The following is a 243,793-nucleotide window of genomic DNA, read 5'->3' on the forward strand; positions in this document are numbered from 1 at the left end:
CTTCTAAGCCTGCAGATACTTGTTTCGCAACGTCGCAGCAGCTTTCTAAAGCAGACTATAAACTCTTTGAAGAATTCTAATAACTCTGACGTGCTTTACTGCCACATCCATGTGTATGCTTTTGTTTGGTAATACTTTACTGACAACGTTTGCCCCTCGGACACCAGCAGTTCCTTCCAGGATTTCCCCTGCTAGGTGAATAATCTTACCGACAATGCAAGACCAGTCTCTGGGCAATGCAAGACCAATTGTCCGGACGCTGGGCCGGCTTCCCACGGGTCACGGTGCTACCCGAAAGCCGAGCTCCTCTTCTCCCCTGGGGTGCAGCGGCCACTGCAGCTACTTGAGCACGGCCACCACCACCGCTGGCCTGGGTCCTGGCCTTGCCGCCCACTCGGGCCTGCACTTCCCCAGCATGTCCCGAGCAGTGCGCGTGCCCGCAACGGAGTCCTGGGCCCATGAGGGCGTGTCCTGGGCCCGTGTGGCGTGTCCTGGGCCCGTGTGGCGTGTCCTGGGCCGTGTGGGCGTGTTCTAGGTCCGTGTGGGCGTGTCCTGGGTCCGTGTGGGTGTGTCTTCCGGAACCGTGAGCTGCACATGCCACCTCCCCCCACCCCCCACCCCTGTGCATCCCCGTGCACAGCCCACCTGAGTGAGTGCCGCGCCGCTGCCGGGCGCATCTCCTCAGCTCACCGCCTGCTCGAATATACAGTTATTAAGAATTTCATGAGGGAACACAGAGTATTAAAGCAAAGACCCGACCCTTCCAGGCACAGGTTTTCTCACCTTTGCCAGCTCCCTGCTCCAATAGCCTCCCACAGTTGTCCTCCCATAACCAGAAGATGTTTCTCCACGGTACACTTTTCAAAAATTCTGTACTGAAGGTTTGTAGATGATGCAAGGGACATACATAAGAGAGAATAGCTTAAGGCAATGCACAAAAATTGGGGGAAACTTGAATATGGAATGGATACCAGATGATTTTATGGAATGATTGTCCATTTTCTTAGGTGTTATGATGGTATTCTGAAAGCATGTTGAGGCCTAAAACTTAAAAAGTCTTGGAGAAACAGTAAAGCAAAATTCAGAAAAATGTTAATTATTGAATCTTAGTAGAGATTATATATGAATTTATATACTACTCTTTCAGTTTTTATGTATGTTTGAATTTTTGTAATTAAAAGTTGTAATTTTATCATTAAAATTAAAAGTTGGGAATTTTTTTAAAAAGGAAAAAAATACACAGGTTGTAGCAGCCTTGTTGTGCCTTCTTGATTTCTATTCTCCCATTCTTCCATAAAGGAAAAAAACACAGGTTGTCAGATGGCCCTGCCTGCTAAAGAATTCAAGAGTGAAATATCCTTTCTACTCTACCCACATGCACCCTTACCCCCATTTTGTTCCTGGGCAGAGAATTAGGACACATCTGAATTAAGAGCGATATAAAATAGCACTGAGATTGTTTCTTCTATTAACAGAATCATTTGTCTCCATGAATATCACGGCTGGTGGGTAGTTGCAGACCTTCCAACAAATTGGATCAAACACCTGGTTACATGCATAATTAGGTTTTTATTGTACTGCTATTAAGAAAGAGATTTTGATTGGCTAACTGAAATCCATTATAATAGGCACTAACATTACATGGTTAGAATTCAACTAAGCAACCTGGGAAAGAAAGCTCAAGAATAAAGTTCAAGAATAAGCAAGATTTATTTCTCATCTCCAATTAAAATACAGCTTTCATAAGAATTAAAATTAGTGATAAACACCCAATGCATAAAAAATAAGATGTCTTTATTGTTAAAATGCATTTAGAAACTGAAAATATACCTAGATACAACTCATCATGAATCAAGACACTCTCTGTGTCCAAAGAGTAATTTAGACTGGCAATAACTATTTCACATAATTGAAGGATATTATATTTTCTTTCTTCATATTTCTCTGTGTGGGTATTTATTTGAAGTACTAGTTTAATGAAGTCCCTTTTACTCTTTCTTCTTTTTCAATATTCTGCAATATAAGATAATAGCTAACATTTATTAAGGACATATTAAGTGCTACGCAATATTCTGCATCGTTATAGCATCTAAGCGGTAGATCAAATTTCAAACCCACAGTCTAAAATTTAAAAAACAAAGGCGCTGGAGGCTAATGTGCAGATCTGTGTAGCTGTGCTTCTCTTTGACATCAAAGAAGACCTATCTTTCTGTTGATAGTCAATTCTTATTTACAGCCCCACTGAATGTATAGTTCTCACTCTTTCAAGGCACTTTCTTCCTTCCACCTCTTCTCCCAGGACACAGTCCATTCAGACACGAAATGAAGCAATACTGAAAGCCATTAGACAGAGGGTGGATTTCAAGGGAAGACTGAGGAATCCTCCCTCCCTAAGGATCACCTCCTCTCTCAGTTTGCCAGAGCTGCTATGACAAATACCACGCAGTGTGCTGCCTTAAGCAACTGGTGTTCATTGTCTCGTGGTTTTGAAGGACAGAAGGCCAACATCAAGATGCCCTCTTGACCATGCTTTTTTTCCATAAGTCAGTCGTGTTCTGGTGCTGGCTTGCCAAGTTCTTTAGGACCTTGGGTTACATCTCTCCCTTCATCACATGGCTTCCTCCAGTCACTTTCTCTGACTTCTGATCTCTACACCGTCTGACTTGTCTTTACAAGGCCTGTAGTGACACGGATTAAGAGACCCAACATGATTAAGTTGGGCTGCACCTTTCCTAATAATATCTTCAAAAGGGCCTGTTTACAAATGGGTTCACACCTACAGGAGCACAGAAAGAGAATATGTCTTTTGTTGGGGTACTTGATTCAATCTACCACATCTCCTCTGCCTAACGTGGCTTAATTGTGGCCCTATCATGACCTAGGACCTTTCTCATGACCACTCTAGAAAAAGAAGCCATAGGAAGGGCCAACTATCTAACCCTAAACAGTAAGGCTCTGGGTTATTCTCCTTTCCACAAGGAAAATCTAGCAGAATGCATCCATGATTCTATCATCACATAGCAATTTGCTATCTCATATATTTTTCTGACATGGCAAACTAAACTCTACACTGGGATATAAACTGTGGAAACCTGATCAAACCTTGTAAGCTCAAAGCAAAGGAGAGCCCATGGTTTTAAAAACATCTGGAAAGTGGAAAATAAGATAAGCATACGTTTTTCAGTGCTACACAATATTCTCCGTCATCATAGCACCTAAGTAGCAGATCCGAGTTTCAAATCCAGTTGGTCCCTCTGCAGCTGGTGACTGAAAATAATAATAAATGGCAGTCAATATTTACTGAATTCTGACTTAATTAGCCAAGTCCTGTGACAAATTTGTGGAATATTTACCACTGCTTAACACTGTGAAGCAGGTTTTAGCATTATCATGCCTATATTATACTATGGAATCTGAGGCCTAGAGAAATTAGAAAATTTGACCAAGGCCACAAAACCCACAATTGGTGTGCTGGTGATCTGCACCCGAGGCTATACGGACGATCCGTGTACCTGTGATGGATCCAAATGTCGCTTCTCTGTCTGAGCAAAGGGAAATAGAAGCACGGCAAATCTTAGTCCCCTCTGAATAAAAACAAAGCACTTGTAATATACTAGGCTTATAAATCCCTTTCTTCATAAGTCCTCCTAGGGTTGTGCTCAACACTTACCATCGAATCTAACTGAGCAGTACAGAGCTAGACTTGACAGGGACCCGGAGAGGGAGTGAGCCCAGGGTGGTTAAGTGTCGTTGGCAGTGTCCTTCATTCTTACAGCCAGCGTGGAATTCAGGAAGTTAACAGCTCCCTAAGGAACTATTTACACTGGAAGGCTAACCAACAACTGAACCATTTCCCTAAGGTCTTCCACCCTCCATGCCAAATGTAATGGTGTTTCACCAGTCCTACCCTCCTCATATACCCGTTGGCATTGTCTCCTTCTTCTATAGTGTACATTAACAATTAAAGGACAGGCATCTGAGCAAAGAGAAAGGCAGCAATTTCATTTCCTTGAAAAACTTATCTGATGATTTGTCTTGTCTTATATTCTGCCATAAAGGTCAAGTGTATTGAATGCTAGTGTTATGGTCACAAATTTTCTTCAGCCTTGCTTTGGTTGACATTTTCTATTCTTATTAAATTAAATGGAGACAAACACAGCAGTTGATATGACCCTTAAATGTTAATTCTATATATAAATCACCGTATTAGTTTCCTATTGCTACTAGAACAAATTACCACAAATTTAGCCACTAAAAATGATGCAAGCTTATCACCTTATAATGCTGAGAACAAGAAGTCCAAAATGGGTTTCACTGGACTAAAATAAAAGTATCATCAGGATTGAGCTCCTTCTGGAAGCTTTAAAGGAAAACCTTTTTCCTTGTCTTCTCCTGATTTTAGAGGACTCATTGATTCTTTGACTCGTGCTTCCTTCCTCCACCCTCAGAGCCAGCAGGATAGCATCTTCAAGTCTCTCTCTCTGACTCTCTGACCTCTGCTTCCAGTATCACATCTCCTCCAACTCTTACCCTCCAGCCTCCCCTTTATAAAGGCCCTTCTAGTTACATTGGACATACCCCATAATCCAGGATCATTTTCACATCTCAAGATCCTTAAATTAACCACAACCGCAAAGTCCCTTTTTCCATACAGATATAACATATTGCCATCTTAGGGGGCCAAGCATTAGTCTGTCTTCCACGGGCACCTTTGTTACCATCTCATACACTGAGATCAGATGATTCTGCTGTGTCAGCATTTCTACTCATGTAAGATACTACGAATGTTAAGAGAGTCCACAGACCTACTTAAATTTGCCCCAAATCCTCTGCCTTCTGAGACTTCTAATATGAGACAATTTCTTAAGGAAAAAGAAATAATTTCTTGAGGTGAAATTCGCATAACATAAAATTAACCATTTCAAAGTGAAAAATTCAGTGGCATGCAGTACATTCACAATACCGCGCAAATATCACCTCTGTCTAATTCCGAACATCTCCATTGTTTCAAAGAAATACCCCTTATCCATTAAGCAATGTCTCCCCCTTCTTTCCTACATTCCCCTCCCCCGGGCCAACATCAACCTGCATTCTGTCTCCATGGATTTACCTATTCTGGATGTTCCACATAAATGGAATCATGCCATGTGACCTTCTCTGTCTGGCTTCTTTCACTCGGCATAATGTCAAGGTACATCCACACTGGTAGCATGCAACAGAGCTCCATTCCATTTTGCCACAGAATATATTACACTGCATGGACAGACCACGGTTTGTGGCTCCTCTCATCCATTGATGGACATGGAGGCTGCTTCCCACCTTTTGGTCGCTATGAATAGTGCTTTGATGAACATGTATGTACACGAACTTGTTTGAGTTCTTACCTAAGAGTGGAATTGTGGGACCATGTAGGAATTTCATATTCAACTTTTTCAGGAACCATCGCTGTTTCGGCACAGGAGAGTGCTGAGGTCCTCAAGTGGAGCAGCCACAGTGAGAGCCCAGGTCACAGCTGTTTCACCTGGGCCATGCTATTGATAAGTTGTCAAATCTCAGCTGTTTTTCATAAATCACCTGTAAGACTGGATGTGACTAAAGAACAAGAGAAAGAGAGAGAAAAAAAAAGAAACTCTCTAGAATGGATTGGCTGCTATCTGTTTATGAAAGATTTATAAGAGTTTTCTAAAACATGAATTAATCCATCCATTTGGATTCACACCAGCTTGGGAAGATAAAGAATTTGACATGTAATTGACCATTTTCCACAGAAGTATACATAAATTCTCTAAGTGTTTATTAAATAAAAAATTGCATTCACATATTAAAATAAAAACAGCAGTTTTTTGAAATGACAAATAAAAATCAGCCTCCCCATATATTCATCCTATTTCTTCTCAAATGTAATAATTATTAACACTTTCTTGTGTGTTCTTCCAGAAAAGAGCCTTGATATATAGAATAGCATATGTATTTAACGTTCTTTGTGTGCTCTTTAAAAACGTACAGAAATGAAACAGCGCGCATACTAAATATTGCTTTTGTTTGCTTACTAATTTATCCATGTCCATCTACTTCATTCTTTTTAATAGATGCTAAACATACTCCATTATATGGAAGCCATAATTTCTTTAACTACTTCCCTATTGATATAAATTAGGTGTATTTCAGGTTTTGTTAATAACATAGGTTTTTTTAATTTATTATTTTAATATATATTTAATTAAGTACTATATGCACATGGTTCAAAATTAAAAGGACTCTTGTCCTCTAACACCCAATTTCTCTTCTCAAAAGCAACCAGGGCTTCACATCTGATGTGTATCTTTCCTCAAATGTCTATGCATTTACAGATGTTTGCAACCTTCCCTTCATACCTATATTACACCAGTGTTGTGTGCCTTGCATTCTACACTTAACAAAACACTTGGAAACCTTTCCGTAACAGCATCAGATCTTCAACCAAATATATTCTACATCCTCTGATTATCACCAGCTCTGGAAAAACTGAGGACTCTTTAAGGATTTGGATGGGATTTGGGGGGATTTTTATTTCCAAATTATGAGAAATGTGCATTTTCTTATGACAGTTCAGATCTTATTAACTAAGGCAGCTAAGATTTATTAATAAGAAAAATCTGTTCTCAACTCATCTGTTACCTGATACCATTCAAGGGCCTAACAGCTCTCTTGTTGAACAACTTCTCCTGTAGCTATTCAAAGTGTATTTTTGCATCAATTTTAAGCTTATTGAGGATTATTTTGTCTTCAGTGAAGATGGCAAATGGTTGGTTATCACTTTTAAAAAGGGTAATAGGGGTGCAAGTGTAGTTCAGTGGTAGAATTCTTGCCTGCCATGCAAGAGACCCGGGTTCGAGTCCCAGTCCTTGCACTTCCCAAACAGACCAACAAGCAAAAACAAACAAACAAAAATCAAATAAACAAAAATTCAGCAAATGGTGCTGCAGTAACGGGATACTCACATGGAAATATAATGAAATGCGTACCCGCCATACAGCGTGCACAAAAAAAAAAGGCAAACATTTTCTTAAAAATCTCAGCCTTATGAGTTGTCATGAGTTTCTTTAATCAGAGAGGAAAATATAACATAACATACATTCAGAAACAAAGCAAAAAAAAAAAACCCAAAATATTTTGTTGGTATTTCCAGGATGGGTCACAGAGAAGAGGAATAAAATATTGTTATTGACAGATGCAGTTTAAGTTGTGATCAATGAAAGACAACAGCTGCTCTCTCCTCATCAATACAAGGAAATTGATAATCATAGGTGTCTGGATAACAAAAATGCATGCAAATTGCATTAAAGATTGCAGTTAAACACGATGTTTGATTCCAGAAAGGATTTATGGTATACATCTTTTTCTAACTTTAGAAAAGTCTTAAGAGTGCAAATCTTATAAAGACAAGCATGCACATATTTAATTACTCATTTGTGAATTTATCATTGAGTAAATAAATGTTCAATTATCAGAAGTGATTTTTGCTGGGATATTCTCATATCCAACAGACATATCACTTATAAGTGTTCATGAACTCATCCATGCTCGGTAAAATAGATCTCAAATTTTCCAACTGGGGATTATCAATGAATTTGAACCTATCTTATCATTAACAGCAGTATAAATCTACCTATAAATGTCGGGAGTCTACTATATACTATAAACTCTAATGGAATACAAAATAGCTTTAGGACATGATTTCTGCCTCCATGAACAAAAATAATTAATGATCCATGGTAAGTGTGCAGTGAGTGCTACAGATATGATGTTGACCAGAAGCACTTATGCTAAAAATAAATGGTCTAAATTTTAATGATTCATTTCATATGATTGTTTCTTGGTCAGGAAAATTAAAATAATATCTATGATTTTATAATTGATGATTTGCAATTATATTATGGAAAAAACATAGAAATTATTTATTTTCTCTTGATTGCTAAGTAGTAGAAAGGACAAAGCAAAGTACAGAAAATGTTAAACGCTTTTTGCCTTCATTCTTTCTTCTATCCTGTGCCGGTTTGAATCTCTTCTGGATCCCAGAAAAGTCATTTCCTTTAATCCTCATTCAATATTGCTGGGTGGGAGGATATGACCCATCCGATTGTGGGTGGTGACTTTTGATTATATAGACTCCATGGAGATGTGCCTCCACCCATTCAAGGTGGGATTGCTTACTGGAGCCCTTTAAGAGGAAACTATTTTGAAAAAAGCCACAAGAGCCACGAGAGCCCACACAGCCAGAGACCTTTGGATATGAAAAAGGAAAACACCCCTGGGAGAGCCTCATGAAACAGGAAGCTTGGAGAGAAGGCTAGCAGATGTTGCCATGTTCGCCATGTGCCTTTCCAGTTGAGAGAGAAACCTGAACATCATCAGCCTTCTTGATCCAAAGCATCTTTCCTGGGATGCCTTAGATTTGACATTTCTATAGCCTTACTTTAATTTGGACATCTTCACAGGCTTAGAACTGTAAACTTGCAACTTAATAAATTCCCCTTTTTAAAAGCACTCCGACACCTTGCAAACTAGAGCATATCCCATCCTGCTTCTGTTTCCTAAGCCTGCTACACACACACACACACACAGAGACCAAAATAACTTGCAATTTGACAGGTTTTCTATTCCATTGTATGATTTACTTTAAAAATAGTTGAGAAGACAGAAATTCATGTTTTGGTTCTATACAAATCGTGGCAGGAGAGTTGATCCAGACTAACTATCTAGTCTTGAGGAATCTAGACCAAAAGGTACTCAAAATTGAAAATAGAAATATTCCCTATTTCAACTAAAAGGAAAAACGTACCCGTTTTCATATTGGCTGTTCTTGAAAGATGAAATTCTGAGAGATTAAACTGCATGTTTCCTCAGGTAGCATAAGCATCGTTTCAATTGGGTGCTACTGCAATTGCATTTGGATGGGAGCTGGTAGATCTACAGTTATAACTGGATCTTGATGAAAGTTGCACGGCTAAGTGCAATTTTATTCTCACTTGAATTGCTTCATACACTTCACCTCTAATGGCTGTCAACTATTTCCCAAGCCCCTCGGTCCAGAGGTCCAAGCCTCCAGAGTGGCCCCACAGTCCAAATGATAAACTTAATCACATTCTGCCCTTCACCTAACACAATCCCAAATTCCATCCCCCTCCACTCCCTTAAGCTGTACACTATGCATGCACTTTGGAATTCTCAAGTCTGGCATAAGCAAACTTCCCTAAATCCTTAAACTCTTCTCTAAATTGCACCAGGGTTGTGAAATATTCGTGTGCATATAAACCACACTTGTTATGCTGTTAAACTGTGTTCCAGGTTCTATGAGTAGAGATTCTTAATCAATTTCCATATTTGTAGATAAGGGGTTGGATAATGTAAGATACAAAAGAGTCCACGAATTTTCGCCAGTGATGTCAATGCTACTTATCCAAGGATCCTCTTGTATGAAAATCTCTGAAGGCTCATTTCCCATGAGGACTTCTCATATGAAAGCTATGTTTCAATCATACCTCACGTGCTTAGGACATATCAGTAGGGTACATCCTTATTTCTCTCAGTTAACACTTCCGTACTCTCCTTCATCCTTCTTTCAAAAATCCTAGCTCCTCTGACTTCACCATCCTCCACCCCTGCTTCATGTTGCATCTGTGGGTCTCCTAGTTCTCCCTCATTTAAGGTCAACTGCAGCATCTCTGTCCATCCCTACTCCATCCTCATTCTTGAAGATTTCAATGTCCAGGTACAGGATCACTCCATCTCCCCAGGTTCTCCCTTCACTGACCTCAGAGGCACCCAGGTTCTCGACTCTGCATTGTCAAAGCCATGCTCCAGCCGGTTGCCTTGAGATCTGATGACTCTTGATCTCCGACACCCAATCTGATGATCCCAGATGCCTAATTCCTTGCACCATGAGTCAACCCTCATTTCCTATGTTCCTTCTAGGTCCCTTCTGATTCAGCTTTCCTAACCTGATCCTCTCTCTATTTTCATCCTGCAACTTGCCACAATGTATCCCAAACCCTCTATCCTTCACTGTGAGCTAGCTAGGATAGGGTTTAGGGGGCGGGGAGGCACTGATGTCCTAATGGAATATAAACTGTACAAACAAGTCACATGCTAACTAGCTTTGTAACGGTAGCTAATTCTTAAAAGCATTCATGGACTGTCTGCATCAGATTTCATAGCTGTAAAATAAGGAGCAGGCAAGAAATGAGGATGTAGGTAATGTCAATTGCATTATATTTCATGTTACTCCAAGTTCCAACATAAACTATTTGGTATTGACAACAAAATTTGAGAGGGAGTCTCAAGCTGCATACCCACAAATCTATATTCCAAAGAAGAAAAGAAAAAAAGTACATTTATAAATATAAAATGAAAGGATGTGATTTTTCTATAGGAAGTGCATATACAAACAAGTACAGATGACATCAGGGCAAAGGAGCTGTGATGGTTAGATTCATATGTCAACTTGGCCAGGTAATGTTGCCCAGTTGTCTGGTCAAGCAAACACTGACTTAACTGTAGCTGCTAGGATATTTCATGGACTTTAATTTTTAGTAAGTTCATTACATCTATGGCTGATTACATCTACAATCAACTAAGGAGAGTTTCTTCAGAAATGTGAAACATTTAATCCAAACACGAAGACTTTAAAAGGAGAAGTGATGACTCCAGCAGTCAGAAGAGAGAATTTTCATCTTTATTTCAGCCAGCCAGCTTCCACTGGGTAATTCATCAAAAGCCATCAGTGGACTTGCCAGCTTGCAGCCTGCTCTATGAAAGCTGGACTTGTGTATCCCCACAGTTGAATGAGACATTTTTATAAAATCTCATAATATTTACAGATATCTCATTTTGGTTCTGTTTCCCTAGAGAAGCCTGACTAATAAAGGAGCAACCAATATTAGAAGAATTTCATTAGTAATGTCTTTGTATCCTCAAGGAGGTGAATCTGAAGTGTTAGTCATGGGTTGGCAAAGCTGCAGTGGAAGGAAGGTTCTTGAGGTTAGCTTATTCACTTCCCCAAAACTCATGGCAGAGTGAAGGTTACCTGCAACATACTACTGGGCTTATAATCAACTCAAAAAATTGTAGAAAATCTATATGCAGTTGAAATTATAGAATCATAAAACTGGAATCACCAAAAGTACTACATTTTTTGTGCTTCTATTCCATGTCCTTTCCTGGACTAATCCTTATGGAAGAATAGCAGAGAAACTTACAAAACTATCTCTGAGTATAAAAGTAAAAGTGCCTGCCAACCAGAACTATGCTATCAAAATGGGGATTAAAATAAAATTATAAGAAACAATCTTAAACCAGCTTAAAGTCATCATTAAACACCAAATTGAAGTTACATAAATTTTTCACAAGTTGTAGGAAAAAAAGGCCATCAATTTAGCAGTCTTTTTTGAAACTTCACTTATTAAAATATCAAGAGGGATTTACTTTGCTACTAGCCTCCTTGGGAAAGCTATCTCTTACTACCAAACTGCACACATTTTTCTCCACAGGTCACAGGAAGTCTTGGCGGAATCTAGAGCCCTTTTTTCACATCTGAACACCAGCAGCTGACCGAGAATTGCTCCACCTCAGAAACATTAAACTCTGGTTGTCTACTCTCTGATCACACCCTCTTGTTATATCCCTCTCATGCCTCCAAGACTGTCACCCAGCCTCTGACCTCAGAGATCTCCAATCCATTGGTCCTTCCAATTCCTCACAGTCTATAAATTTCTTATTGTACTATCTGAATTCCCTCACTATTAAGGGCTCCCAGGTTATCATCACACCTTCAATTATTTAACTCTCCTAATTTCCAGTTGCTCCCTTAGAGCAAAGTCTTTCCTCTACTTATTTGCATAAAATGCTGGTGGAGGTTTATGTTTATTCATTTGTTTGTTTGCTTGTTTCAAGTCCCAAGATCTTGCCAATTGATACTAATAAAAACTCACATTCTTTTATGTCAGATGGGTCCATGGCACTGCCCATTGATTATTTTACTTTGTTGCTTCACTCACTTCAGCATTACATGACTGCAGTATTGTGGTGGCTGAAATAGAGCAGAGTGGAGAGGGAAGTCATTGGAGATGAGGTGATCAAAGGACTGAGCATTCAGAAAATTTGATGAGATACCTACCTACCTGGAAGTTTAAGTTATGGAGGTGACTGGAAGACTGTGCGTGTTCAGGAAGCTCATAACCCATTGATCCAGAGGCCACTTATTGAGAGGAAGAGTCAGGGAGGTCATCAGTGATGAAGAGGAGTTGATGTGAGTAAAGCGGATTGATGTATATCTGGAGCTGGGGTTAAAGAAGTCAAGGTCTATGGAAGTACACTTTCTGAAAACTAAGTGGACATTAACCACTCCCTGCCCCAAAGTAAATGTAATGTAGGAAAATAATTATTACCCGTTAAAGGGCTGGCGAAGACCAATGGGAGAAACTGGCAGCCAGCTCACAGACTCTCTCCTGACACTTCCTCCTTCCTCCTAATGGATTCAATGACTTAAACATCCAAGTGAACAGCCCTTGCAATACTCTAACTTCTGGTGCCCTGACTACCTCATCTTCAGGGATCTCCCCCATTCTCTTTAGCTATCCAGGTCATGGCCAATCTTTGAATGTATCTGCAATGGAGGCTGTGGTGAATTCCTCCTTTCAGCACTAAAACACTCTTTCCTCCAGCAACTAAGAGCATTTGGAGCTGATTTTTTTCTACTGAGAACTTCCTTGGGACTTGCCCTCATCAGAAGAGGGTCACCCAACTCAATGTCTCACCATCTTCCCAAGGGTAGCATGCAGCCAATGATTGCTCAATGTCGGGACACAATGACCCATTCCCCTTGTTTCAATTTCAAACAACTCTGATGGACCATTCCATCTCCAAAGCTCCTCGTGGAATTAACCAAGGCCTGTTGGAACTCCATTACAGGAGTAATGTAACAGAAATTATTTCAACTCCATTAAAGTTCAACTTGTCCCTCTGCCGAATCCTGCTTACTTCACTTCCCCCCACTGGTAATTCCCAGAGTTCTCCTCAGTGAACTTCCTGCACTCAAATCTCTGTCTCAGACCCTGCTTCCCAAGAAAACTGACCAGTGCTGGTATTAGTAACTGAAACTCTTGCTTCTCAGAAGTGTCATTTTGTTCAGACTCCTCTCTGACAGCAGCTCTCTCCCTTCAGCTCCCAGGTATCCCCCATCCTTGTTTACTCACTGTGTAAATCACCACTTTCCTGACTCTTCCACCTCTTTATTGTCTTTCATTCTCTCCCAGTCTTCACTGCCTTTCTTTCCCAGGTAAGATTCCAAAGTGCACAATTCTAACCCTTCTCTTGCAAATATCTTTGTTTTGGCTTGCTTGTTCCCGTATTCCCACAATAGCTATTCCAGATGTACTGGACATAGTATCACTTACCTCCTACCTCACTACACCCTTCTCATTCACAGCAGATGATCTCAATTTTCTTCTTTTTTATTGAAGTATAGCTTCTATAATAAACTAAACAAACCTAAAGTGTACAGCTCAAAAGGTTTTTATGCTTCAATACATCTGTGTATCAGCCACCCAAATCTAGATGTACATTTCTAGCACCACAGCAGGCTCCCGTGTGCCCCCATCTAGTTATCATTTCCTTTCCCCATCTCCCCGAATAAACCTCAATCACCATAAATTAGTTTTGCCTGTTCTCAGCTTTAGCTAACCCCATTGGGGTTGGTTGAGGCCCTTGTGGACATTACATTGCAGCCCAACATTTCCCCCCATCTAATTCTGCTTCGTTCCCTTCCCATCTGGAGGTATCAATCCCAAGAACACACACCAATCTCAATCTCAAAATCGGCTTCTCAGGGAACCCAAATCAAGCATCGGGATTATCACTGTAGCCTTCTAATGGGTCTTCCCCCTCCTACCCTTTTACCCTGATAATAGTCAAAGCAATTCTATTAAAACCTCAGCTTGGTCTTTCCCTTCTCTGGACACAACTCTCCAGTGACTCCCCATCTCATTCAGAATTTAGCCAGAGTTCTCTAGAACTCTGACCATAAAACCCTATGAGATCTGGTCCACATGCACTTCTCTGACCTCATCCCTTAATCCCCTCAGTTTTGCTTACTCTGTTCCAGTTACACTGGCCTTTTGCTGGTCCTTGAAATGCTAGACATCTTTTCACTGTTTCTTGCTTTTTTTTCTGACTTGAACGCTCTTCTTCCATGTACCCACATAGCTGACTCCCATGTCTTTATCCAAAAATCATCTTTTTATCAAAATAAAAAACTACAAAAATAAGTTTCTCAGTGGCCTCTTCTCCAATTACTTTCAACATTTCATATCTCTTTATACTCTTAATATGTCTCATTAACACCTATCATTAACATACTACAATTCTACTTCTTTATCTTGTTTTTCACTTATTCATCAGATTAATTCCATTTGGGACTCTTTATCTGTCTTTTTGTTACTATATATCCAGAACCTAGGAAAGTGCTTGGCATATCATTGATGGGTGATTAAATATTTGTTAAGCGAATGAATATACTTTTTATCACAGAATATCATTCCTCTTGATTTAATTACAAGTGATATCAGTCAAGAAAAATCATTTGATGATGCATGTTCTAAAATCTTTATAAACCCTCAAAGACTAAGTGAGTGAATTTAATATAAACTAATTTTTAAATGGTCTGAATGGAGACTAAATAAAGGAAACTGGTTAAAAATACAATATTGTGCACATCGGAGGTAATACAGAAATGGGCCAAGATGCTGGCAATGATATTGGAACAGAAGGGGAAAATTGTTTCACTGTGGGAGAGGACGAGCCTGATATGGAAGAAGGAAGGCAGATAACACTGTGCTTTCAAGTTTCAGTTACTAAGAAAATGAAAGAATTAGGGTGTTCTTTTTTTTTTTAACTTTTTTTCTTAATTAAAAGAAAATTAACAAACAAAACATTTAGATATCATTCCATTCTACATATATAATCAGTAATTCTTAATATCATCACATAGTTGCATATTCATCATTTCTTAGTACATTTGCATCGATTTAGAAAAAGAAATAAAAAGACAACAGAAAAAGAAATAAAATGATAATAGAGAAAAAAATACTATATGTTCCATACCCCTTACCCCTCGCTTTCATTTACCAGTATTTCAAACTGAATTTATTTTAACATTTGTTCCCCCTATTATTTATTTTTATTCCATATGTTCTACTCTTCTGTTGATATAGTAGCTAAAAGGAGCATCAGACATAAGGTTTTCACAATCACAGAGTTTCATTGTGAAAGCTATATCATTGTTAAATCATCATCAAGAAACATGGCTACTGGAACACAGCACTACATTTTCAGGCAATTCCCTCCAGCCTCTCCACTACATCTTGAACAACAAGGTGATATCTACTTAATGCGTAAGAATAAACTCCAGGATAACCTCTCGACTCTGTTTGGAATCTCTCAGCCATTGACACTTTGTCTCATTTTACTCTTCCCCCTTTTGGTGGAGAAGGTTCTCTCAATCCCTTGATGTTAATTCTCAGCTCATTCTAGGGTTTTTCTCAGTCCCTTGATGCTGAGTCTCAGCTCGTTCCAGGATCTTTGTTCCATGTTGCCAGAAAGGTCCACACCCCTGGGAGTCATGTCCCACGCAGCGAGGGGGAGGGTGGTGAGACTGCTCATCATATTGGCTGGAGAGAGAGGCCACATCTGAGCAACAAAAGAGGCTCTCTTGGAGGTGACTCTTAGGCCTAAATTTTAAGTAGACTTGACCTATCCTTTGTGGAGTTAAGTTTCATGTGAACAAACCCCAAGACTGGGAGCTCAGCCTATAGCTTTGGTTGTCCACACTGCTTGTGAAAATATCAGGAATTCAACTAGGGTGTTCTTGAGTGGAATAGAAGTTGAATTCATAACTCATTGCAGGCATTTAAAGATGTAGAGCTGAAGCTAAGGAAAGATATATGGTAGAGATGAGAAGTAGAGTGTTATTTATATAGGGGTTCAAGCTGAAATTATGGGGGAAAAAAAGAAGAGCATTCCAAGAATCGGAATAAAGATTTAGAAAAAACATAAGAACAACCCAAACCTTGCAATATACTCATACTTTTAGGAGGAAAGAAAAAGAGAAGTGGCATAAAAAACACCCAAAGGAGTGGGTGCAGATAATAACACTGCATTGTTAAAAAAAAAAGCTAAGAAATGTTTTAAGAAGACAGAGAGAGTCAACAGAGATAAAAAAAAAAAAAAAGTTTAGGAGGGTCATAAAATAAGAAAGTTGGTTGGATTTTTCAACTCGATGTTTAGGAGTCAATTTTCAAAGTATTAAATTATGCTATATAATAGGAAATAGATTCCTTTGGCATATGTAATCTGGTGTAAACCTTCTTTCCATTGCATTTACAAATATATGCTAGTTCATTAGCACTGTAGAAGAAATGGTATCATTATATTATTGTACCAATGGCTTAGCTATTAATGCATGACCCATTTTAGGGGAGATTATGAAACTTTATCCCTGGAATTTTGCAATAAGTCTAAGTAAAATCCATTGGAATATTTCATAGTTTTCTTTTGATTCCACTATGAGAAATTTACCTTGATTCCAAGCCAAAGTTGAGGAAAGAGAAACAGAAATACTGGAGTTTCTCTTTCTTCTTCCTTTAGAGTAGTTACTGCTGTCCAATGAGTGGTATATGCACCAAGAGAATGCTAACCTCTCAAATTCTCTGAAAAAGTGATAGCTATAAACAAACCTTCGAGTAGCTCTCTCAACCCCTACTCACTCTTTACATGAAACATTTTGGACTCACCTCTGCACTCATTTACCACCTGGCTACCAACAAGATTTAGACAGCATTAGCATGACCTGTTTTTGTACTAACAGGTCAGATTTAATGATTTTATGTTTTGCTGGCTATATCAGTTATATCTTCTTTTTTTACAATGACGGGACTCTGCCTTTGTAGCCTGAAGACAGCCATAGACACTATGTAAATGCATGGGTGTGGCTTGTTTCAATAAAACTTTGTTTACAAAACTTGCAGCTGGATGGATTTAGCCTCTGGGCTGTAGTATGTCACATAATCAAAAAATATGCTGGAAAAGGGGACTATGATCTTGTGATATTGACCATACATAGATTGAACTATGATTTCTGTCAAACAGGAGAAAATAAGGGAGGGTGTAAATAAAGTGCATCTGTTTCTTTTGTGGCCTATATCCATAAATACCTTGCATCATATATAGCAATATATATGTTTATCTGTTCATATATATATGAACATATATATATATATATGTATAGGTGCTATTTTCCTTCCTATTGGACTCTTAACTGCCTGATGAAAGGGTCTCCCTTATTTTCTCCAAGACAAGAGTCTCTGCTTACTGCATACTTTATTTTAAATATACGTGTACACCTAAGTCCAATATATATTAAGATTTCAAATAAACAGACAGAGAAAAGCAAATGCTGCAACCCTCAGATCAAACAATGTCCATGCATTCATGAATTAATTTCACTCAAATGTTTGGGGAACTGTACTAGGTATTATTGGAATGCAAACACGGACAAAATTTAGACTCTTTCAGCCAGAAGTTAAGCGCCCCAGAAGGGAAATAACTCATACAATACACATAATATGTGGATATATATAGGCATAGATAGATATATATGATAAAGGTATGCATAAATAAGTGTCACAAAAAAATTGATACGTCTTTCTAGATGAAGAGGAAATTGTTTTCGGCTGACTTGAGGTGGCGCAGAGGTGTGAGAGCATGATCAGAGAGAGCCCTTGCCATGAAGGAAATGATATATGAACCATGTCTTGTAGACCAGGACAACTGGAAATCAAAATGGCAAAACCGAAGGAAAGGGCATAAAAAACAAACCAAGAGAACAACATAAACAAAAGCAAACACAGAAGTCAAAAAGCATAGGTTGCATGTAATAAAAATGAATAATTATTTTTTATGAGAATGCCAAAATAAGAGACAAATAGAAAAGGCCAGAGAGCTAAAGGGGAACCAGACATGAGCAGGATATAAAGGGGGTTGGAGCAGAGTGGAACCAGGTTTGTGGAGTCTTATATAAGCTACAATTCTTTTGAGCTTATATAAGCAAAATAATACAAATTACAAGTGCAAAATTTCAAATATGACAAATGTGTATCTGAAATGATAAGTTACGGTAAGGTACAAATTTTAAAAAGCAGAGAAATGCTACAAATGTCACAAGATGGCAATATTTGGGTTAAGTAACTCACCCCCTCGGTCCATTGACTGACTACCCTTTTGGGCTGCCTCACCATATAACAAGGAAGACAACTCAGCCTTTCGCTGATAATACAGCTAATCAGAAATAAGTTTTACTATGGCCATGGATAATATATAAAAGTTTCTTTCTGTTTCATCAAACGTTCTTTTTGATGAAAGAATAAATTTTTAAGATTACTGCCAAATGTAGGAAACCTTTTAAACTGTGAGATTTCTGGGCATTTCAAACTATCCTGTGCAGTGACTAAGTGTGAACACTCCTTGGATTGATGATAAATTTGACACTGATGTTCTCATGAAGTGGCATATCATAACGTGTATGGTATCTTTGTTGAAGGCTGTGTTTCCTATCAAGAATTTAAATATTTTCTCAATGTGTTCATATGATTCATTCTTTGTCATGAATCAGAATAACTAACAGTTGAAGAGCCCATACATTACTTCTATTTGCCATGCATCCCTTCCTCCTAAGGAGATTAAAGGACAAAAACCTCACATGATGAAGAAGTCTGAGGCATGGCAATATCTGTGGGCCACTGGAATAATGCTTTGAACCATTCTAATTACAAATTATGTATTTTTATAGTTTTGTAGTCTCCTCGTCTATTTCAACAATAAATTCCACCATTAACACTTACTTAAATTGTTTTAAATGTTTAAAAAATATTAAAAAGAGTGTCCTATCTTATTAAGTCATAGAATTACCTATATTTTTTCCTGATGAATAAGAGAATTTATCACGATATATTTTAGTGCCATCTAGTGTTTAAAAACAAGGAAATGTGAGTTTCTCAGTTGAAACGTTCATAAAGAAAATAAAAAAGAAATCAATTTAGTTTTAACTTCTGTTAACATATATTCTTTGGCTCTACATCCCAGTAGCCTCAGCTAAAAATTTATATTAAACATTGACAATCGCATAATTGATTATAAGGTCATATCAGTCTCTAAAAAGTAATTAAATTCTTACACATTAAGAGTAATTAAAGCATTTCCTTATTATTCTCACAGCAGATATCAGTCTGAACTATTATCAAAAAATGAGTTTTGAATAAAATGCTTAATTAGGTAGACTTTTTCCCTTAGATTCTTAGACCTGGAAGACTGTTTGATTCCAATCAAGTTGTATTTAAAGAGTAGATGTTTATAAATAATGATTTTTATGATTAACTCTGCACCTCTGTTGAAAATCAAAAAACTTTATGTATTATCATACAAAAGTTTATTATTATTATCAATAATCAGATATGTGTTACTTAATTTTATCAACATAACACAGCCTGCTTTGTTTCAATATTTTTACCCTATAACAAACTATACTATTTTCTGCAAATTCAATATGAGAAATAGCAAAGGGGAGGCAACAGACATGGTCTTTCTCCTCCTTAGTTCATTGGCTGTAAAAAAAAAAAAACCTGTTCACATGTCAAAGACTCATATTGCCCTTATATTCAGAGGATTTAGGCTGAAAGAAGAAGTGAAAAAAATGACAAATTTTAAAACACAGATGCATGCTGCAAATATCGCAAGATCCAGAAGATACCACAATATCCTCTTTACATTTTTAGCCTTGGCTAATTTTTTAAAACTCAGAGTAGCAAACTGCAGCCCCTTGGCTCATGTAAAGGACACAGCAGTGACCCCAGAGGTGTCGCCCACTGCACTTCGGTGCTTCTAGGCACAGGTGGATGCTCTCCTTAGGTCTTAGAAGGCTCATTCCATGGCCATCTGCCTGTCTGTTTGTTTATCTCCACAGGGACAAGCAGGTCCGGCCAGGCCAGGAGCATCAGAGGCTAAATCTAATGGGAGCCAAGGAACTAGTGGGCACGCTCCTCCAGGAAGTCGAGTCCAGGCTGCAACATGGATGAAACTTGAAGACATCGAGCTGGGTGAAATAAGTCAAGCACAAAAAGACAAATATTGTGTAAGTTCCCCTAAATGAAATACCTAGAAAAAGCCAATTGATAGAGGCAGAAAGTAAATCACAGGGCTAGAGGGGGCTGTGAATGGGGAGGTATTGCCTAATGGGTATGAAGCTTCTGTTTGGGATGATGGAAAAGTTTTAGTTATGGACGATGGTGGTGGTGGAAAAACACTGTGAATCTAATTGGTATAAATGAGTTGTACAGAGATAAATAAATGGGATGTTTTGTGTTGTATATATGCTACCACAATAAAAATTAAGAAATAAAAAGAAGAGTCAGTCAACAGTTCAGCTATAGGGACCCCAAGCAATCCCAGGGGAAGAGAGCAGGGGCACAAGGCAGATGAGTGGTTGTGCCTGGCTGGAAATTCCCTTGATTAAAATGAATGTTGTATAACAACAGCAGTAGGTGTTTGGAAGCGTATCTGTGTATGTGATGTGACAAGCAGTCCTCTCTGACTAATGCACCAATAGAGCACATTTTCCAGTGAATTCATCTCTGGTCCATAAGCGTATGTGTTATCTCTCACACAGCAGGCTCCTTCGTACTTTGCTATATCCTCTAAGTTCTCAACACATACTCTGAGAGTGATTTCTCCCTGTATAAAGAACGAGCGCAAAAGATGAGAATTTTTCCTTATCTAGAGAGGAAGTAATTTTTACCTCATTAGTTTCTGATTAATCCAGGTGCTGTAAAATTCCACCTGCTGATTAGAATTGCAGTTATCAAAGCTCCCTAGAAATAATTCTTGAATATTCATCTTTAACCCTAACATTTATTCTGGTTCCAATAGTGGATGGTTGATTTTGAGCTGACAGTTTTTCCTCATAATGAGTTGCTGTACTCATCCTCAAGCTGAACATAGACACACACGAGAAAAGGAGCTATAAACCTGACTTGTTATTGTGTTTAGCTCATAATTCTACCTTTTATACACTGCATTTAAAATTGCTTCAAATGTGATAGAATTCCATAACATAATAAAAAGGATTATTGTTGGAACATGTTAGAATTGCATACCATATATACATTTTTTATTTTTCTAAAAATAAATGCATAGGAAAATCACACATTAAACCAATCATATCTTTTATTTGTGAAAAAAAAGAAAATTTGTCTATCCTCTCTACACTATCCTCTTTTCCATATAGAAACACAATAAAGTTGTCTCAGACAGATGAAATTAAGTCATTTTAAAGAATCACCTAAGAAGTTCCGATTGCAAATACCTTCATCAATCCTTTCCAGTGTTTCAGGGTATTCTCTGTACAGAAAATTTTTAATAGATACGTGTTCTGAATCTCCTATGATACAGCACAAGTCCATTTCCTGAGGTTCACAGAAAATCAATATTAATGCATCACTCCTTTTCACATACATGAAAAACAAGCTTTAAATTGCCCCTCTAGAATTAATAATTATTGTTTCTTTCTTTCCTAATTCATTGCAAAACCTCTAAGGTAAATCATTTGTTTCTTTATTTATTCATTTGTTTGTCCATTCATTTAATATTGAAATCCTCTCTTAATTCCAAAGACTCTTAAGATATTTTACAGGTGTAAAAGACAGTTTTTCAAAGGAAAGCAAAGATAGGTAAAATATTTCAACATTATGTAAAAGAATCATTATACAAGGAAGAGGAAGTGCCTTTAGATACGAAACAGTTAATCTGTTATTGTGCAATTCAGGATAAGCAAGTTTAATTTTTTATAGTTCTAAGATTCTCGCAACAGTTCAAATCGTTAACTGATCCAGCACAACTCAATGCTCACTGCACCCCCAGATTTTCAGTGGTCTCTTGCCCGCACTGCCCAGGGCGACTCTGGGGAGCAGTGGCCGCCGGGCAGCGCCCTGACCCGGCACACCCAGCAGAGCCCAGAAGCAGGAGGGGGATTCCATGGGCGGTTTTGCTTCAGAGGCCAAGAAGAATCATGGGGATAATTAACTCTGGAGAAATAGAGTCCAGGCGCACAGCTTGCACCCAAGCACCACGGGTGAGCATCCGAAGGGCAGGGGCAGGTTCTCCCCACTTCAACGCGGCGATGTGTCCTGTGACGGGACGTGGCATCTTATGGACCAAGTGAGCAGCCGCAGGGGATGAGAACCGCCGCCTGGGGAGCAGGTGAGACCAGCCCCCTTGGATGGAGAGAGGAGGAGACAGCAATGCTGCACCCCACACCTGACCATTCTCAGCTCCTTTGCTTCCACCACCTTGGTCCAAGCCACTGATTCCTCTTTCCTGGATCACTGGAGACAACCACCTAAGTGGCTTCCCTGCTTCCACTCTTGGTCTCATCCAGAAAGTTCTCCACAGAGCAGCCCAAGAGAGCATGTCGAATCGTGTCATTTCTCCATCTAAAACTTTTCAATAGCTTCTTGTTACACTTAAGATAAAACCCACCTTCCTTCACTAGGATGGCTGTTATTTTTAAAATGGGAAATAGCATGTATTTGGAGGATGTAGAGAATTCAAAACACTCATGCAAAGCTGCTAGGAATGCAAAATGGCGCATCCTGTGGAAACCCATTTGGCTGTTCCTCAAAAATTTAATAGAATCACCATACCACCCAGCAATTCTACTTCTAGGCTTATACCCAAAATAGTTGAGAAAAAGAACTCGAAAGATGTTGCTGCACCAATGTTCATAGCTGCATTATTCTAAATGGACAAAAGATCGAAGCAACCCAAGCATCCATTGACAGATAAATGGATGAACCAAATGTAGGGTATACATAAAATGGACTGTCATTCAGCCGGATAAAGGAATGGATTTCTGATACATGCTACAATGCAGATAAACCTCAAAGACATTATGCTGAATGAAATAAGCCAGACACAAAAGGACAAATATTGTGTTACACCAGTTATATGAAATATCTAGAATAATCGCATTCATAGAGATTAGAGGGTACCGGGGACTGGGGGGTAGAGGGAGGGGGAGCTATTGCTTACTGGGCACAGAGCTCTGTTTGGGGTGATTAAAAAAGTTTTGGAAATAGTGGTGATAGCATTGTGAATGTATTTAGTACACCAAAGGGTACACTTACGATGGTTAAAGTGTGAAAGCTTATGTTATAGGCATTTACTACCAAGTTTAAAAAAACAACTAATCTTCCCTACCACACTTAAAAGACCCCTGGATACATTTCCCACCTCATTTCCGTCCACTTTCTCTCCAGTCATGCTGGTTTCCATTATGACCCCCTCAGCCATTTACAGTTGCTGTTGTCCCCTTTGCTTAAACATTCTTCCCTCAGATATCTGCATGCTGGCCTGCTCACTTCAGCAATGCCTCCTGGTCAAACATTGCCTCCTCAAGATGTCCACCCTGACTGCCCTGCGGAATGAGTGTATTCACCACCGGCAGGTCAGCTCCATGGGGACAGGAACTGCAGGACCCCCGCATTTAGAACAACGCGGTACCATATATATCACATACATGACATATATATGATAAAGGAATGACTGGTGCTCCTTATATGACAGAGAAGAAAACAAAGAAGACTGGAACTTCCAATTCTTAGGTGGAAACCAAAAGGTAAATCCGAAGAAAATCTATTCAACAGAAGCATGCTGAGCTCCTAGCGTTGCAAATTGACACTTGCAGTTGTATGTTTAAAAAGCACTTCAAATCCAAAATCCACATTCATCTTTCCCCCTAAAACCACTGTTTTCTATCTCAGTGAATAGTACCATGTCTAGTCTCCAAGTGGTCAAGCCAGAAACCTTGGAGTCATTCCTAAATACTCTTTCTTATTCACCCCTCAAAGCAAATCAGTCACCTATTTCTGACACTTTTATCTTCTGACCACTCTCAAATGACTCTATTTACTTCCATCTCTTTCAAGACTTCTCAGGTCAAAGTTCCTAATACACCTGTCACACTCACCTGTTAACATGCCATCCATCCTCACCCACCTCTACTCGCCACTTTAGCCAAAGTGATACATTAAAAAATTCAAATGAGATGAATAACACCCCCACACATACACACTCACTTCCGCGTAAAATGCCCCGAGCCTTCCCATTTCTTTTCTGTTGAAGGCACAGTCCTCCCCTGCTCCACCAGGCTCCACCGTCCTGGTACTGCTGCATCCCAACCCCCCATCCTGCCTCCCGTGTTGGATTCTAACCTATTCGACAGCTCATTTCCCCCACAGAGGATGGATGGCCTGTTCTTCCTTAGAATGCTCTTTCTCTCCATCCCAACACACTCTATTCTGGCCTCATTTCTACTCAATCTTCAGATCTATGACAGATTGTCTTTTACAGAAATGGACACAATATTTCCTGTCCTCTGTGAGCGTCCCCCACAAACTTGCCTTTTTCTGATAAGGAGGTAGAGTCGGTTTTCTCTTTCTTTGAAGCTGGGCAGACTTTTGTAATGGCCTAGATGTCTTTTTTCCTCCTGATTTCTCCCTTTTGGAGTGGAAATGTCTATCCCATGCCTGGTCCACCATTGTATTTGTGAAGCAAATAACTTGCTTTCTAGGTTACAGGTCCACAAATGGAGAGGAATTTTGCATATAGGTCCCAGAATAGCATCCCCATGTGTGTTAGATGATTTAGATGATGGGACTTAGAACTTTCGGAACTGATATTTAGATGAGATTTTAGGCTTAGAATTGATGTTAAAATGGGTTGAGACTTTTGGGGGTGATGGGATGGGATGAATGTGTTTTTCATGGGAGATGGATGTGCAATTTGAGGAGAGAGCAGAGGGTGAACTCTAGCAGGTTGACTGGTGGCCCCAAAAGAGATGTGCCCAAATCCTAATCCCTGGAACCTATGAATGTGGGCTTGTTTGGAAATAAGCGCTGTGTCTTCACACATTAATTAAACTAAGGATCTCAGGATTAGATCATCCTGGATTTAGGGTGAACCCTAAATCCAAAAAATTTCTAAGTGTGATGGACCTTTTTTCTCACTAATTTTCAACTGTTCTTTAAACTAGACAAAATCAGAAATCAAAAGGTTGTGTTTTTTATTATTAATTTAATGTGAGTGACAAGTCCAGATGACTTGTTATCCAGGCCTCTTCTCTGGATGGACAGCTACCATTAACTTAACCATTTCCCAAAGTTATCGAATTTACAATACTCTTATCTCACTGAGTAAAGATTTTAAATACAATGTAATAGATTAATATATTTTAAACTTTTAATAACTAACATATTTTATTGATTTTTAAATAAACTCAACTATCTGCTAAAGTTTAAATGAAATCCTTAATGAGCTCTCATTTCTTATTCATTGATGAAATTTTGATTCTATAATTGCTGTGATTGTGTTAGAAAATATCAGAATCAGATCTGATCATAACTATTCCAGGCAACATGATCATTCATCTTAGCATTTCCGTATAAGTTCTTTCAAGATTTAATGGTGAAAACATGGACACGAGCATCAGAAATGCTTAGCTTTAAGTCCCATCTCAGCTACTCAAGAGGCAAATGATACAGGGAAAGAAAATTACTTTTTTTTGCAGAGGCACAGTAACTTCATAAGGAGAAAGTTCAGAAGTCAGACATGAAAGGACAAAGAGATATCCTGGTGAATCCATGAATTTCTAGCTAGAATCCTCCCTGCTCCCATTGTGTAGTATTGACCCACTTTCCTCATGAAAATCAAGATGGATTACCCTTGTTAGTATAATATAACACTCTGTTCTTTGCCTGCTGGTGCTTTGGCATGAGAATTCCTAAATTGCTAAACCAGGCGGTAATTTCAATGGAGCACTTGCTGTACCCCTGAAGGAAAGCACCATCATTTCCCAGGAGCCACGAGCTCCAGCTGAGCCAGCCTGTAAGAATGGAAGCATAAGGACTGCAAGTGAGTTCCACCGGGAGTTCGGGGAAAAGCATCACTTGTTAAATAAGGGATCCAGAAAAAAAAGTTACTAGGTTGATCTTGAGCTGTAAGAGCCCTAGAATTTTGTCTTGGATTCAAAAGGACTGTACACTGGCCCTTTCCAAGGGCCCTTATGGGGGGCAATCGGAAACCTGGAAGGAAACAGGAGTCACTTTGAAGTCAGAGAAACCTAAGTGTGAATCTCATCTCCACCACTTCTTAAGGAGAGATGTTGGCAAGTAACGTAACTGTGTGAGTCTTGGTTTCCATTTGTTTGTAATTTGGAAATAATAAAGAAACCCACCTCACAGGGTTCTTATGAAAATAAAATAAGTTTGTGTCTGTAAATATTTTTGCATGAACTGTGAAGCTCTATAAATTTGCAAGATATTTTTAGTATCATGAAAAATGATATATCCAGTTACAGAAAATTCTTGACTTTCTTATCGGCTGCATGTTTTCGTGTTATATATTAAAATCCCCTAAATCACATTTCATATGCCAAGTATGGACTTTACCCCAAAATTATCATTTCCATCTTCTCTTCTCTTTATGACCAATTTATAGTTCATGGTCCATAATTACCCCTTCTAAGCTGCAAACACCCTCAGCTCTCGTTCTCATCTGGAAAAAAAAATCTCTTCTTGCCAAATCCTAAGTGGCTGAAGGTACCACAGAGGACACACCCCCGAGACAGAGTAGGGTCTTTTTACAGACACTTCATGAGGGTTGTACAAGATGCGACTCTGCCTAACTCTTCAAACCCGTGTCGTGTGTCCCTCTCTCCCTCACTCACTTTGGGGGATAATGATATTGTATGTCATTCCCCATTAAACAAACAGTGTCGTGTCCCTTCATCACCGGCTGCTGTTACCCGACGGATGCGGTCAGCTCCGGAGCATGTTGTCTGCCCCGTGGTGTGGATCTGGAGCTGAGCACTGCACATGCTGCTGGCAGCCCATCGCAGGAGAAAACTCAATGCCAAATACAGACCCTCAGCCCTAATGACAAACGACAATGAAGCCGTTCCCAGGTCACCATTCTTCTTACACATGCCATTGCTACCTCCTCAGTAGCCTACACAATATTTTACAAAAACAACCAAGCTCTACCTTTAAAATCAAGCCTATCTCTAAGTTTTCACATTTTTCTCTCTCCATTTTTATTCTGAAGATAACTAAGTTTAGCTTTAACTCAAGAGTAGAGAGGAAGGAATTTTGTGGAAAAACAAGTGGAATACTTCTTTCCCCATATCCCAGATGGTCTTGGTCATATCCCCGGCGACCATGACCTGCTTGTCCCTTCATGCTTGCAGGGGAAGAGAACGAACAAGACAAGGGAAGAGAAAGAAAAAGGAGTGGGGGAAAGAAATGGTCAGAGAGGACAGAATAAGGGTCCCTAAACAGAGTAGGGCATCTCTTTCTGTCATTCCCTCTGATTTCAAGTGTGGCTCAAGAGTCAAAGTAATAAAAAAAAAAATGTATAAATAATGATAAGGGAGGAAGAGGTAGCAAGGAAACAGTGGATGGGGGCCAGGAAAAGAGAAGGAAAAGGAAAGATGTTGTTCATTCATTTGTATCTGTATTAGTTTTCTATCACAGCCTTAGAAACGCATGTGCCAAAATAACATAAGTTTATTTTCCCACAGTTCTGCAGCTCAGATGTGCTACTGCTTGGATGAGGTCTCTGCTTAGGGTCACACAAGACTGAAATCAAGTCCTTGCCAGGGCTATTTCCCTTTCTAGTGGTGTGGGGAAGAGCCCATTTCCAGATTCATTCTGATTTTTTATAGAATTCAGTTCAGTTGTAGGACTGAGGTACCTATTTCTTTACTGGCTGTTGGCCAGGGTTTGCTCTCAACTTCTAGAAGTTGCCGGCATTCCTTGGTTTTCAGCAACAGTAGATTGAGTCCTCCTCAAAATTAGGATCTCCCTGACATTCCCTTCTGCCCATTCTCTGACTTTCCCCTTCGGCTATCAAGGGCGCATGTGACTGCAGCAGCCCCACCACACACCAGGACACTCTCCCTATGTTAGGGTCAAGGCGTTAGTAACCGTAATTACTTCCAAAGACTCTCTTCACTGCAGTGCTTAGTTAAATAGCCAAAAGATGGGAATCTTTCCATATTGAATGCTTTATAAACCTTATGATCTTATCACAAAAGTAATGAAACCAGAAGATAGGCATTACTATCTCGATTTTAACAAAACTCCTTGTATCTAGGTAAGCTGACTATAGCTGTGAGGCTATCTTAATAATCCACAATAGCATTTTTTTGTTATATATAAAAACTATATACTTTTTAAGGGACATGTTGGTTGCATAAACAAGGGACAAGTATAACTGAGGTTATTTTTGCTCCTTTTAAAGAAAATTTCAACTTGCTTTCCCTCTACGCTCCTTTTTATACTGTGGCCAAAAATCCTAATGCTAAATCAGTGATCATGGCATTTCCATGGCAACACCCCAGGGTGCCTCCAGCATAAGGCTGGCCTCACTTAACAGCAGCATAAACAATTCACCTGATTATAGGCTGTTAGGGGACTAGTCACAAGGAAAGGTACATAGAAAAAGAAAAAGAGGGTTCAGTTACTGCGCACTGGAATTGGAATACATTTTGGCAAACCTAATAAGCCAAGATGAGAAGGAAAGCACTGAGAAAATGGTAAAGAATCCTTCCAGTAGGATTTTTGCAAAATTTGGACAGGTTCTCAGCTAGCTGACTTTGTAGAAAGGCTTCTGCAAGATCTCAGGATGCTTTTTCTCAGTAGAAAGTACAGATGTTGAAATATTTCTCTCTCCTCCCTCATTATCTGCACACACACACAAATCCTTTTCTCACCACACAAAATACAAAAGTGAGAAAATCTATGGTGGACTTGTGTTATGTATGTGTTATTTTAAGCCTAGAGAGAGAGAGGGAAGAAAACGAGCATGTAATTTGGAGTGTTGTATCAGGAGCAAGGCACAGAGAGAGGACAGCTTTATTAAATCACTGTGCATGAGTTCCCGTCCAGTGTGTCATGGGAACACAGACTCAGGCACAACAGAAGCTCTCAGCAAATAACCGCTGTGTTACTTCCACAGCACAAAGGGTCCACAGGAGCAGGGGAAGAGATGCCATCATTGCCGGGTGTCCTGAGAAGGCGGAACCTCTCCGGTCGGTGTCAGTGGATGGCAACTCCGCAGCCAAGTTTGTACTGCCTGAGGAGGGGTACTTTTCCACCCCAGGGGGAGGGGACCTGCCATTTTGCCTTCTTGCCCTGATAAGCATCTAGGGCTGCAGTGAAGTTTCCAGGTTCTGGACAGACCTTTTCAGGAGACCTAACATCTCCCCTGGGTTGTGGATGGAAGCGGGCTGCAACCTCGGGGCACAACAGAAGCTGAGAGAGGTGGTCGCGGGGGCAGGGAGAGGGCCACTATGCACATGCCCGCGGCTGCCCCAGCCATGGCTGCCCGAGGTGCTGCTGGACACCCACGGGAGCACCTGGCCGTGTCCCAAGGGGCCTGTCCCAAGGGGCCCGCCCGGCTGTCGCAGCAGACACAAGCCTTCACTCTGGAATGGGAGACCCTGCAGGCAGACTCTTCACTGAAATGCGTATCCTTGTCTGGGTTGTCAAATGACGCCTGGATTTCTGCCTATGAAATCTCTTTTTTTTTTTTTTTTTACATGGGCAGGCACCGGGAATCGAACCCGGGTCCTCCGGCATGGCAGGCAAGCGTCCTTGCCTGCTGAGCCACCGTGGCCCGCCCTGAAATCTCTTTTTTAAATTCAAATATTCCTGGGGGAAGAAATGTGTTAAGTCACATTAAAGTTAATGAGTTTTACCAAGCATCTAGCCGCTCAGAGCCCACTGCTATACTTACAGAAAAGAGGGTGAAGCCGCTCTTTTTACGCACACAGCCCCTATATGCCCCCAAGCTGGCCTTTTTATGAGTTCTTCCTCCAAGAATGCCTTTGTTGTGCATTTCAAATTTCCTCGTCAACCCCACCTACCTCCTTTCCCCAAAACCCTCTCGCCTCCACCCCTCCCTCCACGGAAGACCCTGTGTACATTTTATGGGTTGAATCGTGCCCCCACCCCTAAATTTTCTGTTGAAGTCCTAATTCCCAGTACTTTCCAGTGTGACCTGATTTGGAAATAGTGCCATCACAGGTGGAGGTAGCATAGGTACAATCAGGGCATCCTGGAGTAGGGACGGCCCTTCATTCAACACGACTGACGTCTTCTAAGAAAGGGAAAGGAGATGGGCAGGTACAGAGAGAAGACAGCCATGTGCAAGGAGGCAGAGACTGAGTTATGCCACAAGTCAAGAAATGCCAAGGATTTCCAGCCACCGCCAGAAGCCGGGAGAGAGACACAAAACAGAGTCTGCCCTGGAGACTTCAGAGGGCATGCAGCTTGCCAACTACACTGCCATTAGACTTAGCGCCTCCAGAGCCCTGAGACAATAAATTTCTTTTCGTGTAAGCCAACCATCTTATGGTACTTTATTATAGCAGGCCCTAGGAAATTAAGAGAACACATTTCACCTGTGGACAGCTTTCTGAGGATGAATTTAAAGGATCATACATTTGATGCTCCAACATTGAAAGTTTCAATCAAAGGGCACTCTCTTCTCTGGCAATGACACCAGTTTATGGGACTATCATTAGGAAAATTATGCTTCATCAATGCTAACACTTTGAACTGATAGAGCATTACAAAGAGGACATGATATTAAAGATAAACCTTTCAATATCATCGGAGCCTTTTGATATGACTAAGTGAAGCCCTGTATTGTGATTCATCTACAAAGCAACCAAATGCACCCATTAAAGAAGCCGTTAGCATTCAAGACTACTGGTATCAGGAAGACCCTCTTTGCATTTTGAAAATGGAATTTATATTTCATGTGGAAAGTTTAATCAAATTGCAATTTAACCTATAAATTCTGTAAGATAAGCAATAAATCATATACCTTAATGGGCAAGGGAGGATCAAAAGGCCCTAAAGAAATTTTGAAATTGTTGCTCACAGATGCATCCTTTGCATGGTGAGAGGAGTGCGGGTTTTAGGGTCAGTTGGGATTTTTTTCCTAGTCCTTGCTTGGCAATGTACAAAATAGTCACCTTGGGAAAGTTGCTTAATTTCTCTGAGCCTCAATTTCCGCATATGAAAACATGAATAATTAGGGTGATATATTATATATTGTCCAAAGTGGGATACTTTTAAGGAGTGAAAGGCACACTATAATACAGTAGAAGTAAGCCAAGCCTGTACGGGGTAAGTCAGGAAGTATGGTCACCCTATCAAGAGAACTAAAAGTTGATGCCTGATGCCACACACCTGTTGAGACAATGAATAAAAACAAAAAACACGAAACACTTAGCAATAGTCAAAAATTAATGTCTTTTTCTTTCTCCTTCCTCTGACCTTGAAAAGTAAAAGATAAGGAGAATGCAATTGGTCAGTACTACAGACCATGAAATGAAGAGATTATCTGAACTCAAACGGTATTTATAATTTACTCTATCTGCCCATTAAAATGTCACAAATTAGAATCATTTAAATTATTTTAAAGTTATGTATCCAACAGTCCACAAATTTAATCATAGCTTATCTACTACCTAGAAAAAATAAGTTGCAGAAGTGTCAATAATATAACAGGCTGAATTTCTTCTTGGATGTAGTATGCATCATAATTATTTCATATTTTAATAAATCAGATTAAATTTGGCTCAGGCGCCACTCCACAGAATGGGTGAAAAGCCCCCATCGGCATTCTTTGGAACATCTCCTTCCTCCTTGTGGTCATACGAGACACCCAAGCAAAGGCTGTGTAGTTGCCCTGCCGCCATGGCCTTCACACCTCCAAAGTGCCTGGTGGTCACCCAGGGTTCTAGAAGCCTCTGGTCCATCCCTGTGGGCTTCCCAAGGCCATCTACCCTCCAGGCTCCCTGCTAAGGCCAGTGAGACCCCCGTGCTGAGCCCACAGAGCGCACCACTGCACACGCAGCCGCAGAGCCTGCGCCCGGTTCTTCCCTTGTCTCTGTACCCCGTCCTCCGTCCCCTCACTGCAGGCCCTAAGTGCTGTGGTGTCGAGACCAGAGATTCTCAAGTTTTACTGTGCAAATGCATCACCTAGGTGGTCTGTTACACACGCGGATTGCAGATTCCTACCCACTGCCCCCAAAACGCCACAACTCTGAGACTTCCGAACTTAGACAAACATTTGCCTTGGCCCTGGGGACAAAGGCCTTTCCATCCCCCTTGTGATGGAAAAGGTGCAATATAGAGCACGATGGGAAAAAATGATGCGCCATCATTAATTCATCATTTATTCATTATGTTCCATGGTTCTGGAATCCTTTCCATTCGTTCAATGAATGTTTTTCAATGATCTGATATTTGCCAGGCACTCCTTTGTGTGAAAGGGATACACCAATGAACAAAAAAAGGCAAAGAGCCCAAGCAGCCAAAAAAGAAGAACAAATAAGCCTCACGCTTTTCAATTTCAAAACTTACTACAAAACTATAATAATCGAAACTGTGTGGTACGGGCATATAGATAAACAGAGACCAGCGGTACCCCTGGGCTCAGAGCAGTGCTGATCACGGTAACCAAAAGGTGGAAACCACGCACGTGCCCATCAACGGGTGAGCCAGATGAATGGATAGACACCAGGCCGTACACACGTACAATGGAATATTCTGAGACATGCTGCAGCATGTTGAACCTTGGAAACCTTGTACTGAGTGAAATAAGCCAAATACGAAAGGCCAAATATTGTATGATTCCATTTATGTTAAATAACCGGAATAAGCAAAGCCATCGAGATAGAAAGTAGATTAGAGGTTACCAGGGGCAGGGGTAGAAGAAACGGAGAGCTGTTGCTTAATGAGAACAGTTTCTATTTGAGGTGATGAGAAAGTTTTGGTAAGGATGGTGGGAAAGGTAGCACACATTGTGACTGTAATACCTCTGAATTGTACACTTCAAAATAGTTAAAATGGGGAATTTATATATATATATATATATTTGTGGTACCACAATAAACAGAAGAAAAAAGAGGCAAAGGCCCTGCTTTCTTAAATTTCCTATGTTATTGTGGCAAGCTAGGGTTTTGATAAGTGCTACGAAGAAGAATGACTAAATCAGGATAAGGAAACCCAAATTGGGAAGATGGACAAAATACAGGGTCATTGGCCAGGAGGGAGATCCAGGGAGCGCCCGTCATTCTGGAAACGTTCTGTATCTTGATCTGGGTTGTGGCTGCATGTGTCCGTGTACATAAAAATTTGAGCTCTCTATTAAGAGCTTTTCATTTGTCAAATAACTCCAGTTTTTACTTCCCCTTTTATTTGAAGATCCTGCTGCCATGAAGGAGAGGTGAGGGCGCAAGTCAGATGTTCCTTAAGCACAACTATAGCAGGTGTCTCCCTTGCATGTAAACATCATACAGTCTGCATTTTTAAATGTCCAAGTCCTCTTGCTGTGCTGGTCCCTGCCCCCTTCCATTTACACAACCTGATTTCCTCTTCCTCACTCTCATTTGGCTGCATCATGTGATGCACGACCTTTTCACCATCATTCCAATTGCATTTACCCTGGACTCCAGCCATGGGAGCTCAGGGATGGAAAGCATCCTGTCTTGTTGCCTCCCATCTGCCTAATATAAGACAGAGCACGCAAAAGTACCCAAGGCATGCTTCCTAACTAATTGAATCAATGAGTCACAAACTCTTCTCTGTCATTCATCATTCATTTTATGCATGTCTCTCTACTGTTTTCCTGTTATAGGAAACACGGGATTTGGAATCAAGAAGATCTCAATGTCAGTCTCTACCAGTCTTATGTTTTTGTCTTGGGAAAGTCATTTAACCACTTTGCAATTCAGTTTCCTCATTAATCAAGCCAGCAACCATTGAATTGATGTGAGAAACTCTTTGAGATGATGGTGCCTAGCACTGCCTATGGCACCTAATTAACAGTCTGATAATGCCAGTTTTCTTCCTTCTTTCTTATTCTTCCCCCATGATGCTCCCACCTCACCTCTTCAAAGCCTCTTGACCTCTAGCTCAGAGCAACTTCGAGATTTCTGGTACATACAAATGCTACCCGGTCGCCACAGACCATAATTTCGGGTAAACAAGTTCCTCACTAGCTATTAGAACTAGTAGTTTACAATCATATTTCAGAAATTTAATTACAGAAATATGAAGTTACAAATTCTGACACAAGTCTCTGAATCCATTGATAAAAATCTGAATGTCTCATACCCACCAGTGAACAGAAGAGGGAGCTCTAACACTGGAATACAAACGTCAACCTTCTTAACGCTCAAGTTTTTAAGTTCTTGAAGTAAGCACACTCTAAACCAAAAATGCCAAAATTATTTAATAAACAAGAGAAACAGAAAACAAGCAACAAAACAATTTTGAACTTTAAGTCATGATTTAAATATGGAGTAATTTATCTTTTGTTCAAAATTCCACATAAATTGTGATTTTATTAATAGGCAAGCTTTCATTCAATGCATGCTTATAAAAACATATCTACTCATATATCTAACACAAACATGTATTTAAAAGGTTTTCCATGGTATAATAATATATCATTTTCGACGTTTAAAATGTCTGTAAATGTAGACGGGATGGGGGGGTGCATAATTTTTCCCTATGTTAGATCCTTCTTCTAGCATAATTTCTCCCGGTTGCTTAAGTTTAGGGGTATTTTCCCAAGGCTTTACAAATTCCCAAGTTCTATGATTCCAAGCAGAATTAGTCTTTCACCCATTTATGGTCAGACCTGACTTTTTCTTATTTTTCCTAACAGCTATATTTAGCTATATCTATCCGTGTAGCTATAATTTCATCAGTTCAGACTTCAAAATTTACACATTGGTAATTTGTCAAGATAGCCTGCAACAATGAAAATCACAATTATTTTATGACTTATTTCTGGCACAGGTACACAACAGAAAGGGGAGAAGAAAATTAGGGTGTTAATTCCTTTAGTTAATTCAATTAGCCAGAGCAACAAAAGTGGAAAAAATTAATCTCTGTTCAATTAATATCATGGCTTAAAAACATTCTAAAAGAAAGCCAAAATGGGAGTTTTAGGGGTTTGAATCTGGCTCTGATACTATCTGTGTGGTCCTGGAAACTTAGTATTTTGCTTATATATATATATTTTTTAATTTTTTTTTTTTTTTTTTTTTTTTTTTTTTTTTTTTTTAAAGGAAAAACAGAGAGAAGGAAGGAAGGATAGAAGGAAGGAAGAGAGGAAGAAAGGGAAACATCTTTTAAACATTTTCTTGTTTTATTGTATTTTGTTTCTCCGTTTTCGTTACATGGGCTGGGGCCGGGAATCGAACCGAGGTCCTCCGGCATAGCAGGCAAGCACTTTGCCCGCTGAGCCACCGCGGCCCGCCCTAATTTTTTATTAATTAAAAAAAATTACAAGAAACAAACATTCCCAACACATACACTCAGCAATTCACAATATCATCACATAGTTGCACATTCATCATCATGATCATTTCCCAGAACATTAACATCAATTAGAAAAAGAAATAAAAAGACAACAGAAAAGGAAATAAAACAAAAACAGGAAAAAAAAAACACGATTTTGCTTATCTTAACTTTGAAATGAGAATAATTACGATTCCATAAGACTACGGAGCAGATTAAATGAGATAATAGATGTGCAAGTTCCTCACGTATATACCTGCAACCCAGAGGCTCCATGGCAATAGCTTTCCTTTACTCAAATTTTACAAGATTAACATCTGTCACATGCAAAAAAAAGTTTATTAAACAGCTATTGCCAAATCAAAACATTCTCATGCGTAGAACTGACAGGTGATTGCATAATGAGAGCACCAAGGCAATGTCAATGTCAATTACCTTTTTTAAGCGCTTGCTGCATGTCAGGCGTTGTCCTTCCAAAGCTGGAATTAGTCCAGTCTGCATCCCCCTTTGAGGTCGGTCCTTTTGCTGCCATCCTTTCATCTGGGGAGGCCTGCAGAGGCTGCGTCATTGGCACAAAACCTCACAGCTAGGCACTGACAGAGCAGAGGCATTCGGCCACAGAAGCCAGAGTTCCTGACCCGCTGTGCTTTACGCCTCAAGAACCCTCTGACACGAGATTTGTGTCCACACTGTTTGTGGCAGTTTCAACTCTAAACATATTTTACATATGTTTAAAATTGTTAAACATATTTTAACAAATTGGTATACATTGAATGCATATATGTGCTGTCTCGGTTGCAGGACTGCTATACCAGCTACCACCGGCTGGTTGACGGAAATAACGGGAATTGATTGTCTCATCGTTTGCCAGGCTTAAAGTCCAATATCAAGGTGTTGACGGGTCATACTTTCTCCAAAGTAGGGGTCTGTTGGTGGCTTGCTTGCCAGCAATCCAAAACTCAATCTCTGCCTCCATCACATGGCCATGTGTCTCCTTCCGTCTCCCCCTCGTCCTCTCCTGTGCCCAAATTTCCTCTGCTTGGAAAGACTCCAGCCATACTGGAGTAAGGCCCGTTCTGATTCAGTTTGGCCCCATCTTAACAGGAGCTTTGATGATCCCATTTATAAATGAGTTCACATCTACAGGACCAGGGCTTAGGGCTTGAACATGTCTTTGTAAGAGATGTGATTCAATCCATAACATGAGACAACTCCACTAATTTGACTAATCTAAATATCACAACTTCCAATTCTACAATGTGAGATCGAAGTTTCTAGACCATTATTCTGATTTCATTGTGGCAAGCAGAAAATCAAGTAAACAGAAGTAAATTCATGGTAAAGTTATAAATATATTGACACTGATACAGTACATTTGATGTAAAGATGAGCATATATCTTCCATTAATTCACTCCTGGTTAAAAATCAACAGCTATAAACAGCAGAAAAACAAATTCATCTGTTTGAAGCATGCTGAAAAGGAAAGGGTCAATACTGAAAGTACTGACCCCTCCTTGCAGCCAGCCTTCATTAACTCTAGCAATGTGCTTCTTTGCTCTATGAAGAGCATATATTTTCATATATGCTTCGTATCAAAAATATCTTCATATATTTTGTTTAGTAGGTAACATTTAGGCTTGTAATACCTTCCTGGTGGATTGGTCCTTTTTAATTATGTAATGTTCCACCTTTTCTCTAGTGATTTTCTTTGTACTTGGAATCATAGATCTTGGGAATTTGTAAAGCCTTGGGAAAATACCCCTAAACTTAATAAGTTAGTAACTTCTCAAAAGCAGCCAACTTATTTCATTTATTCCCTAAAAGTAAATTGTTTTAATAAGCTATTTTTTCAGGATGAAATGTTCACTTGTTGCAGTGTAATCAGGAGCTTGTGTCTGATGGAACAATTAGACTTCACTTTATCAGATGATCCTCTAAGAGTTTGGGCAAAAACAAATGCTTTAAACTTTCAACGCTGGTCTTCATCTACTCCATACTAAGCTTGAGCTAGCTGTCTGCTACAATATCTTTCTGACTTTTAGGTCCAAATTTCTCCCTTCCATTTCAAGGATATTTCTGCCATATTTCCCCCTCTGTCTTCCAAATTTAGAGATATATCTGCACCACATTCTGGTCAATTTCTTCATGTCTCCCTTGTAATTACTAGTTTTTCTTGAGTTATCTCTAATATGCTCTTTCTTCTGCTTGATTTGAGTTTATTTTGCTCTTTTTTCTAGTTTCTTGGGTGGAAGCTTAGATTATTGATTTGAGATCTTTCCTCATTTCTTGTATAATCTTTGCAATGCTATGAATTTCCCTCTAAGTCTGCGTTAGCTGCATCACACATATTTTGATATGGTGTACCTTAATTTTCACTCAGTTCTATGATTTTTTGGTTGTGTGTTTCCTTTGAGACTTCATCTTTGACTCATGGATACTTAGAGGTGTCCTGTTTAATTTATGAGTGTTTGGAAATTTTCCTGTTTTCTTTCTGTTTTTAAGTTCTAGTTTGATTCCACCATGGTAAGGAAATAAACTCTGTTTTATTTTCAATTGTTTGAAATTCATTGCAGTTTGTTTGGGGCCCAGTATATAACCTGTCTTAGTGTTCACAGATGCTTAAAAAATAAGTGTGTGTTCTCCTGTCACTGGGCAAAGTGCTTCACATATATCAATCAGATTCATTGTTTGTATCATTCAAATCTTCTACAGCATTGGTGATATTTTTTCTAATGGATTGATTGGTTGCTGAGGAGGGGTTGTTGAAATCTCCTCAAATATGTTTGCAAATTTATATATTTCTCTTTTCAACTCTATCAATTTTTGCTTCAGATTTTTTTTTTTTTTTTTTTGTTTTTTGCTTCTTATATTTTATTTGGTAGGTAACATTTAGGCTTGTAATATCTTCCTGGTGGATTGGTCCTTTTTAATTATGTAATGTTCCACCTTTTCTCTAGTGATTTTCTTTGTACTGAAGTCTACTTTAACAAATAGTAACAAAACCACTAATTTTTAGCTAATATTTGCATGGTATGCATTTTTCCATCCTTTTATTTCAACTAAACTATGTTGTTGAATTTGAAGTGAGTTTCTTATGAACAGTATATAATTGGGTTGTCCAGGAATATTTTTTATGTCCATTTTATTGGCTTAAAATTTCTGTACACTGTAGGTAAAGTTAATTAAGATCTCATAACTGTTTTGTATGCCTATTTTGGTGTTTGACAATTTTCCACCAATGAAACAGTATAAAGTGCAAGTTTTCTTGTCACATTTATCAGGCCAATTGACAAATATATTATGGCACCATGTTCATAGCTTGGGAAGACTTCATTGTTTCTAGCTTTATACAGATAATTAAATTTTCAGCTCTTTTATGCACATGTCTTCAGGTCTGGCTTCCCTCTTTCTTACTACACAGCTATACAGGTAGAATTGGTCTGGATATATTCATGTCTTTATATATTTGTATGATGTATATGCGTTTGTTCCCACTCACCAATGGTTTCAAGTTTACTTACATATAAGAAATGTTGTTTTATTCAGATTACTTTATGTTTTGGACTAGAAAGATTCCTACTGCTTTACTGAGGCCTACCAAAGTGAAGTGCACCAGTCTTAGTCCTGGTCCTCACCGTGTCCATTGGAATGCCTGCCATCTGGAGTTGCCCCCACACTATCCTCATTCTACCTTATCTTACTGTTTAACCAAATGCTCACATATAACATTATTGCATTCCAGAGACTATTCTAAACATAGGTCGACTCATTCAAACGCCCTAACAATGCTGTGAAATACGCACATTTACTGATTCCATTTCTAAATGGGGAAACTGAGGGAAAGAGCTGAAGTACCTCACCCTAAAGTCAAAAACCAGTAAATAACAGATGCAGGATTCTGAACAAGAAGTTTGGCTCTAGAATCTACCCTTCCAGCCATCTACCATTCACACTATCTCTGAAGCTAATTTCTAAAATACAGAACCAACTACAGAAAACAAAATCCATTTCCTTGGCTTACCGTACAAGTTCCTTCACAATCTGTCTTCAACAAACCTTTCCCGCATCATCAACCAGCACCCCTGCCTACCCCTTGGTGCCCCATGATCCAAGGTTCTGACCTGTTTGAACTTCACCATTTCATAAATATGTCATATAGCAATTCCTTGCAAATCTATTTCCACTGCCTAAAGTGTATCTTTCAATTTCTTTGCCTAGCAAGCTCCTACTGATTCTCCAAGTCATAAATCAAAAGGCCCATTCTCTGAAAAGTCTTTCTGAACTATCCTTGATGGAGTTAATCATTGTGTTCCTAAGCACTTTATTTCTTTCTTTATTATAGCACAGTTGTATTAAGATTCATTAACTTAAGTGCTAAGACTTGCTGCTTGAGAACAAAACCAATGTTTTTTTATTTCTCTGTCATTCAGTTTATATATTAATAACCATACAATGGCAATAATTTCCAACTTGGAGCAGAGAGTTTACAAGATGAAGGCATTTCAGTGTCTTGATATAGGATCTCTTGTATAATAACAACTCTTCAAAATGTAAATATTATTCTTATTTTGTACATGAGAAAGCTCAGAGCCAGAAAAAGACACACTATGCTCCAACTGAAGAGAGAATATACACATACACATGGGGAAAAATGACTAATATGCATATGTTCTAGTTTGCAAGCTGCCAGAATGCAACACACAGAGACAGATTGGCTTTTAATAAAAGGGGATTTATTTTGTTAGTTTTTCAGATGAAACTCAGCTAACTTTCAACTGAGGTTCTTTCTTACGTGGGAAGGCACCGGATGATCTCTGCTGGCCTTCTCTCCAGGCCCCTGGGTTCCAACAACTTTCCCTGGGGTGACTTCTCTCTGCATCTCCAAAGGCCTGGGCTGAGCTGCTAGTGCTGAGATGAGGTATGCTGAGCTGCTTGGCTGTGCTACCTTGTGCTCTCTCATTTAAGCACCAGCCAATTAAGTCAAACGTCATTCATTGCAGCAGACACGCCTCCTAGCCGACTGCAGATGTAATGAGCAACAGATGAGATTCACCTACCATTGCCTCATGTCCACAGCAACAGAACTAGGTGCCTTCACCTGGCCAAGTTGGCAACTGAATCTAACTACCGCAGCATATAAAAGAAATTTAGTGATAAAGAAACTTTTTGGAATGCCCTAACTATCCCTATTTAACGAGAAAAACAATCAAATAACTATTTTTACTAAGTCAATATTTGCAACTGGTGGAAAAGATGCTTTATGAAGCTTAATAGTTTGGTTCAAATATAATACTAACAGAACACCAAGTACGTAAAAGGAATTACACCTGAAGGAAACCCCAAAATGCAAAATCAGTGGTGTGTACTTGATGGGTCAGTTCTCTGGCTCCTGGGAAGAACACGCAGAATACTCACTGGGAAGAGAATGCATCTGTGACATCTGAAGGCCTTAGGACCCAAAACTGAGCCCTCGGAACCAGGTACTGCTCAGAAAATGTCTGAAGGGCCGAGACCATGTCTCCTTCATCATGTATGAAAGCCCTCTAATGCATGCAACATGCATTTAAGTTTGAGGAAAAGATAAATAACTTTGTAAGTTTGCTGAGCCTTCTTCCTTTTCCCTCTCTTTCACCTAAAGCCCCTCTTGGAAGTCTCCAATTTATAAATTTGCTTATTTATTCATTCATGCTTTCCTTCAATAAATATTTTAGAGTCCCTACTTTATGCCACACACTGTTCTATGCACCAGAGATAAAACACAGAACAAGACAGATGTGTTTGCTTATGTAACAAGCTCGTACCCTCTTTCTAAGAGTTTAATCTCAACTCTCCCATAGCACGAAGTCCATACCATTAGGACTTTTCGTTTCTCCAGCTTTTGGTTTTGCTTAAAGAAAACTCTTACATGGCTGCTGAAAGAACTAAGTTCCAAGAATCAAGTACCACTTAGATTGAGGGCTAAATTTTGGAAACGTGCTAAGATTTTTGGTCTATAGAACAAGTAAGAATCATGGCCTTTAAAACCTTAAACTATCTGCTATAATCTTAAAGTGTCATGCTCACGCTTTCCAAAGTGACAGTAACAGCAAACTTGGAGAAACAGCTATGGCAAGAGGCAATTGGACCACGGGAATGAAAAGTGTGACATCTATACAACAAAAAGAGAACTTCGGTGTGCATCACATTTGAATACCAAATAACCACCATGGAGAAATGTGTATAACATAAAAGTCATAATTTTCTGGCCTTAAACCACAATAAAACTTCTTTTCTATCCCCCACCCCTATCCCCAACAAATTGATATACAGCTGTTGATTTAAGCTTCTAATTCTTCATTGCCAGGGCGTAATAAATGTCCTCCCCCCATCCTGCCCAAAGATAGAAAATGTTACAGGTGGAACCTAAAATGGTCAATTTTATTGGCGAATAGATGTGCCTCCAGATTCCCATTTATAGAACTGACTCACCATGCCTCATTAGACAGGCTGGGTAGTTTGCCTATTTATAACACGGGATAATAGAACTTGTCAGTAAGAATGTGTGAACCCTTAAGTAAAATTAATACATGGCACCTAGCGCTCCAAGAGTCATCGCATGCTTACGTAAATTGCAACTGGCTTTGTGACAGATTTCAAATACCAGAGTCCGGCAAAACAACTGCAACAAGTCTGTACATTCCAAGCAAACCTGAAAATGCATTCGAAATACCGGTGCATCTGGTTTTCCTTATGGCGGAGCTGCAGCTGCTCAAGTTGGTGTGGAATCTGAAGTGGCAGCCCCCTCCTGACCGGCAGCCCCCCTGTCATCTGAGAGAGAGATCACAGAGTCTCCGTCACTTCTGCCTTTGATGGGCATCAGAGGGAGCCCAGACGGCATGTCGGGCAGGAGGCTGGAAACCTGCAAAGCAGGAATGCCTTCTCCTAGGCGTGGAGACCTAAGCCATCCCGGTCGACATGGACAGACCCCGCAATGAAAGGGAAAAAAATGCATCAGAAATCTCCTCTTAGTTTTTAATCAACAAGAGACAAGCAAATACAGAAATACAAACCTTGTTTCTGAAATCTATGACTTAAAAAAAAAAGTGAGACTGTAATTTAAATAGCTCTAGGGGTCGACAGGGGAAGTTTAAGAAACTACAAGCAAACGACATTTTTTCCCTCCTTTCTCTGTAACTTTTTTCTACACAGGATTTCCTGGTCACATCGCAGAGCACTGTGTAATATGCCCCTTTTGACTTAGTGGCAGGAATCATTTCCTGTTAGGCTCTTTCAAGGAAGAAAAAAGGACCCCAGACGCCAAATATAGAGAGGTACGAATTGTCAGATGAAATTTGGTCAAGAACATTTTTGCAAGACAGCCCAGTGTTATTTTGTAATTTGTTCTAACCTGGTTGCTCGTCTTTGGTTTGGGTTGGTTTTCTTGTGCTAATATACTACTCACATTGTGAAACACACTGATAGTTTCCACTATAATCTTTGCCCCAAATGAATATCATTTCTTGAAAAGTGTAGGTCTTGTATCAAGCCCAGAATGATTTTTTGGTTGAAAACACTTTCCCTTCCTCTCTCTACTCTGATTCCTACCTTGTTTTTATTTAGTGTGAAAGGAGGAAATCTTCAGTTGACACAGATGTGGGTGTTTAACTTAAGAAAGAGAAATGTTCTTAACTTTATTTCCCATATCAGTACAGAAAAGAAAAACTCATAGAGCCAGATAATATGACTTCCTACTCAGAGGATTCTCCCCTTCCTTTAGCTCTGGTTCTTTTTTTTTTCTTTCTTTCTTTCTTATAATTCAATGGCTTTTATTATATTTGCAAATATATAAAACTATGACCACAATCAATTTTAGAACATTTTCATCACCTCAGAAAGAAACACTGTACCCTTTAGTCAGCACCCCTCTATCTCCACATCCTTTCCAACCGCCAGCCCCTTAAGCAACTACTAATCTACTTTCTGTCTGGACATTTCATATTAATAAATCATACAAGGTTGGTCTTTTGCAACCTTTAGCTCTGGTTCTTGTTCTCACTCTCGCCCTATACTTCTAACTTTAAAACATTTACTACCACGTCCCTGCCAGCCACATCCTTTGAGGGGTCACCTGAGGGTCCCTTTTCTGCCTACTTCTATGCTTGACATTTCCCTCTCTCCAAAATGCATTATAGTTGTTCATTGCTTCCTCAGCAAATAGTGTCTCTTTGCTTGCTTGTTCATTCAACTGGGGCTTCAGCATCTTGAAAGGCCGTTTTGCTAATTGATGTATGTATAGATAAAAATTGTCGAGGCATTTACTCTGCTGTCTTCCCTGATTTAAGAGGAAAGAACAAGAATGTAATGCACTGACATTACACAGTGCTGAGAGATTTTTAAAAGATATTATTTGCAGCATCTTCACTGTTGGCTGGGCTAGCAAAAGCAAGGAGCTAAAGGCTAGAGCCTCAGAGTTTGTCACATTTGCTTGAGACAGAGGTTCTGGCTTGTATCCTGTGTGGTGTACTTATAGGGAGCTAAATTCGTATAAAGCTCTTAACTTAGAACAGCACTTCTCAAAGAGTGTTTCATTAAATACTCTACCCCTAGGCTTATTATAACAGAAAGAGTGTGTGTGTGAGAGAGAGAAAGACAGGTTCTGTTGTCAAGGGCATTTTAAAACTCCCTGCACTGCATATACACTTGGATATTCATAACAGTCCAAAAGTATTCAAGATGTCATGATAGCCAATCATAGAGAAGCCACCTTAATTCATTTTAATCCAGTGTTTCCCCAAAGAAAACACTCTTAAGCATAATACTTAGCAACATTCTAGAGTGTTTGCATCCTTTAAAACACTCTTTAATAATCACAAATGTAGAACATACTTAAATTCTAATCAGATTAAAATAAATCAGGCATTAATTTTCAACATTGTATATTAAGTATGTTTGTACCAATTATCCCATTGCAAGTAGGCATGGCAGATTATGGCACTTGCCGCCATTTTCAATTATGTTTGCATGTTCAACTCAAGAAATGTAATTGTTTTTTTCCTACAGTAACTGAATGATTCCACCATTACAGTAGGTGCTTTCTTCATGACTTGAAAGCCCACGGCTGTGCCTTATCAGGCATGAGTTTCCCACTCAAGCCAAATTATTAAGTCAACTATATACAAACTATTTTAAATGGAAAATACCAGAGAAAACTCTTCAGAAATGCCCCCACTCTACTTGGCTTACCTTCAACTTAACTCGTTCCTCACGTCTTAGCCCCTTTCTAATGTTCACCCCATCCGTCTCAAGCAGTCATATCTAATTTAGGTGGGCACTTGGTTTATGAACTGAGTGAAGTTTGGTATTAAATATTTCGGGGTTGTCACTCAACTACAAGGGTTATTAAGTTGGGTTGTTATAAAACTGAAAAGAGTAATAAGCACTATAGTAGAGGCATATAGAAAGTACTGGGAGAACATGGTGGAGGCTTCTGGAAGGCTCACTGAGGAGGTGGAATTTGAAGTGGATCTTGAAGCATGAATAAGAGTTTATGAGATAGGAGATAGGGCAAAGACCCCAGGCAACGGGAATTGCATATTTGTGCCCAGAGGCACAAAAAAATGGACTGTTTTGGGGGTTTTCTGGGTGGTTGAGATGGAGGGTACATATTAAAATTGGCAGGAAATGAGACTGGAAACGTAGGATGAGGACCTCCCTTTGCCAAGTTAGGACATTGAGACATTTTAGGGTGGCGGGAACCTCAAGAAATTTTTAAGCAGAGAAGTGACAATGATTAGATGTTCCCATCTATAAACTGTTTGCTACAGATAATCAAAAGTGTTGCCTTACTTTCTCTTTCTGGAAGCTTAAATCAGATTTACTGCCTCAGCTTCTCTTTTATACTCTGTCATGCACACAACAGTAATAGAAATAAAAAGAACAAATCACTCTCCACATCTCCATTCGGAGAGAACTACTCGTGATTAAAACTCTCAGATAGGAATTGCTGCTCTCGTTTGTCCTTAAGCAAAGAGACTTTTCTCAACAGCCTGGCCATAGGAGCTGCTAGTAAGTTATAACTTCATTTACATGTAGTTTTTCTTTATTTTTCCTGTTTGTAGCTAGCAGCAGCCTGAGCTCCTCATCTCTCCAATGACAAAACAGCCTCAGGAAGAACGTAAAGACACAAGATCTACATGAGGTATAAGGCGCTTCCAATAGGTTTGAGTCAAAGTATAAGCCAACCTTGAGACACAAGAATACAGGCAGGTAAACACCTTTGAAAATTCATTGTTTTTCTATTCTTTCCAAGCTAAGGTTTAACTTTTAGGGAATTAGATCATCTTACAGAGCACTCAGCAAAATTTGACAGTCCCCTCAAAAGTCTGACAGGTGCGATCTGGTTACTAAGGAAACTGTTACACAACCCCTACATGCAGCCTAAGGAATGTGGAAAGACCTGGAAGAGCCACAGAAGACCTAACTAACAGCCCAGCTTGCTGTCTGCTGCTTGGTATTGTACCCAGACAAATAAACATCCTCTCATCTCAGCTTCTTTATTACCCACAGGTAAAATGAGAGTAACAGTTGTGCCTTCTTTACAGGATGCATGTTGAGGCTTAAATGAAATAATATGCTCAAGAAAAGCACTCTGGAAACAATAAAGCGCTTTACCCACTTTTTGTTGTTCTTACTGAGTAACTGCAAGCATATGTCTCAGCTCTTTTTAAATATTGGCTGATAGAACTGCTTCCCCTCTGCTGTCACCCCATGAACTCATGTGCACATTCTCCTTGCAATGAGAAGTCCCGATTCCAGAAGTATTAATCCAGTTCACCATGGCCGAGAGCTAAGGTGACTACTTGTCTTCATGTCCAAGCCTTATGAGAGAAATTTTTCAGTGATGTGGTGATAGTTAGAGGTCTATTCATTTCCTATTCTAATCTCAAAGTTTTCTCCACCCGCAGTTCTCTGTGTCATTCTCACTGGCTTGCAGAACCGCTGCTCTGCTAGACTTCTCACACCTGCCTGGCTGCTGCTTTCTCATCCCACCTCACACTGCCTTTTCTTTCTCTCATTGAACAAAGTGCCCTCAAACAAGAATGGCTGGTTATTTTCTACCTTCCTTGAGAAAACACACTTGTGTCAAGTCTTTAGCCATTGTTTCCTTGTTTTTGTTCTGTTTTTTCTTTATGAATGATTTACCAACCAGCCTGACCCAAGTAAAGCCCACATTTCTTCCTGTCTTCTGATGGCGACCTCTGGGCATCTCCATTGAAAAGAGTGAGCATTAAACTCTCCATTTCCTCCCCAAGGTTTCAGTCTCACACACAGGAATACTGTCCATTGCGCTAAATGTGGAACCATCTGTTCTAGTTTGCTAGCTGCCAGAATGCAATATACCAGAAACGGAATGGCTTTTAAAAGGGGAAATTTAATAAGTTGCTACTTTACAGTTCTAAGGCTGAGAAAATGTCCCAATTAAAACAAGTCTATAGAAATATCCAATCAAAGGCATCCAAGGAAATGCCTTGGCTCAAGAAGGCCAATGAAGTTCAGGATTTCCCTCTCAAATGAGAAGGCACATGGCAGACACAGTCAGGGCTTCTCTCTCAGCTGGAAGGGCTCATGGCGAACATGGTGTCATCTGCTAGCTTTCTCTCCTGGCTTCTGGTCTCATGAGGCTCCCTGGGAGGCATTTTCCTTCTTCATCTCCAAAGGTCACTGGCTGATGGACTCTCTGCTTCATGGTGCTGCAGCATTCTCTGCTCTCTCTGAATCTCTCATTCTCCAAAATGAGAGATTCCTCTTTTGTGAGACTCTTTTGTGTTTCCTCTTTTGTGTTTCCTCTTTTGTGAGACTCCAATAAACCAATCAAGACCCACCCAAATGGGTGGAGACATGTTGTCACCTAATCCAGTTTAGGTGGACTAAATCACACCATCCAGGGAGATGATCTGATTACAATTTCAAACATACAGTATTGAATAGGGATTATTCTACCTTTATGAAATGGGATTTTGATTAAAACATGGCTTTTCTAGGGGACATACTTCCTTTCAAACCAGCACACCATCTCTCCACGCTCTCCAGTCCCCTAGAAACTTTGTGCCTACCACACTTAATTGGTTGCCAGGTCTGGCTGCTATTCCTCTGAATATCTCAAAAGTCTGCCCCTTCCTCTCGGTTCAGCAGACAAGTCACTGAACCAGATTGTCATTTGTCTAAAGTGTCTCTCATTTTCCTCTCTGCCATTTCACTGGGCTTCAAAGTCTTCATTAAAAACAACAACTTAAAATCATCTCTTCCATCTACTTATTTGTTCACATTTTTTTCACTCTGGACTCAATCCTATATTCATTGTACTTGATTTGAAGATCTTCTTCAAAACTTCTTCAATCTCTCTTCCTTCCTCACTCCCCTTACTGCTACAATCTCAACCTCTCTATACCCCATAACAACCTTGATTTGCAGTCTACAAATAGTGTCAATCACCAGTTCTATCAAATAAAATTTCCTGCCATGATGGAAATGTTCTATATCTACACTCTCCAATTTAGTAGCTACTAAATCCATGTTACTATTGGGGCACTTGAAATGTGGCTGGTGCATCTGAGGAACTGAACCTTTTATTTTACTTAATTTAAATTTAATTAGCCACATGTGGCTAGTGGTTACTTTATTGGACAATAAAGTCTATGTGTTAGCCAAAAGCCATCAAGTAATACTGTGACAAATGAATCCAATAGGCACAATAAATTTTTTAAGGATCTTAGGAAATATATGAGGCTTGAAAAAAAGTTATTACAAACATTTTTTAAGCATTAAAATCAAAACTAATACATTTTAAAATATTATAAAGTAATATGTTGTCAGACTTTGCAAGTTACTTCATTAAAAATCATGAAAATTGCATTATATTTCTAAATAACTTGTTGGGTATATTTTTCCTCTTCACAGGAATTTTTCAGTATACATAATCATTGCCAAAAAAATCAAATTGTGATGGCTAGGTTCTGGTGTCCCCACTTGGCCAAGTGATGATGCCCAGTTGTCTGGTCAGGCAAGCACTGGCCTGGCCGTTGCTGCAAGGATAGTTCGCAGCTGGTTGATAAACCAGAAGGCTGGTGTATTAAATCATCAGTCAGTTGATTGCAGCTGTGGCCAATTGCATCTGTGAACAAATAAAGCACATCTCCCACAAGGAGATAATCCTATCAGTTGAGGGCATTTAAGGAAGAAGAGAGACTCTTCCACTGCTTCTTCAGCCAGTGAGCCTCTTCTGTGGAGTTCATCCAGACCCTTCATTGGAGCTGCCAGCTTCCCTATGAACTATGGACTCTTCCATTTCCACATTTGCACAAGGCACCTTTACAAATCTCATATTTACAGATCTCTCCCGTTGGTTCCGTTTCTCTAGAGAACCCGGACAAATACGCAAATCATTGTCAATTGTAAATCAAATGAGTTTCTCATGGCCAGAGCCTATAAAAAGCAAAGCTACAAAAGCCTCTCAAAATTTTTATAGGAAAAAATAACATCTGATGTGGTACATTTTTTATACGTTTGGTGCAATGTAAGGTAGGACCTCTAAAAGTAAGAGTGTCTGTTCTCTGCTCAAATGTAACCTATCGATCTACCCAAATAAAACTAGGTCCAAACCATGCACCAATCTCCAGGAGCCCTTAACCGTGGTCCCCCTTTAATATTTGTGGGCCAATGCAAGAGTACAAATGGAGACCCCTCTCCTAGGCGCATCTTCCTTCCCACACGCATTTCATCCTGTAAAAAGAAAGACTCATGCTCATACTTATGGGCAGCTCACAAAGCCAACCCCCTGCTCCCCACATAGTCTCAGGTGTCAGCACACCTGTGGCTCAGTCTTTCCTCTAAAATCCAAACCCACTTAGGCAACCCAAGAGCAGGTATGTGGCTGTGACAACAGGGAATTCTGAGATTGCTGACTTGGGGTGAGCCCAGGGACTCCTTGGCCAGGGTATGGCCTGGAGAGCCACGGCACAGTGTTTAAACTATAGCGTCTGGGTAACACTGGTTTTATGTTCTTATGTTTTTATCAAAATATTTAGCACATCTGAAATTTTATTTTGGGTGCTTATTGACATTTAAAAAAAAATTGATTCTACCACTAGACTAGAAGCAGAATTTTCCTATTATGATCCCTAGAATAATAGGAATCTTAATGTTAGAAATACATAAGCTAAATAAATACTGAAAGAAAAAAATAATTATTTTTTCACAGCATTTTCCTATGAAAGGGATGGCATTTAACTGCAACTAATTTAGGCATCGGAATTGGATAAACTTATTGGATTTCCTTCCATATACTTATTAGCCACAATCTAGGTTGGTGGGTAGAAAATTAAAACCTAGTCCAGTGATGTTTCTTTCATTTGCTTGCAATTTCACTCTTTTTATTTTATTTTCCTGCCTTAGTGTTCTCTCTATGTCAAACTGTGGGTTGCCAAACCAATTTAGTGTTGCCATCTCAAAGTGTAGTCTCTGGCCCCCTGGGGTTGTCCAACACGTTTTCAGGGTATCCGGGAGGTCAAAGCTGTGTTCATCATAATACCCAGATGTTATTTGTCTTTCCCGCTGTGCTGACATTTTGCAGATGGTGCAAAGTAACGGGGGCGGGGGGGGGGGCTGCAGGCTCAGCGAGAAACGGGGCTGTGGCATCAAGCTTGACTAACAGTCCTTGTACTCTCCACTGCCGTGCACTCGCAGTTTAAAAAAACCATCAATTTCACTTAATAATGACCTTGATAAGGCAGTTATGTGTATTAATTGTTTAATAAATCTCAATCTTAAGTATTTCTCTTCTCAATGTTCTCTGTGACAAAATGGGAAAACTGAATTAAAAGTCTCAGGGGAAAGTTTTTGTTTAATTGCGTTTAAGCTGCACTGGGTACTTTTAAAGTGGAACATCGTGTTTCCTTAAGAGAACGACTACCAGACTACATTGATTCAGACAAGGGTGTTTGGCAGATATTTTCTTAAATATCAACAAAGTGAGCCTAGATCATGGCTGTCTAAAATTAAACATTTCAAGCCAAAATTGAAAATTTAGAAAACTTGTACCCGCCAATGTGAGCTTGACAGCTTCCCACTTCTTAATGATTTTTCTGAAGCGTTGGGTGATGTGAATAACAAATATGACTCTTTGATATTGTATAATGAAGTGTGTAAACATTTGGAAAATCTGCATAACTTAGTGCGCCAATATTTTCTAAATGGCCAATACCTGATGGTATAGAATCACATGTGGGTAAAAAATCCATGCAAAGTGCAAATATGCCCATTGAATTTTAATGAAAAAGTACTAGAGGTTCATTGATACAGTTTCACATTCCACAGTCTAAAAAACTGCCACTCATCAAATCGTGGCATAGAATCAAAGAAGAAGATTCACAATTACCTCCAAAGGCCTATTACCTTTTCTAATATGTATTGTATAAGGTCAGGTTTTCTTCATATGCTTCAATTAAAATAACATATCTCAACAGATTGCGTGCAGAAGCAGATGTGAAAATCCATTACCCTACAGCAAGTCAAGAGTTAAAGGGATTAGCAAAACTGAAAAATAAAGTCTCTTTTCACTACTTTGTATTTATTTTTAAAGAAATTTTTCCTTAAAAACTAAGTAATGTTTTTTACTTGGGTTGAGTATTGTCATTTGTAGATGAATTAAATAACTATTTTTGAAAGTCATCCATTTTAACTTCCAATATGGTAAATATCAATAGGCATATACCCACATAAACAAAAGCTCTTTTTTTATATACAGAGTATAAAGAGTTCCTGGGACCAAAATTTTTGAGAATCACTAATTTAGTGTATTGTGACAAGTTTTTAAAATGAAGTCAAATATAAAAGAAGTTGGTATTTTTATAGTACTAATTTCATGTTTTATATTAAACTTATGTTTTAAGTTATTAAACACTGTACAGGTAAATATAGCTTCTTGAAATCTTTATTTCAATTAATTTTTATAATACTAATTTCATGTTTTATATTAAACTTATGTTTTAAGTTATTAAACATTGTACAGGTAAATATAGCTTCTTGAAATCTTTATTTCAATTATACAAACACAAATATATGTGTGTGGGTATTAGATCACAGAAAATTTTACTTTTTTACTGTTGCAGTCAAAAGTTAGGGGAAAAAAATACTAGGTCATCTGCTCCTTAAGAATAGGGATTGTGTTGTTTTTTTTTTATCTTTCTAGGCCAAGCAACTTAATACAATGCCTGACATGTATATTGATTCAATAAATATGGACTGAATCATCTCTTTCTCTCTGTCTCCACAGCCTAAGCATTGGCAAATCCCCTCGGCTATACCTTCAAAACCTCCAGCACCTGACCGCTTCCAGGTAGACCCACAGCATCTTTCTCTAGCCTGCATTACTGTAGTGATTTCCTTTGTGCTCACCCTTGATTCTACCTTCCCCTTTACTGACCATTCTCAAACAGATGCTAGGATAATTCTGTACCTACCTATAGTTTAAAGTTTACTGATCTCTGACCTTACCTCATTATTCTTGCCCATTCCTTCCCCACCATTCCTTCCCAGCAACTACCCTGGTCTCTTCCCCATTGCTAGAACCTGCAAGCCCGTCACTGAGACTTCAATCTCATCAGTATAAATTCTCCATATGGATGCAGAACAATCAACCCCTCCTCCCTTCCGTACTTTTTGCTACCTGCTCCCCTATGCCACATTCGCCATCAGTTATCCCATGTCATTTTAAGAATTCTTCCATAATTCCCTTGATCTCACATGGCCAGTTGCACTCACTTTCTTAGCACTGAGTAAATTGCAATGTACATGCACATCACTGACCCACCGAGATTAAATGCTAATGAGAAGTTGGCAGAAAGCAATTTAGAAGCTAGCAGCCTGTGCAGCTGGATAATGCCCTTAAATCAGCTCTCAATATGTACTGATATTCCCTGCCATGCACTACTCCCAAAAAGAGTAAAGGAGAAATATGTACTGAAAGAAAAGCTTAACTGAGTTAATGTGAAGTTCGATAATAACCCAAATAACCCAAATTTTGGTTTTCTGGAATCAAAATAAACTTTCTTCAGGTGCAACAGTTTTGAAACAGAGAGCCCAAAAGTTAGAAAACAGAAGTGTGGAACAATATTTTATGGAAATGATTGCAGTAAATTAATCCGGTTGCAAATTAAAAGGGAGCCGTGACTCTGGTATGAAATGGTGCTAAAGAAAACCATATGATTAGGTCCACAGAAGTGCCTCTCATCACATCAGTCTAATTTTTAAAGCTTTTCTTATTTTATTAGAAATATAAATATTTAATTTAACTACACTTCTTTATTCTCTGAACTTCTATATATTCTTCCCTAAAATGGGGGTAGTAATTATTTCCTTTAAAAATGTTATATGCCAGAAACTTAATTTGTGTGGTAATTAGAATATGATAAATAAAAAACTAAAAGCTGGGGTTCCTAGAATATTCTGAAGTGTTTTAAATATTTAAGATGAGTATAACTTAAAGATGTCATAATATATTAACATCCTTTTCGGAAAAGTAACAAGGAAATCATAGAGAAGAAAGATTTAGAAGTCATTTTCCAGAGAGTAGCAAACATTTAAAAAAAAAAATTTGACTAGCTAGTGATCTTATCCCAGCTCCAAAATGACAAAAATTCACATCAGATTTCTGCAATATTTTTTATACAACAATCGTACTTTCTGAACACTTTCATTGACTTTGGAGAAAGGGAAACAATTCTAGAAGAAAATTTTCTTGTTTATGATAAAAACATCACCAAACAGGAAAAACAAAAGAGAAAGTGAGGAACAGAAAACAATGGACAACCCAGACAACTATAAATTAATGTAAAAAAAGAAGCGTATCCATTATGATGGTTGAGGATAACAAGAAGAGAGAAAGAAAACTGACTGGCAGCTTTTTCAGACAAGTTCTGAGAAGAGTCTGACACTCACCAATGTCACCTTCGGCCTGCGAAGTGATCTTGTCTCTCATGAGTTAATTGTTTCATTTCACTTGGGTTGTCCCCTAATTGCCTTTTTCCCACCTTCAATCACTGGGGTGGCCCTAAATGCTTGTAATCAACAGAAGGCACTGGACTGTGCATAGGATTAATTGGTTTTTATGGCAACAGAGACATTGGGCCTGGGATACAGGATGACTGGTATTGTGGTATTATTATATCAATGCGTCTCAAGCTCTGTACTTAATAAATCAAGTCAATCTGATGCTGCAACCTAAACATCTCTCTTCACAACAAATGCAGAAAAGAGACTTCCAACTGGGGAAGATGTAGACTCCAATTAAGTACAACTGAAAACCCTGAACAATATGTATAAAATGAAAATAAGAAGACTCTGAAAGGTGGAGCAAAGGAAGCCGACCAGTTAGGGAACTTATGATCCAAGGAATGACATAGTGATGAGTCACTTTGGTTTTCTTTTTGCCTCGTATATCCCAGAATTGGAATGTAAAGAAACCTGCAACCCATAAATGCCAACAGGCACAGGCCAAATGAAATAGCCCCAACAAACTGTTGCTCCCTCTGGCAAAAAATCAAGAAAGAAATAGCCTAGAAAGACAGAAAATTTTAGATAGTAACTTCTTTACTTAGCCCAATGCTACAGAAAAAAACTAGACAAAAATACAGTGCCCCACCATCACCCCCCACCACACACACACAGGCAGTAAAAGCTGAGTTGAGAGCTTAGACTTCAACCCTCACCAGGTTTTAACAAACAAACAAAAAAAGCCACCTCCTCTAACCTCACTGCTGGGGTGGTGTGAGAGGAAGACTAGGGAGAATCAGGATCCTAACCTCTGCCAGGCGGTATTGAGGCCCCTTTGCCTCTGATATCATTGGTACTGTAATGAGGCTTTCCTACCCCAGGCAGCAAGAGAGGAAGTAGTAGAAGTCTAAGAGAAGCCAGACCACCAATTCTGCCCAGCAGTAATGAGGAGTGACCACCTTGAGTTCAAGGCAGGCAGAATAGGGAATCTAGCCTTCATCCTCAGTAATCAGGCAGGGTCCCCACTTGCATCCCTTACCAGAGCAGTGTCAGACAGAGACAGCTCAAACAGAAGCTTAAATAAGATCCAGAGTCTCATAACATTATACCTCATATGTCACCCTACCAAAAACCTGAAAAAAGACAGCCAATTAGAAGCCAAACCTACATGACAGAGATGTTAGAATTATTTGACAAAGGTTTTAAAGCTCATAGCATAAGAAGTGCCCCAGTTCACACCTGTAAATGTTCTTGAAACAAATAAATAAATAGAAAGTCTAAGCAAAGAAATAGAAGATGTAAAGAACCAAATGGAAGTTTTAGAACTGAAAATAAAAATAAAAAATATGAATCTCAGTGAATGGGTTCAACCACATAATGAAGGGGCCAAGGAAAGAATCAGCAAACTTGAGGCTAGAATAGAAATTACACAATACAAGCAAGAGAGAAAAATATAATGAATGCAACTTAAAAGACCCAGGGACCTGTGCACAATAACAAAAGATCTAACATTCACATCCCAGAGGAAAAAGAAATAAAGTGAGGCTGATAGAATACTCAAAGGAATAATATCTGAAAACTTTCCAAATTTAGCAAAAAACATAAACCTACATATTCAAGAAACTGAGTGACTCTCAGATAAGAAAACCTAAAGAAATCCACAGCAAAGCACATCATAATTAAACTTCTGAACACTAAACTAAACTAGAGGCAAATAAAAATTATTGAAAGCTGGGTGCATGATGGTTCAGTGGGCAAATGCTCACCTTCCATGCAAGAGACCTGGGCTCAATTTCCGGACCGTGACCCCCCCCCCCCCCAAAAAAAATATAATTATTGAAAGCAGAAAGAGAAAAATTACACCTTAGCTGCAAAGTAAAAACTATTTTAATGACTGTAGATTTATCATCAACTAAAGAGGCCAGAAGGAAGTGGCACAATATGTTTCAAGTACAAAGAGAAAAGAGTAGTCAACTAAAAATCTTATACCCAGCAAAAATATCCCTTAGGAATGAAGGAGAGATCAAGATAGAGGAAACCAATTCAAGTGAATTTTTCAACAACAGAACTACCCTTAAAAAATCTTTAAATAGGGTGGGCCACTGTGGCTCAGCAGGTAAGAATGCTTACCTGCCAAACCCGAGGACCCGGGTTCGATTCCCAGTGCCTGCCCATGTAAAAAAAAAAAAAAAAAGAAACCCTTAAATAAGTTCTTTAAACATAAAAGACAATAAAATGATGAATCTTGGAACATTAATGTGCTGGTTTGAATCTGTTATGTAACCCAGAAAAGCTATGTTCTTTTAATCCAATCTTGTTGGGACAAACCTATTGGGCGAGACTTTTTAATTAAGTTCCTATGGAGATGTGACCCCGCCCACGCAAAGTGGGTTTTAATTCCCTTGCTGGAGTCCTTTAAGAAAGCCTAGAGAGTTTAGAGAAGCTAAGAAAAAAAATGCCTCAGTGGAAGCCAGAAGAACCCACAGAAGCTGAGTCATTTTGAAATCAACCCAGTAGAGATGTACCCTCCCATGTGACAGAGAAATCCCAGATGCCAGCTGCCTTTCCTCCGAGAAAGTATCCTCTTGTTAGTGCCTTAATCTGGACATTTCCATGGCCTTAGACTTGTAACTTGCAATTTAATCCCCTTTGTAAAAGTCAGTCCATTTATGGTATATTATATTTTATCAGCTTTGACAAACTGAAACAATCAGGAAGAAAGAAAGAACATCACAGGCAAAAATATTGAGAACTGTAATACATATTCCTTGAGTTTTTTAAATTACATTAAAGAAAAACTTTAAACAGTAGCTGTAATGGTTTTAAATCTACAGAGAGGAAATACTTAAGATAATTATTTACAAGTGGTGAAACACAAAGGAACAAAAAGGGATATAAGATTTTACACTTCATTTGAACTGGTAAAATTGTACCAGTAGATGGTGATAACGTATGTGTTTATAACCACCAAAGCAACCACTAAAAGAGTTAGACAGAGAGGTACAATAAAAAAAAAAAACGACCCAACTACATGCTGTCAACAAGAAACTCACTTCAAATAGAATGATACGGGCAGACTGAAAGTAAAAGGTTTGAAAATATATATCATGCAAACATTAATTAAAGGAAACCAGGAGTGGCTAAATACAAGATAAAGTTGACTTCAGAGCAGAGTAAAAAAAAACCACTGTTGGGGATTGAATCATGTTCAGGTCCCAACCCCTGGTCCTGTGGGTGTGAACCCATTATTAAAATGGGCTTTTGGAGATGCTGTTTCTTAAACTGTGTCCAAACAGAATATGGGAGATCCTTAATCCAGCATGGCTGAAATCCCCATACACAAAGGAATCAACACAGGAAGAAAAGCCACAGGCAGCAAGAAGCTGGAACTCAGCAGAACACAGAAGATAAAGGAGAAGATGCCACCATGTGCATTGCCATATGACCAAAAACCCAAGGACTGAGGATCACTGGCAGGTGGCCTCGGAATGTCACAGTCTGGGGAAAAAGCACCACTTTGATGATACCTAGATTTGGAGCTTCTCCTAGCCTCACAACTGTGAGCTAGCAAATGCCTGTTTTCTTAAGCCAACCCACTATATGGTTTTGTTTTAGCATTCCAGAAACTAAGAGCAATGCCCCAACAGGTTTTCCTGGCTCCCCTCCAATCCATTTTCCTCCCTGCAGGAAGACTTCTATTTACAACCACTTTACAAGCCAGTGTTTCTTTATAACACTTCCATTCCTTTAGCATGGAGGCTGAACTCCATTTCCAACCTTAATGCCTCCTGATGATCTGACCCCTGGTTTTTCTCTTGCCTGATTTCAAGTTTCTCATATTGTGGCAATTTATGCTCCAACCTTACAGGAATGGAAATAAATTTTGCTGCTGTGCTCTATCTCATTACCAGAGTTTACAAATTATTTCCCATTGCCAGAGATACTCATTATTGCCCCCTTTATATTCCTCTTCTTTTGGGTAATTCTTTCATGCTTCAGTTAAATGCTATATAATTTTAAATTAATCTATAGCTAAGATGACATGACAACCAAATGATTGGAACTTGTATTTTAAAAATGAAAAAAGAAGCACAATGTTTTGAACAATAAATGAAGGATATATGGGTGTTTGTTTTATTTTTTTTCAACTTTTTTGTAAGCTTGAATTTTTCACTTTCTTGACATTTCTTTTGAATTGTAAAAGTTTTTATTTCAATGAAGTCCAATTTCTCTAATTTTTTTGTTGCTGCGCTTGCTTTTGGTGTCATGTCTAAAAGTCCTTTACAAATGCAAGGCCATAAAAATGTATCCCTAGATTTTCTTCAAAGAGTTTTATGGTTTTAGCTCTTACATTTAAGTCTATGATCTCTTGAGTTCATTTTTATTTATGGTATAAGGGTACAACTTCATTCTTTTGCATATGGATATCCAGTTGTCCCAATACTACTTGTTGAAAAAAGACTGTCCTTTCCCCCATAGAATTGTTTTAGCATCCTTGTCAAAATTAATTGACATAAATGTGAGAGTTTGTTTTTGGACTCTCAGTTCTATTCCTCCGAAATACATTCCTATCCTATGCCAGTATAGAGGCACTGAGACAGCTCACACGGGCTGGTTGATTATGGCTTTGTTGTACATCTTGAAATTGAAAATGTGAGTCCTCCAATTTTGCTCTTCTTTTTCAAGACTGCCTTGGCTATTTTGAATCCTTTGCATTTCTAGGTGAACTTTAAGATTGGTTCATCAATTTCTGCAAAAATGCAATATGCGATTTTTATTGGAATGGTGCTAAATCTATAGATCAATTTGGGGGATATTGCCATCTTAACAATATTAAACCTTCCAATCTATGAATGTGGGATGCCTTTCCATTTATTTAGGTCTTCCTTAATTCTTTCAACATTGTAGATTTCACAACATAAAATTTACATTTCTTTTGTTTAGCGTTTATTTTAAATGTTATCCCTTGTAACTATATATAAATTACTTTATTTTTCCTTTTGGGCCTAAAAAACATGATTGATCTCATTATAAACTAACATTTTTATGAAGTTGGAGAAGTTTTTATGCATAGATCTCGATATATGTGTAAGTATATATAAATACATGTATACACACACATGTATATGTACATGCATCTATCTATATGTTACAGTCTAATATTAGTTGTACCTCTAAACCTCAATAGACTGTTTGCAATATGTTTCTAATTCTATTATTGTGAATAATTTTGCCATCTAATACTCCTTGTCTTTTAAATACTAAATAAATTATCTAAGGGTAGTATCTCAGCACAATTTCCCAGATATTGAGGGCAGAAACATGATGAATGAAATCTGTAAATAATTTAAAAAATTAAAATGCAATTTATAGTACAATAATTCTATAGGTTTGAAGTTTTGATACAGTAGCGATCTACCAGGGGTAAGAGTGTGGTTTGGGATTCAAAGGCTCCAACGTCTTAAAAATGCACTGCCTAGGGAGTTCTTTGAGTCCTAATCCTGCCTTCTAAGGGCTGTTAACTGAATTGTCAGTACCTTGTTTTCCTCTCTAACATGATTTCGCCGTGAATATCTACTGCAGAAGTGGTGCCAGCGGACCGACAGCGTCAGACAACAGCTGTGCTGTATCCTCCAGTCACAAAATGCCCCTGCCTCAGCATCTTTGTCTGTAAAATTCAGGAGTTAGATTCAATTATCTTTGAGCTCAATGATTCTGTTGTTGATTTTCCATTGAGGAAAAAAATTATAGAGGGTCACAGATGCTTCCTGAGTGTAATTGATTAAATCTCACTAGATTGGTTTTGTTCAACCACAAGGTCCAGAAAGATGCTAGTTACTGTTAAAATGAAGAGAAAAACAGTTTCTTCCCTTCTCATCAGATCTACTTTTGGACACCTAGGAAAATAAAGAATGTAGTGCAAAAAGCAGGGATTTCCTTTTTTAATATGAAACTAAATGTGCTTAAAAATAAGCACTTTATCATAGACATACAATAAAATATTTTATCCAGGAATGAATGAGAGCTTATTCTCCAGGAGCTAGTTCTTGGTGTGGGAGATATGCTCAAAATAAGATACAAAGTAAAAGAGCAATAACGAAGCTAATGGCTAAGCAGATTTTAAAGACATGAAAATTATCTCCTTGAAGGTTAACAAGGAAGGGCTCCTTGAGGATGTGCGATTTGTCTAGGTTTATTAACAGGATGCCAGGATGGGGAAGGGTCTATTTGTTGATTAATTGGGTCTGCTACCTTGGTACGATGTGCAGCGCATGATGTTTCGAACCTGCTTTTGCATTATTTTAAAAATTGCAGCTAAAACAGAAAATTCAAATGACTGCTCAGATAAGACACTATAATTTATCTCACAGTGTACTTCCCCAGCTTTGAGGAAAAAATGCACAATTTTTTTCACCATGCTTTCAGAATTCATCATGAAAAAGTCCTGTTCGAGCTAGGTATTTTCTTTCAGATACAAGAATATTTCACTGAACTGCAGCTTTTCTACAGATGTTGTCCAGATGTTATATGCTAGGGGATGCAGGTGGAGTAGAGGTCGCTGCTGAATTGCTGCTTCTGTGAGTGGCTGTGCTCTCCCAGGACAAACCGACAATGGGGTTCTATGAAGAAGCAATAGAGCTGGAAGCTTTTTATTTAAATGACATATCTAAAAGCAATATAAGAGGAAGATATCTGTCTAATTCAACAGAATAAAACCCATGGGTATATATATATATATATATATATATATATATATATATATATATATATATATACTCAGGTTAGAAAGGCAAATAGATGGAACAGTTTTTGCTGTGAAAATTAAAAGATAGTGCATTGTACCCAGACAGATAACTTTACTCCAGGAATCCAGAGGACTAAAGGAGAAAACTCAGTCCAGACCTGGGTACTGAAAACAAATGATCCCAGAGACCTTTGGCTTTTTCTCAGCTGTCGGTGAATCTGCTCTTCTTCACGGCTTCTCGCAAAGGCTAGTCGTGTGGCTGGGCATTAAAAGCTCCAAATAAGCACAGTAGATCAAAAGTTTGGTGAGGAGCTAGAGGGACCATTCAGTACTTTAACACAAGGATGGACTGCCTGCAATGTAAGAAACTATAAGGCCTCCATTGTACCCCAGAGCCTTTGGAATTTGCTCCATCAGATTCCCTCCCACTGAAGGAAAGATTAACTGTGGACTCGACTGGCTTTGAGTCCTGCTTATCTGTTGTATTAGTGAAGGTTCTCCAGAAAAATAGAACCGACAGGATATATGTGTAAAAGAGAGCTATTATGAGGAATTGGGAGCTGCCAAGCCTGTAGGGCAAGTCACAAGCTGGAAACTGATAAAGGTGATTCTGAATTCCGGCAAGTATTTCTTCCCCAGGGGAAGCTGGTTGACTGAAAGTGAGGCAGAAATTCTTTCTGATCCTGCAATCCTCAGCTCTGGCTTTTAATCTGTCCACATGATCAGATAAGGAGACACCTCACATTGCTCACATTGCTAAAGGCAAGCTCCTTTGTTGATTGTAGATGCAATCAACTGATTATAGATGCAACTTCATCTGCAAAATACCCTTACAGTAACAATCAGGCCAGTGCTTGCTTGACCAAACCGGACACCATAACGTAGCCAAGTGGACACAGGAAAATATCACATATGTTCACCAGTTATTGGTTAAGATCTACTCTGTGTATCTTAATACCTACCATTGCTAGGTATCTACTCAGAGGACTTAAGGGCAAAGACACAAACGGACATTTGCACACCAATGTTTATAGCAGCATTATTTACAATTGCAAAGAAATGGAAACAGCCAAAATGTCCATCAACAGACAAGTGGCTAAACAAACTGTGGTATATACATACGATGGAATATTATGCAGCTTTAAGACAGAATAAACTTATGAAGCATGTAATAACATGGATGGACCCAGAGAACATTATGCTGAGTGAGACTAGCCAAAAACTAAAGGACAAATACTGTATGGTCCCACTGATGTGAACCGACATTAGAGAATAAACTTGGAATATGTCATTGGTAACAGAGACCATCAGGAGATAGAAATAGGGTAAGATAATGGGTAATTGGAGCTGAAGGGATACAGACTGTGCAACAAGACTGGATACAAAAACTCAGAAATGGACAACACAATACTACCTAATTGTAATGTAATTAGGTTAAAACACTGAATGAAGCTGCATTTGAGGTATAGTTTTTTTTTTTAATTTATTTTTTTATTTAAAAAAAAAAAAGATCTACTCTGTGTGATGAAGGGGAAGAAAATGGATATGACAATGAAGCCACTGCCTTTAAGTTTCTTTCCACCCAAAAAGGAAAATTTACATGAGACGCGCCTTTCCTGAGCCTTGACTGGTTGTAGGACAAGGGAGATGTAGATGAGTAACAGACTCTCCGATCCTCAGGGAGCTTATGTAACGGTGCAGCCCTTGGAAAGAGTGAGACACAACCAGAGAAGAAAGGTGAGCAAGGGCTATGATGAACAGCCAGCATTCACTGATCCCTTTCCATATTGCAGCTTGCCTCTGTAGACTCATCTAATCCTCATCAAATTTTTTTGAGGTAGGGATTAATATCCCATGTTAAAGTTGAGGACACTAAGGCTTAGAAAGATTTAATAATTCACTCACATAATTACATAATATTCAGTATAACTAAATCTGTTAAACGCAATCCCTTTTGTAAAAATAGCATCTGCATAATAGAAAAAGGAAACATATAGAAAAATGCCCCTAAAGGCATATTGTACATATGGCTTCTTAGAAACAGTGAAACTGGGACAGAGAAAGAAATGATCAGTTTTACTCTATATTCATTAGATATAGCTTGAATTGTTTTTTTACAACTCGTGCATTATTTTATAGTAAAAACGTTTTGCTTAAAAAAGTAAAACTTTTTTTTTTTTGCCAAGGTGGGACCCTGCGATCTCTTGCCCCAGATGTCCTACCTTCAGGAACCATATCGTTTTATGCCCCAGTTTCAGTATAAAAGATGTAGAAGAGAGATATTTGCATTTCTCCTCTCTCCCCTCTTTTTAATGAGTCATAAGAAAAAGTTCTTGAGCCCATGTTTGACAGATTAAACGCCATTTATTGAAAGAAAAGTCAAAAGTTCTCAGCCACGTTCACCCACATTCAAAGGCTCCTTTTGACCCCTTAGCAGAGGGAACACCCACCTAAGCGCCTGCCTCCCCAGAGGCTCAGCAGGGAAATGACGATCTGAGAGCCCACGGGCACAGCGCATGCCTCATTCTTTAGTTCTTTGCTTCTGTTTTTTATCTCTTTGATGGTTGGAAGCAATTAATCTATAGTATTTAATACCACTTGAGTAGTAAAAAAAAAAAATCTAGAAAAGAAGAAAGCAAATGTGGCAAGAATCTTTTTGTTTGCAGAATTATTTTCTCCCTGCTAAAAGAGAAGGCTATTTCGTTTGTCTCCTCCATCTAAACTAGCTTAGAATTATTTTCCCTCATAAAAATCAAAAGTTTGGAAAGTATGAAACAATTGGCATACAACTGGAGAGAAAAATAAACACATAAGAATTGAATTAGGGAAGCCTCTTCATTGGTTCTAACCGTAAAGTCATTTTACTCTTTCTATATTTAGTTGTCAGAGCAGGGATTTTCACGGGACATGGGAAACTCATGTTAATGGAAAAACCCAACTAGAGGTTTCAGGGAATTGGAATGTGACTCCAAAAGAGGAGTAATAATAATTTTTCAATGATAAAATTGTTAATGCATTAATTAGAATTAGAACTGGTGTCATCTTACTTCCCTTTGGTGTCCTTGCTTTGCTTAAGTAAAAGTGAGCACCAGACCCACTTTCCTTTCCCTTGAGCTTGCTTTCCCTAATTAAAGGATGTAGTAATGGCACTTAGATTTCATCTACTCTAGCTTTGGGTAATTATGGTTCATTGTAGCAAATACGAGTTACATTTATGATGATCAGTAAAGGGAAAAACCTCTCGAATGCAATTTATTAGATTTTGAAAACCTATTACAGAATGGGCAGATGAGATATATTTACTGCACAATCAAATGCTTTAGTGAGAATGTGAAATTTAACCTAAGAGACTCATGTCCTCGGCTCTCTCTAACCTGTAACTCCAAACCAATTTCTTCCATAATCCTCATCGAATTAACCCACAGTCACTCAAAGGCTGCTTCAGCATTGTGCACAGATTCGCCATAATAGTAATCTGCATTGTCTAGGGAAAAAATGGTTTTCAAAATTCTATTTTTTCCTGTGTTTATCACCTTTCATTTATATGTACATTTCAGGAGGGCTAAAATCATCATCTCTATTTCTTTTGTTTCTTTTTGCAGCCCCTGTGCAAAGCTCACCTTGCACCTTCCCCTCTCCTCGCTTCTCACTTGAATTCTCTTAACTAACAGGACCTCACTGTCATCTCAAAACCCAACTGGAGAGGCTTTCTTTGAGACATTCTTCCAGATCATTCTAAGACTAGGCACTTAAATGGACCCTACAGTATATTGTTTTGTTTCATTATTAGTTTATAAGGATTAGTCTATAAGGATTGCTAATTCCTTATAAAGAAAAAATATATATCAACTATAATTATTAATTTTTGTCCAAATTCTAGGTTCTTGCCCCTTCCCTCATGGCTGTTTTCACTGGCAAATCTTTGTTATCTAGAGGCCATCAACTCCCAATAACTCCAATTCATACCTCTCAAGACAGACCCAGGCACATATATCTGGCTTATTATCAATTTCTCCACTTGAATGTTTCATTCAAGTGAATGACTCTGTCCTGAACTGAAATCATCAGTTCCCCCGACCCTAACCATCCACCTCATTGTTTGACACCTAGAATCCTAAGAGTCAAACTTCATGCCATCTTCTCTCTCACCAACCACGTCCAAGAAACTGTAATATCTCTCAGCCATCCCTTTCTTTCTTTCTTCACATCGCCCACTTCTTTTTCCCAGTTCACCATTATCTTTTAGCTGCACTACAATCTCAGTTCCTAACTGCTCTCCTAACTGTTCCTAACTGGTCTCCTAACGAAAATATTCTGTTTAGTTTCCATTTTTAACATTTATGAAACAACGTAGTGGGTCCCATCTGTTTGAAAAAAATCTGGCTATAATGTTAGAATTTGAAAATAAGATAATTATTATCTTTTTCTACTCCCACATGCCCAGAATTTATCAAAATCTTATCTCTTGGGTATAAACTATCTAACCACTTTTCAAAAATGTTAAATTAATACTTACAAAACAGTCTTATCATGGCAGCTGGTTATAGAGCTAAATTATACATTCCCAAATAATAAAATAAGAGAATAGTCCAAAATTATGTTGATCTTTAGATCCTTGCCATGGGGCTGTCTTTTTTGAATAAAACCACTTAAAAATAAATCAATTGATTGGCTCCCCAAGAACAATACTTTATTGGAGAAGGTGCAACACTGATCAGTGTGAGACCAAGTTCTACTGTGTAGCAGGTAATGTTAACACAATCCCCTGCTGTTCCTTTTAGAAATGCAGTGCTGAGTGCAGGAAACTCTCCATGTCGGGTATGTCCCCACAAAGGGAATCTTCTTGCTAGCAGCTCCATGTGTTAAAGCAGCCCCAGAAAACCCTGGTCACCCTCATCATGCACCTTCAAATGTGCTATGTCCATGCTTAGCTATATATCTCGTTCTACATGCTTAGGGTCACGTAGACCCAATACAGGCCAATGGAATACAAACCGTTTGCCTTTAGGTTTCAGTAGGCCATCGCAGAGACCTAACACATGAAATGCACCCTCTGCATATATTTGGTTTTCAGATCATCTTGGATATCAAGCAATCTTTTGATTAGGTTGTTTCAATTCAGATGTGACCCACATCTACTGGAGTCCCAAGAGAAATGAAGATATTTCTCTCATCCTTATCATCGTACTACAATAGAGCTATTAGGGTGGAGAATCATTCTTTCAAGGCCTGACTCCCTGTTCTGCCTGAGGGTCAGGCTCAGTCTTGACCATCCCCTCCTCTCCTCTTCCCCATCATCTCCCATGAGTTAAGGGTCCTAGGGGAGGCCATCAGTCTTCCTACAGTTATGTGCCCCTTTCTGGACATTTTCACACACGCCACTAGGAAAGACACTTCAGTTTGTGTGAAATTCCATTTTATCTAACCTTAGGATATGTTATAGATTGAAGTGTGCTTCCCGGCAAAGACATGTTCAAGTCCTGTCCCCAGTCCTACCAATGTGAACTGGGTAGCAACTAGAATCTTTGAAGATGCTATATATTAGATAAGGCCACAGTGGATGAGGGTTGGCCCTAATCCAATATGATGGGTGTCTTCCTCGGAGAGGAAATTTGGGCACACAGAGAAAGACGGGGACAAACAGAGAGATGGCCATGTGATGGAGGCAGAGAATGAATTTTGCCATCAAAGACCGAGGACCGCCATGGATTGCCAGGGACACACTAGAAGCCTGGAGAGAGGCGTGGAATGGATTCTCCCCTGCTTGGGAAGCATAACCGGGTCAACACCTTCATTCAGGGCTTCTAGTCTCCAGGAGCCGGAGACAATAAATCTCTGTTGTTTAAGCCAAATAGTCTGTGATACTTTGCGACAGCATCCTTGGCAAACTAAGAGCAAATCTATATAATGCACATATATGTGCATTTAAATCTATTGGCTGCATAATTCCATCTAAATGCAACTGAATTGAGATCTTTTAAGCAAAAAACCCAGCAGTAAATGTTGTAAAAGCAAAATATTTGGGTTACACACATAAGAGTCAGTGTTCTACAGTGTAGGACAGTGAAAGAGAGCATTCCCGGCAGTGCTGAGGTATAGCAAAGTTCACAACGGGATTTCTTTTGAATATGCGTGGGCTGCTTCTTGCTCCGCCCTCTAAGTACGCTGCAGAAGGTCAGAATTTAATTTGCCAGCCTTCCATTTCAGGGTGATTTGAAGCATGCTTCCTAGAGTCTTCTCCTCCCCCAACGCGGTGAAATACCGCCCATAGAGCATATTTCCACTGAGAAAGAGACATCTGTAGTTCTGCTATTACACAGGCGTCACCTCAGCATTCCTTTCTACCTACCAAAAACTTTTTGAAAAAAGGGCTTCATTTAATCTCCTTTTTTTTAATGTGACCCAGTATGTTTTCACAAATGCGCCATTTTCTCAAATGCAGCATTCATAGCAGTCTGCGTGGGTCTCTGTGGCGTGGGTAAATCAAACAGGGAACCACACCATTTTGACAGTCGGGTTTAACTGGACCGTTTAAAGCCCTGTGAACAGCAGAGCAGACCCAGACAAGCAGACCAAGGAATGTTTAAGCTGGTCCAACTGAACCAGAGGTTTATTCATACGGGAACATCCATCACCTGAAAACTTGAAATTTAATTATATTCCATGCTTTTAGGGGTTTCATTATAGATTTTAAAGACAAGAATTACTCTATGCCTTACCATAAGAAATATTTGTGGTTAGCAGAGATGTACCGGCATGGTCTGGCTGCATTGCCCCACTCTTAATCACTGCATCATCTTTCCAAAAGCTTCCACAAGCATGTTCAGGCCAGCACTGGGTATCATTGTTTGGTCAGCTCCAAAGGAAGCTTACTGGGTGGAAGTTCATTTGAGTTGGTCTACATTGTTGGTTTTCAATACAAGCATCAGAAGGCAAATGAGGAGGTTGTGCTTCATGTAGAATAATTAGCTAATCATCTCTGCATTTAAACCAAAGTTTGGCTTGTAGATACTAGCTTTGACCAGCATTTTTCTTTGCTAAAGCTGTTGGAAGGCAGCATAAGAGAAATGGATTCACCTTTACAATGGGGATTAAGTTTACTAATTTACATCCTAAAGCCATGAAAATGTCCCCATTAAGGCATCCAGAGGATGCTATCTGGACTCTGACCAGCTGCCCAGCCTGCTGGTCCTCTGCTTCCAGGTCTCATAGCTTACAGTTTCTGAATCCAGTGGCCTCCTCTCTGAGCTTCTGTGGGTCCTCTCTTAACACCTCCTTTCTTTCCAAGTTTTCTGGGTCTTTCTCTCCGAGCTCTTTCTCTGTGTTTCTCTTTTTCTGTCTTAGAAAGGACTCTGGTAAACGATTAATTGGGTGGGTGACATGTCAATTGAAATAACCTAAACAAAAGGTCCCACCCACAAGGAATGGATTAAAAGAACATGGCCTTTTCTAGAGTATATAACAGCTCCAAATTAGCACAACTAGATCTATTCAACTAAAATGGTTTCACCTCGTTTTATGTTGCCATCTTTGTGTTCCAGGGCTTAGTCTTCTGAAGATGAACCCCAGGCTCCTTGAAGATTCCAAGGGATGACCAACAAAACGCTAACTCCAGACACTGAGTAGCAACTTCACAGCTAATAAAGAGATAAGAGAAATTTGCTCATGGGTTGTAGTTTCATGGTTCAGGTAAAATGAGGAATTGGTTACTGAGAAATGAAAGTTTTTTTTTTCTTTTTTTTTTTTTTTTTTTTTTTTTTTAAAGAGAGAGGGAGGAAAGGAAGGAAAGACAGAGAAGGAAGGAAGGATGGAAGGAAGGAAGGGAGGAAGAAAGGGAAACATTTTTAAACATTTTCTTGTTTTTTATTATATTTTGTTTGTTTGTTTGTTTTTTACATGGGCTGGGGCCGGGAATCGAACCGGGGTCCTCCGGCACGGCAGGCAAGCACTCTTGCCCGCTGAGCCACCGCGGCCCGCCCTTTTTTTTCTTTTATTGCCAGTGCAAATGAATAGAACAAGGAAATCTATAGTCCCAATGAGTTATGATGAAGAAACACATATCTATTGTTCACCCACCTCCACAAAAACACTGAACAAAGGAAAGAAATTTTGACAGAAAACGATGAAGTACAAGTCAAAAAAAGGGAAGATTTTATTTGACTAAAAGGAAGAAAATAATACTACACACCAGGAATATTTAATATTTGAAGAGAGCTCTTTCTCTCTGGTGTTTTAAGTATTAGCTTCAATGAAATGGGAAAGCAGAGCATGAAAATATCTGAAAACATTGTTTACTTCTATTACTCCATAAGTCTATTATTCAAACATGATGATATAATTGACTTGGTATAGTGGACTGGTTTGAAAGGATTTATGTACCCTAGAAAAGCCATGTTTTTATCCTAATCTCATTTTGTAAAGACAGCCATTTCTTCTAATCCCTATTCAATACTGTATGTTGGAAACTTTAATTAGATCATCTCCATGGAGATCTGACTCGATCAAGTGTGGGTATTAGCCTTGATTAGGTGTGTCTCCACCCATTCCAGGTGGGTCTTGAGTATTTTACTGGAATCCTTTAAAAAAGGAAGCATTCTTGGAGAAAACTTCAAAATGACATAGTCACAAGCAGTAGAGAGTCCACCAGCCAGCGACCTTTGGAGATGAGGGAAAATGCCTCCCAAGGAACTTCATGAAATAAGAGGCCTGGAGAGAAAGCCAGCAGATGCCACTATGTTTGCCATGTGCCTTTGCAGATGAGAGAGAGAAACTCTGAATTTCATTGGCCTTCTTGAATCAAGGTATCTTTACCTGGATGCCTTGGATTGGACATTTCTATAGACTTGCCTTAATTGGGACATTTTCATAGCCTTAGAACTGTAAACTTATAACTTATTAAGTTCCCCTTTTTAAAAACCATTCCATTTCTGGTATATTGTATTCTACCAGCTAGCAAACTAAAACATATAGCATAAATTTTTTTGCATCAATTAAGCAAATGCTTATTAAGAGCTTACTATGTGCTCAGCTTTGCTTATATTAGGTAATGCAATACCTGCTTTCAGCACTGTATGTAAAAATTCTCTGTGTTTCAACACCTGTAGTAGTAGACTACTGAGAGAAGAGTCATAATACCTACATTTTATTTTAGCTCAACTATTTCGTATAGATTCATATATATATATATGTATGAATGTATATTTGGTTGTCACTTGCCCACCTTGAAACCCCATTTCTCTTATTTCTTTCATTGTGCTCAGGGCCTAAAGCCAGAAAGACTTAAGTTTGAAATCTGTCAAAGATATTTAATACTCGTGTGACTTAAGGAAAATTTTTAAATGTCTGTGAGCTTCAGTTTCCCTTCCTGCAAATGATGATAATCATAGTGTTTTCAAGTAAAGTTGTTATGAAGATTAAATGGACAATGCAATCAAACACTTATCATAGGGGATCATAGTAAATGTTCAAGAAATCTTACTGTTCTTGTATAAGTGAAAGTATATATGTTCTCATAGTGGTATTAGTTTCTGCCCTTATGAAAGGTGCATTCTTATAGGAGCAATAAATAATAGATAATATAATTCCAGGTAGTGATAAGTCCCGGGCAGTGATAAAACTCTCAGGGTGGAAAGAGCTGTGTTGGAAGGGTATTTTAATTAGGGAAGCCTGCTCTGTAAGGGTGTGGTGGGTGGAATAGTGAACCCCAGTTTAAACATTCTCTTCTTGTTGGTCCCATTCTGCTGATATGGACCCATTGTAAGTAAGATGCTTGAAGATATTACTTTAATTAATGTGTGGTCCATCTGAATTAACTTGAGCTTTCATGTAGATTACCAGTGTCCTTTATAGGCAGAGTGAAAGGCAGCCAGAGAGATAAGCCATGTTAGGCAGCCAGAAGCGGGAAGTCAAGGGAACCTGGAGGAGAAAGGAGAAGATGCCGCCATATGCATTGCCAAGTAACAATAAAGCAAAATAACCCTAAAGGTCACTGGCCAATCAAAAGATACTGACCCTGAGAGAAAGCAAGCCTTCTAGCCTCTGAAACCATAAGCCAATAAATTCCTGTTGCTATGCCAACCCATTGTATGATATCTGCTTTAACAGCCAAAAAACTAAAACAAGGGATGACACCCGCTGGAGTCAGCCATGCTGACATCGGGGAAAAAGCAGGAAAGGCAGTAGGATGAGGAGATATAAAGGCCATAAGGGGGAAATGACCTTGATTGTCCATGATGAAACAGGAGGAGAAAAGACTTGTTTTAGAGGAGGCAGGGCAGGGTGTTTTAAAAAAATATCTGGCTTTGCAAAGCCATCAGCTTAAGTTTCCCAGCTGCTAAAACAAGTATCAGACAATGGTTTAAGCAATGGAAATTCATTGGCTCACAGTTCTCCATATAGGAGAAGTCCAAACGCTAGGTATCATCTGGTAATGCTTTCTCCCCAAAGACTATCATTCTGGGGCTGGCTGCCAGTGATCTTTGTTCCTTGGCGTTTTTGATCATGTGGCAATGTACATAGCAATGTTCTGACCTTTCTCCTCTAGGCACTGTCGACTTCCAGTTTCTTCCCCTGGCTCTCTTGCTCTATGCCTGAATTTCAGTCTTCTTATCAAGGACTCCAGTGCTTTGAATAAAAGCCCAAAAACCTCGTCTGATTCGGTGGGGGCCAAACATCTACTCAAAGTAACATCTTTGAAAGATCCTATTTACGATGAAGCCACCAGAATGAAGACTAAATGCATGTCCAAACCTGGTTAAATAATTCAATCCACCACAGCCACTGAACAGTTTTGAGAAAGAAAGGGACTTTATCTGATGTATTTTAAATCTGCTTGATTAGAAAGGTTAACTGAATGGTTCTGGTTTCCATCTATGTTTCCTGTAACTTTATGTGCCTTTTCCCAAGCATTTATTCTCTTTTTGCAAAGACTCCTGTTTCTGACTCAGAACACCTTTAAAAGGAAATAAATATGACTAAGAAATAATCTCAGGTTTGATGTCTTAGGGTGAAACAATGTTTTTTGTGTTTTTTTTAATTACATGTACTATATTGACATTTTAAAATGAAACCTATAATTCTATTGTACCAGTAAAGCTTTCTCCAAACAACTATCAATATTTAAAAGTTCACTCAAATGTTTATAAGGAAGTATTGATCATGTTATTGGGAGCTAATTGTTACAATAATATATGTAAAATTATATTTTCACACACATATATATAACAATTTTAATGCTATTTTAAAGAATGTATTTTAATTCTTTAAAGATTGTTTTAAAAATTTATTTTTTAATGTATAATTTTTTTTTTTAACATGGGCAGGCACCAGGAATCGAACCCAGGTCCTCTGGCATGGCAGGTAAGCCACCGTGGCCCACCCAATGTATAATTTTTTTATCTGGTTTACTTAGCATTAGATCAGGAAGCAAGAAGTCAGTTCAACCATGCCTGACTATTGAGAGCAAGTGAATCCCTTACCAACTTACCTTGATATTCTCATTTACAAAATGAGAGCACTAGATAGGAAGTGATAGGAGTTTTCTATGAATGTTATTTCCAAATAACTTGTAAACATTCGACTTAATAGTCAAGCAAACTTTTCTTTACTCATTTACTCATTTAGTGTTTACATTTAGTTTCTTAGTTTTCCAGCTGCTGAAACAAATGCCCTACTATGTGTTGGTTTTAACAACAGGAATATATTGACTCATGGTTTTAAGAGAAGTTCAAAATCGAGGTCATTGCAAGGCGGTGCCTTCTTCCTAAGGTCTGTAATATTTGGAAACCAGCTGCTGGGGGTTCTTGGGTCCTTGAGTTTTCCATCACAGTACATTTGGTAGACGTTTGCTCCTTTCTCTTCAGCTTCCGGCTCTTCCCATGGCTTTTTCTATTTCTGAATTTCATTCTGCTTATAAAGGACTCCAGTAATCCAGGTTAAAGGCCAACCTGATTCAGTTTAGTTATTTTCAGTTAACTAAAAATAATATCTGTGATTCTACAAAGGTTCCATGTACTAGGGTAATTTTCCAGAAATCTGCAACCTCCAGCTGGGTCCTTGGACCAGATAAGTCCTGAAATGCAGAGGGACCAACCTCTCCAGAACATTAGATAGTTCCACCCCCATCCCATATTATCGACAGCCCTTCCAACATGAAAAAGTTAGAATGGGCATAGCCCAAATACCCCTAAAGAGTGGGAGAAAGATCAAAGGTGATGGTGGAGTTATACAGAGAAGGTTGGGTTAGAAAACAAGTATGATTCCTGAATCATTATATTGATATTTCTTTTGGTCTCCAGTATCTTAGAGCAGCTAGAAAGAAAAACCTAAAATTGTAGAATTGTAACCCATATAAAACTCTGAAATCTGTTCTACAACTAATTGTTGTGATGAACTTTGAAATTTATTTTTTAATGTATATATGCTATTTTTCACAAAAAAGAAAAAAAAGTTGATTGTGATGATAAATGCATAGCTATATGATGATATTGTGAACCACTATACACTTTGGATGGTTACATGGTATGTGCAGGTATATTATATATCAATTAAAAATAAATGATTAAATAATAATAATAGTATCTTTGAAAGGTCCTATTTGCAATGGCTTCACACTTGCAGGAAAGGGATTAAGATTAAGATCACTTTTTTTTCGGGGGTACATAATTATCCTATCATAGACTGACTTTTCAGCGTGTCCCTAAACTTAATTTCTTGAGGGTTTGTTTGTGTGTATGTTTGTGTGTTTAATAGAGCGTTCATTCTTAAAGAGTACCTCTTAAGGAGAAGCTCCATGCGGAATGAAAATTAATATTAAAAATTCATATTGTGTCCTTTTTCATCTTTATTGCAGTCCCTTAAAAATAGCCTTTCTTGATTTTCCTAAATGACAATGTATTGTTTGTAAATTCTCAATGGGAATTTATTCTTACATAAATCCTTGGGAAATGATGTAATGGTATAACGTCACCATTGCATAAACAATTTTTGCCTGAGCTTAAAAGTTTCTTTATACAGTACTACACCCCAACCAAAGTGATCCTTATTTCGAAACTCAAAAGGAGTTTTGAAACTTCTATTTTACAGAGTTAAAACTTATTTTAAGCACTCATATCATAAGCACATATTGCACATTTAAATAACGTGTCTTGAAATCTTGTGCCTGGAAAATTCTTACGGCTGAATTTCTTCTCCCAGAAATCTGGCCTTAATTTGCATTGAATTTCAATGACTTCTTTAAGCAAATACCTGGAGGTCCTCCAGTCTAATGGAAATGTGGGTCTGCAGACACAATTCTGCAAAATAGTGAGCTCTTTGGCAGTTTCAGAAAGGTTGAAGTTTGGCAAGGGGATAGAACTCAAGCTGTGCACACTGTCATTCCCAGACAGCCGGCTAGTGAGGTACAATATACCCTTGCTTGAGGGAAAGGATTAAAGCCCAGATGCTACTGAAACCTGGAACTGGTAGAGCAGAGCAATTTCATTGTCATGCTGCAGTATGCTCAGGACTCCATAGGTTCCTAAACACCGAGGTTTTGGACCTCAGCCAAATCTCCTGACTCCAAAATGGACTCCCAATAGAACTGCTCAAGTGGTCAAGATTCTAGACTACGTGGAGAATCGAAGAGAAGGACCTATCCCAAACACTGCCGTGTTTCTCTGCCCTGTTGATCTTTGAGAAGAGACAACCATTTTTCTCAGAGGAGACTAGATCCCACACTTTCTGAATTTCCCTTTCACTTTTGTGATAAACCAACTACAAAGTTGGAGTTAGTCCAAAGAAAAGCGATCATTGGTAGCAGATTTGGAATAGGAATTAAAATGGCTAACTCTGCTCAACATCAAGACAAAAGGGGAAATGAAGCAATGCTCACTACATGTCTGGAAAATGTTAGGTGATGCAGAATATCGGAATTTTCAATAGGGTATGAAAGCATACATTAGGAGAAAAGGAAATGGACACATGAGAAGATTAGAATCTAGAGAAGTAGTTCTCCACCAAGGCACACTGTGTTCCACGGTGGAACTGAGAATGTCCTGGAAACTTCAAAGTGCTTTGCTGAGTACTGCAGATTTTTTTGTATTGTTGAAAAATCATTTCTGTTAGAATCAAAACTATATAATATCACTTGGGTGAGTGGGCTTGGTAAGTGGGCTTGACAAAATTTTCCTGCTCTGAGGAAAAGATAAGAGGCATATTGTAACGTCCAACTGGCATAAAAGAAAAATCATGCATTTACAAGGATAGATGAGAATTTTGCTTTGGAAGTATTTGACAGTGTGGTAGGGAGCTTTTCTGGAACAAAGGCAAAGTTTGGAAAAGTGATCAGATAAATGATGTGGTGTCTGTAGATGCTTTTCTAAACTGTGTGGGATCTTGTCATATGCAAGAATATTTTTGTTGTTAAGTTTTGCTGATTTGTTTCCTGTGCTTTTAAACATTTCAAATTTGTTGGCAATATTTTTGTGTTCAAAAGGGTATCCCAATACAAAATTGGAGAACTAATGACCTAGAAGAGTGATTTTAATTTGGGGAGAGGGATGAAAATATAATCAGCTGGGGGAAAGGATTTTCAAATCTCACAAGCCTCACCCCAACCCAATTTCTGATGCACTCCCCCAGGGGACTAGACCAGAAAGAGCTTCCTTGGAATTCACATGTGCTGGAGCAGAAAAAACAAATATTTTTAATATGTTCTAAAAATTATTTTTAGCATTGTGATCTATCTCACTCGAATTCCCAATCAAGTTTTTTACGACATCAATGAAATATTTTAAATGAAGTAGCAATAATCCATAGATTATGAGTCCTGGGGATCAAGCTATGCATAGGAAATAGGAACAAGTTCATAATCTACATTTTTTTCCTTATTATTCAAAGATAATTTAATTTTTGAAATATAGATTATGAATTTAAGGGCTAATTTTAATTTATTGAAATTTAGTTGCTCTTATTCACAGATTCATAGTATAGTTAACAGAAAACTCTTTCAGAATAAATTAACTTCCTTTAGGAAGCAAATAGATTATACTGATCTATGATAGAAGAAGTTTTATTTCAGCTATTCATGTAAGAATAAGAGTTTGTTTTATAAATCTCAGTCTGAGATTTTGCCTGAAAGAGAAGAGAAATATAATGAAATGGCAAATTTGTGTCACCCGTGAATCCCTACAGATTGATCATATTGATTTGCTAATTTTGAGTATAAAATCTAGAACACTTCTACATTATTAATGTTGGGAAATCCTCATAATCTGAATGGTGAAATGGGGTTTTGTAATATTGCTAATCTAAATGAAATTTTGACTAATGTTCAGTGCTTAATAAGGCTTCAAGTGAAAAAAAAAAGGCCTATCGAGCGAAATGATAATAAGGATAGCTGTTGTTTTGAGAATTATAAGTAATACACTTTGGAAACACAGTGACTTAGTCTTAATTTGTTCCATCACTTGTATATTTGAATGAGCAGCTGGTTAATTTAATAATTTCTGTTATAATTCATTTGTTTCTTGTTTATTATTTTTTTCTTCCTGTTCTTTGTCATGTAGTACCATGGAAATATTTAAATCTTTTGCTTAATATAACATGAAAAATTATTGTATGAATATTAGTTTCTTTATGAGACGAATAATCATTCCTGGTATATGGATGCTTCCTTTAAGATTGTATCTCTCAATAAATTAGATAATCATTTTAGAGTTCTCTAAAAATTTTACAAAGAACATAAAATTGGGCAAAGTCATTTATTCTAACTCTACTATTCTAGCTCTGAAACCAAACTCCCATTTAATTGACCATTTTAGTGGTGAATATAAAGTCAAGATGCCCCATCCACAAACGTCTCTTTCATTTATTTAAATACTTACTCATTGACAATGTGGTTATCTCCTTCAGTTTTTTCAGGTCCCCGATGAAATTCTGGCACTTTTAACAAGAGTAAATCCTTGAAGGCTGAAGTCCTGAGTGCTGGAAAGCACACACTGAGTACATATACTACATGAGACATGCGGACCGTGAGGTGTATAAAAGCGCAGAGGCCCATTTAACTGGATTTGCAGTGAAAGCAAACCAGTCAGATTTAGTAGTGGAAAGTTTTGAAGACCATCTTCGGAGGAAGTGATAAGAATTTTAGAGAGATTTCCTACAGCCACTGACATATAGCCCGGTATCTGATCTGTTGTCATTTTCTGAGGAAATGATGAGAATTTTACAGAGATTTCCTACAGCCACTGACGTGTAGCCTGGTATCTGATCTGTTGTCATTTTCTGAGGAAATGATGAGAATTTTACAGAGATTCCCTACAGCCACTGACGTGTAGCCTGGTATCTGATCTGTTGTCATCTAAGGAAACCATGGTTGCCCATAAGAAACAATCATTGAGTAAAACAAAATGTCATTGGCTGTCATCACATTGCTTATCTGCAAAGCAAAATAATCTATCTATATAAGGCAGTAGGGTAAAATCTTTCATGTACCCAAATCAATAAGTAGAAAACATGGTCAAAGATTATGACCAGGCAGTTCCAAGGATAACTACAAATAACCACTAAACACATGCTAAAATGTTCAATATCACTAGTAATCAGAGAATTGCAAGCTACTTGAAGGTGGAGGGGTAATAAATTTAAAAAGCTGTGTATTTTTTTCTTGTCTTACAGCACTAGATAGAAAGAAGAGACATCTCCCTATACCATGTTATATCATTTATAAAAATTCCTTTTTCTTCCTGTCCTTACTGGAATCAGAATCAGTGCCTTAACTCTTCCTTTTGGCTGTTTATTTGCTTTAAATTTTATTGTGTAACATATATATAACTCAAAATTTAGCATTTTAACCATTTTTAAGTATACAATTCTCTGGTATTAATAATATTTACAATGTTGTCTCATAGCACCATCATTTGTTGCCAAACCTTTTTCATAACCAAAAAGAGAAACTCCATACCTATTCAGCAAAATCTCCCCATTTTTCCTGCCCCAGCCCCTTGTATCCTTTAATCTATTTCCTGCCTCTATATATTTGCTTATTCCTAGTTATTTCATACCAGGGAGATCATATAATATTTGTTCATGTGTGTCTGGCTTATTTCAGTCAACATGACGTCTTCAAGGCTGATCCATGTTGTACTGTGTACCAGAACTTCATTCTTTTTCACAGCTGTATAATATTCCTGTGTGGTTATATACTCCATTTTGTTTATCCATTCATCTGTTGATGGACATTTAAGTTGCTTCCACTTTTTAGCTGTTGTGAATAACGTGGCTATGGACTTTGGAGTACAAGTATCGATGTCTGTTTTCAATTCTTCTGAGTATACATCTAGAAGGGGAATTGTCGGGTCATGTGGTAATTCTATGTTTAATTTTTGAAGGACTGACATAGTAATTCTAAATTTAAGTTTTTGAGGAATCACCACACTGTTTTTCACAGCGGCTCCACCCCTTTATACTCCCCCCAGAAATATATAAGGGTTCCAATTCTCTGCATCCTTGTCAACACTTGTTATTTTCAGAGAGGTGCCCTCAGAGAGGCAAGCATGGACCCACAGCACTCGGAGAGAAAGAAACTACTGGAAGCAGAGGCTGAGAGCAACGGTGCCCCGGGACAAAGGACGGGCAGACGTCACCGCGTACCTTCCCACCTGACAGAGGAACCCTGATGCCAGCGGCCTCTCTTCAGAGTCCAGTTATCATCCCGCTGATGCCTTAATTGGGACATTTTCATGGCCTAAGAACTGTAAATTTTAACCTAATAAATCCCCTTTGTAAAAGCCAATCTATTTCTGGGTATTGCATTTTGGCAGCTTTAGCAAATTGAAACATCATCCTAGTAGGATGTTTTTTAATTTGCATCATTGTGGTTTTGATTTGCACTCCCCCTATGACTAATGATGTTGAATATCATTCATGTGTTTATAGCCATTTGTATATGGTCTTTGGAGAAATGTCTATTTAAGCCCTTTGCTCAGTTTTTAATTTTTTAAAAATCTTTTTGCGTTGATTTATAGGAGTTATTTATATGTTTTGGTTATTAAACCCCTATGATATGTATGATATGGAGCTATTTTCTCAAATTCTGCAGATGGCCTTTTTGCTTTCTCAATAATGTCCTATTGGTAATTGAATCCTGTCTCCCACAGAAGATATGTTCAAATCCTAACCCACAGTCCTTTGGGTGTGACCTATTTTTATAAAGGACCTTTGAAGATGTTATTATTAAAGTGTGGACTCATTTGTGAAGAGGATCTTCAAAAAACCTATTTAGATGAGATCAAGCCTGAATCAGGGTGGGACTTAATCCATATGGCTGAAGTCCCTACATGCACAGGACACAAGGAGGAAGAGATGAAGGAATGCCAGAACAGTATAGTCTCCAGGAGAAAGAACGCCCTGCCAATGCCTTCCTCTATGACTTCTCGCCTCCAAAAACTGTGAGACAATAAATCCCTACCCTTTTAGCCAACCAGTTTGCAGTATTTGTCATAGCTACCCTGGCAAACTCAGACATGTACTTTGATGCACAAAATTTTTTGATTTTCATGAAGTTTAATTTGTCTACTTTTGCTTTTGTTGTTGTACTTAAGGCTCCATTGCTAAACCCAGGGTCATGGAAATTTTGTCCAAGGTTTCTTCTAAGATTTTTATGGCTATTAACTCTTTTATTTGGTCCTTGTCCCTCTTTAATTTTTGTATATTATGTGAAGTTGGGGCACATCATCATTTTTGTATGTGTGTATATCCAGTTTTCCCAGCACAATTTATTTAAGAGACTATTATTTTCCCATTGAATGTATTTGACATCCTCTTTGAAAATCAATAGGTCATAGATTTCTCTTTTGTTTTGACTATAAATTTTTGGTTATTAACGCTAAATATAACTTAAAAATTAACCGAGATGAGAGGTGGGCTTTTTTGTGTGATATTCATCTTTCTTTCCGAGGATTCTAGTTAATGTGTTGTGTGTTTTATATATTTGGCATAGAAGAATAAATAAGATATTTCTTAATGAATAAAATTTTAAAATTAAGGAATGCTTAAGGAATTTAGAAATGTGGAAATTTAAAAAAATGATTGCTTACTGGATTATAACTCTAAATAAGAGCTAACAAGCTACTTTGCCATTTACTTATTTATTTATTTTTCCATATTAAAACTTTCTTCTCCAAAGAATCACAAAAGGTTGGATCTACGTGAGGTATTAGAGATCACCAGTTCAACTCCTCATCACTCAAACCTGAGAACTGAAGCCAGGTAAGCTAAATGATTCGTCCAAATTATATAACTAGTTCATGACATATTTGGCTCTAGAACACAGGGTCTTTCTTACTAAATCCTGATTGATTGAATTGACTGATTAATTGCCTTTGAAAAGAGATATAATTCTATTCATTTTTTTTGTCACTCTCATTCCAAGGATCTAATGTCCCTGGAAAGCTCTGCTCTCCTCCCAGTCACTTTTTCAAAGGCACCCCAAGATGCGTCGGGTAGATTTTCAGTGGACAAATTTTGCCTCTTACTTTCTCAAGGTAAGGTGGAGCTAGGTTATCTACTACAGCCTACCTCCTTCTCTGTGGACCTGGATTTGATTCCAAGTGCCTGCCCATGCAAAAAAAAAAAAAAGATGACTTGGAAGGTGGTGCAGCAGATGATTATAGCAAAAGGGGAGGTAGTAAAAAGTACAAAGTTATGGAGAAAGGAAATGAATAAAGCACAAATAATTGGAGAACATCCAGATACAGTTACACTTGAAACCCATAAATAGGCAACAGAAATACATTTTTGTGGATATTCATTCTGGAAAATCGGGTCAGACAACTATTCCATTAAATCATGATAATTTGCTTGCTAAGGAAAGAATTGAGCAATTCTTAACGCCAAATATATGGCTAAATCCTCATGTTCTTTCAGAAGCATATGTTGTGCCCTCCTTCAGTGAAGCCTGTTTCCATCTAGCCAAATCCACTGCTATAAATTACTCCTGAAAAATTCTATCCTCCTTTTAGTCCTGCTTCCTACTCTACCTTCTCTCCTCCACCAAGTAGCCACTCCACTTTTTCTTCTTCTTACCTCTCCTACTTCATCTCCACAAAGTCCATGGCCAAGCTTTTCCTCTCTTCCCTCCTCACTCAACTGCCCACGAGAGTTTTGTCCCATAACTTTATCCCTGTGTTGACGGATCCCAATTTGAATGCCACGTTCCTAACTGCAGGGTGGTTCTGCATCTCCAGCCATCTAGAGAGCAGCTCTCTTTGAATGAACCACCATCAACCAACACGCATCCACTATTGAGGACACAATCGTGCAGGACCACAGAGAAGGCTAAGAACAAAGTGCTAACCTCAGAGAATTTGCGATTAGCAGGAGTTCACAAATAATGGACTAGCCGGGAGCAAAGAATTTATTGAGCAGGGTAGTGGGTCATAAAATGAAAGATATGTGAAGTTGTAGGCTGCAAATGTCCCTAGATTTCCAAACACCTGTATAAATAATAACAGATGAGGGAAGAAAGCAGACGGTCTTCTGTGTTTAGCCATTTGTTGACCAACTATTCCTGAGACCTTTTCTAAGTAGTGGAGTTGGTTATCAAGCTGTGAAGAATGTAGGCAAGTTTCTAGCTCTTATGAATCTTAAGTTCAAATGGAAGATTCAATGAATACGAAAGTAAAGAAAGAAAAAAGATAATTTCAAGTGGCAGTAAGCATTATGAAGAAAATAATTCTGGGTGTTGTGATAGAGAACCACTATTAAGGTCACATTTGAGCTGAGACCTGACTGTGAAGAAGGAAATAGCCATCATAGATGGGGCTGGGGAGCGTGTACTCTTAGAAGAGGAAATAGCAAGGGCAAAAGGCTTGAAGTAGGAAAAAGCTTGGAGAACTGGTGGAATAGAAGGGAAGTGGGTCTGGGAAAGAGAGAACATTATGAGAAGCAGTTTAAGAAATATACAGAGGCCAGAGCATGTGAGTTTTTGCCTAAATAAGAGGTTTGAATTTTTATCCTAACTGTCCACAATAAATATAAACATAGAGGTTCAATCAACAACATGAACACATCTACTGAATAAGCCAATAGAAATGGGATAATCAGCAAAAGGTATGCATTTAAAAATACAACTCCTGTCAATGTTTATCCAGTATTATTTAAGGTTCAGAGGCAATGCATCTAGGGGATATTAATTGGTCATTAGAGAAATGCATTCTTTTGTAGACTAGGGATGCATCAACTAAGGCTAGTTTAAATATCTGCCCAAGCTTCACTATTCTCCCTGTTATATTCTATGCTGACCAAGCCGTCTTGTGATCAAAACTTCAGGTGCCTTGCGACCAGGAAGGAAGTTTCCCTAGATAGGAATTTCAGCAGTTTAATGCCTTAACTAGGGGCTCCTGGTATTTGGTCTCTGAACCAATTTGTAAAGCAATAAATTGACATTTAGTTTGCTTTTCTTTTTAGTAATTCTACCCTGAATTTGACTCTGTCCCAGGAATGAGGGCTAAAAGACCTTGAAGCGATGGTCTTACATTCAAGGAGTTTATAGTCTGATGGGGAAGAGAGACAAGAAAACAAATTATTATAATACAGTGAAATAACTACTCAATTACAGGTAAACAGTGGGTTGTGAATGTGAATTTCTGAACTAGGAGACACTAGACAAGGCTTAGATTGGTGGATTCAAATGATGAGCTGGATTGACTAGACGAGTTTGAGTTTTTGAACCTGCAAAACTGAAGACAAAGTCTCAAATATAATACCTAGAGACCAAATCACGTAGAAACTTCTCTCCAAGATGACATCAACATTAATCAGACTTCCCCTTAAAAGGTTACAAGTTGTGGGGGATATTTTGACCCAGGCTAAGCTTTTAAAATTTAACTTTATTCTGACTTTATGACTAAGTCAACTGATTTAGTTAACATTAAAGAGAAAGAATCTAAAGGACAATCTGGCCATCTCCACTAAATTCTCTAAGCTTTATCCTATTATCAGATGATCATGTATTAGATAATTGTAAATACGATTTATCGTCCAACAGCTAGCTTTCTGGTTTTTAAATATCTGGGTAAATGGAAGACCATTGAATCTAGTAACTTGATAGGTACAGCTGTATAGCCAGCAGTCTACAGACTTTAAAAAAAACAACAACTCAGGTCTTCTAATTTTGATGACCCCATTAAAATCAATTCACTCAAAATAGTAATCATTCGGCAGTGTACAGCTATAGTCAGGCCTACATATTCAGGAACCTTCCCTGTCCAGGACTTGAAAGGGCACTTTTCTCAAGATGAAAATATTACCCAAGAATAAGGTCAAATGAAGCCATGGTGGGCATGAAATATGAGGCATCTCTTGGTTTTAAAGATACAACTATACCAGCTTGTGAAACTTTCTTCCCTAAAACTAAGACCATGGAGCTTTTGATAAGCAACAAAATGCAATGCGCTATGATTAAAATTTGGATTAGGAAGTATATTTTTTGAGAGCGAAAATGTATCTAAAATCACTAGCATCATAGTGACTATAAAAGTTACTTAAAATATTCAGGAAATTTCAGGCTCATACTATCTATTTAGTAGACCATTCATTATCTTCCAGTTCAAGGCTAAGTGTGAAATGGTTTAGTTAGAGCTGGTAAATTTCTTTTCAGAGTGGTCTGGAGGATCCACCCAGATGCAATTATCACAACACTTACATGTTTTAAAACAGAATAGAGTTCATGTTTCATGTCTGAGATTCTACAGAGGGCCAGATAGCAGATACTTGATACTGGACAATACTGTCTATTTCTAAATGCCTTTCAGGTGTTCTGAGCTTTATTTTCTTAAAAGAATCTATTTTCTACATTTCTCCCAGAAGCCACCTTCTCAAGTTTGGTTAAATCCAAACTTCTATATAAAACAATTAGCTCCAGTTTATATTTCCTCCCTCTTTCACAAAGAATTCATTTTGTTTTTATCAAGGACTTTGCTGATTATTTCAGAACAATGTCATTAGAATTAAATTTAGGATTCTACATATTAATCTGGAATTGAATTTCCCTCCAAAAGCCTGTGTGGATGAAGGGAGTAGAACTAGGCTTTCCAAAATGCCTTGAAGTAAGCTCAACAGAGCTTTAAATAAGATGAATTTTGTTCATTACCACAACTGAATTCCTAGTTTTAATTTTTTCCAACATTTTGTTGTGAAAAATTTCAAATATAAAGAAAAGTTGAAGGAATTTTACAGTGAAAACTCCTGTATCCACTAATTAGACCTACCATTGATAAGTGTCTAGCCTTGCTTTATCACATATCATTCATTTATCCAATCTTCCATTTATCTATTAAGCAATCTATGTTTTGAATACAAGTCAAAATAAATTGCTGACATCTGTACCTCTATCAAATATCAAGCATGCATATTTATAATTCAATTTTTTACAGTTTTTCTTTTATTCCTGATCTTTGACAAATGCATATATCAGTGTTACATGTACCCCTTCTAGATATAGAACATTCTATCCCTTCAGAAAGTTTCCTCATACTCCCTCCCAGCCAATCCCCTTCCCCACCCTCAAAGGTAAATATTGTTCTGATTTTATTTATTCTATTAAGATTTTCTTTTTATAGACTTCATATAAATGGAATAATACGGTAGTTACTCTTTTCTGCTAGTTTTCTTTTGCTCAGCACAATATTTAAAAAAAATTATCTATGATAATGAGTGTATTTAAATATATTGTTCCACTGTCATCTGGCCTCAATAGTCATGGATAAGAAGTCAGTGATAATTTGAATCCTTGTTCAAATGATTCGTGTGTATTATGTCATCTTTTTTCTGACCATTTAAAATTTTTCTTACATATTTGGCTTTCAGCAATTTCACTGTAGTGAACAAAGGTTTGCTTTTCTTGATATTTATCCTGCTTGTGGCCTGCTGACATTCTTAATTACTAAATTGGGGGAAATTTTTGACAGTGTTTCTTTGAATGTATTTTCACCCCATAATCTCTTTTCTTTCCTTTTGGGACTTCAAATATTTTCATATTAGATCTTTTCATATTGTTCCACAGGTACCTGAGGCTCTCACTATTTAAAAAAAAAAATTCCTGTTCTTCAGATTAAATAAGTTTGATTGATTTATCTTGAAGTTTTACTGACTCTTTCCTATAATTTCTATTCTGCTATTAGGCCCACACGGTGAATTTTCATTTCAGATATTGTGTTTTAGCTAGAATTTTCATCTGGGCCTATCTCAAAGTTTCTATATTTTTGCAGAGATTTTCATCTTTTTATTCATTATGAAAAGATGTTCCTTTATATAATTTAGCATAATTATAATATCTGCTTTAAAGGCCTCAACTGGTAATTCTAGCAACTGGGTTTTCTCATTGTTAGTTTCTGTTGGTTGTTTTTATCTACCGAGAATGGTCACATTCACCTTGTTTTATGATCTAGGCATTGTGGTAACATTTTATAAAGTCTCTTGAATCTCTTTATATCCCTAAGTATTTATTTTGTGTGTTTGTTGTAGTAAGAATTAACTTAGCTGGACTTAAACCACAAATTCTGTCTCTTTGGAGCAGCTTTCATCTCAGCTTAATTATTTTATCAGTAACTAGATGTCTTGAAGCCTATCCCATGCATATAAGTTTCAGGGCCAGCCAGAGATAGTGGTATCTTTAGTACATAGAATTTCTGTTGCTGCTCGCTCTTCATGGATTTCCCCCCTCATTTTCCAGCAACTAAGTTGCCCTAAACTCTGACCTGTAGTTCTTCAAACCTTTGAATATTCTATCAGGGTTTCTGCCACTCTGTGCAGCACAGACTATTGCCTATCATCAGGTTAAAGCCATACAAATAGGAGAACCATCATGTTCCAGTTCCTGCTTTCAAGGGTCCACTATCCTCTGGAATATGCCTGCTTTTGTCACTGTCTAGAGATTTTGGGTATTTGTTTTGTTATTGTGTTTTGTTAACTTTTGATTTTTATTCCAAATTTGTAGCAGTAATATAAGGAGAGGTCATGTCATTAGAAGCTCATGTGGACATGGAAACAGAAGTTGGTTGCCAGTATGTGGAATTGAAAACACATAAAACCATTAAATTTCTAAGAAAAGATTCAATTGTAGCACCTTAAGGGTAAAGGAAGGTAGACGCATATTTAGAAAATTGTATTTTTTATTGAACCCAATCCAAGTTTACCTTCATAGCCTTTATTTAGGAAAGTCAAAATCATGATGCAACCACCTTGCAACATTTTGCTGTAATGAGTAGTAATTTTGGACCTAGAAGAATGCAATTACCCACTAGCTTAGCTAGTGGTAGCATGTCACGGATTCAGAACACTTAAGGATCAAATAGTGTAGAAATCCAGATAAACTATCTAATTTTGCAAGTGAGAAAATTGAAGACCAGATGATTATGTGATTTTTCCCAAGGGCACATAATTAAACATTAGCACAAATGGGAATTAGTCAAAGTTTCCTGATGCTGCATGCCCAATAAGAACTGTCTGGACCAACTTCTTGAGATTTTACTTCTGTAATATATTACTATATATTACTAACTCTATTCTACCTTGCTATTGGATGTATTCAAGGACATATTATTTCATGGGATTTTAGGAATCACAGGAGACTTGAGTAGCTGATATATAAGACAATATTGGTATATACTGAGAATTAAACTAGATAATGCATATAATGCATTCCTGGGGTGCTTGACACATAGTAAGTGTCCAATAAATGCTTATTCTTCATCTTCTTTCTTTTTCTTTTCAACATCTGTAATTCTCATCCCTTTTATTATTAATTGCTCATATTTGCAGACCACATTTGAATTCAAGGAGAGCAAGATAAAGTAGCACTCACTCCTATTCTTTTTTGGAAATTTTTATTTTTATTCCCTCCCTTCTAAAATGATGCAATTCTATCATGCTGTCATTTCCTCTCCCCTTGTCTTACTTATCTCTACTATTCCGTTGCATTCTCCCTACAGAGCCTCACAGAGACATATAAGTAAGCAGGGTCAGCAGGGACTCAGGCACGGATAGTGAGAAGAGAACAGTTGTTCTTATTCCTTTCCAAAGGAAGGAAAGAAATAAAAGGAGGAGGACAGAGGCAGAGAGAGCGAGAAAGCTACTTTTACTTTTTTTTCAAATAGATTTCAAATCAAAAGCCTGTTAGCTCTCCACCTATATGCATCTGTTTACACATATTTTAGTTAGGCTTATATTACTAATCCAAGGATAGGAAGCAATCTGTAAAGTGACAGACAGCAAATATTCTAGGCTTTGTGGGCAACATACTGTTACATTCTTTTAAAAAAAGTTTTAACAGCTACTTAAAAATGTAAAATCTACTTTGTATTGTGCGGTTCAAAACCAGGTCTTGAGCTATAGTTTGCTGACTCTTGTAAACTAGACATTCCTGCTGTATAGTGTTGTTGAAGGTTCAGATATTTCATGCAAACACATATTGTAAACTGTATTATAGATATGTGCAATATTATCATTAATGGTAATAATGACCCATTGCCATTGGAGAGCAGCACAAAGGCCTGAGGGAATGGGATATAGTGCAGGTATGTTTTGATGGAGAGAATGATGTGGGAAAACTATGGGTCTTGCCAGATAAATAGGATGGGATATACTATTTTCCAAGTAGCAGCATGAGACCTCAGCCTTTGTACAATGAAGCACAAAGGAAAACAAATCATTCTATCCCAGTGTCTTTCTAAGGCCAGCCTTAGGAAAAGAATCGGGTAGATTTGGAATGAGAGGAGCATGGGATAAAACCAACCTTCTTAATCCACACAGCCATAATTTGACTTCTAGTCATAACTTGATGTTTTCATTATTTTTCAGCAAACAATTGAATTTCTCTCTCAATTCCTATTCTTAACTTTTATCGCACATCTTTCAAATTTGTATTGTGAATTTAAAAATGATCATATGCTCTGAGTCTTCAGAGCTGTATTTTTAATAAACATTAAAAAATAAGAATTAGTCTAGATTTTAAAGTATTTTATTAATCATATTTTCTGGGGTAAGCAAAGAAGGTAGTTTTTACGAGATTCAAATCTCGTTTGCTTCAAGTTCATTGACAATTACTTATCACTGATAACATTAAACATTATCCCAATTTTATTATGCCATTTTCCTATGAACTTAAGCAGATCATTTTTTAAAAAAATAACAACAGAATATTCTCTCGAGCGTGGGACTGAAAGGTCTTGCAGATCCATGACTCACTATGACAATTAGAGTCAGCAGGTTGTGTTTCCATACGCCTGTAGACTTTGATGCACAGATCCCATCTTGGAAACACTGACACCATAAGGCACAGCTTCTTAGGTGCGGGAACACCTGTGCTATAGAGCACTGCTGAGTTGTAATTTTTTCAATGTCTCTTGTTTATACCTAAAATGCTAAACAAGTAATTAAATAAGAATATAATGTACCACAGAAAGAGCTGGATTATCCTATTAAGGCACTGACTAATTTCTAACTTAACTATTTGCTGAAAAGGGGGAAGCACTGAGTCAACTGATGAGGCTTAATCAGACTTAACATGAAATTAAGGGAAAGTAAAAAAGCCCCAGAACGCTCAGGCGCAGCCCACAGACAAAACAGGATGAATAGACTCTGTTAATAGAACAACAGAATCAGAATCTGAAGTCTAATTTAAAAAATGTGTTTATTAGTCATAACCTACTTACATTTCTCATACAAATTAAGATTTCTATGACTGACATGGGACCTTTAAAATGACATTGAAAAATGAAAGAAACTACTTTTTAAAATGTAAAATGCAAAAATAGTTTAAACTGGGTTAGCAAATCTTCCGGCTTGTTTCGTAAGTAAAGCATAAAAATTGCTCGCATAAAGTCAGATTTACCTTAGAGGGAAAATAAAAGACCTCTTGGAATCATATTTAATCCCTTCTCTGTCACCCCTGTCAGCACATTAACTCTATCACCGTATCCCACTGATTCTATTTCTAATGGTGACTCCCATTTAATAAGTATTTATTGAGCACCAAATATGTGCCAGGCACAGCTACATTCACTGAAAACAAAATAACAGAGAAAAAAAATCCTGCTCTTATGGAGCCTAAAATCTAAGAGAGGGAGAAAATTAACAAATAAGTAATAAATATATCCGCGGTTGCTTGACGCATGCTATGTAAAAAAAAGAAGGGATAGCATGAAGGGATACAGAGGGCTGGGGAGGAGCATTAGGGGTGTTGATAATTTAGGAAGCCTCTCTGACAGGTGGGCATTTTCAGCACAAATCAGAGCAAGGTGAGGGGTAGATCTGTCATATCTTTGTTCGTATGACAAAGAGCAAGAGCAGTCAGGCACAGAAAAACAGGCTTCAGGGCCCCGGGGTGGAAGCCTGGCTGGGACATTTGAGAAAGAGCAAGAGACCTTGGAGGCACTGCGGAGTGAGCGAGCGGAAGGTGGGGAGAGACATAGGAAGGAGGGGAAATCATAAAAAAAAAGTCTCCAGGAAGACTTTGGATTTTACTGTTTTGTTTTTTTTTCAGTTTCCTAGATGGCTGAAGCAAATACCATGCAATGATGGTTCCGCGTAAACAATGGGAATTTATTTGCTTATGGTTTTGAGGCTAAGAGAAAGTTCAGATGAAGACGGCATCAAGGCAATGATCCCTTCTCAAAGACTGGCATTCTGGGGCTGACCGCCAGTGTCCTTCGTCCTCAGCTTGACACATGGTCATCCACATGGCGGCCTCTTCTAGCCTCTCCCTTCTCTTCTGGGTTCTGTTGGTTTCAGCTTCTGGCTGCTCCCTCTGTGGCTTTCTCTTGTCTGAATTTCATTCCACCTATAAAGAGCTTCAGTAGTTGGATTAATACCCATCCTGATTGGGCTGGGCCACACTTTAAAGGAAGTAACCTCACCCCAAGGCCCTATTTACAATGGGCTCACATGCACAGGAATGGGCCAGATTTAAGAGCACGTTTTTCTGGGGTACACACAGCTTCCAACCACCACACTCTGGGATACAGGAAGCCCCTTCCCAGGTATGTCTCAACATAATGTTACAATAGGCTACTATCTGCTTATTACTCTTTTGTTCAAATATTCCATTATCTTGAAAAAAAAAAAAACTGGTCAAATCATTGTCAAGGCAATCAAGTCCATATACTCAGAATCTCTGCAGAAAACAAATGGTGCAGGCAATCCACTAATTTAGGAGAGTTTAGAAATGGGATTGTTTCTGTTTGCAAATGCTGCTTGGGATGCAATATACCAGAAATGGGTTGGCATTTACAATGGAGATTTATAAACTTACAATTTACAGTTCTGAGACCATGAAAATGTCTAACTCAAGATGTCAATAGGATGATACCGGGACTCTGAAGACAGGCTGCGGCATTCGGGAACCCTCTGTCACCTGGGAAGGCGCATGGCCAGTGTCTGCACATGCGTTTCGTTGCTTTCAGCTTCTGGCTTCAGTGGCTCCCTCCTTGTTTTGTGGGTCCTCTCTTAGCTTCTCCGGGGCTTTTTTCTCAACTTCTCTGGGTTTTCTGCGTGTCCTTTATTCTCTTATAAAGGACTCCAATAAGAGGATTAAGACCTACCTTGAATGAGGTAGGTTACATTTCAATTGCAATAACCCAATCAAAGGTCCCATCCACAGGAATGTATTAAAATAACATGATCCTTTCTGGGGTACATACAGCCTTCAACTACCACAGGGGTCAATTACAGAAGTGTGGACAGAATAAAGAGCTTGACTAAAAGACAGGGCAGGGCCATGCAGTGGTGGCTCAGTGGCAGAATTCTCATCTGCCATGCTGGAGACCTCGGTTTGTTTCCCAGTGCTGCCCATGTTAAAAAAAAAAACAGTGCAGTACCTTGGAACTGTAACAGCAAGAAGCCATTACCTTTCCTTGGCCTGAACTCTCAGAATCTGAGGGGATAACATTTGCGGCAACACGCAGATACCTGGCAGGTTGGGAGCTCGGAAAAATAAACACCCAGCCCTCCGAGCACCTGCTAGTGCCTGCCCTTGATTGAACTCCATCAGGAGGTAGCGGGTAATGGAGGCCACCCGTGTGTGCCCTTATGGATCAGCCTCCAGGGGCACAGAGGGCAGACAGGACTAGAAAGGATATTTAGAAGGGCAAAAATGAGCTATCCAGCACATAATCCCTAAACAATTTGGGGTCAGTTTATCATTCCCGCCTCATCTCCTATCCTTTCCCCACAAGTTGCACATGGCCCAGGACCACCAGCTGCCTCTCAAGGTACCATATTTATTCTGGCACCATGTATCTCCTCATATACATCCTCTACTAAAATGCACTTACCATCACCATCTGTAATAATCTAATGCATCTCCATGGCCCTCCATGAAACTTCCTATAACACACCTAGGCAGAAATTACCTCTGAATTGTGACCCCCATAATCCTGAGATTATAGTTCTATGATAGCATCTACCCAAACCTGCCTGATATTTTAATTAGGGATCCACCTTCTCTACTTAATTGCCTGATTCCTTAGGGCATGATTGAGTTTGATTTACCAAGGATAAGTCCTATGCAGAGCACAGCATTGTGCATAAAGTAGGAATTAGTAAATATTTGGTTAAATTGAAAATAATACATTTCCAGCTTTGAACTGAACCCTAGAACCATCCAGATCAATCTGCTCATTTTACAGAAATAGAAAATGAGGCCAGGCTGGTGCAGGCAAAGGTAATTAATGACAAAAGAGGACTAAGATACAGATTTATTTAACCCAGTCTGGAACATTTTCCATTATAAAAGTATAGAAAAAGAGCATCCTTCCCTCAAATCTTGTAAGAACAACTCCAAAGCCTTATAAGGATAAGAAAACAGAAAATGTAAATGAGTTAGGAATGTGGGAATCAAAAGGTTTTTAAAGATATTTGTGTACTGAGAATTTCTTTTCAAGGATTTGAGAAAATATTTCAAGCTTTATTGATCCTACAGTGTTTGAAAGACAGCTTGTGGTTTGTACCATCTCCAAGGGCAACTGGGTTCTCCCATTACAATTTGGTAGCAGCGTGTTAAGATAAATAGGTAGGAGTATTTGCTGTAATTTAAAAATAAATGCAACCAAATGGCTTAAGCTGTCAGCTTAGGAATTTTCAGAATCATTTAGTGTTGTGGCAATGTGTGGTAGTTAGGCCAGGTGTCAATTTGGCCAGGTGAATGTGCCTAGTTCTGTTGCTGTGGACACGAGCCAATGGTACGTGAACCTCATCTGTTGCTCATTACATCTGCAGTCAGCTAGGAGACCTGCCTGCTGCAATGAATAGTGTTTGACTTAATTGGCTGGTGCTTAAATGAAAGAGCACAACATAGCATAACCCAAAGAGCTCAGCATACCTCATCTCAGCACTAGCAGCTCAGCCCAGGCCTTTGGAGATGCAGAAAAAAAATCACCCCAGGGAAAGTTGTTGGAACCCAGAGGCCTGGAGAGAAGGCCAGCAGAGATCACCCTGTGCCTTCCTGCATAAGAAAGAACCTCATTTGAAAGTTAGCTGCCTTTCCTCTGAATAACTAACGAAATAAATCCTCTTTTATTAAAAGCCAATCCATCTCTGGTGTGTTGCATTCTGGCAGCTAGCAAACTAGAACACTATGTTTTGTCAAGGGAAATGTTAAAGCCAATTTCAAAATAGCCAGTTTTTAAATCTATATTTGTCTAATGAGATCAGTCTTCTTGTGTGAAAAGAACGAGATAATGCATTTTCTCTTATTCTCTTTCCATATTAAACTTGTTTTTTCTTGCATTAGTGGATTCCGCAATTTCTCAACGACATCCTTCTGCTCAGAAAAATGAAAAGCCATAAAAGTGAAAGAATTTGCATTTTTGTAGTGTTGCAGTTCTGGAGGTCCCCAAGACCACCCTCCGATTCAATAATTGCCTTGAAGGATTTACAGAATGCAGCAAAGCTGGTATACTCACGGCTATGGCTTATTATAGTGCAAGGATATAGATAAAAATCAGCAATGGGAGAAAGCACATAGGGCAGTGTCCAGGAGAGAGCTGACATGGAGCTTCCAGTTGTCCTCCCCCAGTGCTGCTGTGTAGACAGTGCTTATTTCTCCCAGCAACAAAGTACAGTACACACAGAGTACTGCCAACCAGGGAAGCTCAACTGAGCCTGGCATCCAGGACTTTTCTTGGGAGCTAGTCAGATAGACATGGCCTTAGTCTACAGCCTCTCCAGAGATCAAACTTGTATCACATAGTCCGAGGCCCCCAACATGCATTGCCTTCTTAGCACAGACTGTCTCTCATGGCTCAAGACCCTCAGGTAAATGGAAGCACTCTTGCCATTCAGGGCTAACAAGTTGCCTCCCAGGAGGGGGTCAAGAGGTAAATCTTTCTTTGGGTAAGATCAATCCTTTACTACCCGGATGCATCTTAATTTAAAATACTCATTTCTAGAGCTTAGAATCTCTGTCCTGTTGTTTCTGTCCTACACCTGAGGTTCCCAAACTTTTCTGGTTCATGGGTCTCAATAATTTCTCAAGGTGCCCTTTAGGCCAGAAGAAATTCCTAATAGTAGTTAGGTCCAAACAACTTAACAGAAGTAGTTTGCATGGTGTCTGACAAGTGATGCTATGATTCCTCAAAAATTGAAAGTATGCCAAGGTGTCTCTTGGGGTACACTGGCACACATCTGGGAAACCCAGTTCTATTCAGTGCTTAAGTCATTACGGAAAACTATTCTCTCATTGTTCCTTTTCTTTAAAAATGTCTTGTTGAATACTAAATACATGATAGGAAATGGGCCTCTATCTAGAGGGAAGACCTGCTCTGGCAGTTTGAAGAGTTTCATAAATGTTACAAAGTTAATAATAAAGGAAAGTTTGGGGAAAACATTTTCTGCATTGAGCAGATTAGTAAACTGAATTTTCCAGAGCTTGACAAAGGACCTAACAGACATTCAGAAAATATTTCTTGAGTTCAATTGTAACCCAAAAGGAAGCCTTGCTTACCCTAATCTATTAAGAATGTGCATGCATATAATCACCATTCACCTCAAGTCTATTTCTCAGTTCACTGGGATAAAATTATTTTACTCTAAGAAAAAAATCTTATTCTCTCTTGTCCATTATAAAAGCAGTATAATATTTTAGAAATTTTAGGAAGTAGTGAAAGAAATCATAACCTTGTTACCATATGCAATAACAACTTACTATTTTTGTACATATTTTGTCATATACATGTCTGCACAGCTCTAACCATAACGTACATTGCATTTTTTCTGTCTTTTTCACTTAATATAGTGTTGTAAGCACTTCTCCATTTTCTAAACAAGTCCTCTTTGGGATATCCTTTATATCTTCTCTGATTTGGAAGAGATCACTTTTCCATCTCACTAAGAAAATCTCTGCTTTTTTCAGAATTCAAATTGCTGATCTATACAAGTGTACAAACGGTGTTACTTTGACACTTGATTATACTTTAGTTTGGACAAGAGGGCAGCTTTCACCATGAGCTACCCAGCCATGATGATACCAACTAAGCAAAAAAGAGATTTATTTTGCTCTCATTTCCAAACAAATAGAAAGCTGAGGCATTCCAGTCTCAGGGCCAGAGCAGTAAATCTTTCTGACTCCTGCTGTAAACAAAGCCTGTCAGGGGGAGATTGATTCAACACCCCCTTTTGGAAAGGAAGCTGAGGTACAGAGAAAACGTGCCTCTTTCTTCATGCCACTAGAGCCTGGGGATTTCTAGATTTGAAGCCAGGACTGACACCTTTCCTGTAAACCAAGAAGCCACAGCAGTGGAAACCTTCTGCCTACCTTTAAATTGAGCATCTCGGAGACTCCTTTAGAAGGGATGGAACTTGTTCTCTCAGGCCAGGAGGGATTCGATTTTGCCTTGTTAGTGGACCTCTTCTCGTCTTAATCCAAGGGGCTTCCAAAGTGTTATGCAGAGGGATGGGATTTTTTTGGCATCTTGGTTTTGGCAATGCAGGATTGGCATCATGGATTTGGGAATATTATTTAACTGACCAAGCTTAATTCTGGACTTATTAAAGCACTGTTGTCACTGGACGAGGTAAAGGGGAAATCCATAAAAGATGAGGAAGGGAAGCTGTCATTATCATAACCTCAGGAACAGAGAGCCGTAACGTGTAAAATTTAGTGGTAAAGTCCAGTGGGGGATTGGCCATTTTTATTTAAAAGAATGTGCCCATGAATTGAAAGGAGAGGTGTAAAAATTAAGAGCATTTTTAATTTTAAAAATTCTCCTTAGAATGTTTAGGAAAGAAGACTAATATACTCATTACTGATGGGATTATAAATTGGTGCTAAATTCCCGTGAGAATGTCCCAAAGCCTTGAAAAGTATGTAGACCCTTTCTTGCAACAATTAATATAATTATAGTACTATAATTAGAAATGTACACAAAGTTAATGGTTTATGCTCATATAGCATATATTAACATTTATTAAGTGTTATATATTATACTGACCATAAATGATCTAATTTTTAATAAAATGGAATGGGATAAATAGATTACAACACATCTAGAAATAAAAATGCTATATGGTCACCAATCATTATGATGTACAGATACTCAAGATATATTGCTAAGTGAAAAAAAGCAGAAAAGCAGACTACAAAAGAGTCATAACATTTTAGGTATATTTTATACATGCACGTGCAAACACTAGAATCAAATATACCAAAACACTAAAGTGGTTATCTTGGGTTGTGGGTAAGAGCCAAAACTCTTTCCTCGCTCCTCCATCCCTCCCTCCCCTCTCTTCCTTTCTTCCTTCTCTTTCTTCTTTTTCCCTCCTCTTCCTTCTTCTTTGTGTGTTTTTTTTTGTTTTCCAAGTGTTATTGATTTTGCTACTTTTATAATTTGAACAAAAACACAGTTTTATTTTTAATCTCATTTCATAAAAGTTTGCTATACGGATTTTTCCCTAGGGGATTTAACTGGAAAAAGGAAGTGAAACTGTTGCATTCCTCTCTCTTTCAATCGATGCTCTTTTCTTCCATGATTCAAGTTTTTTGCTTCTGCAAGAGAAGAGGGAAGAACCTAGGAAAGGAAGGCTCAAGATCCCTCTGAGTCTTTCAAATGTAGGTGAAGAAAAACATTCCATGCTGTTCACGCCTCTTCAGTATTGAATTTGGGGGAGAATTAAATGACTTCTATTTCTGTTAACTTGTTTTGGTAGTTGAAGGACTGTTTGGTACGTAAATAAGTCAAATATTTGCTGTATAATTATTTCATGGTGTTTAAATGTTATGTAGTTCTTCTCCACAACAGTTAAGAAGAAATTAGCTTCACCTTCAATATGCAAAGTTAAATTGTTGAGTAGTTTTTCTGATATCTCACAACATCTTTCTAGGAAGTTAGTACAACAAGGCCCTTTAGTCATCTAATTTCTGAATAAAACAATCTCAAAGGAACCAGTAACAAGCCACATTTAAAGGCCAGGAGAAGAAAGGTGCTGATGGAAAAAATAATGGTCAGGAAACGACCAAAAGCAGTTGACTACATCAATTTTCAAACTGACAAAGTCTCCTGATACAGAAATCAGGGTTTAAGGGAAGGTGCACAATTCACTGAAGATTGAGAAATTTTGAAAGTTGAAGCTGGTGGTGGCAGAATGTCAGTGCTAGTGCTTGTGCGGGTTTGAACCTGTTGTGGACCCCAGAAAAGCCATGTTCCTTAATTCCAATTCAATATTTCTGGGTGGGATCTTTTTTATTGTTTCTATGGAGATGTGACCCACCCAATTGTGGGTGGTGACTTTTGATTCTGTGGTTTCCATGGAGATGTGTCTCCACCCATTCAAGGTGGTGTTGCTTACTTGAGACCTTTAAGAAGGGACCATTTTGGTAAAAGCTTTAGTGCCACAGAGCTCACACAGCCAGTGACCTTTGGAAACACAGAAGAAAAACGCCCCCGTGCAAGCCTTGTGAAATGAGGAGAGAAAGCTATCAGCCATCACCCTCTGCTTTTCCAGCAGACAGAGGTGTTCTGGACCCATCAGACTTTCTTAAATCAAGGTATCTTTCTCTGGATGCCTTAGTTTGGACATCTTCACGGCCTTAGAACTGTGAACTTGCAACTTAATTCCCCTTTTTAAGAGCCATTCTGTTTCTGGTATATTGCATTCTGGCAGCTTTTACAAACTAAAACAGTGCTGGTATTGTATTAACAACCGGATATAGCCCAAGGTGGAAAGATACTTACTTTGAGTCGTAAGTAGATAGTTGTAATTTTTGCTACAGTAACTATATTTTCAGCCAACACTTTTGAAAAAAAATGTATCCTATCAGTTCAATCATATTGGGTGCTTCATGCATTCAGGGGAATGTGATGGTACAAACATCATTTTAACTCTGTATTTGAACTCTCAATTCCATGACTGGTCTGTGATTGAAGGCCAACTGTGCTGGGCTCAGGTTCAGGCAAGGCTGGGTCTGTGTGGGGCGTGGAGAAGCAGCATGCCATGGTGCTATTTTGACAAAGGTCAGAGGAATCCATGGGGTGTGTGTGCTGAGGGGAAGTGTCATGGCCAGGAGTAGAGCTGCTGTGAAAGCAGCTGAGCTGCGGGCAGCATCCAGGAGTCCCCGCAGTGACTACTATCTGGTTTAGTGTCAAGGAAAGGCACTGCCAGCGAGCTGAAAACCTGACGGGACAAGGAACAAAATGGCAGACACTGCAAGAACTCAAATTCTGGGGACACAGATGAGAAATGTGTGTAGGTATCGGTGGAGGAGGCGTCCACACTATGGGGGTAACTTGGGCAGCTTGAAATTCCTAGACTCTGTGGGGAATATACTATTTTTGTATCTATTATTGTTATCCTGGTCTTCCTCTCAGAGGCTGTTGCCTTTCTCTCTAACACAGATTACTTTTATATCCCTTTGAAAGAGGAGGAAGGTAGGCATCAGGTGGTGTACACAGAAGGCACACAGGCAGGTGAGCGTCTTCTCTCCGCCTTTAACGATGAACTCTAGAGGCATCGCTTGGAAAAACCCAGCACATACCAGGAAACCATGTGACCAAGATGAAAAAATCCCTGAAATCGCATTTAACCTTCCAAATACGATTTTCCCATTCTTGGGTCAGATCAATGCACAGAGTGGTATTTAAACCGGTGGACTGGATTCAGCCCTTTCGGTTGCAACTGAGAATCGATACATATGATGGAAATGTTCTTTAGTGTACATTGCTTTTTTAGTACTGCATGATTAGTCACCTTTCTAGCATTTGCACCTGATTTGGAAAACATTTTAAAACAACCTAATAACAACTTCAAGATTAAAAAAAAAAATTCTCCACACTTCACAGCTCCTATTACATGAACGTGCAAATTGAATTCCCTCTCAAGATGAAAAAACAAGGTCTAGCTTCCCCAAAATGTTTTCATTGGCTTTAGGGAACGAAAACACACCAGCGTCTGGGTGACTAATACTTCCTGTAAAATAAAGATAGATCAACACATAATTATGTTCTGGCTCAAATATAATTGTTGTCTTGGAAACAGTTTTGGAGATGAATATGGTTCTGCTAATGAAACTCCCCATGATTCCCACCAATGAACCAATTAATTGAGCAGGCCACACCATCTTGCTACTTGTGCTAACCATTTTGGACTATTTAAAGGATTTTAGGATTTAAAACGCTTTTTAAATTTCCTGAGAGAACACTGAAGGGATAAATCTTAACTCGCTTCTTTCATGGCACTTGCAAGGACTCCAGTTAGAGGTGTAGGTGCATTCTCTGTGGGTTTCAGAGGTAACCCATTCTTCTGCATTTTTTGTGGGTTTCCACCCACCGGGTAGAAAACGGAGTTTGCACAGCATTTTGAACTAACGAAGCCCAGCATGATTTCTCTGAACTTCCTTTTGGAGGACTGAAAATTGAACGGATCCCAGAGAAACCAAACGCAAAACGTCCGAAGCAGCCAGCGTCCCCCAGCACCGGCTCCGAAGGCTGCACAGTTTAGTAGGAAGTGCTCCCCGAGAGCTCGCCCACAGGGCAGCCTGCCCCTTCCCCAGGGTTTTGTGGAGGCCCAGCGTGAACTCCCGGCGTGAGAGCGCGGCTGAGCCCTCAGCTCCCGGGCACTCGGGTGTGCGTGCCTGGGTGTGCGCGCGCGCGGGGCCTGTGCGCGTGTGTACGTGTGGGGAGGTGTGCGCCAAGGGGGTGGGGAGCGGGGCGGCGAAGCGGGCGCTAGGTGCAGCGCGAGGGGAGGGAGGCGGCCCGCTCCGACCTCTCCCCACCCGGCCGCCGCTCGCTCCCGCGCGGGCTGCACCTCCCCGGGCGCGCCGCGCCGGCGCCTCAGGCCCCTCGCCCCGCGGACCACCGCCCTCCGGCCGCCCCTCGCGCGCGGCCCGCCTCCCGGAGCGGCGATGGCGGGGGACTGACGGCCGCCTACCCCGGGACCCCTCCGCCCCGCCCGGGGCTCGCGGGGGCCACGGCGCCGCCGGGACCTGCATGCGGGGCGGGCGCGGCCGGACCGAGCGGCCCTCGGCGCCCCCGAGGCGGTGCCGGGCCACGCCGGAGGACCAGGAGAAAGAGGCGGCGGCGGAGCGGGCCGGGCCGGGCTCCCCGCGCGCCGCGGCCCCGGAGCACGGGCTCCCCGGAGGAGGGACCCGGAAGCAAAAGCGGAGCCGCGAGTCGAGCCCTGCCGCTGCCCCCGCTGCCCGCCGGCGCCGGGTGGGGGTCCCGGCGGCTGGATGGGCAGCGGCGGCGCGGGCCGCGGGCGGCGATGGGCGAGGAGCAGAGCACGGTGAGCGGCGGCGGTGGCCCCGCGGGCCACCCCGAGCCCCCGCGGCCCTGGAGGGACAGCGCTGGGGCGTCCGGGCCACGCGTCGCCTCGGCCGAGCCTGGCGGCGGCGGCGGCGAAAACGCCTCGGACTGCGCGGACCCGAGCGCGCCGGAGCCCGCGAGGAACCGGGGGACCCCGGGCTGGAGGAAGAGCGCAGCGGGCCAGCCCGCGGGATTGGCACTGCCCGGGCCCCTCAACCCCCACACTCTGCAACAGCGACTGGAGGAGGAGGCCGAGGAGGAGGTGGAGGAAGAGGAGGCCGGGGGCAGAAGAGCGGGTAGGCATGAGGGGCAGGAGGCGACCCCCGGCGCCGAGCCGGAGCGCAGGAGCCGCGCGGGGCCCGGCGACGGGCCGGTCCTAGATGTGCGGGGCCAGCGGCGCCCGCCGGCCGCCGAGAGACACGTCTTCTGCTCGGTGTACTGCGTGGAGAACGACCGGCCCGAGGCCCCCGCCGTCGAGCAGCTCTCGCTGCCCGCGTCGCCCCCTCGGGCTTCCCCGCTGCCGGGCCCTCTCAGCCCCGCGTCCTCCTTTCCTGGCCCGCGACTGCCCCTCCCGGCCGACCCCCTCGCCCACGACGGCGGCAGCATCGAGCTGGAGTTCTACCTGGCGCCCGAGCCCTTCTCCGTGCCCAGCCTGCTGGGAGCTCCACCCTACTCCGGCCTGGGCGGGGTGGGGGATCCCCATGCGCCTCTCATGGTGCTCATGTGCCGGGTGTGCCTGGAAGACAAACCCATCAAGCCCTTGCCCTGCTGCAAGAAGGCCGTGTGTGAGGAGTGCCTCAAGGTCTACCTGAGCTCCCAGGTAACGTCCCCCCCTACCCCGGACCCCCTTCCGTTCCCCGTCTCCATCCCCAGTCTCCGGCCAGGAAGGCCCCCACCCCCACCCCCGCCCGCCTGGCGCTCGCCCCAGGAAGAGTGATGAGAGCTCCCTTCCTGAGCATGCCACCGGTTCCTCACATCCCCCTTGTTATTGTGATGTTATTATTTGCGTGTTTTGTCTTCACTGGTTTACGAGGCTGGAGTGTAACTTCTGCTCCGGACTTCAGGCTTTGCTTGGCAGCCCTGGAAGGAACAGGGTTATTTCTTTTACTAGAGTGCAAGCAAGAGCTTGCTCAAAGGGGTGGGCAGTGAGTGTGCCTCACTGGGTGTGGCATCCCAGAGGCTGACAAATAGTGGGCAGAAAATAAATGTTTACTGAGTCGGTGAAGGGAAGGGTTGGAATTGATATTCAGGGCCACGATACTTGAATGTGTAATTTTGCTCCATTTATATATCCCAGCACAGTGCAAATTTTCTTTTCTTTCTTTTTTTTTTTTTAAAATTGATTCCTTGGCCTTTGGCCCACTTTTCAGTTTTCTTTTTCCACGGTATAATTGAAGTCCTTTTTTTTCCCCCACTAAAAGTTGTAAACCAGCAAGGTCCTTTATTTCTTGAGGAAGGAAAGAAAACAGTATGAGCAAAACAAAGCAAAGCCTGACTAAAAGGTTTGACGAAACAGACTCTGGTGCAGCTTTCTTACTCAGCCCCTTATTTGAAAGTTTTGTTCAGTTTTTTTTTTCTTGGAAAGCTTCAGAGTACAATAGACCAGGCTTCTCTGATGAAGAATGCATTCCTTCAGCAGTTTTCAATCTGTTTTGTTTCTGCCAGTGTTTTGCACACTCGGTAATGCCCTTTGATCCTTGTCTGATTGCCCTATGCCTATCCATCTTTCAAAACCTTGTCTGTTGAGGTGCCAGCTCTTCTGCAAAGCCTTGCCTCACCCTCCAGGCCGCTGCTTAGATGCTTTCAAAATACTTACCTATTTTGCATGCACTGAGGTTGTTCCTTACATGCCTGTTGGTCTTGCTGGACTGGGTGGACTACGTCTTAGGGACCCTGTGTCTGGTACTTCACATGGGCTCCCTTTCATGTAGTAGGTGTCACATACCATTGGCCTAGGTTATTGAACGTTTTGTGACTAATCCACGCCTGGATCCGGACTGAAGCATATACTGTGCCCAAAGAGAAACGCAAAGAGAAACTTAGACAGAGTGGGATGTTACACAAACAGTAATGTGGCCAAGATACTTGAGATTATCCAAACGCCTGGGAGAGACTGTGATGCCTCTTCCATGCTTTGTCCACAAACAGATACTTAAAACCAGAGGAATGTCTGCTGCTCATGCTGGCAGTTTCTGTGACATCATCATCAGACAAATATTTATTGGTGTCATCCATGCGCAGAGGGTGGGATTCAGATGTTAGCAACCCATGGGCCCTGCTCCAAGAAAGTCACTGTGCTGCCAGCTGTGTGGGTGGGAACAAGGTAGCATATGGTGAGCTGTATACAGTAGCCATGCCAGGAAGCACCTAATGTGAAATGCTGGGTACAAGGCAGGGGGGCTTAGACCTTCAGGGCAGATAGTTGCTGTGGTTTGGAATGCTCTGCCTTACATTTTGCTCTTTCCCAGCAGATTTTTTTATGGCTGTAGATTTGTTGAGTAAGTCAGTGTTCTGGCCTCTAATGGAGAAGAGAGGGAATGGGGTAGGGATGGGTGGAAAAGTGAGCCTTCCACAAGCATGCATACTCCTCCGAAGCGACTTCATATCTGAAGCTTGTCTGCGGTGTTCACATGTGTATGTGTGTGGCTGACCCTCCTCCAAAGCATTTGACAGAACTTTCAGTTAAGCTGAGCCACACGTGCCAGGCATGCTCTCTCGCATTGGCTGTTCCCTCTGCCTGGTATATCACCCTTAATGTTTCCTTCTTTGCTCCCTCCCCTGCTGCAGGTCTGTATCCACACATCAGCCCTGTGGCCTTCCCCACCGCCCATTTGGAAGTTGAGCCTCCTCTCGCCCCGCACCCCTGTCTCCTCTCCTGTGGCTAGTTTTCTCCATAGCACTAACATGCTCTCACTTACATTCAGTAAGTTCCAAGAAGACAAGCGTTTTCATGTGACTTGCTTACTGCTGTATCTTGAGCACCCAGCACATTGTCTGGATGTAGCAGATGCTCAATTAATATTTATTTACTTTATGAAAAAGCAAGCAACAGAGAGAGAATGGGCTTGCCCCAGAAACCCAGGCTAGTGACTGGTGTTCTGCTTGGACACTAAATCCCACTCTGAGCGTCTTAATGTAGAAGACAGAAAACAAAGGCTTAAAGCAGACAAACAAGAATAGGTATACTAAGTTTATTAAACTTTAAGTGGTTGTAGACAAATTTTTACCCATATATAGTTACAGCAGTATAAAAACATTGCTTACTGTGGCAAAATGCTTATTTCTGTGGATAAAGTATCCTTAAAAATGAACTGTTTAAAAGCCAGACATTTCACAGCCACTTCAGTTTTCTTAAAGAGCCTAACTCTTTGTTCTATTTGAAAGAAAGTTTATATGTACAAATATATATATGCGTATACATACACATATACATATAGATGTGTGTATGTATATATTTTCTTTCTACCTTTATTAAAATACAGAAAACTTTGAGTTTTTAAAACATTTATTCACATTGTAAAGGCACATTTCATTTAAGAAAACTGACATTTTTTCAGTTGTATAAAAATATAGGCGTATGGTTGTTATATTTCTGATCTGTTAATTCTAAGGTCCTTTCCATACAAAGGGTCTGTGTTCCCGTGCCACTTTCCTCTCTGTGCCTCAGTTTCCTCATCAATAAATAATACTTACAGATGATAATCTGGAATAACCCACCGTTTCTAAAGCAAGACCAAATTAAATTGCATGGTTGTTTTGCTGCCATACTGAACCAAGTCAAAAGGGCCCAGTGAGTGCTTTCTTTCTGTTCCTATAAGTTTCTTAGGGTTGACAGAAGGAAATCTGTCAAGCCTGAGCTTATAGGTCTCAAGATTTTTTTAAAATAAAATGATATACTTGAAATAAGGTGTTATTAGTGAGTTTTTTTTTCTTACCGTTTTTAAATTTCAGTTTGTGCCAGATACTTGGTGCATTATTTAACATTGTTTAAGAAAATAGATCAGAGTCCCTTAAACATTTATGCAGACTTTAAAAATGAGCTGGAATATTGCCTGATTAAACTGACATTGACCTAAAAGGAGGTGCTGAGTCCTTTGAAAGAAGGTATGAATGTGGACTTTCAGATAAGTCTACTTCCATTGGTGATAATGTGTGGCAAAGGCGCTAGGTGTTGTCAGTATTTCATTATAGACATGGCAGATGAGGCAGTGTTTTAATATCTCCATACTGTAGTTTAAAATAAGTTATTTTATTTTGAAAAACAATAGTTACGTTATCATGGGTCTGGGGCCCCTTCTTAGTGGATCGATTTTCTGGTGTACTGGGGATGAACCGTCTGGTTTCTGATTGCCATGGCGAAGGGTTAAAAATGGTGGGTGATGAATCCTTGGTACCCAGCAGCTGTTGACTTAGAGGTAATAGAGCACAGGACAGATCTTGCAAGTTACATTGGTTCATATAGCCTGGGTACATAGTTCCTTGGTATATAAACCGTAGATGTGAATTTTTCAGTGACCTTTGTGTGCATGGACGGCTGTGGCCGAAGCATGCAGCCCCAGGGAAGTCTGCAGTCCCTCCACGTCACTGAGCCTTCCTAAGTATTGACATTAGCTGGTTTGGCCTTTACCACATTTTCCTAGGAAGAAAGACGATCTGTTGTTGTCCTTGATTCACAGCGTGATATTGCACTCACTTCAAAAAATACCCACAGATATTTTCCCTTAACGATTTTCGTTTTTGGCAGATAAGTCTGTTATAAATATGAAGCGTTAGTAATCTCTAGTTTAGATAAAGGTGGGGAGGATTGGGCATGCTAAAGGGCTTTCTCAAGGTGGCAGCTGTTATGTCTTTCACCACTAAGCTTCCTTAAAAGTACTCTGCATGGGCAGATGCCCGTGAGCGGGACCGCACACACCTGCCAGATGGATATTAATAGAGACAGGCAGCACTCTTCTTGTCCAGATTGTGAACAAACAGCTGCTAGATGGTAATGTCTTAAAATGACTGTCTACTGGAGTCACCCTAGAATCAGTGACCTAGGGGTGAAATATTTATATCCCATTATTAATCTCTGGGTCCTCCAGACATTCAAGGGTGAAAATGTAACATAAAAATGTTCCCATTAAACCTCAGGCAACCTAAATGTGTTTAGAAATGATGGCATTCAGTGTGGAGTTTGAGCACCCTTGTCTTCACACAGGTGAGCTTACAGATCCTATCATGCCAGGTGTGATTTTGGTACTTCGGAAAATGTATAGAGTAATTTGAAACTGAAATCTGTTTTGAAGTCACTCAGATTTGCGATGTGAGAATTAATGCATGTGCATGTTTATTCTCTTATGCATCATATGTATGCACACACGTACATCTAGATTCGTATGTGGGTGTGTATATATGTGTATGTATCTGTGTGTGTGTGTATAATTCGGGTGTATGTGCAGTAACATTTGCTTTCACTTCTGAGTTCATGCCCTTATTTTCATCTTCTGTTTCTGCTTCATTTCCCATTTTCATAATTTCTTTCTTTTTCTCTTCCCCTTCTCCTAATCATTACTGCCTTGGAGAACTGACGTGTCATTTTACCTGGAATATGCTCTCTGCAGAGCAGTCCCCTCTTGAGGCCTGAGGCCGCGGCCAGCAGGGGCTGGTCCGGGTGCTGCCCTCCCTTCCCGCCCAGCTGGCGGGCACTGAGGCTGTGGACGAGCGCTGCACTACGCCCCACTGCCCAGAGCAGCTCTGGGGACGTCTGGAGTATGGGGGGCACCAGGTAAAATACATGCACATACAGTCTCTAGAGTGGTGGCTTCCCCCACTAGAGCACAGCTCAGCTTTTATACGTAAGGATCTTCCTTACTCCTCATATGACAGACCACAAAAAAAAGAGAGCAGAGGAATGTGAACTCTGAGCTGTTTATCAGGAATTGTGATGGACAGTGTAGACAGTGTAGACTAACTGGGTGGTAGTTTCTTATAATTAACTTATTCATCTATTAGTGAGTCCTTTGTGTACTTAACAAACATCTGTTGAGTACCTGTATGCCAACCACCAGGAAAGCACTGGTGACAGCTATAAATGCCCTCATGGAACCGTCTCAGAGCCTGGTCATCAGTATTTTTTTTCTAGCTTTATCTGGTGGTGGGAAATATGCTTTTGTTTAAGTTGTAAGATAGCTGTAGGTCTGTTTCTCTTTTCTGCTTTTTCTCTGGGAGGTGTTTCTCTGACACAGGCAGAGCCTGTGTCAGAGAAACAAGCACATTATAATTCCTCATATTATCTTTAATCCAAAACAATACGTCTGTTCATTACTTCTTTTAAAAAATGTTTAGTTGGACACATACAATGTGAAATTTTATATTTTAACTACTTACATGTATACAATCCAGTGATTAATTATATTTGCAATATTTGCTACCATTGCCATCACCTATTATCAAAACTTTTTTAGCACCCCAAACAGAAGCTGTGTAGCTCTTAAGCCATAATTCCCCATTTCCCCCACCATTCTGCTCCCAGTAGCCAGTAATTTACTTTCTGTCTCTTATGAATTTCCTTATTCTAGCTATAATATATAAGTGAAATCATAAATATTTCCCTCTTATGTCTGGCTTATTTTAATCAACATGATGTCCTCAAGATTTATCCATGGCATAGCCTGTATCAAAATTTCATTCCTTCTTATAGTGGAATAATATTTCGTTGTATGTATACACTGTGTTTTGTTTGTCCATTCATCTGCTGATGGGCATTTGGGTTGTTTCCGCATTTTGGCCATTGTGAGTAATGCTGCCTTGAACACTGGTGATCGGATGTCAGGGTCCTGCTTCCAGTTCTTTTGGGTATAGACCTGGAAGTAGAATTGATGGTCATATGGTAATTCTGTGTTTAAATTTATGAGGACCTGTCAGATTTATATTCAATACCACTTTACATTCAAACAGCTATGCTTGAGTGTTTCACTTTCTCCTCATCTTTGCCAACATTTTTTTGCATTTTTAAAAATAATAGCCATCTTAATGGTTGTGAAGTGGTATCTCATTGTGGTTTTTATTTGCATTTCACTAATGACTAATGAGGTTGAACATCCTTGTACATGCTTATTGGACAATGTCTATTCCAAGTCCTTTGCCCATTTTAATATTGGGTTGTCTCTCTTTTTTGTTGTTGCATTCTGGGGGATTTCTTCTAAAAAAAAAATATATATATATGAATATATATATTCATATATATATAATATATATGTATAAATGAATATTAAAACCTTATCAGATATATAGTTTTTAAATACTTGTTCCCATTCTGGAGGTTTTCTTTTCACTTTCTTGATAATGTCTTTTGATGTACAAAAGTTTTACATTTTGATGAAGTCCGGTAGATCTGTTTTTATCTTTAGTTGCTTGTGCTTGTGGTATCTAAGAATCCATTCCCTAACACAAGGTCCTGGAGATTCTTCCTTGTTTTCTTCTAAAAGTTTTATGATTTGAGCTCTTATATTTAGGCTTTTGATGTGTTCTAGTTAATTTTTGTATATGGTGTGAGGTAAGGGTCCAATTTCATTCTCCTGCATATGGATATCCAGTTTTCCAGAACCATTAACATTGCTGATTTCTTAATCCTTGAATTTCTCAGAGTTTTTAATTGTTGGAAATAGAATATTAATAATAAGTACCTTGTTCCTTTACAAATATTCATTACCTTTACTTAAATGAAAGTGTAATTTTTTTCTAAGTTTGTTTTGGATAGTTCATGACAATATGGGAAACTTTAAAGTTATAATACATTTTTAAAAATTGTTTATTGTTCATATTCACTGTCAGAAGAGTTTTATATGATAAATTGAATGCACCTTCCCAAATTAAGTTCGGTAAAAATAACTCATCAGTGTCTGTAGGAGAATAATTCCCAATATAAGTCATTCTTTTTCAACCTTATCAGTACCATTTACCCATGAATTTTGAGATAACAATCCTTGAATTATTGTTTTTACAATTAATTAGAACAACCATTTATTGAATGTGTAAAATGTTGTAAGCATTTTTATACATATGTAATTTTAAAATTTTAATTCATTTAATATTAAAAACCTACTATCTGCCAGGTACTGCTGTAAATGTTGAAGATACAGGGAATTCAAATACATAAATCCTCTGGCCTCATGGAGCTTCTATAGTACAAAAGAGAATGTGTGGGAGAAGGCAGATTGTAAATTATTTAGTATATTAGGATGTAATAAAAGCTATGGAGAAAGAGAAAGAAGGAAGGGTAATAACAGATACTAAGGAGGAGGTTTTATAGTTTTTGGTGGTTGCGTTGTCATGGAGGGTTAGTTTTACAAGGTGACTTTTGAGTAGAGAACTTCATGGTGGCAGTGAGGGGACAATCCATGAGGTTATCTGGGGGACTAGCAGGGGTAAAATTTGGGAGGCTTGGACGTGCTGGGAGTGTTCCAGGAAGGGCAAGGAGACCTGTATGGCCGAAACATAGAGAATGAGGTGGGGAGTGGTAAGTAGAGGACAACCAAGTTGAAACAGGAAGAGTGGGGAAATCTGGTCATCTGGGGCTCTGAGTTCCATGACGACTTTGATCGTCTCTGAGTGAAATGGGAAACTATAAGGAGGTATTAGAGTAGTAACCAAATATGATTAACCTTTAGAAGACAATATTTGCCTTTTTTTGAGGAGAAAATACTATAGGATTCAGTAGTGGAGGTAACGATCAGTTAGGAGACTATAGTTTAATTATCCTGATTAGAGAAAGTATAGTTTAAACTAGAGTGATCAAGGCAAATATGATTTGAAGTGCCTGAGTTTCAAATTACTGGAAGATATTGTGCATAACTTGAATATATTGTGACGATAGAGCCAACAGAATTTGCATGTGGGATAAAAGATACAGAGTCAAGCATGACTCAGGGGTTGAGCTCATGTATTATAAAAATGGTGTTGCTATTTAATGAGATGAGGAATACTGTAGGAGTAAGTTTAGAGCAAATCAGGCATGTGTGTTTAGTTTGAAATGCCATTTAGATTTTCATGAAGTTAAGAAAGCAGTTGTAGTCTGACATTCAGAAGAGAGATTGAGAAGAAAATAGAAAATTGGAGGTTGTTGGTATATAAATGGTATTTAAAGCCACAGACTGGATGAGGTCATCTGGGGACAGACAGTAGAGAGAGAGAAGCAGAGTTGAGGACTGAGTCTGGGCATGCTAGTGTTTGGAAATAAGGAGTCGGACACATAGGAAGGAACCAGCAAGGGTTCTGAAATGGAGTGGGCCAGTTCTAAAAGAGACTCTGCTCTCTTCTTTTTTCCCTTCTCCCCTCACCCTAGCTTTCTTTTCTCTACCCAGTATTCTTCTCCTGGTTAATTTCTCCACGTTCTTCAGATATCAGCCTTCCTTAAGCCTCCTGACTCAGTCAGTTCTGCCATTCAGACTCTTAAGCTGCTCTTTCCTCTGCCATTCATTGCACTATCCCCTTTGGTAATTATAGCTTTATGTGATGATTTGATGTTTGATTAGTTATCTACCCCTTCTCAAATATTCTTTGATCCATTTTTACTCCTAGCACTTTGCTCAGAGCCCAGAACAGAGTAGGTGCCCACTGCATATTTGTTGAAAGAGTGAGTAAATGATTAAAAATAAATTCTGCTATATTTGGTAGAAAAAAAGTAAAGTAAATATATAAATCTGAAATATTGGTATTTTATTCCATACTATATTTAGATTTTGAATGCAGCGGAAAGCTCTGGCCTGGGATGTATCCTACCTAGCATTCGACCTATCACTGGTTTCATTGTTAATCTGAATCTGAATACCTCTTCTGGTTACTGCTTAACAAATTCCTCCAGTATCTCGTAGCTCAATACAACTTTTTTATTTTGATGATGATATTGTAGGTTGGGAATTTGGAAAAGGCTCAGCTGGTCGGCTCATACTTGGGGTTTCTGACCTGATTGTAGTGGTCGTACTCAGATGTCAGCTAACTCAGTTGTCTGGCAGCTGGTGCAGGCTAGGGGTGGGGAGCTCGTCTGTGGCTGTTGGCCTGAGTATGGACAGGTGGTGTTGCCGGCATGACTGTGGGATGTCCTGCATGGAACCTGGCTTTCCCCAGAGCCCACGTCGCAAGGGAACCAGGCAGGAGCTTTATGACCTTTTCTGTCCCAGCTTTGGAGGTAACTCACCATCACTCCCACTGCATTTTATTGGGCAAAGCAGTCACAAACCTGCCCATATAATTTAAGGAGATGGGCATGGACTCCAGTTTTGTGTGTGTGTGTGTGTGTGTGCACATCTCAAAGATTCTGGGCCATATTTTAAAACTACCATACTACTTCAGCCCCAAATTAGGAATGCAGTGAATTTCAGTAGAAAAGCCTTTGAACCTGAATTTTAATCTGTTTTTAAAAATTATTTCATGTCATGTCAGTCATTTAATTAAGTATTTCTGAAGTATGCCATTATATTGGTTAATATACTTTGGTGTTTTGTTTCTTTTTTGTTTTAGCCCTGAATAATATAATAATAAAGACTCAGTTTTAAGCAAAACATATGTAAAATCTGATCTCTTTTAAATGAAATATTTTAAATAATTCCAGTGTAACCAAAATATCTCAAGGTCAGGGTCAACTTCTAATCATTCTGATTATTAACACTACTTAAAATTATTCTGTATAATATAATTTACTTTTCATTATATCAAAATTTTAGCTTCCCTCGTGGTTAAAAACCTAAGAATAGGTTTTCTTAATTTTTTTGAGAAGCCTAAGAATATTTTTCTGAATAGAGAGTTGATAAAACTTAATCTTTTGTAGTGCAGGCATATTCTGTAATAAATATATTATACCTCATAATATCTCAAAATTAGCCACCCTAGCAAGTTTAAGTTGATTTTCTGTTAGATTTCTGTTGTTTATGGTGTTCTAGTTTGTTTGGGAGATTAATTGTTTGATTCGTGTCTTCTGGAATAAGTAGCCATTTAAATGTCAAGGAGTGTGGGTGTGTGTGTGCACGTGTGTATGTGTGTGTAATTCAGAAGTCTCTTCCTGGTTGAGGATCTGCGTCTCCTGAAACAGAGGAGTATATTGCTTGTATCATGTACCTTTTTATTTTCCTTTCTCCTGGCTCAGGTAACTAGAAGCTGGGCTTATTCTTTCATGTGAATAATCCCTTTAAAAATCTTTCTAAGCTATTTGCCTCAATAATATTCCCTACTGTAAGATTCAGAGGCTAATTATAGGCTAACTAGCAAATTACTTCCCTTTCTGTGGTATCGACTCTTTGTGGTGTCGACTCTTGCCTTATTTGCTCATGTGATTATTGGCCATATTCCGTGTTCGTGAAGTTAGCACCGAGTTGTATGTGGCTAGTTACATCACCACAGCCTCTTCCTCTGCTTGCTTCATGATTTGAAACAGCAGATAAAATAAAATAATTGCCCTAATAGTTCACCAGTGTTTTGCTTTCTTTAATGGTGCCATTTTTCCCTAATGTGTACGGTTTAATTTGTTATTGGGTGGGTAAGGAGAGCTGTTGGGTAAAATCAGAAGTGACTTGGATATGGCTAGAAGGTAGTGTGTGTGCCTTTGTGTAGGGAGATCTCATCTCCTGGGGAAGTGGACTGTTTTGCTCGGTTCTGTTGAGGTCAGAGGCTTTTCATTCTCCTGCTAGGGAGGCCTCAGTGGAAAATGGTAGGTGTAATCTGAGTTCTCAGTTTTCCTGCTTTTCATAATTTTCCTGTTAACATCAGTGTTGGGTTTTTTGGTTACCATTTTTCCTCCTCAAGATTGTTCACGAAAGAAACTGTTTGAGAATAACAGACTCAAACATAAAAAAGGGATTGTTCTGTGTGGCTGTATGAGTTGCTGCTTCATATTTATATATATATTATATGTCAAGGTCTCGTGATTATTTGTGTGTTACAGGAGGATCTTGTTTTTTTTTTTTTTAAAGGAAAGACAGAGAGAAGGAAGGAAGGATAGAAGGAAGAAAGGAAGGAAGAAAGGGAAACATTTTTAAACATTTTCTTGTTTTATTGTATTCTGTTTCTCCGTTTTTGTTACATGGGCTGGGGCCGGGAATCGAACCGAGGTCCTCCGGCATAGCAGGCAAGCACTTTGCCCGCTGAGCCACCGCGGCCCGCCAGGATCTTGTTTTTAAAAACCTAAGTATGGTCATTTCCAGTGATATTCATGTATTTCAGATATTATGAAACAATTAAAATAGATAACCCTTGGATTTACCTTTTTTGTTTGTTTTTAATATGGCACGTTGTGAGTCATTGAGGCTTCACACTTATGATAAAGGGAGAATTTAGAAAAAAACGCTTGGAAAAAATCTGAAAAGGTAGCCATTTTTCTAATACTTTCCTTATGTTTTTGTCCACTTCTCAGGATTTCTGAAAAATACTATTTGTTCAATTGTGCCTTTCTCTTCAAAACTACTAGCATATCTATAAATTTAAAACTTTGGAAAGAAAATTTTCTAATCTGCTTTTAAAAAATCATCTAGATATCGAGCTTCAGAGTTTTTCCTCCGTTTGTTAAAAAGTTAAGAAGTTCAGCACCTTCTGACTTGTTGCAAAAAAATAGCTGATTGATGTAAATCTACTAGCTGGAGTTGAGCAACAATCTTTGCATAATTGGTGGATGAGACAACAAATAAGTATGTTAGTGTTCAAAGGCAATGGTGTACTTTTTCTGTTTGAACCTCTTGTTTTTGTGCAATGTCTTTTCCAGTTGGGACATTATGGCATTACAACAAAGTATCAAAATAAATCGAAGCATCTTACCACTAAATGCTGAATAAAGATTTTTGAAAATACTGAAGCCAGTTCTAGTACATAGCTTTCACAATTATTAATTATTTTGTTAGTGTAGCAAATTGTTTTAATAGTACTGGTTAATAAAATAAAGATGTGAAAAAGATCACTGGGATTTTTTGATTGCTCTGTTATGATACCATTTGGGCTGCCTGCTATAGACAAGCTGGACTGGACAAAAACTCTTCTGGTTGGTGCAGGGTGTTTATGAGGCCAAGGTCAGCAGGCAGCGCCCTCCCGGGCTGCTGGATGGCATGCAGACATAAGCTCCCTTTCCCCCTGCATAGGTATTTTAAAAAGGGGCCTATCTTGGTCTTAATACTGTAGCTGAGACAAATTGGAAGAATTCCTTTTACTCATTTCATCACCACTTCTGGAAAAACAAATTAAAGTCCATGTCACTAGGTAATTGGTAAATTGCAGAGATTTTAATGTAGCAAAGTCTTTTCTTCCTCTTGCCAAGAAGTCAAAGGCATAGAAGATCTGTTCTCTGTGTTCTGTTGGTTTTAGGAAATCAAAATAGGGAGGGCACTGTGATGGTTTGAAGTTGTGTGTACCCCAGAAAACCTGCTCTTAAACCTAATCCGTTCCTGTGGATATGACCCGTTAGTAGGACTTTCGATGAGGATGATTCAGTTAAAAAGCGGCCCACCTCCATCAGGGTGGGCCTTCATCCTATTACTGGAAACCTTTATAAGAGAATGAAGTTCAGATTGAGAGGGAAAAAGCCAGAGGGAGTAACCAGAAGCTGAGCACATCCATGGAGTTGGAAGAGAAGAGAGAGACTGGGAAACAGCACCTGTGTCTTGCTATGTGGCATACTAAGGATCAGAGATCACCAGCAGCTGGCCTCAAAGCACCAGGTCTTTGGAGAGAAAGCATTGTCTTGATGGTGCCTTGATTTGGACTTTTTCATAACTTCAAAACCACGAGTGAATACATTTCCACTGTTTAAGCCAACCCCATCGCATTGGTGTTCGTTGGAGCAGCCTAGGAAATAAACAAGGACTCTGGAGCATGCATATTCTATTAAAAATATTTTCTGAGCACAAAATATTTTCTTAGCACTATGCTACGAATCACTGTGAGAAGAAGAGACCATGTAATCCTATGGGGTCGTCCATGACCCATCTTCTTAGAAAGTGCAGGGACTCAGTAGATGAGAGAGAACCCTCCCAGAAAGGAGTGGGAAATATCAGCCTGTGATGCTGATTGTCAAAGTAAGTGTTTCCATGAAGAGAAGGCCCTGCTGATGGGAGGCCGAAGAAACTGGAACTTGGCTGCGGCCTCGAAAGTGGCTGTTGCGCATGGGGAGGGTAGGTGGGAGTTAACTCTAAGGGAGGCAGCGTGAGCAAGTGTGTATACATGGTCAAGGGCACACTTGTGGAGATAAGAGGGAGCAGCGGGGGTGTGCAGGTGGCCGACCTGGGGAGAGGGATGCTGACAGGCCGGGGCAGTACCGGAAATGCTGGAGACAGGAGGGCTGGAGGGGGAACTCCAGTCGGAGGAGCCAGAGCAGGGGCCAAGTGGAGAGCCGCGGGGGTGCGGACGTGCCCCTGACGTTGCAGACAGACAGCACGGAGGGCAGTGGGGGTGCGGAGGGCCGTGGAGGGTGCGGGGGTGCACACGGGCTGCAGGGCTCCGGCAGTACCGAGAGCAGAGGGCGTGCTCGGTCAGAGCAGGACACCGAGGGCGATGGGGCCAGTTCAGGTGGAGCTTATTGCTCCAGTACGAAATTGATACTTTATTCCAGCTGTGGTAGGATGCCATCGGGCAGTGTTCACGGACCGCTGTAAAACGACACTGTTTTTAAAAGACCACTGTCTGGCTTATGTGTGGAGAAGGAGTTGTGTTGGGGAGTGGGGCTGCAGGATTAGAAGCGGGGAGACCAGGTAGGTGGGAGGTGGCTGCAGCGGTCCAGCGCAGAGGGGACAGTGCTTTGAGCACTGGGGATGGTTCTGATTCAGGGCCTAACACTTACTGGGGTTTTACTTCTACAAAGTGTTGGGAGTCTGCCTTTTTTTTGGTGTATCAGAATGTTGATCCAGTCCTCAGAGCCTTTTTCTGTTGAGAGGCCCAAAGTTGTACAACCCTGTGTACCACTTGCAGTCTTTTGTCTTTCAGGCAATTTAGGATTGATTAGCCTGTTTCAGCTTGGTTTCCTCTCTCATCACACCTGTCCGGGATGGATGTGGGTTTCTGTGCCTTTGTATGTTATTCTTTGACCAGAGACACCATATAAAAGTCACCGACTGAAAACTGTGTAAACTTTTTTGGGGGGCGGGTAATGCGTAGTCCGGGAATCGAACCCTGCTCTCCTGCATGCAAGGCAGGCATTCTACCCCTGAATCACATGTAAACATCTTTTAAATGTTTAAATCTGGATAGTTGTTATTTTACCAGTTGTCAGAATCAGTTCACTACAAAATTGGACTCTCCTTGGCAGTTTGCCTTTTTATTTTTTTTAAGTTTTTCTTCAATTTGATGCCCAACAATTTGCCTTCATTATTATTTGAAGCAAATAGAAACTCCTACCCTCCCCTTCCCACATATAACTTGTCTTAGTGGCCAGCTATCAATGCTCAAAAGTTACTCAGATTTTTTGGTAATTCTGTTTAGTTCTGGTCCTTGCTTTTAAAAACTTTTGGATAACTGTCATACACTTCCCCAGCCAATTCCTGTTGAATTGCCCATGTTTTGTCCTTGGGTCTTACTCTTGTTTTTCTTACTGTTGTCTTCTGGTCTGAGTCCTGCTTCCTCAGCCTTCGATGGGAAAGTGGGTGGAGGCCGTGGCTTAACCATACAATGGCTATTTTATTTTGATTGTGGTTGCCGTTTGCTTTGTTTTTAGCACAGAGTTCTGTGATGAAGCAACTGCTGCTTAATGCAGAGTTAGACCTGAAATAATTATGTTTAACAAAGATTTGCTTTGTTGATTTTATGCTGAATAACTTAGTCCTCCCCCACACCAAAACACACTTTTGTTTGTTTCATAGAGCCCTGAGTGCTTCCTCAATCATACACTATTACTGAACATAAAACTACTACTATTTTAGTTGGGGGTAATAAAATGTCAGTGTGATCTCTTTTTTTTTCAAATTTATGAGCAAGCCTCAAATAGTTATCTTTAAAAAAGATCATTTTGACAGAAACTTTAAACAACCAGCAAAAGCTGGCAGAAACGCCTTTCCAAAGCTCTCAACACTCAAGAATATAATTAGTGATAAGGCGAGTATCAAATCCAGAAGAAGGGTCCTTAAAAGCAATAGGACCTCCAGGATCCTGCTGGCCCCCCCCCCGTGGAGCTGCACACACCCCTATGCAGAGCCCTGGTCCCGTTTCTGGAAGGAGCAGAGTCATCCTCATGTGCATGCTGGAGCAGGTATGTCAGGCTCAGGCTTTGGTGGTAGTGGACCAAGGCACTCGCCGTCGCAGAGTTTGCCGTGCGTGTAGAAGGCAGGTCTCCTACAGAATACTATGGGAGAGCAGTCAAGTCACGCTGCTTGCGGTGAGGGATGCTGGTGGCAGGACATACAGTGCAGTGCCAGTGACCACAAGGAAACTGTTTCCTAGGGAAGTGGGACCATTGGGGACTGTGTATATGCGGGAATTCCGAGTTCCTTGGCTTGGAGGTGTTCTCTAAACTCATGGTACAGATAAGCCCTGAAGGCAAGCACTTGCACAGTTTAGTGTGCGAAGGGTGAAAAGGTGTTTTCCTTTACTCTTTTTCTTTATTTTCTTTTTGTTCTTGGCACTCAAGGAAAGCTCTGTCATAATACTATCTGGATACAAGCTCAAGGAATAGACACCTTAGAGTCCAAATTTCACTGATAGTGGATTAAAATATCAAAATGCCCAAGTTTTTTTTTAAATTTTTATTAATAAAACCAATCAACATACAAAATTAACGTTTTTTATCACATAGTCATATATTCATCATCATGATAATTTCTTAGAACATTTGCATCAATTCAGAAAAAGAAATAAAAAGAAAAAAAATTCTTACATACCATACCCCTTGCTCCCCCTTTCATTGATCACTAGCATTTCAATCTACTAAATTTATTCTAACATTTGTCCCCCCTATAATTTGTTTATTTTTAATCCATATGTTTTACTTGTCTGTCCATCAGGTAGATAAAAGGAGCCTCAGACACAAGGTTTTCACAATCACACAGGCACATTGCTGTATCATTATACAACTACAGGAAGTGATGGTCCAGGCAAAGGAGGAGATTAAAGCAGCAGAAACCATCAGTAAGAAGGACCAGGCCTGGGACATACCTTTCAAAAAAAATGGTCTGAAATATACTCGAGTTAAAGGAAAACATGAATAAAGAACTAAAGGAAAATGAAAGATGAACACTGTGAATATCAATAGAGAAATGGAAATTATGAAAAGGAACCAAACAGAACCGAAGACTACAGTAACAGAAGTGAAAACTTCCCTGGAGAGGGGTTCAACAGAATATTGGAACAAGCAGAAGAAATAATCAATGACCCTGAAGATAAGACAATTTAAAATCATTCCTTTCGAGGAGCAGAAAGAAGAAAGGTTTAAAGAAAAGTGAGCAGAGCCTAATGAACCTGTGGGATACGATTAGGCATAACAATATATGCGTTGTGACAGTCTCAGGAAAAGGAGAAAGAGAGATAATATTAAAAGAAATAATGACTGAAAACTTCTCAAATTTAATGAAAGATGTGAATATACACATTCAAGAGACTCAACAAACTCCAAACAAGATAAACCCATGAAGACTCAAATCAATCCATGTTATAATCAAACTGCTGAATGCCAGAGGTAAGAGAATTCTGAAAGCTGCAAGAGAAGTAACTTGTCCTGTACACGAGGGCCTCATTGAGGTTAAGTACTTGTTTCTCATGGGAAACCATGGCGGCAGGAAGGCAGTGGGATGACATGTTTAAAGCTCTGAAAGCAAAACTTACCAACCAAAAATCCTAAATCCTCCAAAACTCTATTTAAAAAATGAGGGATCAAAAAAAAATGAGAGACAGATTAAGACTTCCCAGACAAACAAAAGTTGAAGGAGTTGTCACTCCTAGACCAGCCCTACAAGAGATACTAAAGAGAGTTCTGCAGATTGGATGGCAAGGACGAAAGACAAAGATCAAAGCCTCATGAAGAAATGCCCACATGGTCACAAACAAATGCCAGTACTTTTGGTCTGTAGCGCCACTTTTTACTTTCTAAGAGATCTAAAATGCAAATGCATAAAATGTCATGATCAATCAGTAATTTTAGCTTCATAATGTATAAACATGTAATTTGTGACAAGAACTACATAAAGATGAGGGACGGAAGGGTGTAGGAGCATCGTTTGTGTATATTATTGACATCAAGCTGGTATCAAAGTACCTAAGATTGTGAAAGATACAGGATGTTAAATCTAAGCCCCTGGTAACTACAAAGGAAATATGTAAGCTCGTGGAAACAGAAAGTAGAATTCAGGTCGCGAAGGGCAAGGGCAAGGGCAAGGGGAGTGGGTGCCCAGTGGGTGTAGGGTTTCTGTTTGGGGAGATGGGAATGCTTTAGTGATGGAAGATGGTGAGGGAACCACAGTACTGTGAATGTGATTAATCTCATTGGAGGATATGCTTGGATATGCTTGAGATGGGAAAGTTTATGTTGTATAAATGTTCCCACAAATTAAAAGAAAGAAAAGAAAGCAGCAAAAGAGACAACGACAGTTGAATGCAGTACATGATCCTGGATGGTATCGAATAAAGGAGTAAAAGCTCAAAAGGACATTATTGGGGCATATGAAAACACTGGAATATTAACTGTAGGCTTTCTATCCATGTTAAATTTCTTGAAGTTGATCACTGCACTTAAAGTAACATAAGTGAATATCCTTGTTCTTAGGAAACGTACATGACGGTATTAAGTGTTCAAGAACCTGCACTCAGTTTATCCAGAAAATGGGTTGATACATGCTTGACAAGTAATGGATGGATGGATGAATGGGAAGGAAGGAAAGAAGGGAATGAGAAAGGAAGGAGGAGAGGGAGGGAAGGAGGAAGGGATTGGGCAAATTTTACAGAATGTTTAAATCGGTGGTTCTGTGTGTCTGGGAGGGAGGGGGCGGGGTATGTTGTAGTTTTCTGGGTGGGGCTTGTATTCTTTTTGTAATTGTCCTGTAAGTTTGAACAAATTTCAAAATAACATATTTTTTTAAATTAAAAAAAAACATGTACATTTGCTGCATGACAGGTTTTTCATTGTCTCTCCAAGACTTAACCACTGGATAAAAGTAAGTTAAAATCCAGAAGTGTTTATTAAATATAAAATATTTTCAAATTAGTGTGAAAATACTTTCAAATTAGTATGAACAGTCACAGACATGGGCTGGTGTATAGGTGTATTTTAGTGTTGTTAAATGTTTATAAAAAATTTGAAAAAGTTAAAGTAATTTAAAGATTGAACTTTTTATTTTAGGTATAGAACATTTGTTAAATTTGTAATATCTAATTTTGAGTCTAGTTTCTAACAAACTTTGCTTTTTTCTATACTAATCTTCATATTATGAATCAACTTGTTTCATTGTGAAATGAATGTAAGCAAAAAAGTTCTTATGTGGTTGTGAATGGTATTTACTTTTTGAATCTCAAAAATTTAACTTTTTTTCCCTCAGAAATACCTGTTTAACTGAAAAACTAAAGATATTTTGTAAGGTAAATGCAAGGATTTTTTTCCCATTATTCTCACCTTAACAGATACTTTTGATACTTCCTGTATCAAAATTGTGGTCATAGAAACCTCATACCATGGGAAAATTCCATAGTCTAAACAGCACCTACAACCACCAATGAAAGTATTCCTATATTGCATTTTGTTTAAATTGCATATTTTACATAAAAATTTTAGAACCATTACCATCTTTTAGACTATCTTTTTTGTTTTTTTAAATATTTTTATTGATAAACAGCATACAGGCATTCCATACATGATGTACAATCAGTTGCTCACAATATCATCATGTAGTTGTGTATTCACCACCATTATTTTTTTAGAATATTTGCAACACTCCAGAAAAAGAAATAAAAAGAAAAACTCTTACATACCATGCCCCTTACCCCTCCCTCTCATTGACCACTAGTATTTCTATCTACCCCATATATTTTAACAGATACTGTTCCCCCTATTTGTTTTTTATCCATATTTATTCATCTGTACATTCCCTTGATAAAGAGAGCATCAGGCACAAGGTTTTCACAATCACACAATGACATTGTAAATGTTATATCATCATACAGTCATCTTCAAGAAGCAAGGCTACCAGAACACAGTTCTACAGTTTAAGGTACTTCTCTCTAGCCACTCAAATATACCATATACTGAAAAGGGATATCTATACAATGCATAAGAATAACTCCAGGATAACCTCTCGACTCTATTTGAAATCTCCCAGCCACTGACACTTTTTTTCTCACTTCTCTCTTCTTCCTTTTGGCCAAGAAGGTTTTCTCAATCCCTTGATGCTGGGTCCCAGCTGATCCCGGGATTTCTACCCCACATTGCCAGAGAGATTTATACCCCTGGAAGTCATGTCCCATATAGGAAGGGATGGCAGTGGGTTCATTTACCATGTTGGCTTAGAGAGAGAGGCCACATCTGAGCAACAAAGGGGTTCTCTGAGGGTGACTCTTAGGCCTGATTTTCAGTAGACTTAACCTATCCTTTGCAGGAAAAAGTTTTCATAGGGGTGAACCCCAAGATCAGGGGCTCGGCCTATTGGTTTGGTTGTCCCCACTGCTTGTGAGAATATCAGAAATGCTCCAAATTAGGGAAGTTGAATATTTCTCCCTTTCTCCCTATTCCCCTAAGGAGAATCTGCAAATATTTCTTTACTCATTGTCCAGCTCACTCTGGGATTTATCAGGACATCATACTAACCTGGACAAACCGAAAATATCTCATGCCCTATTCAAGATTCCCTGTACTTATGGTGTTCGATTAAACTGCCCATACAAGTTAAACTAGGAAATGCACTACCCAAAATACAAATTTTGCACCAAATAAACATCTATCCCTTTAGTCTTACACAGAAGTTGACGTTTTAAGATATGGACAATATCATCCTTTACCCAGTCTTATGATACACTTTAGTCCTATCCAGATCAGCTTCATTCATATCTCTCCTCCATGTTTGATCACTTTTTCCACTTATTTTTAAAACAGTTCCTATAGGGGTCCTGAAGCTGACTTTCATAGCTTTAGAGCTCTGACCCTGAGTCTCAGGTGTCATATAAGTACCTGGAGTTTCTGGGAAAGACCAGGTTATATACAGATGGCTCAGTATCTCAGAATTTAGAATTAAATTCTATAAATTGAAATTACACCTGAATATATGTGAGTACTGTAAGAACTTACAATCTAAGACCTTTTACAATACACCCCAACCTGATAACCAGTGCTCTTGATTTTAGTTCACTGAATTCTTATATTATAGTTAGTCCATGTAATTGAGGCATAATAGTTGTCTTTTTGTTCCTGACATTTCATTCAACATATAAGTTCTTAAGGTTCATTCATCTAGTGGCATGCGTCACAACATTCCTTCTTGCACAGTGGCTCAACAATCCATTATATGTGCACACCACAGTTCCCACTTCCATTCCTCAGTTGTTGTACCCTTCCACCTCCATCCATTGTGATCAAGATCACTGCCCCTGAAATACCAGGCTCTCTCGGAACCATGAGATCCAGCAGCAAGGCTAGGAGGAAAGTGACTTACCCAATCTGTGGTGGATGCAGCAGCGGCCGAAAGATCCCTTTTCACTGGCCATGTGGAAGAAGGATGAGAGAGGAAGCCGGGGCACCTCTGGTTTTGGCACCAAGATGAAAGGTTTAGGAGGCGAAAGGGTGAGAAAGAAGGAAGGTAGACCGGGAAATTTAAAGTGTGTGGGTTTATTTCTGTGCTCCTGGGCAGAGTTCACGCCGAATCCAAGATGGAGGGAGGTGAGTCAGCACCTGGGTGATGGCGGGCAGTTTATAAGCAAGGAGGTCCGGAAGGAGCGGTTCTCTGAAAGCCAGGTGTCCGGAGATGGCGGTTCCGGAAGTCAGGTATCCGGAAGGGGTGGTTCTCTGGAAGTCAGGTGTCCGGAGGGGGTGGTTCCGGAAGTCGTGTCTGGAGGGGGTGGTTCTCTGGAAGTCAGGTGTCCGGAGGGGGCGGTTCTCTGGAAGTCAGGTGTCCGGAGGGGGCGGTTCTCTGGAAGTCAGGTGTCCGGAGGGGGTGGTTCCGGAAGTCAGGTGTCTGGAAGGGGCGGTTCTCTGGAAGTCAGGTGTCCGGAGGGGGTGGTTCCGGAAGTCAGGTGTCCGGAAGGGGCGGTTCTCTGGAAGTCAGGTGTCCGGAGGGGGTGGTTCCGGAAGTCAGGTGTCCGGAAGGGGCGGTTCTCTGGAAGTCAGGTGTCCGGAGGGGGTGGTTCCGGAAGTCAGGTGTCCGGAAGGGGCGGTTCTCTGGAAGTCAGGTGTCCGGAGGGGGTGGTTCCGGAAGTCAGGTGTCCGGAAGGGGCGGTTCTCTGGAAGTCAGGTGTCCAGAGGGGGTGGTTCTCTGGAAGTCAGGTGTCCAGAGGGGGCGGTTCTCTGGAAGTCAGGTGTCGGAGGGGGCGGTTCTCTGGAAGTCAGGTGTCCAGAGGGGGTGGTTCCGGAAGTCAGGTGTCCAGAGGGGGTGGTTCCGGAAGTCAGGTGTCTGGAAGGGGCGGTTCTCTGGAAGTCAGGTGTCCAGAGGGGGTGGTTCCGGAAGTCAGGTGTCTGGAAGGGGCGGTTCTCTGGAAGTCAGGTGTCCAGAGGGGGTGGTTCCGGAAGTCAGGTGTCCAGAGGGGGTGGTTCCGGAAGTCAGGTGTCCAGAGGGGGTGGTTCCGGAAGTCAGGTGTCCGGAGGGGGCGGTTCCGGAAGTCAGGTGTCCGGAGAGGGCGGTTCTCTGGAAGTCAGGTGTCCAGAGGGGGTGGTTCCGGAAGTCAGGTGTCCAGAGGGGGTGGTTCCGGAAGTCAGGTGTCTGGAAGGGGCGGTTCTCTGGAAGTCAGGTGTCCAGAGGGGGTGGTTCTCTGGAAGTCAGGTGTCCAGAGGGGGTGGTTCTCTGGAAGTCAGGTGTCCAGAGGGGGTGGTTCCGGAAGTCAGGTGTCCGGAGGGGGTGGTTCCGGAAGTCAGGTGTCTGGAAGGGGCGGTTCTCTGGAAGTCAGGTGTCCAGAGGGGGTGGTTCCGGAAGTCAGGTGTCCAGAGGGGGTGGTTCCGGAAGTCAGGTGTCCAGAGGGGGTGGTTCCGGAAGTCAGGTGTCCGGAGGGGGCAGTTCCGGAAGTCAGGTGTCCGGAGAGGGCGGTTCTCTGGAAGTCAGGTGGCCAGAGGGGGTGGTTCCGGAAGTCAGGTGTCCAGAGGGGGTGGTTCCGGAAGTCAGGTGTCTGGAAGGGGCGGTTCTCTGGAAGTCAGGTGTCCAGAGGGGGTGGTTCTCTGGAAGTCGGGTGTCCGGAGGGGGCGGTTCTCTGGAAGTCAGGTGTCCAGAGGGGGTGGTTCCGGAAGTCAGGTGTCCAGAGGGGGTGGTTCCGGAAGTCAGGTGTCTGGAAGGGGCGGTTCTCTGGAAGTCAGGTGTCCAGAGGGGGTGGTTCTCTGGAAGTCAGGTGTCTGGAGGGGGCGGTTCCGGAAGTCAGGTGTCTGGAAGGGGTGGTTCTCTGGAAGTCAGGTGTCCAGAGGGGGTGGTTCTCTGAAAGTCGGGTGTCCGGAGGGGGCGGTTCCGGAAGTCAGGTGTCTGGAAGGGGTGGTTCTCTGGAAGTCAGGTGTCCGGAGGGGGCAGTTTCGGAAGTCAGGTGTCTGGAAGGGGTGGTTCTCTGGAAGTCAGGTGTCCGGAGGGGGCGGTTCTCTGGAAGTCAGGTGTCCGGAGGGGGCGGTTCTCTGGAAGTCAGGTGTCCGGAGGGGGCGGTTCTCTGGAAGTCAGGTGTCCGGAGGGGGCGGTTCTCTGGAAGTCAGGTGTCCGGAGGGGGCGGTTCTCTGGAAGTCAGGTGTCCGGAGGGGGCGGTTCTCTGGAAGTCAGGTGTCCGGAGGGGGCGGTTCTCTGAAAGTCAGGTGTCCAGAGGGGATGGTTCCGGAAGTCAGGTGTCCGGAAGGGGTGGTTCTCTGGAAGTCAGGTGTCTGGAGGGGACGGTTCGGAAGTCATGCCATCCGGAAGGGGCAGTTCTGAAAGTCCTGTTGGGAGGGGAGACAGCCTCCGCAGCTCCAGTAGCGGTGCCCTTCCCAGTTCCCCTGACCTAACACAAATATCCATCTGTGTCCCCACACTCAGTTCCTCCAGGTATATACTGAGTAGGGGTTTCAGGATCATAGGGCAGCCTCACCCGTAGTGTCCTGTGGAACCACCATACTGCCTTCTAAGAGGCTGCACCTCTCAGTTTCCCTACAACAGTGAGTAGGTACGTCTTTTTCTCCACATTTGCTCTAGCACTTGTTTCTCTCTGATCATTTTTAAATAGTTTTATTCACACATCATACAAAAAATCTAGCCTAAATGTATAGACATGCCTTTGCCACCATACTGCATCTAAAGACATCTCCTTTTCTTCTGCGAAGAACCCATACCCCTTTCCAGTGCCCCCTCTTACCTGCTGACATTTAGTTTTGGCATGATGCCTTTGTTACATTCAGTGGAAGCATATTACAATGTTACAATTGATTGTGCTTTTTCCCATATACCATCTGTTTTCAACACCCTGCAATACTGACATTCCTTTGTTCTTCCTCCAACAAAAACATTTTTTCATTTGTACATTTAATCACGGTCATTGTACACTGTAGGCATTCCTAAATTATACCGTTTTAGTCTTTATTCTCTATTCTACCTTCAGGTTTCATATGTGCCCCCAGCCCTTCTCCCTCTATTATACTCATATTCAGCTTCATTCAGTATATTTACATTATTATGCTACAGTCAGGTAGTATTGTGCTATCCATATCTGAATTTTTACAGTTTTGTTGCACAATCTATGTTCTATTCCTTCAGCGCCAACTGTCCAGTCTCTACCCTATTTCTATTACCTGATAACCTGTGTTCTTAAATTCTCCAAGTTCACTGATCAATGTTAGTTCATATCAGTGAGACCATATAGTATTTGTCCTTTTTTATCTGGCTAATTTCACTCAGCATAATGTCCTCAAGGTCCATCCATGTTGTTACATACTTCACGACTTTACAGCTGCATAATATTCCATCATACATATATACCACAGCTTGTTTAGCCACTCATCCGTTGATGAACATCTGGGCTGTTTCCATCTCTTGACAACTGCAAATAATACTGCTTTAAACATTGGTGTGCAAATGTTCGCTGTGTCCTTGCCCTCATGTCTTTCAGTAGATACCTCGCAATGGGATTGCTGGATCATATGGCAGTTTTATACTAGCTTCTTGAGAAACCACTGAACTGCTTTCCATAGCAGTTGCACCATTTTATATTCCCACCAACAGTGGAGTAAGTGTGCCTCTTTCTCCACATCCTCTCCAGCACAGGTTGTTTTCTGGGTTTTTTTTTGATCATGGCCATTCTTGTGGGTGTGAGATGATATCTCATCATGGTTTTGATTTGCATTTCCCTAATTAGACTGTTTATCTTAAATGATATATTTAAATATTATCTTTTTTATTTAAAATTTTATTTAAAATATATTTAAATAATATATTTAATAATATATCCCTGGTCCTACCTGAAAGCAAATTATGCAATTATTTTACATGTGTACCTGCCCTCTACAGGCTTTTAATTTCTCTATGACATGCAAACACTTGTTTCCTAAATCACCTTTGGTATATCATTGATAAACTTATAAAGAAAACTTGTCGGAAATTGATGATTTTATGGCATGTGAAAGTAATTTACTATGTTCTTGGGGTGATGAGAAGAGTGGAGATAGTTCACTTTATATAAATGTTATGTTTGTATAAGATTGGAGAACTGCAAAGAGAAATCATCTTTTCTTAGCTGTCAGGCTTGCTTTTAGCTCTTAGAGCAGTGAGAAGAGGGCCAGAGCAGACTGTCCTAGTAGAATCACCTTACTATTTTGTTTTTACCGAAAAGAAAAGCTCTCCAGATAGGCTCCTTTTATTATCACTTCAGGCCCCCAAAAAGGAAAAATTTGAAATCTTAGGCAAAATCCATTTTTTCTTGTGATGAGGCCCATAATATCGATTAAGTTTTAAAAACCATTATCCACCCAAAAAAGGTTTAGAGCCATTGACTTCAGAAAGTAGTCCTGTCTTGAGAGATAGAGACAGTTAATTCTGTTATTTGGTATTCTTGGTAACCAGGATCTGGGCTGGAACTCTGAATACTCAGCATTTAGTCCACAGAGGAAAACACAAAAATTTGAGAGAAGATTGAGGTAGTGGGTGAAAGAAGACCAGGACAGGTGGAAATGGAGAGCTTGAGTGGTGACTTAGTTCGTTTATGTCCTAACATCTCATGACTGGAAAGGAGCTTAGAGGTAGATACCTGCGAATCACAGCTACTTTGTTTCCACCCATATGTACTTATATGGATGGAGATGACCGGTAAAAAGTACCTAATCCTGCATTGTATTCTATCTTCTATGGTAATTCTTACTGTTGTGAGGAAGGGGGATGTAATAGTGAGCGCCTACTTCTAATAAATAGAATTCATTTATTTTTCTACTTATTATTTTGTTTCCTATATAACCTTGTGGGCCTATTTCAAATGCAGTGTTTACTTGATGCGCAAGTAAAATGAGGTCTGGAGTTAGAATATTTGGTTTTCATTCTGTGCCGTACAATAACCATAAGACTCCTGGAAAGACATGTGAGTGGGTTGATGTATGTGAAATGACTTTGAATGATGTAGAGTTTTAATGTTATGACTTGGAAAATACAAAAATAACAAGAAAAAGGATAGGTACTCCCATGTACCTCGTCGATATTAATTTTAGGATCCTAAATAAAATGCAAACAAACGAAATGTAGCAGTACATTACAAAATTAAACTATATTACAATCGAGAATTTATCTCAAGAATGCAGATATGCTTTATTTAATATCAGCAAATCTTTTTAATAATATTTATCAATATAGATTGAAGGAAAGAAACCAGGTAAAAATTTCAATATATGCTGAAGAAGCATTTATTAAAAATTAAGTACACATTCATGATTTCAAAAGAAAAACAAATCTTAGGAAAAATAAAAAGCTACTTGGGCTTTTAAAGTTATATACCAAAAATTTGCAGTAAATGTTGAACTTAATGATGAAGCTTTAGAAGCATTTCCATTAAATTAGAAAAAGGCAATCATTTGTGCATTGTTTTTTAAGTTTACAGTGGAGGTACTAGCCAGTGCAGTACAAAAAGAAAGAGAAGCATATAGTTTAGAAGGGAAGAGAATGAATTGTCATTATTTTTACAAGATATGATTACCTACATAGAATATCCAGAAATTCAGAGAAAAATTTTTAGAAATGATAGGAGAATTTTGTGGATTTGCCAAATATAGGAACACACAGAAATCTTGATATACTATTTACCAGCCAAAACCAATTTGAAAAAGAAGTTAGATTCAAACAGTTTCCTAGAAGTAAATCTAAAGACATGCAAGATCTTTAGAGAGAAAATAATAAATGAAGAAGATAAAACAAGACAAGAATTAATGGAGAGATATGTCCTATGTCCCTGAATGGAAAGATGAAATATCATAAAGATGCCATTTTTTCCTCATTTAATCCTTAGATTCAGTACAGTCTCAACAGGGTTATTTTGGTGTGTAGAATTCCAAGAGTAGCATAGACATGAAAAATAAGCAAGGAGAGATTTGTCTTATTAAATGTTGAGATGTTATAAAATAAGTCGATTAAAGTAGAGTAGTATTTTTATAGGTATAAACAAATAGATCAGTGAAATACAGAATAGAACTAAGACTCAGACTCAGTCATATTCAGGACTTGAGGCATAATAGAGGTTACACCATAAGTCAGTGAGGATAGGATGGACATTTGAATAAATGGTGCAAAAAGGACTGACTTTCCATATGAAAATTCAATAAGGTTCTTTATATCAATGTAGAGAAATAACTCCAGATATGTTAAAAACCTGTATGTGAAAACAAATTTTAGGTCTAATAGAATGAATTTAAAGGCATCTATATAACCTTGGTATCGAGAGATATGTCTTAGGTAACACCTGAGAAATAAAACTTGTAAAGAAAGTAGCTGTCAAATTTGATTTCTTCAACGTGCAAATTATAGACAAAGATAAAGTACAATCTTTGTCCTTGGGATATAGCTTTATAAAATATCTAAGTCATAAAAGATTATTATCCAGAGGATATAAAGAACTCTTGTAAGTCAATAAGGAAAAGACACGCAGCCAAATAGAAAAATGCTGAACTTGATGACATAAATGGCTGATGAATATATGGGAAAATGCTCATTAGAAAATGGATGAATTAATTCTGGAATATTCATAAAATGGTATATTAATCTGCACTGAAACTTAACTAAGTCTCTCTATATATTCATATTAATACATATTTGAAATGCACTATTAAGTAAAAGCCAAGTTTCAAAGCGATGTTTCCAAAGAACAAATAAAGCCACAATACGTTGCTCAGAAAGAGGCATATGGTGTGGTTGGAAAAAAAACTAACGTGAACCAGATTTATAAGGTGTCTAAATCTGGGGAGGAACAAGGAATTGGATGTTTTGTCTGTAATGGTTTCTTTTTTATAGTAAGAAATAGGAAGCAGAATGATAGAATGCTAACATTGGTTAATATTGGGTATCATGTGCGTGTGTACTTGCTACGTTAATCTCCTGTTTTATAACAAATCCCTCATTTCTAAATAAGTTTGTTTATAATGACATCTACATAATAGAAACAAAACACCTAAAACGCACAAGTTACACAAAGAAATTGATGTATAATAAAAATAGCAATATGAGTTGACAAACTTTTAAAGAAAGGCTTAATAAGATATTAAATATCAAATGGGCAACTTTACTTCTAAATTTCACTGTTACCCACACTGAATTGGAATTGAAAACCCTCTTGCACCTTTTCAAGAAATTGGTAAATTGTATTTTGATAAGAGTTTAAAGTTAATGGCCTATTTCCATGCAATCTCCTTTTGATATTTATTTAGTTTTTTGAAAATAAGTACTTTTTTTTTAAGTTCATTTAATCACTCTGGGGTGCCTTTGTGAAATCAGGTGTGTTAACACTACTATCTCCAAAATTTCCTCTAACCCTAATGCTCTGTAATCATGATCCTCTTGCATTCCTGGAGGCAGGTAATCTAGGTTTATTTTCTGAGTAAGCTAGCATTTTTGTCCAGACAGCACAATTCTACAGAGTTCAGTGTAGCAAATCACAATAGAGAAAATTGAGTTTAAACTCACCCTCTCTGGCTGTTGCCAGTGTAATTGTAGTGTTCTAAGCCCTCTGCATTGCTGTGGAAGTTATGGGTGGCAGCCATCATTAGTCCTCAGGTTGTTAATGAAGACCGTATCTGTCACTCCGCCCCGCCTTTGGTTTGTTCATTGCCCTTTAAAATGTTTCTCAGTAAGTCACCGAGGTGGAAATGATCCATCCCCATTAGACGCGCATAAATCCAAGTACGTTTCTCAACCACCTTTCCAAGTACAAGTAGGTATTTGTCTTCACCAAGTTGGCATTATTCTTGATCCTGAATTCTTTTTACAAAGCCAAAGATCACTATTTCTTTTCTCTTATTGTTTTCAAATAAATGTAACATTAAAGTTGTTAATAATGGTGCATTTTATACTGTCTTCTTTTTTTGTACGTTTCATTAACCAATTTAAAAAATCTACAGATACAAATATCAGACTTTCTTAAATTCTAAATATGAAATATTTCCTTAAATATCATAAGATTAGCTATCAAACCTGTGTCTAAAAAGAAAAAAACTGTCTGTTCACAAAATATCAAGTAGGAAGCTATTAGAAATATCACCTTTACTATAGTAAGGACCTATGTTACTAAATGTTTTCAAACTTTTTATTTCAGGGATCTATTTTATCTAATATTACAGCTGCCTATAGTTTTTCTTTTTTTTATTTTTTATTGATATATTTTCTATAGTCTATACTGTGTAATCATCCAAAGTATACAATCAGTATTTCACAATATCATTATATAGCTGTGTGTTTATCATCACAATTGACTTTTTTTATATGAAAAATAACATGTACAAAAAAGCAATAAACACACAAGCATATCACAACAAATAGTTGTGGAACAGATTTCAAAATTTGGTATGGGTTACAATTCCACAATTTTAGGTTTTTACTTCAGCTGCTCTTATACACTGGAGACTAAAAGAAATATCACTATAATGATTGAGCAATCACACTCATTCGTTAAATCTGACCTTCTCTGTATAACTTTGCCATCATTTTGATCTTTCTCCCAGTATTTAGGGGTATTTGGACTATGCCCATTCTAACTTTTTCATATTGGAAGGGTCTGTTGATAATATGGGATGGGGGATGGAACTGGTTGATGTTCTGGAGAGGCTGGGCCCTCTACATTTCAGGACTTATCTGATCCAGGGACCCATCTGGAGGTTTTAGGTTTCTAGAAAGTTACCCCAGAGCATGGAACCTTAGTAGAATCTTATATAACACCCTACGTGTTCTTAAAAATTGGCAGAAATGGTTTTTTTGTTTGGTTTTTTTTTATTAATTAAAAAAATTAACAGAACATTTAGGAATCGTTCCATTCTACATATACAATCAGTAATTCTTAATATTATCACATAGATGCATATTCATCATTTCTTAGTACATTTGCATCAATTTAGAAAAAGAAATAGAAAGACAACAGAAAAAGAAATAAAACGATAATAGAAAAAAAAACTATACCTCAGATGCAGCTTCATTCAGTGTTTTAACAAAATTACATTACAATTAGGTAGTATTGTGCTGTCCATTTCTGAGTTTTTGTATCCAGTCTTGCTGCACAGTCTGTATCCCTTCAGCTCCAATTACCCATTATCTTACCCTATTTCTATCTCCTGATGGTCTCTGTTACCAGTGACATATTCCAAGTTTATTCTCGAATGTCGGTTCACATCAGTGGGACCATACAGTATTTGTCCTTTAGTTTTTGGCTAGTCTCAGCATAATGTTCTCTAGGTCCATCCATGTTATTACATGCTTCATAAGTTTATTCTGTCTTAAAGCTGCATAATATTCCATCGTATGTATATACCACAGTTTGTTTAGCCACTCTTCTGTTGATGGACATTTTGGCTGTTTCCATCTCTTTGCAATTGTAAATAACGCTGCTATAAACATTGGTGTGCAAATGTCCGTTTGTGTCTTTGCCCGTAAGTCCTCTGAGTAGATACCTAGCAATGGTATTGCTGGGTCGTATGGCAATTCTATATTCAGCTTTTTGAGGAACCGCCAAACTGCCTTCCACAGTGGTTGCACCATTTGACATTCCCACCAACAGTGGATAAGTGTGCCTCTTTCTCCACATCCTCTCCAGCACTTGTCATTTTCTGTTTTGTTGATAACGGCCATTCTGGTGGGTGTGAGATGATATCTCATTGTGGTTTTGATTTGCATTTCTCTAATGGCCAGGGACATTGAGCATCTCTTCATGTGCCTTTTGGCCATTTGTATTTCCTCTTCTGAGAGGTGTCTGTTCAAGTCTTTCTCCCATTTTGTAATTGGGTTGGATGTCTTTTTGTTGTTGAGTTGAACAATCTCTTTATAAATTCTGGATACTAGACCTTTATCTGATATGTCGTTTCCAAATATTGTCTCCCATTGTGTAGGCTGTCTTTCCACTTTCTTGATGAAGTTCTTTGATGCACAAAAGTGTTTAATTTTGAGGAGCTCCCATTTATTTATTTCTTTCTTCAGTGCTCTTGCTTTAGGTTTAAGGTCCATAAAACCGCCTCCAATTGTAGGATTCATAAGATATCTCCCTACATTTTCCTCTAACTGTTTTATGGTCTTAGACCTAATGTTTAGATCTTTGATCCATTTTGAGTTAACTTTTGTATAGGGTGTGAGATATAGGTCCTCTTTCATTCTTTTGCATATGGATATCCAGTTCTCTAGGCACCATTTATTGAAGAGACTGTTCTGTCCCAGGTGAGTTGGCTTGACTGCCTTATCAAAGATCAAATGTCCATAGATGAGAGGGTCTATATCTGAGCACTCTATTCGATTCCATTGGTCGGAATATATCTATCTTTATGCCAATACCATGCTGTTTTGACCACTGTGGCTTTATAATATGCCTTAAAGTCCAGCAGCGTGAGACCGCCAGCTTTGTTTTTTTTCCTCAAGATACTTTTAGCAATTTGGGGCACCCTGCCCTTCCAGATAAATTTGCTTATTGGTTTTTCTATTTCTGAAAAATAAGTTGTTGGGATTTTGATTGGTATTGCATTGAATCTGTAAATCAATTTAGGTAGGATTGAAATCTTAACTATATTTAGTCTTCGAATCCATGAACACGGTATGCCCTTCCATCTATTTAGGTCTTCTGTGATTTCTTTTAACAGTTTTTTGTAGTTTTCTTTGTATAGGTTTTTTGTCTCTTTAGTTAAATTTATTCCTAGGTATTTTATTCTTTTAGTTGCAATTATAAATGGAATTCGTTTCTTGATTTCCCCCTCAGCTTGTTCATTGCTGGTGTATAGAAATGCTACAGATTTTTGAATGTTGATCTTGTAACCTGCTACTTTGCTGTACTCATTTATTAGCTCTGGTAGTTTTGTTGTGGATTTTTCCGGGTTTTCAACGTATAGTATCATATCATCTGCAAACAGTGATAGTTTTACTTCTTCCTTTCCAATATTGATGCCTTGTATTTCTTTTTCTTGTCTAATTGCTCTGGCTAGAACCTCCCACACGATGTTGAATAACAGTGGTGATAATGGACATCCTTGTCTTGTTCCTGATCTTAGGGGGAAAGTTTTCAATTTTTCCCCATTGAGGATGATATTAGCTGTGGGTTTTTCATATATTCCCTCTATCATTTTAAGGAGGTTTCTTGTATTCCTATCCTTTGAAGTGTTTTCAACAGGAAAGGATGTTGAATCTTGTCAAATGCCTTCTCTGCATCAATTGAGATGATCATGTGATTTTTCTGCTTTGATTTGTTGATATGGTGTATTACATTAGTTGATTTTCTTATGTTGAACCATCTTTGCATACCTGGGATGAATCCTACTTGGTCATGATGTATAATTCTTTTAATGTGTTGCTGGATTCGATTTGCTAGAATTTTGTTGAGGATTTTTGCATCTATATTCATTAGAGAGATTGGTCCGTAGTTTTCTTTTTTTGTAATATCTTTGCCCGGTTTTAGTATGAGGGTGATGTTGGCTTCATAGAATGAATTAGGTAGCTTTCCCACCACTTCAGTTTTTTTGAAGAGTTTGAACAGGGTTGGTACTAATTCTTTCTGGAATGTTTGGTAGAATTCACATGTGAAGCCATCTGGTCCTGGGCTTTTCTTTTTGGGAAGCTTTTGAATGACTGATTCAATTTCTTTACTTGTGATTGGTTTGTTGAGGTCATCTATTTCTTCTTGAGTCAAAGTTGGTTGTTCATGCCTTTCTAGGAACTTGTCCATTTCATCTACATTGTTGTATTTATTAGCATAAAGTTGTTCATAGTATTCTGTTATTACCTCCTTTATTTCTGTGAGGTCAGTGGTTATGTCTCCTCTTCCATTTCTGATCTTATTTATTTGCGTCCTCTCTCTTCTTCTTTTTGTCAATCTTGCTAAGGGCCCATCAATCTTGTTGATTTTCTCATAGAACCAACTTATGGTCTTATTGATTTTCTCTATTGTTTTCATGTTCTCAATTTCATTTATTTCTGCTCTAATCTTTGTTATTTCTTTCCTTTTGCTTGCTTTGGGGTTAGTTTGCTGTTCTTTCTCCAGTTCTTCCAAGTGGACAGTTAATTCCCAAATTTTTGCCCTTTCTTCTGTTTTGATATAGGCATTTAGGGCAATAAATTTCCCTCTTAGCACTGCCTTTGCTGCGTGCCATAGGTTTTGATATGTTGTGTTTTCATTTTCATTCGCCTCGAGATATTTACTAATTACTCTTGTAATTTCTTCCTTGACCCACTGGTTGTTTAAGAATGTGTTATTGAGCCTCCACGTATTTGTGAATTTTCTGGCACTCTGCCTATTATTGATTTCCAACTTCATTCTTTTATGATCTGAGAAAGTGTTGTGTATGATTTCAATCTTTTTAAATTTGTTGAGACTTGCTTTGTGACCCAGCATATGGTCTATCTTTGAGAATGATCCATGAGCACTTGAGAAAAAGGTATATCCTGCTGTTGTGAGGTATAATGTCCTATAAATATCTGTTAAGTCTAGCTCATTTATTGTAATATTCAAATTCTGTGTTTCTTTATTGATCCTCTGTCTAGATGTTCTGTCCATTGATGAGAGTGGCGAATTGAAGTCTCCAACTATTATGGTAGATGTGTCTATTTCCCTTTTCGGTATTTGTAGTGTATTCCTCACGTATTTTGGGGCATTCTGGTTCGGTGCATAAATATTTATGATTGTTATGTCTTCTTGTTGAATTGTTCCTTTTATTAGTAGATAGTATCCTTCTTTGTCTCTTTTAACTGTTTTACATTTGAAGTCTAATTTGTTGACTATTAGTATAGCTACTCCTGCTCTTTTCTGGTTGTTATTTGCATGAAATATCTTTTCCCAACCTTTCACTTTCAACCTATGTTTATCTTTGGGTCTAAGATGTGTTTCCTGTAGACAGCATATAGAAGGATCCTGTTTTTTAATCCATTCTGCCAGTCTATCTTTTGATTGGGGAGTTCAGTCCATTAACATTTAGTGTTATTACTGTTTGGGTAGTACTTTCCTCTACCATTTTGCCTTTTGTATTATATATATCATATCTAATTTTCCTTCTTTCTACACTCTTCTCCACACCTCTCTCTTCCGTCTTTTCGTATCTGACTCTAGTGCTCCCTTTAGTATTTCTTGCAGAGCTGGTCTCTTGGTCACAAATTCTCTCAGTGACTTTTTGTCTGAAAATATTTTAATTTCTCCCTCATTTTTGAAGGACAATTTTGCTGGATATAGAATTCTTGGTTGGCAGTTTTTCTCTTTTAGTAATTTAAATATATCATCCCACTGTCTTCTTGCCTCCATGGTTTCTGCTGGGAAATCTACACATAGTCTTATTCGGTTTTTTGCTGGCATCTGGACATTTAATCAGATTTCCCTGAGTATGAGACCCAGCAGGTTGAAAGACTTTCCTGTGAAGTCTCTGGGCTCTGTTTTTTTTTATCCTGCCCAGTATGTGGCGCTTGTCTTTCTGCGGGTCCCATCAGCAAAAGATGTTGTGGCTCCTTTATTAATGCCACTGTTGGTGTTTGGTTGGACCCAGTCCCTGCCACTGTTGGAGACTCCCTCCTCTCCCTCCGGGCAGCTGCCTGTGGGGGAGGGGTGCCCGTGGCCGGCCACCGCAGCTTGGGGGACTCGCTGATCCGAGACTCGCAGCTGGTCCGGGAAGCTGCCCGCCAGGGAGGGGTGCCCTCTGCTGGCCGCCGTGGCTTGGGGAACTCGCCTCTCCAAGACTCTCAGCCGGTCCGGGAAGGAGGGAGGGAGGGACGCCGGCCGCCAGCCGCCGTGGCCCGGGGAAGCACATGACGCTCGGGGAGCTCACCGCAGTGAAGTCTCGCAACTGGTCCAGCCAGTCCAGACTGGGGTACGCTGTGTGTCCTGTCCCTGCCGTGGCCCCGGGAGTTATTCTGCACTGTTTCTGGTCACCTAGTAGTTGCTCTGGAGGAGAAACTAAGACGCGCGTACCTTACTAAGCTGCCATCTTGGCCCCGTCTCCTCAGAAATGGTTTTGATTGGAGTTTGGCAAGCTATTTTAGGTAGCAATGTCTAACTGGAGCTTGTGTAAGAGTGACTTCCAAAGTAGCCTCTTGACTGTATTTGAACTCTCAGCTATTGATACCTTATTTATTATACTTCTTTTCCCTCTTTTGGTCAGGATGGCATTGTTGATCCCATGGTGTCAGGGCCAGGCTCATCCCTGGGAGTCATGTCCCAGGCTGTCAGGGAAACTTTCACCCCTGGATGTCATGTCCCATGTAGGGGAGAGGGCAGTGATTTCACTTGCAGAGTTGGGCTTAGAGAGAGAGAGAGAGGCTACATCTGAGCCACAAAACAGGTCCTCCAGAAGTAACACTTAGGCATACCTATAAGTAGGCTAAGCTTCTCTGCTGTATACATAAGGTTCACAAGAGTAATCCTCAAGATTGAGGGCTTGGCCTATTGATGGGTGTCCCTCATGTTTGACACAGTATCAGGGGTTTCCCCAGTGGCAGAGTTTAATAGTTTCGTGTTTTTTCTCCCATCCCTCAAGGGATTTTGCCAATACTTTTTGATTATCTGCTTAATATACTCTGGGATTTATCCAGGTATTACATTAAGCTATGCAGGATTAAAGGCCTTCTTTCTTATTATGGGCTCCCTGTGTTTGGATTGTTTAAATGATCTACCCAGACAGTTTGAGTTAGATTATGTGCTACAGTAAACAGAGATTCTGGACAAAATAAACCTTTCCTCTTTTGTCTCTAAGAGTAGATGAGGTTCTAAACTACAATGTTTTCCTTACCCCTGTATCTGAATTATCTTAATCCTGACCTGATCTGTTTCATTCTTATCTCTGAATACCAAGTATACATATATAGAACAGCCTCTCAAAATCCAGAAATAATAATTACCACTCTAGACAAAATGTGATGGCTATAAGAGCTTGCAGTCTAGGCCCTGTTTTCTTATAAGTATTTTCTGAATGAGACCATATAATATTTGCTCTTTTGTTTCTTTCTTATTTTGCCTCACCACATGTCCCACAGGTTCATTCACAATGCTGCATGCTTCACAACATCTTTCCTTTTTGTAGCAGCATAATAGTCGATCATACGTATACACCATCATTCACCAATCTACTTCTCAGTCAGTGCATCCTTCAGCCACCTTCATTCATTGGGCATCATATATAATGTCCGAAGTCAACAGTCCATCAGCGTTCTCAATTTTAGATCATTTTATTGTATCCAAGAGAAAAATAACCAGTAACCACACCCTCACCAAATAGAAAATCCAAAAACTCCCCTTAACTCTTGTCCTTTCCCATTATTGCCCCCAGCAGTTGCTGTGGTGCTGCTGATGTTTTCCTGTTAAACATAGCCATAGCATGCAATAGCAGTTTTCTCCCTGTACCCTGAACTTCTCTACTCTGTGCAAGATTCATACCTTTGCAGTACTTCATGCAAGAACTTATTTACATTTGTAGTGTTAATTAGTGGGACACATAGGTCTTTACAAACCCCTTTCAATCATGTGCACCTTCAATGTGTTAATATTACTTATAGACCCACAAGAGAACTTCCCTCACTTCTATCTATTCCCTTACGCTTAAGGTCAACCTCTTTAGCTAACCGTTCACCCATTTCTAGCTTCCGTGTATCTCTAGGTCCCCTATATTCTGTATTACAAGCCTAAACATCATTATTTCTATAGATGCCTTACCTTTTTTTGTGATCTTGTTTGTGGATATTGCCCTGTAGACGGGGTTCGTCCACTGACCCCGACCCCCACCCCATTGGGAAGAGTGCAGTTTTGTGACTAGAGGAGGGGTACAGCAATCAGCTGGCAGCATTTGCCTTTCATGTAATTTTCAAGCACTGATCTCAGATGTCCTCTGGGTTTTTACAGAGCTACTCTATCAAGGCTTCCACCGGTGATCCCTTTTTTCTCCACCTCCAGCTCACCCTCCATCATCCTCAGCCATTGCTTTAATCTATTTAGATTATTATAGGTCCTGTATCCATGCTAGAAAATGTGCCTCATCATTTCAGATATTTTTAAAGTATAAATTAATGAGTCCCTCCATAAAGTACAAATTAAGCCAGCCCTCAAACCAGTCCTCCAAACAAGCCTTCTTTTGCCTACTCGAGACAGTTTTTAAACATTTATCTCATATCTCTCCTATATCAGAAGTTAGCAGGTATTTTCTGAAAAGGGCCAGATATTAAATATTTTGGGTTTTGCAGGCCAACAGACAAAAAGCTATTATATAGGTACTTTTATTACCAGACAGAAACAAATTTCCATGTATTTTTTATTGATGAAATTCAAAAAGTAATATCACTGAGTATTTTTATTTGTAATACAGGTCTACGAAAAAGAAACATAGGATTCTTTTTTTTGGGTGGGGGGAAAATATTTTGCTTAATTGGGGTTAAAAGTTAGTGTTCCCTGGCAATATCTGTATTGATTGCATATCTTCATTTTTCAATGCTGATCTATATTGAGATTTTTACATACTTCATCATTGAAAATTTCTTTGAACACAGAATAGTTGTTGACAGATGCTATCAGTTCACTAGCACATAAGCATATTCAACCTTGGGAGGTCCATTATAGGATTCTATATTTGCTTTTTAGAAATTACATTCCATTGCAGATTAGTTACTTCTAATTGCAGGTTAGGTGAAAGCTCCTCAGTGGCACAGTTAAATGAATTTTTAAGAATGGCTTTATTGAAATATAATCATATACCATAAAATTCACCTGTTTAAAGTATACAGTTTAATGCTATTTAGTATCTTCACAGGGTTGTACAACAATCACCATATCTAATATTAGAATATTTTAATTCTCCCATCCCAATAAGTCACTTCTCAAACCCCTTCCTGCAGCAACCTCTAATCTACTTTCCATCTCTGTAGATTTTCCTATTCTGAACATTTTGTATAAATGGAACCATACAATATGTGGTCTTTTGTGACTGACTTAAGTGGATTTGAAATATAGGAATTCTCTTTTGCTACTTGCTTCTATTCTCACTTTTGACTATATGAGAAGTTTTTTTTTCCTGTGCTATATGGCGGAGTCATGTTTCATTCTTTTTCCATGTGAATATCCCGTTACTACAGCACCATTTGTTGAATTTTTGTCTGTTTTTTGTTTGTTTTGGAAAATGCATGAGCTGGGATATATGAGAGTTTATAAAGCAGCTTGATATTATTACTTGTGAATGAGAAGAGTTGCAGTTTAAGTTTACCACTGCTGACCCTTCAAACGTTTGTGGTAGAGCAAGTCAGGATAGTCAACTTCTATTTGTGACAAAACTCACAGAACTAACAACAGTTGAGTCCATGAAAGTGAATAAAGTTTACTAGTGACATTACTGCTTCAATTACACATGATGTATTAGAATTTTTTCCATAAAGGACCTGCTAATGAATAATGGGATAAGTAACTATAAACTTTAAACACCCTCAATTTTCACTAGCTTTAAATTGATTAAACTTAACCTTTTTCTACTCCCAAGCTATTTTTAACACCATCAGGTATAACACATCTTAGCTGATTTCACTTCAGATTGTACTGAATTTGTGTTTTCTGAACTCCTTTAAAAATAACCTTCCCTATAGCTGTCCCATGTAAACTAATTTTTCGGTCACTTCAAACTCAGCATTGACTCCCCAAATAAAGAGCAACAACTGAGCAGGATCTGTACATCTGTTGACATAAAAAGAGCAAAGGAAAATAACTTGAAATCATTTGCCTTATTTTTAAATTGACTATTGATGTTGCTTCCAATTTCCTCAACATATTTTAAGTTGTTCTTGCCAAAACGCTGATAGTCATAAACAAGTTTATTTTCTCTGGATACATTTCTTTGTCTGCTTCAATAAAACATAATTTAATTAACTCACCATCAGTAAACAGATTTCTTTGACTAACAAATGAGACATTTGAAAACTTTGATTGCAGCCTTGTTTTCACTTTTGTATTTTGGGAAAACATTCTGCTAAAATGGATATTCTGTTTTAAATTTTCAGACCATTGCTTTCTGGTGAGCTGAGAATGCCCTAATGAGTGCTTCCTGGTAATGCTGGCATATTTGTATTCGTTTATTAGACTATAGTGTTGTTGCATAATAAGCAAAATGCTTTGCCTTCTAATTTGAGAACAAAGTATCCCACTTTCCACTGTGCCTTGAAAGTGTGACAAAGCATTTCTCTTCTTTCTTTTGTTGACGTAATAAGTGTGCATTGGTAATAAAAGTAAAATGAAGTGTCATGGAATGATGGTACATGTGGCACTTGAAATGCTTTCAAGTTCTTACTTTGTCGTTATGATTCATAGTGCACCAAGTAGCAGTGAGAATTCTGAAATCGGCACGTGCAATATTTGTCACAGTTCAGCTCTGCCCTTGTAGGTTGAAAGAAACCAATGTGTAAACAATGAGTGTGGCTATATTCCAATAGAGGTTTATTTGTGGACCCTGAAATTTGAATTTGATGTAATTTTCATGCCATGAAATATTTTCTTTTCAGCTATTCAGAAATGTAGAAAGCATTCTTAGTTCATGGGCTGTACAAAACAGGCAAGAGTTGGTCCTTGGGTCATCGGTTTCTCATCTCTGCCCTGTAGCATTAATTTTTGCCTTTGTTGGGTCTTTCTCATCAGTACACAAGCAAGCTGTTATTGCTGCCTTTTAAAAGGCAACATAATAATGATAGAAATCCTTGTACAGCCTCATTTTTCCTTGGCAGCTAATGTTCCTTTTCTCTTTTCCCCTTAGTGCCCAGTTCTTTCCATAAGTGTCTACACTTCCTGTCTCTTATTTCCTTTTGGTCCCCTGTCTCTTGAACCCACTTTGATCAAGCCTTGTGTCTGTCTCTCTCCTGTAACTGTTTAGCTAAGGCTACCATTGACTTCCACGTAGTTTAATCCTATGGCCAGTTTTTGGTTCTCATATTACTTGACTTGAGAGCAACATTTGGCACGATTGATCACTCCCCTCTCCTTGAAGAGCCTTTTTCACTTGGCTTCAGGGCCACCACAGTCTCTTGATTTTTCTTTTGTCTACACTGGCTATTCCTTTTATGCTTCTTTGTTTATTCCTCTGAGTTACCTCTTTCTGCCTTTTAGTAGTTGGCCCTCTTCTCTTCTCTATTTATGCTCTATTATGCTCACTGCCCTGGTGATCTCTTCCAGTTTCTGGTAAAAATTCGTAGCATGCCGCAGTTCCTGTAATTCTCCTATAATGTCTCCTTCTCTGGCTGTTTTACTGAATTCTGGACTTGTTTATCCATCTATATAATCCATCTCCATTTGCATATGTCATAAGTATCTCAAATTTACATTGCCCAAAACTGAAATATTTATGTTTCCCTCTAAACCTGCTCCACCCATAGTTTTTTCTCCATCTCAGTTGACGACAATTCCATGTTTCCACTTACTTAGAACAAAACCTTGGAATCAAGTTCAAATCTTTTCTTTCTCCCACACCACATTCCTATTTTTCATCTCCTACGGTTATCTCCACCTTTAAAATATATGCAGAATCTGGCCACTTCTCACCACCTTCTCTGCTGTCACTGTGAGCCCAGCCACCATGATGTCTCACTAGGAATTCAGCAATCAATCCTAACTGTCTCGCTGCTTCTGTCCTTGCATCTTTATAAATGACCTCAAGAGGGAAGCCAGAGGGATCATTTAAAGTGTAACATCTGACATGCCCCTTGTCTACAGTGAGTGCTCAGAACAAAGACCGAAGTAAGACCGGGACCTACAAAGCTGTGCTCCAGGGCCTGCCACCCCTGACCGTTTCCTTTCTCACCTCTCTGTCTCCATATTCCATCCCTCTTACCCCTGCTCACTCTGATCTCCCTTCGGGGGATTCCTTTCTGTTCCTCGCTTACATCAGGCCCTGCCCGGATGATTGTTTTGCAGTAGCTCTTTCTATGTCAGTGTACAGCCTCCACCCGCCCCATACGTGGTTAAGTCCCGTCTTCAGGCGTTTCTCAGATGTCAGCCTCTAGCACCCTGTGCGTTGTGATCAGCTCCACTCCCACCCCTGGCCTTCACCCCTGCATAATCTGCTTTTTCCATAGCCTTATATTTGCATAATGATATATATTGTTTATTATATTTAATTTTATTGTGTTTCCCTCCCTGCTAGACTGTAAGCTGTTAGGATAAGGATTTTGGTCTGTTTTGTTCATTGATAATGGCAGGATGCTTTACACATAGAAGGTATTCAACAGTCCTGACTATTAATTTTAAATACAGTCCTAAATATTAATTTCATGTATCATTTTCTTATGACTGTAAGCTCTGGAGCCGGAAGGGATTGTATCGTAAAAGTAGTCCCTGGACCTGCACTAATAGCCATATGGTCCTACTTAGATATAAATTTAAACTAATTAAAATTAAAAATTCAGTTTCTCAGTCACACTAGCAACATTTTGAGTGCCCCTATGAACAGTGTGTTTTACAGCACGGATGTAGAGCTTTTCCATCATCACGGAAAGTTTTATTGGACAATGTGCTGCTCCAGGCCCTCTGAGTCAGGTGGATTCCCCAAGGTCATACGGGTCATTGGGACTAACCCTAGGGGCCCCAGTTGATTTATTGAGATCATAGAACAGAGCTTTTCATAGGAATGCCCTATGGATCTTGTTAAAGGTGCGGCTCTGACGTGGAGCCCAATTTCTGCATTTCTAACAAGCTCCAAAATGACCTGGTGGTGCTGATCTGGGTTTCACACTTTGGGTATAAGATTGTAGGCACACTTCACATGTTAAGAAGCAATTCCTTTTGATATTATTTAAATGATAAATTAATTATCACAGAGGTGTACCTTTGTGATGGGAATAAGAATGCTTTCTAGATAAAACTTGTTGGTATCTTAAATGCTGGTATCATACATAGCTGCCTCTCACCTAGTCTCAAATGAGAACTTCACACATCATATTTTAGCAGGAGAGAACAAGAAACTAAGAGGCTGTTTAAACATTTATTTTAAGAATGGCCTGAGATAGGATGCTTTGAGGTGTTTTCACTTCTAACGGTGTGTGGGTGCAAGGTAGTGGCTATTCTGCTGATTCCTACAGCAAAATATTAGGTTCTGTTAGTGTGTTCTGGTTAATATAATGAAGGTTTAGAAACTGGGACAGGGATGACTTTCCTGTTGAAACTGCATTTTGTTGCTCTTGTCCAGGATGTGGCTTAGGTTTTGGAAAATAGGAAATTAACTTCTTGAATGTTAAAATGATAAAATCACACTGAGGATTTTATTACAAACCCTTCTGAAGAATAATCAGTCAGGTGCGCTTATTCTTTTGTTGTGATATAATTTTAAAGTAATTGAAACTCTAATAGATTTACCTTTAGTTGTTAATGAAGCTGACCAGCCATCTTCTACTTAAACTATGTTTATGTTTCTTTGGTGATGTCATAGATACCAGAAAAAGATGTTGGCATGAAGCCTCCTAAACTCTCCAATTTGATAGACTATTTGTCCACGTTATAGGCTGAGAAGCCAACATCACTGGCCCTGCCGATGCCAGGACTAGGGGTAAATTTAGAGAGCTTCGTGGAGCAGTCCACATTTTGTAACGGTGAACTTCAAGATGAGAAATGTACATGGCATCATAAGAGCATTTGCTCTGTACTGATAAGCCAGTCGTTCCCAAAGCTGACTTAAGACCAGAAGGGCCTGAGACACCTATTAAATATAAGATTCCTGGTCCCTGGCCCAGGAAATCGTTATTCAGTCATTCTGGGGTGGGGCCCAGGGGTCTGAATTTTTAACAGATATCTTAGGTTTTCTGAATAAATGAGTCATAATAAATAGACTGCTTAGAACAATAAATAACGAGCATTCATGTTAGCTCTCTTCCTTCCCTCCCCCCTCCTTCCTATTATTAGTGACAGCGTTAGCATTAGCCCACCCACTGACCAGCATTTGGTTGGGTCTGCTTTTCTTTGGTGAAGAGGTTGAGGAAATAGAAGAGAATAAAAGCATTCACTAATTGCATAAATATTCACCTACATGCTACATGCACTGTTCAGATCCTCTGGGTGCAAAGGCGAACGTGCCACGTTTTTAAGTCACAAAATCACAGCCTCTTCGGGTGGACGTGTTAGTGTGCACCCTATGTGCCTCCCTTGTTTTGCAGTGCAGTAGGTGCCATGTTGGGGGGGTGCAGGCGCTGGCAGCACGTGGAGGAAGGGGTGACTGGTTTGCAAGGCAGGGCTTTGTGAGGGAAGTGAGGCCCCAGGTGAGAGCCGAGCTGAAGAGGAGTTAGCCAGGTACAGGAGGTGTGGAGCAAAAGGCTGGTGAGGAAGCAGGCGGGGAGGCGGGAGAGGGAGTGGAAACCAGCCACAGGACTCCCTATAGCTGCATCTGGGAGCTTGGCCATTGATCCTGAAGGCAGTGGGAAGTCATTGAATGAAGTAAATATTTTTATATTTTAGAGAACAAATCACTCCGGCCAAAATGTGGAGAGAAGCCTGGAGACGTGGGTGGGATGGGGTGGTAATGACGGGAGGAGTAGGAAAAAACAAGGCTGGAAGAAGAGAGATCCTTTTAGGGGGCTGGCCTAGAGAATAAATATGTAAGGGGTATGTGCATGGGTTAGCCATGTGTGTGTGTATCTCTTAGGAGAGTTTCAAACATATACAAAAATGGAAAGAATAGTGCTATCTCCAAATACCCATCACCCAGTTTTGTTGTATGTCTCCTCACTCACTCTCCTCACCTTTGATCATTGCAAGGCAGATTCCTGCCTTGATTTTTTCTGCAAATATTTTAGTACTTGTCTATGAAGTAAGGACTCTTTCTTTTTAATATAACTACTCCTTAATATTTAACACTAATTCCTTCATAGCATCTTATATTTAATGGCATCTTATATTTAATCAGTCTTCAAATTTCCAATTTCCTCATAAATGCCATTATTCACAAACCAGTAAGTAAAGTAACCAGGATAGCCTGACTTTTGATGCCAGGTCTTTAAGTCTTTTCTCCACACCCAGCTGCACGTGCTGCTCCATTTTGGGAGAAATAGTTGGTTTTTAGCGTGCACTTACTCTCAGCAAGTGACCAAATTTTTTCGACCTACTTTTAAATGTACACCCGAGAGGAATGTGTCTTGAGCCGCACAATGTTTTCTTCTGTGTTGCAGCAGACAGTTGTAAGGTGTTGTATTTCCAGTAATGCTTTCATCTTTTTAGGAGTGAGAATTATGCTTAGAAAACTGTACACCTGTTACTTGACCCTGGATTTTCTAGCTCTGTGTCTGTGTTTTGACAGCATCGGGATTAGGAGCTCCCGTCTGAAAGAGATACATAGTACAAGCATTTCTTGATGATCCAGGAATGTTCCGTATCGTTTGTAAATCCAGCCTCATGGTATTGGGCAAAGGCTGGATGTTAAGTACTTACATATATTTAAGGATGCTATATAGTTCCGTTAAGAAACAATTGAAACAGGAGACGTCTGTGGTTTGTTACTGTTTTTTTTCACCTTCTTGAGTCATAATTTTTAAAATATTAGTGTACTGGTGTTGCCCTTCTCTAATCCCTTTTATGAATTTTATTTTGTAAATATCTTACAAAGGAGTGCATATAACATGTGCTAGAGTTTTAAAAACCAGTAATAAAATGAGTGCCCACATACCTGCCGTCACTCTGCATGAGCAGCAGCAGTGGCTGCTTGAAGACCTGACTGGTGCTTGCCCAGCACGCAGTCTGCATGTTGCACCTCGGAGCTAATCAGTCCCCTGGGTGTGTTTGGATCGTTTATTACTATAGTTTGACCACAAATATATCCATCACAGTATTGTTTGGTCTTGCCAGATTTGGCCTTTATAAAAATGAATATATATTTTTGTGTTAAATTTCTGAGGTTCATCCATATTGACGTGTGTGACAGTGGTTTATTCATTTTCGTTGCTATTTTGTAGCTCGTTGTGTGACTGTACCTCAATTTACTTAGCCGTTGTTCTGTTCATACATATTTAGATTGTTTCTATTTTTGGTTGCTTTTATTGTTGTTCTGCTGTTTCCGTTATATGAGACACATACACAAGAATTTCTCTAGGGTTTTTACCAGCGGAAAGGTACTGCTGACTCGCAAGGATATACATCATAGCTTGGCTTGGTATTGCAAAATTCTTTCCCAGAGTGCTTCTGCCACTTTACGTTCCCTCCAGCAGCAGTGAAAGTTCTCATCACTCTATATCCTCAGCGATACTTAGTAGTCATATCTTAAGTGTTTTGTCAATCTGGTGAGTATGAAAAGGCGTCTTATGATTTTATGTATGCATTTCCCTCATTCATAATGAGGTTGAGCATCTTTTTATGTATAAGTTTCGTGTATGTTTTCTTTGAAGTGCTTTTTCATGTCTTTAACCCATTTTCTGGTTTTTTTCTTATTGATTCATAGAGTGCTGTTTTTATACCCAGAATACTAACCCTTTGCTAGTTATATATATTGCAAATATCTTCTCCCAGCTGTGGTTTTCTTTCTCTATTATTTTTAGCTTATTCTCTTTAGGAAGAATTTTAATTTTGTTTAATGTGTTTCAATCTGAGTTCTGCCCCCACCCTTCTACAGATCTTGCTCCTTTGAAGGCAAGATCTGTAACACGGTGTATCCAGGTTTTGTGGAATCTGATGTGTATACCTTTGTGAGCATGATCTTTAAGACGAAGAATGCACATATGCATATGAAGTTTAGTGCACAAGTAAATTGAGAAAAGAGATCACGACAAATTACAAATTTAAAATTCTGACTTCTGCAAACTTAACAAAATTTTAAAACATAATGTTTGTATTAACTGCATTGTACTTCATAGTGTTTTTTATCTAATTTTTTAGTGCATATACTTTTTTTTTTTGCATGGGCAGGCTCTGGGAATCAAACCTGGATCTCAGTGCTTATACTTTTGCATGGCAAAATTTTGTAGTATAATTTTGAAAGAGGGAATAGAAAGATGATTGAGGTTTTCTTCTAGTAATAGATAGCTGGGATGCATAAAGCTTGTTCCTCCACACAGAATTGTTGTTTGAGGTACTCCTACAAGTTTGCACATCACAAACATTGAAATGCTGATGAATTCTAATTCAGGTCAAATCTATCAAAAAAGATGAAAAATTATAGTGTGTTTTTAATTGCTAAACTGACAGGAGAGCTCTCCTTTATTGACTAGGTATAGAAAACACAATCTTCCTGTTTAAAATGTTATGTGTCTGATAATTGGAAAATTTTTCTGCAGAAGAGTTTCTGGTTTGTTTCTCCTTCACTATTTGCATATTTCCCACCCTGGGCTCTGCAGACATGTTCAAATTATGATATAGTCCTCTTTCCTTCGTGTCATAACTCCTGGAGGGTCAGTACAGAAGGTGGTAAGATATTTCTGGAAGTCTTTTCTACCCTAGGGCCCTAGCAATGACTTAACTATACTTGAAAGTGACGGAAAATCACATAAACATCTCCCCAAAATGCATATTAAATACATTCCCAGCTCAACTTCTCTTTAGGCAGATCCAAAAAAATGCTTGCTTGTAGCTGCAGTAATGACACCTGACACAGTCATGGTGGGGAAGCCAGAGTGGCAAGTGCCCTTAACCACCTGCAGTTAAAATTCCTCATTTCTGTACAGATGTCTGACTATGGGAGAACACATAGTTCTCCTTCTATGGAAGGACCCTGTGCACGGAAAGACCCTGACACTTCAGCTTCCTTGTTGCAGGTCGAAGCCTGTGTCTTCTGGGTTGCTCTTGCTCTGCTTGCTTGCTTGTTTTGCATTCTCTTCGCCTTTAGCTTTAAACCTGTTGTTCTCAAGAAGTCTTCTTTTGACCTATTTTCTCAGTTAATGTAGTTCTCTGTGAACTGCATACAGAGTTTCATTTTTCCACCCTGTAAGTATCCATGATCTTGGCATTGCTTTAGTTGTCCTTATGTGGGGATGACTCAGAGTTTTTGTGTTTATCCCTGATCTGTCTCCCAAACTCTGGAGTCCCTTTTCTGATGGCCATGCAGGGTCATCTTCCAATGGACTTGTCTCTTCAGGTGCCTTAAATTAAATGTGTTCAGAAGAAAAGTTTTTGTATCTCCTCCAGAACATTCACCACCTCACCCTCTCATGTTCTTTCTCAGTTAATGTCATCTCCACCCTCCCAATCACTTAACTTCAAATCTTGGCCATCTCTCACTATGCCATCATTTTCCTGTGTCACTTTCCCCCTTGCCCATCCATTCTCCCAACATACGGATTGAACTTTACATGTCCCTTACATCTGCATTTTTTCTCTCACCTCCCTTTTCCCCATCTCAGGCTCTCTAATGGAGGTACATGGAGGATGAATGAAGGGTGAAGGCTGATTAGTGGAAGATGTTCTTAAATGTGACTGGATTTCCTAGATCTTTACCTTACGCCATATCCCTAAAATAAGAATTTCTCTAACTACCACTTATCCATGCACATTGTTGTTATATCATTTATAGCCCTTATCAATTATGTAGTAATTATTTGTCAACATCTCCTACAAGATAATAAACTCCTAATGGGCAAGGATTCTATAGTCCCTTCTTGGTCAGCACGAATGCCTTACATATAAATAAATGCATGCTGAATTGGCCCCTTCAAAACTGTTTTTTGCTGCCACTTTTTGTTCTCAAGTATAGGTGCATCGTTACTTGCACTTACATCTGTTGCATACTCTATGTGGTCCAGGACCTGCATTTGATTTCCAGCAATAGTATCTAACATCAGACATGACCTCAGGTCTCAAGGTGACTTGGAGCTCCTGCTAGATGTACAAGAAAAACATACTGGTTGTCAGGGTGAGGGCCAGCATGGTCTGCGGACTCGCGTTAGCTCCGGTTCTAAGTCTCCTGGTTGAGCCTGAGAACCGCTGGTCTCGGGATAGTTCTTTTAACTTTCCTCATGTGGGGTCGCCATGCCGTTTTTAGCCTGCCTCATGGCCTTAGTGGTTGACTGCAGGTGCACGGGAGTGCTGATGCTTGGAGCTGGCAGGGATTCACTGCTTCCTCTGCGGTTGTGCCCAGAAGACCCCTTCACTTCTGCTGGGTGCTTTATGCCTTGTGAATACCTGTAAGTGCATCTCTGCTCCCATCTCTCCTGCTTTTTTGAGAAATAAAGCCAATAAAAAGGTCCATATGTGCCTTTTATTTTTTATTTATTTATTTACTTATTATTATTACTTTTCGCATGCGCAGGCACCAGAAATTGAACCCAGGTCTCCGGCATGGCAGGCGAGAATTCTGGCACCTTTTTTTTTTTTTCCCTCAAAATTTAAGACTGTAGTTCAAATAGTAGAGGAAAAGCATTGTAGTTTAGTTTCATGGATTGAAGTTCTGGCACAACCTAAAGTGTAACAGTAGATGGGCCAGCTAACCTAACTGTGCCACATTTTCCTCATCTGGAAGATGGGGTGAGCTTTACAGGGCTGCTCTCTGGATCAGATGGAATGATGGAGACTGTTTTGAGGTGGAGGAGGATTTGTTAAAGCTGAGAAACATACAGACTGCCTTTAAAGAACACTGTGGTCATGGACTCCCTAGTATTGACTTAACACTATAATATACACAAACACTCAAGTATACTTTTCACAGAGTGTTATGCATACACCTCTTACACAGTTACACAGCTGTGCAACAAATTTGTAAAACAGATACACACACATTGACCCGACCAATAACTTACCTGTGCAGTAATAAGTCTAGTTAAATGTAATGAAGACTTTTATTTTTTTTTGCTGAGATTCAATACAGATGAGTGTGGTACTGACTGCTCTGCAGTTGGTCAGTCTGTGACTCCATTCTCTCAAGCCTTTCCTTTATTGATCTCCACTGAACTCCAAGGAGAAACCTGGTTTATACAATGGAGCCTCATCATTTAATATTAACTTTCTACATGTATATCTCTGCTCCTTTCCCATTAGCCCTTGACAAGTAGTAATACCAAACCTTGCCACATTGTATCATTATCTTGATCTTAAACCAGTTTTAAAAATTTACTTAAGAATCTGGAAATTAAAGATGTATTTTCTTTCAATGGTGTTGGATATGAATAATCACTTGAAAAAGATGTTTCTCTTTTAAACTGTTTTTTAAAATATCTCTGCAAGTGCAATAGTGGTTACTCTATATTGGACCCCACTTTGAAAAACACTAATAAGGTGGTATAAATGTGACTGGGTTAAGAAGTATCATAGATTTCAGACAACAGTTATAATTTGTTCACTGTCATTTTATATGATTTTAAATGGTGTAAAGAAAATATGTATTTTTTGAGAAACACAACTATTTATCCTTCAATATTATTTTTCATAAATTTCCTAAGAAAATTTTACCCTTACTTTAATCAGGTATTCTAGGAAATCATGATGCCCTTCAGATTTGTATGCATATTAAAGAAACGAACACACTAGAATATTTTTATCTAATGATATTGACTGAGAAGTAGGGGTGTCTGCATGCCTTCGTTTTCTAAAGGAAATGGGAAAATTTTTGTTTGAGTTTGCTAATGCTGCTGGAATGCATTATACCAGAAATGGGTTGGCTTTTAGAGGGGATTTACTAAGTTACAAATTTATAGTTTTGAGGCCAAAAATGTCCAAACTAAGGCATACAGAAAAAATACCTTGATACGGGAAAAGTCATTGGCATCCAAAACACCTCTGTCACCTGGGAAGGCACATGGCTGTTATCTGCTCATCCTTTGGTTTCTGGTCTCAAACACCTCCCCTGGGGGTTTTTTCTTTCTGCAACTCCAGACATCTCTCTTTGTGTGATCTCTGAGTGTTTTCCAAAACGGTTCCATCTTTAAGGACTCCAGTAAGCAGATTAAGACCCACCTTGAATGGGCGGAGATACATCTCCATGGAAACTACCTAATCATTAGGTCCCATCCACAAAAGGGTGGGTCTCATCTCCATGGAAATAACCTAATCAAAAGGTCCCACCCTAAACCATAGGTCTGCTCCTACACAATTGGATTAGGAAAAAGAACATAGCTTTTCTGGGGTACATAACAGTTTCAAGCAGGCACCTTCCACTTTCTGGACCCCAAAAAGACATGTTTTTTCCAAATGCAAAGTCCATTCATTCTATCACAATATCACAAAAGCCTTAAACCATTTCAGTAACAATACAAATACAATACAAAGTCTGAAGCATTACAAAATTTCATCAAACTCAGTTACAGGCTTGGTCTATCCTAAGGCAAAATTCTCCTCTGTCTCTGGACATACAAACTTAAAGAAAGTTGTCTGCTGTTAGTATACAAAGGAGGGAGAGTCATAGGATAAATGTTCCCATTTTCATATGGAGAAATTGGAAGGCACACAAGGATTACTGGATCCAAATAGCTCCTAAAACCAGCAGGGCAAACTCCATTAGATTTCAAAGTCTGAAAGTCGCTTAACATCCTCAGGGCTTGGAAGAGTGGCAATCTCAGCCTTTTCAAGGGCTGATGCAGTGTCCCTGTTCTCTCCAAACAAGGGGGTGAGGGTTGTAATCTTGGGGAACTCTGGGAGACCATTTTTTTCTTATTTCCACCCTCTTCAAACATTGGGGAAGCACCTAGGCTCTCTGCCATCTCCAGGGCACATGCTCAACACCTGCAGAACAACAGAGTGACAGTAAGGCTCTCCCCAATCCCCAGGGAATGTGCTCTACTCTCTCTAAGGCCTTCACTGGCAAAACTCTTCCACCCGCCCTCTGCCTCCAAGGCAAACTCAGTCTTCCACATAAATGGGTGGGTCTGCTCTCCTGGCCCAAGATTTCTTGGCCTTGGACCTTAGCTTCCATGGTTCTGCCTCTGAAGTGGTCTTCCCCCAATTTGTCCCTTTTAGTCCAGGCTGGCAGTGGTTCCATTTATGTAGGTGGCTCAAGAAGCTTATCAGTTTTCCGTATGGTATGTGCAGATCACACCCATCAGAGAAAAGGACCTACTATAAATCCTTTCTGGATCACTCCATTTCTAGTTCTGGCTTTTTCTGAAATAGCTGACTGGTTCCATGTTTGGTTAAATCCTCATGTGAGACACTATTCTCTGGGATTTCCCTTTCTGTAAGCCCAGAATTTTCCAGACCATCAGTTTCTAGCTTCTTTGTACCCAGGTGTTCTGTTCTCAGCTTATTTCATTCCTGTTGCATTTTACTATAAGCTGCAAGTAGAAGCCAGGATGCATTTTCCACATTTAGTTTGAGAATCTCTTCTGCCAAATATCCAAGTTCATCACTCTCAAATTCTCCTTTCCATCCAACACCAGCACTTAATTTTGCCAAATTCTCTGCCATTTTAAAACCAGGGTCACTTGCCTTCCAGTTTGCAATGACGTTTTCATCATTTCTATCTAAAGCCTCATCAGAGGTATCCACAGTTCTATCAACAAGTCTGTTCAAAGTAATTCAAGCCTTTTCTAGCAAATATATCACAATTCTTCCAGAACCTTCCCCTTATCCATTTAAAAAGCCATTCCAACATGTTTGATATTTGTGAACTACAGCACCACTCTACCTGGTACCAAAATCTGTTTTAGTTTGCTAATGCTGCTGGAATGCAATATATCAAAATGGGTTGGCTTTTAAAAAGGGGATTTATTAAGTTACAAGTTTACAGTTCTAAGGCCATAAAAATGTCCAAACTAAGGTATCCAGAGAAAAATATCTTGACTCAAGAAAGGCCAATGAGGTTGGAACACCTCTGTCAGCTGGGAAGGCACATGGCTGGTGTCTGCTGGTTCTTTGACTTCTGGTTTCAAACAGTTTCAAAAATACCCTGGGGTATTTTCTTTCTGCATGTCCAGATGTTTCTGTCTGTGTCGGCAATGAGCATTTTCCAAGGTGGTTCCCTCTTAAAGGACTCCAGTAAGCAGATTATGACCACCTTGAATGGGTGGAGATACATCTACATGGAAACCACCTACTCAGATGATCCCACCTACAATTGGGTGGGCCATATCTCCATGGAAACAGCCTAACTAAAAGGTTCCACCATAAACAATAGGTTTGTCCCTACAAGATTGGATTAGAAAAAAGAACATGGCTTTTTGGGGGGTACATAATGTTTCAAACTAGCACAATTTTAATAACCAAGTACCTTTGAAAAAAGTTTTCAATATTCCAATTTGAAACATGATTTATAGTGTAGCAGTATGTTTTATGAGTAGAAAAGAATAGTCCTGAATAGATAAAAAGATTTTTAAAAAATAGAATAAGCTTAAATCCGTAAGTTGAAAGAGTAGCATACATTGCAGGCATTTTAGTTCTTCTTTTACTTTTAAAAGCCATAACATGTTTCAAAAATATAAGTGTAATGCATGAGAAATATCTTTCAAGTGAATATAATTAAAACATTCCAAAATGGCCCTCAAAAATAGTGTCTCAGGTTTCCTGTCATCAACACAGAGATTACCTTTCACTTATTGATTTGGTATTTTGCAGAATGTTAATTTTTAAATTGTCCTTTGATTTTCTTATTGATTAGTATTCCCCTATTGCTGATTTATGAAATTGTTCTTATAAGGAAAATAAAAGAAGGGAGAAGTGTTCTCAGAAATAAAGTTGTATTAGGGAATGGTGAATTCAGTATTTTAGGTGAAGTTCTTTGTAGATTTCCTAATATACTTAAGTAATATGCTTTTTCCTTATATCTGCCTTTCTGTGTTTTTGGTCTCCTTCTGCACTCCGTCCCTACTGTCGTTTATGTTTAGAGGCTGTGCCGTTGATGTCAGTGGTAAATGGGAGTCTTGCTTTAGGTTTGTTGGAGTTAGCTTGAGAACTAAAGAATGAAAGATCTAGTGAAGAGTGGGGCAGAGATTCCCACATTAATGAGACCCCTTATTGGTATCTTGTAACTTGCCAGATAAAGATGTAATAATATGTTTTTCAACTGGTGATTAAAATAAAACAGTTCAGAGATAATTGAGTGTCTTCCTGATGATTCTCACATGTGTATCCTTTCAGTGTTAAAAAATAAAGTTAAAAATTAACTCAGTTGTTAAAATTGAGGACGTTGCTCATTAACCTGAATTCATGCATTTGTCTTAGTTTTCCCCTTTATGTTTACAGCTTGGGATGAAGTATAGGATTTCCCCCTTATGTGATATGAATACATTGTAATGGAATCTCCCATGCATCCCTACTTTTGGATTATTTGTGCTGAAAAAGGGAAACAAAACGATTATTTTTTAATGCTGACTGGTGTGATTCAAAGCCACGATAAGTGAAGAAAATGCCCAGCCGCTGAAGAACAAATGTTGCTGCCATCCGTTACCCTTGACAGATGAGGGAGTGCCTTGCAGCAGACCTCTGGAGTTCCTGTGTTTCCAGCTAGGCAGGGTGCATGAAAATAACTTTTGCAGATATATTTTAAGTGCTGTATTCTCAGCATGAAATGAGATCTTCAGCCACAGAAATTTATATAGACTTCAGACTCCTATTGGGTAGCAGATATTTAACTATTTTGCTATTGTTAGAGAGTAAAATGCGAGCATGAACAATCATCCCCAAAGTGGCCTACTTTGATTATCCCAACTGGGACATCTTTGTCTGTGTTCACCTCTGAATGATGGGTCTTTTGGTGTGATCTTTTGCTTTTTGGCATGAGGAAGCTTGACCACTGAGGAATTCAGCTGTCACTCTCCAGGCATGGGAACAATGCCGTCACTTGTGGATTAAGTAAATCTGACCTCAAGTTTTCTAACCCTTCTCATCCTGGGCTTCATGGTCTCCAACTGGCCCATGTCTCTTTGAATAGCTGTCCCACTTTTGCTTCCTTCTCAGTATCTAAATGTCTCTCAGCCCCTGCTCATCTCCCCAAGGGATATACCGGAATTGCTTGTTTCCCTGTGCTTTGTTCGGGTTTCGTTTCCTCTTCTTTCCAATCTCGACACCTTCCTTGACTTTCATCCCAAAGCGTATTATTTCATTTGACCTTTTTATCAGCTCCTACCACTGCCTCCCTATTTTCCTCTCTTTGCTTTCCCTTATCTGCCTAATGCTGGCCCCGCGGTTTCCTGTTTAAAGTCCTTTGGAACCCTCCCTCCTTCTCTGTGCGGTCTGCCCGTGTCCTCTGTGCTGGCTCTGAAACTTCACCTCCTTTATCATAGTGGCATTCTCCCCATTGCACCGTGTTTGAACTAAGTATTTAAAGTATACTGTGGACTCTATTTGGTTTTATCCTGTATAGATGATGGAGAGGATTTTGCCAATCCTTTTAGTCAGACCCTCTAAGAAACTGGTATATGGTAGTAGCTTTGGGTCCACAGTCTCAAGCCAATCAAAGTAGTTAGGATGGTATTGGGTGTGGGAATTTTTTTTGTAGGATGAGGAGAAATTGTTAAAATGTGATTGCATATTAGGAAATTTGATTAATAGTCATGGTAGTCAAAGATTTAATCAGCCTACTTAAGACATAGTGCTCTCCCTGTCATTCAATATATTATAAACTCATGTTCAGACATCAGTTGATCAAAAATCAAATATGTGAGCGTAGTAGATGAGAGGTCAGCTCTCTTTCAGTGCTGAGAACCTATGATTTCAAGGTTAGCATTAGCAATTTAGACTAGAGCACATTGATTGGAATGAAACTGAACTCTCATACATTCATCTTTCCTCTCATATTTAAAAAAGTTTTCTCTATATGTCACTAAAAGTTTCCCTTTGGGCTTTTATATGCATAGTTAGCCAATTTAGGATTTATACTGTTTAAGTCATTCTAAAACACATTGTCCTATATGATGATTTTATTTGAGTTCAGGTAAGAAGCAAACTTGAGGCTGCATGTTTCTGTAATAACTGAGAAGAGAGTGAGCATATCATAGTGGAAAACAGCACATACCTGGGGTCAGGCTGATATGGACTAAAATTCTAGCACTGTTGTGCTTAGTAGCTTGTGACCTTGGAAAAATTATCCTAAGCCTCAGTATCCTCATATTAAAAATGCGAATTCAGTAAGGAGAATGTAAAAAATATTCAACAATTGCTAGATGACAGCATTATCGTCATTGTTGTGATTGTTATCATCATTATAGAAAGTAATTGTAGCAAAGGAAATATTTATTGAGTAACTATTAGTATCTATTAAAGTATCAGATCTTATGCTATGTGATTTCACTTATATCCTTCAATTCTCAAAAATCTCCTTGTGTGGGGTGCAAGGGTGGGTCAGTGGTAGAATGCTCGCCTTCCATGAGGGAGACCTGGGTCTGATTCCCGGACCATGCACCCCACCCCACCCCATCCCACCCCTAAAAAAACGAACAGCTCCTTGTGAAAACAACATCTTTTATGAGGGGGTTGGATTTTGAAACAATTGAGATTCAGAGAAGTCAGGGACGACCCGAGCTGGGAGCTCAGAACTAATTGATCCCAACATCTGCATTTAGTCTCATTGCCTAGCAGCCAAATGTCACGCTCCACTGAAACTCTGCATTTGTGATACGGGTTTTTAAGTTACGCTTTGACTCAGATTTTTTTTTTTTAATGGCAAGTTAAAATATTGTTCTTTAAAATTCAGCTATCAAATAAGATTTCATTTCTCAGGGGTAGTTCTGAAAAAAATCTAGTAGGAAGATCTTGATAAGTATATAACAAATAGATCGAAGTTTATAACTAATAGATCGGAACTAATTATTAAAAGAAGCTAGGCATACTCGATTATATTCTGTCTCTCTTGAGTTATTTTATCTTCTTTCTGATATCATTTAGTAGCAGCCATGCCAGTGAAATTTTATATTCCTTTAAATGGTTAAAATGTCACCAGAGCAAAGCCCCATCCATGCAGTTTGACTTTGGCCGGCACCCCGTCCTAACCCCGTTACTGAAGCAAGGCTCCGTTGTGCCATCAAGAAGGCGCAGCTGGTGGGGACGTGCCATGGGGTGGCAGCTTCCCCTCTCCTGCATCCTAGCCCTCTGCCTCTGTTAAGTGCCTTTACCTCGGCCGTTACCCTTGGACCGCCTTATCTGCCTCCAGCCCAGCTAGTTTTCCTGTGGCTGATGGCAAGAGGAATGGGGGTGGAAGTTGAGAGAAGATAAGCAGAGCAGCAAAGGTTCTAGCCCTAAGGGAGGCAGTGCACGACCTGGCAGGAAGGGTAACTAGAATGATTTTCTTGCCTGGCTAGTAGATTGTTGCCAAAGGCACATACTGAGCCATGATAGCATCATTGGAGAAAAGAACAGGCCGTCAGTGAGGTTCTGAATCTCTCTCTGTTTTTTAAAATTGTGCTAACATATCTATAACATAGCAGTTCCCATTTTAACCACAAAAAGCATGCAGTTCAGTGGTATTAATCACTTTCAAAATAATGTGCTACCATTACTACTGTCCATTACCAACACTTTTTCATCACCCCAAACAGAAATTCTGTACCCATTAAGCATTATTAAGCAATATCCTTCCCCCACTCCAGCCCCTCGTAACCTCTGATCTACTTTCTGTCTCTGTGAATTTATGTATTATAGATAGTTAGTATAAACGAACTCATACAATGTTTTCAAGGTTCGTTCATATTGTAGTATGCCAGATCTTCATTTTTTATGAAATGAAATATTATATATTTTTATTATATATAATACTCACTTGTATATATACACCACATTTTGTTTGTCCATTCATCTGTTGATGGACATGTGGGTTGCTTCCACTTTTTGATGCTTGTGAATAACATGCTGTTGTGAACATTGGCATACCAATGTCTGTTTGAGTACCTGCTTTTGATTCCTTAGGGTATATTCACAGGAGTGGGATTGCTGCCGAGTAGGTCTGAATCTCTTTTTTTTTTAACAGATGAACTTTATTGCATCTTTAAAATCACAAATAGGTCTGGCATCTTGTTTCCAATGTTGCACATCTCCTTAGATCTCTCCATCAACCTGCTGAACTGTTCCTTTCTCAGAGACAGATACCATCCAAAATTTTTCCTATATTCTTGTTTTTAACTGTTGTGGCTTGCGGAATCAAAGCAGCTGAATTTGATCCAAGTTCAGTGTCATTTTCTTCAATAATTAACTCCTCTTTCTGGGCTTAATATACTGAACAGGCAACACCTGGCTTCATCCGAACCCCGCAGATATGTTTTTCACCCTTGAGATTTCCAATTCCAACCAGAGACCCACTGCCCTGACTAAGAACATTGATGGGGAAGAAAGCACACACAGGCCTCATTTTGAAACAGAAGCCCCATGTGACACCCTTGATTTGTTCTATACATGACTGTAGATAATGCACACTGTAGCCAGCTCCTTTCCATTTGCCCACCATTTGTCAGCCCAGAGCCTCTCCTCTTTTTTTCTAGAACAGACGAGTTCTGCAATGATGTGATTGAAGTCCTTCTGCAGTGTTCCTTGGGGGCCCTTCACAAAAACCGTGTGTCCCTTCCGCAGGATGTCGACATTTTCTGGAATGTCACGGTACATGCACCAGTCCAAATCTCTCGATGGTCTTTTGTTGTGCTTACTACAAGTCTTTTGTGGAAAAGGAGAGTAAAAGTGTAAATGCGTAACTATATAAACAAAGGACAAGGACCAAACTCATGTGTCTTAATTTGCCAGGGCTGCTAGGACAAATATCACACAATGGGTGGGCCCAAACAACAAGAATCTCTTGGCTTGTGGTTTTAGAGGTCGTAAGTCCTAAATGAAGGAGTCATACAGGCCATGCTTTCTTGAGAAATCTGTAGGATTCTGGTGCTGGCTTGCGGCAATCCTTGCATTTCCTTGGCTTGCATCTCTGTCTCTGCCCCATGGTGATGTACTTGGTCTCCTCCGATGGCTTTTTCTGTCTACTGGTGCCTTATGGTGTCCGATTTCTACTGATAACACATAAATTTGTTCTTTATAAGGCCTCCAGTAATACGGATTAATATCTACCCCAATTCAATTTTATCATACCTTAACAAATATCTTCTTAAGGTCCTATTTGCAAATGGGTCCACACCCAAAGGAACTTGGATTAAGATTAAGAAAGTCTTTGGTTAGATTTATTTTTCTAAATCGATGCAAATGTACTAAGAAATGATGATCATACATCTATGTGATGATATTAAGAATTACTGACTGCATATGTAGAATGGAATGATTTCTAAATGTTGTTAGTTAATTTTTTTTTAATTAATAAAAAAAAAGAACGTCTTTTGTTGGAACACATGATTCAGTCTACCCCATCATGTTTGAATTTTAATTCTGATTTGTTTTTTAGAAAGTTAGTCTCACTACTTTATAATCACACAAAGGATTCAGCATTTTTTTCAGTAGTTGACAAAGAAAAACTCATTTTCCAAAGGCCTGTGGGTGGGATGTATAGTTGCAATGGAGAGAACTGATTTTCTAATTCATTCTTCAACTTACTTCCTTGGGTTACTCAGGCCAAGTGTTTGAAGTTCTTGACATTGAAAGATCAGAATATTGAGACATCAAAGGATAAAAAATTCCATGCAAATATGTTGACTCTGCAATTTAAAGACAGATATGTCCTGCAGAACATAAGGGTGCAAGGTGAGCCTCCTTTGATGAGAAAGCAGAAAGAATTTTATCTTTTCGAAGCAGCAGATTGATAAACTTGATCTCTGGAGGAGAATCTTTTGTGATAAAAGCAGATTTCTATATTGAGTTTTTAGTCACCAAGTAGTTATAATCTAAGCTTCCTGTAATACCTTTTCAAAGATACTTTTGAAAATATTTTGAAGGAATTTTTTCATAATGCCAACCTTTGTAATCTTGAAGAAATAATCTTATATGGCATTATAGTTATCATAAGCCACAATTTTTAAGATGTAATGCTAGAAATTCATAGACCGCATTACATTAAAATGTGAATATTCTTCTCTTATTTGAACTAAAAATAGTAGAAGGCTTTCAACTGTAGAGTTTTAATTAAATACAGTTTTCTTTGGAACATATAACAGTATTATTAGGGATTATGAGAAATTATTATTTATATATAGGAAATTAAGGCTTGAGTTATACCACATTTTCTAGGAATATTAACTGAAGTTTAGGTAAAGATTATTTATATTATGCCCTTGAGCCGATAGGGTAGAAAAACCTCCTTGTAAGCACCTAGGCAATAGATTGTTAACTCAATAGGTATGTTTTGAGGCACTCTGACTCAGAAAATACTATCAAAGTCAGCACCATCTGCAAAAAAAATCCTTACAAAAGGCCAGGGACCTGAGAAACTTTCCCAGGACCACTCTGGTAGTGTCAACTGACCTGTGAATGCAGAATGGAGTATAAATGTAGAATATACCTCTATGTTCAAGATGTTTAAGTTGTAGACAATGAAGGGAAAAGAGACCCTGAAATTTTCACTTGAGATACCAAAATGTGAAATTTATAACTGTGGGATAAGTGTTAAGAAATTTCAAAATTAGAAATTAGAAGAATTTTCTGACGCAGGTGATTAGTAATGTTCAACCCCTAACTATAAGGCTACAGAAAAGATAAAATTATATAACCTCACTTTCTTAGAATTGTCACTAGTGAAACAGTGTTTTACTTCTGATATTGTTCCATTTGTGTTATATAATTAAAATTATTGCGTACAAATTTGCATCCTGCTTTTTTCCACTTAGATTTATTTCATATGGATTTTCCAGTTTGCTTCAGAGACTATATAACTAATTTTAATGGAAGTATACTATTCCAATAAATGAATTGTTCTAGTTTGCTAGCTGCCAGAATGCAATATACCAGAAATGGAATGGCTTTTAAAAAGGGAAATTTAATAAGTTGCTACTTTATAGTCGTGAGGCTGAAAAAATGTCCCAGTTAAAACAAGTCTATAGAAATGTCCAATCAAAGGCATCCAGGGAAAGATACCTTGGCTCAAGAAGTCCAGTGAAGTTCAGGGTTTCTCTCTCATCTGGAAGGGCACGTCATGAAGATGGCATCATCTGCTAGCTTCCTGTCCTGGCTTCCTGTTTCATGAAGCTCCCTGGGAGGCATTTTCCTTCTTCATCTCCAAAGGTCACTGGCTGATGGACTCAGTGTCTTGAGGCTGTGTCGTTCTGCTCTGCTCTCTTTGAATCTCCTCTTCTCCAAAATGTTTCCTCTTTTATAGGATTCCATTAAACTAATCAAGACCTACCTGAGTGGGTGTAGACACTTCTCCACCTAATCCATTTCAACAGCCACTCTTGATCACTCAAGATCACATCAAGTGTGACTCCCTAAGTCACATCTCCAGGGAGATGATCTAATTACAGTTTCAAACATACAGTACTGAATAGGGATTAGAAGAAACGGTTGCCTTTACCCAATGGGATTAGGATTAAAACATGGCTTTTCTAGGACACATACATCCTTTCAGACCAGCACATGAATATACATTAAATTGATCTCCTGTCAGTGGACATTAAAATTATTTCTACATATATATATATAATATACAATATATAACATGTACATATCAGTAAAATTCTAGATGATTTTCTGAGGTCTAGCTTCTAATTCATTAATTTTGTCTTCAACTCTGTCTAGCCTATGATCAACTTGTCAGTTGAATTTTTATTTTAATGTCTGTGTTTTTCATCTGGAATTTGTATCTGCTGTTTCACCTTTGACCATACTTTCTCTTCTTACCTAATAGTTTCTATTCTTCCTTTTATTCATTTGAACATTTTAAACCTACTTATCTTTTTTAAACAGCTTGAGATATAATACACACACATACAATTTGTCCATTTAAAGGGTACATGAAACACTTATGAAAGTTCTTTTCAGCTTATTCTGTTATCTTCAGCACTTGGGGTGCAAAAATCTCTTGTATGTGGTAACTATAGTGCTTCTAAGAGATGTGGTTCCTTTTTCTTAAGCCTGTTGTACCCTGTTGAAGTTGTGTTAATCTTTGCTGGGCTGGTCCGAAGGTACCCCTTATGCTCTAGATGAGTCGTACCTACCGAGGTTCAGCGTTAGCCAGTCCCACTCATCATGTCGGGGAATGAGGGGAGAGTGTGGATCTGGACACCATAGCCCAGGCTGTGGAGTCCATCTTCTCACAGTGACTCTCTGTCTTGCCCTTGGTGGGGTAGTTTAGTCCTCCAAATGGAGCAGCCATCGCCGGCTGTAAGTATTTCATTCTGCTTAATTCTGCACAGGGAGACTTTTGACTATATTCTGTCCCTTCCTTTGATTGCCCTGAGCTGTGGCCTCTATCTGGTCCCTCACATAGAGCTCCCTCTTTTTTCTCAATCCTGGGACTTCCCTCTGTTGGTTTCAAGCTAAATTGGGGAGAAAATCTTTTGCTCAGTATTTCTGCATCTTTGTTTCAGTTCATTGTTTTATACGTAAGTCACCAAAGTTACTTTCCGAAACGTATTACAATTTGCCATGCCATGAGCAATGCGTGAGAGTAGCAGTTTCTCCATACTGACCGTATCATTGAGTACTATCATTTCAAATGGCTTTTTTTCCTAATTTGATGATTGAAAATAATGCCTAATTATGTGTATTTTTATACGAGCTTACAAAGAACAAGGAAGTAAGTGGAAGGTGCTTCCCTGAGCAGGGATATCTAAAATTTATGTGCAGAGGATTTGTTCTTCAACCTTGCAGAACTTTTTCCTCTGTTCATATTTGTGAGTCTATTGCTGGAACTCGAGTTGAGGTATAGGATAGGAGAGCCAAGCTGTTATATAAGTAGTCCTTTTCTCATCTACACTCACAGCCAGTTTAAGAAAGGAGTGAAGAGGGGTTATATAAATGAAGAGGTACGTTTATTTGTGCTGCAGGGGCTCTTTTTCGTAATTTACTCAAAGATGACTCCTGTGTGAGAAGACTCATCACACACATGATACCTCGAAGCATAGATTTTTCTCACAGATCTTAAAAGCAGAAATGCTTCTCTTTCAGATGATGCCCTCTATTTCTGAAAAGAAAAAGAAAGGCAAAAAAGAGAGAATTTGCCATGAAGAGGTATATTCATGTAAAAATGCATCATGATACCTGAGGACCTTGGTACATAGCAGTTGGTACTTGCACTATACTGAGATATAGATTTTCTTTCATTCATTCATTCATTCATTATTTAATTCTGTAATGTCACTCCTCTGAAAGAACTAGACATATATCAGAACCTTTACTTTTCTAACTAGTATGAGAAAAGAACTGCTGACAAGCTGCATTCCATCTCCATGCTTTGGGACAGATTTCTGCAAAAAATAACCCCAGTCAATTTTATTCCCTTTACTTAGCCCATGTTATATTATAGAATCTTGAAAATGTTCATATTCTCATATTGCTGTAATTATTTTAAACTGGCTTCAGTAAGCAGTCAGTTGATTCATACTCGTCTTCCTCCAGCTCCTTTTGCTGCGACAGACAGTTCTGCATTCTGTTTTTGCTAAGTCTGAGGGTCAATCAGTAGGTTTAGCTTTTGCAGAGAGAAAGGGAAATAATGGCTGCAGTGGGCCTGCCACCCTCAGAGCTTTCCTTATCTGTTGTTCTCTGGATCCTGTCCCTTTCACATAATTGAAATCAGAAACATTTTCTTATTCTCCTTGAGTATTTGTTCTAAAGAAATGAAAATGGTGTTAAGTAGCAGACACTTAACTATGTAATGGCCCTAGAAAGTAACTCCTCTTAAGATATAACTTGCCAGAGCATACTTATTTACCAGTCTTATATATTTTCTTCTTGGTTTATTAGTTATAAAATATGTTCACCTTGTTTTAATTGAACCGTCTCCTTATAAGGTGCTAATTACCTTTAATGCATGAACTGATTTGATGTAAGAAGTTATAAGACACTAAACAACTGCATTATTGTAATTCTCTTCTCAATGAGAAGTTTTTGAAGTAGCTCAATGGAGCATTGTATTTTGTAGATTCAAAAGACTGGGCCAATTTCTATTTTTTTGATACAAGCTATTTCACATTGAATCTATAGTCATGTTGTTCAAAATGTTAATTGAGGCTATTTTATTCAGTTAAAGTTTATTGTGTTAAAAAAGTGGATCTTTTGAAATTTTGGAAAACAAACTGCTTTTATTTATATAGGTACTGGCTCTTAGACCTCAAGCTATTACATGCCCTAAGCAACATTTTGCTTCTTGACCTGTGCCTGCCCCTTACATCTGGAATGCAATATACCAGAAACGGAATGGCTTTTAAAAGGGAAATTTAATAAGTTGCTTGTTTTCAGTTCTAAGGCCGAGGAAATGTCCCGGTTAAAACAAGTCTATAGAAATGTCCAATCTAAGGCATCCAGGGAAAGATACCTTGGTTCAAGAAGGCTGATGAAGTTCAGGGTTTCTCTCTCAAGTGGAAGGGCACATGGCAAATACAGTCACAGTTTCTCTCTCATCTGGAAAGGCACATGGTGAACACAGTCAGGGTTCCTCTCTCATCTGGAAGGGCACATGGTGAACATGCGTCATCTGTTAGCTTTTCTCTCCTGGCTTCCAGTTTCATGAAGCTCCCGGGAGGTGTTTTTCTTCTTCATCTCCAAAGGTTGCTGGCTCATGGACTCTCTGCTTCGTGGTGCTGCAGCAGTAAATATAACAGAATAAGGTTCTTTCAGTTTGGGTGGCTTATCTGACAGAATTTTGGAAAGATGAGTTAACAGCAATGAATATGACGTTTTTAACATAGCACATCATCTCTGCAGTGCATTGTTGTATAGCAGTTGCATTAAAGCTCCATGTACCCAGTATGAATAGTTGTTCATAATCGTTTGTATTGCTTTTGGGCCTCTGCTAAAAGATTTTCAGAAATGACTGTAATTTAATGTGATCCTCATTTTTAAAGGTAATATAATTTTATATTTATAATTGGGGTACTTTACATGTTCCTCAAAAGCATTAGTTTTGTGTTTTAGAGACATTAATTCTATTCAAAAATTACCATGAGGTTTTTTTCCTGTATTTTTATACTCAGTATTATATTGCAGGAGAGAGAGCCTGAAAGAATTAAAAGTTATAGTTCCCTTTAAAATGTGATCTGTCATTCAGTGGTAGAATTCTTGCCTACCATACGGGAGACCCGGGTTCATTTCCTGGCCCATGCACCTCCCAGAAACAAACAAACAAATGAACAAAAGAAAGAAAAAACAAACAAACAAAAATTCAACAAATGTTAGATAGAGTAAAAGAAAAGTACATGAAAAATAGGTGAATTCTGAAAGAAGGAATATAGCAGGAATACCCCATGTATATTCATTGTATTTGAATTATTCACTGTGTCATCTCACTAAGTGGCAAACGCAAAGATTTAGATCTGGAAGACCTGGCTCTGAATCCCCACTTGGACATTATTTACCTACTGGGTAATGATTATAAGGTAACTGACATAAAACTGCTCTAATAAGTAAAAGTGATTATCACTGTAAGAAAGGAAATTAATTTGTAAAGCAAAGTTAATATAAATCACAGAAATATAATGCTCCCCATACTACATATGCAGTTTATACCAAGTCAATCCATCCTTTTTTTTTTTTTTTGGCATGGGCGGGCTTTGGGAATTGAACCTGTATCTCCGGCATGGCAGGTGAGAATTCTGCCACTGAGCCACCACTGCCCAATCCATCTTTTTTATAGAAAGAATTTTAAGATTTCTATTGGTCTACTTATTGGTCACTAAATAGGAGTTGTTTCTGGACTAAACTGAAGGCAGATGTTCTTCACAACTCCAGAGGGCGCTGCTCACCTGGACAGTCCAGGCAGCGCCATCACATTCAAGTCCCCAAGTTGTACAGGATGGTGATTGGAAGCTCTTCTGTGCCTTTGTCACATGCTACCTCAGAGCAGGTAGGAATAGTTTTGAGTAATAATGCTATTAAAAAGGCTACCAACTCTTGAATGTGTATGGCATGCCAGGTTCTACTCTGTATCCTTGCCTTGGATTAGCTGAATCCTTGAAACAGCCTATGAAGTAGGCATAAATGGGGTAACTGAGCGTTAGAGAGAAAAGTCAAATTATAGTTGGCCTAAAACTCTGCTTTCTCCCCTCCTATTTAATATTATGACTGAAATTATTTGCTACATTTATTACATGAACAGTATGTAGGGGCTTTCCAAAGCAGGAAATAGGAATAAATCCTTCTCCATGCTGATTATATCATCTGTCTGCAGGTAAAATAATCAGCCTCCAGAGGTAACTGAACTGTTTAGCCAGTTACAGTCAGACACCGTTCAGAACAAACACACCAAAACCAGACTTCTTGGGATGCCTAGATGCTTACCACTCTGGTGGGCAGTGAAAGACTTTCATCCCTCTCACACCTCATTTATTTGCCTGAGGTACCAACTTATTTTTTAAATTAAGAATTAATAATGTTTTAGGTCAAGGTCCCCTCTTACATGTTTTATAGTGTAGTTATTATTGAGAACTCAGTCATGTGCTTGTTTGAACAAATTCAGGGCTGCTTCCTTGAAGCCATTTTGGTCCTGTACATGATACTCTTTAGACCACCTCTGCACTGTGGTGGAGTGTCCTGCAGCTGTGTAAATATGCCAGTCCCATGTTCTTTTTGTTCTTGTTTTTGTTTTCACATGGGCAGGCACCGACACTCGAACCCAGGTCTCCGGCATGGCAGGCAAGAATTCTACCTGCTGAGCCACCAATGCACTGCCCCCATCACATGTTTTTATGTTCCCATAAATCCACCAGCATTGCTGTTTAAGTACCCAATGTCTGAAGCTTGTAGATTTTCACCTAAACAATCTTTAGCTGCAGCAAGTTTTCTTGATACCAATGCTCACACTATCTAGTTTATATTAGAATGCCAGCTAGTATCACTGATATCCCAGAAAAGGAGACCCAGGGACAAGCTAACCATCCAGGCTGAAGCTGCGAACGTGGTACTGCATTGCTTTACATCCCTGAAAAAAAGTCTTCAGAGAATTATAGTGTTGATTTTAAAAATACTTACATTTAAGATGTAAAATGGGGCCTTGAAAAGAAAATAGAATGTAAGATGTATCATCCATCCTTAAGAAGTTCATACTTTTAAAGAATGCAAGTTTATAAGGATTTTCCTAAGACAATAATCAGAAATACAAAAAAAAAAAGCAAGCATATTCATCACTGAATCATATAATAGAGGAAACATGGGAATGTTTAAATGCCAAATGGTAGAGGTTGGTTAAATAATTAATGGGATAGCCATATATATGCCACTTCAGAATATTTTGGAAGAAAAAATAGCTATGATATAATAAGCAGAAATGAAAATTAGAAAATAGAGTATATGGTATGAACTGTATTTTATATATATTTTTGTTTATATGTGCATATAGATAGTTATGGATACTATAATATGTAGCTCTATTTTCTGCATTTTCCAAATTTTCATATGATTTGAAAAGAAACAGTAATGTGAAAAAAAAAGAAACAACTATATGAAAACTTCTGCAAACTGTGTTCTTGACACTAACTTTCTTGGCATTTGGTGTGCTTTATATGAAGATTACACACGTTTTCTTAGACTATCATGTAGAAAAAACTTTCTCTGTCCCAGTGAAATGATATGCTTTTCTTCACTGGACAAGATGGCTCTTTACCGCATTGTGTTTTCCATTTGTCCTTGCACTGGGAAACACGGAGTTACATTTGGGATGAATTGGAGTTGTCCTGAGCAGGGTTTTCTAATGAACAATATAGCTCCTTCACTAATGGGCAGGAGTTCTTTACCACTATTTTGCAGCTTTATTTGTATTTGTCCCTTTTATTGTAAACTGCTTCAGGTTGTTTTGTTATATATAACAAAAACGTTAAATGTTAGATATAAAAAGCAAGGCTATAAATGCATAAAAGTACAAGAATAACCTGTTTTGGGGAAAAATATACCTGGGCAGGTAAGATTATTGTGGGAAATATACATGTGTCTGTTCACCTGGTTCTAGAATTATGTGTTTTATAGGCCTTTAAGTTTAATCCTATAGTTAAAATAAAATAAATGTAATTCTTTAATTACATATATTTAAGTGCCATTGACCTTTTTGAAGCTATTATTTTATCTTCACTGAGTGTATTTTTAAAATGTGATCACTAATCACCTTAATCCCCTTATTCAAATTACATTCAATAGTCATTTTGGTACAAGCATAGCATAGTAAATGAATTAACTCACTGCTGAAAGCTTAAAGTAAAATATATAGAATTACAAAGCCAGTGATATAGGGAAGCACTTATTCACTGTACAAAAGAAATTACCACAAATTTCTTTTAATCAGATTATCTGACCTTTTAAAGTAGTTTGGGTCCTACTGAACCTTCTGATAGTACGTAGTCAGCTGGCCTAGAGCTGTCTTACGTGTAACCAATAGCCATTTCTAACACGTTTATTCAAGACTTGGTGATTTGGTAACATGGAAGTGTTTAAGAGCAGCCTATATTCGTAGAGACATGGTAAGAGGGCTCCTTTCTTTGGCCTTAGCATTGGTTAAAGTAAGTGCAAAATCAAGAAATTTTATTGATTTTTATTTATATTTTGTACAGTATTTTTTTATATTAAAAAAAATCATTCTATTTGAAATACTTTCTTATAGGACAGTTACAACCCCCCAGGGACCCAGATCCACCAATTCCAGCGTTTTGCCTCGTTCACCGTCTTATCTCTTTCTTCCTTTCCTTCCTTCCTGTCCAGCCGGTGCAGCCCTTGAACTGTGCCCTGCAGCCGAGGCCCGTCCTCAAGTCCCTTCACAGCTTTAGTCTGCCGCGGGGTGGGATAATGACCACCCTCAGAGCCGGGCCCCCAGAGTGCCAAAGTAGCTAATCAGGAGCCACGATGGAGGGTTTAAGGGATAATTTTTAAGGTTTCATGATCGGTAGTTCAACTACCACTAGTCTAATGGAATAATCTCCAGGAATGAATTTCGTATGTTTTTAAGTCCTACATAAGTAAAGAGGATCAAAGAATTATCTAAGCCAAGTTTTGAAGAAAGGTAACTAAATTGTGGCTTAAAGGTTTAGTCCTCCCTCCCCTGCTATTAATAGTCCTTGAATAAAGTCATTCTTGCTTGTTTAAAAAATAAAAAAGTTATATCTTAAACAGATTGCATTATTTTGAATGAATTCAGACCTTTAATTTGTAACTTAGCTGCTTTGGGGGCCTCAAATCCTTAGAGATGTCAGTACTTGTGGAACTCCTAACACTAGTCAACAACTGCTTTTTGTTTTTTGTACTGGACTTTGGGAGTTTCTATATCTTTTCACATTATTTTGAATGGCATGAATGTTGGTGAGGAAAAGGAAAATGTAATTCATAGATGGATTATCTGCCCTAATGATACTGTCCTATGATAAAAGATACTCTCTTTTAATATTTCTAACCTATAGACTTCTTATAATGTCTGTGTAGTTTTGAGTTTTGAACCATGTTAATGTTTACATATTAAAAAATAAAACTAGGGCAGGCCATGGTGGCTCAGCAGGCAGAATTCTCTCCTGTCATGCCAGAGACCTGGTTTCGATTCCCAGTGCCTGCCCATGTACATTAAAAAAAAAAAAAACTAAATCAAAAAGGATAAAGAAACAAACCTGAAGAATAGAATGTGAACGAAAACAGATGCGCTAAAGTGCATATCAAGCTGATTGCATAATCACATGGATACTTGATGCAACTTTTAAACAGAGTGCTCTTCTCTATACTTAGTGGGATATATCCTGAGTACAGAAATAATTGCATATACATCTTTAACTTTACGTAATTGGATTGTTGTTGCTAGTGATACTGGTAATACTAATTGTGAAACTTGTGTATATATTGAAAAGTAAAGCAAGTAAACATATGAATTTTGAGGAAAACAACTTTATCATTGTGGGAGAAGAGAAATACAATTATGGCATTGGAAGGTGAGGAAGAGCCCTTTTAGTGTTGGATTAGAATTGGAAGTAACAGTAAGAAATCATGATTTAAAATAAAGGAAACTATATATACATATATGTATATGCATGTGTATGTATATATGTATTTTCATGTGTATGTGTATATATGTATATGTATACATGTACATAATAGCTCTGGCCACTGAATTCTACCCCAGTAGAATTAAGTGCATCTGTGTCTCAGATTTTGGCTTCTAAATATCATTCCCTACTAAAAGAAATAGTACTCTTTGGAGACTTGGCTAATTCTAAATTCTGGGACAAGGGAGATAGTCAAGACTAATGCATACCTGTCAAAAGGGCCCAGGGGCTGACCTAAAGAGGCCCCCACTGGCCAAATTTGAGAAAGTTTGTGTGATAACAATGGATTTTAACACAATAAATTAAAAAAGAAATTCCTGAGTCTATAGTGGTACTAAAAAAAAAAAATTTGGAGCACAAAATGCTCTAGTAAATATAGAAGGACTAATAGAATTAGAAAACTCACCACTTTGTAACCCCCTGCCCCCCCCCCCCCCCATCTAATTCCAGAAGGATCATCAACGGGTAATAAACCCATTATGTTGTTGGGAAGCAAGATATAATCCCATGGTCAAGTATAACCTCAGATTACATAATAATTACAAATGAAAAATACCTTTAAAATGGACAGCTGAGGCAAACATCTCCCTAACCAAGTCATCAAAGTTATTGTAACCAGTAAGGGACACCCTGAAAGTCTGTGCTTCCTGATCTGACCAAGTCGGGGTGAAACAACTGGCCCAAAATTCTCAAAATGTTAATTGCTTGAATTATTATATATTTTTTAAAGGTGGTATATTAAAGCAGATGAAAGGGAAATGACAACCAAATGGACTGTGTAATCCTTGATTGGATCCTGAATAATTTTTAAAAATTATGTATAAAGATTTTTTGGGATACTTACCGAAATAGGAATATGGAATATAGATCAGTTAAAAATATTTAATCCATGTTAAGTCTCCTGATGAGAGCATTATATTGTGATTAAGTAAGAGCATGCCCTTATTCTCGAATGGTTAAACAGAAAAGAAAAAATAAATAAGATGTGTGTTTAAGAGAGAGAGAGAAGCAATGTGACAAAATGTTAACAATTAGTGAATCCAAGTGAAGGGAACGTAATCATTCATTGTGTTATTATTTTGACTTTTCTACAGACTTGAAATGTTTCAAAATAGAAAGCTAAAAAGAAATAACTTGGACAGATGATACCGTGTGGTTTATTTTGAGTGCTTTAGTAAATTCTTTGCATATAATAGGGGCTTAGTGAAATGTTTTTTACTTTAAAGAAGAAATAACGAAGGGTGGGTCACAGTGGCTCACTAGCAGAGTTCCTGCCTGCCATGTTGGAGACCTAGGTTCAAATCCTGGTGCCTGCCCGTGTTAAAAAAAAAAAAGAAAGAAATGATGTAGAATTGAAGGCAATCAGTTTGTTGGCTAAAATATGGGACAGATGTTCCCATGTTAGAATTATATAATCAAACAGAATTGAGATCTTAAAATGAAACATTTTCTAGATTGCCTCTTCAAGTGTAACCTCCATTTACCTCTCTCATTCCCTTTAAAAAATCACTTCTTACCATCTGTTTATTAAAGAAATGAGAAATCCCCTGCTAAACTAATACATATTAAAATAATAAAGTAAATAAAATGGCAATATATTACCATTTTTTTACTTGTCAAACTGAAGTCACAGTTTGTCTCGGATCTCAGTCATCTTTAGGGAGGACAGCACAGTAAACCAAGGTGGCACAGCAGCTGCTGGGAAGGCAGCCCACCTGCCTCCCAGGGAAAGTTCTGCCCGCTCTTCGTGTTGATCTTCGCGTGCAGCACTGCTGGCATGCCTTCCCCTGCCAAGCTTTCCACAGTCAGCAGGACTTTAGACACAGCTCTTTAGCAGAGGATCATAATGATAAACAGCCACCGCTGCAGTTAAGAGACACCCTGTGGCTTGGATTAAGCCTTCTGTGAAGACTTTGGTTGTTCTGTTTCAATGAACACATACTAAGTGTTAGCTGTATGCCAGGTACTGTTATGGTGCTAGGAAGTATCAAGGCAGATAAAATGTGAAAGGTGCTGTGAGAAGTATACAATCCAAGGAAGCAAGGCCTGAAAGAATCAAATCAATATCTGATATCAAAAAGGAGAGAATGAGAAGTGATCCAAAAGGCAGACAGACAAAATACTCGGAGCATTTGGTGTTCATAAGTCCCCTTGTCTTTTGATATCTTCGTGCAGATCTTTCTCAAAATGCAGGATGGGAGCCCAGTCATTCAGATGGTTTGGAACGTGTTCAGACCATGATTCATGGATGTGAGATCTGGCTGTATTTCTTTTTAATTGCCCTGCTCCCTGATATTAATTATGGTAGCTAGGCTGCCAAGTAAACATCTGTTCAGGGTTGTGTTATGGATAAAGGCTTGCTGCTTTGGCTTGTCTTATTGGAAAGTGTTCTTAGTTCACATGGAATATTATATAACCTCTATAAATGCTGGATTGAGATATGGAATATCAGACTCCTACAGATCAACACATAGCTAGGAAAAGGGAAATAATAATAATATAATAAGGACACGCAGATTAAAATAAGAATATTGCCATTTTGCTTATCAAATGAAAGCAAAAGTTTTGGAGGTTTTTGTGTTGTTTTCGTCTGCTCGTTTTTTAAATCGTACTACTCTTCAGAGCAAGGCATGATAAAGTGGTTATTGTCATGAAGTATAAATAAATATGGCCTTGAGGATGTAGTTTGGCAATATGCATTAAGTGTCTTATACTTACACTTTGACCCAATAAGTTCTGGGACTCTATCCTAGGTAAATAAGCTAAAATAGAGAAGAAGCTTTATGCACAAACTTACTAATCACCATGTTATTTAAAATAGCATTAAGTTGGAAACGGAACTCCATGTGGAGATCAACTTTACTCCTCTAATCTGTGACATATTATCAGTGACCAGAAATGATGATTATGGACAATAATAACATGGAGAATGTCCATGTTATGTGTAAAGACAAGATACGGCATTGAATTTAGAGTACATGTAGAATAAATGTAGAGCATTCTAGAAGAAAGTACCTGAAAATAATGTTGGCTGTGTTTGGGTGATAAGACTAAGCCTGATATTTCCCCTTTTCCTGTTTCCTGAATTTCCCATATAAGAGTCATTTATGAGCTGTACAAACACAAGTACCCTCACTTTCCCTCCACAACTGAAAAGTTAAGACAATCACATGTTGTGTCCTTCAATAAATAAGATTCCCACAAGTCTGTTGCCAAACTTTCCCACACCTGAGAGCTATTTCCCCACTAGTTGCAGCAAGTGATTTGATTTAGGGGGAAAAAATTTAAAAAAGAAACAGTATTTATATTCTCTTACAGAATTATGGAATTATTCAACAGTTAAGTAAAATGAATATACAGTATGGATCCTGTGAGGTTTTGGCCACCCAGTAACAGTATTGGTAACTTGTGCATTCAAAAGTAAATAACAATTAATATTCTTTAATCTGAGCAGTCTAGGAACAGACTCTACTCGGGGAACTTGTCAAGAAGGACAAGTAGGCAGACCAGTGGAGAGGGGGACAGAGGTGTTTCCTTCCCTGCTCCACGCCTTTTCAGTTAGCAGGCACATCGGGGTGACAGCAGAGCCTGTGGCCAGCCAGGCGTGTGGACGTTCCCCTGAGGAAAGTAGGAATTCTGACCTGTATGAAACCTCTGCTTCAGTGGGCACAACTGATCATGCGTATCTTTTCAGAGCTAGTGATCAAAATCAGTTTTGCTCTTGCCTACCCCTTAAAACTTGCCTTCATCAATTTTAACAAATGTACCACAACGAATGCAATAATAGGGTGGTACATGGGAATCCTGTATTTTATGTGATTGTTCTATAAGCCCATAACTTCTCTAATAAATATTTTTTAAATATAGTCCAGAACAGTATATTAATTATAATACCTCTAATGCTGCCTTATGCACTGGACAGAAAAAAAAAATCACATTCCCTCCCATGTAATTAATTTTGCACTTGTAGTAGTAGCCTGGTACTGTCCGTTATCCCCTGTGCTCCTGCTGCCTGCTTGGCCCTTAGACCTGTGACCAGATCATTACTTAGAAAACACTGAGGTCATATAGTGAGTCATGTACCCAACAAAAGACATGTTCTTAATTTTGATCCACATGCCTGTAGGCATGAATAGGACTCTTTGAAGATGTGCTGTCAGTTAAAATGTGCACTTATTCGTGAATAGGCTCTCCTGAGATCCAATTTAGTTGTAGCCAAACTGAATCAAGGTGAGCTTTAGTCAGCATTCCTGGAGGCCTTATGGAGAGAAGCCAGAAGCCATAGAGAGCCCAGGGGAGAAGGAAGAGCACACACAAAGAGAGAGAGAGACTGTCCTGTGTGAGATCCCAGCATTGGAACCCCAGGGATTGCAGCAAAACATCACCAACATGCTACAGACTGGGGAGCAAGCATGAAGAAGACTTCTGGCTTCTGAAACCATGGGCCAGTCAATTCCTGGTGTTAACTAGTGTGTGATATTTGTCATAGCAACTCTGGCAAGCCAAGACACTAGCTGTGCTAACAGTTTTGAACTTCAACAAACAATAATTAGTGCCTGCTTTGTGCCAGGTTGAGAAGTTACTGAAGATACAGGAATAGGCAAGGCACTGTTCCTGTCCTCAGAGTGGTTATAGGATAATGGTGAAAACAAACCATTACTCTATAGGAGGATAAATAAAACATGTCAGAAATAAGCATATTTACGCAAGAAAAGGTTATGTCAGAAGGCACAGCATGTGCAAGAGGCCAGAAGCCTACTTTGGGGAAATGGCAATAGGAAGTCCAGAGGGGTCAAATCATGAATCTGGTCTTTATTTCACATACTAAGGAGTTTGAACTTTATCTTGAGCACAAGGGAATAATTCACATATTTTATTTGGTAGAGTGGTCATGATCAGATGTGTGTTTTAGGAATACTCCAGAGCCTGAACTGACAGTGGCAATGAAGATCAAAAGATTCCAGTAATCCTTTGAAGTGTTAATAGGTAGAATCTAAAAGCTGTGTTGACTGAATGGGTTCAGTTTTAGGTAATTGAGTTTGAGGTATTTGACTGGAGACATCAAGTAGGGAGTTGCATGTATGCATCAAAAACTCAGTGTGGCGATCTGGAATGAGGCTTACAGGAAGAGACCTTCAGCGTGAGAGTCGAGTTAAAACCATGGGTGTGGAAGAATAGCCCTCAGATTAGAACAAATGGTTATAAACAGGTCCCTGGAGACACAGGAAACTTAAAGGGATAGGTACAGGAAGAATCCACAAAGGGAACACAAGGAAGTATCCAAGAAGGAAGAAAATAAAAAGTGTTATGTCCTAGGGATCAGGTTAGAAACAGAGGTCTACAGCATGTGAGATGCTGCAGAGGAGGCAAGTAAGATGAGGATTCAGTGGGCTTTTACAGTGGGTTTTGAAATGTGAACATGGAGACGAGAACTTTAAATAATCTTTCAGTTAGCTAGGTTGAAAATGGAAGGAGAATAAAGGATAGAGAGTAAGGAACATGGTGTCCCAATGAGTTTTTGTTTTGTGTTGTTTTTATGGCAGAAGAAACTCGAGCAGTTCTATGTGCTTGAGTGTATGAAGTTACCAGAGAAAAGTGAGATCCCAGAAAAGGAAGGTGGAAATCATCTCCTTGAATAGTTTGAGGGAACGTGCTTTCTACCCAGAGAGGATGAAAGGAATGCACGTCCTTTAGGGGTGGGGGCCTGAAAGTTGAAGACTTTCTCATCCGACTCTCATTGGATTTGTAGGAGCCCCGAGGTTGTTCACGTGTGTTTTAGTTAGTTGAAAGGGAAAGTTGGGGGTGAGGCTTTCATGGTTAAGGAAGAGTTGATTTAGAGGGGCCCAGAGAGCAAAAATGCTGCCTAATGATGAGAACCCAGACGAGCTGGGAGACCATCTGCTTGTCTTCAGGACTGAGCCTGCGTCCTTATCAGAATGTCACATTCAGAAAGGCAGTGACTGCTTTTGATGAAGCATTTAAGAATACTCATTAGTATTAGTATTGTACCAGACAAAGGCAGTGAGTTCTCTGCCCTATGTGCTTAGTGAACAGTTCCTGTTTCAAAGGGAGAAACGGTTTATTGCTAGGTGCAGACAGGAGATAAGGTGGCCTGTTGACCCAAAAATCTGTCTCCCCAAACTGCTGTAATTCTCATAGTTTAATAGAATTAAAGGATGAGCAGGTGCCAAACCCCAACCAAAACCATTCCTACCAATTCTAAAGAACACCTGGAGCATTATATAAGATTCTACAAAGGTTCTACGCACTGGGTAACTTTCCAGAAACCTACAACCTCCAGATGGGTCCCTGGACCAGATAAGTCCTGAAACTTAGAGGGCCCAGTCTCTCCAGAACATCAGCTAGTTCCATCTTCCTACCCCATATTACTGACAGCCCCTTACAATATGAAAAAGTTAGAATGGACATAGCCCAAATACCCCTAAAGTGTGGGGAAAAGATCAAAGGTAATGGCAGAGTTATACAGAGAAGGTGGGGTTTAACAAATAAATATGATTACTGAATCATTGTATTGATATTTCTTTTAGACTCCAGTATCTTAGAGCAGCTAGAAGTAAAAACCTGAAATTGTGGAATTGTAACCCAGACAAAACTCTGAAATCTGTTCTACAACTAATTGTTGTTGATGTGCTTTGAAATTTATTGCTTTTTTGTATATGTTATTTTTCACACAAAAAAGTCAATTGTGATGATAAATGCACAGCTATATGATAATATCGTGAACCATTGATTGTATGCTTTTATTGTTTACATGGTGTTCAGACCTGCCAAAGCTGCCAGAATACAACACACCAGAGATGGATTGGCCGTTAATAAAAGGGGATTTATTTGGTTAAAAACATATAGATCTTCAGAGGAAAGGCAGCTAACTTTCATCTGAGGTTCTTTCTTACACGGGAAGGCACAAGGCAATCTCTGCTGGCCTCCTCTCCAGGCTTCTAGGTTCCCACAGCCTTCCCCGGGGTGATTCCTTTCTGCATCTCCAAAGGTCTGGGCTGAGCTTTGAGTGCTGAGATGAGGTATGCTGAGCTGCTTGGGCTTTGCTGCACTGAGCTCTTTTAAGCGTCCCATGAATTAAATTAAACATCACTCATTGAGGAAGGCACTCCCTTTAGAGACTGCAGATGTAATCTGCCATAGATAAGTTTTACAAGCTAATAATTCAAACCCACAGCAAGAGAACTAGGCACCATCACCTGGCCGAGTTGACACCTGAACCTAACTACCACACATGGTATGTGAATGTATAATATATATCAGTAAAAAAATAAATATTTTTTTAAAAAGAAACAAAGTTCTGATATATAATACAGTGTGGATGAACCCTGGAAACATTATGCTAAGTGAAAGAACCCAGGCACCAAAAGACAAATATTGTATGATCCTACTTGTATGAAATATCGAAAACAGGCAAATCTGTAGAGAAAGAAAGTAGATTTGAGGTGACCAGGGACCAGGGGAGGGAGAAATGGAGAGTTATTGCCTAATGGGTACAGAGTTTCTGTTTGGATTCATGAAAAGTCTTGGTAATAGATGGTTTTGACAGTAGCACAACATTTTGAATGTATTAATTACATTAATACATTCAAAATGTATTAATGAATGAATGCCTAATATATAATTAATACACTTAAAAATGGTTAACATGGAAACTTTTATGCTATATATATGTGTTAACATAGTAAAGTGAAAAAAAAATGGGCAACTTTTTGCATAATGAGAACAGTGGTTCCAGATGAGGTAATTAAAGGTGATCTAATTATTGAGAATGTACTGATTGTTGCATGCTTAGTCACAGAACATATGTAAGAAAATGGTGGCCTTAATATGATGGTGGGCATGATTTTTAGTGTTATCGTGAGGTATAGGTGACTTACAGATAAAAGTCTAAGGTACTGTACATGTCAGGCAGGCCCATTTTGGTTAGATCCAGTTTTGGTTATCAAGATAACTTTGAACTTGGGGTGGGTTAGTTCTAAGCTGACCCAAGTCCCCTCATTAATAAACACTAGGGACTCTCTTTAGCGATCACAAGACTCCAGTCAAAAACCTGGATAAAATGAATACAGGAGAGGGCCATTCACAAGGTTTATACAATCACAAGAGCGCAAGACAAAGGCTATGCAATCGTTATCAGAAATCAAGCCTGTTGGATTACAGTTCAAAGATTTCAGGTATTTCCCTCTGTCTAATATACCAGACAGTAAAAAGGAATATCTCTATAATGATGCAATAGTGATATTCATCCCTTAAATCCTAAGTTCCTGGTTCCAGTAATGTGATATTACTATGCCAAGTGAATAACTTGGCTGAGTCTGGGAAGGCATCTTCATTGCGATATTGGTTCTGTATTTAGATGCTGGCAGTGATCAGGTTCAAATTAAAGCTTCAGTACTTGCTTTCCAGGTGACATTGGGCAAATGGCTTAGTGTCTGTGCTTTGGAATCCTTTTAGGGTCTTTATCAGGAATAAATGAGGTAATAGATAAAAGGTGCTTCAAAGAGTATCTGGTATATAGTAAATATTCAATAAATGTTAGGTGCTGCTATCATCGTCTTAGTTTGCCAGAGCCACTGTGACAAATCCTGCACAGTGGGTTGGCTTAAACAATAAGCATTGATTGTCTTGTGCATTTGAGAGCTGGAAGTCAAACCCCAGGGTCTTGGCAGGCCTGCTTCGCCCCCCAAATCTGTAGTGTTCTGCTGAGGTCACTCTTCTGTCACATGGAATGACCTTGGTCTCCTCCTGAGACTTTCTTTGACTTCTGGCTTCTGGGTCTTTTGATTTTTCCCATTTTATGGTTTCTACCACTAACTGCATCTGAATTTCTTCTCTTTATAAGGCCTTCAGTAATGGAGATTAAGGACCACCCTGACTGAGTTTGACCACTCGAAACCCTATTCACACATGATTCCAAACCTGAACTGATACTACATTGTCGAAGGGTGTTATTTACAAATAGGTCCACACCCACGAGAACGTGGGTGAGATGCAGAAATGTCTTTTGTTGGGGCTCATGATTCCATCTGTCACCATCATCATCGCCATCATTCAGTTGTTAACTGTGGCGGCAGGAGCAGGGTCTGGGAGGTTTGCCATCCACGTCCTTCCTACTGAAAATGGAGGCTGTGAACTTGTCATCAGGACCCACGTTTACATGGTACAGAGAATGACAATAGACACCGTGTATTCCTGTTTTGAGGGGATAAAACTAAGACCGAAAAAGTAGAGATTCGAAATTAGACATTTATCAAGTCAGAGGCGTTTTAATAAGAAAGTTTACATGTTTAATTCCTAGATTCTCCAGGAATTGTACCTCTTTTCAAGGTGACTGTTGGCTCCGTAGAAGACAAGATACGTGTATGAATGATGTATTTGCCCAAATGTATCACCCTCCTGGGTGGAAAAAAGGAAACAAATATAAAAGAACTGTGATGTACTAAGAGTATATATGTAAAGAGTTATAGTGCCTGGGACATAGCAATTATTTATTAAATGAAGTTGTTGAAATAATATGGTATTGTTTTTCCTATTCCAATAGAATTTGTAGTATTTATCTTAATGCCCCTCTTTTGGTTGGCACTCCTTTAGATAAATGATGAAATCTTGGCATATCTTTCCCCAAACTATGCAGAGGACAAGGTACAAAAGCAAGGATACAATTTCAGGACCCAGCCCAGGTTAGGATGCCACACACGCACACACACACACACCTGAAGTTCTGTAGATCCAAAAGGATTTAAATTCTAGAATGTGCAATAGAGAGACAGAGCTAAGAGAATAAAATACAATTAGAAATAAGAATAATGCAAAATTGCACTGTATAAAAATGTTTAAATTATGCAGTTATGCTCCCTTTACTCCTCTACTTATGTTTGGCTTACAAGAGAAAGGTATTAAGAGTTTTTAAAAACAACTTGGTTTTCAGTTTTACTTATGATTTTATTTACTCTGTTAAAATATTGTGATGTTAAAATTTTTTTTAAATTGTGATGTGTTCCACTATTTCTCTGTTTCTCACAGTTTCCTGATGTGGTTTCTTCCTGTCTTCCTACATACTTTATCTTAGCACAGGAATGGTATTTACCTCTTTGGCCAGTAGCAAAATCAAGAGGTTTTAATTGCATTGCTGTCTCCTAAAGTGGTTAGCAAGCACAACTGAAGCAGAGTAGGACTTTTAAAAATGTATTTGAAGTAAATCAAGACGTTGAATGTTGTGAATATTTAAATCCTTTTTCTATCAGCTCACCAGACCTTTGAGTAAGTTTATAATGTACCATTTACCATATAAGTATTTTTTAAAATTTCTCTTACATTTTTTAAACATCAGTAACATTTTTAAAACATTTTTAATTGTGAAATATAGCATACATACAAAGAAGCAATAAAGTTTGAAGTACGCTGTAACAAATAGTTATAGAACAAATTTCAAAGTGTGGTATGGGCTATATTTCCACAAGTTTAGGCATTTCTTTCTAGCTGCTCTGAGACACTGGAGTCTAAAAAGAAACCTCAATTCAGCAGTCATGCTCATTTGTTAAATCTACCTTCTCTGTTACAACTCCTCCTTCTCCTTTGATCCTCCTCCTAATCTTTAGGGATATTTGGACAATGACCATTCTAACATCTTCATGTTATAAAGCAGTGTTGGCATTATGAGGTAGGGGGATGCGACTGATTGATACTCTTGGAAAGGCTGGTAACACTGGATTTCAGGACTTACCTGGCTTAGGAATCATCTGGAGGTTTTAGGTTTCTGGAAAGTAAACTTGGTGAGTGAAACTTTGATGGGGTCTCAGAGAGAGCCCTGGGTATTCTTTAGGGTTTACAGGAATACTGTTGGTTGCGGCTTGGCCTACCATGGCAATTAACAGCATCTAGCTGAAGCTCGCTTAAGAATAACCTCCAGAGTAGCCTCTCAACCCTATTTGAACTCTCTTAGCCATGACACCTTATTTTGTTACATTTCTTTCCCCCCTTTTGGTCAGGATGGCACTGTCAGTCCCATGGTGCTAGGACCAGGCTCATGCAGGAAGCCACGTCCCAGGCTGCCAGAGGCTTACATCCCTGGAGAAATGTCCCACATAGGGGGGAGGGCAGTGATTTCACTTGGAGAGTTGGGCCACATCTGAGCAACAAAAGAGGTCCACTGGAAGTAACTCTTAGGCATAATTATAGGTAGGCTTAACTTTTCTGCTACATAAATAAGCTTCGCAAGAGCAAGCCTCAAGATCAAGGGTTTGGCTTATTAACCTGGGAGTCCCTAATGTTGGAGACAGTGTCAGAGATTTCCCAGGTGGTAAAAGTTCAATAGTTTCATATTTTTTCTCCAGCCCCTCAAGGGACTTTGCCATTACTTTTTAATCATCTTCCCAACATAGTCTGGAATGTATCCAGGTATTACATTAAGCTATACAGAATTGCAAGACCTCGTTCCCAGTTCTAGGCTCCATGTGTCTAGGTTGTTAAACTGAATTGGCCAGACAGGGTAAGTTAGATTGTGTGCTATAGAAAATTAAGGTTTGGGACAAAATAAATCTCTCTTCCTTTGGCCTCATACAGTAGGTGAAGTTCTAAAATATAGACAATATTTTCCTTTACCCTGTGTTCTGATTTACCTTAGTCACAACCAGATTGGCTTCGTTCTTATCTCTGACTGAAGACTCGTCTGTTTTTTGGCTTCTTTAGCAGTTGCTGTAGGTAGGAATGCTGACTCTCAGAGCTGCACAACTCCAGCTCTAGTCTTAGGTGTCATGCAGGTGCCCAGAGTGCCAGGGAAATACCAGCTTATACACATATAGCACAGCTTCTCAGAATTTAGAAATAACACTTAAGGTTCAGGAATAAATGTGACTACTGTAAAAGCTAACAATCTAGGCCCCAATTTTCTTATAAGTATTTTCTAAAAGAAACCATCCAATATTTGTCCTTTTGTTTCTGGCTTATTTTGCTCAACATAATGTCCTCCTGGTTCATTCACCTTGGTGCATGCCTCATGACTTTGTTTCCATATTTAAAAAAGAGATTCATATGGTCCTAGATTAAGTTTAAAGGTATTAAAATCCAAACACCAAAAGAGAGGTCAGGGTTTCTTTTAATATGTATATATTTTTTCTGTTTTCATATTTTATTTAAATGCATGTTAACTTAGTTTGGTTACTCTACACTAAACTGTATTTTATATCTGGAAATAATGAGTAGAAGCCATAGAATGGAAGTATTTTTTTCTTTATTGAATCTAAAAACTCCTGGTAATGAACACACTATTCCTAGAACTGGGTGGCTCGTGTACACAGATACTTTGTTTTGGCATGAAAAGGCTCTGTTGAAATTGCTGTTTTTAAATTAAAGAACTGTGTTAACTTGGTTTAAAGTCTAGGAAACTGTTGATGCTTGCCAAAACTGAAAGACCCAAACTTGTAGGAAAAAAAAAGTATTTGAATGATTGTGAATAAAAATACAGAACATGTATTTTTTTAAAAAGTGTCCACCTCCAGATTTACAGGTATGATTGTGGAGAGTGATTTTGTTTTATTTGTTTCTTTTTCATAAATCCCTAACACTGAAGCTTACGATTTGATCAGCACTCAAAAGCGAAAGGGTTTGGATTAGGTTATTTGACATCAGCTCCATAAAAGGAAACTCGCTCCCTGTGACTGAGCAGCGATGATGACAGCACTCTACAGGATCGCAGTCCCACAGGGTTTAGCTTACTTGAGACAGAGTTTTTTCCACTGCACACCAGGAAGGGTAGAGTGAAGCCTAAAACGCATTAGTGCAATGGGGTGGGACACAGACTACCAAGTGTAGTCAAATGAAACTCAAATCTTATGTTCAGAATTCACTTTTGATCATTAGAATCCTAGAGCCATACCTCTAAGTAGCCTGTCTTGTTTTAATGACCAGTACAAAGAGTTGCCCGATGCTTCTGCTATAAGTTTTGCCTCTGTCATGTACTATAGTTCAGCAAACACTTATGAAAAAAGATTATTGTACAGTCAAAATTTTAACATCATAATAGAACATTCAGTAATCTTTAAAAATCTGCAGCCTGAAAAATTGATTTTTAGTGGTTCTTTCTTCCCTCTCAGCCCATGGGTTTGTCAGGTGTACTTTTACATAATTAGTATATTAGGTTAATACAGTTTTATTATGTTTTCTCATCTAATATTACCAGCTATATGTCTCATATTATTTTTCCTATTTAAGAATACAAGACATACCCAGATCTACTTACTCTTTACAGTTTAATGAAATGCCTCCTCTTCCATGAACAGTCAAAAACAGGTCTCCTTTGTGCTTCCCTCTACTGTGGTTAATTCTGCCCAGATCTGTCTTCCATGATAATCTGGAAACTATTCGCAGGTGGCAGTTTTACTCATCTTTAAAACTGATTTTAATGGCTGGTCGAGTGCCTTGTCTACCATAGGCACCAAATAAATACGTTTGGTATTGCATTGCAACCAATCCATAGAATCATTTATAGCAAAGTCCTTTAGTAAAAAGATTTTACACACTACTTACTCTATTCATCTTAAAATTAACTTGAAAATAAACAATAAAAAGTAACCACAAACATTTAGCTATATAGAAATTAAGACAGTTAAATTGGAAATGAAAACTGAGATTATAAACTACCTAGAAAATAATGAAGAGGGAACATTTCATTCTACAATTTGGGGGACATGGCAAAAACATTATTCATTACTAAGGAATTAAAGCAGAAAACAAAGAAACTAAGGACTCATCTTTAAAATTAGTAAAAGAATAACTAAACTAACTGAAAGCAGTAAGAGGAAAATACTTAAGGTAAAAACCAAATGAAAAGAAAAAAGGGACAAATAGATAACATAAAAATGAAGACATAAAAAATAAGTGACAAACAACTTCAAAACAAAAGCTGAATATTTTAAAAAGTACAATAAGCATAGAAAATTGATAACTTCCTAGGAATTAAAAATTACCAAAATGAACTCAAGAACTGGAAAACTTGAATGAACTAATTACCAATTGCAAAAGAAATGAGCCAAAACACATGATGAATTCACAACTGAATTTTATCCATCTTTGAAGTAGAAATAATTCTGTTGTTACTGAACCTATTCTAGACTAAAGAAAAATATGGACCCTCCACAATTCACTTTATAGAAACCGTAATGACAAAACTGGACAAAGAAAGGTGGGTAGGGGTTAACGCGAACAGACCGACAGTGGTTGAAGAGAGCTATCTTTGCTTTATGCATCTGTGTTAGGTATCTATTGTGGTGTAATAATTTTAGCGCATATTTGTTATCTCAAAATATTTTGGGTTTAGGAATCCAGGCATGGGTTAGTTATCTGCTTAAGGGTCTCACTGATTTGTAAACAAGAGTCAACCAGGGCTTGGTCTCATCTGAGACGCAACTGGGAAAGAACCCTGCTGCATGCTCACGTGGTAGTTGGCAGGATTCAGTTCTGTGTAGGCTGCCGACCTGGGGGTCACAGTGTCTTGCTGGCTGTCGGGCAGAGGCTGCCCTCAGACTCTTGTTATGTGCCCTTCCCAACGTGGCTGGTTGGTTCTTCAAAGCCAGCAAGAGAGAGAGAGAATCTCCCAGGAAAACAGTCACATACATGTAATTGATCATGCACATCCCATCACCTTTTCTGTATTCTTTTGGTTGGAAGTAAGTCCCAGGTCTATTTTCCCCCACATTCAAGAGGAGATCACACAAGGGTATGGACAACAGGAGGCGGGATTATAGGGACGCCCTCTGGAATCTGCCAACATGTTTATATTGATTTGTCCTACTTATTAGAACAAGCATGTATTAATTTATTTTTGAAAAAGAAATCTGAGTTGATTGATTGAATAGAGATGTAGTATATTTATATTGGATGAGAATGAAGACAATCTGCTTTTCCCTGGTGGCCAGATGGCATCTGGATAGGCTTTTGGTTTCATACTTTTACAAACCAACAAAGCCAGGACGGAAAGACTTATAAGATACATGGAAGATTGTCTTTAAAAAGAGCAAGGGGATGTTTATCTTGAAGAAAAGACGGAAGATGCAAGATCTGTTACGTAGAATAGGTAAAACACATCTTGTGTGACCAAGGGAGAGTAAAAACACCTTGTTCTGTTCAGGGAACAAATTTGTCAAGCTACTAAATTACATATCTGGACCAACATGAAAAATAGCGTTAATTTTTCCAGAATCTATTACTTTGAATATAAAGTTTGAGTCAATGGCATTTACCTACCTACTTAGAAATCCTTGTAAAATCGCCTTGTGTTTGAGAAGTGCTGGTTTCTCATTTTACTTTTCAAAGAGCTCCTAAGAGAATTTCCTGTGACTTGTAGAAGGACACAGTTGTTCTCCATAACTAAACTACCAGTGATTGTGTTTTTTTATTATGTTGTGGCATTTTAGGATAGAATGATTAAAGTATACTTTGAAGGCTGAGGGAAAGAAACAAAAAGAGATGGAAAGATCAAAACTACAAAAGAACATTTTTGTGTATTCCCTAAATTTTTAAAACTTAAAGTTGTTAAACAAGTATCTGAAATTTGCACTTGTCCATTATTACTCAAATTGAAATGGTAAAAGTATTTTTTTTAAGGCCTCCCTCACCTGGAATTACCCTTTGTGTTATGGGTAGAATTGTGCACCCCACCCCACCCCCCAAAAAAGATGTATTCCTAATCTCCAGTACCTCAGAATATGGCTTTATTTGGAAATAGGCTCATTCCACATAGAATTAGGGAACTTAAAATAAGGTCATATGGGAGCAGGGTGGGCACTGACCTGCCATGACTGGGTCTTTGTAGGAAGGGGAAAGGAGACACAGAAAAGCGGGAAAATGATGATGGAGGAAAAGACTGTGGTATGCCACAAAAACCAAGGGACACCGCCCGAAGCCAGCAGAGAAGCAGGGAGCACATCCTCCCCTACGGACTTCGGAGGCAGCATGCAGACGCCTGGGTTTCAGACTGCAGCCTCCGGAATTGTCAGGCCGTAAATTTCTGTTGTTTTAATCCACTCAGTTTGTGGTACTTTGCTGTGGCAGCTGTAGGAAACTTGGAGTTGTAAGTATTAACGTTTCCCTCTCCCTCTAGAGTAATGCCGATTGGTGTCCTGTAACAGCGCTCAGCAGAGCATTTCCTGTGCCATTTCATGTCTGCTACTCCTGTGAGCTCTATATCTGTATTTCCATAACTGTCGTCTGTGCTTCCAGTCCTGGTTAAATGTATAGGAAAATGTGATACTTTTGATGTAAAGAAATATAATTTATTTCTTTGTACCCCTCAGTATTCAGTCCTACTTATTGGAATAGTTTATTTCACATTTCATATAATTTACATTTTTATTAATATTCCTTTAAATATATGCTTTCAGGGAGAGAATATGGAATTGTGGGTGAGAATACTGAATTAAGAATTACTGCAGAATTCAAAACATTTTCCCCCAAAAAAGTATAATGTAAAAGAGTTTTCATTTCTAAAATTAATTTCATGAAATACTGCTTTCTGAATATCAAAGAAGATAAATATTAGCAAGCTTCTACAGAGTATTTCCTGCCTGCCAGATAACTGTTTGAAATGTTTTACATGGCTTAACTTATACAACCCTTTAAACAACCCAATTTAGTTGGTATAGTCTCGGCCTGAAGGACATGGAGATACTCTTCTTTATTATGTTTAAAAAGCTGTTTTGTTCCACCTTTCATATTTATAGCTACAGTCTGCCTGATTTGAAGTATGAGTCAAGACTGATTTATTTTTCAGTAGACATTTAGTTGACCCAGCAACGATTGTTGAAAAGACCATCCTCCCATTGTTATTTGGTGCCAGTACATCTCCTTTCTGATTGAAAGCAGTTTTGTTCTAAACTCTATTCTGCTCCATGGTTCTATTAACTATTCTTTTGCCAGTGCAGTGTCACACTATTGTAATTACTGTAGCTTTGCAATTAGTCTCTCAGTATCTGGTAGAACAAGTCTTATAGCTTTCTTCCTCTAGATCGAGAGTGTGAATACTCTCCTTGCTCTTTGCATATCCATTTGTATTTTAATTCATTTATCAAGTTGTTTAACTTCTCTATATCCTTGTTGATCTTCTGTTTGTTCCATCTGTAGAGGAGAGTGGCATATTGAAGTCTCCTACTGTTGTGGTTGAAATGTCTGTTGACCCCCTTCAGTTTTGCCAATGTCTGTCTCATGTACTTTAAGAGCTTTGATGGGGAGCTTATACATTTATATTTGTTATTTCTTCTTGGTGAATTGTCCCTTTTATTAATATATATATATCTTTGTCTCTTAAGGTGTCTTTACATTTAAAGTCTATTTTGTCTGATATTAGTATAGCTACTTGTGCTTTCTTTTGGTTATAACTTGCATGGAACATCTTTTTTCATCCTTTCACTTTCAATCTATTTGTATCCTCATGTCTAAAATGAGTCTCTTGTTAGCAGCTTATAGCTGGATTATATTTCTTAATCCATTCTGCCAATCTCTATCTTCTAATTGGTAAATTTAATCTGTTAACATTCAAAGTTATTATTGAAAAGACATTTCTTGAATCCACCATCTTATCTTTTGGATTTTATTTGTCAGATCTATATATTCTTTTCCCTCTTTCTCTTTTTATCCTTTAAGTAACCCTTATTGGTACTTTTCAATTATGTGCCCTCCTCCAGACCTCCCTTTCCTGTCTTTTTTTTTCACCTGGCAGAACTCCTTTTAGTATTCCTTGTAGGGCTGTTCTCTTGTTGACATATTCTTTTAGGATTTGTTTGTCTGTGAAAATTTTGATCTCTCTCCCTCAGTTTTGAAGGACAATTTGGCTGGGTACAGAATTCTTGGCTGGAAGTTTTTCTCTCTCAGCATCTATCATACCACTGCCTTCTCGCCTCTATAGTGCCAGTTGAGTAGTCTGAACTCAGTCTTATGTGGTTTCCCTTGTGTGTAGTAGATTGTTTATCTCTTGCTGCTTTCAGGATTTTCTGCTTCTCTTCAACATTTGACAGACTGTTTAGTATTTCTCTTGGGGAAGGCCTATTTGGATTTATTCTATTTAGAGTTCATTCAGCTTCTTTAACTTGCATGTTTATGTCCTTTATAAGGGTTGAAAAGTTTTCCCCCATTATATCCTCAACTAATCTTCCTAGCCCTTTACTCTTCTCTTCTTCTTTTGGAACACAAATGATTCTTACATTTGTGTGCTTTGTTTTGTCCATCATTTCCCTGAGATCCAATTCAAATTTTTTCCTTTTTTTTTTTTTTTTGCCATTTGATGTTTTGAGTTTTCGAAAACAGTTTTCCTGTCCTCTAGTTTGCTTATTCTTTCTTCTGCCTCTTCAAATCTGCTGTTGTGTGTCTCTAGTATGTTTTTTTATTTGGTCTATAGCATCTTTAATCTTTGTGATATCTGCTATTTTTCTATTTATTCTTTCAAATTCTTGTTTATGGTCTTCTAGTGTCTTCTTGATCACCTTTATGTCATTAGCCATCCCATTTATTTTATTTAGTAGAGTTAAATGAACATCACTGTTAGTTGTTCCAATGTCTGTGTTTCCTCTGGTGTTTTAATTTGGTCATTAGGCTGGCCTGTATCTGTCTGCATCATGATATGCTTAGTGATCTTCTGCTGTCTTCTTGGCATGTAAATATCTTGATTGGTTTACTTTGGAAGTTGATTTCCTTCAGTCGTCTAAAGCTTTGTATTTGCAGGATGGATGTGGAACAGGATGCAGGGCGTGGGGCGGGGCACAGCAGTGCAGTGAAGCGTTGCACAGCAGGTTTAGGAGCAGGTTAGGGATGCTACGCTGGTGCCTGTGAGCGTTGGGTGCCCAGAAGCGGGGAGGATGTGCTGGGCGGGTGCTTGGGTCTGGGGGACAGGGCCCTGCTGTGCTGGTGTAGGGTGCGTGGCCCTTTGTGTGTATGTGCAGAGCTAGGGCAGTGGGTCGGCATTGTGCCTACATGGGCTGGGGGCAGATGTGGCCTGGCTGCAGAGGTCAGTGCTTTCCCAGAGCTCGGAGGTGTTACTGGGGGCTGTGTACATGTGAGGGTCTAGGAGTGCCATAAACTGATGTTCCTGTGCCCAGAACTCGGGGGGCGGGGGGTGGTGAGCATCTGCAGCCTTTATGCACTGGCAGCCCCCTACAGGGGGCAGGGAGGGGAAGGTAGTGCTCAGGACGGGTGGGGCGAGACTGCACTTGTGCAGGAGAGGTGGGTTGGGCTGAGGTAGGCATGCACATGAGGGGTTGGCCAAGCGGGGGTGCTTGGCGTGCAGGGAGTGAGGGTGGGTGACGGGATTCAGGTGCACGGGGTGTGGGATGAGTCCTGGGTCGCGGGGCTGTGCTGGTAAGGGTAGCGCATCAAGGACCGCGGCTTGGCCTGCTGTCTAGTCCCCGTCTCCCCATCCTTGCACTCCTGAGGGCTCCGGGCTTTCACTAGGCTGCCTGGTTGGTCTCAGGGTCTCTGTTTCTCAGGTCCTCAGGCCCTGCAACCACGGCCGCCCTAGGTGGTGCGGAAGACTCTCCCAGGTCACTTACACCCTGGAGTCGCCGTCTCAGGCGCCCTCCCATCCCTTCTCTAGCTGTTCCTTGGAACAGGGCTGACCTCGACCTATCCTATTCCACCACCTTCCTGGAACTTTTCCATATGTATTTTAGAATCAGCTTATAATTTCCAACCCATTTCCCCCTCAAAAAAAAAAAAAAATAGAACTGGAAATTTTATTGAAATTGCCTTAAATCCATGGGTCAATTTAGGCTGAATTTACATCTTTATTATATTGTGCCCTCCAATTCAAGATCATAGTAGATCTTTCCATGTCCACTTCCTAAGAACAAGGCTATCCACCTTAAGTTTAGTTGTCCAGTATCAAGTTGATAACATTGATATAAGGCTTACAGTATATGCACCAATATTTGCAGTTATCCCAATAATGTCCTTTTTGGCATTTTCTTCTTCATCGTTAGAGCCAATCCAGTATCATGTATTGCCTTTAGTTATTATTGTCTCTTTACTCTCTCACCTTTTAAAGAAATTGTCAAGCATACACGACTTGAACTTTCCCAGCCCAGCCTCTGCCACACATGAACTTCAGTGGGTTAATCGCTCACAATGTGCTGCTACACTCGTCAGCTGTTAAATTTGGTTTTGTATTTACCAACTTACTATTGGTTTTCTACTTGCTGTACTTGAGTTGCTAAAAGTGTAATATAAATTAAGATTTTAACTATTTTTAGAACAGTTCACAGAGTTTAGAATATTATATACCTACCTGGTCTTTTGTGCATTTGATAGGTGATAAATAGATAAATAGATAGATATGAAACGTGATCACTAATGTTTTATATCATTAGTATTCATTTAGATTTGTGCACATTGCTCTTTCTTCCTTCTGACATCTGTGAGCTATCATTTAGAATTGTTTTTTTCTGTCTTAAGAACACCTTTTTATTATTTCTTTCAGTGTGTCTATTGGTGATGCGTTATCTTGTATCTGTTTACATGAAAGTGTCTTTATTTCACCTTCATTTTGAAGACTGTTTTTTGCTCAATATATAATTCCAGGTTGGGAGCTATATGTATTCTTTAATAATTTAAAGAATAACATTTTATTGTCTTTTGCCATCCACTATTTATGTTGAGAATTGGTCTGTAAGTTTTATTACTGCTCTTTTGAAAGGAATGTGACTTTTTCCCCTAGTTGGCAGTAAGACTTGATTGCTGTGTTGGTTTTCAGTATTTTTACTTGATTTGCTGTAGGTCTGGTTTTCTTTGTACCCATCTTGCTTGTGATTGAGATGCTTCTGGAATTTGAAACTTAATGTTTTCATTGGTTTTTAAATGTAAAGCATCTGGCAAAGGGATCTGTAGTAGTTCAATGAGATAAGCATATGTGGCAGAGAGCAGGGTCCTTTGCTCAGTGACCGAGGACTAAAGCAGGGGCTGGGTAAGTCTGTGCCTCTGCAGGGCACAGCTCTGCCGAGCTCAGTATGGGGAAAGCGTTTCGGCAGTGCTGGGCGGCTAGTAGGTGTGGGTCTCTGATTACTGTTACTGCTTTGGTTTTAGTAGGCTGTGCCATATGGACATGTTCCATTTCTCTGGACAGAGAGAGTCCGAAATCCCTCGGTACTGAGTGAACAGAGTCCAAGGCACCCTGTAAACTGCCGTGACTCACACTTAAAACCAAGATAGAGTCATAAGCCATGCATGTGACAAATTGAGTTTTGAGGCCTCAGCTATGTACTTTCTCTGTCCTTTTCTTTTGAGGATTTAATTAACGTGCCACTTTTCAAGAGCTCCCCCTTGCCTGAGTCATTAAATTACTTTTGAATTCAGTTCTCCCAGGTGGCAAATTAGCCATCTAGCTTGAGTGTTAAGTGGATAATAATGTCTCTTACTGATGCCCTTGGAGATTGTTTGAGAGTCAAGTAATTTTATCTTACAAGAACGGACATGTTTTTGTTCAGTAGAATCGGAGAGCATATTTTTCAGTGATATAAATAATGGTGTTAGTGAACACAACAGAAATTTAAAATACTCTTGTCTTAGGTATATGAAGTGCATAGAAACAGAAATTAGATGCTATGTTGGTATTAAAGGATTGCTGTTTTTTTGGGGAGATGTGATGTTGTACCTTTTTTTTTTTCTTGCATGGATAGACACCAGGAATTGAACCTGGGTCTCCAGCATGAACCACTGTGGCCCATCCAATATTGTACCTTATGTGTTTTAAAACAACTTCAAAGTAATACAAGAAGACCATATGGATCATGGCACAAAAGAAAGATTTGTCATGAAACAATTCTTGAAGCTGGAGAATGGGTACCTAAGAGTTTATGATACCAATTCTCCAACTTTTGCATATGTTTAGAATTATAAGGAAAAGCCTTAAAAAGTATTATCTTGGGTAAATATCTAGTGGATTAGTACCATCAAGTCCTAAGTTGCTAGAAGGAGCTACCAGCATTAATTCAATTTCTGGATTCTAGAGTTCCTGTATGCAGGGTTCATAGCTTAATTTACTTTATCATTTTACTCTACTTCATATAGTCTGTCGTATTCCAGGAGCTCCATGTCTTTCGAATGAATGGGTGGTCGTTAGTCTTGTAACTGTACAAGTTTCCAGAGAATAACAGCCAACCAATATCACATATCTGTGTCAACTACATTGGAAACCTCTTGGGAAAAATCACTCACCAGTTATCAGATAATTCAAGCGAAAACCCTAGCGCCATCCTTGATTCTTCCCTTTACTTCATCACCCATCTCCAGTCCATCACCAGTTCCCTTGGTTCCACCCTTAAAGGCACCCCATATCTGGCTACCTCTCGCTACCTAGTTCCGTCCTCTGTCATCTCCTGGCTAGGTGACTGCGACCGCCACCTGCCACCAGTGAGGAGTGCAGCTGTGGTCCAGAATGCCACTTTTCTCCCTCCCTCCACTTGGTTCTGCTCCAGGCCATGTGCCAGGAACAGCTCGAATGAATTTTTTTGGTAGTGTAAATCTCGGCGTGTCACGTCACCTCTTAAAGCCAGTTGATGATTCGTATTGCATTTATGATACAATCCAAGCATTTCATCAGAGCCTCTAAGGCCTGCCTCTCAACTTCATCTCATACCATTCTCTCTCTCTGACTTGATTCTGTTCCTTGGCTGCAGGCACATCAGGCAACTTCTGTGCTGGCTTCCGTTGTCCTTGTTTCCTTTGCCTGAGGTTCCCCCCAAGTTCTTTGTGTGGCAGGACCCTCTTGTTCCCAACTCAAATTTTCACCTGCTCGGAGACCTTCACTAATGTGGGGTTTTATAACACTGATTGCTCTGCCTTGTTTCTTTACTTGCTTACTTGTTTAGCATCCATTTCCTTGGATAGATGCCCTGTGTTCCTTTCTCCACACTCCTTCACACAGGGCCCAACCCACAAAAACCACATTCCACTGAAATTTAAGATGTTATCAATTGTGAGATGCACTATTATCTTCTGTGCCACTAAGAAAGTAAAAACACTGCTAATTAAACTATGGCACAATGCTAAAAGGCTATCGATTATAAGATCATCTTGGCCTTTGAGATATTAAAATGTTTTTTTTAAAGGGTACATGCTTGAGTTGCTTAAATACAAATTTCATTGCATAAATAATCTACTTTGCTTAACCATAATTACTCATTTGCTAATAATCTTTTGAGGAAATTATTCTGGAAAAGATATACATAGATAGGCCAACAGATTCCATAGACTATAAGTAACTCTGCATTAAGAGAAAGAGGAAATTGTTAGAATGAAGAAGTATGAGTATTCAAAGAATAATTATTTCAAAGTGCCAATTACTGACCTAGCACCAAAGGTTCTGATTTTGTAGGTCTTCAGTGGGCCAGGAAACTTGAATACTTAACAGACACTTTAGTAGGCTCTTATGCAGTTGCTCCGGAAGTCGATTCTATTCAGATATTATAAAAAGAAGGAAGACAGAAGATGGAAACAGGCATAGATAGGTTGATAGAGTTGGTGGTGAAGGGATGGGAAAATATGCATCTGATTGCTTCTGTTTTTTTCAATAAAATACAAGGTGACTGTTTCAGAGTATTGTAGAGGAAGGGTTTGGGGAGGTTTGAAAGAGAAGAAAAGACATAGAATAGTCAATGCAGGAAATGTGAAAGCAAGAGGAAATTGTATTTACTACAGAAATGAAACAAGTTGTGAGCCTAGAAAAAGTGCTGACATTGAAGAGGAGGTGTGTGACGGGATGTTGGGTGCTGTCCCCTGTGATGGATAATGAATTCCCACTGCTGAGGAGGTAACATGACCTGCCTCTATGCGCTGCCTTGGAATGTTCTCGTCCCTAAGCTACATTCCACTCTCCATGAGACCTGACTTTTTATTTTGACTGTGATATCACGGTTTTCTTTGTTATCATTTATATAAACTTGTAGGTAAGGGAGGCTGGATTCAAATGCACACCTGGGAATTAAAAACTCCGACTCTTAACAATTCAAGTGCACTGCTCTTCCTAAACAAGAGCCACTTGGGGTGGCCCAGATGAGCTCCTTTTATGTGCATTGAAAAGAAATTGTCATTCACATTCTGAAAACCAAATGTTTTTCTAAGTTTGTAGTTAAAAAGGTCCAGACTCCTACCTCATTGTCTGCCCTCACATACTGGCTCAGGTTCATCTGCATGTCTGAGAGTCCTATTCTCATATTTTGTGGTTCAGCATCACCGCCCACTTTTCAGTTCCTCTAAGGCTGGTGTAGCCAGGATGCATATACCTCAGGGACTGTGCCAGACCATCCATGTGGGGTGTGAGGAACGTGCCGGCATCGCCGCTCTTACCTCCAGGACTTTGCCATCGTTTTATCTTCTGTTTGCTTGAACATCTTGCCCTTGTTTGGCTGAGTCGTACTAATCTTAAGATCTCACTTGAAAGCTCACTTCTTCCAGGAAGCCTCTTCTGACCTCCCAGGTCTGAGGTTACTGAACTTCACCATGTTCTCTCCTGACTCCCTGTATTAACCCATCAGGAGGGCTCGCCACGCCATGTAAGAATGCCTCTCTATGCTCATGTCTCCGCCAGGATGAGCTCACGCCTGAAGCTGCACTATTAGCCCAGCTCCTGACTTACTGTCAGGCTTGATAGAATGTCAAAAGACCATGCATTCATTAACATTTTGTTGAAGGATATACTTCATTATAATGTTATAGTTGGTTTAAAAAATAACTTAAAAATCTTCTGAGGACTTTTCTTATAAAAACATAATTTGAGCTACAATAATATCGTAGCACCATAATAAGGGTAAAATAGCAGATTCTGATTGTAACATTAGGCAACTCAGCAAAAGCAGATAAATTTGTTAAAATAAATATTTGAAAGATCTCCCTGCACCATAAATTATGTAGCAGTTTACACTGTTCACAGGTAGGTTCTAATAGGGAGGTTTATCCAAAGCCAGATTCTTAGATTTCACTACCAGTGTAACCGCTGACCTTTACTGGTGTTAAACGTTCCTTCAAGCCCATAGCAGTCTCAACCACACGTCCTCAGGTTTCTGCTGGGTAAATAGCAAAGCAAGGAGACAACTTACTGTTCGTTTAGGTTATTCATTTTGTTGCTTTTCTTTTCCTGGCCAGTGTTGCTTCTCCCCATTCTTGACAGTCTTTACAGCATGCTTTTCTCATTGACATGGATGTGTTTTGACTTCTCAGAAGGTCAGATTCACCCAAATGGAAAGAAATGTTTTGGGCATCGCTTGCCGTTGGGAGTCTGTTGTGTCTCGGCTAAAACAAAAAGAATGAAAAACAATTGTTACTCCATGAATAGAAAGAGCTCCTGTTCACTACTTATGGAAGACATTCTACGCCCTCCTTTTTTTTCAAAGACTTTTATTTTCTTCTTCTTTAGCCTTTAAAATGTACTTGTGCTGACGCATTGTGCTTGAATCTTTCACAGTGATCTTTAATACTGGTTATTTCTGAAATCCCATATCCAATGTAAAAGGTGGTATTATGGTATAAAATTTTCCTTGTCCAGCTCAGCAGTCCTTCTGAGAAACTCATTTTATAAAAAAATTACCCCGCTAGTAGAAAGAGCCCATGATAAGGATTTTTTCCACAACTTTGTGGTTCATGTAACTTCCTTATGTTACTAGAACCACGATTTGTTCTTGACGTAAAGGTCAAGAAAATTCTAAAGAAAACAGAATCATATTTTAGTAATTTTTCAAACTATTGGACGCTGTAAATATGTACTTTATAGAATCTCACTTTTGTCCTTTTAAAGCAGTAAACTGTTTTAAGTTTAATGCTGAGGTTAGTCTCTGTATAGTAAGGTTGAAAATATAAAAAATCTAAAATATCTTTTCATTCTAATTGCTCCTGTAGTTGACAGGTTATCTGAATGCTCCCTTGCCCTGCAGTTTCCAGAAAGATGTGATGATAATTTGCTTCACTGGTGAGCCTGTAGTTCAGGTCCCTCTAAGTTCACAAATATAATGATCAGAGAAGGTTTCCACTCTCTATAAGTAGTTTTTAAAAATTATATGATAATTAATTATTATGGTATCAAAATTATTACCATTCGTTTTATGTTATATTTGAAAAAATGACAAATAATCCCTTACTTACTATAAGAGTAGTACTGTGTGTTATATATTATACATTGATATATGTGGGAACAATAAGCATTGACCTTGTTATTCGTCCATCTGCTCTTTCACACAGGTACAACTTGGCCAAGTAGAAATCAAATGTCCCATCACAGAGTGTTTTGAATTCCTGGAAGAAACAACTGTTGTCTATAACTTAACACATGAAGACTCCATCAAATATAAGTACTTCTTGGAACTTGGCCGTATTGATTCCAGCACCAAGCCATGTCCTCAGTGCAAGCACTTTACAACCTTCAAGAAAAAAGGACATATTCCCACCCCTTCCAGATCAGAGAGCAAATATAAAGTAAGCATGGTCACCAGAGTTGTGGGTTAGATGTCACATGCTGACAGCAGCCACGTTAGGCCAAATTGTGGCGGACATTAAGTGGGCTTCCTTCCCTTACCAGAGCCTAAGATGAGTATATATCGGTTATGATTCTGAAAACTTACGGTCTGGAGAGGCCGATGATAAGAGAGTGTGCTTTAAGATTAATTAAAGTGCTGTTACTGACTTTAACCATGTTGAAAACATGTCTTAATAGTAAGTCTAACGTTTAGAGTAATAGTCATTTAAAATACTAAAGCTTCTTTTTTTTACTGTAAGCTTGACTGTTTTTCAGTAGTCCCAATGTAAATGTAGTCTAGCACTGTCCATTAGTAGCCAAAGTGGTATAAAAGATTATTCATTCATTTGGCAAATATAGAATGCCAGTATATGCTCAACTGTGTGAAGTTTGAGTGAGAGAGACAAATGTGGCACTGTCTCTTCTCTGAAGAAGTCTACTGAAGGTGAGAAAGGCATGTTCTAAAAATGACCGTTTGATGTGATTATTCAAGAAAAAAAAAAGCCACACATACTGGGTGCTTTGGGAGTGAGGGAGGGGTAGGAGCTAGGGTGTCAGGAACAGCTTCTTAGAGAAGGCGTAGTTCTCCAGGCAGATGCAGGGTGGAGAGCCTTTCACAGCAAGGATGAGTGCCTGCAGGTCCACAGGCTGCGATCATGGAGTGTTGGAAGCAAGCACTTCCCACAGCATGTGGCAGAGCAGTGCAGAGGTCAGATAAGAACAGGTCATCATGAGTCTTTGATGCTGTGCTTTCCATCAAACGTAAGTACTCTTGGGACTCAGTACTAGAGAATTTAATTTTATAGGCATTAGAGAAAGATCATTCTGGCAGCATTGATAGAAGATTTCACAGGAGGGCAAGATGGAAGACAAGGAAAGCAAGGCAACACTGTGAGAGTAAATCACTGATTTGTGGCCCTGGCTGTACAGTAGAATCACCTGGAGAGCTTTTAAGAAAGCACCTGTACTCCAGCCCACACACACCATCCCCCATCCCAAAGCAGTTATCTTGGGTGAGGAGTCTCGGCATTGGAAATTTTTGAGTCTCTGCAGTACCTGTAATACGCAGCTGAGTAGAAGACCTTTGCAGTATGAATGAAGCTAGAAACTGTGAGGCTGTGGCACTGTTTTCATCCTTGTCCTTACAGCACCCAGCAAGATGAAGTGGCTTCAAAGGCCAGTTGAAGTCATCTCCATGTCAGGTAAGTTTTGCCCACGTCTGTGTCTTGGCATCAGTGGGCACAGCTTTCTCCGTCCTGTAGCTTTGAGGGGATTGGGATTCGCAGCTCATTTCTTCCACCGTGGCCGTATAAGTTAGAATGATGAGTTAGAGTAGTCGTGGGTTAGTCCAGACTCGTGATGAGTGATTGGTCTGTGAAGCTGTTTGACGCTCATACTTCATTTTTCTATCTACTGTTTTTGTGCAGGCTAGTCTCTTTAAGACTTAACTGTCAAGAAAAGCTTTTTTTTTTTCTGTCAGAAGTGTCCTTTTTGAGGTAAAAATTTGTATAGCTAAAATAATACCCTCAACAGTGATTGTGAATGCTGAGTTGCTGTCAATAGAACAACCTTATTTGACTCTCAATATTCTTAGATTATTTTAAGTTATTTTTATTCCCATGAATATGTTACTGATATTAGAGAATTATTAGTTTTAGAAGGCCTTGTTCTGACAGAAAAGTGTTTATCCCATAACGTAGGATATTCTATTTCTTTCCTGAATTATGTTTAGGATTGCACATATTTACAGACTCAAACTATACTATTTTAGATTTGTTGTAATTAAAACATGCTTTCATAATTGAATCAGAGTAATTTAAAAATGCATTCTTATGAAACGATGAGGGTTTTTAAGATGCGGTTATAGTAGCAATAAAATATTATAGATCTCATTTCATTCAACATCACCAGTGTCACATTGGGCTGAGCATACCTTACTATAATGCACATATATTGGGAGAGAAATATGCAAAACATATTTTGAAATATAAGATCCTATAGTTGTATAATTTTAAATGTCCCAAAGATTTACTAGTACATTTTCCTATGATCAGGCTTCCTGCAGCATCGATGGCTTGGGTTGGAGCTAAGAAGAGAGGTCGGGGTAAATGGCTCAACATCTGAAACCCAGTACGCAATTACTTACTGGACTTTGAAGACCAATGGGATAAGGAATTTTGGTTTGCGGGGTAGACAAATTCAATACAAAATGAATATTGATGACGAAGCAGTTAAAATCTTTGGGGATAGTGAGGGATAAAATTCTCAATATAAAGTAGCATTTCTGAGCAACTTTCAAGAAAAGTTAAGCTACTGCAGAATTTGGAGTTGGCCGTGCTGGTTTCCCTTTCTTCCTCTTGTGGAGGGGAAGGGCTGTAACAGAAGAGGTGACCTCCCTGTTCTGTATTATCCAAAGTTCTAGGGATGATTCCAGCAATTCCTAAAGCAGTGCTTTTTACTACCTTTTTTTTTTTTTTTTTTTTTTTTTTTTTTTATTAAAGGAAAGACAGAGAGAAGGAAGGAAGGATAGAAGGAAGGAAGGAAGGAAGAAAGGGAAACATTTTTAAACATTTTCTTGTTTTATTGTATTCTGTTTCTCCGTTTTTGTTACATGGGCTGGGGCCGGGAATCGAACCGAGGTCCTCCGGCACAGCAGGCAAGCACTTTGCCCGCTGGGCCACCGCGGCCCGCCTACTACCTTTAATATAACAATTTACATAGCATTTTCCATCAATAAATTCCAAGCTCTGCATTATCATTACCTGATTTGTTTGCCCCTACCTGTGTGGATCTCATGGGTAAGGAGAGCGCTGGTGCGGGTTCTCCAGCAGGCTCACACTTCTGTTCATGGTGGTAGGTATATAGCACCCTAAGCTGTGACTTTTACCATCACTCTCCGTGGTGATTAGAAGGGCTGTTTTTTTTTCATTTTGCCATAATTTCTTTTTAAATGCTGTTTCCATAGTAACAGAAACGACTTGTGAACTGGCATAGTTTATTATAACTTTAAGAGTCCTGAATTCAAGTACTTGAATGATATTAAATTGAGTTGTATGGTCACAAAGACAGGAGATAAAAGGTGGCTGCTAAAGCCTAACATGTCTGAGCAATTCAGCATCTCTTTAAAATACTGTTTATAGCCTAAAGTGAGTTTTCTATCCATTGTTAAGCCTTTATAATGCATATTTCAGTATTCTTTTACAGTCATTGCATTATACTGTTTTAATCGAAGATATCACTCTTTGAGCTTTTATTATGGCTTTCAATCTAAAAGCACCTAACCTAGGAGATTGCTTGTACATACCTTAGTAATTTTATAGTAGGAAACACCTTTGGGTGCTTCTTACATGAATGAGATCTAAAATATCCTGTTTTGTGGTTTGATTTGCAAAGGTTTAATAAAGACATCTTAGATCTTTTGTATTCAACGGATGAAGAAAAAGTAAACATAGTAATATTAACAGGATAAACATAGTAAAATTAACAGGTGGTGAAAAGGACTCTCAGGTTGAGTTTATTCTTCCAGACCTTCACTCAGCAACTCCCCTCTGGCGAAAGGCTGACTTAATAGAGCTTCTCATGATGATGTGAGAGTTGTCAGACCCTCACTCCGTCAAATAGAGCACGCGCATTCCTCACTTGAGAAAGGTCCATTGAGACACCCTTGTCTTTGGTCAAACCAGACTTTCTCATTCATGATGTTTTTGTCTCATTGTCTCTGCAACTCTTCTCATGATGCTCATCCCATTTCCAAAGGTCGATAGCAATTTCCAGTTAGAGATCTAATTTCCAACTTTACCGGTTCCTTGAACTTATTAACGCAAAGCCAACTGCATGCCAGTGCAGGCAGTAAACTAGTGGTGGGAAGATTTGAAATGCTGACATTGTGTTTCTGCTGGAACTCGTGATACCTGGAGACACATGCATTAGCAGCACCCCAAAGCACTATCAGATATGGAGTTTTATGATATATTCGTGTGATTGCTTGCTTCAAGTCTGTCTTACCCACTGGTTTCTAGAAAGCCAGATCCACACTTGATTCATTCACTGCTGACAGCCTGTGTGAAGCTCTGTGTCTGCTCAAGTGTGCATTCAAAATATATTTGAAGGAATTTAATAAGTGGGCCAATGTGGAAATAATAATATTTACTGCACCAAGCATAGGTGGGACGTGCTGAGAGCATAGGCAAAGAAAGGATGAGAAAGATGGGGAAGATTTCATCCCGGAGAAAAGACATTAAACTCAGCCTTGAAATGATGAATTCGCCCAGCTGGAAAAGATGGGTCAGAGGACTGGCTTCAAAGTAGGCTTGAAACCCCCAGCCTGCCACATACTGGCTCCACAGCCCCGTGTACACTCCCACCTCTTTAACGCGGGCAGAAATATGACTATGTCATAAAAATGTAGTGAGGATTAAACAAGATCACATAAAGTGATTGCTACTAGGTCTGACACATACTGAGTGCTCAGTACACACTAGAAATCGGTATTGTGGTTGTTATTGCTATAGGACAAGGGGAGCCGAAGGAACGACTCTGGAGTATTGGGATGAGGGGGGAGTCAGATAGAAGAGAGTGGAATGAAAGACTGGGTGATGGGATGGTAGAGTAAAGAGGAGGAAGACTGCATCTTAAGGAGAAGGAGCAGATTTGGAGACTGGGAAACTTAATGCAGTTCAAAATACGTCAGTAATATTAAGCTTGAAAGACAGTGGACCTCGAGGAGATGCCTGGGAACGTGGAACCTATACTCGAAAGGGTCTGATGGCCATCATCCTATTGCTGGGAGGGGGCGGTCATTGAATTCACAGAAATGAAAACTATGCTCCGGAGGTCAGGGGAGTCATAGCTGTTCCTTGTGGAAATGAGAAGAGGGTGGTGAAGGGGTAAATGTCATTACTTCACGCCTGGGAGTTCTGCCGAGGCAGGTACCGCTCTAGATTTCACTAGAAATCCGAGAGCAGACCAAGAGATGCTGCCCCTTTTCGTGTTGATTAGGAGTGAGGGTTGAAAAGCATGCCCCTCAGCATGGGGACATCTTACAGGTCATTCTCTTTACCGCTTCCTCACGGAACAGTAAACCGAGCCCTGCTCATTCACAGAGGGGTGCGTGGCTCATCCCAAAGTGAAAGAAAAAAGTCACTAATATGTCTAGGGAAGCTCTCTGCATTCTTACCTTATAGCTTTAGCGTTCTTTTTTCTCTCCTATAATTATAAACCTTCTGGGTAGAAATCACATTTTATAAAACTGCACAAATATATTATTCTCTCATGTGGTCAAAGAACTTATCTAAGGGCTTTGAGGACACAGTCCAGCAGTGGGTTTGTTGTCCCTAATTGGTGTGCTTTAAAAATGTGCTGAAGTTTTTCTTCTGGCAGAGAGGGTTAGAGAATTTTTTTCCGTAGATAAAATTTTTTTAAGCTTTCCATTGTAATGGTGCTTAATATGTTTCTCTGCTATTATGTTTTTTCCCTTGACACCATCACTTTAAGTTGACAGTGTTTACAAATCGAGAATCAGATTGTGAATCAGCCCGGCAAGGTCAGCTTAATTTATAACCCAAACTGATTTCTCTCAGGGTTAAGGCCTCGTTGATGTCAGCAGCTGATGGAAAATAAGTGCATATTGTTAAATGATTGTTGCTGCCACAGATTTATGAGGGAGATAAAAGTGGAAGTCATCTAACTTGGTTTAAAGAAGCCAGTTTAAACAAAGGGTGTGTTATATACATCACCCTGGAAAAAAATTCCTAATACTCAGCAGTGACGCAGGCCTACTAAGTTTTATTAGAGTGCATTTTCCCCCCTAATTACTAATGAGGTACTTTGCTTAAATCATTCTTTGTTTGCTCTCTTGATGCATGAATTAGCTGTAATATTTTATAGTCTTTATTTGTGCTTGAACTTTTAACAAGAGAGCCAAATCTTTGGAATTCTCCTGTTATTCTAGCATGCATCTGACCTTGAAAAAAGACTAATGATTGTAGCAACCAAGGCTCGCAGCTACCAAAAATTGACCTGCAGGGAGATTGAGAACCACCTGTTTTTTGTCTGTTTGGTTGGTTGGTTTTTGTTTGCTTTTTTAACTTCGTCTCATCACCCCTTGGATCTCCAACACAAAAAGACAAGCAAGAAGTTAGTTCTTGCCACATATCGCCGCGGGAAGCTGCGCTCACTGTAAAACCGGCTGGAAGAGAAAGAGTTAGAACTGTGCCCCTGCCCCCCATGTGTGAGGGATGCCACGCAGCTCCCCAAGCCCACAAGCCCCCTGGGTGGCCGCTTTGAGTGAACACTCCCCCCTCCACTGTGTGGGAGCTCTAATTTAAGAGAATTCCTTGTTATCTTAAGGGAAGATCTCTCTCTCTCTCTCTCCTATTTTCACCTACTGGACACAGAGAATACTCCCATTTTCTCTCCACACTGCCCCTCCCCCATTACTGTATGTGGTAGCTCTTATCTGGTGTTAGCTTTCTTGTGTTGTGTACAGAATGGGTCGTTCAGTTGAAAATAGGATCAAGCCATGCCATTTTGGCTAGGGACTCTGAACCACACAAGTCCATCAGTGTCTTCTTCATTCCTCTATGAAGAGGCAAATCCTCAGATGAGAAACAGACTCGGACAGATGCATCTCTGGGCCTTGCCTTCTAGGCTGAAAGGTGTCCCCAGGGGTTAGGAGCGAGGCAGTCCTGCTGGAAATGGGGTTTCCAGCATGAGGGGAAAGGGGTCTCCTGGGAAGGATACCACCTGCTGCCCAGGTTCCCACGTGCTGCTCTAGTGGGGCGTGCCTCCCAGTTGAGAATAAAAACTAGCGTTGAGGTGAATGGACTGTGCAAAAACGAGTGTGTTTCATATGTGCCAGGAGCCTGGAAGCCAGGATTGAGGAGGGTCCGTAAGGTTATTTGTGTATATTTAAGTTCTGTATCTCAACACAGCTTATCTTATGTGTTACTTTCTGCGATTTTCTCACCAAACTTTAAGGAAGGTTAGTTTCAGCTGTGCTGTGAAAAAAATTCAGGGAAGATCACACCACCCTTGGGCTGTGATCAAGGGAGCAATGCCCCAGGAGGCCCATGTGTGGCACCCCACTCGGGGCAGGGCTCCCCAAGCTGGAGATGGACTTCAGGGATGAGAACCAAGGTTTCCCAGTAGGCTCTCGTGCTCCCCAGCCTTAGCGCTTGCTTCCGAAGGGAGCCGACAGTGCACCCTGGAAGCACGGAGGTGCGGGCTGGGCCCCCTTTCCCCCTCTGGGGCCTGCTCTCCTCCGCAGTCTTCTCCTCTTCAAAAGAAAAAGCACCTCCCGTTCACCCGTTCACACAGACCGTTTACACCCCCAGGTGTTCCCAGTTATTTACCACGTCAGTCAGTCCCCAGTCCAGCAACCCTAACTTTCACATGTCTCTTACAAGGAATTTGTTCACCGCAGTGTGCTTTGGGGGACACTCCAGACCCCTCGGCCAGTCGTGCAGAGCTGACGGGATGCCTCTCTAACCCCGCTTTTCAGCCACTGACGGGACAGCCCTGGCCAGGCTGCAGGGCAGCCCCATGTGACTCCCGGTCCCCCTGCGAAGGCTGCCTCATCACATGTCCCTCCCCGCTGACACACTCCCCTTCTCTCAAGGCCATGCACTCTGAGCGCTTCCCTTCCAGCATTTCCCAACCTCTCCTCTCACAGTTCCTGCATGGTTTTATACTTCACCGGGCTTGTACTGCTCAGTTCCCAGTAGCTTATAAATTCCGTAAGCACACGTTCTCATTCTTTTTTGTTTGCCTAAAACCAGTACAGTCAATAGCTGCCTCTTAGAAGGTGCTGACTCATATTTGTTGAATGGGCAAAATAGTTGATGACCGTTTCATTACTGAATGTCTGTCGTAACCTGACATCCTAATTAAGCAAATCCTTCTGGAAACACTGAATTAGCGCTTCTGTTTCTGCTGCATTGAGACATGGTTGTCTAAAATCTTAAATTTAAAAGCAATGATTTTGTAATTTATTTGGAATGATGGTGTTTAAGGGGTATGTGGAATTTAGGCAAGAAAATAATTTTCTTTGGTACTTTGGATCCGTTGTTTTATAGAGATTTTTCTCATTTGGCATGATGAACTTCTCAGGAGAAAATACCATTCTTTTAGGGCAAGTGGGTTGGTTTATCTTATTTTAATTTAGTATAGCTCAGATTTCTGGAAATATGAAGGAATTTAAAAGTTAAATTACAATATAATTTTTTTTCTCTTTTATAGAGTCTGGGATAAGTTAATCAAGAATTCTAACTGTAACTTTATTCTTAAAACACTTGCAGCCCTGCCTCTTGTCAAAGGTTTGCAGATTAATTGTGATGCCCCGTAAAATATCATGTGGATAAACTCTTGTTTAAATATCATCTGGTAATCTAAAAAATAGGGATGCCATCTCAGCCACTGGTTATAAATTAGATAGCCTGGGTTTTTCTTTGGATTCATTTACAGTTAATCAATATGTGCTATCCACTCTTTACAAAATAGTTCACTTTACAAATAACTTATTGAACATCTTCTAAGTGCCAGAAGTTCTGTGTTACTCAATTCTGGAGCCCCAAGGATGAATGAGACACAGGCTTTGCCTCAGTGAGTTTGTGGGTTGTTGGGGAAATGAGGCATCCGCGTGTGTGAGGTAGTTCCACGGGAAAGGCACCAAATCTGCCTGTGAGATTCAAGGAAAGATCTCAAAGCAGCTAGCGTGTGATCCAGGTCAGATTTCAATAGACAGATCACATTCATTGAGCCCTTTCCAACTGTAATGAGCGGAGAGGAGCTCTCTCTCATGGGCTGCCTCAGTGAGGTTTCCTGGATGGCTTCGTTGGAAGCAGGAAGGGGAGGAGAGCTGTCCCAGGAGCTGCCCAGGCAGGTCTCAGGGAGGGTCAGAGCTGTGGCTCTGATAGCCTGAGAGCCCCTCAACATCTCAGCAGAGGTGAATGTCCATTGTTCCCTATTCCACAGTTCCCTGCTGTGGTCACTGAGCTCCATGGAAAGACAGGGAATGTATATGCCCATTTCTCTCCTCAGGAGCACAGAGCTGTCCTGGCTCATCTCCATTTAACAGCGGGCACCCCTGCTGCACAGAGCTCAGGCCAGCCACCCACAGGCCACTTGCCACCAGTAGATACACGTTCTTGGCACAGGGACTCGTCCCTGGACAAGTCAGTTGTGGCCATGGAGATGGGGCCACTGTGTAGACCTGCGCTGCTCCGTAGGAGTATGCGCTGCATCACCTGGGGTTCTGGTGGAAAGGCAGAGTCTGATCCCGTGAGTCCTGGGGGGGACCTAAACTCTGCATTTCCAACAGGGTCCCGGAAGATGCTGACGTTGCTGATCCCCGAACATTCTCTGAGGAGCAGGAGTGGAGCCTGGTGGCTTCTGTGTGGAGCTAATTCCTCAGTGCGGTGGGCCTGTGGTTGTGAGATGGCACGGCATTTGAAGGAATGACTGAATAAGGGAGTGGAAGAAGATGCAGGGTTGATGCCTGCGTGGGGTTTATTATGATGCGGTGTTGATGTCTATGTGGGTTTTATTATAAGGCCAGTTTTGAATATGGTTAAGGTCATAAAACATGAGACAGCTTCAGACCAGAAGTCAGTAGCCAGACAGTTCAAGTGCAGTCTCTAAATCCTGGGTAATTGGGGTGGGATGGCCAGGGTGGTTTTGAGTCCTTTAGAAAGCAAAGCCATCGTTATTTTAATGTGTTCTGTGAGAGGTAGGTAGTTGGCTGTGAGCCGAAATTGCTCATGGTCGCTTGCATACTTGCTGGATAACTCCTGTCCCAGTTTGTCCCCGTATCTGTGTTATGGGTGAGGAGTGGCGGTAGGGGCCGCCGTGGAACTTGACTGTTTATTTAGAGAAGTGGGGAGCCAGAGTTCCTGGTGTGGACACCCGGTGTCCGACTCCCCATCCTTGTGTCGGTGCTTACTTAGGGGGGCCACACATCCCTTCGTTACATGTCGTAGGTGTTGTAGTTCGGCACTTGGTCACAAAGATCCTTGAACTGTTAAAGTGTCAGTCAGTCTAACCCCGTTTCAGAGCACCTCACAGTCGTTCTTCTGCTTGTTTTGTAAACATAATCTAAGGCCGACTGGTTAAGAACCCAAGAGGTCACTGTTTTTATTCAGTGATTCTAGACTCCAGTGACTTAGGATTATGAATAATATTGAATAGAAGAGAATGGAATTAAATATTTAGGCCTTTGTGACATAATGGAAGATGCGTGTGAGAAAGAGATGTCTTTCTGATTTCTTCCTGTTTTCACTTATTACATTCAGAAGGAAGGCCACCTGTGATGTTTCATTGTTGAATGACACAGGGGAATAACAACCGTATTATCTTGTTTTATTATCTGGAGTGCACCCACTTCAACTCATCCCTCTTAGTTTGAAAATGACTCATTTTAATGTTAAAGATCAGAAAAGACAAGCAATATTACTGTAAATGATTGATTAGAAACATCTGTTTCTTTCTTTTTTTCTTTTTTCATTTTCCTTTTTTTGAAATCATGGAGTCTCAATTAGAGTAAAACCTGTAAGGATTTCAGCATTCACGCTATGTTGGCAATCATATAGAATTTTGACTTACAGAATAGCTTAGCCGTGTGACCTTCTTTGACTTCTACATTTTCACTTTTCAGTCATCAAAGAAGGAATGCTGTTTTGACAAAGTGTTTTGGCACAGGAAAAGAATGCTGGCCTTGGAGCCAGACAGACTTAGGTTTAGATTTAAAACCTTTTTTTTCAAGGTACTTGCTCTGTGCCCTTGGGCAAGTTATTTAACCTGCCTGATATTTAGTTTCATCATCTGTAAACTTCTGATGTTCATACCTACTTTTCAGCATTATTTCGTGGATAAAATAAATAATGCTTGTAATACTATGTGCTGATATTGTCACATAACAAAATTATAATAAATAAGTAAACATGAAAATTTTATAAATCTTATGACAAGCTACTATTTTGTTTTGGCATAAAGTCAAAAACACAAGTACTTTTGTTACTTCATATTTACATAGGATGTATACACATATATTTTTGGCACAGGTGAAAACTCAGTTCTTTGAGTTATGAATTAGAGGTGTGATTATAATCGCCACTCACTTATAAATTGGAGCCAATATGCCAAAAAAAAAAACACAAAAATGTGGTTTTCAAAAAACAGTAAGGGGCGGTATCTAAAACTGTTCTACGAAGTGTAGTTGGTTTAGTAAATTCATTCATTGTTCAGTGAGGTAATGTGCAGGGCACAGAGAATAGTCAGCTATCAGTGCCCTTCAAATGAGACATCTTGTTAATTCATTTTAATAAAATAGCATTGGAAAAATTTAGTTATGCACATAAGATTTCAGAGAATGAAGACTGGAAATACTGTATGAGAATATGACACTCACTATCAATTCAAAATAAAGGAAATCATTACGGAAACTGCCTTCCATTCAGGAAGCACGTGAAAGGCCAATATTTTCATTGAACGTGTACACAGTCTTCCTCTCAGGACTCTACACAGTGAAAATCCCCGTCCCCTTCCTGATGGTTTCCTGGGTACAGGCCATGGAACCGCTATATTCAGGTGTTTCTAACAGTAAGATCCTTTGCTTTCGTTTTGTTAACTATCTACCTTAGATTGGCAGCAAACCAGGCATATCCATTATTTTAGATGCTGCTTCATTGCACATGTTGGCTTAACAGTTTTGTTTACTAGTATGTTTCTCATTTGATGGACTTTATGAAAGTGAATCAAACCATTGTTAAGTGAAGGAATGAAAATGCCTGGGAGATTGGTTCCAGGGAATAATGAGTTAAAGGGCAGTCTGAATGAGTGGATTTGGGGCATGTTACATCTCGGATTTTACTCTCTTCTTCAATTTGGGAGACAGTCATAAGGCCAGATTAATTTCCAGAATACCCCAAATGTTCATGTAGTTCCAGTCTGGTCTTCAAACAGCCAAATCATCCTTGAAAGCAATTCTTTCCTTTTTCAGTAACAAATTGTATTTAGGACCCCCTTTATGGAGGGAAAGGCATTTAAATGTGGGCGAATAACCTTTTAACTAATTTCCCTAAGCACCACCGTTCTTAGCCATTCAGACAGCTGCAGTGTATCTAGTTTACTTAGTCTTACTTTTCCTTACACAGATTCAGTGCCCCACGTGCCAATTCGTCTGGTGTTTTAAGTGCCACTCTCCTTGGCATGAAGGTGTTAACTGCAAGGAGTACAAAAAAGGAGACAAATTGTTGCGTCACTGGGCCAGCGAAATTGAGCATGGACAGAGGAATGCCCAGAAGTGCCCAAAATGCAAGGTGAGATAACCTTTAAGAAGAAAGGAAAGAAATGTATGCATTTGCATATCACTGAACAGTTATTTACAGTCCTGAAGTGAATTATATACCTGACTTCTGAAAGCATGTATAGGAGAGAAAAAATATTTGCCATTTCTTTTTAGAAAAAAAAAAATTATATTCCATATCTAAACTGAAGATGTTATATAAAAGCAATGTATTTTTTATTATTTGCATTATATGCCAAAATTTAAGGAAGTCCACATAAATACTGACTTAAAACTTCAAAATCTGTATTTTCCATTTAAAATGAAGATGTGGATACAGGTAAAGCCTAGTATGAAAATGATTTATAAGTCTTTTCTGGTTTGCAGCAGGTGCTATGATTAATTCTCAATTATGCAGGCTCTTAATCCTTGCAAACCTTTGCTTTTTCTTTTGTGCCATTGCTTATCACTTGAAGGTTATGTTAAATTAAGCTGATCATTTTGGTTTTTGTAAATCTGGTGAGGTGAAGCTAATTGCTAAAATCTGGACTTTGGAATTTTATGAAATCCCACCTTTCATTTAAAATCTCTTGAAAATCATGCAAGTAATCAAGAGTTAGCAGGCATCATATCTGAGATGTATATGTTGACAAGTCAGTCTGTACAAACAATAGCCAGAGAAGAGAATTTCATACAAAGAGGTCAGCAGGTAAATCTAGGCTGAAATTCTAAATTTAATGCTTTAGGAACAGGGATCTTTGAACTTGAAGCTTTTCTAAAGCTCATTTTAGAACATTGTTGGTGTGTATATATGTGTTCTAGTTTGCTAGCTGCCGGAATGCAACACACCAGACGCGGACTGGCTTTTACTAAAAGGGGATTTATTTTGTTAGTTCTTCAAAGGAAAGACAGCTAACTTTCCACTGAGGTTCTTTCTTACACGGGAAGGCACAGGATGGTCTCTGCTGGTCTTCTCTCCAGGCCCCTGGGTTCCAACAACTTTCCCCGGGGCGACTTCTTTCTGCATCTCTAAAGGCCTGGGCTGAGCTGCGAGTGCTGAGATGAGGTGTGCTGAGCTGCTTGGGCTGTACTACGTTGAGTCTCTCATTTAAGCACCAGCCAATTAAGTCAAACGTCATTCACTGCAACAGGCACGCCTCCTAGTCGACTGCAAATGTAATGAGCAACAGATGAGGTTCACGTACCATTGGCTCAAGTCCACAGAACTAGGTGCCTTCACCTGGCCAAGTTGACAACTGAATCTAACTACCACAATGTGTATATGTACACTCTACCACATGTGGTTTCCTTTTTTTTTTTTTCTTGCCAAGTTTTGCTTTTGGAAATTGGGCCTAAATTGGGCCTAAAAGAGCAGTTCTATTTTCCCTTTCTGAAGACTTCACACTAGATAAAAGCAATTTGAAATTTCAGCAAATGAAAAGTAATAATTGTGCATTTAATAGAATTTGAAATGGTAAAAGTATATTCTGAAGCCTATTAATGAATATAAATGTGATATATAAATTCACTGTTCCCAATTCATGTACTAGTTTGTACATACAGTTAGTAAAAACTATTACCTGGTATGATAATCTAATTGCTTCTTAGCAATTAGAGGGAATTTTTGAAATAGTTGAGATGACTTAGTTCTTAAAAATGATGTCTGATGATGCTGAGCTAAAGGTTTCTTCGTCCAAAGGTCCAAAGTTATCGTCTTGCCTTAGAGCTTCTTCAGATCACTACACCAATTTCTCAGTGCACGTATTTTTCCTTTTTTTTTTTTTTCATGGGCAGGCGCAGAGAATCGAACTCAGGTTTTCCAACATGGTTCTCCAACACGGCAGGCGAGAACTCTGCCTCTGAGCCACCGTGGCCCACCCTCAGTGCACTTATTTTTTATTCCATTGAAGAACAGTTAGAAAATGAGGCATTTTTGCCTTTTAGTTAATTCAAAACTACTGCTCAGTTTGAAACCAAATAAAAGCCACTAGGAAGTTATGAGTGCTGCCACCTTACTTGATACTTTGTTCCTAAGTACACCTGATACCTTTTGGGGAAGCTATAAAAACCATTATCAGTTAGCCTTGGCCCTAAGAACCTATGCTAAATGAACAGTATTGCAGCATTATACTCAATTCTGAATGAATGGAGGTATTACACAAAGTCATACATTTATTTACTTCAATCCCTTAATCTAACCTTAAAAGAACTCTGATGTATAGAAGGAAAAACAGCCAGCCATGAAGTTTTAATAAACAATTGAGAGAAAGCATACTTGCTGATTCCCTTTGAAGTATAGCTAAACGGTTGGGGTGTGAAAAGGGATTGCAGTTTAAAGAAGTGAGAGGAAAGGACCATGGAGTACGTTGATTGCTTTGTATCAGAGAACCTACTTTCTAGGGATTTGGGTACCATATAATCTATGTGAATTTGAGTCGTATTTGGGTACAAATCATCTCTCTCTTTTTCTTTTAAGCATATTACTTAAAAGCTTTGCATGTTCTTCATTGTGATTTTTTAATTGGATCTTGGGGTATATTTCCCCCCATGAAACATGTATATTCTTTTAGTTGAAGTCCACGAAGAAATAGTAGCTGATGAATTAATATTTGTGATACAATTTGTGTTTTCATAAAAACCCTTTAAATATATAAATATGAAGAAGGGAGATGCTAAGAGTTTGTGGGGGAAAAAAAAAGAAAAATTTTACATGTAATTCCTCCATGCTAACCAAACAATTATCATATGTTTTCATATGAAAATTTTTTGTTAACAGTAATCAAATGTGTTTAAAATTTTGTTGTAACGTTTATATTTCTATACTCTGCCCAGGTATATTATATTAGTTTAGATTTCTTCATAATTGTACTTATTACTTATATTTTTAATTGAATGTTTAGCTTATAGAGGTCATGAAACATGATAGAAATATGGGGAAACAGGTCCCTGAGAATCTTGCCTCTCCACAGACTCATTTACATAATAGTGTGTCACTATTTAAATGATTTTTTTAAATATGTTTTAAATGGAGTGTGCAAATAATTTGATTTCCTTTGTTTCCCACTTCTATCTCAAACATTTCTCATGTTACTGAATAATTTTCATAAACTTTCTTTTATTGACTATATTATATTTGCTTAAATATCCTTCTGTATTGGCTGCCAAAGCTGGTATAGTTTGGATTTAAATTTGGGTTTTTTAAATACATATAAAAATTATAAATAATGTGTTGGTGATACTCGTCCTGGATATATCTCTTTACCATATTTTAGACTTCTGAAAGTATATATTTCCAAAGGTAGAATCACTAGGTTAAAGGAGATCATTGTTTTTAGCATTTGGCACATATTGTCAATTTGCTTTCTATAGAGATTCAAACAATTTCTGCTTCCATCAAAAAAAATTTGAGAATCTGTTTCCTTATGAGCGTTTGCTTGTCATTAGCATTTTAAGTGGTGATTTAATAGTTTAAAAATACTTTGTTCTGTTTTACATTTCCTTGTCTGCTTGTAGAGTAAATAAATATCCATGTATTTTTGAGTTAAATTTTCTGTTCATGTCCTTTGTCTGTCCATTTGTGTGGTCCAGGTTAGGGCATAGTCCTTATTGAATTATATGAGTTCTTTTATTTGCAAATATTAACCCCTTTCCTGGCATATTTTCTACACGTATTTCCCCACTCTTATACTTTTTTTACCTCAGTGGTGTGTTTTTATTTAATTGGTTTCATATACATATATACATTAATAATATATATATATATATGTATTTAATGTTTTGAAAATGTTATATGACAAAATTTATCATTCTTTTCCTTTTTGGATATAGATAGATAGATAATATAGATACATACAGATAGATAAAGTATTTTGCTTCCAAGCTTAAAAAGTCATCTTTAATCCAGAGTTTGATAAGATCTATAAACTATTTGATTTTTAAATATTTGACTCTTTAATTGGATCTATATGTATTAGATGCCTACACTAATTTTTTTCCAAAATGACATCAGCTAACCCAATTGTGTTTATTAAATAATCCTCTCCTACTCACTGATGTGATTTCTCTCTAAACATGTATTAAATTATAATAGATGATTGTCTCTTTTCTCAGTACTCTAATCTTGCTGATTTTTTAAGAAACTCTGCTTATTCTAGTATTTATTAAAGTCGTGCCTTTGTAAAATTTGTACATTCAAACAAGGTTTGATAATCTATTAATTCATTATTTTAATTAGTATTCTAAATAAAATAATTTTTTCCTTCTTTCATTTGCTACAACTGTTAATTTTCCTGTAATGAGTTTTTACCTTTTTTTTTTTCAGTTGAAAAGACCAACTTAATACTTGGTATTGTATTGTGAGGACATCTGACTTGTGCTGCTAAATCCAAATTATAACAATTTTGGTAGATAACTAGAACAAGTCTTAAAAGTGTTTGCCTCCTGTACCTGACCGAGATACTTACACATAGGTGTGATTTTTATTATACTATGGTAAAAAAATATGAAACATTTATGAAAATTATTAATTATAGACACTGAATTATATATTCAATGAAAATTGAATAGCAGCATATTAAGATCAACTTAACTATTTTTATTTGGATCTCATTGTAACTTAATACATGAAATTCTTCAGTAATTTATGTGATTTGTTTATTTTAAAAATGTTTTCTACTTTATGTAAATTCTTAACCTACAGAAAATATATGCTATTTTTGAAATGTCTTCCTCACACTTAGTTATCACACAATCAAATCTAGTGCTAATATTCAGTTCAAATTAAATTTTAAAATAATAGGAGGCTTTAAATTTTGCTGGAGGTGTTAGAATATTTGTTCATTTCTACATAAAAATGCATTTTAAGGCTATTCCCTGTGATGCAGATTAGATACCAAAGTCAGTAAGAAATTAGTTTAAATTAAGATATAAGTCTTAAGTTGAAACATATCAAATTCCCTATAGCAAAGAAACCCAGTACCTTGGAAGATAATTAAAGTTATCAGAATGTGGGCTTCAAAACAGCAGATGCCAGATCATTTCAAAGTCACCATCTTATTTATTCTTTGCGGCTTATTCTATCCTAATTCACTTGAATTTTTACTTCTGATAATTACCTTTAAATAATAGGCTTTTACAACCAGTCCTTGACGTTTTGACTCCCTGAAATAACAGATGATGATTCATTTCACCTGTTACTCCCCTTCCAATTTTTGAGTTATTCTTTTAGTTCTTTGGAGTCTTCTACCTTTAATTCATTTTCTTGAAACTCTGTTCTGTGTTCAGCCATCTAAGAGTAGGTGAGTATATTGGCCCCCTGACAGTTCCTTCTACTTTTCGGTCTCCTGGTTCTGTAAGCTATAGCTTTATTTTAATATGGTCAGATGTAACAACATTTGCATTCTGTTTTAATCATATTTAATACTTCTGTTTTATCTAAAGCATGCTTTTCAAATGTAAAAGCCAAGTAGGTTTTTACATAATCAGAAACATAATTATGCAACTAGGATTATATTTCCTTTTCTATGAGATCACAACTTCTAGGGAAAATGCCCCTCTCGTCCTTACTACCAATTACTCAGTCATGCTATATTTTGGTAAGCCTCATCTTTTGAACATAGTTTTTTATATGCTTTTTGTTCCATTTTGGTTTTTGTTCCTGAAAGTTGTCCTTGTTTTTCTCTCTTCCTTATCAAGAAAAAAAATCCATTTTGTTTATCATGTTATTTGATATCTAGCTTCTTGAGAATTTTATACTTGCTCTATACTCCATTGCTATTTTTTGAAGATGTTCTTGAAACCATCTGGCTTCCTTTTTCAAATGGGACTGATAGATCTCTAATTTTTCTCTGGAATTTCTTACATGAATTTTGTATGTGGTAGCAGTCCTTATCTTCAATTTCACGTTCATTGAATTAAATACTTCCTTAATTCATGATTCTAGAAGAAAAGCAGAGGAGCCTTACCATCTCTGTAAATGTTTTATTTTTGCCCTGAAGTCTGATTTATTTTATAGTGGGAGAAGAATTCTAGGCTCATACTATATTGCATAAGATCTTTGAAGGGTTTGGTCCTGTGCTTGCTCTTTTGATATCCTTATGTCACAGAGAATTTGAGAATAGTGAGCCAAGGAAAGAACTGAGTATTACTCGTGGGATTTTTTTAAAAGCTTTCCCAGTAACTGTTGCTTCTAATTAATTCTTCCAGATATCAAAAGTCGTGGAGGGATGCACGATTGTTTCAGTGTTAGAATGCTCACCTTCAATGCGGAAGACCTGGGTTCAATTCCTGGACCATGCAACCCCCCCAAAAAAAGTCATGGAGGCAGATACATATAAAAATACTTTTAGAAATAAATAGGAATTTAATATTCTACTTAAAGTGCAATCTTATTGACACCAATACATTGTAGTTACTTTAGTTATTATTTCCTGCTTGAAGAATAAAGCAAACTTTTACTTCTTGGTGAAAGTAGAGATAAATACTGTAGACAGTTGTGTGCTGGTTTAATTATAACATGTATTAGATATTTAGCAATTCATTGATTACTCATCTTCTACCTTCTGATTCACTGAAACCTGTATAAAAGATGAAAAGCTGTATTCTAATTCTATTTTTAGATGATTTTGGGGCTTTTTATTGAATTATATTTATACAATTTGAGGGTAAGAACCATTATGTTTATGTTTGTGGCTTATATAATTAATCTCTTAATTACACATCTTGATTTGTCCTAAGAATAATATCATAGACACAAGTTTAGCCCATTGCGCCATTTCTTTTTGCTACAGTGTGGACTTAATATCAAACTCATATTAAAGAAATACCTGTCATATTCTGAACATTTAGTCTCACAGCTTAAAGTATAAAGAAGTAAAAGCAACATTTGTTGTAAAAAAAAGAAACTGCATTGCTTAAGCATCAGCATCCTTATTTGTTAATGGTGGGCAAAATATAGCCTGGGATTAATACCAAATCAAATGACATGTGTAGTTTGAGTGCTGTGTTTAGCATTTTATATTAGGAACAAGGAAAAGCTGTTAAAAGAGAAAGACTAGAATTCACGGTCTTCATTATTGAAATCAAACAAATATGGCACATACAGATTTTTGATCCCTGTGAAACAATATGACAAGCAAATATTGAATGACAGTGAAAATTATTGTGAAAATTTGAGACACATTACTGTTAGTGAAGAGTTTAATTAGAACCACTTCTGGAGGAGAAACTCTTGATGTCATTTGAAGTAGGGATGGATGTGAATTGGTCTTGAGAGCAGCAGCAGCATGGAATCGGCCATGTATCACGCATGGCAAGCATGGCATGTTTGTCTGACTGGAGTACAGACTGTGCAGTTGGTTAGCAAAGAATGTGATGACGACCTTCTGACTTCATCTTTAAATTTAGAATAAGAGGCTTCTTAGCTTACTAAAGAGACTTGCATCAAAACCCTTTCTCCAGGGTGGTGCAATGGTGGCTCAGTGGCAGAGTTCTCACCTGCCAAGCTGGAGACCCAGGTTCGATTCCCAGTGCCTGCCCATGTAAAAAAAAAAACCTTTCTTCATTCCCTAGGGCTGTCACTCCAGCAGATTATTTTCTGAGCTCTGGTTTTGAGTACAAATGCCAATCTTCTGCTGCCCTCATGAGGCTTAAATGTGCCGCTCTGTGCAGTGTTTGGCACAGACCGGACTCGGAACAAATATTAGTCCTTTACAGGTCACCTAGGTGATGGGAAGTTTGTTAAGCTCTGTTATCTCCATTTTAAGATCAAGTACGGAATGAGTGTGAGAGCTGAATCCTCACACTGATGTTTCTTTTAGTCTCAGTGTCTTGAAGCAGCAGAAGGGAAGACCTAAAATTGTGGAATTGTAACCCACACTGAACTATGAAATCTGTTCTATAACTAATTATTTCAAATGTGGTGTGCTGTGAAATTTAAGGATTTTTTGTATATATGTTATTTTTCTCAGTAAAAAAAAAAATTTAATACAAAAAAGATCAAGTACAACACAGGCTAAAAGTTGAATATACAAGGAGCTTCCAGGGAAGGTGGCAGAGTAGGGAGCTGCAGGACACACCTCTCCTCCGAAAGCAGCTAGTGGACAGGTAGAACTATCCGAGACTGTGGTTCTGGGCTCTGGAGACCAGTGGAGCACTGTACAGCATCCAGGAAAGAGCAGGATGGGAAAACCGAGAAGCTGCAGCCAACCCGGAAGCCGAGAGAATCACACCGCAGCAGTGACCGGCCCCCATCACCCGTCCTCAACACAGCTCCTCCATGCGGTCTGCAGCTGACTGCTGTAGACGGAGAGGGGCGCAGAGCCCTTACTCCCCAGGGACAGCAAGACCTAATGTCAATCATGTCTTCTGACCAGCAACTTTGGAAACCTGGGTCCTGACTCTGGATTTTACCCTGCTCCAAATAGGGTTCCCTACAGACATTGTTTCACCGCCATCCGCACCAGAGGTGGAACCTGTAGAGGTTGAAAAAAACACACTCCTTCCTTAGGGCTGCTACACATAGTTTGCTGAAGAGCACGGCTTCAGGAAACCACAAAGGCTTTTTGAAGTCTTTCCTGACCCTCTCCCCAGGGCCCTTTGTAACTGGCCGGTACCCTCTTTTTGGGCCACTGGCCCTGTCTTGATCAGTAAAACAGAGGAAATTCTAAATATCTACAACAAATTGAACTAAATATCAAAGAGAGCCACAACTCCAAGCCAATGAACAATAAGACTAGGCAAGAGAGAGAGAGACTGATCATCAGAACAACCTTATCAAGATAATCAGATGCCTAAACATCAGCAAAAAATTACAAGCCATAAAATTACAAGATATGACCCAGTAAAAGGGACAAAAACTTCAGAGACAGAGAATTTGAAACAATTAATCAAAGATGCTCTAACAAACAGAGAAATTGAATAATGTTATAAATGCACTAGACCTAACAGACATATAAGAACATTGCACCCCAAAATAGCAGGATAGACATTCTTCTCATGTGCTCATGGATCAGTCTCCAGGATAGACCATGTTAGCTCACAAAATAGGTCTCAATAAATTTTTAAAAATTGAACTTATACAAAGCACTTTTTCTGACCATAGTGGAAGGAAGCTGGAAATCAATAACAGGTGGAGAACTGGAAAACTCAAAAATATATGGAAGTAAAACAGCACACTCCTAAACAATCAGTGCATAAAAGAAGAAATTGCAAGAGAAATCAGTAGATAACTGAAGTTGAATAAAAATGAGAACACAACACATCACAACTTAGAGAATACAGCAAAGGCATTGAGAGGGAAAAAATTTATAGTTGTAGATGCCTACATTAAGAAAAAAGAAAGAGCTAAAATCAAAACTGGAGGAACTAGAAAAGTAACAGCAAATTAATCCCAAAGCAAGAAGGAGGAAAGAAATAACAAAGATTAGAGCAGAAACAGATGAAATTGAGAATAAGAGAAAACAATAGAAAGAAAGACTCAACAAAACCAAAAATTATGTCTTCGAGAAATTTGATAAAGTTGACAAACTCTTAGCTAGATGGAGAAAGAAAAAAGAGAAAAGATCCAAATAAATAAAATCAGAAATGAAAAGGGGTCCTCAATACTGATCCCACAGAAATAAAGAGGATCATAAGAGGATACTATGAACAATTGTATGCCAGCAAATTAGAAAACTTAAATTAGATGAACGATTTCTTAGAAACAACATGAACAACCTGTACTGACTCTGAAAGAAATGGAAGATGTCGACAGACCAATTACAAGTAAAGAGATTGAAGCAGTCATCTAAAACCTCCCAAAATGAAAAGCCTGGAGATAGATGTCCTTCACAGGTGTATTCTGCCAATCATTGCAAGAAGAATTAATACCAAAGCTGCTCAGATTCTTCCAGATGTTTTAGGAGGATGGAGCACTACCCAACTCATTCTGTGAAGCCATCATTACCCTGATACCAAAGCTGATACTACAAGAAAATATTATGGACCATTTTCTCTAATGAATATAGATGCAAAATCCTCAACAAAATGTTTATCAATCAAATCCAACAAACATCAGAAGAAATACAAACCATGGTCAAGTTTGTTTTATCCCAGACATCCAAAGAAGGTTCAACACAAGAAGAACAGTTAATATAATATACCATATTAACGAATCAAAGTAGAAAAACCACATAATCAGCTTGATTGATGCAGAAAAGGTATTTGACAAAATCCAGCATCCTTTTTGATAATAAAAAATAGTACTTAGATAAGAATAGAAGAAAACTTCACAGAATTAAGGACATATATGAAAAACTGACAGCTAACATTGTGCTCAGTGGTGAAAGACTAAAAACTTTCACTCTAAGATCTGAAACAAGACGAGGATACCCACTGTCACCATTGTTACTCATTGTTGTGCTGGAAGTTCTAACAAGAAGAGTTAGGCAAGAAACAAATAAAAGGCATCCAGATTGGAAAGGAAAAAGTAAAACTTTCACTATTTGCAGATCCAATATATAGAAAATCCCCCCAAATCTGTAACTATGCAATTAGAGCTAATGAGCAAGCTACTAGAGCTTCTAAACAAGTTCAGAAAAGTGGCCGGATACAACAAGATCAACACATAAAAATCAGTAGAATCTCTGTACATTAGTAATGAGCAATCTGAAGAGGAAATCAAGAAAAAAATCCCTTTGCAATAGCAACTGAAAGAATCAAATATCTCAGAATAAAGTTAACCAAGGATGTAAAAGACCTGTGCACAGAAAACCACAAAACATTGCTTGAAGAAATTAAAGAAGACCAAATAAATGGCCAGACATCCCATGTTCATGGATTGGAAGACTAAATATTGTTAAGATGTCAGTTCTACTCAAATTGATTTACAGATTCAATGCAGTCCCAAACAAAATTCCCACAGCCTACTTTGCAGAATTGGAAAAGCCAATTATCAAATTTATTTGGAAGGGTAAATGGCCCTGAATAGCCAAAAACATCTTGACAAATAAAAATGAGGTTGAAGGATTCACACTTCCTAACTTTAAAGCCTATTACAAAGCTACAGTGAATCAAAACAGTACAGTTCTGGCATAAAAATAGATATAATGACCAATGGAATCAAAATGAAAATTCAGAAATATACCCTCAATTTATTGCCAATTGGTATTTGACAAGACTGCCAAGTTCACCCAACTTGGATAGTATAATCTCTTCAACAAATGGTGCTGAGAGAACTGGATATCCACATGCAAAAGAATGAAAGAGGACCCCTACCTCACACCTTAAACAAAAATTAACTCAAAATGGATCAAAGACATAAATACAAGAACCAGGACCATAAAACTCCTATAAGAAAATGTAACAAAACATCTTCAAGATCTTGTGGTAAGCAGTGTTTTCTTAAACTTTACACCTAAAGCACAAGCAATGGAAAAATAATGGTTAAATGAGACTTCCTCAAAATTAAAGACTTCTGAGCTTCAAAGGTCTTTGTTCAGAAAAGTGAAAAAGCAGCCTACACAAGAGGAGAAGATGTTTGGATACCACGTACCCAGTAAGGGTTCAATATCCAGAATACATAAAGAATCCTACAACTCAACAATAAAAAAACAAGTGACTTAATTTAGAAAATGGGTAAAAAAAAACTTGAAGACATTTTTTCAACAAGAAAATACAAATGGCCAAAAAGCACACAAAAAGATGCTCAACATCACTAGCTATTAGAGAAATGCAAATGAAAACCACAACTAGAAATCATTTCACACCTACTAGAATGGCCACTATTAAAGAAACAGAAAGCTATAAGAGTTCAAGAGGGTGTAGAGAAAGAGGAACACTCATTCATTGCTGGTGGGAATGTAAAATGGTGCAGCCACTGTGGGAGACAGTTTGGCTGGTTCCTCAAGATGCTAAGTATGGAATTGCCATATGATCTGGCAATCCTGCTGTTAAGTATATACCCAGAAGAACCAAAAGCAGGGATTCAAACCATTTTCACACTGATGTTCATAGCAGCATTATTCATGATTGCTAGAAGATGGAAGCAACCCAAATGTCCATCAACCAATAAGAGGATAAACAAAATGTGATATATACATACGATGCAATATTATTCATCAGTAAGAAGGAATGAAGTCCTGATGCATGTAACAACATGGATGAACCTTGAGGATGTGCTGTTGAGTGATAAGCCAGACACAAAAGACAAAAATTATATGATCTCACTAATATGAACTAAGTATAATAATCAAGCTCATAAAGTTAGGATCTAGAATATGAGTTACCAGGAGATAGAATGGGGGTAGATAATGAGGAGCTGATACTTAATTTGTGTGGAATCTCTGTTTAGGTGGATTGAGAGTGTTTGGGAAAGGATGGTAGCACATTACAGTGAGTATAATTAATGGCACTGAATTCTGTTTGAGCATATGGATAAAAGGTGTAGTTTTAGGTTGTATATGTTACTAGAAGGAAAGCTAGACAATAAACATGGGAATCATGCAGGGGACGATGTCTGTGGTGATTAGTACAAATATAAGAATGTTCTCTTCATGAACTAGTACAAAATGTTAATAATAGAGCAGTTTATGAGAAAAACACAACTAATTCAATCTATGGACTATAATTAATAGTATTATCGTATTCTTTAAATATAGTTAAGTCTGTAGGGACATAATTCGATTAGTGGTTGTGTAGGGCTGGGAAAGAATAGAGGGATTGAGCAGTGACTGCTAAGGGGTATAGGATTTTTCTTTTTTGAGTAATGAAATGTTCTAAAATTGATTGTGGTGATGAATGCAAAATTCTGTGATTATTGTAATAGCCATTGATTGCACACCTAGAATGGATTGTATGCTATGTGAATATATCCCAACAAACTGCTAAAAAAAAAGTTGAGTGTACAATAAAGTAACCTTTGTTCTAGCTGCACAATAGTTGTCTCCCCATGTTTCCTCCAAGTCCTCAGGTGCTTTAAAGAAGGGTCAGGAGTGGCTCATGGGTCCCCTAGTGCTTTGGGCCTGTGTTCTTCCTTAATTCCATCTGCTGTGCTAAGTGCATATGGCTTTGGCAATCACCGCAACAGAGGGGAAATGCTGGGTGGGGAGCAGGTTTTCCAAAAGCCAACGACCTTGTGCTTCGGACACCCTCGCCTATACATGCCCCTTCTTAGCCTAGTATCTTACCTGTGTTTGTAATTTACATTCTTTTCCTTAAAACGGCCCCTTAAATCTGAAATTAAGATACAGACCTAAAAACCTGAATCCACTCCAACTGGATTGTCATGGAAAAGAAAGGAAGTCAATATAATCCACAATACATCAATAAAGAATATGGTGACCAGTTGCAGGAACAGCGTGTTTTGCTTATGTCCAAGAAAAATAATCAGTCGGTGACCACTGACCACAGATGCTCCCACACCCTTGACTGCGAGCTGGCTCTTACCTGTCTAGGAAGAAATGCCTCCTGACCAGGTGAGGGAGAAAGGAGGCAAGCAGCTAAGGGGATTGCAACCCCGTACCCTTTGCCGTGCACCAATTTCTCACATCTGTAGGCGAGCGAAGGGGAAGAGGTTGGTGAGGGCTAATGCTGTGTTACTCTGGATCTGTGTGTGTCATGCGGTAGGGTGGGCACTTTACACAGATTAGCACACTTTGGTTCTCATCAGACGGTAAATATCTAAACTGAGGCTCAGCAGAGATGAAGTGACTTCATTTTACCCAATGAGTGGAGCCAGAATTCAAACCCAGGGCAGCTCGAGGTCACAGCCCAGCTCTTTGAGCGTAGCTAGGGGGCCGAGGCTTACCTGCCAAGGGTCAGCCAGGTCCTGGGAGGGAATGGGTGTACACCTAGAGCTCACCTGTAGATTCTGAACACCTCACTTCCCACCAGCCACTTGGTAAAATCATGTTGCTTAAACTTTCCTTTCTCAGTGCATGCACATATTGCTCAAGCCTCAAGCGGAGTTTTTACCATTATATGATTAGCAACAGTTGTTATTTTAAAAGCAGCCTCATTAGTCGTTTATACATTCTTACCCTTTTAAATTGCACTTTAGCATTTTGGTCATTTAATCACTAAAACTGAAATAGTGAATATGAATTGTAATTAACTTTGAGATTTTTATTCTCAAAACCTATAGAATGAAGTTATATTTTGAAGTGAAAAATCTCTTCATCTCTCAACCTTTTAATTTCCCTTTTCACATTAACATTCTTTTCTGGGTGATTTTTCTCCCTTCTCCATAACCACCGACCAAGTTTTCAAAAGGCAGCTGGAAATCGACTGCTGAAGTAGCTTGGGGAACGTCACAGTGTGTCAGGAGGAGGAAAGTGAAATTCTAAATGAAATATTCACGTTAAAATTGTGGACTGTGGCCAAGGCTTCCCGGACTAGAGACTAGCCGCCCTCGGCGGGCCTCACACATATGGGAGCCTCAGGTTCTCACCTGCCTGGCATGCTCACTAGCGCCCTCGGCCCAAAGCGGGGTCCCGGGAGAAGCGTCCAGTGGTCAACGGCACTGTGAGCAGAGCACTTACACCTGTGGGGACAGGGTGAGTGAGGTGGGACGTCACTGCGGAAGCTCTTGCTCTGAACTCCAAGAGGACTGTCTCCAGGTGGCCTGACTTGAATACAGCATGTTAATGCATGAGGGGGCTGGACAGTGTAAATAGTTTTTATTACACGGGCAGGCTCCAGGAACTGAACATGGGGCTCTGGCATGGCAGGCAAGAACTCTGCCACTGAGTCACCATCACCTACCCTGTTGTTTTTATAAATCATTTTTGATGAAATAATTTTTAAGTTCTCTTAAAAATTACACACCTAGCAGGTACCATACCTCACAAGTATGTAAATACTCGAGTAAAAAATGGCTCCAGTTTATGTACAGTGCCCATGAGGATTCTTGAGTTTAGGATCCAATTGTATCTCAAAGAGGAATATCCAGATTATGACGTGGTCTCAGGGCGTGGCATAGCGACTGCCCCTTTGGGGTCGTGGGGCGTTGTCGAAGCATGGAATCCTTACCTTAGGGGTGAAGCTGCGTCACTGCAGCTTGACCAGCAATAGAGGAAGGTGTTTGGTTGCATAGATGGCATTGAACAGAGTCCTGTCATATTTACAGATGCTATTAGCATAGGAGACTCAAATAGGACTGCAGATAAACCAGTATCTACTATTGTTCTGTCTGCAAAGGGAGATTTCTGTGCTTTATTGCAGTTTTTCATGACCCCTTCTCTTAAGAATGCATCTCATCTCTTTTTACTCCTCCTAGATCACCTTATTCTCACTGACTGTAGCAAAATCAAAATATACTTTTGCAGCATTTTACATTGTTCCCCAACTGTTGAGTTAGGTGTGTATCTCTATAGAAAAGTGAGTTTTCTTTTGGATTTGTCTGTTTCTATACTGGTCAATAAAAGCCAACATCTTGAGTGCCTCAAATGTTATCGAGTACTTAAAATATCTGCCCATGTGGAAGTATCTGGGACAAATCCAGGCTTGATGACCATGATCATAAGCAAACTGACAGGAATTTACCTAGCCTCAGGAGTGCTAGGTAGGGATTTTATTTGGGGAAACCTAAGTATTTCTCAGTGCAACTCTGTACTCACCCGTGTAACAACCCCTCTTGTCTCTCCCTGCCTCGTGGCTGCAGATCCACATCCAGAGGACTGACGGCTGTGACCACATGACGTGCTCACAGTGCAACACCAACTTCTGCTACCGCTGCGGGGAGAGATACCGCCAGCTCCGGTTCTTCGGAGACCACACCTCAAACCTCAGTATATTTGGATGCAAATATCGCTACCTCCCAGAGAGACCTCATTTAAGGCGATTGGTGCGAGGGTCGGTCTGTGGTGAGTATCCGGCCTGACCCTGCGGCTGCCCTGGCTGGGGTGAGGCAGAGCTGAGAAGCGGGGCCCACCACGGGGCCCACACGGCTGCTGTCAGCCAGGCATCCTGTAGGGCCTTTTCCCCAGGGGAGGCCAGCCTCCCGCCCGGTGGGGTCAGAATGAAAAGCACGTTTGTTAGCAGAACACTGCTTACCACCACCAGTAAGCAGATTTTGTTCTCTGAAAAACAGATTACTAGTTACACTGTAAAAATCTGAAGTTGTTAGGCTGTTACATTTCTGAACCCTATTGTAAGCCACTTGATGGGAGGGACTCTATCACCTTTTTCTCTGTGTGGACAGTGCCTGAGAGAGCACGCACAGCGTAACGCGCCAGGAGACGAGGTTGAGAAAGGCAAAAGGAACTTGTGTCTCAGAGCTCCTCTAACAGAGTTGAGTTGTTCTATGTAATTGATAGGCCACTGTGTATATTTTTCTATTATATTAATAGTGAATAGCTAATGGATTATCAAAAGCCCCCATGGCATACAAACTTGAGTTTAGAGATCCAAATGTAAACGTGTTTATGGATTGACTCTTCCCTGCTTCTTCCTTAAGAACACACAGTCTCACCACTTCCCACCCAAAAACATGCACCCAAACATACAGATGTAAGCACCCCTCTCCCCCTGTAATCAAATTGCCCTGGCCTAATGCCCCCATCTGCAGGTGCTACAGTGTTTTATTGCTGGTCCTTGGAAGCATACTCACTGTGAGATTTTTTTTCCCCTCTTGTCCATCACACTCAGCTTCATTATTTCTTTCTCTGGCAGGCTTTCTTTTGTGTGTGCCACACTTTTTAAAATCTTCCTTATTTCCCTCCTACTTACCTTTGCCTGTTACTTCATGAAAATCTCCTTGCATGGCTGCTTAGCCCTCCCCTGGTGCATTACTGCCTCTGTCCCCATCCCACATCCAATCATGTGAGGGCTGGTCCAGCCAGGGCTGGTGGTAATGGTGTACTCCCATCAAGTCAGAAACCCGGAATGCATGCTTGAGTTTCCTTGGCTGCTCAAGCTAATACCATGGCTTAAATAATGGGAAAAAGAAGTCCATATCAAGGCATCATCAAGGTGATGCTTTCTTCCCAGAGACTGGCTGCTGCCTCCTTGGCTCCTCCGTCACATGATAAGGCACATGGCCATGTCTCCTGGTCTCTCCCTTTTCTTCCCAATCCCATTGGTTTCAGCTTCTTCCTTTCATGTCTTTCTCTCACCATGTGTCTGAATTCCATTCTCCTATAAAGGATCCCAGCACGAGGATTTAGCCCCACCTGATTACGGTGACCACACCTTCCCTAAAGTAGCCTCATCACAAGGCCCTGCTGATAGTTGGGCTCACTCCTGCAGGAAAGGATCACGTTTAAGAATCGTTTGTTCTGGGGGTACATACAGCTTCAAACCACCACAGTTTGTTTTTAAATACAGTTTGATATATGTAAATCAGTGCCATCTGTTTCTAACATTGCATATAATCTCTATGTATTCTTACTGAACTCTTAACATTTCCATAGTCAGCAGCATTCAGTATAGCAAGACTTTTAAAAAAATTTTTATTTTATTGTTTTTCTGGTTCTTTTTTTCTTGTATGGTATATATTATAATTATATAACCAATATTTATTTATTGGTTCAATAAACTTTGGAAGGATAACTAGGGGATCCAATCCCTCTTTTTAACAATACTACAGTAAAAATAAAAACATTTGCAAATCAAGTTTTGAACTGTAACATATTTCTAAGTCTATATATAAACGGAACAAAATCCTTAAGACTATTTTATTCAATAATAGTTCTTTCCTACTTTCAATGCCATTTTAGATTTTGTTTCTTCCATTCTCTATTTTATGCAATCTTTGTATTAGTCTCTTTTTTCCTTTCCTTTTCATTTGCTATTTAGTTATCCTTGAATAAAGAGGGTTGTTTCCTTGCATTTGTATGATGGTACTTTGGATGTATTCTCCTCGGGTCCTCTCACTGTTTACCTAGAGCCACTTGAATCCTCCTGTAAGGTCATGGAGTTACTTAGCAGCCTGGAGAAGGGTCAAAGCTGAGAGCCTCTTGAGCACTGTGGCAAAGAAACCTTATCTCTATGTAGTTTTTAAAGTTTTAGAAAACTTTAAAGTCAGATTTCTGTTGTTTTTCTTATCTTCTACTCCATGTGCTAGTCCATGTGTGCACATGTGTGTGTCTGCTCACTCCCACCTACAACCAGGTTGGGGTAAACCCCGCAGGGCAGCTAACAGCTGGCTTCAGGATCAGGTTCCCTCCCAGCCGCACTCCCCCTGTGGCACTGCCTCTACATGCACTGCACTCCAGCTCCCAGTGCAGCCCCTCCCAACAAAAGGCAGGAAAGGGGTAACTGTCAGTCACAAAATTGCTTACTCCCTGCTGTATGAAAGAGGAGATGGGGTAATCGGCTCACTCCCTCAGCTCTGAACTTGGGGTAACCAGCTTGCTCCCTCAGCTCTGAATTTGGGGTAACCGGCTTGCTCCCTCAGCTCTGCACTTGGGGTAACCAGCTTGCTCCCTCAGCTGTGAACTTGGGGTAACCAGCTTTTCCTTCAGCTGTGAGCTTGGGGTAACTGGCTTCTCCCTCAGCTTGGATGCATCCTCCAGGTGCAGCAGGAGCCTGCATCTCTCACGGCTGAGGTTGGGACACCTGGTCCTCCCCCATGTGAGCAGGTGTCCAGCCACATGGCAGAGTCCTCCTTCTAGGGAGTAAGGCAGCACAGTGATGGGGTATTAGCAGCCTCTCATATGGGGGCATCTCCCCTGGGGGGAGTAGGCAGCTGATTCAGTGAATGCATTGAGAATAAAAGCGGCTGAGGAAAACATTTTAAATTGTCATATTAATACCATATAAAAACTCAGTGTTAAATTAAAGTATATAATGCCAAAGAAAATATAGATGTTTAATTGACTTCTAGATAGCAAATAATTGCTATGCACAAAAGCAATGAGAAAAAAATCGTCTCCACCCCACCCCCACTACATCGAAATACCCAATTTTTAAAAGAAGACAAAAAAGGCCTGGAACCAGAATTGAAGAAATAAAATAGCCAGTAAGCATATGTAAAAATATTCAGGGTTATTTGTAGTCAAAGACATGTAAATTAATTAAATAATAAATTTTGAACTATTGATTAGCAAAAATTTTATAAAGTTAATACTGGACTTTCACACTCTGAATTGTACAGAATTGGAAATTTTGTACAAGTACCTTGCAAAAACACTTATTTGACAATAAAGGATATTTTTTAAATGTGATGTATCTAGATATGCTGGCAATGGTTTATATGCAATTATAATTAAAAATAGCAAAAAATGGAGCAAACATTAAGTATAAGAATATCTAAATAAGATGTGATATATACATATGAAAGAATATTATATCAACGGCATTTTTAAAGAATTATTACTGACCTAGAAATAAGATTGTGCTAACCCCCTCAGGAGAGTTTCAAAATTAGAATTTAAAAATGTTTTAAACTTTGCATCATTGAAATAAATTTATCACTTCCCAAAAGGAAATAACACTTATCTGTTTCTTGAGTTCTGTGATATTTCGAGGAAGAAAAAGTCAGTGATGTTACTTTCAGCCATGTTTTGTTGCTATTATGAAAATACATTGATAATGATTGGAAACGGAAATATTAATGAACAGATTGAGCTCTGTGTAGAGGGGAAAGCAGATTCTTTTAAAACATGAGAGGCAATATGTCCTAAATTTCTTAAGCGTAGCTTTAACAAAGTAACATAATTGTTCAATGTTATACAGTATTGCTTAATTGGATTCTGTCATTGGTGAAAAATATAAGCAAAAAAACATGTTTGACATTGTATTAATTTGGTAATGAATCTTATGAGTTAAATATTAAAATTATATTTTATACCCTCCAGTCATTTGATTCTAATGGCCACTTCCAAATAATACAATTTTTAGTTGTGAAAATCCTCTCAGTGGCTGCATTATAGTTCTATTTTTTTTTGTCATTGGTTATTCTAAATTAGTATCCTTAATTTGTAGAATGCTATTGCTGATTCACTCTTAAACAACTCTGTGATTCTACAGCAAGTCCCCTCTTGTCCCTCAGTTCTTCTCGGATGTCAGTTGTGCAGCCTTACCCTTGGGTCATGCCTTGAGTTCAGGATTATTGTACAATGACAAGAATTCATTGCTAGCCTATTTTTTTTGTGCTAGTGCCTTTTAGAGACAGTGGGATTCCGATTATAGAGTCTGCTGTGTTTACACTTGACTAGAGTTTATTATCATCACTGTTCAATTATTTATTTGGGAAAGCATGCTGACGGATACCACTTGGCATCCTCGTGAGCGTTTTGCCTTCTTGTTTTATAAGTCCCTCTGTTTTAAATTTGTTAAAATGATTCACTTGAATAGCCTTCAGCATGCTGTATATTTTTTGGTAGTGTTTTCTCTAACAGCAGTATTGAAATGTCCCATTTGTAGTTCAGTGTATTAGGAATCATAGCATTGAGTACACTTTGACCTGCGTAGTAAATCAACTGCTTTTTTCAGATGGGGCCCTGGACAAATGCCCTCTGTAGCTTTCCTTTTGTGAGCTGACTAGTATTTTCACCTGCTAATTCAGAATGTGTTGCTCCTTTTGTGGCATCTTGAAAATGGAAGTGATCTGAAGGAAAAGCACCAAGAGTAACGATCCGTGTGGATAAAGTGGGCCATTCGCTTGAATTTTCTTGCTTATAAGGGATAAATAATTTATGAGAATGGTTGACTAATATGCTGAACTTACATAGATATATACTCGTTCTACACCTGATACATTTCCTTAGAGAAATATTAGCCTAATGGTAATCAGACTTCTTAAAAACATAACATTTACTGTGGTATTTAAAAAGCATTCCTGAAATTGTTGGGTAAATTAGTTTTGAGACTCTAAATGGTTTTGCCTTTTGTTTTCCAGCTGGAAAATTACTCGTTGCACCTCTAATCCTGGTTTTGGGATTAGCTCTAGGGGCCATAGCAGTTGTGATCGGTAAGAAACACTTAACATATCTGAGATTAGAATATCTTTAGTGCCATAGAGAGAATAGGAATCAATTATTAAGTGGACATGATTTCTGTTTCTTGCTTCCTTTAAAGGAATGAGCCTTTGGCCTGTGGGAGGAAGACTGCATTTCAGACAAGCAATCAGTAAATGATTTTAAAAATTCAGAGGCACTTGTTCCATATGGAATGTATTATGTTTTTAGTCTACAAACAATTTTATATGTGTACCTTATAAAGTATTCTGGACAACCCCCTTTAAATACCAAGGTTAATAAAACTAATGCTTCAGCTAAAGAGTTTAGTGGACTAGAACCTAGGTTTTCCAGTTCTGGTGCAGATTAAAACATCAAAGAAAAGAGATTCTGGTGTACCCTTAGGTGTTTGGTTCGGTCTGGTGAGAAAGAGTGCTCTCAGTCAGGAAGACCTTTGATGTATTTATGAAAATACTTCTGTGAGTGCTGACAGAGAATGTACCAGTGGTTTGTAGTTTTAGTCATACAAGTGTATTAAATAAGTATTTTTAACAAATGGTTCTTCAGCTCTAACATGCATCAGAAGAACCCAGAAGGCATGTTGAAATACGAATTGCCGGGCCTACACCCAGAGCCTCTGATTCAGTAGGTCTGTGGAAGGGCCCATGGATTTGCATTTCTAAAAACTTCCCAGGTAAATGCTGCTGTTGCTGACCAAAGACCACAGTTGGAGAGCCATTGCTTTAAAGAATTTTAAAGTGAATGCTATAGATAAAGGCTGTTTTTATGATTGTTCCAAATAGTAGATGGAATTTTTTTGCTAAGTAAGATGATTTTTCATATATAACCTATTTAGCAAATACTGCATGTACAAGACAGATACAATTTTAGAGTAACTGACTTTTAAACTGACTTGTAGTGTTTCAGGACGTTACAAGGGAGAGAATATCATCATCCACATTTTACAGTTGAGGAAATTAAGTCTTTCTGTGAGCTTATAAGTGGTAGAACTGGAAATCAAACCTGACATTTGGTTTCACAGCCCATGTTCTTAACTAAAGTTCTATACTTTAGCCTAAGCTAAAGTATAAATATCCTAGTGTATAAAGGGTATGACTAGCTAGTAAAGACTTAGCCCTTAAGCTTGATATTTTGATAGAAAACAGTCCATATTCAGACTGGTATCACTGGGGTGGTTAAAAGGCAAGGGGGGTGGGGAGAGCTAAGACGAAATATTAAATAAACAGGGAAATTGTGTAGAAGTAAATAAGTGTCATAACATAAAACTCTTTTCAGCTTCATGTATTGATAAATAATGATTATAAAACAGTTTGCAAAAATTCAAAATGGAGAATTTGAAATACATAAACCTAAATGCCTCTGTTCCTAATTATCTTTCACCCCCTTTTTTTTTTTTGATTCCCAGGTTTATTTGTATTTCCTATCTATTGCCTTTGTAAAAAACAGAGAAAACGATCACGGACAGGTATGCACTGGTAAAAGGCAGACAGATGGTTTCATCTGAATTAAGCTGGTCTGGTAGGAGCTCTACAGCCTGGTTACACCCATCTGGGAGTCGATTCTTGAGGAACACGGAGCGGAGCCTTCTGCTGTCCCACCTCGCCGTGGTTCTCTGCAGGCCACATGCCTCCAGCTGCGGTGCCGTCCCCCGTATATAACCTGCCCCTTTCCCTCTACGGATTGCTGCTTTGACAAATGGTCACTTTCATAGACATGAGACTGAGCATCTGTATCATAGCTCTCACCTTCATCATGGTTCTCTGAAGACAATATTTTAATTGCGAACCAGGTATCCTCACAATTGCTCTGAGCACGCCTCTCCTGAGCGTTGCTTGGGCTGTGTTTGAACCTCGCTCCATGCCATCTGGTGGGAAGAGGTAGGCGTAGCTGGAGTCCCACCTTGAAGAGAGCAAGGCCATTCTCAGAAGATGAAGGCTCAGCCTATGCACCTGTGTCCATCCATGGCCCAGGCAGTGTAATTCATTCATTCTTCAGAGGCTGTAATTGCTAAAAATCTCAATGCCCCAAAGGGAGCTAATGAAACTAAATGAATGAGAAGAATCATGAGTTATTGAACTCTCCATGTGTAGTGGGTAAATGTATCTATATACATATACATATGCACTCTATATGTATAGTATTAAAACTAGACCCAGTAGCCTTGTACTTGTCTAGGACCATGCCTCTACACTATTTTTCCACATTCTTCCTAGAGCTATTTAAAGATGGTGGCTCCTTTGTGGGCTTAGTTTGGTAATATACCGAATTAAAGTCAATATAGACAACAGCCTATTTCAATACTGATCCTCTCTATTTCTTGCTCTCTTTTTTTTTCAAACATACACACCGAAACTTGTGCAATGTTAGCCCATGGGGTAATCAAGCTTTGTAAACTGAAAAAATTGATAAGCTGCTTTTAGGAAATTCTCAGTCTCCTCACATGTCTTACATTTTGGCCTTCGTCCTTCACTGTAAAAATAAATCCGTCAGGCAGGATTAGTTGATCCAAAGAATAAGTTTCGTATAAAGAGAATGAATTAAGTCTTTAAACAAATCCCTAATCTGCTCAATTTTTTTATCAAGTTATAATTGCAAATAATTCTACTCTGTAACAAGGTTTTACATTATTTAATACCCTACCTTCTTCTCCCCCTTTTCTCTCTCCCTTTTTTTCGTGTCGCTGAGTTTTTCATAAGAACAAATACTACCTGTAAAGGAGTTTTTATGTTTATTTCTGAATTGCATAATAATCTGTTGACGTTTTCTTATGGAGGGATAGTTTGAAAACAAAACTTTTGATGTTACTGGATATATCTAAAATATAAAGTGCTTTTGGAGAAGCAAACACAAAAAATGAAGGAAATATTTTCAGGGTGTTTTCAAAGCTGAGACATCTTTGCAAATAAAAAGTCAAGTAGTTAAACTATAGGTTTGTTGCATCATGAAAATTCGTCATCAGAAAGGAAGATCCCTCAGAAGCCTGAAGTTTCCAATTGTCTCCAGATCCTTAATATTAGCTGTCTGCCATAGAAGTAGCATTTATATGTCAACAGCATTGTCTGAGTTGAAATGGGTTATGTGATAAACATGCATTAACATGGATAGTTTGTCTTTATTGGGCTCCAGAACATAAGGGCATTTGCCATTTTTGTTTGAGCTAAAAGCCCATTGTAGTAAAGTTCACATACATGGATAAATCAGCATGCTTCCATTCTTTCGGAATCACAATCAGAATAGCTATGCCACAGCTCGGGACTAATTGTCTATTTCCAGGTAGAAGAGATCGTGCTATTTATGGTTCTGGAGTAGCATAGTTCTGAAGTGTGACATGATGTAAGAAAAAGCGAGGTTCTAGTTTTCAGAAATTTTTCTTAGCATTCCTCCATTCATCCGTCCATCCACCCATTCATTCAGCAAATACGTCAGTGCCTGTTCTAGGTGGTCTGGTATTAAGAGTGGAAGGGTGAAACTTTCTAGCTTAAATCCATGAATTCTGTCATGAAAGTGTTTAATTTTTGTAAATATGTCTGTCCTGGTTTTAGGCCTTAGTTTTGTGATATATGAATATGATCAATTCTAAATCTAGTGAATATGTATATGTATGTTATACATATATATATATGTACAGAAAATATTCCCATAGCTACATATGAAAACATGTGCTACATATATACCATATGGTTGAATAATAATGCTCTATGGTCTTAGATAATCTATTTTCTTAGCTTATTGTGTCTTTTGTCTTTGGCCTACTCAGGGATTTTTATTCCTTTCTTTAAATAACTTATCTTTTGGAGATATTTTTATATTATTTAAAACTTTTCCAATATTCCAGTTACAAAGCCAGGTCTGTTATCAAGCAGCAAAGGTTATTCCATCAATGTTTGAGAATAGTGTGCATTGTGTCACACAGGCCTTTCATTTTTCTATTGCATAGATTTTTTAAAAATTAATATATGCATTTTTCTCTTTGAAAGTTGACGTATAGTAGGCCTTTTTCTGCTGGTGGCTTCAAAGAGTTATTGGTGAGTTTTTTACGAAGTTTCATCAAGATCTTAAAAAGAGAGAAAAAATAAAGAAAATTATTTCTATGTCAGTGCCAACATTGAAGGTAAAACTATCATAGTAACTTTTGGAGTAAATTCTAAAACTACCTTAGAAAAAAAAGCATGCACATAAAATATCTTTCTGTCTTAGCCTTGCCATTTTAATATGTTTTAATCTAAATTTGATACATACTCCTTTTAAAAAATAAAACCATATAGAGCTACAAAATACTAGGCCCTCTGCTTACCCCACCCTTATCTGCTAGGGGTAACCACTGTTAATGGTTTGACGTGTGTCTTTCCAGACACTTTGTACAAACCTACTAGTGTGTGTGTGTGTGTGTGTGCATGTGTGATAGAGAGAGAGATTGTGTGTGTGTATCAGTTTTATACAAAAGGGATATTCTTACTGTCCTGTGACTGTTATCATTTTACTATATATATCATATATCAGTGGACACTTTTCTGTAAGAGTTTAAATAGATTTACCTCATGCTTTTGTAAATTACTGCATATTCCATTGTGGAATGGTATGTCCCCTCTTGAATGGACATTGAGAGAGTTTTCACTTGTCTTATTACACAGTAACAGTGAAGAGTGAAGATCCTTTGCTATATATACTTTTTCACCCTTGTGTGAATGGTTCCATAGGTTCTGAAATTTGGTTTCTACAAGATAATCCTAACAACACTGTAATACTTTTTCAGTGAATGAGATCATAGAAATAACATATTTGAGATCCTTTTTTTGAAGGGAAAAGAAAGATTGTATAGGAGTGCTTAATTTTTAAAGAAAAGCATCTTCTGCAAGATAATTTCCCCTGCTTGTTTAGCCAAATAAATACTTTGCCAAAAAAAAGTATAAAATAAAATTTACCTTTTTTACCAATAGAAATAAAATGTGATGAGATGTCTGAAAGGTGATGTGAGAAATATGTATTAGCTTAGGGATGGTCTAGTTTTAACACATGGTGGATTTAAATGAAATAGTCAAACCAAGTTGATCATGTTTGTCTTTTTTTATCCATGTTTATGCATGTTGCTCCACAAAAGAACTTAATTATGTGGCATGAAAAGTAGGAAGCATTATGTTGGCAATTGTGAATACCCACAGTTATCCGTAGAAGAATAAATTGTACTGTAAGTAAGGTTTAGTAGTTTGTTAGGGTATTTATAAATTATGGAATGATCTGAAACATTTATCTTGCAGTGAATCCCAACGGTTCCATTGGAACTTCTGAAAGGGGAGTTAGGAGGAGAGAGGTCAGACCTTTAGTTTAAGCAACACCCTGTTGCCAGCATCTTGATTTTCTGATAGGTGCTATGGTATCACAACAGCAGATCAGTGAGGAAAGCGATCTAAGGTAATTAAACACCAGCCAAGTTACAACATATCTTTAATTATACATTCTCCGCTGCCATGTCAGGATTCAGTGGTGCCTGTCATGGAATTCCCGGCCCTGTGCCACCACCCACCATCTCCTGTGTCCCCGAGTGGCTCTGTTTGTTTCCCACCACCCAAATGCATGCCATGGCTCCCCTGCTCTCCTAGGCCGAAGATACCCACAGACCGCGGTACTCTGCCTTGTCTGGGGTCTCCCCAGCCTCATGTGTCTCCGTTCCTCTGCTACCCTAAGTAGCTCCTCCTCACTTTAAGAAGAGAGACCGAGGAGAATGGGTTCGCGCTGGCATGTGCCAAGCCTCAGTGTCCTTCCTGGCCATGGCCAAAGTAGAGCACGTCAGCCCTGTTGTCCATCCATCATTCCCTTGTTAAACAGTGTCTTACATTAGACCTACATGCTGCCTGTTCTATTTATAATTATAAAAAATTATAAAACAATTTATAACTAAATTGGTATATTCTGTTAAGTACAAAAATGAGAAAATTCACACCAAAAGCCATATTTAGATATTTAACTTTATAAGCAAGCTGCACACATCATAATGTGAATCTTCACATGGGAGTGTGTGCTTATCCTTTCATATTTGTGGCTGAGATCTAGACCTTCTCTTTAAAGTAACTTTTCCTGTGTTCAGCTTTGTTGTTTTGTGTTAAGACCTGTTATAAATGTAGCCTTAAAAGTCAATGACGCACTTTAAATATTTGTGCCATTTAAGTGATTTAATGGCAAGGTTAAGGTAACTGATAATTTATATATACATTTCAATGGAGACAATAGAACAATAGTATTAGCAAATATGTGTCACCTCTTTAAATTTGGGGGGAATCAGAAACATACTCAAAAAATGTAGCAGAATTTCTAAAAATTACAGTAATCCTGGAAAATAGCATCAAGAGCTCAAACACAGTAAATAACAGTTAAATTTTCGTCTAGAGGGAATGTTTATTTAAAATACAAAGTTAATTCCTGCTGAAAACTGCATTTTTCCTACTTCATGCAACCTATAAGATTCCCTGACTAGAAACATGAAAAATTAGTTCTGCCACCAGTAGCTAGTTTTTTAGTGTATTTTGTTTTCTCAAGTTGCTAGAATTCAATTATTTCCTCTTACTGTGGATAATAAGTTCCAAAATGTATAATTTTTATATCCACATTTATTACTTTGATAAAACTGAAAAAAAAAATGTGTAGAAGCACTCGAGTCTGGTCTGAATAAAATCACACCCCAAACATGGGGACCACTCAAGGTTACTTTGCATGCAAACCAGTGATCCGTACCTTTCTGACAGAAGTGTGGGGAACCCCCTGGTCTGGAGGATAAGGCTGTTCCCATGTCCTAGCCAACTCTCATGTGGGCTGGCTTTTGTACATCACTGTCATGAGGCCAGAACGTCATCTGACTATCCAAATCCAAGTAACAGGGTCACGGTAAAGAGCCTATTGTAATTGCCTACTTGATGTACTAGCTACAGTTTTAATCTATCGGGTAACTTCTAGAGCCCCATATGTATTGCCAGTTTTAGTAACGTGAGTATGTGTGCCTCAGCTTTATTCTTTTGTAGAAGCAGACATTTCTGCTAAAGAAGTGACTACTTTAAGGATAACAATGTGGATTTAAAAGGCAATAAATTATTTAAACACGCAAAACATTGCCACTGCCTTTTCGTTTTTTAAAAAAAATTTCATGAGATGTATTTAACTGCCTTACTTAGGTTGATAGAGATGTATTAGCATAGAAAAAACCACTTTCTGGTTTTTAGTTCAAATGACACTTTTTTGCCACTGTCTTCTATTATTAATGTTTAATGAATCTTCCCTGACTTGTGAAGTGATACCTAAATCCCTGCTTCCTCTTAGATTGCCTGTTTGTCTTGCTTTTTCCCTCCTGAGGGACATCCCCTTTCCATCTCAGCCAAGTGTGGAATAAATTCTGTCTCGCCATTAACTCTTCTGACTCAAATGAAATAAAATCCAAATACTGAAAGGACTCAATAATTTATCTCTGAAAGTGAGCATAATTGACCTTGGCTTATTTTACTTGTAAATTGGAATGTAGCAGGTGTACCTGGAACACTTCTCCCTCTTCCTTCATAGGAGTTGGAGAGCCCTGCCCAACCATCTCCCAAGAAATATGGGCAAATAAGTGCAAAGAAGTCATTTGATCAGCAGGACTTAATAGTACTCTAAAACCAGGTTTCAGAAATTGCTTCATAAATATCGTCAAGGTCAGTATTGCACGTGCGTGTTGGTTGGGACAGACAGCACTTGGGGGCTTTCGTCTAGCCTGACCTCAGGCCCTCCAGGAGGCAGCCAGAGTAGCCAGTTGTCTCCTTAGGGTCTTTGTTGCAGCAAAAAGTCCAACAGCATGGCCTTGGGGCTGGGTTTACGTGGTGAGCATTTGTATATGAGATTCAATCGTGGAGTCACACTCAGAACATTGTTAGACTTTTTGATAATCTGAAGTAGGTCACGCTGAGTGTAACTGTTAACCTATCCTATAGAAACTATCTCTCATTTGCCAATGTTTAACTTTTTTCACTGATATGATTTAGACATGAGGCACCCTCAAATTAGTAAGCAAACGGTATTTTTAGTATAGGTTTAGTACATGACACAGAAAAGTTCACAGGAGTGTCAAATTGCGGTAGAAAAGAGGCGTTTCAGCTTTGCACTTGTGGCTGGCAATCTGTGCTTTCTGTCATTATTTCCTTGCAAATCTGTGATGTGTTCGCCTCACGTCCCAGCTCGGTAAATAGTCTCAATACTAAGATTTTAAGCCAAATTTTAAAGGTAGCAGTTTTCCTTAACATATCACTTCTGTATCCAAATATAGTTTTATTGTGTAAGCAAATACACAACTAAACATTTGATAGAAATATCTAAATTTCCTTTGTAATCTATGGAAAATTAACATGCCTTATGTTCTTTTATAAAGAAAATGCCAGATAAGAGTATCATGATTTCTAATCAGTCAATTACAAGTCTTTATTCTTATCAACTTATGAAGCCCAGTTATTTTATAAAGTTCCATAGGACAGCTCTTCAGTAGCTTACTTTTGAGATTTGGTCATTTTTGTCATAATCATAATACTGTATGATATTTAAAAATAGAGCAACCTTATATTTCATGTGTAACCTAGAGCAGTTATTGGTTTTATATGACCATTTACCTTGACAAGGACAATCTGTCACAGACCTTTAATATGAAAATTAATTGACACTTGTTGCTTATGAAAGTAATTATTGTCATGTAATAAGGAGGAGATTCTGAGAGATCACAGAAAATTACTATTTCTGTCTAGAAGGAACACAAAACTGGCATTAAATGTTAGTAAAATATGTTAACACATTATTTATTAAGAAGCCACAGCAGTTAGTGTTTTGTTTATAATTTAAACAAAATTGGTTATAAGATATTTTCATGAAACAGATATATTTATATTTATGTATACATATTGCAAACTGTGGGATAATTAAATTACTCATGTTCTTTCTTTTTTTTTTTTTTTACAAAGATGTAAAATGCCAAAAGATTGGGTGTTTAATCTGTCATTGCTGTATATTCAGAAATTGCTGTTTCTAAGGAATGATTATAATTTCCTATTTGAAATACCAGAATATATGCCATTTTAATTATATTCTCATGAACAATACAAACGAGGGAGTTCCTTAATCTAAAAATGAATGACTTTCCCTAGTCTTTGTACCAGACCTTGCTATCGTTTCATTATCTTGGGTTTTCTGTAGATTTGGTAGCCATTTTTTAAATAATATGTCATAATATTTATCATGCTTAAAATGAGCCTGGTTGAAAAGAGTTCTATTTTCTTTGCTTTCCTCAGTGATATTGGAGGAATTTTATATAATTTTATTTTTTAACTTTTTCTACATTTTATTGGTCATTATTAACGTGGGTATTCCTAAAACTATATGGAGGAAATGGTTTTGAATATATTTTAAGAGATAGGTAGAAATAAAATTAGAAAACAGACACTATTCTTGTGTACAATTCCCTGGAAGGAAATTGGAAAGAAAGAACACTATGTGAAATGAAAATGTTAGAAAGTAAGGACTATTTAAGCCTTCAAATTTCTTTAGGCTATTAGAGTAATAAACTTCTTACTTCCAAGTGATAATTTCATGCTCTTTTCAGTGAACTGTGTTTTTAGGATGGTATATAATTGCCCGACCATTTTAGTGTTTATAGGTTATTTACTGAAAAGAAAGGAAGAAAATGGTGAATAACGGCAGGAAAACGGGGTTTATTCCCATTTTCCGGTAGCACTAATGCCCCTTTAACCTTCCGAATGGTGCTTTGTGATGAGAATGTAGAACATTTCTATATGTTATTAGTGCCTTATTTTTTTCACTTGACTTTCATTTCTTATCTAAAGAGCCATATATGTTTTTGAGTGTTCTTTAGTCCCTCTATTTAAAGCGCTAAGGAAACAGTGTCTCTTTATAGATGTACATAAGCTGCATTCCCTACTGTAATCCGCTGTAGGCTCTCTAGAATGGTGAGTTAACCAATGATTTTTTTTCTTGAACACATTTGCTCATTTTTAGGTTACTGCATTTTTTTAAAGGATATTAAACACCAGAAATTGAAGCCATTAAGATTGAAATGCATTTTTAAACCACAGGAAATGATGCCAACTGTCTAAGTTTAACACGGGAGTTGAAATGGCTTTCAGTCTTCATCCAGTTAGGACAAATTAGGTCAAAATTACGTTACTGAAAGGATTAAAAGTAAAAGCAACTAAATGGTACTTGAGAAATTTGATCAATTCCCTGCAATTTGTCTTTAGCAATATTTTATCAGTAATGCACTTCCACGTGGATGCTGGAGAACTGTGGTGTTTGCTATTTACATGTTACCCTCTCACAGTGGGATTGATCAAGCTATTTTGTCTTATCTTGCTCTTCCTGGTCAGTACCTTTTGTTTCCACTTCATACAAAGTCCTGGTTTTTGTTGTCTTCTTTATGTATCATAGTATATAATTTAGCTTTTCTTGATGAATGTATAATGGCTAATTAAAATAAACCTTATGTATGCTTAGAAAAGACAAAGACACGGGTGGAATATGCACATATGTATAAATATTTGACAAAGAAAAAAGGTAAAGAATCCTCTAACCCACAGATGAGTCCTGCTGGACAGGGCCTGGAAAGGAACAGACTTTTTAAAGCATGAAATTTTAAAATCTATTACCTCAATAATTTTCAGTGGATGTGTGTCAGTACTGCCCTTTCTTAGTAAGTAAATCTCATTTGCTGCTGGCGGTAAAACCAACCCATGTGTCAGATCATACAAATTTTAGTGGCAAGTTCTTTCAAAAGATGGATCCCATATGATAAATTTGGAGACTCAGTTTTGGACTTTGAGCATTGTCCCTATGGCCTTTTGTTGTGGTTGGGCTTTTTGTAATTATTGGTTTTGGTCGGTTGGTTTAAAATGAAAGGGGGTCTTAATCATGAGAACATATCTCCTGGCAAAGTATAAAGGCCTGGATGAAACAACTAAATGGGAATCAAACTATTTTGATTGTCACTGTAGGAGATGTTTTATTGTACGGATTAACTGTGGAGTGCTGTTTACTCACATGATGTGTTCAACACATCATACAGTGTCATCTAGCAATGCCTAATAAAAGTCTTAAAGAGAGAAGACTACTGCTTTTTTTTTTCCCCACAAACTTTCAAAATTTAAAGAAATTAATAGGTGACATTTGACAGTACCAGAGCAGTGGCCATCAATCCAAGAATTCTGCATGGGGCAAGAGAGGAGAGCTAGGCCAGTCCCATTGAAGTAGGAGGTCAGCTTGGCCTGGTGTTCGCTCTCCAGACAGCATAGGCTGGACTGTAGTGGGCAGTGGAGACCACTGAAAAGATGCAGTGTCGCCCCTGGTGCCAGGAATGCAGTCGCACATACTGATAATGTTGATTATTTTTAAACAAACAAGTGTGCCCTTTCCATTGCCCAGATACCCAGAGTAATTGACATGGGAGGCTCAATGGTTTCCATTTATTCATGTTTTTTTTCCTGTTCATAAAAGTAGTATCTCTCATCCCAACTCTACTACATGCAGAAATTAACATGAAATATTACATGGACTTATATGTGAAAGGCAAAACAATAAAACTCTTCTCTGAAGAACACATAGGAGAATATCATTATAGCCTTGGGAATGGTAAAACCTTCCTAAACAGGACACAAAAGGCCCTAACTATGAAAGGAAAAGATGATAATAGGTTGTTAAAATTAAGAACTACTGTTCCTCAAATGACACCTTAAGGGAGTAAAAAAAAACCATGGACAGAGAGAAAAGTCTATAGAAACCTAAGTAAAGTACTATAACCCAGAATACACAAAGAAGTCCTACTTTTTTTCAGTAAGAAAAAAAAATTTAAAGAAAAGGACAGTGACAAAATATTTAAATAAGCACTTCAGAAAATCATTACACATGTGAAAAAGTGCTCAATATCCTTACACATGAAATAAGGCACATCTAAACCACAAATAGATAACAACACACCTCACGAGAAATTATTAAAATCTGACCATACCAAGTGTTGCTGAGGATGTGGTACAACTGGATTCTCATAAACTGCCAGTAAATTGATGGACAGCGTTTTGGAAAACTATCCAGCAGTATCTACAAAAGCTAATTATATATACCTACTCTAGCACCTACCATTTCCTGTCCAAAGGAAATGAGGGCATTTGTTAACCAAAGAACAGGTACAAGAATGTCCATCAACAGAAAAGTAGATGAAATATATTGTGATATATTCATACAGTGGACTATTTGGAGCAAAAACAATGAATAAACTGCTGGTACATTCAACAATGGGGTTGAATCTCATGGACATTATGTTGAACAAAAGAAGCCAGACACAAAAGAATATTCTACTGTAGGATGACTTTGAATGAAGACCCAAAATAGATAAAACTACTCAATGGTGATAGAAGTCAGAAGAATATTATTACACTAGGAGTTACTAATTGGGAAGGGGCAGGAAGAAACTTTCAGGGATGGTAAAAACATGCTATTTTTTGTGAGTGTATATAGCATAAAAGTTTTTTTGCTGTGCATTTGAAATGTGTCACCTTAAATATAACTTGAATTTTATACCTCCGTTTGAAAAAATTAGTGGAGCAAAAAAGTAGATTGATAGATAAGTAGCGATAAATACTGCACACTTTGAAGTTGATAATTTACACTCTTACCACCTAGAATTTTTGTTCCAATTTACTCTCCAGAAAACTGTTAATCTTTTAAATATTTTCCAATTTAATAGAGTAAAAGTGGCTAATATTTTTAAATTATGGCCAAATTGGTTATATTTATTGTGCCAAATATCTGTTCTTTAAATTGAATGTCTCCTAAATCCACTTCCTTTAGTTCCTTTCATCCTAAGGAATGAGCACTCATCATTTCCTTTCATTTTCTGAATATTTCCAGGTTCCAAGTCATTTTGTTTAATGCAAAAATGGTGATGCCTCTTATTATAGCTACAGTTGCCCAAACACACGTATATAATACAGTAGGCACATATTTAATTTACACAATCTACAAGGTTTGGCAGGACATATGCCCCAGTGCAAGCATAAGACTAGAAGACTCCAGAGTAGCTGAAACCGAATGAAGGGGACAGTAGGGCACAGGGGGGGGGGCGGGGGTGGGAATGCTGCAAATGGAGGCAGGGAGTTGTCTTGCAGATGGGAAGCCCCCTGGAGGATGTAAGCAGAGGAGAACCCATCCTTCCCAGATCCCTCTGGCTGCTACAATGAAACAAGAGTAAAGGAAGGTGTCAGTTTGCCAGGGGTGCTGTGACAAATACCACACAGTGGGTTGGCTTAAGCAACAAGCGTTTATTGCTGTGTGGTTTTAGAGGACAGAATTCCAAACCCAAGGAGTCAGCGAGACCATGCTTTCGCTCAGAGACAGGCGCATTCTGGTTCTGGTCCATGGTTGCCTTCTCTGTCTTTCTCTGACCCTGGCTTCTCTGACTGCATCTGAATTTCAAGTAATATGGATTAAGACCCACCCTGATTCAATTGGCCATTCCTTAACAAATAACTACATCTTCAAAAGGTCCTTTTTACAAATGCACTCACATTAAGATTAATGTGCACCCCCAGAGAACCTCTTTTGTTGCTCAGACGTGGCCTCTCTCTCTCAACCACCACGGCCAGCTTCTGGAACCTAATGGTTTCTCACCACATCTGCTGTCACTGTCTTGGTCCAGCTCTTGCCTTAAGAGCTGTGCCAGCCTCCTAACTGGTCTTCAGCTTCTCGCTGGACTTCTGTGTCCTCCCCTCTCTACGTGGGACATGACTCCCAGGGGTGTAAACGTCTCTGGCAACGTGGGACAGAAATCCTAGAATAAGCTGAGACTCAGCATCAAGGGATTGAGAAAATCTTCTCAACTGAAAGGGGGAAGAGAGAAATGAGACAAAATAAAGTTTCGGTGGCTGAGAGATTTCAAACAAAGTCAAGAGGTTATCCTGGAGGTTATTCTTACAAATTATATAGATATTCCCTTTTTAGTTTAAGGTATATTAGAGAGGCGAGAAGGAAGTGCCTGAAACTGTAGAGCTTGTTCCAGTAGCCGTGTTTCTTGAAGATGATTGCACTATGATACAGCTTTTGCAATATGACTGTGTGATTGTGAAAACCTTGTGTCTGATGCTCCTTTTATCTACAGTATGGACAGATGAGTAAAACATATGGATTAAAAATAAATAAATAATAGGGGAACAAATGTTAAAACAAATAGAGTAGATTTAAATACTAGTGATCAAGGAAAGAGTGGTAAGGGGTATAGTAAAAAATAAGGGGTAACAAAGGTTAAAATCTATTGATTAGATGGAAATACTAGTGGTCAGTGAGAGGGAGGAGTAAGGGGTATGGTATGTATGAGTTTTTTTCTTTTCCTTTTTATTTCTTTTTCTGGAGTGATGCAAATGTTCTCAAAAATTATGGTGATGAATATACTACTATGTGATGATATTGTGAGCCATTGATTGTACACCGTGTATGGAATGTTTGTATGTTAAGAATATTCATGTTTGTATGTTGTTTTGGTTTGCCAATTTAAATAAATTAATTAATAAAATTTTTTAAAATATAAAATAAAAATAAACAAATAATAGGGGGAACAAAGGTGAAAATTAATTGGGTAGATGGAAATGTTAGCGGTCAATGAGCGGGAGGCATGAGGGGTATGATATGTATGAGATTTTTCTTTTTATTTCTTTTTCTGGAGTGATGCAAATGTTCAAAAAAATTATCACGGCAATGAATACTCAACCATGTGATGATATTGTGAGCCATTGATTGTATACTATGCAAGGAATGGTTGTATATTAAGAATGTTTGTGTTTGTATGTTGTTTTATTAATAAAAATATTTTTTTAAAAAAGATTAAGAACTTGTCTTTTGTTGGGGCACATGACTCAATTGGCCACAGAAGTCCAGTGAGAAGCCGAAGACCAGTTAGGAGGCTGGCACAGCTCTTAAGGCAAGAGCTCGACCAAGACAGTGATAGCAGATGGGGTGAGAAACTGTTGGGTTCCGGGTACATTTCCATAGAATTAATAGGATTTGATAACACGTTTGAGAAGCACATTATGTTTATCATTCAACAAGACATTTGTCTGGATTTATCCAGAACGTTATTAGAGCAGGAAGACTGCATCAGTGAAATCAGGAATGCCAGGTCTCGGTGCATCCCAGCCAGTACTGTCTTACTGCCCCAGACCTCGGCTAGGTAATCAATCTGGGGCCTCAACCAGATGCCTCTCCAGAGGTTGTAGAAGAAGCCCATTTTCTATTTATAGCTCCTGGAGAGCTAGGAATGCGGGTCTGGGCAGAGTCTACTGCTCCGTCAGGCTGTCGGGTGCACCTCGTAAGGAAGCCATTGGTTGGATTTCAGGCAGTGTTACCTCCAGAATCATTGTAGTGGCAGGAG

General features: G+C 39.0%; 1 protein-coding gene across 1 annotated transcript; it reads left to right on the top strand.

Moving 5' to 3' along the window:
* Positions 1-99,031: 99,031 nt before the first annotated feature.
* RNF217 (ring finger protein 217) lies at positions 99,032-241,490 on the top strand. Its single transcript, XM_077162806.1, has 6 exons — positions 99,032-99,892; positions 194,916-195,149; positions 207,339-207,503; positions 223,107-223,308; positions 228,288-228,359; positions 229,772-241,490. Exons 1-6 carry the CDS (start codon positions 99,032-99,034, stop codon positions 229,843-229,845), a joined length of 1,608 nt encoding a protein of 535 aa, XP_077018921.1. The 3' UTR covers positions 229,846-241,490.
* Positions 241,491-243,793: the final 2,303 nt, after the last annotated feature.

Source organism: Tamandua tetradactyla, chromosome 5 (assembly GCF_023851605.1).
Source record: "Tamandua tetradactyla isolate mTamTet1 chromosome 5, mTamTet1.pri, whole genome shotgun sequence".
Taxonomy (NCBI): Eukaryota; Metazoa; Chordata; class Mammalia; order Pilosa; family Myrmecophagidae; genus Tamandua; species Tamandua tetradactyla.

Bases quoted from the DNA above. Each gene is read 5' to 3' on its own strand.
- RNF217 (XM_077162806.1), top strand. From the start codon at position 99,032: ATGGGCGAGGAGCAGAGCACGGTGAGCGGCGGCGGTGGCCCCGCGGGC. The intron at 99,893-194,915 runs GTAACGTCCCCC...TCTTTCACACAG, and splicing joins AGGTCTACCTGAGCTCCCAG to GTACAACTTGGCCAAGTAGA. The intron at 228,360-229,771 runs GTAAGAAACACT...TTTGATTCCCAG, and splicing joins GGCCATAGCAGTTGTGATCG to GTTTATTTGTATTTCCTATC.